Source organism: Heloderma suspectum, chromosome 6 (genome assembly GCF_057233095.1).
Source record: "Heloderma suspectum isolate Gila_16-S chromosome 6, 16-S_ref, whole genome shotgun sequence".
NCBI classification, from domain to species: domain Eukaryota; kingdom Metazoa; phylum Chordata; class Lepidosauria; order Squamata; family Helodermatidae; genus Heloderma; species Heloderma suspectum.
Window position 1 is genome coordinate 100,644,770 of NC_139463.1, and position 247,344 is coordinate 100,892,113.

At 46.2% G+C, this 247,344-nt stretch overlaps 7 protein-coding genes across 19 annotated transcripts; 3 read left to right on the plus strand and 4 right to left on the minus strand.

Moving 5' to 3' along the window:
* Positions 1-31,337: 31,337 nt before the first annotated feature.
* MYADM (myeloid associated differentiation marker) lies at positions 31,338-55,968 on the minus strand. Of its 5 annotated transcripts, XM_084805594.1 has the most exons (3): positions 41,831-41,973; positions 41,163-41,228; positions 31,338-34,334 (listed from the first exon to the last, which is right to left on the minus strand). In XM_084805594.1, the coding sequence occupies exon 3, from the start codon at positions 34,321-34,323 to the stop codon at positions 33,421-33,423; it is 903 nt and encodes a 300-aa protein (XP_084661720.1). In that variant the 5' UTR covers positions 34,324-34,334; positions 41,163-41,228; positions 41,831-41,973; the 3' UTR covers positions 31,338-33,420. The 5 variants fall into 5 exon arrangements, with proteins under 5 accessions (XP_084661720.1, XP_084661722.1, XP_084661717.1 ...); XM_084805596.1 differs by lacking the exons at positions 41,163-41,228; positions 41,831-41,973 and adding an exon at positions 55,920-55,968; XM_084805591.1 differs by lacking the exons at positions 41,163-41,228; positions 41,831-41,973 and adding an exon at positions 45,953-46,051.
* ODAD1 (outer dynein arm docking complex subunit 1) lies at positions 55,921-77,103 on the minus strand. Its single transcript, XM_084805590.1, has 16 exons — positions 76,804-77,103; positions 76,046-76,221; positions 73,021-73,103; positions 69,886-69,985; positions 68,146-68,335; positions 67,564-67,686; positions 67,364-67,477; positions 66,268-66,335; positions 64,760-64,947; positions 62,857-62,982; positions 62,234-62,316; positions 61,144-61,312; positions 59,539-59,702; positions 58,764-58,867; positions 56,883-56,961; positions 55,921-56,028 (listed from the first exon to the last, which is right to left on the minus strand). Exons 3-16 carry the CDS (start codon positions 73,085-73,087, stop codon positions 55,921-55,923), a joined length of 1,683 nt encoding a protein of 560 aa, XP_084661716.1. The 5' UTR covers positions 73,088-73,103; positions 76,046-76,221; positions 76,804-77,103.
* Positions 77,104-88,031: 10,928 nt separating this feature from the next.
* Positions 88,032-101,554, plus strand: EMP3 (epithelial membrane protein 3 (MAM blood group)). Its single transcript, XM_084805597.1, has 5 exons — positions 88,032-88,358; positions 93,216-93,308; positions 98,647-98,749; positions 99,187-99,327; positions 100,701-101,554. The coding sequence occupies exons 2-5, from the start codon at positions 93,231-93,233 to the stop codon at positions 100,868-100,870; spliced, it is 492 nt and encodes a 163-aa protein (XP_084661723.1). The 5' UTR covers positions 88,032-88,358; positions 93,216-93,230; the 3' UTR covers positions 100,871-101,554.
* A 15,866-nt stretch (positions 101,555-117,420) lies between these two features.
* Positions 117,421-141,995, minus strand: TMEM143 (transmembrane protein 143). 3 transcript variants are annotated; one of them, XM_084805600.1, is made up of 7 exons: positions 141,669-141,995; positions 131,272-131,379; positions 130,719-130,913; positions 123,571-123,707; positions 121,784-122,063; positions 119,517-119,709; positions 117,421-119,397 (listed from the first exon to the last, which is right to left on the minus strand). In XM_084805600.1, exons 1-7 carry the CDS (start codon positions 141,717-141,719, stop codon positions 119,231-119,233), a joined length of 1,131 nt encoding a protein of 376 aa, XP_084661726.1. In that variant the 5' UTR covers positions 141,720-141,995; the 3' UTR covers positions 117,421-119,230. The 3 variants fall into 3 exon arrangements, with proteins under 3 accessions (XP_084661726.1, XP_084661725.1, XP_084661724.1); XM_084805599.1 differs by lacking the exon at positions 141,669-141,995 and adding an exon at positions 135,378-136,230 and having other exon boundaries at positions 121,901-122,063; XM_084805598.1 differs by lacking the exon at positions 141,669-141,995 and adding an exon at positions 135,378-136,230.
* Positions 136,960-158,937, plus strand: SYNGR4 (synaptogyrin 4). 7 transcript variants are annotated; one of them, XM_084805607.1, is made up of 5 exons: positions 136,960-136,987; positions 138,789-138,933; positions 140,333-140,570; positions 152,224-152,360; positions 157,778-158,937. In XM_084805607.1, exons 2-5 carry the CDS (start codon positions 138,838-138,840, stop codon positions 157,994-157,996), a joined length of 690 nt encoding a protein of 229 aa, XP_084661733.1. In that variant the 5' UTR covers positions 136,960-136,987; positions 138,789-138,837; the 3' UTR covers positions 157,997-158,937. The 7 variants fall into 7 exon arrangements, with proteins under 7 accessions (XP_084661733.1, XP_084661732.1, XP_084661734.1 ...); XM_084805606.1 differs by having other exon boundaries at positions 136,960-137,025; positions 157,778-158,064; XM_084805608.1 differs by having other exon boundaries at positions 136,960-137,285; positions 157,778-158,057.
* KDELR1 (KDEL endoplasmic reticulum protein retention receptor 1) lies at positions 158,010-168,263 on the minus strand. The gene is made up of 5 exons (XM_084805609.1): positions 167,948-168,263; positions 166,014-166,114; positions 164,095-164,253; positions 162,831-163,083; positions 158,010-161,200 (listed from the first exon to the last, which is right to left on the minus strand). The coding sequence occupies exons 1-5, from the start codon at positions 168,036-168,038 to the stop codon at positions 161,166-161,168; spliced, it is 639 nt and encodes a 212-aa protein (XP_084661735.1). The 5' UTR covers positions 168,039-168,263; the 3' UTR covers positions 158,010-161,165.
* A 12,779-nt stretch (positions 168,264-181,042) lies between these two features.
* Positions 181,043-243,418, plus strand: GRIN2D (glutamate ionotropic receptor NMDA type subunit 2D). Its single transcript, XM_084805610.1, has 13 exons — positions 181,043-181,098; positions 209,197-209,618; positions 210,234-210,826; positions 211,961-212,075; positions 212,968-213,164; positions 213,573-213,726; positions 214,408-214,561; positions 215,689-215,814; positions 215,973-216,202; positions 222,380-222,540; positions 230,907-231,094; positions 237,580-237,812; positions 240,706-243,418. The coding sequence occupies exons 2-13, from the start codon at positions 209,220-209,222 to the stop codon at positions 242,146-242,148; spliced, it is 3,993 nt and encodes a 1,330-aa protein (XP_084661736.1). The 5' UTR covers positions 181,043-181,098; positions 209,197-209,219; the 3' UTR covers positions 242,149-243,418.
* The last annotated feature ends 3,926 nt before the right edge of the window (positions 243,419-247,344 follow it).

Consider the following 247,344-nt stretch of genomic DNA (forward strand, 5'->3'; position numbering starts at 1 on the left):
ACCCACCACTTTGGCAGTAGCTATGTTCATCGATTGTGTAAGGGGATGGGCAACCTTAATGGCCCACAGCACCAGGTGGGTGAGGGGGTGTCCTTGCAGAACCAGGAAAAAAGTGAGTTCCAGTTACATGTAAGCACTGAAGCAACAAGGCTCAGCGGATTCTGAACAGGTCTTTCACACATGGCATTAAAATGTTTTTTGGCTTTTCCTGTGTCTGTAATACAAATATAAAACCAGGCTTGTAAATAGCCACTTCTCTGGTCACCAGTGGCAAGTATGACCCACCCCTCAGATGACCTGGTAAGGAAGCTTCACCTGTTGTGGTTTGTTCCCCCCACAAAATCTCCAGGAACTAGTTTGTGAGGCTTTGTTCTGAATGCCTTAACTTCTTTGTAGAACTTACTACTCCCAGGATTTATGGGCTGAGCAGGGAGTTTGAAACTGGTTTAACTATTCAGTGGAGATGTGAAATGAATGAGCAACTCAAGTTGCAGATTCAGGCAGGAAAAGTTAATTTCAACGGCATGTGTGCGCATATATCATACGGCAATAGTGTGGCAAGCAGCCGGTTTGAGGACTAAGGCCTAATCTACATACGCTGCAGAATTCAGTGGAGCAAGTGGAACCTGCAGAAAAATGTTGCAGCGTGGAGCGTCCCCGTTCTGTGTTCCAGCCAGTCATGCCTTTTTTTCAGGATACTCCGTCCCCGCCTCCCTCCACTGATTTCCGGGGGGTCAGGGGGGTCCCTCCCAACAGTCAGCCAGAATTTTGTGGCCACTAAGCATGTGAAGTCCTCATAGGTCTGTTTTGGTTCCCCCTCACATTTAGGTTTTTATTTTGTTTCAAGAAAGGGGGATTGTCTTCTGCAAACACTGGGGTTTCTTGAGCCCTGCAGATTCCTCCCCCTCCTGTGTGGATCATGCAGTTCTGGCTACAGAAGAATTTACACTCAGAGAATAAATTCGCTATTAGTACATGGGACCTGCAAGAAAATGTTGCAGTGTACTCTCACCTCCTAATGGGAGTGTTCCTGTCCAAAGTTCCAGCCAGCCCAACGAGGCCTTCCTCCAAGCCACGCGCAATGCCACTTCAAACGACCCCTCCACCTTTTCTCTTCTCCAGCTGACGCTCAACATTCAGCGGCTAATGAGCATGCTCAGTCCTTGTTGAGCTTTCGGCGAGGCCTCCCCCCCCCCTTCTGAAGTCTTTTGGGGGACACTTCTGCAGAACTCAGGGTTACCCTGAGCCTGCTGGCTCCTCCCTCTTGTTTCTCAGTGGTCCCATTTTGGCTTCTTTTGTGCCAGGACAGCACCCAAGTTCACTATTAGAGGGAGTCAATGAGCCAGCAGAGTTCTGAGATAGGTGGATGGTACCACTTAAGTCTGCAGGTGTGGCATTTTGTTTAATGCCCCCCAGGTCCAATCAGTCCATCCTAAAGGAAATCAACCCCGACTGCTCATTGGAAGGACAGATACTGAAGCTGAAGCTCCAATATTTTGGCCACCTAATGCGAAGAGAAAACTCTCTGGAAAAGACCCTGATGCTGGGAAAGACTGAAGGCAAAAGGAGAAGGGGGCGGCAGAGGATGAGATGGCTAGATAGCATCACAGATGCAATGAATATGGACTTGAGCACGCTCCGGGAGAGAGCGCAGGACAGGAAGGCCTGGCGTGCTGTGGTCCATGGGGTCACGAAGAGTCGGACACGACTGAACAACAACAATGTTTAAAAAAAGCTGGCTGCATACAGTAAACTAGCATATCAAGAAGACAAAAGTGTAGTCCTCTCCATGATGTGTTAATTTATTATTGCACATGCACAGAGCTGCCAGTTGCAGATCTGGTATGCAGAGCTGAAGGGAAGCCTTCTCTGGCCTCTTCCTTAGCCAGAGGACCAAGATCTGCTAGATTGTGTGTGTATGCGCACTCAAAGGCAGGGAGGCCCACCAGTCCAGATCAGATGATACTGCTGAGATTATGTTAAGAATTGGTGCCTGAATGTGCTTGCCTTCCTCTTCCTTCCCCATTCCTTTTTCCTTTTGCATCACATCTTTTAGATCGTGACCTTGCAGGCAGTGACTGGCTTGTTTGTTAATCTCTGCACAACGCTTAGACAAATTTATAAATGACAAATAATAATCGTAACAATAATTCCAAAATGGTTTCTCTCACCTGCAATCTGAAGTGGTACAGTCCAGAATTCTAGATGGGCATTCTTCATTCTGCGGCATGACTAGACACGGCCTAAGGGTGGGGCATGGACAAGAGAGATGCCCTCGTGTGTGTATATTATATATATATATATATATATATATATATATATGGCCTATAGTTGACAGTGACCACACCCCTGCTGCCACATATTTGGCAGTAGTGTAAAATGGAGCCTACATGTGTACACAATGTCTGCACATACTGCACCACCACACAAGGGAATCTACACATGAAACCCCAACCTGAACATGCATAGGTATTCTTTCAGACTACTGTCAAACATGCATCAGCTGGGAATGTGACCAGCAGTGAGCTGGGCTGTATGGCTAGCAAGCACAATACAATTCCTCCCCTCATATGTTTGTTTATGTATGTATGTATGTATGTATGCATGCATGCATGTACATATTTGTTTCATTTATATCCTGTCTTTTCTTTAAGGGAGCCCAAGGGAGTGTACATGATCCTACTCCTCTCCATTTCATCCTCACAACAATCCTGTGAGGAAGGTTAGGCTGAGAGTCAGTGACTTGTCCAAAGGCACCCAGTGAGCTTCATCGCCAAATGGGGACTTGAACCCAGGTCTCCCCAGTCCTAGGTCAAGACTAACCGCTACATCACACTGGCTCTCCACTGAATGCTCCATGTTCATTGAATGCACAGGAGTCATCTACATACCTGTATATACCTGAAAGCTGTATTGACTTGAGACCACATTGCTTAATACCTGACAGGGCCACAAACTCCAAGTTTCACACAACCATTTGGTAAGTGTTGGGGGCCGCAGGAAATCCACATGACATTCCACACGTGCAAGTTCCTTGCTTGTGGCTAGTTGGTGGTATGCAGTCTGCTTTGTGCAAGATTACACCTTTTGTAATGTTCCTAAAACCTTCTCAAAATTCATATTAGCAGCAAGGTGACCTAGATTTGCCCTGTGACATTCAAAGAATGCAAAGTTGCAGTTTATGAGACACTGCCCAGCAGATGGTGCTACTGACATACATTTCAAAGTGATGCCTCACCTCTGGGTCTAAAGGTGTGCAGTCTAATACATAATAAGGCTGGACTATAAATAGAGAACGGGGATGAGGATTTGGTGCCTAGATGAAGTTTTTTTGCGGGGTGGGGGCGGTATCTGGGTCAAGAAATTCCATCCATTTGCCAAATGGAAACAAGGACTTTGCATAAAACCTTGTAACATAATCTAAAATAACATAGGATATATTATAGCAAGATCAATGTGCTACAATGTATACAACATATTTATTGGATGCAACTCTCATAAAGTTTTATTTTAAAAATTAAAAGTAGACATTATTTGTCAGGGTTCTGGAACAGCAACTTTCACAGTGATATCCGCATATATATATTATCTACATTATTATATATATTAACTACATATATGATATAATATATATATTACCTACATAGAGGCCGCGGTGGCTTAGTGGTTAAGACACTGAACTGCAGACTGGAAGGTCGGCAGAACAGCAGTTCGAGACCCGAGTGCCGCATGACGGAGTGAGCTCCCATCTTCGGTCCCAGCTCCTGCCAACCTAGCAGTTTGAAAGCAAGAAATTGCAAGTAGATAAATAGGCACTGCTTTGGCGGGAAAGGTAACAGCGTTCCGTGCACCTCGGTGTTCAGTCATGCCGGCCACATGACCACAGAAGCATCTTCGGACAGCGCTGGCTCTTCGGCTTAGAAATGGAGATGAGCACCGCACCCTAGAGTCGGACACGACTGGTTGGGGACACCTTTACCTTTTTACATTGTATGTATATAACTCCTTTTCTCTTTTTTGTTCACGTCTGTGATTTTGCTATGTTTTTGATAAGGAAAAAAAGTTCTATAAAACAAAGCTTTTAAAACAAAAATACATCCCCTCCAATAATACAATGTTTCTTAGCAACAGGCATTGCAAAAACAGTGAGTTATCCCAACCCGATCATGATGAATTCCTGCCCCTAATCAACATGACGATGGTTTTGAAATCATGCTTATTGGAACGTGATGGGATTGTGCATTCTTTCTACTTCTTTGCAATTCTTTGGAATTTGTTAAGGAAGACAAGATAATCCCTGAACACATATCCAGATAACACATGGCAAAAATGTGACTTCAGGTTCCCTGCACATCTGTCTGCTACACTCGCAGTAAATCTCTTTTCAGAGCTAAAAGGGAGTGGACAAATGTTTTGCCTGTGGATGTCCCAGGTAAATGAAATATCTCTATTAGAGAATCTTTCTTCAGTAGCAGGACTCAGACAGACTTCTGCATGAAGTCTTGGAGCTCTGTTGCTTGTAACAGCAGACAGTACAAGGCTCACAGCTGCTTCATGCCAGGGACTTGAAGGGCTTTTCGACAAGAGGCTTTTAATCTGCCCCTTTACTGAGGCTTCTGCTTTCTTTGTGGGATTAAGAACGGCTCCTTTACACATGTGTTTTTTCTTTCTTTCTGGGGTGTGTGTGTGTTTGTCTTTCTCTGCTTTTCCATACATTCCATTACACAATCACTAAGTGGCGCTATGGCATAGCAGAACTGCACAAATACACTAAGGTTTCATGCCGCCACTCATGGATATACCAGACTTTCTTCCTTAGAAAAAGAAATGCTAAAATGGTTGCAAATAACAGGAGAGGTCCTGGAGGATGACAACATCATGTAAAGCACCCGCTAACTACCATGAGTGAGGAATCACAAGCGGACAATAAATGCCTCATGTAGAGAGGCTCTTTAGCTTGAATTTTGGGGTGCTTCCAAACAAAGCTTGCATTGTGTGCAGTTGCCCTGCCTCATTCATGGAATTTTAAGGGGGGGGGGTTAGATGATGACATCTTACATTTCTAACCCTCCCGTGTTTTCTACCACTTCTGTCCTTTTTCTTACCAGAAGATAAAATAACTGCAGAATACCTTTGAGTATTAATGCGAGGAGCCCTCAGTCGGGAAGCACCCTTATAGCCTGGGGCTGGAACTCAGTCTAGTTAGTACGCAGACTTGTTGGATACTAGGAACAACATCACATGTTTCCAGACACTAGGGGACAATAGAATATGTTCTGTTGCTTGATCAATTCCTGTTTCCTGCTCCCTCCTCTTCCTTCTTCCTTCTTCCTCTGCCTCTGCAACAAGCAAGCACTATGCAGCTTCTCCCTGAAGGAAGGAAGCAAGTAACCGTATCTCATGTCTTCACTCACTCACACTCGCACACCCAGCTTTATGAGGTGCTTCTGGTTAAATAGTGTTAGATAGCCTTCTCTGATGATGTTGATTTGAATTTCCATTAAACTGGCTCTAGCCTGTGCTTATTGCCTCTCATACTAAATGCTGTGTTGCCACACTTCCTTTTTATAAAACAACTTTGCTGTAAGTCACACCAGGCTTTCCAACAAGACCCTCTGGTCTGTGGGCCAAATGTGGCCCACCAGACCACCCTGTGGTGCCTCAAAAAGCAAGGTCCCACCCTTCCTTAAAGCCCCACACCTCAGAAGGGAGAGGGGTCAAGAGAGCTATTGCATCATTCCTCCTTTGCCTTCCCTGTGCTGACTGTGCAGTCCTGAGGTCAGGACTCAGCTGGCTTCTCAAGGCACTGGCTGAGTCCACCACTACTCCTTTTCCCCCACATGGGGAACACAAAGAAGGAGCAAAGCCAGCACCTTAGTGGGCTTCACTCCTGGGCTTTCCATCTAGGAGCTCCAGCCAGCACTTCAGCCAGGGGCCCAATGACAGAGCCCTGCCTCCAACGTCATGAACAGAGCCTCACCCCCTGATGTTGTCCAGTCTATAGGGGGCAATCTAGCCACCAGTCCCAAGAAGGCTCCCCACCCTGGCCTATGCGCTCGCAATCTTCTTTAGGCGTTGAAGGGGGCGACTCTTCCACACACTCTTCCAATCTAAATGGGGCAGATTCTTCCACAGAAGCACGGCGGGAGGGGGGAGACAATAATGGGCTCCAAAACTAATTTAGTACTAGGAACATGCTATCATCCTCCAGACCAGAAAAACGAAATCAGGAAGACCTCCAAACGAGGAAGTGTTGTAATAAAAGGTGACTTCAATGCCAGGAGTTGTAGGGCTTTTTCTGTCTAAACACGCAGAGGAAGTGTTGTAATAAAAGGTGACTTCAGTGCTGGGAGTTGTAGGGCCTTTTCTGTCTAAACACGCATAGGATTGCTCCTTAAGTGGTTTTGGGCAAGGCATTTCCCAGCCTTGTGTTGCCCATCAAACTTTAGCTACACACAAGCATTGATAGCGCAACAGGTTTGATCAACATGGTTCAGTACAGCTTCCTGGTGTAGGGCTCTTAACACGGACCTGTTGCAAAGATTCTCCTAGGTCAGGGGCAGAAAACATAGGGCTCTCTAGATAGCATTGGACTGCAACTCCCATCAGCCCGAGCCAACATGATGAGTGGAGAGGATGATGGGGTCTGTCGTCTAACAACAATTTCCCCCAGTGGAATACCAATTGCACCCCAAAATACCTTGCATTGCAACAGGAAACAAAATATTGTTGCTGGGAAAATTCATTTCTCCCCAGCTACTATGAGAACTGCAGTTAAGCTCAGAGGGAACTGGGAATTCTGACGGGGCAGCGGGGATGATGTTAACATCCCTGCTGATAGACAAGTGCTGCCACTGCATCCTTACGAGCCGTGGTTCCACTACATCGCTGCACATGTGCAAGCAATGTCTACATTAGCTCTTCGCCCAGGGGCAGGGAACTTTTTTCAACCCATGCAATGAAATCTGGGGTGCCAATCTGGGAAAGGTTGCAAGGTGCATTTCAGGGGGCAACGGCCAAGAGGGCAGGGCCAAAATGTGATTCTTCCCTTCCAGCTACTGTTGAAGGACACTTGCCACACAGAAAAGCACAGCCCAATACTGTGCCTGTTTTAAAAAATGAAACTCAAATTTGCACAGCAGCACCCCCCCACACACACACCATGCACAATATGGAAGTAACCAATCCATGGTGACATCCAAAAACCAAGGACTTAAACTTACCTCTAAAAAAAGCCCGGCACAATCCTATGCATGTCTACTCAGAAGTCAGTCAGTTTCAGTTAGCATCCAAAAAATCATTTGGTTATACATGAATTGTAACAGGGGTAGAAGCCGGGCTAATCTTTTGCAGCAAAAATAACCAAGAGATTTGTGACACCTTTAAGACTAACACATTTCTTATGGCATGGATCAGCAATTTGTGGCCTGCCAGATGTTGCTGGACTGCAGCTCCCACCATTCTCTCACTATCAGCTATTCTGGCTATGGCTGATGGGAGCTGCAATCCAACTACATTTGGAAGGCCACACATTGTCCACCCATGTAAACTTTTGTGGAATAGAGTCCACTTCATCAGATGCATGAAGTGTTATTCTAAATTGGCAAGTATATGTACACATGTTTGAGTTTGTGGGTGGATGGGTTTGAAATTGTAAGCAGTGAGGTTACTATGCAGTGCTTGTTTTTATTTGTCTCTTTCTAATTTCAGGTTGGGATGATTTCAGTCTTGCAGCATTTACTTTCCTTCTTTTTTAAAAACAAGAATCTCCCACCATCTACCAATATCTTTTAAAAGTACACGGCAAAAATCTTTGCAAAGCTCAAGACCTCCAAACAATTAAGGCATAACCGATCTCTACTAAGTGATCCTAATCCCAAAGTATGTGGTAATGCCTAGGAACATGCCTTGCACGATCAGACTAAAGTCCAGCCAGGCCAGCACGTTCTTTGCAATAATCCCCGATAACCAACCGTCACTAGGTGGTTCAGCAGAAATTGGTCAGCGTGGTTTACCGCAATCTACCTCCCACTCATGCCTCTGCAGCCCTGGGCAGACATCTGCCCCTCTTGGGGTAGCTGCCTTAGCTCAGGCTAGCGTTCCAGTCATAAAGCACTTCTTCTGTTCCGCAATCCATTAGCAGCTCTCTCGGAAATTACTTTTGAATTATTCATCCTAGAAAGGGAGGGAACCACCCTCTTAGCTCATGGCCAGACCATCCTCACCCCACCCCTCCAGGGACAGAGAAGCAATCCTCTCTATTAAGCCACATATTTACAGAACAAGACAGAAGCCTGGGAAGGAAGCAACATTTTTTGCAGGGAAAAAGAGGGAGGGAAGGGAGGGGAGAGATGGAGACAGAGACAGTGACCGCAAAACACTCCACTATGCATGGCGTTTATTCCCTACTTAGCATGTTTATGACTGTAGAGAGAGAAAGAGAGAGCAAGAGAATAATTCCTGTATTTTCAGGACATTTAGCATCAACCAGTATTGCACAGGGACAGTGGACGTTGGTGGCTGCAATGTCAGTGGGGTGGTGAATCCATTCCGGGTTTCAGTCAGAACTCTAAAGAAGCTATTCAAGGTTGGATTGACTGAAACCTGGAGCAGATTCACACACACACACACACACACACACACACACACCCCCGACATCAGAGCCACCAGTCTCCACTGCAAAGGGGTAGTCCAAATCTCAGATCTCAAGCTCTAAGGTGATCTTGCAGAGATCATTCATTCAAAACATTTTTCCTCGTTTCACAGATGGCTCCCCCCCCCCCCGGATTCAAAGAACAGATAAATTCAGCAACAGGAAATGTGATGTCTCATATAGAGCTGTGCCTAATCTGCATGCCATGGTAGTCACGACTGGGGAAGGCAATGGCAAACCACCCCACTATAGTCTGCCATGAAAACGCCAGAGCAAGCGGCGTCCCTCTAGGAGTCAGTAATGACTCGGTGCTTGCACAGGAGGAACCTTTAAAAAAAAATAGACAGAAAATCCTGCATCCCTAGGGGTGGGGAATCAGCATGCAAAATAAATGACAACAATCAATAACGTTCATACACATCTGCTCATTTGGCCTACACTTGCTGACATTTTTGCATAGCATCTTTTGAACCTTAGATTTGAGCTCCTGGCTTCAGAGGACATAAACATTGTCACTTCCAGCAACAGCTTCCTGTCACAGTTTACATAAAATTCAAGATGTTGCTGTTCACTAGAACCTTCAGAAATACAGGACTGGTTGACTATGACAGGAGGGGAAACCTTGGGTTTGGGAGCCAAATCTGGTTCATCTGGGGTCCCAATCCAGCCCTCCAGGGTTTCCGAGATGGCCGTGTCTCCTTCCCCTGGCCACCTGCATTTTCCCCCAACCACCAATCATCTGGTGGTTTCCTAGCTTTTGTGCACGGTTTCCGGTTCCAAAAAGCTGAAAGGCCTCTCTTAGGGCTTAGTTACTAGCAATGCTTTAAGCTAAAATATGCTGGTATTTGGGGTACTTTGACCCAGCCCCTTTTGCCCTACCCTCTTTTGTCTTTGGCCCCATCCACCACTTGAATACAGCACCTGAAACCTTCTCCAAAACTGAATTTGGACCATGGATGAAAGTGCTTCTGCACGCCTGGCCGATAGACATAAGCAGTATATATTACTTTTGTCCCTGTGAATTCAAACCCAATGACAAGTCAGGACTGCTCACGTGGGAAGATGCCCGCTGGATCCAGCCAAAGATCTGTCAAGCTTAGCATCCTGGTTCCCACCATAGACAACCAGATGCCTCCAGGAAGCCCACAAGCAAAGCATGAAGGCAATATAGTATTCCCACGCCTCAGGAACTGGTGTTCACTGATACACTGCCTCTGTATATGGAGGTTCTATTTAGACATCATGGTGGTCTATCAGAGTGCTGGACTAGGATTGGTGAGACCCAGGTTCAAATCCCCAGTCAGCCATGAAACTCACTGGGTGACTTTGGGTCACTCACCAACTCTCAGCTTAACCTTACTTCACAGGGGTGTTGTGAGGATATAAACGAAATTAAATAACAAAACAATAAATTTGTCTAATCCCATTTTAAAACCACCTAAGCTAGTGCCCATCATACTGAACCCGGCGCCCTCCAGATGTGTTGGACTACACTTCCCATCATCCCCAGCCAGCACCAAGCGATTTCCTTTCCCCAAGTTCTAGAATCATGAAAGAGGGAGAAAAGCTTCCCTCTACTCACTTTCTCGACACCCTACATATTTTTATATCTCTATCATGTCGCTCTCTTAATCATCCTATTCGATGAATAGTCTCTTCAGTAACTTGATATTTAATAAATAAAGGCCACTGACTGTTGCTAGGAGAAAAAGCCACCTTTAACATTTCCTTCTCATCACATTGTGGAATATAGGAATGGATATCGCTTTAAAACAAGTTCAGATTTCACCAGTACTGTGGAAAGTTCCAAGTTTAAAAGATGTACTGATGTTGATTTTAAGTGAACACCTATTACTGCAGTGAGCTGTACTTTTTATGGCTATTGGAGACAACCCACAGTAGTTTTACCTCAGAGACAAAACTAGCTACCACCTTGGCATCCACACAGGGGTGCTTCCAGACAAGGGGTTGGATCCAGACTTAGTCACACTTAGGGTAGACCTTAGAGTGGCTAATGTAAGTCTCATTGATTTCAATGGGTCTGCTCTAAGTATGATTAAGTCTGGATCCAACCTGAGGCTTTAATTGTGCAATCGCTCTGCCTCGTTCATGGAATTTTAAGGGGTGGGGGTCCAGATGTCATCCTAAATATTGTTACATAAATACTGATTTTAAAAAGAGTAAGTGATAAAATGGTTGTTGTTGTTGTTCAGTTGTTCAGTCCTGTCCGACTCTTCGTGACCCCATGGACCAGAGCACGCCAGGCCTTCCTGTCCTGCGCTCTCTCCCGGAGCGTGCTCAAGTTCATATTCATTGCATCGGTGATGCTATCTAGCCATCTCATCCTCTGCCGTCCCCTTCTCCTTTTGCCTTCAATCTTTCCCAGCATCAGGGTCTTTTCCAGGGAGTTTTCTCTTCGCATTAGGTGGCCAAAATATTTGAGCTTCAGCTTCAGATAAAATGGTGCCCATCTCAAATGTGATAGGGTGCTTCCCGACAAGGCTTTTATCATGCAATTGTCCTGCCTCAATCACGGGATTTTCCTGGGTCTGTGTGTCTCCAGATGACATAATCTTCTACTTGTTACCACTCCCATGTTTTCCCACTGCTTCTTCTGGCTTTTTTCTTGCCACAAAAATCCATTAAGGAGGGAAAGACAGAATAGCTGAACTCGGTGCCTTTTGACCAAAAGCGCTGGACAGATCAGTCTGAAAGCACTCCCTATGGATGGAAAAGGCACTGCGTCTTTTCCATTTATTCAGGCACAGAGCAGCAAGCCGATTAACCTTTGTGGGTTGAACACAGCTCTTGAAAACTCTAGAGCAGGAATAGCCAATTTCTGACTTCTTAGTGGGCTGCTCTATTCTCAAGAAACAAGGCCTGCAACTTCAGCAGAATGAGATGGTAGAGTGGACTGCACCAATTCGGCCTGTAGATGGAGGATCTCATTTCTGAAAGCTCCCCTAACACTCTGCAAATAGAAAAATAGCATAGTAGGCAAAAGACTTAGCTAAAATATTTCTGACTGATGCTGGTAGTTTCCTACGAGCAGAGAATTTCATTCATGTGACAGCATTCAATAGCGATATCTCCCTCCTGCAGTCTGAAGTGGAATAGTCCATTCTGCTATTTCATTCCCACCTCATTCTGCTGCAGGTGTAGACTCCTAGGATTTGTCTACATGAGGCATTTATTGTGCGCTCATCATTCCCTATTGATGGTTGTTTACGGGTTCTTTAGATAACATGACCCTCCAGTTTCACTTCTGTGCCTAACCAGTGCTTTCAGTGAGTTTTTGTAGAGCAGGGAAAATGCGGCATTTAATTGTGAAAGCAAAAGAAAGCACTTTTTCCTCTTGTGTATTTGTATTATATGCTGTGCCACCTACAGGTGATGTAGCAGAAAAGCAGGAAAAGAAACGCTCCTTCTGTAGTGCTCAGATCTCAGTTCTGTGACGAAACCAGAAGGAGATACAGTGGATTAACAACCAATTAACAGGCTTGTGTAGAAAAGCTCCTAGTGCTCCCAGTCGAAAGGCATTGTGCGGCGATTCTGCCTTTTCCTCCTTAACTGATTTTTTCATTTAAAAAAATGGACAAAACAATGGAAAACATGCAAGGGTTACCACGGGAAGACAACAACTTCTGCACACCCTGTACAATTCCCCCTGAACGAGGTAGAGCAATTGGTACAATAACAGCCTTGTCTAGAAGCTCCCATGGGCAGAGTCCAGGGGCTGAAAGTGTATTTTGCGGACTGACTGCATACCCCAAAGGGTGTAAATTTAAAATGTGGACTATCTTTACCTCCTGCAATTTGATTTTTTATCATACCCTCCAACATATCACAGATGAAAACCAGGAAGAACTTCTAATGCTCCTCTTTTTTTGTTTTTTTTTATTTATTTATTTAGGGCACCTGACACAAAAATGAGCACAACATAGGTGCTAGGCAAGCCGCTCCAGGGAGCCACCACTGAAAAGACTCCCTCCTTAGTAGCCACCTGCCTCACTCTATTTGGCAAGGGTAAACAGAGAAGGGCCTCTGAAGGTGATCTTAGGGTCTGGACAGGTTGTGGAAAATAACTAAGGCAAGGCCATGTCATCTCGGCTTTTTCATGCCTACGTGGCAGATTCCTCAAAAGCCTGTACCTGTTGTTTTTGTTTATTTCGTAGAAAAGAAGGACAGTAGAGATAAGTTATCTTGTTTCCACAGCAACTCACCCCAGACCTATGAATCATCATCCTTGCAAAAAGTTGCAGGGCTCTGAGAGAAGAAGCTGGGGGTGGTGGTTCAGTAAAAGTTCAGTTGATAATGACCAGACATGTGTGCTAGGCTTGGCTGATGTCACTTATTTAGCCACCTTACGATTATAAATGTAACTGGTGAGTGTTGATCTGCGCTGCCTCTGGGTTGACAGAGCTGCCTTCACTGTACACGAATAAGCTCGAGTTGAATCTTACCCACGTGTCCAGAGCTTAATTGGAGGGCAGCGGGGCACAGACCGCCAAGTCCAGTTTTGGACTTTTACCACAGTCATACATGGGAGGAAATGATCCCTCTGGTATCCATGCTAAATTATCGTTTTAGAAGCCCTGTCCCCCATCTCCTTCACTATCACAATGGCCCAGTTTGCACGTAACAGTGGCAAATCGTGGGTTAATTAACCCACGATTTGCCATGGTGCGTGCCAGGAACTTTCCACAGTGATTTTAAACATTCAGCTCCTGGTCGGGCCAATCAGGGGTTGCTATGTGACATCCAAACCAGGACGCTATAGATCAATTGTAGGTTAAATGACCCACAGTTTCCCTACAATTACTTTTCTTTCTGGGCTGTTCTTGGTTAATGAACCATGGTTAATGCAGTTGTGTTTACACATCACAAAGCCCCAGAACTCAACAACCCACACCATGGGTTAGCGTTATGTGTGAACCAGGTCAACATGTTCTTCTACCCTCTCAAAAGTTTGACCTCTAGAGGCACAGGAGGGAGATGAACGCTGAAGAAGGACAATGTGAGCAACTTGCACTAACAACATTTGAACAGGGCGGCCGTATAAGGCAAAAGCTGAGACGGAGGGTGCTTCCAGATAAGGCTTTCATTATGCAATCACCTTGCCTCATAGATGGAATTTTTTTTGGGGGGGGGAGATGTTGTCATCTCCATTTGTGCTACTCCCTTGCTTTCCCACTGTTTCTTCCATCTTTTTCTTACCACACGCGCACACACACACCTGTTAAGGAGGGAAATCGGAATACCTGCACAATGCCTTCTGGTTGTTAGCACTAGGATCCCTCCGTCTGGAAACACCGAGTGACTCACCAAGGATTGGGACCAGAAAACAGGGAGTGTCCCTGGCAGAATGGAGTGTGCGCATTTTTCTTTCTTTCTTACAAATGAAACTGTGAGCAAAGGTTCCAATACGTTGATAAAAATGTGGTAGTGTCCTGCTTAAGCCGGTCAAGCTCAGTCCTGGGGCCAATCCATATCGCAAGGTCAAAAGGTAGGCATAGGTCAGTGTTACACAGTGCTACTGGTCAGGAAAAGAGGCAGTCCAAAGCAGGACCTAAGGCAAAGCTGAAGTCAGTCACAGCTGAGCAGTCCAAAACAAGCACAGTCCAAGCAGCAGGGTCTTACGAGGAGTCCACAGGTCAACGGCATGAGAGACCAGTGCAGTCGAGAAGCAAGGTCAGGAACGCTAGGCTGCAAGGTACTGGAGGCTGAAATACAATATTCCCTTAGCAAGCAGGAGGTCTTAGCTGAAAGCTTCCAGGGCCCCACCCAGGATTCAGCTGCAGCACATCAGAGGCTTCTAGAAGAAGATCTCCTTGTGAGGAGGGCCATCATTACAAGGAGTTCTTTACTCACAGAGAGTCTTCCTTTGCAGCTGGGCACTCCTTCTCACAGGGGTCCTTCTAGCCTGCCTCTTGAGACCCCACCGCTCTCAGGGCCTAGGAGGGCTCAGCCTCCATCTCAAAGGTTTAACTCCCCACTTCTTGCAGGGATGGACCCATAGCCATCTCCCTGAGGGCCCAGGCTCCTCCTGATCTTCTGGCATGGGCTGCTCCTTGATGTTGTCTTTGGGAGCTCTAGCTCTTCTGAGGAGGATTCCCCAGGGGTGGGGTGGGTGGAGGTATGACAGGTAGGACCCCCATGGACTGGATAACATTACTTTGGATTTGGGTATAACTCACAGGCTCCTGGTTGCCCATTCCTGCCCTAGAGCCTTGCTTGGCAACCAGTTTTGATGGTGAGCCTCTGCTAGAGGGTCCCGAGGAGCAGAGGGCCAAGGCCCCATCTGCACACACAGTTCTAAATTATCCTGTCCCCACTGCTACAGCTCAAGCCTTTTTTCTTTCCTTCTGAGCTGGTCTGGTTTGGTCCAGGGACTGCCAGTAGCTGACCCCCAACCCTAAAGTATTTGCCCCACAGATTAATGGGAGGACAAATGTTAACCTTCAAGTTATGCTGTATTTAATGGGGCTGCCTGAACTATTAAAGCCAAGAAGATAGGTGCAAATTGTCCTGTGGTACTGTTGATACTGTGATCCTTACCCAAACCAACAGCCCATTCTTCTCTTCACAGTCAGCAGCATTTTATTCCCCCACCCCCAGCACTCACCCACAGCCCTCCTGCATTATTTGAGTCTTGAGGTTGTGCCGATGTTGCGGGATCCTCCCTTTCTTCAGTAATAGAATTTGGGAAGTCAAATAAGAGCTCTTTTGTGCCTGAAATGTAGTTTGAATTAAAACACATTATTGAAGAACATTCTGTCTCACAAGTCCTTAATTTAGCGAAACCAAAGGTGGAGATGCTGGCTTGCTTTAAGAAAACAGCTGAGCCCCAGGTCCCAAGAGAAAATATAAGGATGGTCTCACTGGATTGGAGCTTTTATATAAATCACATTTTTATTCTGTCGGCTGAAGCAGGATTCCCCAGGCTCAGTCTGACCCAGCCTTCTCCAACCTGGTGCCCTCCAGATATGTTGGACTACAACTTCCATCATCCCCAGTCAGCATGGCCAGTGCTACACATGTGGAGGCCACTAGGTTGGGGGAAGCTGCTCTAACCACTGTACCACACTAGCTCTAGAATCTAGAATCCAAATTAGGGATGTTGTAGAAATCTGCACCAGAACCAAATGACTGGATTTCTATGAATCTGACTCATGGATTCATTGTGGAGCTGCTTTTCCCAAGTCGCATGGATCCTGCAGAGTTGTGGACCATTTTTCCACTTTCTAGAATTTTTTGCACATTTAGTTGTAGAAAAATATGTAAAATTTAAAAAACACCAGTCGAAAATGTGCATTTCCCCCATAGGCTAAAGCATGAAAATGTGCATGGGGAGGAGGATTTGCACATTTGGGGGGGAATTTTGATTTTCACAAGTGCAAATCTGCACAAATTCGGGAAACTGGAAATAATCCGATTCCATGAATGAGTGGATGACAGAACAAAAGGCACCTGACAATCCTCGAAACGCGAACGGAAGGATTTTACAAGATCCATACATCTCTAGTCTAGTTACACCAAAGGCCTATCTAGCCAAACAACCCATTTCCAGCTCCAGCCATCCAAAAGTACCTGGGTACTCAGAAGCTGGGCACAAAGTTGATGGCTTTCCCCTACTGATCCCTACAGTTTCCCTACCTTTGATTTAGAGATCACCTAGAGATTCCCTTTGGCTCTCATCATGGCAAATAGATATTGATAGATCAGAGGGTGTTGCTTTGAACTCATCTTCATCCCCAGTGCCTCTCTTAAAAAAAAAAAAAAGCTAAAGCAATGCCTGTGGCCAGAAAACAGACCTGGTTAGGCAGATCTGTCAAAGAGAGAGGCCCTAAGGGGGTAGGAGATAATTGCAGAGCAGCCAGAACATAAAATATAGGTACCTGGGTATGCTCAAAGTTACGTAACTGTATTACTTCTTCATGAGAAATTGGGTAGAATAGTGACTACTCCTGCACATTTTCCCTTCTATCTCCAGCAGTGCAGTTAGCTAGTTTTTGACTCTGGCTCTTATGAGAGGGCCCTGCTTCTTAACTGCTGCGTTTGGGAGCCCTCCTGCTCATTCCATAGATTGGGCCTTGGTCTTCTGCCCTAAAGTTCTACCCTGATGGACCCACTGTACAGTCAGGGCCAGAAATATCAGAACAAGGATAACTGTTTTGGCAGTTGGCCTCTGTACACCACCACATTGAAGTTGAAAGGAAACACACCCAGATGGGAGTGAAGTCAGGACTTTCAGCTGTAATTCAAGGGGCTTGACAAAAGTGGGGCACTAACCATTCAGGAAGGACAGCCAGTGGCATACACACATCCCCATTGTTGGTGGCTCATAAGTAATGGAATGAATGGCTGACAAGCAGCTGCATGGCCAGGTGTGGCCTGTTTCCTGGGTACCCCATGACCAATCAAGCAAATAAAAGGCCTGGAGGTGGTTCTGAGTGTTACATTTGTATTTGGTAGCTGTTCATGGAACTCCCAACATGAGGTCCAAAGAGGTGTCCATGCGAGTGAAGGAGGCCATCATTAGGCTGAGGAAACAAAATAAACCCATCAGAGAGATAGCAAAAACAGTGGGAGTGGCCATTACAACAGTTTGGAACATCCTGAAAAAGAAGGAATTAACTGGCAAGCTCAGCAACAGCAAAAGGCCTGGAAGACCATGGAAGACAACTAAAGTGGATGACCGCAGAATTCTGCTCATGGTGAAGAGGAACCCTTTCAGAACATCTAGCCAGGTCAAGAACGCTCTTGTGGAGGGAGGCATGTCATTGTCAACATCTACAATCAAGAGACGGCTTTAGGAATGTAAATACAGAGGCTTCACAACAAGATGCAAACCACTGGTAACACTCAAGAACAGAAAGGCCAGATTAGCCTTTGCCAGCAAACACTTAAAAAAGCCTGCCCAGTTCTGGAATAAGATTCTTTGGACTGATGAAACCAAGATTAACTTGTACCAGAAAGATGGGAAGAGAAAAGTATCGAGAAGGAAAGGAATAGCTCATGATCCAAAGCATACCACATCATCTGTCAAACATGGTGGAGGCAGTGTTATGGCATGGGCATGTATGGCTGCCAATGGAACTACGTCACTGGTGTTTATTGATGACCCGAATGCTGATAAAAGCAGCAGGATGAATTCTAAAGTGTATAGGGCGATACTTTCTGCTCATATTCAGCCAAATGCTGCCAAACTGACAGGACACCACTTCATATTGCAGATGGATAATGACCCAAAACATACAGCAAAAGCTTGCCAAGAGTTTCTCAAGGCAAAGAAGTGGGATGTTCTTCAATGGCCAAGTCAGTCACCTGATCTCCACCCAACAGAGCATGCTTTTCACTTACTGAAGACAAGACTGAAGGCAGAAAGACCCACAAACAAGCAGCAGTTGAAGGCAGCTGCAGTAAAGGCCTGGCAAAGCATCTCGAGGGAGGAAACTCAGCATTTGGTCATGTCCATGGGTTCCAGACTTCAGGCAGTCATTGACTGCAAAGGATTTTCATCCAGGTATTAAAGGCGATCCTTACGTTTGAAATGATGGTTTGTTCCATTACTTATGAGGCCCCAACGATGGGGGTGTGTATATGCCACTGGCTGTCCTTCCTGAATGGTTAGTGCCCCACTTGTGTCAAATCCCTTGAATTACAGCTGAAAGTCTTGACTTCACTCCCATCTGGGTGTGTTTCCTTTCAACTTCAATGTGGTGGTGTACAGAGACCAACTACCAAAACAGTTATCCTTGTTCCAATATTTCTGGCCCTGACTGTATATCTCCACAAGTGAAAAGGCTAGAGAGGCTTACTTTTTAAAATGAAAACTGAACGTTGGAGACAGCATTCCTGAGGGGGTCCAGGATTCCATTGTCCCCTCACCCATGATTATGTCCCAGGACTAGGGTGCAGCCAAGAATCTTTGATACCCCATTTCCCATGGACACTAAGGGACAAACTACACATGATGCTAAAGGTGTCACTCTAAAGCACATCAGGGACTTCTTAAAAAATGAAGAACAGGTGCTGGGGGTGGCATTTTCATCAGAACCTCAGAGTGCAGGGAGGGGCGTTTTAACCCTTCCCTCCTCAGCAGCGATCCCAATTAAAACCTCCCCCCTGATGATATTAGCTCCAGAATAAACTCTCCCATATGTGCCAAATGGGCACATTTACTTCTGGAGCTAATAGTAGGGAGGGGCAATTTTAATTGGGATTGTGGCTGTGGAATCATAGAATCATAGAATAGTAGGGCTGGAAGGGGCCCACAAGGCCATTGAGTCCAACCCCCTGCTCAATGCAGGAATCCAAGTCAGAGCATCCCTGACAAATGGCTGTCCAGCCTCGTCTTGAAGGCCTCCAGTGTGGGAGAGCCCACCACCTCCCCAGGTAATTGGTTCCATTGCCGTATTGCTCTGACACTCAGGAAGTTTTTCCTGATGTTCAGTCGGAATCTGGCTTCCTGTAACTTGAGCCCATTATTCCGTGTCCTGCACTCTGGGATGATCAAGAAGAGATCCTGGCCTTCTTCTCTGTGACAACCTTTCAAGTACTTGAAGAGTGCTATCATATCTCCCCTCAGTCTTCTCTTCTCAAGGCTAAACATGCCCAGTTCTTTCAGTCTCTCTTCATAGGGCTTTGTTTCCAGTCCCCTGATCATCTTTGTTGCCCTCCTTTGAACCCTCTCCAGCTTGTCTGCATCCTTCTTAAAGTGTGGTGCCCAGAACTGGACACAGTACTCCAGATGAGGCCTAACCAGTGCTGAGTAGAGGGGAACTAGTACTTCCCGGGATTTGGAAGCGATGCTTCTATGAATGCAGCCCAAAATAGCATTTGCCTTTTTTGCAGCCACATCACATTGTTGGCTCATATTCAGCTTGTGATCGACGACAATTCCAAGATCCTTCTCGCTCGTAGTGTGGTTGAGCCACGTATCCCCCATCTTGTAACTGTGCATTTAGTTTCTTTTTCCTAGGTGCAGAACTTGGCATTTGTCCCTATTAAATACCATTCTGTTGTTTTCTGCCCAGCACTCCAGTCTATCCAGATCACTTTGAATTTTGTTTCTGTCTTCCAAAGTATTAGCTATCCCGCCCAATTTTGTGTCATCTGCAAATTTGATCAGCATTCCCTGCACCTCCTCCTCCAAGTCATTAATAAAAATATTGAAGAGCACTGGGCCCAGGACTGAGCCTTGCGGTACCCCACTCGTTACCTCTCCCCAGCTTGAGAAGGTCCCATTGATAAGCACTCTTTGAGTCCGATTCTGTAGCCAACTGTGGATCCACATGATCGTTGTTTCATCTAGCCCACTTCGAGCTAGTTTGCTCATCAGGATATCATGGGGCACTTTGTCGAAAGCTTTGCTGAAGTCGAGGTATATGATGTCTACAGCATTCCCACGGTCTACAAGGGAGGTGACTTGATCAAAAAATGAGATCAGATTTGTCTGGCAGGACTTGTTTTTGACAAATCCATGTTGGCTTCGAGTAATCACGGCATTGTTGTCAAGGTGCTTCCAGATGGATTGCTTTATCATCTGCTCCAGAATTTTCCCAGGGATTGATGTCAGACTGACTGGTCTGTAGTTCCCAGGTTCCTCCTTTTTACCCTTTTTGAAGATAGGGACAACGTTAGCCCTCCTCCAGTCATCTGGCACTTCACCCATCCTCCATGATTTCTCAAAGAGAATAGACAGCGGTTCTGAGAGTTCTTCTCCAGTTCCTTTATTACTCTAGGATGCAGTTCATCTGGCCCTGGAGATTTGAACTCATTCAAAGTAATGAGGTGTTCCTTGACCATATGCCTGTCGATCTCAAGCTGCAATCCTGCCCCTTCAGCCTGTACTTCGCCTTTGCCAGGGGGGTCATGGACCCTCTTTTGGGAGAAGACTGAGCCAAAGTAGGAATTGAGCACCTCTGCCTTTTCTTTGTCATCTGTTATCATTTTGCCATCCTTATTTAATAGCTGAACAACCATTTCTTTCCTCTGCCTTTTACTATGCACGTAGCTGAAGAAAGCCTTTTTGTTGTTTTTAGCATCCCTCGCTAACCTCACCTCGTTCTCCGCTTTAGCCTTCCTGACGCCATCCCTGCAATTCTGTGCTACCTGTCTGTACTCTTCCTTTGTTACTTGGCCTTCTTTCCACTTCCTATATGTGTCCTTTTTTGTTTTCAGGTCATCCCTAAGCTTTTTGTGAAGCCACATTGGCTTCTTCTGTTGTCTTCCACCTTTTCTTCTTGTTGGAATTGTTTGTGATTGTGCCTTGAGAATTTCCTTTTTTAAAAGTTCCCACCCATCTTGGACTCCTTTTCTCGCTAGCATTGCTTGCCATGGGACCTTCCTGATCATTGTTCTGAGTTTATTAAAATCAGCTTTCCTAAAATCCAGGGTACGCGTTTGAGTACACTCGGCTTTTGCTTCCCTTAGAACCAAGAACTCAAGTACAACATGGTCGCTTTCCCCCAGAGTTCCTGTAACTGCTACTTTATCCACTAAGTCATCTCTGTTGGTTAGGATCAAGTCAAGGATAGCCGATCCTCTAGTTCCTTCCTCTACTTTCTGTAGGAGGAAGTTATCCGCCACACAAGTCAGGAATTTCCTGGAGGGGCTATGTTTTGCAGAATTTGTCTCCCAACAAATATCGGGGAAATTGAAGTCCCCCATTACTACTACATCATGCTTCCTTAAAACATTGGCTATTTGCTTTTCAAAAGTTTCATCCTTGTCTTCTCCTTGATTGGGTGGCCGGTAGTAGACTCCGACCACCAGGTTCCTTTTATTCTTTGCTCCATTTATTTCAACCCAGATGCTCTCGATGGGGCTACCAAGCTCCTCCTCCTGTATTTCTGTGCAGAGATATGTATTTTTCACATACAGTGCAACCCCGCCTCCCTTTCTGTTCCTCCTGTTCTTTTTGAACAAGTTATATCCTTCAACTGCTGTATTCCAGTCATGAGAGTCATCCCACCAAGTCTCAGTTATACCTATCAAGTCATAATTTCCCTCCTGTATTAAGAGTTCAAGTTCGTTCTGTTTGTTTCCCATACTCTGGGCATTAGTATATAGACATCGAAGACCATGTGCTTCATAGTCTGGCTTTCTTCCTACCTGTGTCTGAAGACTATTATTGGGCGCTATCAGAGCTGTTCTCTCCATTGCAGTGCATGCGCCTACGTCCATTGTTACCCCCAACATTACATCTCCCTTCCCCGTAGGATTCAGTTTAAAGGGAAGAGTTAAAATGCCTCTCCCTGTATATGGAGGTCCTGATGAAAACTGCTCCCCACACCTGCTATTATTTTTATTTGTAATAATCTGATGTGCTTCCGGGTGGTATATTAAGTGTCACATCTAGCTTGCCCCCTAACACTTTGTATTACCTGGGCCTGATGCTCAGTATCACCCTTCCAAGGCAGAGAGGCTATTCTCCGGAGGCCACTGGAGGCCTGGCGAAGCAACAAGAGTAATGGGGAGAGGAGATTTTACACCACTGTTTCCCCAGCGCTGCCTCCTGAGAGCTAACACCCTCCTAACCATTAATACTCAAGGCCCTCTGGGGTTTTCCCATTCTAAAAGGTTGAAATGCCCCTCCTAAGGCTTAGTTACTGGCAGTAAGACAGCGGTCCCCAACCTTTTTGGCACCAGGGACTGGTTTCATGGACTACCCCCCCACCCCCGAAATCCCCTTGGGATGGAACCTACCTGGCTGCAGCTGGTCCAGGTACATCCCGGGGGGATTTCGGGGGGGTAGCTGCGCCTGGACTGCGGACGCTGCACCCAGACTGCGGACGCAAATGGCGTCTGGCATAGCCGACGCCATTTGCGTTCCTGTTCTTCAAGTAATAGGCTACGTAAATCTTTACGTAGCCTATTACTGCAAAGAACACGGATGCAAATGGCGCCCGCTATGCGGACGCCATTTGCGTCCCAGCAGCCAGAAGTCCGCCAGCGGCCGGAGCTAGCCAGCAGCTCTGCGGACTTGCCACAGAGCGGAACCGGCTGGGGCCAGCGAGGATTCCAGGAGGGAGGGACGGATCGCCTCCCCCCCCGTGGACCGGTTCCTAACAGGCCACGGAGCAGTACTGGTCCGTGGCCCGAGGGTTGGGGACCCCTGCAGTAAGAGCTTTAAGATAAAATATGCTGGTATTTTGGGCCCTGTCCCATTTTGCCTTTGGCCATGCCCACCACTGGATTGCAGCCTCTGAGAGCTTCTCTGAAACTGAATTTGCCATCTGCCCCACCCCTGCATTAATACCGTCTGCCCGATAAGGCCTACAAGACTCAAAGGAGAGAGCATATGAAAGTCTAGTGAAGTTTTAATTGTTGTCGGGTGCTTTCATCTGTACGGCTGACCACCTGCTTACTTGATCCTTGCCCATCTTGGCTCATTATGGGCTGCAGAGAGAGACTGGGTGAGGGGATTAGGGCGGTGGTGAACGCCTCCCTTGAGGAGGGAGTGATGCCATCAGCCCTCAAGGAGGCAGTGATAAGACCACTCTTAAAGAAGCCCTCCTTGGATCCTCAAGTTCTGAACAACTTTCGCCCAGTCTCAAATCTGCCATTTTTGGGCAAGGTGATTGAGCGGGTGGTGGCGGTGCAGTTGAAGGCACACTTGGAAGAAACTGATTATCTAGACCCATTTCAGTCGGGCTTCAGACTTGGGCATGGGACAGAAATGGCCTTGGTTGCCTTGGTAGATGATATGAGGAGGGCTCTGGATAGGGGTGAATGCTCCTTCCTTGTTCTCCTCGACCTCTCAGCGGCTTTTGATACCGTTGACCACGGTATCCTCCTGGACCGCCTGGAGGGGTTGGGCATTGGAGACACCGTATTGCGGTGGTTCTGGTCCTTCCTCTCCGGCAGGTCCCAGAGGGTAGCACTGGGAGAGGGGGTTTCGGGCACTTGTGGGGTGCCACAGGGTTCCATCCTCTCCCCGATGCTATTTAACATCTATGTGAAGCCGCTGGGGGCTATCATCAGGAGGTTTGGGGTGCAGTGTCATCAGTATGCGGATGACACGCAGCTCTACCTCTCATTCAAATCTTCACCAAGGTTGGCCGTAGAATCCCTGTCCAAATGTCTGGAGACGGTGAGTGGCTGGATGGGGAAGAATAAGCTGAAGCTGAACCCTGACAAGACCGAGGTACTTTTGGTGGGAGACAAGAGGAGGCTGGGGGATGTTGACCTGGTGTTGAATGGGGTATGGCTACCATTGAAAGACCAGGTCCGCAGTCTGGGGGTCATTTTGGACTCCCAGCTGTCCATGGAGGCTCAGGTGTCAGCTGTGAGCCGGACAGCACTGTATCAACTCCATCTGATACGGCGGCTGCACCCCTTCCTTCCTGACCATCTGCTCCCATCGGTAGTACATGCCCTGGTCTCCTCTCGTTTAGACTACTGTAATGCGCTCTACGTGGGGTTACCCTTGAAGATGGTTCGGAAGCTGCAGCTGGTACAGAACGCAGCGGCTCACCTGATTAAAGGCAGCCGCCGGAGAGATCACATCACTCCAGTGCTGAAGGAGTTGCACTGGTTACCAGTTGTTTTCCAGGCCAAATTCAAGGTGTTGGTTTTGACCTTTAAAACCCTATATGGTTCCGGCCCAGCCTATCTTAAGGAGCGCCTCCAGCAGCACCAGACAGGCCGCTTAACAAGATCAGCCTCGGATGGCCTTCTCTCTGTCCCATCAGCCAGGACAGCTAGACTGGTGGGGATGAGGGAGAGGGCCTTTTCTGTGGTGGCCCCCACTCTGTGGAACTCCCTCCCTAGGGAACTCCGTCATGCCCCCTCTTTAATGAGCTTCCACCGTGCATTAAAAACGTGGTTGTTCAGGCAGGCATTTGGGGTGTGTTAGGGTATTTTAGAAAATGTTTTTATTGTAGAATTTTATTGTTTTAAACTGTTTTATTGTATGTTGTACATCGCCCAGAGTGGCTGGGTGACCAGCCAGATGGGCGATTAATAAATTTAATAATAAATATAAATAAATAAATTTTACTCTGCAAGCTGCTTTATTTATTTATTTATATGTAGGATTTATACACCACTTTATATCTCTATATATAGGAAGGAAGGAAGGAAGGAATCAAAATACAGAACTGAAAATATTTAAAATCACATTACGCTAATAAAATCATGGCTGGTCAGTCAGGGAAGGCTTGTTTTTTATTTAAACAAGCCTTCCCTGACTGACCAGCCATGATTTTATTAGCGTAATAAAATGATGTCTTCAGCAGGTGCCAAAGCAAACGACAACGTCGTGCCTGCCTGACATTAACAGACAGGGAGCTCCACAGAGATGGAGCCAGTATTCTGAAGGCTGTACTCTGAGTGGATTCCAAACAGACCATAGGTCCATGCAGAACCACTAGGAACACCTCATCTGATGACATCAGTGACTGGGCAGGCTGGTAAAGGAGTAGGCACCCTCACAAATATCTGGTCCCAAGTTGCTTAGGACTTTATATACCAATAACAAAACCGTAAACTTGGCCCAGTAGCAAATAGGCTTTGAGAAATATCTATAATAATAAAAGAGGATGTATATCTGTCTGTCTGTCCATCCATCAGCGGCATAGCACCAGAACTGTGAAACCTACATACCTGAAATTTGGCATACATACTAAGGGTCGGAATTAAGATTGCCGGGAGAATTATCAACAACCTCCGATACGCAGATGATACCACCCTAATGGCAGAAAGCGAAGAGGATCTAAAGAGCCTCTTGTTGAGGGTGAAAGAGGAGAGCAAAAGTTGGTTTGAAACTCAACATTAAAAAAACGAAGATCATGGCATCTGGCCCCATCACTTCCTGGCATATGGAAGGGGAAGAAATGGAAGCAGTGACAGATTTTATTTTCTTGGGCTCCAAGATCACCGCAAACGGTGACTGTAGCCGTGAAATTAAAAGACGCTTGCTCCTTGGGAGGAAAGCTATGGCAAACCTAGACAGCATAGTAAGAAGCAGAGACATCACCTCGCCGACAAAGGTCTGCATAATCAAAGCTATGGTTTTCCCAGTAGTAATGTATGGCTGTGAGAGCTGGACTATAAGGAAGGCTGAGCGCCGAAGAATTGATGCTTTCGAACTCTGGTGCTGGAGAAGACTCTTACGAGTCCCCTGGACTGCAAGGAGGTCAAATCAGTCAATCCTAAAGGAAATCAACCCTGAGTGCTCATTGGAAGGACAGATACTGAAGCTGAAGCTGAAATATTTTGGCCACCTAATGCGAAAAGAAAACTCTCTGGAAAAGACCCTGATGCTGGGAAAGACTGAAGGCAAAAGGAGAAGGGGACGGCAGAGGATGAGATGGCTAGATAGCATCACCGATGCAATTAATATGGACTTGAGCACGCTCCGGGAGAGAGCGCAGGACAGGAAGGCCTGGCGTGCTATGGTCCATGGGGTCATGAAGAGTCGGACACGACTGAATGACTGAACAACAACAGGGGTCTGCATTTCAGATTACTTTGTTTTTAAAACACATAAATTAATTTAAATTAATTTGAATGTGTCCATGTGCTTGGAGCAAGAGGCGACAAGAATGTGTCCGACTCTGGCAGCTGCGTAAGTTTACTTGAAGGCTTCGTTGTATCGAACTAAGGGCTACTCCAACCTGTGCAAAGGGAGGTCCATTCAATAGTGTGTATATAAACCTAATAAACAAACAAACAAATCAATAATAACTGGACATGGCGAATTGAAGATAATGCCTTACAAGTTGGCTCCCTGCAAACACAGTTCGCAGAGAAAAATCAAATCTAACAAAAGGTTTAACAACTAAAGAGGTACAGAGACTTTTAAATGTTATTTTGTTAAATTTAACAGCTGGAGACTTCCTTCCTGAGCAATAACTAAACTTTGATTGGGTTACTTTTAACTGTAGGTGTCTTTTGATCCCTTTGTGATTTGTTTACAGGCTGTATATTACTGAGTACGACAAGGCTGCATATTGTCACCCTGCTTATTTAACTTATATGCAGAGTACATCATGAGAAATGCCGGGTTGGATGAATCAGAGGTCGGAATTAAGATTGCCGGGAGAATTATCAACAACCTCCGATATGCAGACGATACCACCCTAATGGCAGAAAGCGAAGAGGATCTCAAGAGCCTCTTGCTGAGGGTGAAAGAGGAGAGTGCAAAAGCTGGTTTGAAACTCAACATTAAAAAAACGAAGATCATGTCATCTGGCCCTATCACCTCCTGGCATATAGAAGGGGAAGAAATGGAAGCAGTGACAGATTTTACTTTCTTGGGCTCCAAGATCACCGCAGACGGTGACTGTAGCCATGAAATTAAAAGACGCTTGCTCCTTGGGAGGAAAGCTATGGCCAACCTAGACAGCATAGTAAGAAGCAGAGACATCACCTTGCCGACAAAGGTCCGTCTAATCAAAGCTATGGTTTTCCCAGTAGTAATGTATGGCTGTGAGAGCTGGACTATAAGGAAGGCTGAGCGCCGAAGAATTGATGCTTTCGAACTGTGGTGCTGGAGAAGACTCTTACGAGTGCCCTGGACTGCAAGGAGGTCAAATCAGTCCATCCTAAAGGAAATCAACCCTGAGTGCTCATTGGAAGGACAGATAATGAAGCTGAAGCTCCAATATTTTGGCCACCTAATGCGAAGAGAAAACTCCCTGGAAAAGACCTTGATGCTGGGAAAGACTGAAGGCAAAAGGAGAAGGGGACGGCAGAGGATGAGATGGCTAGATAGCATCACGGATGCAATGAATATGAACTTGAGCACGCTCCGGGAGAGAGCGCAGGACAGGAAGGCCTGGCGTGCTATGGTCCATGGGGTCACGAAGAGTCGGACACGACTGAACGACTGAACAAATATTACTGGCATATCATTGTACTTTGGCCTGCACCTGTTCTTATAAAGGTGTACAGAGATCTTTTTTGTGTTCATATTTCATTTTGCTCCAGTTTGCAATTAATTATATTTGTTTAATTATACTTGACATTTTTGATATTAAAAATAGTACATCATTACAGAAGATAGCCTAATTCTTAAAAAAAAAAAGCTTCATGGACATAAATAAACTCCCAACTTTAAATTATAGTGAAAACCCTTGTTATTCATGGAATCTGCATGTCAAGAGCTTTCTAATGAATTGTGTTTCATGAGAACTGGTCAACAGGAAGGCAGTCACAAAGGGATGACCAGCTAACTCTTGACTTTGGATTATATATATAAGATAAGATAATAGCTGTTAGGAAAGCCAAGCCAGCTAAAGTCCAGGGCTAAACATAGGAAGCTGCTTATACAATCAATGGGAGTGATGAGGAAAGAGTCCCTCTCTCTCATACACACACCCATAGACCTGAATGTCAGCTCTCAGCTTGGGGTGTGGGACTGGTTTCAGGATGAGCCACCTCGAGCCCCAGCGTCAGGAAAACACATTCCTGCCAGATATAGAAATATATATAGCCATGACCTCATCCCAAGGCCGAGAAGCAGCCAGAGCTGTTACTGGAGAGGAAGCAGCTGTCTAGGCAGCAGGGATCCTTCAGACAGTTCTCTGGGGGTGGGATGGTGGCCAGCCGATTCTCCAGAGATCACTGGTCAAGCTGGAGATGGAGCTGCCTCCAGGCTATTGTGGGTGGCTTTTTATCTTACAAGGATCTTGGGCCTGATGCTACATTGCAGTAATAGCTTATGGAAGCATCTAGGGATAGAGGGCACTGTTTTGCCCAGGGCCACACAAAATTGGGGACTTCATCAAACCCCTGGGTGGATTACGGGCCACAAATCTGACAGACCCAGTTTACACAAAGAAGATCCAGATGTGGGTATGCTGAAAGTTCTTTTCTGCACGAACGCGTGCACACACACCATGCCAGGGCCTTTCCCCACCCCCTGCTAATAACTTGTACATGTGCCCAGCACGTCCCACGAACAACAGCTGTGTTCAGTCGGCTCTCTGAAGCGGAAACTCCTTAGCAAGTGAGCCAGAATTTCCATCACATGAAGCTGCCCTCCACCCCTTCTCTTTAGCCAAACTCAGCCCTAACCACAAGCTCCAGGCAGGAGAGAGAGGGAGAGACTGTTTTCTTTCTGTCCAAGTGAGGCTGGTCCCTTTTCTTTGCTCGTCCAGAGCTCACAAACAGAGATCAAAACGGCAGCCTTCTGAACAAGAACCGTACTGGTGCAACTAGGGCTGGGCCTAGACCTTAGGGGCTGAACTCCAGGACTTTGCAGTTCTGGAGCTCCCCCCCATCCCCCCCCCCACGACTGCCCACAGAACGGCAGGTGAGGGGAGCTGTGGCAAACAGGCCCAGCACAACATCTGAGCCATCATGGGCATGCTGAGGACCACCAGGGCTGACATCGTTTTTTCTTTTTTAAAACTTCACCGGGGTGGCTGGCTGGGCCTGTGCATGGTTAGTTGTTCATTTTATTATTTTTACTTTGAAAAGATATGATCCATTTTTGCAACAAAATGGTGCTTATTCCCAAGTAAATGTATTAAGCCTCAACTCCCTGGTATTCCTGCAACCATAGTGATGTTATGATTGAAGCGAGCTCAAAATTTAAAATTGCACATCCCAGTAGTTCTTTTTCTTATCAGGGTTAGCAAACTGTTTTTAGTTTGGTTTTGGTCTAACATACCAGGAAGAGAGAGACAGTTCTAAAGCATGGAATTGCAATGCTGGTGGGAGATCAATGTTAGTTGCGTGCGTCAAAACTGAATACAACATGGCTGCCTGAAGGCATGGCCCCGTAAGACCATTAATTCTAGAGTCTAAAATTACCTATCTGCAACACTGAAGAACAGGTCGCTATCCTCCAGCCCGTTCATACCATCAGCAGAATCTAGTGGTATGATCAAGTGGTGTGATTCAGGACTTTACCACTATAGGATTCTGCTCCGGAGTTGTAAATTGAATTATCTCCTAAGGAGCAGGGAGGGGAGACTCTAGGTCAAAAGCAAAATAGAATGTACAAGGGATTGTTATATATACAGTCATGTTACATACATGCAACTCTACTCCCCGACAAACACAGCCTAACTAGTGTAGCCCAGGAAAAGCTTTTCCTCTAGTTTCTATTGAACATATAAAGCGTGCAGCAGAGCAACATTTGACAGATGTAGCTTGCCATGTGACCAGGCTGAAGGAGCTTCCAGACAAGGCTTTTACTGTGCAATCACACTGCCTCATTCATGGAATTTTATGGGAGGTCGAGACATCCTCTTCCACTTGTACTTCTCCCCCGTTTTCCCACCACTTCTTCCATCTTTTTTTTTTTTAACCAGAAAAATATCTGTTAAGGAAAAATACAGCCAGAAAAGTGTTTTAGCACTACTTTAAAAATGGACTGAAAATAAATGGGTGATAAAAATGACACCAATTGCAAAGAGGATAGTGAATGTATGCTGAGCTGTGATAGGTCTAGCTTCCCAATAAGTCACTACCTATGTTAAAACCATGCTTCTTAAAAAGATGGAAGAGTAACACTAAGGGCACTGGTGTCAGTGAAGCATAGTGTGATGTACACATGGAAAAACTGCAGTATCGCCCAATAGTGGGGAAAGGCAATTGCAATTGCACATGTAGCTTACAGTGGAAACGCAATGATTTATTAGCGCTAAGATCTGCCTGTCTCCTTTACCTCCAAGGAGGAAAAAAGTCAGACAGGCAAAAAACAAACAAAACAAGAAAGCTTTCATCTTCTTGGTTTTAGACTTCCGCAAGCCCCTCCCCTCACCACTGCGACTGGATGGTTCTCTGCGGAAAGAACATCTATCACAACGTTGAACACTTCTCTAAAATGTGTTTGAGTTGAAGATTGTTTACACAATGTCAATCTCCCTTTCCCAGTTTTCTCTCCACCCTCCTTGTAACATCCACCTGACCTATTCAGGGGAAAATAAAAGCTAAAATGGAGGGGGTGGGGAATGAATCAATATAGGCCAATTTGAAACTCAGGCATTTATTTATTAATAGTAACAAATGAGCCCCTTTCATTTTGACTTCTCTTCTGTTAAAGAGCTAATGCACACCCCTATCCCATATACTCCACTTTTTGCACCAGATACCAGATTCCACAGAGAAAACCAGGGCCAACTCCATGTTGGAAAGAGACCAGGGTTTTCTGGAGGGCTCCATCTTTAGTCAGTGGGCCCTGGCAGGCTTATCTAGCTGCGGTGGCAGCACTCCATGCGGCGTTGAGCCGTTGTGGCTACCCACCCTTTGAATTTCCCAGAATGCCTCAGAATGATGCTAGGCCAGGGGCATTGTGGGAAACTGAAAGGGTAGCTAGATCAAGCCACCTGGCTTTGCTCCAAGAGCTGGGCCAGAAAAGGGAGAGTAAAGGGGCCCCATGGTAGGGATCAGCAGTGGGCCTGTGAGTGCCCTGGTACTTGCCCAAAGATCCAGGTACCAACAGTGGCCCTACACAAAACTGTATATACATAATGACTGAAGATTAATCACTCTGCTTAGAATGATGAGATGCAAAGGAAGGCCTCAGCTCCTGTGGAAGAGGGAATTTCAGTATGTGAGTGTAGAGCTACAAGGATAGAACACCCACACTAAATGATGTGCCATCCTCCAGATAATGCTGACAGACAGAAGCCCTGTTTTAATTGCAGTCACTCAGCCTCTCAATGGCTGGATGTCTTGAGTTCCTTTGTAGAAACAAAACAAAAGGGCATCACACCAGTTTATTGTATCCTTGCTCCTTTATTTTATACACATATCTTCATTTTAAAAAATACACTCACAAACAGCATTGCAGTTAAGGTGAAATGGACTTAAGGATAACTGGAGCAGGGGACGAAGCCTCTATTTCTGTCTATGTTATATGATATTTAGAAGTATAAAAAAGGCAAATGATGAGAACAGTATGATAAATTCATAAAAAATACATAAAACTAAGGTCTAGTACTGAACCAATGGGAAGAGGACGTTGTCATCTTTAAGGCCACAGTGTGGGGAAGCAACATCATCTAAAAGTCATGTCCCCTGGAATATTTCTGTTATTTAAATATTGGATCAGAAGCCAAAAAAGGCCCAATTTACACATTTAACACTTCACTGAACACATATTTTTGGTGATGCAGTTTTTTTTCAGCAAGAAAAACTAACGGGGATGTCTTAAAGACATACAGTGGCAGGCAATTTTTAAAGTGTCAAAATTTTAAAGGCAAGGTACTTTTTCATGAATGAAGCTGCCTTTTGTATACGGCACTGTCTTAAAGAACATTGCCCGCAAGGATTTTAATCCTTAGGAAAATAATTAAAAGTGCTGCTCCAATGCAGATAGTTTTTTGACATGGCAATGGTGCACCACTTAAGGGCCCAACGTTTAATTGTTTTGTTTTTAACACACAAGAAAATACTGTTTATTTTCCTAAATCCAACTGGAGGCTAATTCTGAATGCAGAAGCTGAACTCCCCTTCCAGATCCAAGGTACTGCAAGGATCAGCACCCACGTAAATCATTTTGGGAATTGCATAACGTTCTCCACAGAAGGCTGCTAGCCAGAAGTAAATGCATTACCTTTAATCTCTCACCAAGACAGAATGAATTTTTACCCTCCAGACAGTACTTTGAATGGTGTCCTCTTAAATCACAGAATACTCTCCCCTGAAGTACCAAAGTAAATTACCCAGTGTAGCACTGCTCCTCTGCAGCCCCCATTCATTTCAACTGGAGCTGCATTACATCTAGCAAATTTAGTGACAACAAAGAAATGCATTTAGGAAAGCCCCAGAAAGAACATAGTTCTTTTGGAAAGTGAGAAAATAATCCCATTGCCTTTAAGGTTCCTATCAAGGAAGCTATTTTTTTTTTAACTGCCGGACAAATACGTTCTTTAAAACGGACTTTTATTTCCTGTGAACAGAGCAAGGCTCCGGCATTTGCTATGCCCTCTCAGCCCAAACCAGGGTTCCCTGTCCACTGTAAAGAAGATGACTTGCTGGTGGCTGGTACCCACATCTGAATAAACCAGGGACTTCTTCCCACTCCCACTCTCCACCCCTGAAGCAACTAAGAGAAATGTAAGAAACTGGTGGTCAGGATAGAGGTGGCCAAGACATGAAGGCCAGATGGTAGTGAAAAACATGTATGATGAAGGCGTGTACAAGGCAATGGTAGGGAAAGGGAGGTCTGGGAACTAGGCAACAGATGTGCAAGGAGAATTCAGGAAGGTGTATGTCAGAAGAGAGTGTCCTGGGTTGTAACAGATGGAGGATGGCAGCATTGCTCTTCATTAAAGGATAGTGTCTACCAAAAACTTATCTCCCTACTGATGCATGGACTTCCATTACCACCCATTTAAACAGCGGCACCCTTGTGCTCTGGAATCTTGAAGCTCTCAGCTAGCTACACCTTGCAAATGTACAGGGAAAGCAAAGAATAAGCATGCAATGCAAACGGGTTTGAGAATGACTCCGAGCAATGTGCAAAAGGAAAGAGCGCTCATGCGATGGGCATGGAATGGGGGAGCAAAGAACAGGTGTGCAGTAAGTAAAGACTGTGAGGGGGAACGAGAAAGAAAGAGATGTGTGGGTTATTGGGAAGCCAGAAAGGAGGAATGTAAAAAAGAGAGAGAGAAAATAATTAGATTGGAAATGAAAGGAGGGGAGAAGAAAAGAGCAGAAAGAACAAAAGCAAAAAAAGAGCAAGACGGAAAGGGAAGAGGGAAAAGCAATTTAAAATAAGGTGTTTATTTCCATCCCTTTCTGTTGCCATTTGCCTCTCTCTACTCCCTTCTTTCCTCTCTCTTGGCAGCAACTGTCTACCCTTGGATGAAAATGAGCCGTGCAGAATACACCAGGTCAGCAAGGTACACCAGCAGATTGACAGCTGTCAGCACAGCAATGGCCACCCACTTGTCCCAGGGGCAGAAAAAGTCTCGACACTGTGAGGGTCGAGATGAAGATCCCCCGTGTTTTCTGTCGAACTTATAGATGGGCCAGATGACTGTGGCTGTTGCATACATGAGCACAGCCAAGAGAGTGTAGCCGCTGAGGAACTTGTTGAATGGACATGGCAGCCAGCCGGTGCATTCGCCGATGCAAAGGATGATGACCACCAGCGAGAGGATGAAACAGATGCAGTAGACGGCCATGCACCACTGAAGGGCTTCTGGACTGTTGTAAGAAGGAGGATCACTGATGAAGACGAAGATGATGCAGGCAACAAAGGTCTCCACCACCTTGAGCAGCCCAGGGACAGTGGCCATGTAGCCGGTGACTTCTCCTGGTTTGGCTTTGGTGATGGTGACCTCTGTGGAGTAAGCCAAAAAGGCGAGGCAAGAGAACACGGTGGCAGAAATGCGATATCCACGCTCTTCACGAGGGAGGTGTTCTTTCTGGATGAAGGATACCGGGTAGATGATGGAAGCGGAGAGGCACATCAAGGTGGCGTACATGGCGAAAGTGATGGGGAAGTTCTTCCAAGAGACGGGGATGCGGTGCTGAAGGCCAGCAAACTCCACTATCAAGACGACGATAGTGATGGCGAAGCAAATGCACCAGGAGAACATGCACCAGTCGCCATTACGGCCAGCCCAGGCATTCCGGTGGACCACCAGGCTGAAAGCAACACATGTGAAAAGGGCTTCCAATAGGCGGATGATGCCCAGCTGAGAAGTCAGGGCACTGGTGTTGCCCACGGATTTGGAGCGAGTAACTGGCATCGTGGAAATATCTAGGGAGAAGAATTAAGATACATTATTAAGCTCCAAGACATTAAGATGGCCCAGCAGACAATGTGTTATACTTGATCCTGGGGAAGGCTGACATCACCCTCATCTCACTCACTGGTTTACCTTAGATCAGCCTTCTCCAACCTGGTGCCCTCCAGATGTGTTGGACTATAATGTCCATTGTCCCCAGCCAGCAGGTCAATAGCTGTGCTGGCTTGGAATGATGGGAGTCGTAGTTCAACACTTTTGGCAGGCCCCAGGTTGGAAAAGGCTGCCTCAGATGTCACTGCCTCTTAGAATGCCAGTGTGGTGTACAGAGGTGAGAGGAGGGGTGGGGAATCTGTGTGGCCCTCCGGTTATTGGACTCCAATGCCCATCATCCCCAGCCAGCATGACCAATTGTCGGGGATAATGGAAGCTGTAGTCCAACATCATCTGGAGGCCTAGAAGTCCTCCACCCCTGAGTAAATGTCAGACTAGGTCTGGGGAAAGCCAGATTCAAATCCCAACTCAGCCATGAAGCTCATTGGGTGAACTTGGAACAGACACCATCAGTCACTCTAAGTTACCTCCTAGGGCTCTGATGAGAATAAAAATGGGAGAAAGCAGCCCCGCCCAACAGATCACTCAAGAGAACATGATGGTCATCTGAAAGAAAAGAATCCCCACCCCTGATGTCCACCATCCTGAGGTCCTTGGAGGAAGGGTGGGTTAAAAATGTAATAAATAAATCTCTCAGCCTGTTACCCAGTCTGTGGTATACTTGAACCTAACAAGGCTGTTGTCCCTCTCTCATGACACCAGAAACTGGGGTCACCCAACAAACCTGACTGTCCTTGAACCTCATTCCAGATAATAAGGAGAATGGAATTTGATACCACAAGGATGTGGTGATGGCTCAGAATGGCTTTTTTAGAACAATTCAATAAATCTTATGGAGGACTGGCCAATTAATACCTATTAGCTAATACAGCTAAATGGAGCTTCCATCTGCAGCAGATGCAGTATACCTCTGAAAACCAAGGGTTAGGGACAAGGCACAGGTGAAAGCTGCCACATTTATGTTCTTCTGAGAATTTGGTCTCAGTTCGTTTTTGTAATAATTTACCAAAATTTACCAATAATTTACTTCATACTCTTTCAGGTGCCAGGTGAAGACCTTTTATTTCCCCAGCATTTTAGCATTATAGTCTTTTGACTTTGCTGTTTTAAATCTGTTACTGAATCTCTGCATTGCTGCTAGGTTTTATTCTGGTTATATTTTTATACTATAGTTTTTATTAAAAAAAAGGTAAAGGTGTCCCCAACCAGTCGTGTCCGACTCTAGGGTGTGGTGCTCATCTCCATTTCTAAGCCGAAGAGCCAGCGCTGTCCAAAGACGCTTCCGTGGTCATGTGGCTGGCGTGACTGAACACCGAGGTGTACGGAACGCTGTTACCTTTCCCGCCGAAGCGGTACCTATTTATCTACTTGCAATTTCTTGCTTTCGAACTGCTAGGTTGGCAGGAGCTGGGACTGAAGACGGGAGCTCACTCCGTCACGTGGCACTCGGGTCACGAACTGCTGTCCGACCTTCCGGTCTGCAGTTCAGCATCTTAACCACTAAGCCACCGTGGCCTCATATAGTTTTTATACTTTTATATTTTACACTATTTTTATTCTGTACTTCGTGGTTTTAATTTCTGTAAACTGCCCAGTGCTTCAGCTATTGGGCAGTATTGAAATGTAGTTAATTAATTAATTGCTTCTTAGGTTTCCGATAGCATTTGATTAGCCTCTGTTGGAAATAGGATACTGGAACACAGTCTGATGCAGCAAAGCAATTCTTTGTTTATTGTTTGCATTATATTGCATTATATTGTATTTTATTCTTTTAAATATTTGTATTGTATTTTATATTTTTAACCATGTTTTATAATAGCATTTTAGTTTTTTAAATGGTTGTGATCTGCCCAGAGAACATTAAATATTGGGTGGATTAGAAATGTACTAAATAAAAATAAATTCTTACATTGCAAATAACTAAAATAAAATAAGATATGAATTGTAAAAGAGAGCCATTCCAGCAGGCTGTACAGAGGGAGATGACAGGGGAAGCAGGGCCATTCCACCAGCCCTGCTGAAAGACAACTTGAAGTTTTCCTCTTCCCTCCTTATCCCTTTTTTCCTTGTGCATCGTGTCTTCTTCAATTGTAAGCCTGCAGGGCAGGGCCTTTCCTGTTTTTACTGATTGTATGTAACCTGCTCCAGGAACCTTTTTGGCTGAGGAGCAGGATAAAAATAATTTAAGGTCACAATCCTATGCATGTTTAGACAGAAAAAAGTCCTAGAACTCCCAGGATCCCCCAGCACTGCTGGCTGGAGAATGCTGGGAACTGTTGGGACTTTTTTCTATCTAGACATGCATAGGATTGTGCCTTAAATAAATAATCAATACATAAATACTAAAAAGAGCTCTAAAGTGCAAATGGCCACAAATTCACCAGGTGTCCTTGGGTGTGTCACTCAAATCCTCTCCGCTTCAGATTTCCCCATCTGTCAAACTGGAAGCATTAGCAAGGTACCACACTGAGGCACCCATCAGAATGACCTGAGATACAGGCATGCAGCCACTTTGCTCTTGCCATGAAATAAGTCTCAGAAAGAGAGGTGCACATTTGAACAGTATTTTCCCGGAGCCTACCAAAATATAAAATGGCAAATATGTGATTGGGGACGGCGGTGGTTTATTTATTGGCAAGGCTGTTACCAAGACAACAAAACTGACCAGAAGTGTATGTGCAAAGGAGGAAACTTGTGCAGAGATGTGGGCAAGGGAACTGCTAGAGGGCACTTCCTACTAGCATCCGGAACATCACCACAAAAAATGAAGCAGGAAGTGAGTCAAAGAAATAATCCATGCTTCCGTATGAGGCTAGTGCAGTCTTCCCCAACCTGCTACCCTCCAGATGTGCTGGACTGGAACTGCCATGGTCACAGAGCTTGCTAGCTGGGAATGATGGGAGTTGCAGTCCCACACAATTGGAGGGCACCAGATTGAGAAAGGCTGATTTAGCGTTACTGCCACCGAGCGGCAACGAGGATCAGCACAGACACTGTGTGGCATGCCCACTCCAGCACGCCTGATAGACTTTTCCGCCTGGAAGCACCCTGAATGTTTAATCATTTCAAGTATTTGTGTTCAGCTTTCGAGGGTAAACAGCCCCCCCCCCCCAAGGTGGCTAACAGACGTCAGTAACATACAACATGGATCATCTACAACAACTAAGGAGCAGCAGTGAAAACAAGAAAGCCAGCATAAAACCATTGGTCCAACACCAAGTGGGAACAAAACAGACGCTTTTGAAAAATCTGCTTAAAAAGTAATCTATGACGGGGGCTCCAAAATGGGGCTGGGAATGCTGCAGTGCATGCCTAAGATAACGCAGGCTTTGCGCCTACTGTTTGCAATCGGGGTGGTTAGAAGTGGGACTTCCATACATGGATGAAATAGACATTTTAATTTCCCTTAGTAATTGCATGATAACAGGAGGCAGGGCCGGCTTCAGAGCATTGCAAGACTAGCAAGAAGGCCCACACTGTGGGAACAGCATTGCTCTTCATACTTTGAATACTGGCTGGGGATCTGCAGCCCAATATCTGGAGCCCCAACACTGGGAGACATCAGCTTAAGAGCAGCCTTCTCCAACCTGGTGCCCTCCAGATGCATTGAGCTATCTCCCAGCAGGCTGCCTGGGGATGATGGGAGCTGAAGCTCGACACATTTGGAAGATACCATGTTGGGGAAGCCTGGGTTAAAGGGTTGGACTAGATGCAGGGACAGCCACGGTCAAATCCCCACTCAGCTGTGAACTACTCTGAAGATAAAATGGAGGATAAAATGGAGTCATGTCCATTATCCTGAGTTCCTTGGAAGAAGGTGCTTTTTGGAGTATTCGAAGTGCTTTACAGAATGGTATCACAGTAAATCCATGCAACAACCCCACAAGGTAAACCAGTGTTATTATCTCCAGGTTGCAAACAAGGAAAGCGCAGACCAAGAGGCTTGCTTAAGTCCACTCAGCAAATTCAGAGCTGGAGTGAGAACTGAAGAGAGGCTTTCTGGCTTACAGTTCATGCTATTAAAACATACCAGCTCTGAATTTGCCACTGTGGTGCAGTAGTCAGAGCAGGAGTGGACAACTTATAGCCTTCCAGATGTTTTGGTATACACAACCCAGCATACTTCACCAATGGCCATGCTGGCGAGGACGGATGGGCGTTCTGGGCCAGCAACATCTGGAAGGCCCCAAGCTGCCCAACCCCTGGATTAGAGTGTTGGATTCAGCGTGGGGAGATCTGGGTTCAAATCCCTACTCAGTCACAAACCTTACTGCATGATTTTGGGCCAGTCACCATCCTGCAGTCTAACCTAGCTCACACGGTTGTTGGAAGAATAAAAGGTGGGAGATTATGACCACACACCCTGCCCTAAACTCTTTTGAGGAAGGGCAGGATTTAAAATCCAATAAATCAATTTTTTAAAATGAATTAATGGGCAGACACAAGAGTGCAATTTTGCTTCCAGAGCATTGCTCCTAAACCGGCATTCCCATCTCAGTTCCCGCAAAGCCCTTCACTCTTCACACTCTGCTAGCAGACTTCCAGGGCTTGTTCGCACATTACATGTTCACGGCGATTTTACAAGGGGTCTTCGCCTGTGGTTATGTTACAACTTGCATGTGTGGTCACATTCCCAGCCCGGAGCTGCCCGTCTGTATTAATATTCAGTTCAGAGAATCCTTCTCCTCAGCCCCTGGATGATTTTGGAAAAAATGGTCAGACACTAAAGAGGGGGCAGGGAGGAGCTGACCACTTTTGCGTGGTCCACTTTTTACCTTTGTTAATCTTCACCGACCACAGACAGGTTTTAAATCGGGCCTGAGGCCTCCAGGATTCCCCAACTGTACATGCCACCTTCCCCTGGCTCCACCCATTTCCCCTGACCGACAGTGGCTTCCCAGCTTTGGCGCGTTTTGCCCCCCATTCTAAAAGGCCATAATGCCTCACCTAAGGCTTTGTTACTGGAAGTAAGAGTGTTAAGTTAAAATATGCCAGTATCGTGGATATTTTGGCCCCCTCCCCACTGGAAAGCAGCCCCCAAGAATGTCTTCAGAACTGAATTTGGCCCTCACAGTGAACGCAGGTCAACACCCCTGTCTCAAAGAGCCAATCACTCAGGATCCCTTAAAAGTAAAGGCATTAACTAATCCACGTTAAGCGAACTTGAAGACAGAACAAACAGCGGGGAAATGTACGGCTGGATCTCCTGAGTTGTTTTTTAATAGCAAAAGCAGCCAGAAGGAATGATTGCCATCAGGACTGCAATGCAGGGGGAGGGTGGAATAAGCTTCACCCCCACTCGGCCACGGAAGCTCACTGGGTGACTTTGGGCCAGTCACAGACTCTAAGCCCAGCCCACCTCACAGGGTTGTTGTTGTGAGGATAAAATGGAGGAGGAGCAGCAGCATTGTGTAAGCTGCCTTGGGTTCCTTAAGGAGGAAAAAAGGTGGGATATAAATGTAATAAATAAATAAATAAATACCTATGTCTGCTTGAGCTACTGGAACGATGAAGGATTTCTCTTCTTGGAATAAAATGTAAACTTGGTTTTTAAAAACCAAGATGGGACCAAGAAGTGGAATAATTCTGTAAGTATGTGTATGAATTTTTTTTTCTCCCCTCCCACCCGAAAACAGTTATATAGTGGTCTGGCATCAATGATCTTTTAGATGCCAGGCAAAACATGCCTTATTTCTTCAAGCATGTTAATATTCTGTCAGTTTGTTCTGATGTTTTATCTGTTTTTGTTTGGTTGTTTACAATCTTTCTATGCTGTCCCCTAATCAAATTTCTCTGGGCAGCATACAGGTCTACGTTTGATTGAATTTCCTGTTTTTCAGCCTTGCATAACTAACAGGGTAGTATATATACATGTTTTAAATAAACAGAGATCAAACGAAGTGGTTTGCTACATGGCAGCTTTCTTTCTGTGCTGGGGATTTTACCCAGCCTTGCCACAGATGGCATCTAACCACAACTGATACCATCGCTTCGTAGGAACATAAGAAGCTGCCTTATGCACAGTCAGACCGCTGGCCCATCTAGCCCAGTCAGTATTGCCGACACTGACTGGCAGCGGCTCTCCAGGGTTTCAGGCAGGAATATTGCCAGCCCTTCCTGGAGATGCCGGGGATCGAACCTGGGACCTTCTGCCTGCAAAGCAGGGGCTCCACCATTGAGCTGTAACATCTCCATACAGCCAGTTGTGACTGATTACAGTGCACTGGGTAGGCAGATGGGAATTCCTGGGGGCGGAAGACATGGGGGTCTGGAAAGCATCTCCGGTGTGTTAAAATTAGGTTACGGACAACATGAGCCAGGAACTCTGGGGCAAAAGAGCTGTCAGCCTTAATTGCTGGAAGACGCTTCCTCATCTGGATTTCCTGCAGGGGCGAGGCAGGGCCCACGGTGGGGGCTGGGAAAGGCGGAGATATGGACATGGGAGGGGTGGGAGCTCTTTGCACCATGAGCCATATAAGGCCAGGAGAAAACCCCACTTTACCCAAAGTTGGACATTTGGTTTCAATCATGTTCCACTTCTGAGCTGAGGTGGGAGGGAGAGAAATGCTCCTCCTGGCCTCACAGCCAGCTGCACTGTCTTGCTTCTGGACACCTCCCAAAGAGTCACAGCTCCTTTTCCCCTCCCCTCTCTTGTAAACCCCAAAGCCAGTTACCACACCAACAGGATCGAGGAGCTTATCCCAAGAGCGGCAACTTCCTCTCCTTACTTGCGTTTCGAAGCTCAAGCCACTTTTAGAGTTAATCCTGCAGCCCGGCCCTCAGAACTAGACATGCTAAGATGTGGGGGAAGAGAAGAAAAAAGGGCCAAGATAAAGACGGAGGGGAGAGAAAGGAAGCGGCTGCAAAAAGGGAGAGCATAATCAAACGGCACATTTCAAATCCTGCCTAGTGCGCCCCACAAAATTATCCACCTTCTTTGCATTTTGGTCAGTACGTTGATAAGAAGCTGCCTTATGCACAGTCTGAATATTCCTCTGCTACTTTGCCTTGCCCCCGCACATCCTTGCATTTAGAAAACTAGCACCACAGAGAGACGAGTTTAACCTATCTTTCTTCCTGGCATGCTGTTTTTCTGTGTGCAGAGAACCTTTTCCATGAGGCGGTAACCCTTCCCCTTGCAGCCTGAAGTGGAACAATGATGGAAAAAAGCAGTTTTCCCGCTGAAAGCATGAAATGCATGACCAGCGATTTACAATCCTAAATTAACTAGCGTGCTCCCAAGAGCTTTGTTAAAACCCAAGTGTGGGTTTTAACATGATTAAACCCCATCATTCCAGTCTTTAAGACTTTGAAAAAGGAAACAGGAGTCTACAAAGCTCTTCACATAACATTATCACAGTAATCCTGCAACACTTGTAAGGCAGACTTCTCCTACCTAGTGCCCTCCAGGCTGGCTGGGGGATGCTAGGAGTTGTACTCCAACACATCTGCAGGGCACCAGGTATGAGGTACATCAGAACTACTCTCCATGGGGCAAACAAGTACTCCGAGACAGAGCGGCTGCTTACTGAAGGAGGTCTAGCAAATTCACAAAGGAAGCAAGATTGAAAGAGAAATGTAACATTATTCATAGCATGGAGGCGGTGACAGTTAAAAGCATGATGTGGGGTTAACCTTGTCTAGATTAAGCAATCCTAGAAACACTCCCTGGAAGAAAAAAGAATAAGCGGTGCAGTTCCCTCAAGCAACACAGATCGTTATCTAGAGATCCTTCAGAGAAATGTCACCCATTTTAGCATGAAACTTCCAGTGCACAAGAGGTGGAAACGCCCAGCGCACAGAGCTGAGAGGAGGCAACTAGCATACATGACAGAAGGACAGGCCTGCTTCAAATACCGAGGGCTGCAACAGGCAGAACTGTTAGGAGAGCTGGCTCCCGCTCCCTCCCCTCCCCTCCCCGCCGAAGCCACCCAGGTTTGTGGCCTTGAAAACAGGATGCAGAGAAAAACAGAAACCCCAGAACCTCAAGCTTGGGGCCAAATCCAGCTCTCCTGAGATCGCAATCTGGCCCCCTGAGACTCACTAGATGGCCACGCCCCCTTCCCCCAGTCCCGCCCCCTTTCTCCCAACCACCAGTTCAGTGGTTTTACCAGGTTTTGCACATTCCCCCCCCCACCTCCCCCTTGTAACAGGTAGAAATGCCTCTCCAAAGGCTTACTTACCATCAGTAAGAGCTTTAAGCTATAATATGGTGGTATTTGGGGCATTTTGGCCCCATTTTTTTTTGCCTTCGGCCCCACCCACCAGCGGAATGCAGCTCCCGAGACCTTCTCTGAAATGGAATTTGGCTCTTGGGTTGAAAGAGGTTCTGTACCCCTGCTATAACAGGAAGGTAAAGCTGGGTGTTATTGCTTCAGGATTCTCCAAGTAGGGTGACTTTGGGTGGTTAGGGCACATAGGTTTGGGGAATCGTGGAATCACTGCACGTTTTCAGACTAATGGAACAAAAGGCTTTCTCCCCTTCTTTAACAGCCATGAAATAATCTGAATATTTCATCCCATAACTGCCCAAACAAGATGATATCTCAGTTTGCAAAACATAGCAAAAAGGAGATCATTTGGGGCAACTGAATACCCTGGTGGAGGGTGGGGGAGAAGAGAGGAGACTAAAGGTTAATGTTTTATAATATTTGTTGCAAAATTTGTCAGTATTGCACTGTAGAGCTGAATATTTGAAGGACATTGCTGTCGCTGTTTGCTCTTTTAAGTGTGAATTCATCCGAAAGTCTGGTCTTCCAAATAACTGTTTCCTTGGTCACCACTGGTGAGTAAGAATCTCCTGCTGGTAACCAGGGACGGTATAATGAATAGAAAAAGAATAGGTCCTTTCCCCCCTAGTTGTTAATATGCCACAAATAGGTAATAATGGTATAGAGGACATCCTTTGGTTGGTGGGCACATTTGGAAGTTTGAAAGTGCTTCATGGGCACTCTCACAAAATGGCTGCCATGGAGGGCTTGGCCATTCATAAAATGGTTGCCATGGGGCCATGGCTAGTCACAAATCACTCATTTCCCAGAAGGCAAACTGGAACGACTAAAAGAAAAGTAACTTGCCTGACAATCTAAGGACAAGGCAGAGGTGTGAGGTCTGAGCTCCAAAACACAAAACCACACTTTGAACTCAAATATGGCACTGGAGAGCTTTGCAACATGAGAACCTCCCAGTTAAATAATAACAATATATTTTTTAAAATCTTAAGAAATAAAATTAAAGTCAGAAGAGGCAGGGAGCATGGCAGGCACCAAGCGAAGTGTCCATGGGCACACTGATGTCCAAAGGCATCATGTTGGAGACCCCAGAACTAGTAAAAATCACTGTGGATTAGTATCTTGTGCTGGCTTTTGATAAGGCTGCCAAAGGTATAAAAAACATATCTAAGAGAGATAGAATATTCTAGAAAAATACCAAAGTACTGCTATTGCATGTGCTACTTCCTCTCATTAAGCATCTAGTCTATTGTGTACCTGTATATATGCGACCGTGCGCGCACACACACACACACACAATTACATGGTAACATATACCCACGGAGATCTCCACCACCTCAAAGCACATGCACACACTCTCCCATAACACACACCTCTCTTCCTTACAACAAAACACCATGCACTCGAAGGCATGCCTCCCAGATTGTACCACATGCATTACCATCACAAATGCACACTACTGTACTACATACACTTTTCTTACTGTTGCACACCTTATCCTCTCCACTTGAGAAGCCAGCTGTTCTGCTATATACATCACCGCATGCGCAGCACACAGACGCTGTTAAACGTGACTTTCATCTTGATAAGTGCAAACACTCCCATGACCCATTACATCAACCACACCCCATCAGACAAACCTAGGGGATGCACAGTCTGATCAGATGCAGAGGAACACCCCACTGCAATCAAAGGGGTTTACTCCTAAGTAAGAGCACTGGCGACTGCAGCCTCTCTTGCATACTTTCCTCTACAGGTGGATAGCCACATTTGTTCTTTTGGGGGGCACCCTAAAGTCTGAAAGATTTAAGAACTTAGGTTCTTAAATAGTCCTGATGGATCAGACCAAGGGTCCATCATGTCAGACATCCTATTTCCCACACTGAGCAACAACATGATTCTGTGAAGCTCAGGAGCAGGGAATGAAGGCAATTGTCCCCTCCTGCTGTTGCTGCACAGGAGCTGGTACTTTGATCATGGAAACCTTTTCTATTTAGCCATCACTAAATGTGTTTTCATGTTACAGCCTATTTCATCTGGTGTTGTGCATTCTTGTCTGTAAACCTAATGAATTGTATCCAATGTTATTCCTACTTAGAGAAGACCCATTGAAACTAATGGGACTTAACTTAGCCATAACTAAGCGCTATTCATTTCAATGGGTCTACTCAAAGTAGGACTACAACTGGATGCAGCACTGTGCCACAATAAATCTGTTACAGTGCAGTCCCCTGTGTGTTATTTTACCATGAGTCCCACCATATTCAATGAGTCTCACTTCCTATTAAGCATAGGTAGGTAGAATCACAGCCTCCAAGTCTCATGGCACGTTAAAGGGCTTGGTTGTTTTTATTTTCCTGTGGTACTATTATTCCACTAACACACCGGCTTATTATAGATATGCACCTCATTGGCAAGCATTTGCACACACACACACACACACACACACACACCAACGCTGCCTAAGTTATATTCGCAAAACATTCCACTGCGTCCATTTTTGAAAGGGGAGTGGGGAGAAGAGATGGCAGCTCAGTCCCAGAAACTTCTAAGCCCTTCACATCTACACCAGGAAAGCGAGCTGAACATTAATTATCCCATTTTAAAAAAAAATGGAGAGGAGAGAAACAACTTTTCGAGGGGGTGTGGCACCGCAAAACTACAACGCCACCGAGAGCGCCGCAAAAAGACCTAAATGGGGAGACGCTCTTGTCCCAAGCCCCCAGCCCAGCTAGATTACACCTCCATTTCCCAAGATCCCAACCCCGTCTAGCCCTCCTCCCAAAATATCCTGGCTCCAATCCCACCCCTCCTTCGTTTAACTTCCGAGATTCCACTCACTCACCACCACCACCCCCGGGAAACCCAGGCGTCCGGGCTACTTAATCAGCCGCCCTGCTTTCATTTCCCGAGTTCCACGCTCCCTGCATTTTTTAACCCTTTCCTCTCTCTCCGAAAGAACCCGGGAGTTGTTGTTTTTTTAACATGACCTGTTGTTTATTTTGAAATAAAGTTAACAAAATAAAGGCAACAAAAAGAACATATATAATAATAAACCAAGAACACTGAAGAAACAGCGGAGTTCATTCATTATAAGTCTTAAGTCTATGCCCGACATGGTTGTGGACAAAACAGCCTACGCAGGACCTCAGTACCTAACGGGAGAGTAAACACTGCTCCTGCTCCTTTAACCCCTTCCTCCCCAGCACCCACTTGTCCAGCACAGCGCGCCTCCCGCCCACCTACTCCATCACCTGCCCCCAGGTTTTCTCCTAAATGTGACTTACTTCCAGGGGAGGGGCAGGCACGCTGCGGCAACGGCGGCCCCCGAGGCGAGGAGAGCCGACAAAGATGCTCCAAAAAAGCAAAGACGCTCAGGCGGGAGAGGAGCTCGGGGCTGGGGCGGGCGGGGATCTGGGTGTGGTACTTGAGAAGGGTGGGGGCAGCCCTCGGGCCGGAGGAGGGGAAAGGGTGGGACGGGGGCGGAGACAGGGAGGTGGGCGACGGCGGCGAGGAGGAGGAGGAGGAGGAGGAGGGCGGCCGGGGCTGAGCGGGCTTTGTTATTGCTGTTGCCGGGCGCGAGAAGTACCCAAGAGGCACCACCCACTCCAGCCCGCAAGGGGAGTCCTGCTGACTCAGACCGGGGTTTCCCTCCGAGGCTAGTCCAGCATCCACTCGCCCGCGGGCGACAGCCGGGTGCTTCCGAGGCGTTAACGGCCAGCCCAGTGGTGGCGCCTGGACGGGACTTTGGGGCCCAAATCGAGGGGTCTTCAGCCCAGGGGGTCCCCGAAATGGCCACCCAGAGAGTGGCGGCAAGCGAACAGGGCAGCAGAAGCGAAGCGCAATTGATTCCTGTAGTCGTGATGGCGCTATGATTAAAATGCAAAACTGCACCGTGTTCAGGAGTGTTTTATTTTTTAAGATCAGGGTTAACAAACATTCTAACTTGTAGCAAATAAACCATGGAGTGGGGGGCGAGATACGTTCTAGTCGTGGGCTTCGTAACTGAAGTAATATGTATAGCTGTCTAAAGGGCAGCCCCATAAAAGCGCAATCCTATGCATGTTTAGATGAATATGAACCTGAGCACGCTCCGGGAGAGAGCGGAGGACAGGAAGGCCTGGCGTGCTGTGGTCCATGGGGTCAAGGAGTCGGACACGACCGAACAGCAACAACGTGCATGTTTAGAGAGAGAGAGACAGTCCTACAACTCCCAGCATGGCTGGCTGGGGCATGCTGGGAGCTGTTGGGCTTTCTCTCCCTCTCTAAACATGCATAAGATAGCGCCCCAAGACAAATAAGCCCAAGCTCTAACCTAGCTGCACCACTGGAAGGCAACAGCCCTATGACCTCTCACCAGCCCCACCCCTCTCTATATGTCACCAGTGGAGGCTAGTGGGCACATATATTGGTACACAAACCTCCCCCTGTGCAAGGCCTAAGTGTCTTAGGGCGCAATCCTATCGGGATAGACAGCTGCCTTCGAACTCGGAGATGACCGCCTATCCAATGCAGGGCATTCAGCCACCCTGCATTAGGGGCTAGACAGCCCCCACCCCAATTATCCAGATTAGCAACAGAGAAAGCAATTTGTGGCAGAGGCCACTTAACAAAAATCGGAAGCATGGTGGTGGTGAAATTCTCTCTTTCTCGCACATAAACATTCACCAGTTTTTCAAGACTGTGTAATAATGCTGAGAAAGCCGTTTGTAGAAAAGCCCATTTCTCTTAAGATTTCAAGCAAAGGGTGGAGGCGGAAAACAATACACCCATTTCACACACAAGAAAACTGAGGCATCAGGCAATCAAACTCACTGTTGAGTTTGGATTATATAATCACAGCAGAACGAACACAAAGAAGGCTTAAAAAAAAAAAAATAGCCCATGTGCTTTTCTTTGAACCATGTGCTTGAAGAACTGGGGGCGGGGGGAAGGCTTGAGCCATACAGGAAAAAAATTGTTAGGAAAAAGGCATCAAACACAGGCCAAAATTAATTATTTTTCCACACAACCCAATTACTTTTCCCATTATGAGGGGAGGAGGGGCAGGGGGGAGAGATGGTTTAAACAAGATGGGAACAAAGGATGTTGTTCCATTTTACACCCTGGCACCACCTATGAATTTCTCTAGATGCCCAAAACAGAGAAAGGAAAGATTTTTAAATGAAGAATATACTGGTATAAATATGAAAAAAAAAAACCCTCTCATGGTCTCATGGTCTCTGGGTCTCCCCCCCCCCCCCAAACTGGAATGGAAATGAGGCAGTTGCTGTGTGTCAGTCGCTCAACCCACTCCATTCAACGGGGCTTGGACTGCCCAATAAGCCCACAAGTGGCTCTGATTGGCCACTGGCCAGCCAGCCAGTCAAGCCCATGTACTCCATTTATTGGCTGGCTTGGCTCAGAGAGCTAGTCAGTCAGCTAGCCTTCTCCCTCTGTGTGATCCCCCCATCACCCAAAATGACCCCACCCTTGCAGAGGGGACATCGGTGATTGCCCAGCTCAGGCTAACAGTCTGAGCTGGCCCTCTGTTTGTGCCGCTTCCCCTCTTAACGAGGGATGCTAGCACGGCTTGGCACTGGGCCTCCAGAGAAAGGCTCTGCAGCAGCAGGAACACTACGAGCATGTGCGATCTCTCACGTGCTCAGCTGGGAATTTGAAGGTGCTGCATGCCAGGAATTCTAGCATGGCAGTGCAGCAACAGCTGCGAAGAAGCCTGCAGCAGCACAGCAAGGAATTATTTTTTTAAGGTACAGGCAGGGGGGGATGGGGGAGCGCAATGGAGGGGCGGTACATGGACAGCCTTCTGCCTGGAACTGCCCCTGATCTAGCCTACCTCACAAAATGAACAAAATGCCCATTGCCTTTGAACATGGAGGTTCCAATTGTTAGCTACTGCAACTAATAGCAACAGATAGACCTATGCTCCATGAATTCCCCTTATCCCCGTTTAAAGCTGTCTAGAGTTTAGTGACCATTCTTACATCCTCTGGCAGTGAGTTCCACAAGTGAACGAAGCATTTTTTTTTTTTTTTAAAGAACATCTGACTTTTGCTAGTCCTGAATCTGCTGCCCATTCTGGGCAAGCCCACACTGCTAGATGTGCAGGTGGCATCTGTTCAAGGGGTGCTTTTTTCCAGCTTCAGATGGCTTGCCCGCTATGAACATTCATGATAAAGGGGGACCTTGTCACAGTCATGCATGCCTTGGTTCCCTCCAGGTTAGACTGCTATGTAGGGCTGCCCTTGAAAAGCATCCAGCAACTGCAGTGGGTGCAAAATGCAGCAGCTAAGTTGCTGGTAGGAGCCAGGCATTTTGACCATGTTATGTCCGCTTTGATAGAGTTGCGCTGGCTTGCAAGTTGTTTCTGGGCTCTGTTCCAGGTGCTGGTGTGAACCTTTAAAGCCCTAAACCAGGGATGATGAACCTTTTTCAGCCCAGGGGCCAAATTCCAATTTAGAAAAGGTCTCTGGAGGGAGGGGCACGCTCAAGCAGCGGGCAGGGCTACATGTTAGAAAGTCTGGTGTGACTTACAGTAGAGTTGCTTTATATCAAGAAAGTGTGGCAACACAGCATTTAGTACTGGAGGTAATAAACACAGGCTATAGCTAGTTTAAAAGAAGTTTAAATCAACTTTATTAGCGCTTTTATACACATTGTCAGGGAAGACTAACACTGTTTAACTACATGCACCCACTAAAGCTGGGTGTGTGAGTGTAAGTGAGCAAAGTCATGAAATATGGTTACTTTCTTCGTCTCTGGAGAGAGAGAGGCACTTGTTGCAGAGGCAGGAGAAAGAAGGAAGGAGACTGGAGAGGGAGCAGGATTATAGGGGTGTATGAAAGTCACTTACCTTTCCGCAGATTATGTTGATGGGGGGGGGAGGCGTTCCGTTCCTCCCCCCCGGAATCCTCCACGACCGGCTGTGCTCCACGTGGAGCAACCGGCCAGGCCCAGCCAGGCAAGAGCCGTCCGCAGCCGGATTTCCGGCCGCGGAGGGCTCTGGGAAAAAAACAAAAGAAAACCTCCGTACGCAAATGGCGGCTATGGCCGCCGCCATTTGCGTTCCTTATTTTTGGCTGTCTTAATCTACGTAAATATTTACGTAGACTATGCCGGCGAAAATAAAGGGGAACGCAAATAGCGTAGCGGGCGCTATTTGTGTCCCTTTTTGATTCACCGTTTTAGCCTACGTAAATATTTACGTAGACTAAGATGGCCAAAAATAAGGAACGCAAATGGCGGCGGCCATAGCCGCTGCCATTTGCGTACGTGGGTGTTTTTTTTTTAAACCCAGCCATGATAGGCTACGTAAACCTTTACGTAGCCTATCATGTGTTTTTTTTTTTAACCCAGCCATGATAGGCTACGTAAATCTTTATGTAGCCTATCATGTCTTTTTTTTTTTTTTTTTTTACACAAGACTGCAAATGGCAGCGGCGGCCGGTCGGAAGACCAGCCGCCGCAGCCGCCACTGCCCAGAAGATCCGCCCCAGGTAAGTCTCATCCCGGGGGGATCCGCAGGGGGCAGGCCGTTCCGCCACGGAGTTCGGGGGGCCAAATGCACTGGCATTCGGCCTCATCGAGATCCGTGGCGGAATTCTCTGCCATCCCTAGGAACTGGGAACTGATCAAGCTACAGGGCATCCTCTGTCGCCCTCTAGTGTCTGGAAGCATGCGGAATTGTTCCTCTTATCCAACAAGGCACAGAGCAGGGCCAAAGACAGAGAAAGCAAAGTGGGCAGGGCCAGATGTGATTCTTACCAATGTGGACAACTTCCCACTGAGTGTTGACCAAAGGCAACTCAATGCTATGCATGTCTACTCAGGAGTAAGCCCTAATGCCACAGCTTTCCTGCTTGCAAAGAACAGCTCAAATGCCTTAAATACCCTCTTTTCCCAGAAAGAATGGTGGAAGATACTTGCAGGTGGGATGGGGATCCCCCATGGGCAAGAACGTTCTCCCTTCCGTTTCCTAATCGACTTGAAGCTAGGAAACCTTAAGGACTGCCTTCCACTTGTGCCACCCTACAGCTCCAGTTGTCATCTGGGGCACTACTTCAGGCCCAGCCTCATGAACCTAGGCAGCTAGCCACAAAGTTTTCTAGAGTGGGAATGCACAACCTTTTCGGCCCTGACGGTTGCATCACGCGGCATACACACAAACACACACAAGCCTGGGATTTCTCTTGCTAGCGCTACGATGGCAACTCCTTCTCTTAGCGCTGAACTCTGTGAGGGAAAGAGATAAGGAAAAGGGTTCCCTTCCTGATCCCTCACCAGAGATTAAAAATAAGGAAAGGCTTCTCTTGTTTGGGCCAGCAAGGAAAGCCACAGGCAGTGCCATGGTGGCAGACAGGGGATCTAGTGGGCCGCCAGAAATGGCTTGGTAGGCCAGTTATTGCACCACTGTTCTAGAGCCTTGTCAGTGGCTGCACCCATCTTGTAGAATCCTCTGCCAACAAAGATTCATTAGGCCCTGACACTGGATTCTTTTAGGCAGCATGTAAAAACATGGCTCTTTAAGAAGGTAGTTGGTTAAAACTTTTAACAGCCTCTGATTGGGTTTTTTTTTTTTTTAAAGCTCATGCTGTTTTTAGAAACTTATTTTTGTTGATTGTTTATTTGGGGTTTCAAGATGGTTTTAAATATTGACTTTGTTCACCTCCTTGAGTTCCCTTTCAGGGGAAGCGGCGGGATATATTATTTTTAAAATAAATACTGACTAAATTATGAGAGAGAGAAATGATCCCTCCCTACCCAACCCTTTACACTCTCTACACATGACTCATTATTTTATTAACATTTATAACCTCCTCCTACTTTGGTAACCTTTTCCCTCTAAATTAGAAAATCCACACAAACATTCTGCCTTTCCCTCTCAGGGAATGTTCTCCAACCTCCACCACCCTTGGATCATTTTGGCTGGCATTTTCAGCACCTTTTCCAGCTTTGGTCTTTTTTCTGAAGAAAAATGGCCTGCCCTTTGTGTCTGTGTACTCTTTGCTCCCAGAGTACACAGACGTCCTTGCCCAGACAGAAACCCTGGCTAGCCTCCCAGCCACCCCACTGTTACAGGCTGATCCCTTTACAGCAGACCTGTCTCCTCCTCCTCTTCCTGCATTATTCCCACTGTCCGTCTCTGAAGAATAGAGGGTGCTTTCATGCCCAGCCTCTCCCCTCATATATATATATATTCATATATATATATATATATATATATATATATATATATATGAGGAACTAAAACAAGATGGCCTCTCCATGTAAACAAAAGAAGAAGGAATCACACAGAAGTCCCTTTTAAAGGCTGGTATAGCATAGTGGCTTAGAGATTGAGCTACGACAAATGAAAGAAGTCCTGGTTCAGCTCTCAACTTTTGCAAGAACTCCTGCATGAAACTCCCTTTCAGCCTCAGACTCTTCCTGCTCCGCACCCCTCCAGTCTGCAACATGGGGAAGAATATTGATTTATAGCAAACAGCAAGAGTCTTGGGGTGCCCTAAAGACTAGCACATTTATTATAGCATAAGCCAGCCTTCCCCAACCTGGGGCCTTCCAGTGTGTGGAGCTACAACTCCCATCATTCCCAGCTGGCTGGGAATAATGGGAGCTGCAGACAAACACATTGAGAGGGTGGCAGGTTGGGGAACCACAAGACTCTTTGCTTTTGCTACGACAGACTAACACAGCTACTCCACTGGAAATGGTTAATTTAAAGGGTTCATGTAAGGCACGGATGAGGAACTGGTAGCCCTCCAGATGTTTTGACCTACAACTCCCATAATCCATTGCCATTGGCAATGCTAGCTAGGGCTTATGGAAGTTGTAAGCCAAAACATCTGGAGAGCCACAAGTTTGCACAAAACATCTGGACGGCCACAAGTTGTAAGGGTTACAACTACTATCTAATGCATGAGAAGCTTGAAAACACTTGAAAGTGCTATACAAATGTGAAGTATTATTATTCTGGTACACCTTAATGCTGTTACTACACCTCCTCTCCCATCAAAGTACTGGAGGTGACATGACAGGAGCTGATGCGCTGGACACAATTTTCCCTTTTCTTACATTCTCAAAGGCTCAGGAGTCCTCTCAGGAGATGGGCATCTGTGGGGGGAGTGCTTGGCTCCATTATGTGTAATCCAAAGATCCAAGAAGCCACCTCGCCCCTAGATATGGCAGATGTAGTACAGCAGCCTTTCCCAACCCAGTGCCCTCCAGATGCTTTGGATGGCAACTCTCAATCATTGGCTAGGCTAGCTGGGGCTAGTGGGAATTGTAGTACAAAAGATCTAGAGGACACTAGGTTAGGAAAGGCTGTAATAGGGGCTGCCACCCACTCTAAGCTCATGTAAAACACAGATTAGTTACCCCATAGTAGCCTTGTGATGTTCACTGGCAGAATGGGGTTGTTTTTTCTATTCTTCCCCGGACTTGCTTATGAGCAAGCACTCGAGAATTCTAATCTGCAATAGTGCAGAATAAAGAGGTAGTGCATGCTCCAGATAACTGCAGGGTGATGTTGTATATGTGGTGTCACCAAAAATTCAGGAATCTTAGTTACCAGCGGTTGGTTGCTTTCTAAGCCACTGTACACTGCTGTTTTCCCAGTAATCCCAGTCCTCCTAGCTCTCCACCGGTTCCCCAGTCTACAGCACTCTACTTTCCGCCCAACCCTGCGGTTTCCTCTCTCTAATTGTACGATTATTCTCTTTTTAGGGTACTGCTGACACCTTGTGGCTAAGAAATGGCTCTGCCAGAATCTTGGGCAGGACTTCCATTTAAGTTGGTTGGACCTTTCTCCACAATGTGTCAAAGCATGTGTCCCCAACCATATTGGCAGCTTCCACGCTAGACCTCTTTAGCACTGATCAGGGATTGATTTTCTGTAATGGTGATGGCTATGGAATTAAAACAGATGTTCCAAACAACACTTAATATAGTGGTGCATTATCCAGAAAAGCCCTTCGCCATGGCTAAGATCCTTCCATAATGTCTACTCACAAGCAAGTCCTATTCATCAAAGATGGCCAGCAATTTTAATTCAAAGTGTCTTCCTTGCAGGTGCTGCTATTCTACTGCTTCTTGTTTAAACACAACTGAGGGATTAGTGATGGATGTCCCTTATTAGTCAGCTCCTGTTTCCCAGTTGTATGGGAGGTGTGCTTCAGATGGTGGCTTCTTTGCATTATTTTCTTCTTTACAGAAACAAACAAATGAGTGAACACAGAATGCCAGTTAAGAGGGCTAGTGTGGAAGCAAGTTGTCTCCCTTATGGAATAATTCCCATAGCACAATACTGCTGGGAAGGGCCGTACCTGTGACTGATCACATGCTTTGCATGCAGAAGGTCCCAGGTTCAATCCCTCCCTGGCCTCTCCAAGTAGGGCTGGGAAAACTCCTGCCTGGAACCCTGGAGATCTGCTGCAACTCAGTGTCGACAATACTGGGCTAGAAGGAAGAGTATAACGTGTCCCTATGAGTAACGGATGTGAGTATGAGGACCAAATAATCTTGTTGCTCTTTCCCTCCAACCTGCACAACCTTATGGCATAACGGAACGTCCCATCCCACCAACAGACACACACCGTTTTACAAATTTGGATGGTTCATAAACCTCTGCCTGATTCTCAGAAATGTACAACCTTCAGCATACAATCTTTGGGTCCCCTTCCCCCACAAAACTCCTCAGAAGCCAACTACGGTATTTGGCAATTAAACATTTTTAATCATCTAGTTTCCAATTTACACTGATAATCAAAAAACGCGATAGCCTTTTTCACCTGCCGCAGGGACTGTGCATGTGTCTCCCCATCTGGCGCCAGGCCCCCCCGTCTGTATCCTTCCCACACACACATTCCAGGCCCAAGGAAATGGCAGGATCGAAAACATGCATCCATTTTTCTTCAGTGAAACTATTGAGATTTTTTTTTAAAACCATGATGATTATTCTTTGTGAGAGGAATGTATTCCTCAGGATTCTTCTTTGGGACATTGTAGGAGGAATTAAATAGGACAGCCTCCCGCAACCTGGCGCCCCCCAGATGTGATGGACTGCAACTCCCATCATTCCCAGCTGGGTGGGAATGATGGGAGTTGCAGTCCATCGCATCTGGAGGGCATCAGGTTGGGGAAGGATGAAACAAGGGCACTACAGAGGACGATTGTGGGCGAGGAAGTGATGATAGGGGTATCATTGCTGAAATAACTGAGGATTAAAAAATACTGATGCTAAAATCAGAGCTAATAGGAAAAAACCACATTGGGAAAATTGCCCCTCATGCATGCACCACAAGGAGTGCAGCTTTCTTGTACATTTTCACATGTAATCTTCAAAACTCTCGCATACACCACTACAGCTGGCAGTGGTAAACGGGAGCTCCGTGTGGGACTGATGAAGCCTCATATTAGATGCTCATGTGGTCAAACCACACTCTTTCTTGAGGAACATGTTAGTCGTTTGGTTTTATAAAAAAAAGTCAGTTAGAAGTGTGGCCAAATGCTTTGAAACACACCTAATTCCCTCACATATCTGTACACCAGAAAATACGCTATGTACCCCCTTTCGGGCCTCATCTGCTCTGTCTGAGAGCTAAAGAGAGTTTCCTGTTCTGGAGGTACCAGCAAATCATAGCATGAGGGAGCTAACATGCCAGTTTTCTGGCACAAGATGGCTGCTAGTGGGACAGAGGGTAATTCAGTCGTTCAAGTCCAACAGTGGCCTTTTTTAGGGCATTTAAAGCTGGGCATTTTTGCCGAGAAACCTACCAGAAGTACTAGTTCACTAAACCAGAGAACCATGGGACAGCTTCCTTTACAGAAGAGGTTGCAGACTGACATACCATTACTATAAGCAAAGTTTCTTTTAAAGATGCACTCTCTCTTTGCAAGAGGATCTGGAGTCAAATCAAGGAATTTATGCAAACAGGCAGGACGGGAGTGAAGAGCTCTGTTAATATTTGGGCCTGTGTGTTATGCATCATCGACACAGTACATCTGTCCTGATTGAGCGAGCAGCCAAAAAGAGGGACAACTCCCCAGAAGGAGGAAGACCTTCCAGGAGCAACAGCAGAGCGACGTTCGTGCAGGGCGACGGGTACATCCAGGCATGCCAATCATCCCAGACATAAGCAAAGCAGCAGAGGGCACTGGCGTTAAGAGCAGCGATGCAGGGACCATACCGTACAGCAACCCTGCGGGTGACATCCTGGCTTCCGTCTTTTGCTAGACTGTGAACAGATTCCTACTCACGTCAAGAGGCTGGAAGTTGTTTCTTGCTTGCGTTTGACCCGGAACGCCCAGCTGCCACATCAGTGTGTGTGTTTTTCTTTAGGGAAAGAGCTGCCGCTTTGCTTAGGACCTAGAGTGGAAGAAGAGAAACCCATCATGTCACTTCCATGCAAAAAAATCAGTAACAGAAATGCCCCTTGTAATCTATGGAGAAGGCTCAGTGGAAGATTCAGAGCACTATTTGGTTGAGCGAGAGTATAATCCATCCATCCATCCTCCTAAGATCAAAATACCAGAATCAGTTATGCAGGACTCGTATCAAGGGCCAGCATTGATGGGCACTTACTCAGGCCCACATCCCTGTGGGGTGGCTCACTGCCAACTTCGGGTGCCTCCTCACCATGCTGCTCCACCTCCTCCTCCCCATTACTGTCTGGTCACCTCTCGAGCTTGCATGTCATGACAAGTGTGAGGAGAAAGAGCAGCATGAAGGACCTTTCATGCTCACCTTGCTCTCCCTCTTGGCTGCCATGTAGGTGGAGCAGACAAGGAGTATGGATTTCTTGGATCTATTTATGGATCTATTTTATGGCTCAAGCATTTGCATTCTGCAATGATCTTCAGCATAGATAAATAAACTAATATATGTGCCAAGAGAAGAAGTTAAAATAGGGAGATGGAGAGAATACATACACCACTTTGAGGAATACACACTCCTACCCCGAAATACCTTGCTCCTGAAAATGTTTCTAGAGTACCTGATCCACCCATTTCAGAGGGACAGGGAAGGAATTCCCTCCTTTGTGGAAAGCAAAGAAGATAATTTTGGGAAATCAGACCCCCCACCTTCTTTCTAAGCATCCAGAAGCACAAGCTTTCATCTCCCCTCTTAACCCAAAATATAAGCTCTACATCCCCCATCACACACACACACACACACACACACACGAGAGCCCAGGAGTCTGCGCTGTCCCTTAAACTCACATCCTTCAGTATTTTTTCTTTGAGTTCTTCATGTGTTAAGGGTCTCTGGTCTTCTTCTGTTATTGGCTCATGGCCTGGTCTGTGAAGGGCAAAAAAAACAATATGGTGAAAAGAGACTCCCTTGCACTAATCACTATAAACCAGTCCTTTCAAAAACAGAATGATCCTGTTTTCTGTTGTTCTTAAACCCATTGGTCCCAGTTAAATCCTGGAGAACGCAGGAACACTAATCCCATGTTCCTTCCAGGAGTTCAGGCTTCAAATCCTTCCCTTTCTCTAATTTAACCCACTCTATCCAGCAATTCTGAACTTTACTACTGGAGTTCCTACTGGCTGTCCCTGTTTTGCTCTGAAATTGTTTTATCGCCTTTGTGGACATTGCTTTGTTTTGAGCGTCTGGGCTGTTTTGTAGAGCCATTTGGATAAAAGTGGCTCTACTTAAAAGAAAGAAGTCCTGCAACTCTGAGCATTCCCCAGCCAGCCATGCTGGCTGGGGCATGCTGGGAGTTGTAGGAGTTTTTTCTGTCTAAACATGCATAGGATCGCACCCTTTAATAGTTCCCCTCATGTCCATCCAGCTGCCAAGGGTCTACTGCCAAAATTATTCATCTCCCTTGTCACCATTCCTGCAATGCCCTCCTTAACTCCCTACACTGGCTTCCTCTCTGCTCCCACATCTGGTACAAGCTCCTCGGCCTTATCTTCAAAGCCCTCCATGACCTGGCCCATCCACTCCCCTTCATCTCTCTGCTCTTATATTAGGGATGCAGGAAGCCCCCCACCACCACCACCACAAGGCTCTCTACAGGCCAGATGACATTAGTGGCAGTGGCCATGCTCCTCTGTCCATTTTGGCTTGGCGAGCATTGGGAGGAACAGCTGGCGCTGAGGACTTAGCTGGTGCTGAAAGGCGTCTTTTGGCTTCGGCCGGTGCATGTCACACAGAGCTACTTGGACAGTGCTGGGAAGACCGGCTGCTCCTCCCACCTCTGTCTGAGTCCCCCACCATCCACATCCCCACTGTTATTTCCGATCTCAGATCAGAGATAGCAGCGGGGATTTCTCCAGGGGTGGGGTTTGGAGGCCAAGCCCCACCCCCTGAAAGAACCCAAGGAGGCTCTGCAAACTGGATGTGGAACCGCAGCAGGCAGATTATACCCACAGGTGGAAGTTCCACATTCCCACAATAATCCTTTTCTTTAACCTTTCCTCCTCCAGCTTTACCGCCCTCTGCCGTTTCAAGGTCTCCTGCTTCCTCAAACTCTGTCCTTTTCCCCTCGCTGCCCTGTATGCTTACTTCCTTATGTCATTCAAATCTGTCCTCAAAACCCATCTTGTCTGTGAAGTGTTTGGCTCAGCTCTCACTGCAATAGCCTGTAACCCAGCCTAAGCATGTGTACTTGAAACAATCCCATATTTTTGCCCTGTTTACCCATCTCCACTTCCCTTGGTTATTTCTGCTGTGTTGTATTTTAGATTGTAAGCTTCTCAGGGTAGCGACCTGTCCTCTGTAAAATGTTGTGCACATTGATGGCGCTATATTAGTTACATTAAATCAGGGTTGGGCAACCTGTGGCCCATATGCGGTTACCCCTGTCCCTTTTTGTCGTCGTCCCCCCCCACCCTGCCACTGGCTCCACACCATGTAAAAAAGGCTCCTTTTAAAAGAGAAATGCTTGGCAGCAAACCACAGCTTTTCCTTTTTTTAAAGGAGATATTTTTTCCAATTAAATCTCCAAAAGTCCAGGGGCCACCACAGAAAAGTGGTGGCTCCCCACTTTAATACTGAAGCTATTTAATATTGAAGGGCACATAGAACAAAGCCTCAATAGCAGATCTTAACATATGGACCAGTTCATGTGGAGTAGGCCACTCTCTTACCCAGCAGTGGGCGGCCGAAGGTTGACTGGAAGCGGCCGAACCTCAGGTGTCTGCCCCAGAAGTAGCTGTGCTGTCTCCACAGTATCATAGGGCTGGTCTTGTTCCTGAGAAGGGACACAGTTTAGAGTTAGGGGGAAGAGATCTGCCTGTGAGATTTAAAATGAAACAGCCCTACCCTATAGAGGTTAACCACGCTGCCCCATCTATTAATCTAGATCAATCCATCCTAACAGGTCAAAACTGAGTGGTAAATGTGGGTGCAGCTATTATGAGAAACTTGGCTTTCAGTTAAAAGAAAAGTTTCCAACTCTCACAGTTGCAGAAATGCATTTGAAAAAAATAAAAACATGTAAAATGTTAAGGGATTGGAAATGAGGCAAGAAAAGCAAAAGAAGATTATGCTTTCAAGTTCTGTGGGTCCCACTGTATAGTTCCAAAGAATCATTTTTTTTTCCTACACTGGGGCAGTTACTTAAGCCACGCATGATCAGTTATATTGGAATGGAAAAATCTACACTGATGTTTTGCAGGAAAGAGTTGAGAGGAGGGTTTGTCCAGTGATCATGGTCCCATACTTTCCCTGCAAAGTCGACGTGAGTTTTAATGTCCAATAAAACGTTTTCCACATGTTAATTACAGCAGCAAGATTGGGCTGGGTAGCTTGGGAAAAGTCAGCAGAAGGTTGGCTCTTCCTGTCCTCCAGGGCTTTAAGGAAAACAAACAAATAAACACTTTCTCTAGAATGGACAGGCTGGAAACATGAAACCCTCCATACCTCAGCAATTGAGAAGGAATACATAGCCAATAGATTGTTGGTCTTTTGTTCAATCAAGCCCAGGTAGATTGCAACATTTTCATCCCGGGCAGTTGTTGTTCCCCCCAGCATATTTTCCAGCACTGAGTGGTTGCACTGTAGTTTCCAGAAGAGAGACTCAATCGCTAGGAGGAGGAGGGAGAGAAAGCAAACTGAATGAATCTTTGCCCACAAAGCTCTGGACTCTAAACTGTGATTTGCACTCCCCTCCTAGAGAATCAAGCGATCTTGGGCTCAACCTCCATCCACCCTTATGGGTAAGAGCCACTGATCAACATAAGGTATGTGAATTTGTCTAATCCTCTTTGAACGCCATCTTCTGCTGCTCAGCCGTCAGCCCGTCTTGTGACTAGCAATTCCATAAGACAGGCTGGAGTCAGGTGATCATTTTGTGGGTTTGTTTTCCCAGAGAGTTGAAGGCAGTTTGAAAGGAGGATACACCAAAGGAAGCAAAGTCTCTTTAAAACTTTCAACTCTCTTAAATGCTGTCTTTCTCCAGCCTTAATTACACGTTGCATGGGCAGCAGGTGGAGAGATTTCCTTTGTTTTGCCCCAAACCTACTTCCAGTCAATTCCATTGCATTGACACAAGTTCTCCCATTTTGAGAAAAGAAAATATTTTGTCTCTCTATGCCACTGTGCCATTCAGACCAGGGGTGGGCAACCTGTGGCCCTCCAGGTATCGTTAAGACTACAACTCCAGTCACCCCTGGAACACTGGCTATGCTGGCTGGGGCTAATGAGATCAGGAGTCCAACACCTGGAGGGTTACAGGTTGCCCTATCCCTGTAAGCCCATCCTTCTGCCCAAGGAACAGAAGCCTCTCTCCACTCCCTGGCCACACATACAGGATCTGTACTGGTCTCTGTGAGCAGCTGTGCCTGTTGGCCAATCATTCTGTTCCTCAACAGATAGTCCACTGGCTACTTTAGGCCTATGAGGGCTCTTCAGGCCTCAGAGGCTCTTTTCCCCCTTTCATCACCATTGTCCCAGCTACTCCAGCAGCCACTACTGCTCAGCAACCACTTTTCCTTTTGGCAGGAGTGGTCAACTTGTGTTCCTCCAAATGTTTAAGCCTACAACTCCCATGTCCCCCCCCTGCCCCATTAGCTATGCTGGCTAAGGCTGATGCGAGTTGTAAGCCAAAACATCTGGAGGGTCAAAGTTGCCCATCCCTGTCTTATGGTGAATAATAGTATGGCATGGCCAGGATTAGGGCACCAGCATTCATAGGGAGCAGGAGATGCATTGGATAAGGGAAGACACACACCCAGGTGGTAGATCAGGGGACATCCCACAATTTGAATAACGCTGGCCTACAACTCAAATGTGCTGGCTCATTCCCACACACACCTGCAAGTTTGCTGTGAGAGCTTTGCTGTCGCGGAACGAGGCATTCTGAGAATCTCAGCTTTCACTTTAAGACAAAAGCAAGTCCCTAGACCTCAAGAGGACAGAGAAACTGCTTCTGAACATGTTTGTGGCTTTCCCTTCTCAGTTGTCCAGATTTCTGTGATGGTGTCTTTCCTCAGGTAGGAAAAGCTCTTCCCTCACTGCTTTGCTTACCATTTTTGAGCTGCTCCCAAATTTTGTTGAGGCCCTTCAGTTTAAGCTCAGCCTGGTTTGCCTCTTGCACAGCTGCCTCATCCTGTGCTTCAGCCTCCCGTAGCTGCGACAGCTGCTCTGCCTCCTTCTGGCTATCTTGCTTTCGAACCTCCTCTATCTCACGGCAGATCTGGAAGAGCGGAGGATGATGGGGAAAACGTGGGTGTTCAATGTGCCCCGGAACCTCTTCCGGGAGGTCAGCAGGGCCTTGCACGAAACCCACATTTTGGGTCAGACACAATGCCAGGACACCTTGAAAGGGGCAGAGCCCCCAGAGTGGGCATATGTAATTTGAGCAGCAGAGATGTGGCAACTGCAGTCCCTGATTCAGTCTGCTTCTGCACTAACGTGATGAATAAGGAACCAGGAAGCAAACGTTGGCTTCATTCAGCAGGATGCAGCAGCAATTCCCGTTTCTGCAACAACTGCAGAAGTCTGAAAGTACACCCAAGGAACAAAACTAGGGAGACGTTTTAAGGCCACAGTCGTGATCAGGAGGAAGGGAAGGTCACAAGGAACTTCAGCCCATGACTGCTGGAAGCCCTTCTCAGTCCTCCTCCAGCCACTGTGATTTTACCAGGCATTGCCTATGCATTACCTCATGGTCTTAACGGCTAGTAATATGGTGTTTTGTTTTTAAACGAAAGCTATGATTTGCCAAATGCAAACATAATCCCGCAGGCACACCCCAAGTCAAAAGTATGGCATACGTATGTGTCCCTCCTTGAAATCCTTGACAAAGTTCACTTTCCTGGGGTTGGTGCTCCTCATTTGGGGGGGCGGGGGTCTAAGAGTTAGGTCAAATTCTGCCACCAGACTGACCTGCATTCTACACAAACTGGCACAGTTCAGTTAATATGCACATATTCCAACTGCCAAATCTGCTGCCCCCCCCACTCCCACACACATAGAGGCCCGTTTTCCCAGTTGCAGAAATTGTATGCTGGGGTTGTTTGTGCTGAAGCCACGGGAGCAGCTGCATGGAAAAATCTGCCTCCTCTCTTAAAAAAAAGAAAGAACAAGCAAAGGCTTTCTTATCCTCTTCACTCACCTCATTGATTTGGTCCCACAACAGCTCCTTCTGATTGTTTTGCTCATTCACGTAGTTGAATTGAGCAAAGTTCCATTCCTCATCTGAGGTGGGAAGGAAAAAAGTCAGTAGCCTATTTCGAGTCACATCTCATTGCCTGAACCAGTCAGTACCCAAACTGGTTCAAGGCCCTGGAGGGGAAGGCCCCAGATCCCCTTGTGATGCTCTCCCTGAATCAAGTAGACCCAGCCATTTTCTAGAGCAGTGGAGGAGAACCCTCGAGGGCCACAGGCAGGCCTCGGCCTAGTTTCATGCGGATCCCAACCTAGTCCAGAAGACCTGCCAACTCCAGAAATATGGACCGTGATAGGCTTTGACTGAGGTAACCTATGCGCTCGATCTCATCTCTCTCGGAAGCTAAGCAGGGTCAGCCCTGGTTAGTACTTGGATGGGGGACTGCCTGGGAATCAGGCTTCCTGCACTGAGCAGGGGGTTGGACTCGATGGTCTTGTAGGCCCCTTCCAACCCTACGATTCAACGATTTTATCAGGGCCCTCAGCAGGAAAAAGGCTCCCCCACCTCACCCCCTCGTTCTCAAGAGATACAGTCCCTTCCTCATAGCAGCTCTCTGGCATGTACATTACCTTTAACGAATTTATCCAATGCAACATCCAGATCTGCTGAACCAGTTAGCGTCAGGATTTTATCCAAGGTGCAGCTGTACGATTCAATCAGCTCTTCCTCAGGGTCTCTCCTTTTGCGCTCTTCCTCTGAGGGGAGACAAGAGTATCTAGGAGCCCCAGTACCTACCATAACCTCACACCCTCCACACCTTTCCCATGTTACTCCCAACTATGCTATACTCAAAATCATGTGGATCCTTGCACCAGTCATAAACACGCCTTAAAAAGAATGGGAAGACAACCCCATATTTTTCATCAACATTCAGCAGAGCTGCACTGTTTGATCAGATTGATCGAAAAACCTTTGAATCAACAATTTTATTTTTAAAATTTTGAAACCGCCTTTCATCCTAACGGATTCCAGGGCAGTATACAATAATATAATAAAACAATATATCATCACCCTTCATAAAACTAGGAGGTGACACAGCCATAAAACTGCAGACAGAGGCGATACAAACTAATTTAAAATGCTTTGGCAAATAAGAACACCTTGACCTGGTGCCAAAACATTTGTAATGTTGGTTGGCATCAGCTGAACTTCCTTAGGAAGGGTGTTCCAAAGTTTGGGTGACACCACAGAAAAGGTCCTATCCTTTGTACAAGCACAGCGTACTTCACCAGTTGTTACTCAGAAAAGGGTTTCCTGTGAAGATCTTAATATACAGGCAGAATGGTATGGAAGGAGGTGCTTCTTCAAGTATTTGGGTCCCAAGCCATTTAGGGCTTTAAAGCTAAGCACCAGCACCTTCAGGTAGGCTTGGTAACCAATGTACATATTTAAGAATTGGTGCAATATGGCTCCAGTTAGCTAAACTAACTGAAGCTTCCGAGTCATCTTCAAGGGCAGTTCCATGCATTACGTTAGTAATCCAGTCAGGAGATTTCCAGAGCGTGGATCACTGTAGCCACACTATCCTTTTATTCAGGAACAGCTCCAGTGGGCAAACTAGCCGAAGCTGTTAAAAAGGTGCCCCAATTCATCAGGGAGCCAAGTTTAATTACTATTTATTTAATACTAGTGTATTTTTTTAAACCCACAAATGGCTGGCATCACCTCAGAAGAGGCACTTGGCCTTTTCTCTCGCACAAGAGTGGGGGGGAGGGGAGAAGAGATACGTTTTCTAAAGCAATGCCTATGAAAACGTGCACATCACCACTAAAAACAAAGTATGCTTCTTGCTTCAGAAGTATTGTTTTTCAGCCATATGCCGGGGTGTTGGAACTTCAGAGCTGTGGGTCCCCAGATGGGGCCTTAACCCCTTTCCCCAATCACCTATTGTTTGGTGGTTTCCTGGCTTTGGCAGCACCCCCCCCCCCATTCTAAAAGGTTGAAATGCCTCTCCCAAGGCTTTATGACTTGCAGTAAGCGCTCTAAATTAAAATATGCTGGCAGCTTTGGCCCCGCCCCTTTTGCCTTCACTGGATGTGACACCCCCCCTCCCCGAGAGCTCTTCTGAAATGGAATTCAGGCCTTGGGCTGGAAGAGGTGCAACACCCCATCCATAGGAAAATTTAAATCAAGAGATTAATCGCCTGAACACTTGCACGATGATCGCTTAAAATGTTTTAACTGGGCTGCAGCCCTCTTCTTCAGCTACTCTTACTAGGAGTACAAAAGAGCTGATTGAAGTGTATTGGAGAATAACTAGTGATGCATGCGTAAGATCAGTTAAAAGGGGTTTGTTACACAGGATATAGGCATGTTGACTCCCAGAATCTCCTGGGCTTGAAATTATGAAATTCCTCCCAGAGAAGCCAGCAGTCCTGGCTCAAGTCTGCCCCGCTATAAGCCATGAGACACAGTCCCCTGCCAAAGGCAAAGACCCACTGGCTCCCCGTCATGCCCGCAACATACAGGTACCTTTCTTTTTCTTGGCCTTCAATGCTTCTTCAGTGAGCGCTCTCTCCTGCAGTTTGATGGTGATGAACTCTGTCATGCGGCGGTCGTTCTCTAGGATGCGGTCCAGCTCTTTCGTCTCAGATTCGTGCTGCCGTAGATCCTTCTCTGCCTTGTCCCGCAGCTGGCTCAGGCGGGCCTGGGCCTCATCCCTGCAGTTACCCCAGTGGACAAATACGGGCAATATTTGAGAGAGAGAGAGAGAGCGCGAGAGAGAGCACATGCGAGAGAGCACAACCAGGATTCCCAGTTCCAAACTTTTCTCCATGCTGTAACCCACACTACTCCCATTTTCCCCTGGACACCTAGGGCAGCTGTAGGCTGCAGGTCCTGGGTTCAGAGTTCACCCCAGCATTTGGGGAAGACCACATCTCACCGGGTTGAGCACATACTTTGCATGCAGAGACTCCCAAGTTTACTCTTCAGTTAGGATCTCAGATACCTGGTACCTGAGACCTTGGGAGGAGGATGCAAGTCAGAATAGACAGGACTGTGCTAGACAGTTCAATATAAACAGAAATTCATATGGGAGAGGGCCACAGTTCAGTGGCAGAGCACACACCTTGCATCCAGGAGGTCTCAGGTTCAATCCCAACAGCCACCACAAGAGAAAAGGCTCCTGACTAGCAGGAGTGGGTAAAAGCCCTAACCAGCTGGACGAAGACAGCACTGTGCTAGATGGACCATGGGCCTGACTCCATCTCACATGTTCAACGCCAAAGCCAGGCTCCCATATGCTTCATTCTTCAAAGCTGTTGAACCATACTCCCTGAATGTGAAACTGTCCAATGTCCAAGTCGAACGAAATCCCAATCCACTTCTAGAGAATCAGGAATCCAGATGCACAGCTGCTGTATTATACTGGGTGGGTTTTGTGACCCATGTGAGTGATTCCATGGGGGAGGGGGGAAGTACCAAATGTGTAACTGGGCAAAAATAGAGCACCCTGAGAATATTTAAAGCAAGTGTCTAGTCCTTATGTTTGCAGAAATGTCCATGGGTGATGTCAGGGGGACTCTGTCAACAGAAGAAGACTTTATGATTTTGGGGATCAGGGAGCGGTCTTCAGTGCTTCAGACAGCTCCTTGGCCCTGCCCACCTTTTGCAAACATAACAATGCAAAAATAAGCACACAAAATTAAGTTTGCATAAATTTATAAGGGGTGCCATATTCTGCATTTCTGGGCACACACTTTGGGTGGCCTCGAAGCAGAATATCCATTCTGTTAAGTGCAGAAGATGCACAGCCCTGCCTTTAGAGGCCAGAGCTAAGGTTAGAAGTTGGGACTTGGGAGGAGGAGTGAGGCTAATATCTATGAAGATGCTTTTGTCCACAATGCATCAATGGGGCAGCAGGGCATTTAGGAAACGATCAAGAACTAAGGGGAGGCAAAATAGTGAGTGAGGTTTCAGCAACATAAGGCAGCATCTGGGTCCCCTGTTTCCAGCATTCAGTCCCCTGTTCCCCCAACCTGGCATCGTAGGCTGCAGAGGATGTGCTGATAATGGCCCCTACAGCTTTACGAGTGTCCAGCAGCTCCTGAGGAATGAGAAAGAGGAAGCCTTCAGATCCTTATAACAACATACTCTTACCATTCTGTTTACTAAGTTCCATTCCCTTTTCGTAGCCCAATCACAGCCCTTCCTCTCTCTCCAAACCATCACCACCTATGTCATAGCAGAGGGTTAATTCATACATTTTTCTCCTTACCTCTTCTCCACCCAACCCCAGATGAACCTACAAGTATTAAGTCTGTCACATTGGTCATTCATTTGACTCCTCTTCAGGGGTTTTTAATTTACCCTCGGCCTGGATTGCAGAAATCACCCAAGTCATGCATTTGGGTGGTTTCCAACAGCATGGAAAACTGCAGGTTGTGGTTGCATGGAATAATTCAGATAACCAGTTTGCCTTATCTAATGAAGCAATCTAGAGTTCATTTGTTTTTAAAGCATGGCCAATCATGAAAAGAGCACTTGAATCAACAGGGTCCCATTTAACTCTTCTGCAGATTTCTGGATCAGCTCACATTTGGGAAACTCCACAAAAAGGGGTGATCAAATATGGGTTGATGTGTCAACTTGGCAGGTTTTCAACCATTTGGGGGACTCCTTTAATAATATACACTCAGCCTGGGTTGAATGAAAAAAAGTCAAAATGGACTGGGAGGAGGAAGCAGAAAGTGGTCTTGAGTATTAGCCTTCAATTGGACACTCTTGAGTTTAGCAGCACAGAAACAGAACAGGGGCGTTATAACTTTCTGTGTCAGAATCTAGTTGGCCAATTTACACTCTTAGATTTATTATGAAAAATATGCTTCAACACTGCATGATTTTAGGTTCATAATTCTCTCTCAGCCAATAAAAAGCCTTGATTTGGTAACACCACCCTCAATGTCCAATCACACCTTTTCATTCTGTGCTAGAGTTCTCACCAAGCAACCAGATCCCAGAGTTCTGTAACAGAACCTTCATTTGCCTATATCATGACTCCAGTCCCTCTCAGAAACTCTGCTAGCCAATTCCATCTGACCAGCTCTCTCCGATTTTTCCCTAGCATGACCCTACCTTCTCCAGGTTCTTATAAATCTGTTCAAAGCGATCGTGTCCGACCCGGAGAATTTCTAGATCCTCACGTAGCTGTGAATTCACGATGAGCTGAAAACTGAATTCTGAGGAGGCCTGGAAATAAAAAGTGGAGTAAAAAAAATGGAGACAACCCAAGTGTCCAGGCTCTCAGCAACCCTGGATGCACAACCACCTTTCACCTTATCAAGCTGATTCTCTGCAGTCTGTATCCTCCTCAGCAAGTGGGCCTTCTGTTCCTGGATCAGGCTGTCACTGCCTGTCACCTGTTTCCGATCGGCCAAACGCTTTTGCCAGGTTTGGGTCTGCCAGTGATACAGCAAAGGAGGGAGAGGACATGGGGGCAAGGGAGGGGGGCTGGTTTAAGACATGAGAAACCAGTATTTGGGATGGGACTGAAGAATCCAGGTTCTCAATTTCTCTGCTCTAGCAAATTACAAGTTTGACCTTGACCCCTAGCTGCCAGCTCTCTTGGCATTCTTCACCCGCATTTGGGATCCAGAAGATTTACTCTCCCTCCCAGTTTCTCTTCCAGCAATTTCCAATTTCCCTTTACCTGGATGTGGAAAAGAAAGGATGTGGGGGTGTGGGGAAGAGACACTATTTTCTTAGATGTTTCCACTCTGCCACAGGTCCTCTCTTGCCAATGTGCTTCTCTGTCCTGTGATGCCTCCCCCCTTCCAGAAGGCCTCGGCTCCCAATCCCACTGCTTCAACCCACTTTACTTTTCAAAACATCTTGGTTCCCAGCCCTCTTCTCCACACCTCTTTATCAAGCTGGGCGATCCGCTTCTTCTCCTGGATGATCTGCTCCTTCACTTCATCCCGCTGCCCCAACAAGGAACGGAGTGTGTCGCCTCTGAGTTTTTCCTGCTTCAAGTTGGTACGGCCTTCAGCCACTGCTTGCCTGTGCAGCAGGTCTTCATTCTCCTTCTCCAGGCGCTTCACCTCTGCCCTGTCCGAGAGAAGCGGGGCGGAGGCTATCAGGGGCGGCAGGATGACACGGTGGGATGCAGCCGGGCGAGCACGGATGGGTGCTTCATGGCAGTGGCAGTGGTGAGTTTTGCTTGGGATTGGTGGCAGTGCCAGCTCAGAAGTGCTTTTTTAAAGAGCAGCTACAGGAATGACTGGAGAGCTGGGATTGGAGGCAGGACACGCATCTCACAAACTCTGGATGGGGCAAGGTGGCTGGAGGGGGGATTAGACCCTATGAGATCAGGCTTGAACAGCTCACTGTAACAAGATTAAGATATCCCTGCAAGAGAGCCCAGTTGTTTCCAGATCCTTGAATGACTGTTGTCTCTGTGCAAGCCTTTTGTCACTGTGAAACAAGTTGGGTTGGGAACAAAGAATTCCTGATTTCCCTACAAAGGAGGCAGGGTGGGGACGATGACAATTTTGTGGGTCAGGACAGAACGCTAGGACTTTGGGGTTCTCCAAGTAGCAAGTAATGTTAAGTAGTCTAGACCAGCCTAGGAAGGAAAACAGGAACCCTGGATTCTCCAGGAGTGGAGTGGATTAAAGGGGTGGGATGAGCTTGAATGCAAAGAATCATAGGTGTTACAGCTGAAACCGCCTCAGTGTGCAAACGCACATAACTGCAGACATCTTGTACATGCATGCACATGTGTGTAACAGCTGGTGAAGTGAGGCATATGGCCATATAGGTTAAAGAAAGGCAGCTCCTATGCACACACAACTCCAGACGCATCTGGGATGATCCAACTGTGTGTTGCCAGGAGCATTATCAGTTGCCATGTGCACTTGTGTTATGTCAATATCAACATCAGCATGCTTAAGGCAGTGTGGGAAGAAGAGGAAGAGGAAATGGATGGCTGCTCAATGTTCAGTTAACAACTGTCTCCTTGCTGCCAGATGTACAATATCTAGACTCTTGCTGAATCCAAAACTGAGAATTTCAGAATAAGAGGTGGAAGTCAGAGGATATGCACCAGCCCCCACCTCTGTGCCAAGAAAGATGGCCAGGAGATACCACTCCTCAGTAGGATGTATTCCAGGCACTCATGAAATTGTGGTGGGACTGAAAACTAGAAGGTGGGAATTGGGCCAATTGAAGTAGCTTAAGGCTGGAGACAGACAACAGGGTGTTTTTTTTTCTCATGAGATTTGAAGGTGGTTTGAAAGAGGGATAACTGCTTCTGGTGTGTGCATCTCTTATTCTTGCCTCCGATTAAAAATAATCTTGTTTTGCAGGTTTTTGTATGGTTTCCAAAACTTGTTAGACAAGAGGCAACAGAGAGACAAAAAAAAAAAGTCTGCATACATGAAGAGAAGCAAAGTCTCTCCCAAACCACTTTCAGTGCTCTTAAGAACTATGTTTATTTCCAGAGTAAAAGGCAGGACAGTAAGATTATAACGTTATGCTGTAATGAGAGAGGAAAATGTATCTTCTCCCCCCACCTCCCAATGCATGCAGTTTGTGTGCTTGAAGACACATTTCCAGGGAGGCAGAATTTGGGTGAAGGGTGTTAGGAGAATACATACATCTGTCTGCGAATAGTTTCACGGGATTCCAAGGCATAGGCATGACGGTTGCCTTCTAAGAGACGGAACTGGCGCTGGAGTTTAGCCAACTCACCTTCAGCTGGTGGAACAAAATGGCAGTGTAAAGAAAGGTGGTTGGGGAGACAGAGGAAAGAAAGGTGGTTAGAAAGTCCAGAACAGTGGTATTGTACCTGGGGTCTTTTCCTCTTCTCTAAATGATAGTGTGAGAGACCCTGATGAATGCCCCATTGGTCACACTTGGAGCAAAAATTGGGGTAGAGATGATTACAGTCAACAGTCCAGGAAAGAAGGTAACTTTCCTGCTGTGTTTGGTGAACAATCAAGAGCAACTTAATAAACACCACTACTATGTTTTAGTAGTACTTAATAAACACCACTTCCATTTGTGTAATTAACTCCAATTGACTTCATTAGGCAGGAGACACACAATTGTTTTTAAGAACGTTCAAAGGGGGATTGGGAGATACTTCACTTCCCATGGCATATGCACACATCTTTCTTTTGTCCCATGGTCACCTCTGATCAAACAAGTTTTGCAGGTTTTTTGCAAAGATGCAAAAACCTTGGAAAACCTGTTTGTCAGAGGCGAAAGCAGGCTGAGCGTACACATCATGAACAATACCTCTCTTTCAAGCAGCCTCCAGTTCTCAGGGACTCAAACTCCCATCAGCCCAGCCAGCATAGGCAATAGTCAGGGATGATGGGATGTCATAGTCCAGCAATATCTGGGAGGGGAGGGGCACAGGTTCCCCACCCCTGGCCTAGAGTAGCATGCAGGGCTTGGTCAATTTGTGGGAAATGGGGAGAGCTGCTTTGGTGTTCCTGGTCCAGGCAGCCCAGGCGGGTGGAGCGCTTTAGCCTGTGCTGATGCCAGCCAGTCCATGCAGCTGTCAGGGACTGACAGTGAGAGGAACAGGAGAAGCTGTGCTGTCTGCACACAGCTGGGTTTCCAACATTCACAGAGGTGGCAGCCAAGGAGGTAAAGATAAACAGTGGCATAGTGATATACTGTAAAGTGCACCCACTCATCATGTCCCCATAGGCATGCCCTGAAGAAGGATCCAAAAATGCAGGCAGCTGTATTGATCTGTCGGTGAGTGTGTATAATATATATCTGACACATAATATACACATGCATCCAACCAAAGAGCAGCAGTACATAGCATAATACCCAGTTTCTTAGGATCAGCTGTCACAGAATAGTGAGCTGGCAAAGGGCAGCCTAAAGCTAACGGGTCTTAATTGCCCATTCAAGACCAAGTCAAGCCAAAATATTTTGCATTACAACATGGATAGCTCACAATACTGTTGCTGGGAAAATCAATTTCCCCCTAGTTACTGTGAGAACTCCAGCTAAGGTCAGAGGGAACAGGGAGGTCTGAAGGGGGTGGCAGATGACATCATCATCTGTGCCAATCAAGATGTCCAGCTCTGCTACACCACTGATGACACCCGACTTTCCCCAGGACACTTTCTGAATTTCTGATCACGTGCTACAGTGCCAAACCAAGCAGGCACAAAGCTACTGTCTGGACAGTCCCTTCTTTTACCCACCCGCCCTTGTTCCCATCTTGCCTTATGGACTCTTGTCCTTGGCAACAGACATACATTCTCTTGGTTTCTTGGCTACCACATTTGCTCACTCCCAGTAGAGTTAATGACTCACTCCCTGGATCTTCATAGAGCTGCTGACTCATGCCCACATGTGTCCCCCGTATGCTAGCAAGGATTTGGACAATTTGTACCTCAGCGGCTTTAATTTAGACCCTGCTGTATTTCAAAGCCAGTATTCACTGAAGAGACCTGGTTCAGAGAGTAACTCATAAAAGCTAACCAAGACATGCAAAAGTGGCCAAAGTGCCTCTGTCTCTTTGGCCCCATTCTTTTGAGACAAAGGCCTTGTTTCTTATCTGTCTGTTCCCTTTCGAGAGCTGCCTCCCTTAGCAACATTTTAGCTTGGCTTGAGAAACGTCCCCCAATCCCTTCCCGGCAAAAATTGAGGGAAAAGTTGGATCTGGTTTGTCAGAGAAGCCAAGAACCTCTTAGCTATATTTTTTATCGGACCCCCTGATTTTGCAGTGTGGCCTGTGACCTCCAGTTTACATCAACTGGACCTAGATTCAGTGAGAGTCTGACTTAGTTACACATATTTCACTGCTGAGATTTAGCCACCAGCACAAATTTTCTCAGCAAGAATCTCTCTTGTCGCTGGTTTCGTAACTTTTCACATTAGTGCACTAGCACTTTTGGAACAAGCCCACAGCAACACTTCTTGCAAGATAACTTTACAAAACTCTCAAGATGTACTTCTGGATTGACTAAGTGATGACACAGGTATTTAAAAGCAATCTAGCCTGAGAGGTGCCATAGGAAGTTCTCTTACCACAATAAAGTTTGCCCTGCCCTCCATGGAATATCCATGTGATGATAATGCATAAAAATATGCACCAGTTCTGAGAAGCCATCACGAAACCTACATTTCAAAAGTGTAACTGTTCTGCGAAACAACAAAAGCACTCCTAAAGTCTGAGATGAAGGAATGAAGGCTTCTACAACTGTGGAAGAAAGTCAGACACTAAAACTATGAGATGCGTAAACGCACTTTTTGATTCTAGCCCAGAAGTGTCACATTAGTGGAAACCACATCACAGTGAGCTAGGCAAAACTAGGCCAGACTCTCACCAAATTGAGACATCAGCTGCAACAGCTACACATGATAGTTCCATGTTCAGAGGCAGTTTGGACCACTGAATGCCAGATCCTGGGGACCAAATAAAGGCCATCATGCTATGCCTTCCAGATGTATCTGGCTATCAGCTAGAAACAGAAAACTGGACTAGATAAACTTGGTCCAATCCAGGGGGGCTCTTTTTTATGTTCTCAGTACAAACAAAACGGAACAGAGAAAGTGGCCCAGAGAATGACCCTTCCTCCTTCTCCATTGCAACGGAAGGGAGAATATTCCATCAGAGGACACAGGATCGTATCACAAGCTCCATCCAGGGGCTCTAGTATTACATGCTTCCCAAACCACTGTTCTTCCAAGATGTAGATCCTGGCAATGCAAATGTCCCTAAAGCAATATCCTTCTTCCCTCCCTCCCTAGGAAGTTACCAAGACCTTCCAAGTCAACATCACTGCTGTCCGAGCGGAGGCTTGAGGCGGATTTGAAGAACGGCATCTTCAGTTTCTTCCTGCTGATGGAAAACATGAGAAAACAGAGGAGGGAAACTAGTAGGTGAGAAACCCTGTGTCACTTTCTGAACATAACTGCTTCAAGAAAGCCAGTGTCGTATCATAGATAAAATGTGGGGATTCTGATCAGCTCAAACCCTGCTTGGCCATGAAATTTCTCAGTGTTACACTCGGGTCAGTCACTATCTCTTAGCCTAACCTTACCACACAGGCTTGTTGCAAGGATAAAAAGACAAGAGGAAGAAGCAGGGAAAGAGGCCCATGTACATTGTCCTAAGCTCCCAGAAGAAAGAGCAGATTAAAATGTAAATCATAAAATCTAAAACACAAAATAATGAAATGACAATCCCAAATTCTTCTCCCACAAACTGACATTCATCCCTTACAGTAAGCATTTCCCCAAACGTGTGCATGTCCCCACAAAAAGTGTTACCAGCTGCATATTTCTAGTCCTTATTGTAACCCAGCAATCTGTACACTTTGCTGCATGGCTGAATCCTTTTATTTGTTACTTTAAACACCATATATTCTTCCATTAACAGTATCTTGAAAAACTTGCCAGATAGCTATAATGTTAAACAGCCCAGGCCTGTACACATAGCAGTTCCCCTGGTTGCCTGTGATGGCTGAGAATTGCCTCTGGGCAACTAGACAAGAGTAGCTTTACAAACATAATCACCCATCTCTCTTCATGTTGGCATCACATCTTTCTTATGTATGTATGTATGTATGTATTACATTTCTATACTGCCCATTAGCAGAACCTCTCTGGGCAGTTTACAGGACAAAGCTTAAAACCATAAAATACAATAACAAAGTAAAACATAGTATAAAACTCTAAGTTTAAAAAAGAATAAAACCAAAGTACTGACCAAGATGAGAGCCAGCAGCAGTAAAAAGATCTAAAAACACACTAACACAATTCTTAAAACTGAAGAGCTAAAAAGCCTGAGAAAATAAAAAGGTCTTCACCTGGTGCCTAAAAGACCACAATGCAGGTGCCAGGCAAACCTCTTGGGGAGGTCATTCCACAACAGGGGGGCCACCACTCAAAAGGCCCTCTCCTTAGTAGCCAACCATCTGACCTCAATGGCAAAGGCACCCAGAGGAGGGCTTATAAGGATGATCTTAGGGTCCTCACAGGTATATATGGAAGGAGACCATCTTTCAGATAACCTGGCTCCAAGCCATTTAGGGCTTTGTGAGTTAATATAAAGTTTGAATTTGGCTCAGAAATGGACTGGCAGCCAGTGCAGAATATAAAGCGTAATATGATAATATTGGCCAGTCGCCGTTAACAAACTTGCTGCCCTATTTTGGAACATCTGAAGTTTCTGGACCATTTTCAGAGGCAGCCCCACATATACATTGCACTAATCTAAATGAGAGGTGTGGATAACTGTAGCTAGACTATTTCTGTTCAGATAGGATCGTAGCTGGAATATCACTTCAACTGATAAAAGGTTTTCTGTGACACCGAGGCCACCTATGCCTCCAATGATGTGCTGGATCTAAGAGCACTCTCAAACTGCAAACCTGATCCTTTAGGGGGAGTGCAACCCCTTCCAGAAGAGGTTGAATATCACTTGTCTAGTCAGAAGGACCACTCACGAACAGTACCTCCATCTTATCAGGGCTGAGTCTCAGTTTATTGGCCCTCATCCAGTCCATTACTTCACCCAGGCACTGGTTCAGAAAACCTACTGCCTCACCTGGATTTGATGAAGAACAGATAGAGCTGGGTGTCATCCGCATATTGGTGACCCCCTCAGTCCATATCTCTGAATAACTTCCCCAGTGGTTTCATGTGGAATCTGAACAGCATGGGGGATAAAATAGAGACCTGTGGCACCCCATGGCATAACTGCCAAGGAACAGAATAATCCCCAAGCACCACTTTGGAATTCCTACTTGGAATCAGCCATCTAAGTAGGACAGCGACCACTGCAGTACAAATACTTCCAACTCCCATCCAAAACAAGTGACTAACATAATTATGTGTGGGTGGCTGGAAGAGTAAAAATGTTGTGGACTAGAAACTTATGCAGATTTTTTGCAAGGCTGCTCAACACAAGGATTGAGCAGCCTTGCTCAAGGCTGCTCAATCACCCACATCACACAAGACTTTCCATGTGATGTGAGTGATCTACCTGCTTGAAAGGCTCTCAAGCATTATGGCTACCACATATGCAACAGCTGTCTGCTAAGAATCAGCTGTGAAAAGCACCATCTTGACTGACCAATGTCTTAGTGAAACAGTATGCACAAGTGCCCCTCCTCCTAATAGGTTCATTTGATTGGCTGAAAAACCACACCTGTAGCTGGCAGTTTCTTTGACAATGCTACTGGTTGCCTGTATAGCTGAAGAGGCAAGTCACTTTTCATTTCAAGTTTAAAGATTGAAACTGAAAAGTGGCTCGAACATAGCATTTTCAACATTTTCCGTTCATACATTCATTACAGTTTCATGGACCAACTGTAAGACTAACCCGGTCCATTGGTGGTTCAAAGACTACAATTTAAAAATCACTATTTTAACTTCTTAGCCCTACCACCCTTCCCAAAAAAGAAAAAAACTTGGTGCCCAGCAGACAGGTATATATTTTTTATTTTTAAATTAAGGATGTATCCCATCCTTCCTCAAAGAGTTTTATTCCTATACCAAGCCTCTGAAGGAAGTTTGGCTGAAATATAACAATTTGCTCAAGCGTGTACCCATGCCTCTCTTTCTGAACAATGACCAACCCCAACCTTCTTCATGCATTCACCACAGTCCCCCCGCCCCGAGCCTTTCCACCCAAACTCATCCCAAGCCTTCCACCAAACTCATGCCGTTTACCCCATGTCTAAATGGCCTCTTATCCAAATCTGTTAAAACTTCAGCTTCCCCAGCTTCTGCAACATGCATTAAGTCAGTCCACACAAAAGCAAAAACTAGAAGTACCTTGCTCTCTACTGGAGAACCCCTATGACAGATATACAATTAGTGCTTAGGCAGTCCGTTTTTGGTATGCTCTGGTGCAACCTCCTGATCTCTCTTGCCAACATCACCCGTTGCCTTTGCCAACTCAGTTGTTAGCAACCATCTCCAAGAAATGCATCATCAGCTCTCCACCAATCCTGATGAAAGATGACGGGGGTTGGGGAGGAGAGAGTAAAACGAGAGCAAGTTACACTCAACTGAACTGAGAGACATTACGGGGACCCCTGGGTTCTCCAAGAGGGTAATCCAAGAAGCCAGTTAAAACAAGGAGTAGGAGCTGAAGAATAGAGGTGTTTCCAGATGGATGACTCCTAGCGTTACCAGTCAAAAGTCATTGTGCATCTTGTCCTCCCCAACAGATTTTTTATGTAATTACAAAAAATGGGAAGAAGTGGTGGGAAAACACAAGAGGGTTGTGAGTGGAAGTTGTTGTCTGGATTCTGTGAATGAGACAGGGTGATTGTGTGATAGAAAACATCTGGAAGCAGCCTGGTACAGTCAGAGGGCAGAAGCTGGAAAATGGGGGTAAAGTAGGTCACAGTGGGGGAAGGAACATCCCATGAGGGCAAATCAAGCTTAGCAACACCAAGGACCCAAATGGACCTTTGGGGGCCCACACCAATCCCAGAGGCCTGGCAGGTGACCCCAAATCTTGGCCTCACCAAAGTTCTATACAGTCATGTGACTCTGCACCTCATACCAATGTCGAAGCAGCTCACCTGGACCCCCAAGGTCTTGGCAGGTCATGCCAAAACCCCATGTAGCCATGCAGTGATGGGGTTCAGTCACATCACAGCCCCTACAAGTCATGCCAGAGTCCTTTCAACATGTCAACTCCCAAGGTCCTGGAAGGCCACACTAAAGTCCTGCAAAGTCATGTGACCATGAGTGATGCTCACAGGTCCTACCAGCTCACAACTGCCCCCAAAGCAAAGCCCTCCTTTCCTGTGCTATTCAGATCCCAGCAACCCCTAAGCCCCACCCCTTCCAGTAAGCTCTTCCCCTCACCTTACAGGCCTGTATTACCACTGCGCATGTGCGAGCCTAACAGTTCCTTCCTTCCCCCTCCCTTCCAAGCCTCTCGTCTCCCCCCTCCCCTGGTCAATTCTATGTTCATGCGCACTGCGAGGCATCGCAGCTGCGGAGAATGCGGGGGGAGGAAGATGACGACGACGCGGGAGGGTTGCCATGGCAACTTTCCGTCACGAAAGGCTCGTGCAAAACCACATCCCTCTCTCAGTTTGTCCCATTGCTGGTGGTTACCATAGAAACGGTTTGCAGAAAGGAAGCTAGCAAGGGCGGGGAAGATCATGGGGCTCTGCAAGAGGGGAAGATGATAGGCTGTGGATGGGGCACGAAGAACTATGGAGAAGGGGGAATTTTGCAACAGCCTCCCGCCCTGGATTTTGAAGGGGAAATTTTGTACAGAGAAGTGACCAGAAATTTAGATTTTCATCGACTGGCAAAATATAATACACAGACACCCCTTCCATTGCCTTCTACTCATACATAGAATATTGTGGGGTTTTAAAATTGTATATTATTGAGGTGAAGCTGCCTTGAGACTCCAAAGTCAGGATATAAATCTCACAGACAGACAGACCGGCAGGCAGGCAGTCTGTCTTCTTGATACAATCCTGAGGGAAAGTTGGATTCCGCGTTTACAAATTATGTTTCCAGCTCTCATGGTAATGGAGAAAGAAAATGGTGGTGTTAAACTTAAAACATTTCTAATCCTTACAGTTGCAAAGGGGGAAATTACTAAAACTGAGAAAATGCATGTCACCATTAACAGCAAGGAGATGATATAACAGTTGACGCCGTGACTTTATTTGTTGATGTTGTTCAGTCATTCAGTCGTGTTCGACTCTTCGTGACCCCATGGACCATAGCATGCCAGGCCTTCCTGTCCTGCGCTCTCTCCCGGAGCGTGCTCAAGTTCATATTCATTGCAAGCAAGCCTTTTTCTGTGTCTGCCCACCTATGTTAACTGCCCTCCTTACGTTCAGCTATCAGCTGAACATAGGGCAGTTTTTGACTGCAGATATAGCTGGGTACATCATAGAACAGAGCACTGCAGTCCCTAGATGGGTTGACTGAGATCTGATATGGAGAAGCCCATGACATAAGAAGTTCTCAAGCTCACAGGATTGTGGTCCTGAGGCAGTCCTTTATAAATTCCTTGATTTTTAAAATAAAAGACGCTTGTATATACATCTCCCACAACTTTGACCTAAAAGGTTGCAAGATTGAATTATGATGAGAGTCAGAGACAGCACTGCACATATCACTGCAAGACAATATCATAAATTAACAGAGTAGCACGTCTCATCTGCTGAGATTTTGCTCCCAGTGCTCAACTCTTGATTCAGCAGAAATTTGAGGTCTGAACCCTGGTTGTAATAAAGTATCTCCAAATGGTATCTTTATGAACTGTTGTTTTTAAAATGACTTTAAATATATGCCCCCTCCATTTAGGTTTAGGGCAGGCAGCAATATATATTTGTCATCATATCAATCTTACAATGCTAATTTTTAGTCTCATTATTATAATTAGATTAAATGTGAAGCTCTGGTTTATTTTGGACATGGCTTTTCTTGTGTGTCATGGCTTTTTCTTGCATTAGATTTAGTAATTTGGAATAACTCCATTATTGTTGTTGTTGTTACTATATTTATATCCTGCCTTTTCCCCAATACTGGGACTCAAAGCGGCTTTACAACATTAAAACTTGTATGCCCAACACTAGTGTCCAAGTATTAGTTTGGGGATTCAGTTGAAATTAGGGGTAACTTCTGATGAGGACTACACCTACAGCAGAATGAGGTGATAGCTGTCCTGGGTTGGTAGAATGGACTGCACTACTTTAGGCTGCAGGTAGAAGATCACATTTTTTACTGCTTTCCTACCTTTGAAAAAAAAGCACTGCAAGTAGAAAAATAACTTAGGAGGAAGCAGGCTGGGCTAGAATGTTTCTCCCTAATGTATTTGTTCTTTACTTGCAGAGAGGTGTTTGGTTGTTGTGGGAGTGCATTAAAAATGGTATCTCCCACATTCAGGCTCACGTTGTACAGCCCAGATATGACCACAGGATTCTACGATCTAATTCTGCTGTCTGTGCAAATGAAGTAAATAGCAGGAATCCTTCTGAAACTATTTTTAAACCCACACTCTGATTTCCATTTCTGCCCTTGAGCTTGTCTTTACTTTCTGGATAAATAAATCCTTACAATGAGAACTCAGTTAATCCAGCACTCCTACTTTGTCCCTTCTCTTGTGAGTCCTTCCACTACCCATACTTCTCATCCCACCTCACCCACAAAAACATACACACAATCACACCATGTTAATTATTCTGGAGTAGCTACCAGTCAGGCGCTAGTTCCTTACTCACAACTGTCTTGAGTGCTCACTAGAATCATAGAATGGTAGGGTTGGAAGGGGCCTACAAGGCCATCGATTCCAACCCCCTGCTCAATGCAGGAATCCAAGTCAGAGCATCCCTGACAGATGGCTGTCCAGCCTCGTCTTGAACGCCTCCAGTGTGGGAGAGCCCACCACCTCCCTAGGTAACTGGTTCCATTGTCGTATTGCTCTAACAGTCAGGAAGTTTTTCCTGATGTTCAGCCGGAATCTGGCTTCCTGTAACTTGAGCCCATTATCATCACTAGGTAGAAAGATAAGCTAGATATTTTTAAAATGGCAGGTATTGTTAAAGCGTTCGAGGGGATGGAAGCAGATCCAGTTTAATTGCATTTACAATTTTATGTAAGCCACTCTTAGGATTCTTTTGGATGGAAAGACATGAAAGAAATCAAATGCAAATAAACACAATTAATAGGATATATCCAGATTTAAGGTGGATCAATTGCACTGGTGGAAGTGGACTTCCCTGCTCCCTCCTCCCCATGACAGTCCCTTCAGGCCTCTGAAAATGGTACACAGAGAGTCAGGAGACCCTGCTGAATGGGGTGAGTTGTGGTATGGGGATGAGGCGGATCCCCAAAAATCAGGTGGAGGGACCTTCTGTGAGTGTAGCCCTTCCTCTCACAGAAGGTCCTTTCATCTCATGGAAGGCAGGGCATAGAATCATAGAATAGTAGGGTTGGAAGGGGCCTACAAGGCCATCGAGCCCAACCCCCTGCTCAATGCAGGAATCTAAGTCAAAGCATCCCTGACAGATGGCTGTCCAGCTTCATCTTGAATGCCTCGAGTATGGGAGAGCCCACTACCTCCCTAGGTAATTGGTTCCATTGTCATATTGCTCTAACAGTCAGGAAGCTTTTCCTGATGTTCAGCAGGAATCTGGCTTCCTGTAACTTGAGCCCATGATTCCGTGTCCTGCACTCTGGGATGATCGAGAAGAGATCCTGGCCTTCCTCTCTGTGACAGTACTTGAAGAGTGCTATCATATCTCCCCTCAGTCTTCTCTTCTCAAGGCTAAACATGCCCAGTTCTTTCAGTCCCTCTTCATAGGGCTTTGTTTCCAGTCCCCTGATCATCTTTGTTGCCCTCCTCTGAACCTTCTCCAGTTTGTCTGCATCCTTCTTAAAGTGTGGTGCCCAGAACTGGACACAGTACTCCAGATGAGACCTAACCAGTGCTGAGTAGACAAGTACTTCCCGGGATTTGGAAGCTATGCTTCTATTAATGCAGCCCAAAAGAGCATTGGCCTTTTTTGCAGCCACATCACATTGTTGGCTCATATTCAGCTTGTGATCGACAACAATTCCAAGATCCTTCTCGCTTGTAGTATTTTTGAGCCAAGTATTCCCCATCTTGTAATTGTGCATTTGGTTTCTTTTTCCTAGGTGCAGAACTTGGCATTTATCCCTATTAACTGTCATTCTGTTGTTTTCTTCCCAGCGCTCCAGCCTATCAAGGTCACTTTGTATTTTGTTTCTGTCTTCCAAAGTATTAGCTATCCTGCCCAATTTTGTGTCATCTGCGAATTTGATAAGCATTCCCTGCACCTCCTCATCCAAGTCATTCATAAACATGTTGAAGAGCACTGGGCCCAGGACTGAGCCCTGCAGTACCCCACTCATGACCTCTCCCCAGTTTGAGAAGATCCCACTGATAAGCACTCTTTGAGCTCGATTCTGTAGCCAACTGTGGATCCACCTGATCGTTGTTTCATCTAGCCCACTTTGAGCTAGTTTGCTCATCAGGATATCATGGGGCACTTTGTTGAAAGCTTTGCTGAAGTCGAGGGATATTATGTCCACAGCATTACCACAGTCCACAAGGGAGGTTACCTGATAAAAAAATGAGATCAGATTCGTCTGGCAGGATTTGTTCATGACAAATCCATGTTGGCTTTGAGTAATCACTGCATTGTTTTCAAGGTGCTTACAGATGGATTGCTTTATGATCTGCTCCAGAATTTTCCCAGGGATTGATGTCAGACTGACTGGTCTATAGTTCCCAGGTTCCTCCTTTTTGCCCTTTTTGCCCTTTTTGCTATAGGGACAACATTAGCCCTCCTTCGATCATCTGGCACTTCACCCATCCTCCATGATTTCTCAAAGATAATAGACAGTGGTTCTGAGAGTTCTTCTGCCAGTTCTTTTATTACTTTAGGATGCAGTTCATCTGGCCCTGGAGATTTGAACTCATTCAAAGTAATTAAGTGTTCCTTGACCATATGCCTGTCGATCTCAAGCTGCAATCCTGCCCCTTCAGCCTGTACTTCGCCTTTGCCAGGGGGCTCATAGACCCTCTTTTGGGAGAAGACTGAGTCAAAGTAGGAATTGAGCACTTCTGCCTTTTCCTTGTCATCTGTTATCATTTTGCCATCCTTATTTAATTGTTGAACCACCATTTCTTTCCTCTGGATCAAACCTCGTAATTTCAAATTTATCCACAAGCTTGAACAAAAAGGATGGATAAAATTTACCTTTTTACGAATCTTTAGACAGCCGGATAGTGAATATGCAGTCTGGGAAATCTAAGTAAATATTTGTCACATTTGTATCTGGTCTTCTCCTGCCTCCAAGAATTTTTTGGCAGCATACAAAGGCTTACAGCACAATCCTATGCATGTTTAATCAGAAGGAATTAAATGGGGCTTTCTCCCTACAGTTTTAGGACTGCAGCTTTTATCTCATTTTCATCACTCAGCAGCACACATGACAGTACAAGTGCATTTGGGTCTCTCAGCTGGTTTTGATGCACCCTTGTGAAAGTTGTTAATGTGAGATGGAGAAGTGTGGGGTCTGGGTATGATGGTCCAGTGGCGAGGGAAAGGCACTCAACAGAAGTATAGGGGCACTCTCATTTTTATTATGACTTTGGGGACTTGGGCCCCCATAATTGGAACAAGGTTCTGGGAATGAGCTGTGGTGAGCCTTGACTTAAATTTAACCCTTGCTACTTTGCTGGAGTCCCATTTCCAGTACATTTTAAGTTGTTTTAGGAATACAAGAACTTGGGGTCACCCAGTGAAATGAATTAGCTGTAAATTCAGGACAGATTAAATAAAGGACTTCTTTATACAACGTCCAAGTGTGCTTCCACAATCATCCTGCCTCATTCACAGAATTTTACGGGGATCTAGATGTTGTCTTCCACTCATAACCTTCCTGGGTTTTCCCACCACTTCGTCATATTTTTTCTTACTGCAGAAAATCCATTAAGGAAAAGGAAAAGACCGAATTGCTGCCTAATGTCTTCTGACTGGTAGCCCTAGCAGCCCTCCTTCTGGAAGCACCATAATTAATTTACCAAATTCACTGCTGCCAGATGTAGTTATGGCCCTGTAACTGGTCATATTAGCCATGATGGCTAAATGGAACTTTAATGTTCACAGGCAATTTGCCACTTAATACCAGCTTGTGGAAGACAACAGCGGGAGAGAGCTCTTGCCTTCATGCCCTGTTCCTAGGCTTCCAAGAAGCAACTGGCTTACCTTTGTCAGAAACGAGATGCTGGAATAGATCTGACCCAACAGCGCTAAGTTCTTTCCCCTCCAAACCACCCCCCTCAGCTCTACTTCCCCTTTTCAGTAGACTTCTTTTCCTCCCAGGGAACCCAAGGAGTCCTGCCTGGATGTGATCACAGTAACTCATTTACGATTAAATCAAGACCACTTTTTCTCTCTCCCACTGCAAGTGTTTACGTATTTATTTAATAGATTTATATACGGCTGACCATATTTAAAAATATCTCTAAGTGGTTTGATTGGCATAGCAAAGCAAGGGACATTCTATCATAGGTTACTGTTGTTATTATGAATAGTTATTTTGCTTGTCTTGCATACGTTTGGAATGTACCTTTTGTTTTTTTGGCCCCTATAGTTTTTTCCTATACCCTGGCATCTGTCTGTGGTCAGTGTATGCCACAATAAAACTGTTAGCCTTTATGGTTCCTCAAGACTGTGTGTGTATGTGTGTGTGTGTGTGTGTGTGTGTGTGTGAGAGAGAGAGAGAGAGAGAGAGAGAGAGAGAAAGAAATGGAAGATATCACTAAAAATAAAGGGTTGGTTCCAGATTTCAGTGCGTACAATGGGATAGGCTATGGTTCAGGTCGTCTGAAAGGGAAGGGGGAACCCCCAAATTGGAAAGAGTCACTCTCTATGCGTGGAGCTCTGCTCACTGACAGTGCCTTGACCCTATGTGTAGCATTTTCAGGGGGCTGGAGGAGTGGCTAAGGGGGGGGGCATGGAAATCCACTTCTGCCAGCCCAATTGTATGTACCTAAATCTGGATCCAACCGATTGGAGGGGGGAATAATAGTAGTAACTCCTGATTATACAGAGCATTGTTCAAGATGGGTGATGGTGGTGTTTAGTCCTGATTTAGTCCTGCTTAGAGTGGGCCCATTGAAATCAATGGGACTTGAGTTAGTCATGGTAACTGCTGTCCCATTGATTTCAATGACTAAGCATAACAAAGTCTGGATCCAACCCAATAGCACTGGCACATGGAACCTCAAAGTGCTGTGAGTACAGTAATACTTTGTATCCGATGTTAATCCTACTTAGAGTAGACCCATTGAAATGAATGGGTCTTAAGTCAATCATGACTAACTTAAGAACATAAGAAGAGCCATGCTGGATCAGACCAAGGGTCCTTCTAGTCCAGCATTCTGTTCACACAGTGGCCAACCAGCTGTCAACCAGGAAACCGCAAGCAGGGCACAAGTGCGAGAACATGCTCCCGCCCATGTTCCCCAGCAACTGGTGTATGTAAGCTTACTGCCTCTGGTACTGGAGAAAGCACATAGCCATCTGGACTAGCCATTGATATTATGCTGCCTCTATCGCGTCTGCAGAGTGCTGTCCCAGGAGGCTGTTCCAAGTGGTCTGGAGCCTGGTTGGTCCTGTGGCTCCGGAACCACTGGAGGATTCTAAGGCCTCCTGTGAGGCCTTGGCAAGGCACTTTGCAGATAAAATTGATCAGAGCAGGAGTGTTACTCCGCACGCTGTGGATACAGTTAGTGAGCAAGAGGCGGCCTGTGGCAAGCCGGTTTTATGGGATCGGTTCCAGCTTCTTCCTTCTGATGAAGTGGACAAGGTGCTTTCATCTGTAAGGCCGACCACCTGCTTACTTGATCCTTGCCCATCTTGGCTCATTATGGGCTGCAGAGAGAGACTGGGTGAGGGGATCAGGGCGGTGGTGAACGCCATCAGCCCTCAAGGAGACAGTGATAAGACCGCTCTTAAAGAAGCCCTCCTTGGATCTCCAAGTTCTGAACAACTTTCGCCTAGTCTCAAATCTGCCATTTTGGGGAAAGGTGATTGAGTGGGTGGTGGCGATACAGTTGAAGGCACACTTGGAAGAAACCGATTATCTAGACCCATTTCAGTCGGGCTTCAGGCTTGGGCATGGGACAGAAACGGCCTTGGTCACCTTGGTGGATGATATGAGGAGGGCTCTGACTTCTCAGTGGCTTTTGATACCATTGACCACAGTATCCTCCTTTACCGCCTGGAAGGGTTGGGCATTGGAGACACCGTATTGCAGTTGTTCCGGTCCTTCCTCTCCAGCAGGTACCAGAGGGTAGCACTGGGAGAGGAGGTTTCGGACCTGTAGCCACTCACTTGTGGGGTGCCACAGGGTTCCATCCTCTCCCTGATGCTATTTAACATCTATGTAAAGCTGCTGAGGGCTATGATCAGGAGGTTTGGGGTGCGGTGTCATCAATATGCGGATGACATGCAGCTCTACCTCTCGTTCAAATCTTCACCAAGGTTGGCCATAGAATCCCTGTCCAAATGTCTGGAGACGGTGAGTGGCTGGATGGGGAGGAATAAGCTGAAGCTGAACCCTGACAAGACCGAGGTACTTTTGGTGGGAGACAAGAGGAGGCTGGGGGATGTTGACCTGGTGTTGAATGGGGTACAGCTACCCTTGAAAGACCAGGTCCGCAGCCTGGGGGTCATTTTGGACTCCCAGCTGTCCATGGAGGCTCAGGTGTCAGCTGTGAGCCAGACAGTGCTGTATCAACTCCATCTGATACGGTGGCTGTGCCCCTTCCTTCCCAACCATCTGCTCCCAACAGTAGTACATGCCCTGGTCTTCTCTCGTTTGGCTACTGTAATGCACTCTACGTGGGGTTATCCCTGAAGACGGTTCGGAAGCTGCAGCTGGTACAGAACGCGGCGGCTCACCTGATTAAAGGCAGCCGCCGGAGAGAGCACATCACTCCAGTGCTGAAGGAGTTGCACTGATTACCAGTTGTTTTCCGGGCCAAATTCAAGGTGTTGGTTTTGACCTTTAAAACCCTATATGGTTCCGGCCCAGCCTATCTTAATGAGCGCCTCCAGCAACACCAGACAGGCCGCTTAACAAGATCAGCCTCGGATGGCCTTCTCTCTGTCCCATCAGCCAGGACAGCTAGACTGGTGGGGACTAGGGAGAGGGCCTTTTCTGTGATGGCCCCCACTCTGTGGAACTCCCTCTCTAGGGAACTCCGCCATGCCCCCTCTTTAATGAGCTTCTGCCGTGCATTAAAAACGTGGTTGTTCAGGCAGGCATTTGGGGTGGGTTAGCGTATTTTAGAAAATGTTTTTATTGTAGAATTTTATTGTTTTAAACTGTTTTATTATATGCTGTACATCACCCAGAGTGGCTGGGTGACCAGCCAGATGGACGATTAATAAATTTAATAAATAAATAAATAATTCTCCTCCGGGTATTTATCTAACCACCTTTTAAAGCCCTCCAAATTGGTGGCCGTCATTACATCTTGATGTAGCGAATTCCCTAGTTTAACTATGTGCTGTATGAAGAAGTACTTCCTTTTATTTGTCCTGAATCTCCCATCAATCAGCTTCTAGTATTTTGAGAGAGGGAGAAAAATGTCTCCCTATCCACATTCTCCACAACATGAATAATTTTGTACACCTCTATCATGTCTCCCCTTATCCTCCTTTTTTCCAAGCTAAACAAGCCCAGCTGTTGTAGCCTTCCCTCATACGGGATATGCTCCGGCCCCTTGATCATTTTAGTTGCCTTTTTCTGCAGTTGTTCCAGCTCTACAATATCTTTTTTTAGGTATGGTGATCAGAACTGTACACAGTATTCTAAGTGTGGTCACACTGTAGATTCGTATAAAGGCAGTATGATATTGGTAGTTTTATTCTCAATGCCTTTTCTAATTATGCCTTTTGTACAGCACTCACACACTGGGTTGACATTTTCATTGAGCTGTCCACCACAACCCCAAGATCTCTTTCTTGGTTGGTCACTACTAGCTCAGATCCCATCAGGTTATACTTAAAGTTGGGATTTTTTGCCCCAACATGCATCACTTTACACTTGCTTACACTGAACCACATTTGCCATTTAGATGCCTATTCTCCCACTTTGGAGAGATCCTTTTGGAGCACCTCACAATCCATTTTTGCTTTAACCACCCTAAATAATTTGGTGTCATCTGCAAACTTGGCCACTTCACTGCTCACTCCTGATTCCAGATTATTTATGAGCAAGTTGAAACGCATTGGTCCCAATACAGATCCTTGTGGGACCCCACTGTGTACTTCCCTCCATTGGGAGAATTTACCATTTATTCCTACTTTCTGCTTTCTGTTTTTTAACCAGTTAATGATCCATAAAAGGACTTCTCTTATTCCATGACTAATAAGTTTGCTCAGGAGTTTTTGGTGAGGGACTTTGTCAAAAGCCTTTTGGAAGTACAAGTAAAAAATGTCTACCGGACCTACACAAGTCCCATTCATTTCAATGGGTCTACTTTTAATTCTGTTTCTAAGCCTGATTGAAGGAGCTAGTTTTAACCTATAAAGCCATACACGGCTTGGAATTGCAATACCTGATGAACCTACCTGTACACTATGTTCAGCATCTAAGGCCCTCCTCCGGGTGCCTCCTCCAAGGGGGGCTCGGAAGGCAGCAACAAGGGAGGGGGCCTTCTTGGTGGTGGCCCACAAATTGTGGAATGATCTCCCTGATGAGCCTGCCTGGCACCAACATATCTTTTGGGTGCCAGGTTAAGATCTTTCTCCTCTCTCAGGCATTTGGCAGCATATGATGAGTTTATAGTCAGGTCCTGGATTTGCCTTATAGGTTGATTGTTTAAAATTGTTTTAGATATATGTTGTCTGTGTATGTGTTGTCTGTTTATATATTTTTATGTAAATGGTTTTACACTTTGTATGATGTATTTTAATGGTTTTTAATTTGTGTAAACCATGCAAAGAGCTTCGGCTATGGGGAAGTATAGAAACACAATACATAATAATATAAGTAGGACTAACATGGGATATCTTAGGACTGCTTCCCCCCCCACACACACACTTTGCTGGCAGTGTTTCTGTGTCTTAAGACAGACAGACAGAAATCCGACAGGTGAAGTTTTGTTTGTTTTTGTGGCATAGTGGCAAAACGATGGGGAAGTCTAACTTTCTGCCTTCTGTGCAGCTGTGAAGGCACGGGTGGCGCCCTGCCAGGAAACAAATGAGCGAGAAAGAGAGGACACGCCATGCCAAGCTGGAGGAGGGGCGCGCCATCATGTGCAAGAAGCCGCTGGGCCTCTCCCTGATGACAGACCCAACTTTTCCCCACCTCCGTGCTTTGGGGCATCAGGCCAGCCACGCGCTCTCTGGTCCCACCCACGTGGCCAGATGCCAAGGGCAGGGCTCCTGGGTGAGCGCGGTGCGATGTGGATCAACTAAATTGGTTTAAAAAAAGAAAAGAGAAGAGAAGAAGAAGAAGGTGGGGGGAGAGACAGAAGAGGAAATTTCAGGAGCGGGAAGAACGGGGAGATCGCCTGCATCCCAGCCAGATCTTCCCTCACCATTTCCAGCAGGTACCCATCCAAAGCGGGGAGGGGGAGTCGCATGCCAGAACTCCTGGGTTCCCCGAGGGCGCGATTAGAAAGGGAGACCTGGAGGGTTGAGAGGTGGGATCCTGCAGCGATCCTGGCTGTTCTTGGAAAGGAGTCAGAGAGCTCAGCAAGGCTTGGGAGAGCTGACAGCCAGACTTCCTGGGGGAGAAAAGAAGGGGGCAGAGGGAGGGAGAGGGAGAGACAGACAGACAGAGAGGCGTCAGTTTGACGCATCAGGCGGGGAGGGGGGAGAAGCAGCAAATCCATCCCTCTATCAGATTGCCAGCCCCTCCCTCTGCTCTAACCCAACAGACCCCGCATTCTCTCCCCAATCGCTTCGTTTTAGTACATGCCCCCCTCCATGATAATCCATTTCCCTCCAAGAGAATCCAACACTCCTACTTCTCAGACCCCGATCGCCGCCAGCTTACTCAAGCTGTGCTTTCCATTGCGTCCTACGTTTGGCTCATATCAGCATATATATGGACAACCCCTTCGTGCCCACCCTTCAGTGAGTTCTCAAATTAGGTGGGGATACAGTCCAACCCACTCCACCCGCACCCCATTTGTAGCCAAATCGTGACCCCTACAGCGTACGAAAACAGAAGCGGGGTGTGTGTGTCACAGAATGAGGGGGGAGGCCTCCTTTGCCCCCCGTTTCCCAATCAGAGCACTGCGCTGCCTTCAACAGCAGGGTTCCGGCGAGTAAGAGGCTTCTCGGATCTTTAGATGCTGCTGACCCCACCCCACAGAGGTCGCACGGGGGAAACTGAACTGAGTGAGACCTTATAGCAGCCTTCCTCAAGTGGGGACACCGCCGGATGTGTTAGACTACGATTCCCCATCATCCCAAGCCAGCACGGCCCCTGTTGGCTGGGGATGATGGAAGACCTAGTCTAACACATCTAAAGGGGCCCTGGCTGGGGAAGGCCGCCTCATAGGGCTATGTGCTGCTTCGCTCGTGGTCTCATCCTCGTCTCCAGATGTAAAGGAGCTGACCTACTTTACCCGGCATCACTTACCCTGCTGACAAAACTCAGTCCAGGTATTTTGAGGGTGCTTTTCACAGATGAGGCTTAAAGGCAAGTTTATTGTATCAGCCTGTACGGCAAAAGTAAAATCTGCTGTTGGCTAGAACGTCTATTCCGTTCCTCGACTGTTGTGTATACCCTCATTAGCAACATTCACACGTGGCAGAAAGGAAGGGGCTGAAAGGTCTTTGAATAGCCTTTGTGTGATGCAGCTAAAATACGTTTAAAGTTTCTGTTTTGTTTTTAAATGCATTCAGTTAAAAAAAGTATAGGGCTGCGCATCTGTTTAGAAGTAAATCCCATTGAACACAGAGGGCTGGATCCTGATTTAGGCGTGGTGTGACTGAGCTGGCGGAAGCGGACTTCCCCGCCCTCTCCTCGCCATAGCAGTCTTCACTCCCCCCCCGCCCCCCAATGTTGCAGGTGGCCTTGCTGAATGGGGAAAGCTGTGCGAGGGAGGGGGAGAAGGAAGGGGGGGGAAATCCCTGAAAATTGGGCGGCGGCATCTTCCGTGAGTAGAACTCTGCCCACGGAAGCTGCCTCTACCCTATTTTCAGGGATCCCTCCTTTCCTCCACACCGCAGGTTACCCCATTTAGCCAGGTCTCCTCCCCCTCTGTGCAGCACTTTCCGGGTCGGGGGGGAAGTCCCCTTGTACCAGCCTAGCCGTACGCGCCGAAGTCTGGATCCAACCCAGACACTGCTGAGTAAATATATGTGTGCAGGATTGTGCTGTAGGGTGACAGTTCTGTTCAAACTTTCTTGGCTTGAGTCCCCATCAAACTCAATGGGGTTTGCTTCTGAACAAGCCTGCTTAGGGTTCCCTGGTACTGGGCTTTTTCGTGCTTTCTGAGTTTTACTGTTTTCAATCTTATTTGGTGCATGTTAGCTTATAATTATGCTATTTTAAGTATCATTGCTGTATCTAGTGACTGAGCTCTGCTTTGATTCTGCGGTTCAAGCCCTTTTACAGCTTACATCGCCTATCTGTGCATCCTCTTGGGCCTCTTGGCACAGGAGCAGACTGTTAATTGCTAGTGTCAGGAAGCCCCATTGGGGGCGAGGGGATAATTTCACAAGGATGGGGGATGCCTTTTGACTATGGAAGGCATCATTTGCAAACGTTGTTCATGTGAAACAGAAAGAACCATTAAAAAACAAAAACAGGCAACAAGTCGCTTAGCCCAGTCTTCTGCAACCTGGCGCCCTCCAAATGTGTTGGACTGCAACTCCCAACATCTCCAGCCAGCAAGGTATGTGGTTGCACTGAGTGAGACTGATAGGAGCTGTAGCTCAACACTTCTGGAGGGCACCAGGTTGGGTCAGGCTGCCCTAGTCCATATAGCTTTGCTATTCAATTTACAAATTAAGGGTGCAATCCTATGCATGTTTAGACCAAAAAAAAAAGTCCTACAATTCCCAGCATGCCCCAGCCAGGGACATGGAAGTTGTAGGACTTTTTTTCTGTCTGAACATGCATAGGCTTGCACCCTAAGGAAATGAAACCACCTAAAATAACAACCATCATTTTGCAGCACTGTAGAGGAAGCAGAATAGAGTGAACGCCAACCATATGGTGGATGATAACAGCCTCAAATATAGTAGCCCTGTCTCTCAGAAGAATATCTCATATCTTATGCCATCCTTTAGCATATGAGCCCATCTTGTTGGTTATCCTTCTTCGTATTATTATTGTTATCCTAAAATAAAATGAAAGGCTTGTCTTTCTTCTTTTTAGCATCTTGTAAGTTCCTGGTTTCTTGGGGCTAGGAATGGCCTTGAGTTGGACAGAATAAGTCTTGTAAGTCAGGGGTATGAGATTCAGCTTCCCCCAACCTGTTGCCTTCCATATCATTTGGACTACAACTCCCATCAGCCCCAATCAGCATATCCAATGGTCTGGGATGCTGAGAGTTGTAGTCCAATATATCTGGAGGGCAACAGGTTGGGGAAGGCTAAGTAAATCAAAGACTCCTGGATTCTCTAGGAGAAGAGTAGGGGTTTAATGGGTTAATTCAAGAGGAGCTGGGAGCCAGGATTCTTGAGTTTCCTGAGATAGGATCTTTTTCAAGAAGATGAAAGACTCAATGGATTTTCCAGAAGGAGAAGGGGCAGGGCTTAATCTGAGCCAGGATTCAGCTCAGCACCTGTTTGAATGCTAGGGCTTGGCTATGAAACACTGGGCTGTTTCACATATGTTATTTTTTTATGTGTACAACTGAGGGTTTTGATCCTGGATCTGCCCTCTGCCTGATTTTCGGGGATCTCCTCTTCACCACAGCTCACGCAAATAAGTAGGATCTTCTGACTTTCTATGTGGCATTTTTAGGGTGCTGGAGGGCTGCCATGGGAAGGAGAGGGTGAGGGAATTCACTCCTGTCAGCGCAGCTGCAGCTTAAATCTGGACCAACCCAAGATATATATATTTAAGTGTATGTTTTAAATTGCTACGTGTGAATGCAACAAACGTGTATTTGCAAGCAATGCATCATACAGGTAACCTCCTTGGAGAGCCAGAATTGGCTGTGGTTCCCTGGCAAATGTATATGTGGTAGCAAACTTGACTTTGTTGTGAAAGAACCTGAAGACTCTCTGAGCAACATCTATTTCTTTCACTGCTGTATAGCCACACTCTACCCCACGATGAGGGGGGCTTCGGTCCTGTGGCACTTCTTTTTTTAATTGTAGTAATTCACAGCTGGCAAGATAGTCCAGTGAGAAACTGTGTAAAGATGTTTTTCGTTTGTTGTTCTTTTAAAACCAGGCCCCAGATTCCTGGATTGCAACTTTCTTTTGCCTTTTTTTGCTGCATTGGAGTTTCTTTGATGCCACCCAGATTCCCTCTTTCTCTTTTGACAAGCCATTTGAAGGGGGCCCCTGTATGGGACTGAGAGGAGGTGGTGGCAGCAGCAATGCAGCCCGGCTGTCGCTTCCTCCACCCCTGGATTGCCCAGTGCTCACATGACTCTGCAACATCTGGATCATATTAGGCAAGACCTAAAGCCACAGGAATGTGAACTGGGTGGATGAGCCCAGATCCTGGCTTTTCTGGTGTGGAGGGGGGGAGGGAATACGTCAAGTCCAAGGAGGGGCTCGGAGATCCGGACAACCTGGGACAGTCTGGAACAAACCCAGTGAGGTCTGAGTAATGGTTTGGACAGAAATGTTTGTTATATACTTATGAACTGGGACTTGGGAGTCCTCTGGGAGGGACATAGTCACTACTGGGAAAAAGCAGGGCGCCTCTGAGGCTCAGGACTCCTGGGTTCTCGAAGTAGGATCATGAGCTACGGCAGGGGAGAGAGGCTGCTGGGAGTCAGGATCTTTGGGGAGTGGGATTTACCCTTTTCAGGCAGGGCTGGAAACCAGGGCTCCTACATTCTCCAGGAGGACAGTGGTGTCTTGTTGCTCAGACTCGGGTTGGGAAGAATTTCTGGTTGAAGACAAAGGTGGGAGACATGTGTTTGGAGATCACCTTGTTAAATATGAATAAGAGTTTTGTAAACCTGAGCCCTGAGATTATGTGTGTTTCAGATGGAGGGCTCCTAGTGCTAAAACAATCAAGAAGCCATTGTGCAGCAGTTCCATCCTTTTTTCCTTAATGGATTTTCCATGGTATAGAAAGACAAGAAGCGGTGGAGAAACATGGGAGGACTAGGAGTGGAAGTTGACAACATCTGGATCCCCCTGTAAAATTCTGTGAATGAAGCAGAGTTATGGCACCATAAAAGCCTCATCGAAGCACCCTAAGTGAGGAAAACAAATGGTTTATTTTGCATGTTTAATGCTGCCTTCCCTTCTCTCCCCAGCATCCAGCTGACAGGATGAGTTTCCTCCTCTTCGCAGTCACTGCCCTCCACGTCCTTATTCTCATCTTACTCTTTGTAGCCACATTGGACAAGGTGAGAGAACCCAGAAGCTTGAGCTTGCAGCCCGTCTGTTTGAATCTTCTTGTTTCAGGATTATTCAGCTAGTGGCTTGTGAGCCAGATATGGCCCCCAGGAGCCATTTCCCCTGAGCCTAAGAAATTGTGAATCAAGGTGTGGTGAATAATTTTGCTTGCTGTTTCACTTACAGGAAAAAGAAGCAACCTGTCTCTGTATGTTTGTCATATATTTTTCATTGTCTCGTTACCTCAGGCATATTTGGGAAAGGCGGCCTACCTGTCTCAAAGGGATCTTACACTTAGCCCTTACTGCTTTGTTGTTGTTGTTGTTGTTGTTCAGTTGTTAAGTCATGTCCGACCCTTCGTGACCCCATGGACCATAGCACGCCAGGCCTTCCTGTCCTCCACTCTCTGCTGGAGCGTGCTCAAGTTCATATTCATTGCATTAGTGATGCTATCTAGCCATCTCATCCTCTGCCGTCCCCTTCTCCTTTTGCCTTCAATCTTTCCCAGCATCAGGGTCTTTTCCAGGGAGTTTTCGCATTAGGTGGCCAAAATATTTGAGCTTCAGCTTCAGTATCTGTCCTTCCAATGAGCAGTCGGGGTTGATTTCCTTTAGGATTGACTGATTTGACCTCCCTGCAGTCCAGGGGACTCGTAAGAGTCTTCCCCAGCACCGCAGTTGGAAAGCACTGTGATTTCTTCGGCGCTCGGTCTTCCTTATAGTCCAGCTGTCACAGCCATACATTACTACTGGGAAAACCATAGCTTTGATTATACGAACTTTTGTCAGTAAGGTGATGTCTCTGCTTCTTACTAGGCTGTCTAGGTTTGCCATAGCTTTCCTCCCAAGGAGCAAGCGTCTTTTAATTTCATGGCTACAGTCACCGTCTGCAGTGATCTTGGAGCCCAAGAAAATAAAATCTGTCACTGCTTCCATTTCTTCCCCTTCTATATGCCAGGAAGTGATGGGGCCAGTTGCCATGATCTTAGCTTTTTTAAGGTTGAGTTTCAAACCAGCTTTTGCACTCTCCACTTTCACCCTCAACAAGAGGCTCTTGAGATCCTCTTCGCTTTCTGCCATTAGGGTGGTATCGTCTGCGTAGCCCTTACTGCTAGGTGATGCCAAATTGTTACAGAGCCAGTCACCCATCCCTGAGGACTTTACATAGTACTGGCTCCTGGACCTGGTCTGGAGAATAGAGAACCCCCTGAAAATACAGACACTAGACCTTCCTGTTCTGATCTTCAGCCACCAGGCCAGGGTCCAAGATGAGGCCTTGGACCACTTCATACTGTTCCCTCCCCCATACCATGCAAAAAAGGAGACAAATTTCTGAAGGTCCTAAAGAAAATTGTTTGTTCACAGAAGTTCTCCGACATCTTGCCTCACGCATTTCACATATATCAAATACTTGGGCACACTTGGAAGAAACTGATTATCTAGACCCATTTCAGTCGGGCTTCAGCCTTGGGCATGGAACAGAAACGGCCTTGGTCGCCTTGGTGGATGATATGAGGAGGGCTCTGGATAGGGGTGAATGCTCCTTCCTTGTTCTCCTCAACCTCTCAGCGGCTTTTGATACCGTTGACCACGGTATCCTCCTGGACTGCTTGGAGGGGTTGGGCATTGGAGACACCGTATTGCGGTGGTTCCGGTCCTTCCTCTCCAGCAGGTACCAGAGGGTAGCACTGGGAGAGGAGGTTTCGGACCCGTGGCCTCTCACTTGTGGGGTGCCACAGGGTTCCATCTTCTCCCCGATGCTATTTAACATCTATGTGAAGCGGCTGGGGGCTATCATCAGGAGGTTTGGGGTGCGGTGTCATCAATATTCGGATGACACGCAGCTCTACCTCTCGTTCAAATCTTCACCAAGGTTGGCCGTAGAATCCCTGTCCAAATGTCTGGAGACGGTGAGTGGCTGGATGGGGAGGAATAAGCTGAAGCTGAACCCTGACAAGACCGAGGTACTTTTGGTGGGAGACAAGAGGAGGCTGAGGGATGTAGACCTGGTGTTGAATGGGGCACGGCTACCCTTGAAAGACCAGGTCCACAGCCTGGGGGTCATTTTGGACTCCCAGCTGTCCATGGAGGCTCAGGTGTCAGCTGTGAGCCAGACAGCGCTCTACCAACTCCATCTGATACGGTGGCTGCGCCCCTTCCTTCCCGACCATCTGCTCCCATCAGTAGTACATGCCCTGGTCTCCTCTCGTTTAGACTACTGTAATGCACTCTATGTGGAGTTACCCCTGAAGACGGTTTGGAAGCTTCAGCTGGTACAGAATGCAGCAGCTCGCCTGATTAAAGGCAGCCGCCAGCAACATCACATCACTCCAGTGCTGAAGGAGTTGCACTGGTTACCAGTTGTTTTCTGGGCCAAATTCAAGGTATTGGTTTTGACCTTTAAAACCCTATATGGTTTCGGCCCAGCCTATCTTAATGAGCGCCTCCAGCAACACCAGACAGGCCGCTTAACAAGATCAGCCTCGGATGGCCTTCTCTCTGTCCCATCAGCCAGGACATCTAGACTGGTGGGGACTAGGGAGAGGGCCTTTTCTGTGGTGGCCCCCACTCAGTGGAACTCCCTCCCTAGGGAACTCCGTCATGCCCCCTCTTTAATGAGCTTCCGCCGTGCATTAAAAACGTGGTTGTTCAGGCAGGCATTTGGGGTGGGTTAGCGTATTTTAGAAAATGTTTTTATTGTAGAATTTTATTGTTTTAAACTGTTTTATTATATGCTGTACATCGCCCAGAGTGGCTGGGTGACCAGCCAGATGGGCGATTAATAAATTTAATAAATAATAATAATACTCCTCATCAGAGGCAGCTGTCTCCTGAATAATGTGTCCTTTTCTTTCCAGGCATAATGTTTATCATTTGGGAGCGCTCTCCTGATATATAATGAAAGAACCTCCTTTTTGGGGAGACAAGACAGGATGATGATCTCGGGTGTGGGGTATGAAATACCCTGAGAGACTTTAGGGTATTGGAGGCAATTGGAGGCAATTTTCTTTAGCATCTAGTTTTTATCTGAAGATTGATTTTTGTTCCCTACTGCTTCATACTAGTCCCTAAGGCAAAAGCTCTGAGTCATAATTTTATTTTTGCGAGCCATTCTGGCAACCTTAGCCTTGGAATCGTTTTGACTCTCCCTCTCCCAACTTAAGAAAGGTTTTTTGTTTCGTTTTTTTAATGGATAACTGTGCCAGAGGCTGCATCCTGAACCTGTGCTGGGGGAGAATATGTAATTAATTTGACACCCCTGTCTGCATATACTTCCTTGTCTTCATTAAGCCCTGACAAGTCTTTCCCTGAGAGCTGAGAGCTTGTTGAAAATGAAAATGGAATAGCACGCCTATTAACATAAGTTATGGGCTATACCGTAAGCATGAATTTTGCTTCCACTTTGCACAGACAATTTATATTTATCATTATTTTTTATTCAATTAATACTTGACACCATACTTAAGATTCCCTCCCCACCCCACATTAGCAGTTAAAACTAAAATGTATCCAAATTCCTCAATGTTTTAGTGTGTATCCGAGACTGGAACAACATGTTATGAGGAAAACATTGCCCCAATACATTGTGCCGTCCCCGTTTTTGTGTCATAAAATTTATCTAGGGTTAGAGGAGAATCTGTTGGCCAGAGTGCTTAATCCTTAAAATTTAGGTATTTTAATACCTAAAATACCAGTATATTGTAGTTTAGAGCTCTTACTGCCAGTAAGTCAGTCTTAGAAGAGGCACTTCAACTTTTTAGAGTGGAAGAAAAAAATGATTGGTGCTTGGAAGAAAGTGGGTGGGAGCAAGGGAAAGGGGCGTGGCCACATGGGGTACCTTGGAGGGCCAGATTTAGCCCCCAGGAGGGCCAGATTTAGCCTCCAGGCCGGAGGTAATGCACCACTGCTGTAAACTCTCCTGCTGGCTGTCCCCCCGCCCCCAAGGAATCCAGTTAGAGAAGAAAGGCTTGGAGGGAAGAAGTTGTGGAAGATAATCAGTAAGTGGGGGAAGGGTTAAAAATGTTTCCCCTTCCACTCATCCATTTCTCTCCCCCTTCTCAGCTCTGCATGACTGTTAAATGAGAAACATGTGTTGCCAGCATAATGCAAAGTTCCACTCTGAGGGCCAATTTATACATTATATTTTTTAAGCTAAAAGACTGAGCTATAATCAGGTGTCTCATGTCTCACCTTTGTTATCACTAGACAGCCTCAGGCAAGCCACTGTCTTCTCAGCCTCATTTCCCCATCCGCAATATGGGCATAATAATACGTGGTAAAGAAGGGCAATACGATTAGCCCCTGAGGTGAATATAGGAAGAGTGAACCAGTTCACTTGATCAAACAAGCCACCATAGCTTGTTTAAATCTGTGGCTCATGCCGGGTGACAGTAGCCTAATTACCCGCTCAGGCATAGCTTGTCATGTTGTCCAAACCTGGGCAGCATGGCTTGTTTAAGGGGGAAACCCTCAAAAAATCCAACAAGAGGCCATGAGTTATTTGAGGGTTGTTTCCCTCTCAAACAACCCATGCTGCCCTGGTTTGGATGATATGACAAGCCACTCCCAGGAGTTAATTAGGCTAATGGCACTCAGCACATGCTGCTGATTTAAGCAAGCCATGGTGGCTTAAGCAAGCTATCATGGCTTGTTTTGATAGTGCGAACTGGGTCACTGAGTTAGCTCTACACTCTCCCCATGAGTACAGTGCCTCCTGCCCTTCCCTTGGACCAGAAGACACGCTGTACAGGCCTGTGTTAGGGGCCCTGCCAGGGATCTGCACAGAACCCTGTTTAATAAACCAGCTACATGGCCAACACCTGTGTGGAACCTGCATTCGGTACTCAGAAATTCAGAAAGCAATACAAACCACATATTATTTATGGTGGTGTAGCACAGTGACTGAGCTACATATCAGAAAATCCTCAGTTCAAATGTCACCCCCGCCATGAACTCATTAAGCTGAACTTAGGCCTCTCTCTCTCTCTCTCTCTCTCTGAGTTTACAAGGCTGTCGTAAGGATTGCAACAGGATATGTCTCTGTACTGCTATAAACACTACAAAAAACGCTGTATCAGTGCCAAGTATTATTATTAATTTTTTAAAAAGGTAAAGCTGTCCCCAACCAGTCGTGTCCGACTCTAGGGTGTGGTGCTCATCTCCATTTCTAAGCCAAGGAGCCAGTGTTGTCCGAAGACGCTTCCGTAGTATACACCTAAAAATGTACTATGTAAATGAGACAGATTCCCTGACTAGTTGTTGCCTGGAGGTAAAACAGCTCAAGAGCCCTTCTTCAAGCTCTGGCTTCAAAATCTCTCGTGTAACTCTTTCCTTTTCCCCACTCCTCCAGTCTTGGTGGGTTCTACCTGATCAGGAAACAGTTAACATCTGGTATGATTGCTTGTTCGACAACACCACCAAGGCCTGGGTCTGCCACACAGTTTCTGAAAGTGGTGAGTATCCAGGATGCTACTATGCATCTTGTAAGAATGATCTCTGCATTAATTACTAGCCCCTGCTACAGATATGGCTGCATTTACACCAGGGGTGGGGAACCTCTTTCAGCCTGAGGGCTGAATTCAATTTCGGAGGGGGGGGGTGCATTCCAGTGGTGGGTGGGGCCAAAGGCAAAAGGGGTGGAGCCAAAACCACTTAAAATGCCAGCATATTTTAGTTATCTTACTGCCAGTAACCACGGGGGGGGGGGGGGACGCAAAAGCTGGGAAACCACCAAACCATTGGCAGCCAGGGGGAAGGGGCCATGATCATGGTCATCCTGGGACCCTAGGATGGCTGGATTTGGCCCACAGACCTAAGGTTCTCCTTCCCTGATTTCCACAGTCTCTTCCTGACTCTTAACTTCTTTGTCTTCTTTTAATCCTATCCACAGCGTGGCTCCATGCAGTCCAGGCCTTCATGGTTTTAAGTCTTCTCTTCTCCAGCTTCGCCTTCATTATCTTCATGTGCCAGCTCTACACCATGAAGCGAGGAAGCCTCTTTTACGCCACTGGAGTCTGCCAGATACTTGCTTGTAAGGGCCTGCTGTGATGATTCGCTGTTTGGAATGCACTTTAATTCCCTCATGGTGGGATATATAAAATCTCACAGGGAGAGATGGAGGGTAGGAGTCAGAAAGGAGAAGTAATATTGGGGGTAGGGGGAAGTATGAGTTTGGCATGAGGTAAAATGGCATGGTGGATGGGTGTGTAGGAGCTGCCCTTGTGAGGGGGAAATGGAGGAGGGGATGTAGAAAGCTATAACGCAGGGGCGCAGAGCCTTTTTCAGCCTCAGGGCTGAATTCCATTTCAGAGAAGTTCTCATAGGCCATATTCCAGTGGTAGGCAGGGCCAAAGGCCAAAGGGGTAGCAAAAATATTACAAATTGCAAAAAAAGAAGAAGCCCTTTGTAGCTTAAAGCTCTTACTGCCAGCAACTAAGCCCTAGGAAAATCACTTCAACCTGTTAAAATGTGGGGGTAGGGATGCGCAAAAAATGGGAAACCAACCAAGGGGGGTAGGGCTGGGGGGGAACCAAACACTCGGTGGCTGGGAGAAAGTGGTTGGGGGCAGGGAAAAGGATGTGGCCATCTGGGGAATCTTGGCAGACTGGATTTGCCCCCCAGGCATGTGGTTCTGCACCCCTGCCATACAGGTGTACCATATGCCACAGTCGCACCAATTTACCTAGCATGTCATTATTTTTAGGGTACCTCTACCAGGAAAATCTGGAGGAGTCTATATTCCATTCTCCTTTATGTCATAAAGCAGGGGTACAAAAAGTATGGACCTTTTCTGGCAGCCTGCCAGACGCCCCTGCATCTGTCATGATGACGCACTTCCTATCCCTATAAGCAAGGGATGAGTGATTGGAGATGCCTTCCTACATCAGGGGCCCTGGGGAAGGGAGGAAGCTGCAGCCCCCTCCTTTCCCCAGCGAACCTGAGCCAGCCAGGATTGCTGCTTTACCACTGCTAATGGTACAGCTTCAGTTTCCTCCCTTCCCCAGCGACCTCAAAGCAGGTGTGTGCACGTGTGTGTCTCCATCTCTCCCCTATACGTGTGTGTGTGTGTGTGTGTGTGTTTCCCACCTCACCACAGTATGTGTGCTTCTCTGCACCCCAGTATGTGTGTGCACATGCACACACTGGAACCCCCAAACCTCCTGGCAAAACTAGATTGGGCCCTGGGGGCCAGAAAGGGTGTGCACCCCTGTCACAAAGAATGCGGGAATGCACATTGTCAGTCTCAGCGTTGGTACCAGTGAGATTTGCACCCCAGGATCTCGTGTAATGTTGCAAAGTGTAATGGGATGGAGCAGCTCCAAGGATGCCAGCTGAAGCAGTGTTGGATAGCAAGACAGATCCAAGGATTCACTGCTAATCTCTTCTGTTTGGGTCTCTTCCCAGCTATCTCCGTATTCACAGCTGCTGTGATCTACACCACCCAAGTGGATATCTTCCAGCAAGGCCGACTGCCGGGCGGCTCCTTTGGCTACTGTTTTGTGCTGGCGTGGCTCTCCTTTCCCTTGGCTCTTATCAGCGGAATCATTTACATCCACCTTCGGAAAAAGGAGTGACCCTCAGCTAAGAGATCTCTCTGTTTGCCCTAGAAAGGGGCCTGTTCTCTTCTGAATTTAGCTATGTATTAACTCTTTGCTGTTTCTGAAGGCCGTCATGGCACAAACTCCTACACGTGACGCGTGGCTTGATCCACTGGGGCTATTGCATTGTAAGGACATCACCTCTCCTTTGCATGTTATCATGTACTTCACATGATACAGCAAGTTAAAGATGTGTCATCTTACACAGGGCATTTCCTTGGTCTCTGAGATATTATCATGCATTAAGCATGTGAATTTTTTGCTGGCAAAATGATGTGTCATGATTCCATGGTATGAGCCTATTCAGGCAATATCTCTGTGTTCCCCAGCTAGAAATGGTTGCTTTAAAATATATATATATATATATATATATATATATATACACATACACACACACACACACGTGAAAATAGAATAACTTTTATTTTTTAAAAATGTGGAGTTATACATCCCCTCAAGGTTTTTTTTTAAATAATAATCTCAGCCTTTTTGATATTCTACAGTGTGGCCAACAATGTTTTCTTTGTAGAAACCAACCTTTATTTTTTTAATTATTATTATTTAAGAAAAGCATGCGTGGATCGATTGGTTTATTTCCAAAATATTTCTGTATTTTCAGATTTGGCAAAAGAACACCCCAAATTAAAACTCAAAATTCGCAAACATTTCCAGCATTCTTTTTTTAACTCATTTTAAAAATTGAAGGTTGAATAAGAATATCTGTTTCTCAACATGTATGTATGACTTGGGACGTTTCAGTCTTTCTACTTTTGCAGCTTGGAAGCTAAAATAACAAGGGGGTTGTTGTTGTTTAGTCGTTACGCTATGTCCGACTCTTCGTGACCCCATGGACCATAGCATGCCAGGCCTTCCTGTCCTCTGCTCTCTCCCGGAGTGTGCTCAAGTTCATATTCATTGCATCGGTGATGCTATCTAGCCATCTCATCCTCTGCCGTCCCCTTCTCCTTTTGCCTTCAATCTTTCCCAGCATCAGGGTCTTTTCCAGAGAGTTTTCCCTTCACATTAGGTGGCCAAAATATTTGAGCTTCAGTTTCACTATCTGTCCTTCCAATGAGCAGTCAGGGTTGATTTCCTTTAGGATTGACTGATTTGACCTCCTTGCAGTCCAGGGGACTCGTAAGAGTCTTCTCCAGCACCACAGTTCGAAAGCATCAATTCTTTGGCGCTGAGCCTTCCTTATAGTCCAGCTCTCACAACCATACATTACTGCTGGGAAAACCGTAGCTTTGATTATACGGACCTTTGTCAGCAAGGTGACGTCTCTGCTTCTTACTATGCTGTCTAGGTTTGCCATAGCTTTCCTCCTAAGGAGCAAGTGTCTTTTAATTTCATGGCTACAGTCACCGTCTGCAGTGATCTTGGAGCCCAAGAAAATAAAATCTGTCACTGCTTCCATTTCTTCCCCTTCTATATGCCAGGAAGTGATGGGGCCAGATGCCCTGATCTTCGTTTTTGTAAGGTTGAGTTTCCAGCCTGCTTTTGCACTCTCCACTTTCACCCTCAACAAGAGGCTCTTTAGATCCTCTTTGCTTTCTGCCATTAGGGTGGTATCGTCTGCGTACCTGAGGTTGTTGATAATTCTCCCGGCAATCTTAATTCCGACCTGTGATTCATCCAACCCGGCGTTTCTTATGACGTACTCTGCGTATAAGTTAAATAAGCAGGGCGACAATATGCAGCCTTGTCGTATTCCTTTCCCAATTTTGAACCAGTCGGTTGTTCCATGTCTGGTTCTTACTGTTGCCTCTTGACCCTCGTACAGGTTTCTCAGGAGTCAGGTAAGGTGGTCTGGTACTCGCATCTCTTTAAGAATTTGTCACAGTTTGTTGTGATCCACACAATCAAAGGCTTTAGCATAGTCAATGAAGCAGAAATAGACATTTTTCTGGAATTCTCTTGCTTTCTCCATGATCCAGCGAATGTTGGCGATTTGATCTCTAGTTCCTCTGCCTCTTCGAAACCCAGCTTGTACTTCCGGTAGTTCTCGGTTCACATACTGCTGAAGCCTAGCTTGTAGGATTTTGAGCATAACCTTGCTGGCATGTGAAATGAGCGCAATTGTACAGTAGTTTGAACACTCTTTGGCATTGCCCTTCTTTGGAATTGGAATGTAAAGTGACCTTTTCCAGTCTTGTGGCCACTGTTGAGTGTTCCAAATTTGTTGTCATATTGAGTGCAGCACTTTAACAGCATCATCTTTTAGGATTTTAAATAGCTCAGCTGGAATACTGTCATCTCCGCTAGCTTTGTTGTTAGTAATGCTTCCTAAGGCCCACTTGACTTCACTCTCTAGGATGTCCGGCTCAAGTTCAGTGACCGCACTATCATGGCTATCAGGGACATTCAGATCTTTCCTGTATAGTTCTTCTGTGTATTCTTGCCACCTCTTCTTAATCTCATCTGCTTCTGTGAGGTCCCTGCCTTCTTTGTCCTTTATCATGCCCGTCTTTGCACAAAACGGTCCCTTGAGATCTCCGATTTTCTTGAAAAGATCTCTAGTCTTTCCCATTCTATTGTTTTCCTTGATTTCTTTGCATTGTTCATTTAAGAAGGCCTTCTTGTCTCTCCTTGCTATTCTCTGGAACTCTGCATTCAGTTGGATATATCTCCCCCTTTCTCCCTTGCTTTTCGCTTCCCTTCTTTCCTCAGCTACTTGTAAAGCCTCATCAGACAGCCACTTTGCTTTCTTGCAGTTCTTTTTCTTTGGAATGGATTGAGTTGCTGCCTCCTGAACAATGTTACGGACCTCCATCCATAGTTCCTCAGGCACTCTGTCTATCAGGTCTAATCCCTTAAATCTATTCCTCACCTCCACTGTATATTCATAAGGGATATGATTTAAGTCATACCTGAATGGTTTAGTGGTTTTCCCTACGTTCTTCAATTTAAGCCGACATTTTGCAACAAGAAGCTCACGATCTGAGCCACAGTCAGCTCCAGGTCTTGTTTTTACTCACTGTATAGAGCTTCTCCATCTTTGGCTGCAAAGGACATAATCAATCTGATTTTGATATTGACCATCTGGTGATGTCCATGTGTAGAGTCGCCTCTTGTGCTGTTGGAAAAGAGTGTTTGCTATGATCAGCATGTTCTCTTAGCAAAACTCTATTAGCCTTTGTCCTGCTTCATTTTGTACACCAAGGCCATGCTTGCCTGTTATCCCGGTGATTTCTTGACTTCCTACTTTAACATTCCAATCCCCTATGATGAAGAGGACATCTTTTTTTGGTGTTAGTTCTAGAAGGTGTTGTAGGTCTTCATAGAACCGATCAACCTCAGCTTCTTCAGCCTCAGTGGTTAGGGCATAGACTTGAATTACTGTGATGTTGAATGGTTTGCCTTGGATTCGTACTGAGATCATTCTATCGTTTTTGAGATTGTACCCCAGTACTGCTTTTCCCACCCTTTTGTTGACTATGAGTGCTACTCCATTTCTTCTAAGGGATTCTTGCCCACAATAGTAGATATGATGGTCACCTGAATTAAATTCGCCCATGCCTGTCCATTTTAGTTCGCTGATTCCCAAGATATCGATGTTCAATCTTGCCATCTCATGTTTGACCACCTCCAGCTTACCTTGATTCATTGATCTTACATTCCAGATTCCTAAACAATATTGTTCTTTACAGCATCGGATTTTCTTTTTACCACCAGACATATCCACAGCTGAGTGTCCTTTCAGCTTTGGCCCAGCCGCTTCATGCTTTCTGGCGCTACTTGGAAATACCCTCTGCTCTTCCCCAGTAGTATATGGACACCTTCCGACCTGAGGGGCTCATCTTCCGGCATATCTTTTAGCCTTGTGATACGTTCCATGGGGTTTTCTTGGCAAGAATACTGGAGTGGGTTGCCATTTCCTTCTCCAGTGGACCACATTTTGTCAGAACTCTGCCATGACCTGTCCGTCTTGGGTGGCCCTGCACGGCATAGCTTATGGCTTCACTGAGTTAAGCAAGCCCCTTCTCCACAACAAGGCAGTGATCCATGAAGGGAATCAAGGGGGTAGGAAATCCTAATAAATTCCAGTTGAAGGTCCTGAAACCTTCTGAAGTTTTAAGAACAAAATTGGCGGAAATGGGCAAGTTGTATATGCAAAATTCCTTTGCTATTCAGAAAAGCTTTTCGTGAACTGAAAATCTTAAACTATCTTGGTTACTTACTGCTGTACCATTGTATTAGGTAACCATCAGATGTGATGGTAGCACAGCTCAAATTTTGTCCTTGAAATTATGTACAAAAATCAAGATTCCCCTGATTGTCATCTGAATGTAAGGGCATTTTTACATGTGATATTACGAGCACTTTAAAATAATAATAATAGTTTTAGGTATTCACCTAAGATGTTTTAAGGGGCAGCCTAAACGTGTCAGGTGTGAATGGGACAAAAAAAATTGCTAATACGTGTCCACTGATTGGGGAGCCACAATTAGCTGTAACTCACTGTTCTGTGAACCCTCAGTGGCAAACCCAGGTTTCCCTCTGTGTAATGTGTGAAATGGCCCTGGGGTGTATATACTGTAAGCATGTGTTTTGTTTTTTAAATCAAGGAACTCATATGTGGATAGCCACTATCAATACCCCCTTACCTCTTTGCCCCCACAACCAGCAACTATTTTAAAGTAATAGTGCCTCCCTCCCTCCAAACAATGAGTTTGTGGGGACTCTGAACTTCCAAAGAAGGTGGCGGAGGGTAGGAAGATGAAGCTAACCATGTCCACCCCACTTCTAAAGCTAGGGGTGATATATCTTCCCTACCGACCTCCTAATGCAGCCGTGCCCATCCCAGCAGCTTTGGGATGTGTTGGGACTACAATTCCCACAATCCCCATCCATGCTGGCTGGGGATGATGGGGGTTGCAGTTAGACACATCCGGAGGGTGTCCAGTTGGGGACAGTCTGCCCTAGTAATTACGCACACAAGGGCAATTGACTTTGATTTTTTTCCTGCAATACCCTTACCGGGCAGCTTGCTTGCAAGTATCAAAACCTGGTTCCTTCCACAATGTTTCCATAACTGTTCTGTACTGTATGTGCCAACTTCCCCAGAGTCCCCTTTTATCTTCCTGACCTGGCCTTTTTCATATTTTATATGCATTTTAAGAATAAAAAATAGTAATAAACAGAATTCAACAGAGCCATGCCTTCCTTTATGCCTGGGCCTGCCGTGTTTTATGCTCCCCTGTTCCCCAAGCAGTGCAGAGTTCCAGCAGTCTTCACGGGGCAAGTTCGCCTTTGGAGATGTGCGCACCGAAGACTTGTGGCAGGGGTGGAGAACCTCTGGTTTACGGGCCTAATCCAGACCATAGACGCTCCCAATCTGGCCTGCAGAGTGCTCAGCACCCTCTGTAGGCCCCATCCCTCCTCAAGCTCTGCCCCCGAGCCTGGAGGCTACCAAGGACTTGGGGAGGTGGTGAACCACAAGAATCCCCATGTCATCTTGGATCTGTGATTGGAGATAATAAGGGGATTCCCCTCTCCCCCGCTTCCAATGGGAGGGCAAACAGCATGAAGGGGCATACCTTTGTTGTCTCTGATCACAGACTGGGGAGGCGCTGCACCCAACTCAGCAGATGCTTAAAGGAACTGGGTCCTGCAAGCACTGGACAAGTTCCTTTCTCCCTGCCTCTCTCTGCATGTAGAAAGGAAAAGTGGGCGGGGTGGGATGACAGCATGGGAGAGGTGGGGCTTTGGGGTGGACCCCATCCCGTTCACATCATCCAGACCACCGGGTTGGTCCAGGGGGCCAATCCAGCCCCCAGACTAAAGAGGTTGCTCACCCTGACTTATGGTATCTTCACAATCTGTTTGATATAGGTTGTGTGGGCATGGGCACAGAAGCAAGCATGCTGTACCAAATTCACAGCATCCCACAATTTCAGGCTGGCCCAAGATATTTTGCTACTTGAGGCGAAGGACAAGATGGTGCTTCAACCCAGTCCATGGACAAAAGCCAACCAGACTGGCAGTCGAATCATTTGTGACAGGACAGCATCCACCACTGCACCTCTGGGCAACAGGCTATCTCAGGGGGCACAAAGCACACACAGCATTGTCCTTCAAAACTTCACTGCTGCTCTCTTCTCAGCATTTGCTGCCTGAGGCAGCCACCTCACTCCGCCTAAGTGAGAGTAGGGCCGGCCCTGCCCCGGATCCTAACCATAGGCAAAGAAAAGGTCTTAGCACCTCTGCTAGCCACGCTCCACACTGGTTATTCATTCAGCCCTTCATTGCCCCAACTCCTTGCATTCTGATGAGGCAAGCTAGTTATTATTACATTTTAATCTCACCCTTCATAGAAGCTTCCTGCCCCACCCTATTATTCTCACCACAACCTGTGAGGTAGGTTAGGCTGGAGACCAAAAGTCAGGGCCGGCGTCAAGGGTAGGCATAGTTGGGCACCTGCCAAGGGCCCACGCCCCAGCAGGGGCCCACTGACAACAGCCTCCTGGACTTGCTCCCCCTTTTCACCACTGCAACCTGCTTGTTCACCTACCCCTCACTCTGGCCAGACAATGGTGGTAGTGGTGAGGAGGAGGAGGAGATGCCACTGCCTACTTGCTCAATGGCTCTCTGGCTGTCAAACTAGCAAATGGTAGCAATGATAAAAAACAGGATGAGGAGCAGGAGCAGCTGGTGACAATGGTGGTGAGAAAATCAACTCTTGGGGTAGGGGGCATTAAAGGCATCCTGCCTAAGGGCCCTCCAAAAGCTGGAGCTGGCACTGTGGATGGTGACTGCCTGACTGGCCCCAAGTGAGCTTTGTGGCTAAATTGGGATAACGAACCTGCTTCCCTCTGATCCAGGTGTGCCGGTCTAACCACCACACCACACTAGTCCTCTAGTTGTAGCCTCCCTCCGCCGCCCCCCCCCCAACTCTCTGTGTGGACTTTTGTTTAGATAAAAGTGCAGCTTAATGCCCATTAAGGGTGCTAATTTACCATCTGGCGATGCACAACTTTGAGCATGTACCAGTGAGGGAGCACAACCAGATTGGGGGGCAGGGGTGGGGGCAGGGGGGAGACACGGGACTGCACTAGGTTGAAAAGAAAGCAGAGACACCAGCAGGGGGCAGGCTGTGTGTTCTTCAAGCACAAAATATTGCTGTGGATTCATCTGGCGCAGAACATCAACCATTGTTCGGAGGCATGCTTCTAGTCCTCAAGGCAGTTATGAAAATGTTTTTAAAATGAGCAGGCAACATGAAAGAGCGGGGCTGTGCTCTTTTCTGAGTTTTAAACTCCCCCGTTCTTCCTTGCCTTGGTGCAAAAAGAACACGTGATCATCTCTGTTCCCCCACTGTTTAGGAAGTAGGGGGGGGATAATGACAGCAATGCTGCCCAGTAAATATGGCCAGGTTTCAGATGGGAAGCTGAAACAGGATACCATCAAAACCCCATAGTGCTGCCATTAAGCAGCAGCAACGTTTTGTATTTGGAGACACCGTATTACGGTGAGGTATTAGTGAGGTATTAGTGAGGGTAGCACTGGGACAGGAGGTTTCGGACCCATGCCCACTCACTTGTGGGGTGCCACAGGGTTCCATCCTCTCCCCGATGCTATTTTACATCTATGTGAAGCCGCTGGGGGCTATCATCAGGAGGTTTGGGGTGCAGTGTCATCAATATGCGGATGACACGCAGCTCTACCTCTTGTTCAAATCTTCACCAAGGTTGGCCGTACCATGGACAGCTGGGATTTTGGACTCCCAGCTGTCCATGGAGGCTCAGGTGTCAGCTGTGAGCTGGACAGCGCTGTATCAACTCCATCTGATACGGCGGCTGCACCCCTTCCTTCCCGACCATCTGCTCCCATCGGTAGTACATGCCCTGGTCTCCGCTCGTTTAGACTACTGTAATGTGCTCTACGTGGGGTTACCCTTGAAGACGATTTGGAAGCTGCAGCTGGTACAGAATGCGGCAGCTTGCCTGATTAAAGGCAGCCGCCGGCGAGATCACATAACTCCAGTGCTGAAGGAGTTGCACTGGTTACCAGTTGTTTTCCGGGCCAAATTCAAGGTGTTGGTTTTGACCTTTAAAACCCTATCCGGCCCAGCCTATCTTAAGGAGCGCCTCCAGCAACACCAGACAGGCCGCTTAACAAGATCAGCCTCGGATGGCCTTCTCTCTGTCCCATCAGCCAGGACAGCTAGACTGGTGGGGACGAGGGAGAGGGCCTTCTCTGTGGTGGCCCCCAGTCTGTGGAACTCCCTCCCTAGGGAACTCCGTCATGCCCCCTTTTTAATGAGCTTCTGTCGTGCATTAAAAACGTGGTTGTTCAGGCAGGCATTTGGGGTGGGTTAGCGTATTTTAGAAAATGTTTTTACTGTAGAATTTTATTGTTTTAAACTGTTTTATTATACGCTGTACATCGCCCAGAGTGGCTGGGTGACCAGCCAGATGGGCGATTAATAAATTTAATAATAATAATTATTATTATAATAATAATTTGATTCAGGGTGGATCTAAGTAAGCAGATATAGAAGCTGAAACTTCTAGCTTCCTCCTTTCCCAGTCGAAAAGCCCCGCTAATTAATTAGTTAACTAACAGTCAGACAGAATTCAAGACATCCAACCAAATGTCACCACAGGGGGTGGTAAAATGGATAAGGGTTGGGGCTCAGTTCCTGCTAATGGGGGAGGGGGAAGTCGGTGGACTTGGGAGGAGATGGACAAAGAGCGGAAGGGAGATAACACACCTTCTGCTTTAAAGGAAGTATTGAAGGGGACATAGAGGAAAAGCAATTACTGACCGTGGTTGGTGCATTTGTTGTGGGTGTATGTGTGTGCAGTGATAATAATAAGATTGTTGAAAGCTGATCTGATCTTGATTGCTCTGGCGTCGGAGAGTACTGCGAGCTGGGCATGTCTGGACAACTCAGTTTGGTGGCTGACGGTGGCAGAGTTACTCAAGATTGGGAGGAAGCTTACCTGAATCCGTCCCTTTGTTAAATTTCTACAGGGCTCATTCATTTCTGCCCACCCCCCTTTATAAAAAGAAGCTTCATGTAACAAAACTTAAGCAGTTTTAATTTAATGCAGAGGTGGGGAACCTGTGTCCTCCAGATGGTGTTAGATTACAACTCCCATCATCCCTGACCACTGGCCATGCTGGCTGGGGCTGATGGAAATTGGAGTCCAACTGGAGGGCCACAGCTCCTCTACCCTTGGAATTTAAATAGAATGGGAGGCTCTGGTGTGTTTTCACCCCCCGCCCCCCATGGATACATGTTACAATAACCGTGGTACTTTGAGAAGCCTATGGGTTTAGGCAATGAAATAGTTCCTTGTAGTTTAAGAACTACAGTTTCCAGGGATCCACTTAAGGAGGTGTGGAGGTTGGTTGGTTATTTATTCTTTATTTTATTCATTCAATACATATCCCGCTTTTCTATAAAAACAATTATACCCAAAGGAATTTTCAAAATATAAACACTATAAACACGAACACCAGCTGTTAGAAACATTTAAAACAGAACATTACAGATCTACAACTTAACACTGTACAACAGCAGCATCAGATTGATTTTTTTTAAATCACCCACTGTAATAACAAAAGCTGCATGGGGCAGAAGTTTTATCTTATAATAAACATTGGGGGGGGGGTTAATCATCCACTGTAGTAACAAAAGCTGCATGTGACAGAAGTTTTCCCTTATAATAAATATTTGAGGGTACAGGAACCATCTTGAGGAGCTCTTCTACACAAGGCATTTCTTGTGCACTCATCATTCCCTGTTCATGGTTGTCTACAGGTTTTTTAGATGACGTTGTGACCCTCCAGTTTTGCTTCTGTTTTTAAACAGCACTTTTCCAAGTTTTTTTAGAGCAGGGAAAATGTGATATTATTTGTGAAACTCTATTTCACTTGTGTCACTGGACTATTCTGTTATACCACAGTGCCACCTAGAGGTTATGTAGTGGAAAAGTAGGAAAGGAAACGTTCCCCATGTAGTGCTCAGATCTCCATTCTGTGACTAAACCAAAAGTAGACATAGCAGATTAACAACCAATTAACAGGCTTATGTAGGAAAGCTCCTGGTGTTCCCAGTCAAAAGGCATTGTGCAGGTAAGGAGACCAGTGGTTGTAAACAGGTTTGAGTGGGTTATTATTTTACTGGATAACTGTAAACTGCTTTTGAGAGACTATCTCCGCTGAAAAGCAATATATAAAACCAGGGTTGGACCACTAGTAAATTGGCCACAGTCAAACTTTCCATGAAGCCAAGAATGTCACTGTTGGAGGTGACTGCTTACCTTTCTTTCCTCTCCCCTACTTCCCCTATTATAGTGCCATGTGTTAACATGAGAAAAAATAAGGACTGTTTTCCTCCTAATCCTGTAGGCAAATTTAGTCTGTTTCCCACTTCCCAGCTGAGCAGAGCAGAGCAGAGCAGAGCAAGCTGCTCCAGCTGGTCCAGAGACTACAGAAGCAAGCAAGCTCCCAGAGAGCAAGCGACCAGAGTGAGCGACCAGGGGGAGCAAACAGGAGTTGGCCAGGGGAGTTGTAGTGGTAGAAGAGACAAAGGAGACAAAGGAGACAGAGGCAAAGAGGTAAGTGGGCTGCAGAAAGCCCAGGGGGCTGTCCTTTATCCTTCTGAGTGGCTGTGAGCTCACTAGATGCTCCTGAGAGCTCCAACTGAATTGGGTGTGTGTGGCCTGAGTACTCCCAGCAGCTGTGGGCAGGAAGCTTCAGTGTGTTTCCTGCCTACCAGCTGAGCAAAGCAGAGGAAGCTGGTCCAGCTGGTCCAGGGACTATAGAAGCAAGCAAGCTCCCAGAGAGCGAGTGACCAGAGCAAGCAAACAGGGGGAGCAAACAGGAGTTGGCCAGGGGAGTTCAGCAGGGGAGGTCAAGGAGGAGGCCCGTAACTTTAAAAAAAAATTTTTTTTCTTGTAACACACACTTCCACACCAGTGGGACTCTGCTTTTAACCTCTAGTGAGTAGAGGAGCAGGCACAGGCTAGTCTAGAACAATCAGAAAGCTAGACACAAAAAGGGAAAGAGGCTATGGAAGGACAAGACTCTCCAGTGGTGGTGACCTGCAAGGTGTGTGCAATGTTTGTTTTCTTATCTGAGAACAACATGGCCTACACCTGCAACAAGTGCAAGTTGATCACGCTGCTGGAAGAAAAAGAAAGAGGACTGGAGCGGCGACTGTCGACCCTCCGGGGAATAAGAGAACACGAAGAGTTCTTGGACAGAATGGGGGAACTACAGCAGCAAAGTGAAGACCAGAAGCTTGAAGAGCAACAGCAACCTGAGGCAGAAGTGGGAAATGCTGAGGTGAGGAAAAATGCAGTAGAGGATACTCCTTGGAAAAGGGTGACAGTTAGGAGAAGAACTAGATGCCACTCTGCACCAGTGGAAGCAATGGAGCTGTGGAACTGATTCCAGGTACTTGAGGATGAGACTGGAGGACAGCCTGCAGAGGAAGAATTACAGGGGAACCTGCATGAGAGTGAGCAAGAGGCTGAAGGTCAGTCAAGCAGAGGCGATGAAACCCAGGCCTACAACAACAAGAAGAGTAGTAGTAGTGGGAGACTCCTTGCTGCGTGGGATCAAGACCCAAGTATGTCACGAAGACCCATGGACGGGATGGGTTGCACGGGACAAAGGCTGGGAAGAATGTGTTTGGTCACAGCATGAAGAACTTAATCAGGAGGGCTTTAAACTGAATCCTACGGGGAAGGGAGATGTAAAGTTGGGGGTAACAATGGACAAAGGCTCATGCACCGCAACGGAGAGAACAGCTCTAATAGCGCCCAAGAATAGTCTTCAGACACATGTAGAAAGAAAGCCAGACTATGAAGCACATGGTCTTCGATGTCTATATACTAATGCCCAGAGTATGGGAAACAAGCAGAACAAACCTGAACTCTTAATACAAGAGGGAAATTATGACTTGACAGGGATAACTGAGACTTGGTGGGATGACTCTCATGACTGGAATACAACAATTGAAGGATATAACTTGTTCAAAAAGAACAGGAGGAACAGAAAGGGAGGTGGGGTTGCACTGTTTGTGAAAAATACATATCTCTGCACAGAAATACAGGAGGATGAGCTTGGTAGCCCCATCGAGAGCATCTGGATCAAAATAAATGCAGCAAATAATAAAAGGAACCTGGTGGTCGGAGTCTACTACCGGCCACCCAATCAAGAAGAAGACGAGGATGAAACTTTTGAAAAGCAGATAGCCAATGTTTCAAGGAAGCATGATGTAGTAATAATGGGAGGCTTCAATTTCCCCGATATTTGTTAGGAGACAAATTCTGCAAAACATGGCCCCTCCAGGAAATTCATGACTTGTGTGGCGGATAACTTCCTCTACAGAAAGTAGAGGAAGGAATTAGAGGATTGGCTATCCTTGACTTGATCCTAACCAACAGGGATGACTTAGTGGATAAAGTAGCAGTTAAAGGAACTCTGGGGGAAAGCAACCATGTTATACTTGAGTTCTTGGTTCTAAGGGAAGCAAAAGCCGAGTGTAGTCAAACACGTACCCTGGATTTTAGGAAAGCTGATTTTAATAAACTCAGAACAATGATCAGTAAGGTCCCATGGCAAGCGACTCTAATGAGAAAAGGAGTCCAAGATGGGTGGGAGCTTTTACAAAGGAAATTCTCAAAGCACAATTACAAACAATTCCAACAAGAAGAAAAGGTGGAAGACAACAGAAGAAGCCAGTGTAGCTTCACAAAAAGCTTAGAGATGACCTGAAAACAAAAAAGGACACATATAGGAAGTGGAAAGAAGGCCAAGCAACAAAGGAAGAGTATAGGCAGGTAGCACAGAATTGCAGGGATGGCATCAGGAAGGCTAAAGCTAAGAACGAGCTGAGGTTAGCAAGGAATGCTAAAAGCAACAAAAAGGCTTTCTTCAGCTACGTGCATAGTAAAAGACAGAGGAAAGAAATGGTGGTTCGACAATGGACCCAATTACTTAGGGAGGTGGTGGGCTCTCCCACACTGGAGGTGTTCAAGACGAGGCCGGACAGCCATCTGTCAGGGATGCTCTGACTTGGATTGCTGCACTGAGCAGGGGGTTGGACTCAATGGTCTAGTAGGTAGGGATGTACGAAACACTTACCTGGTTTCGTCCAGGGACATCCGCGGTGGGGGGAGGCGCTCTGTCCCTCCCCCTGAAATCCTCGATGGGGGGGGAGGCGATCCGTTCCTCCCCCCTGGAATCCTGCCCAGCCAGCTCCGCTCTGTGGCCAGGCTGCGGAGCCACCGGCCAGGCCAACCTGCAGCGGGGCCTCCAGCTGCTGCCGGGCTGCTGCGGATGCAAATGGCGTCCTGAGTAGGGGATGCCATTTGTTTCCATATGGTAGCCCGTGATAGGCTACGTAAATATTTACATAGCCTATCACAGCTAAAGCAGGGATGCAAATGGTGTCCCCTACGCCATTTGCATTTCTGTTTACTCCATGATAGGCTACGTAAATATTTACGTAGCCTATGGCGGCTAAAAAGGGAACGCAAATGGCGTCCCCTACTCAGGACGCCATTTGTGTCTGCAGCAGCCCGGCAGCAGTTGGAGCCACTGCCGCCGCTGGAGCCACCGCCGGAGCCGCAGCTGGAGCCGCCGCCAGGTAGGCTCTGTTCTGGGGGGCTTTCGCGGGGTGGTGGAGCGGGTTGCTCCGTTCTGCCACGGATTCCGGGGGGCCAAATTCACTGGAATTCAGCCCCCCCGGGATCCGTGATGGAATTCTCTAACATCCCTACTTGTAGGCCCCTTCCAACCCTACTATTCTATGATTCTAGGATTCTAGGAGCAGCACAGCAAAGCTTCCAGTGGCCACCTATAACAGAAGGCATTTTCTAACGGGAACACTAGCAAGTCCTCGGTGACAAAAGATCACTGCCTAGGAGTGCACCAACTCCATCTTGCTTGCTGCAGGAACCCAGGGTACCTCTTCATGTGATTTGGCTGTTTGGTCACTAAAGCTCCTGTGAGGGATTGGACTTGGGTCTAAGGCCCCTGATTGTAACAATGTGAAAGAACTACTGGATTCAGCCTGAGTGGGTTGTACATCCTGGGAGGAACCAGGAAATAGTTGAGGGCAATACCACTGCTTCTGGCCTGAGGAGAGAGAGGCCACAGCCTCTGGGAAAGGCTTTGCTTAAATAAAACTTAGACTTCTTTGGAAGACAGAATCTGTGGGGTGCAGTCCACCAACTTTGAAACTTTTGGGGTCAGTGGGCACATCTGGCATCTTGAGGGTGTCATTGGCACTCTCATTGAGTGTCATTGGCACTCTCACAAAATGGCCACCATGGGGGTGCTAGCTAATTCATAAAATGGTTGCTGTGGCAGGCATGGCCAGTCACAAAACACTGAATTTCCAGGAGGCAAACTCGTGAGATTAAAAGAAAGTAATTTGCCCAAGAACGCCAGTACAAGGCAGTGGGGAGAAGTCCGAGCTCCAAAATACAAAGGCACTTTTAAACCCAAATAAAAATAGTGCTGGAGGGCAGGACTTTGCGTTGCAGCATGCCAGCCTCCCAATTTTAAAATATTAATCTTAAGAAATAACATTAAGCTTATTACTTTTTAATGTCTCATCTAAGAAGAGATGGGAGAGAGAGATTGGAAGATCTACAGAAGGTAGGGTTAGTACTTCTTTGAAATAAGCTCAGTATAAAATTTTATATAGGTGGTACATGACTCTACAATGAAGGAACAGAACATATAGGATGAATGGATTTGGTAGTTAGAAGTGTGGGCAGGTGGATGCAGATTTGATTCATGTACTGTGGAATTGTCTAGAGGTCCAAGAATACTGGGGGTCAATTGTTCAATTTATATATGTAATAAAAGGAATTAATATACGGTTTGATTTATTGTCTGTATGACTAAACTACTTAGCGGAAGTTACAGAAAAAACAACTAAGGATTTGATTATAAATATATTAATAGCTGCCAGAATTGTATTGGCTAGATACTGGAAAAATGTCAGCACTCCCACATTTAAATAATAGTTATTTAAGGCTTTAGAAATTGTTCAAATGGATAAATTAACAGATCGGGTGCAGAATAAAAATGATTGTATTCTGTGCTCTCATTTTTTTTCTTGAAATGGCAACCATTTATTGCTTTCTGGAACAATTATTTTGGACTTGGGCTGGATAACTATGTATTTAATTTTTGAAATAATAATTTTTAAAAGAATTAAATAAAATTAAAGTCAGGAAAGAGGGAACTTGGGGCTCCATCACATGGATGGAGAATTCCACATCAATGCCGGTTCTTTCCCCATCCAGTATAATTGCAGGACTGGGTTGTTGCTTAGATGGCTGTCCCCATCACGTTATTTTTCATTTCTTTCTTTCTCATGGGGGTGGTGATGCTGCTCAGAGGCATCGCCACCTTTCCACAAAGAAGCATTACACGCGCTCAGGGTGTAGCGATAATTCCTCCCTGGTTCATGTCTCTTTCCCTCCCCTTGCACATTACTGATGGATGGGGACTGACACGTCGACAGTCCCTCCACCGATCTCCCCAGGCCCCCCGCCTCCCCGTCAGTGTTTTTGACAATCCCTGTTTACTCGCTGGGAATGCACAGCAGGGGGGCGTCCCGGCAGGTCAGAAGGCTGGCACGCTGCTCTGCTGACCTGCCGTTCTGCCGCCTTGTTCAGAATACTGCAGGCCGAAAATGGCGAGAATCCCAAATGGTGCAGGCGTGGGAAGGCAACACACCCCACAGCCCATTGTCATCGCCTTTGCCATCATGACCGCATCCCCAACAACCCAAAACAACCACCCACACACAGTGCTACAGGAGAAATACACAGGGAGGTCATGGCGCTCAATTTGCGCATATGTGGAAAAATGCCACATTTTCTGTTCAGAAATGGTGGGAATGACTGGACAATGACGACATCATGTAATGGACCCGCGCAGTTCAGTGAGAGGCCAATCAAGAATGTGCAATAAACTGGAGGTGTAGAGACGGCCTTAGTGGGTTCCAAGAGAGGTGTCTCCTGCAAGCACGTTGGCACTACGTTGGAGACCCAGGGAAAACAGTAACTATTGAGAGAAGTGGAGGCACTGGCTGAAGCAAAGCTCATGAGATAGAAAGCCAGAAGCTTGGTGGTTGTTCTATTAAAGCAGGAGTGGACAACTTGTGGCCTTCCAGATGTTGTCAGGCTGCAACTCCCATCATCCCTCACCAATGGTTAGGGCTAATGGGAGTTGCAGTCCAACAACAGTCCAATTATTGCCAAGTCTGTTATTGCAGCCCAACTCTAGTACAGAAAATAGGGATTGTTTGGGAAGGGCACCTGATGCACACCTACTGCCAACTCAAAAGTTAGAGAAGCGGTATAGAGTTGCCTGGCTATGGCAACTGAACTAGGCCTACGCTACTTTGAGCATGCAGGGATGGAAGAGAAGGTAGCTTTGTCTTGTTGCTTTCTCAGCCAGTGGTTTCCCAGCAAAACTAGTTGCTATCCTCCATTGTAGGACCAAGTGGCGCAAAATGAGACAGCGAAAGAAGGCAGAAGAAAGTTTGTGGAGGTGGGAAAAATATTTTATTCCACTCAAGATACAGTAGACATTCATGCACCTTCTCCCCCCCCCCCCGAGCCACGACGGCTTCCAATGTGGGTGGAACCAGGGCTATTTTAAGACTTAGTGTTTACTTTGGGTATGACAGGCTTGGTCAGGCTTTAAGCCAGGCTGTTGTTGTTGGGCTCATCCCTCCCACCACCACATGCACCAGCTGGCAGGTAACAGCCCTATTCCGACATCTTGTAACAGACCAAAGGTGCAGGTACAGTACACGCAAACAGCATCCACCTCCTCATCTTTGCATCCTATTCAGTTCTATGGCTGAGGCTTTCCTGGAGAGACACATAATGGAGGATTCTGGCAGGTGCTGCTTCTCGCACCGCTGTCTTGCCATGAGGGGTGAATACACACACCTCGCACATATGCCCCTTCAATATAACTCCCCCCAAATACAGAAGACCTTGTTGGGATGGTTGGGATGAAAGCTCTCAAGTCTTACACAGCCAGCAGTGAACAGTACTACATCTGCTCACAGTTGCAAGTACTTTCTTTAGGGCAAAGTACTAGTTTCCCCAAGTGTGCACACACATGCACTGAACATGCATGCCTTATTATACAGGAAGGCAGAAGTCAGGTATGCAGGGACCTCTTCAATGAAGGTAGGATAAGATCTTATTGCACGCTCAAGGAGGAGGTAGCAAAGCTGTCTCCACTTCTATCAACAGCCTGCCCAGGAATTCCCACCACATGTGCATGTTTCTGTTACATTGTGAAGTGTCTGGTGTCCAGAAAAAAGACAATGTAGTCCAGTGGATACAATATTGGGACTTAAGCACATGAGGCCTGGGTTCAAGTCTCAATTCATCTGTTAACTCGGGACTTAAATTTGTTCCAAGTCCTGGAATCTAGTCTCAGTATTGAGGCCGAGTCCTAGAATAGCAAATGTAATAATATATAAAAGTGCCTCTGAACATGTGCAGAGTGTCTTTCCCTAAGAAGCAAAAGCACTGCCTGAAGATACTGATTTGTCCAGCACCATACAGTGTGGGTCTCTGAACCTCTGTAACCTCTCTATAAAACAGGAAAAACAAGAGCCTAGTATGCTGTATGGTCTTTAAGCTCCACATAAGTGTATGTTATGCATTTCAAAGTGCTATAAAAGTGATTTAATACTTTTTAAAAAGCCCCCTGCAGGAGAGCAAAGGATATTAAAAACCCATCTTGCCCTAAATGCAAGAAATTCATTGCTTTGCACCAGTCTCATTTCAAATGTGAGCAGCCTGTAAGAAACTGCTTTCCCCTCATTCCTCAGAGAAAAAAGAACAGGCAGCTCAAAAACAACACACACACACCCTGCCACCAAACAACACACACACACCCCTGCCACCAAAACAAAAAGGGAAATTTTAAAAGCAAGACTCCCCACCCTCCTCCACAAATAGTTGACTCTGAGGTGTAATATGCACCTCCCACCCATGAGGTCTGAAGTTGTACGAATGTCACGTAGTTATTTGCACCTCCCATGGTGTTATGTGCTTGTGTTTCACCCAACATGATTTCTGGAGGAATATACACATCCAAACAGGAACAGTCCAAAAACAGTAGCAGAAATCTTGCAGCTTCTGGGTATCCATGCAGCATCAGCAACCATGCCCCTGGGCACCGCTCCCATAATGCCCTGGGAAAAATAAGTCAACCCATACCTGTGCCTTCTAAACTTGGCATGCTCAACATTAGAGGACTTGTCAGGAGGCCTGACCATTTGGAACCAAAATTGCTGACTAGAGCAACCAGAGGGGCCTCCTACCCAGTCCCAGGATGGGCCCCAACTGTGGAAGGGCCCACACCCCCAACTCCTAGTTCCCTGAGATGCTTGCAGGCACGTTCGGCACAGAAGGTTACATCCAACCCGGAGTGGAGGTGCAACCAAGCCTGAACCTCTTGCTTTAGTTGTTCGATGGTTTTCGAGTCTGGGGATAGAAAAAGACAGGCCAGAGAACCTGCTTCAACCAAAATCCATTCCTGGAGAGGGTACAGTTTTCTTTCCTTCAGCCCTACCCCATCCCAAAGAACCAAGACTAGGCAATACCTGTGTCCTCCTGCAGGGCGTGATGGTGGTGCAGCTGGAGAAGGAAACTGTGTGCCAAGATGACCTCCTTGGCATGCTCTTCCTGGGCACGCAGAGTGAGGGCATCCAGCAGCTCAGAGTTGTTGGACGTGCTGCGGTAATATAGCATGTGCACCAGCTCAAGGGAGTGGATGTTGCGGCGCTGGCCAAAAACCTTTAAAAAGAACACAAGGATTACTCTGACTCCTGAGAAAGCCAAGTCTTGGGGATAGGAGGGCACATGCCAGAGACATACCAGAGGACGGCTGGGATCCAGGCCTCCTAGGTTCACTGGCAGGGCTGGAGTAGAGGGAGGAACCTAGAGTGTGTTGGAGTGGGGCCAATACCATGCGTTTATTATGATTTCCTAGCAAAGTGCCCATCAGTATGAGGGACCAGGGCTAGGGGAGGTTCTTGAGCACAGCAAGAACCACTGGGGGGGGGGGGGGTTCAATGCATCAGAGACATATTGCAGCTAGAAATGGACAAAGTTATCAATTTCAGTTTCCCTGAATTTCTCATTTTTCCAGTTTTAAGTTTGTTCTGTCCTGTTTCCGCATAAGTCTGCAACTAAAAAAATCACTGCACCAAAATGAGTATTTTAATATGCATTTTTGTAATATATGCCTTTTGTATGCAATTTTGCCTAAAAACACACATTTTTAAAGCCATTTTCCTTAATATAATGCTACTTTGAAAGATTTTTTTCTGACAAATATACACATTTTTGTGCACACTTTTCTCTAACATACACATTTTCATATGCATTTCTTTTGTTCGGAGAACTGCACCACAAAATTCTGAAAAGTGCGAATACTGAAGGAGAACTGCATATTGATTCGAGAGGTGTATATTTGTTAAAAGTTGTAATCAAAATACAAACTGAACTAACATCCCTTATTGCAACCAGCAGATTTTGCTGTGGCTGAACAGTATCTCTAAGTTCAGCATTTTGGTTACTTTCCCTCCCCGCTCTCCCACCACCCACAAAGGAACAAATGGCAGTTACTTATGCTGAAGAAAGCAAAGAGGTGCATGTGAACACATGTATGTGCCTTGACTTGTACAGGATGTCAGAAAATGGGTCCATCTAGCCCTGCTCCATGAGATCCTTTTAACTGGAGAATGTGTGCTCAGCCATGGAGCTATGGTATACTTGGAGACCATGTGGGATAGAGGTTAAATTGGCTTTCTGCCCTGGAATCCCCCCACCCCACATTAAATTAAGCTCACTCCTTTATGCATAGTTATACCCCTCCAACTCTTTAGCCCAGGGGAGGCAACTTTTTTGGGCTGTGACCACATCTCGCAATTTGGAAACTGTCCTGGACACCACCACAAAATGGCTGCCATGGGAGGCATGGCAAAGGACAAGCAATGTGCCCAAGAGACTTGAGGTCAAGGCAGAGGTGGGGTCTGACCCCCAACATGCTAAACAGCACCTCTGAACCCACAGGTAATCTTTGCCTCCCTGTCCCCGTGCTATATTTTCGCTAGACAGGCTGTTTTGCCCGTCTAGCAAAGATGTCTCGAAGGGGGAGGGGGGGAGGGGGGGAGGGAAGGAGGCTGAAGGGGCCCCAGGAAAGCTCGTATCCTGATCTCTCCAGTCTCCTCCCCACTGACCGAATGCCCCCTTTCCCCTCTCTCTGAGGACCATTTCTCGACCTCAGAGAGCCAACCAATGTGGTTCTTTCTGCACTGGGCATGTGGGGGTCAGATGTCCGATTCCCCCCTCTGACACTGGAGCGCTGTCTCCGACCTCAGATCAAAGAATCCGAAGTATTGCTCCCTTATTGTGTTTAGATTTTTACCCTTGGTTTTATTTTGATTTGAACTTTTAAAAGTTTTATATATTTTATCATGTTGATTTGGAGGGTTTACGTTTTTGTGAACCGTCCAGAGAACCTTAGCTATTGGGTGGTATAGAAATGTAATAAATAATAATAAAAATTATATTTTATTCCACTGCCCCATGTGCTTGGCAGCACAGACCTACCCTTGGCATATCCTAAGGCAGCCTCTCTCAACTGGGAGTCCTCTGAATGTTTTCGACTACAACTCCCAGCATTTCCAGCCATTGGCCATGCTGGCTGGGGCTGCTGGGAGTTGTTCTCCAAAATACACCTGGAGGACATCCGACTGGGGAAGCTGCCCTAAGGGGAGGGGCCATGTTCTTAAAGACAAGTTGGTTTTACTGCAAGGCACTGGTTAGAGTTGCAGTCTTCTGGTAACAGAGGCAATATACATACCTTCCAAGCCCGGAAGGCCATTAAGGCAGTGAAGAAGATCAGCAGTGTCGTGGTGCCAATCTTAAGGTCGGAAAGCACCACCATCCCGACATTGACAAAGAGGGCTAAACCACTCACGATGAGCATGGTGTTGAGGAGGGCCCGGTAGAAGATGGAGGTGCGGACTCTGACAGCTGGCAGCAGCTGCTCCAGGCCTTCCAGGGGAATGTCCTTAAAGCATTTCAGCACCAGGTGGGAGTTCTTAATCCGGGCAGCTACCACCACCCGTTTGAAGTAATGTCTGGATCGGGAGAGGAGAAGGGCTGAGAATACATCAACAGGGTCGGGAAAGCATTCGCACTGTTCACCATGACCAAAGGCTAACCCACCAACCCCGTTTAATGCAGAAAACCCCAGAATTCTGCAGTGAGAAATGATTATCTTGTTAAAGGTTCCCACTCTAAAAACTAGAATGTCCTTTTCCCCCTGGGAGCAAGCAATCCAGAGTTTTCTACCAATAGAAATTCCAAGTTTTATGAAGAATCCTGGATCTTTCTTTATGAAGACTTCACTTTGTTTTCTTCAAGAGTACTTTCCTGAAGTTTTAAAGCATCTCATGTCCTTTACCTCAGTAATCCTCACAAACACCATGAACTACTGCTGCTGCTTCAGTGACTTGGCTAGAAGCTTGTCACAGTAATATAGGTCTGGCAGAGGGACTGTAGCCAGTGGAGGCTGGTGGCTCTGATGTCAGTTGGGCAGTGAATTCGCTCACAGAGTCAGAACTCGAAAGGAGCTTGCACGGGATAGCTCCTTTCGAGTCATCGCTGGTTCTGACTGAAATCTGGAGTGGATTCATCCCCACACTGACATCGGAGCCACCAGGCTCCAGTGACTGTAGCTCAGTGGCAGAGTACCTGTTTTGCATGCAGAAGCTCCCAGGTTCAGTCCCTGGCATCTTCACATAAAACAATGAAGTAGGAGGTGATAGGTGATTAGACAACTTATGGTGATCTCCTTTGAGATGTGGTGATGGCCACCAACTTAGATGGCTTTAAAGGGGGATTAAGCAAATTCACAGACAATAAGACTATCAAATGTTGTGATGGCTAAATACTGCCTCCAGGATCAGAGGCAGCATGCCTCTGAATACAGTAGGTAGGGAACAGCGGGGGAAGGCCTGATGTCATGCTTTGGGGCTTGCCAGAGGTACCTGGCTGGCCACTGTGGGAAACACGATGCTGAACTAGATGGACCTTTGTTTTGATCTACCAGGGCTCTTATGCTTTTATGGCAGAGTAGACGATAGCATGATAGATGGGCAGGAATCTGACCAGGCAGAAGGCAGCTTCCTATGTTAATACAGGCAAGGATGGGCAGTCTTTTTTCTTTTGAGGGCCGCATCACTCATGGGTAGTCTGATGGGGGCTATATTTTGGCAGTGGGCAGGGCCAGAGAGTAGGTGGGTCACCCCTTTTCTCTTTCTGCCACTTCCATTCCTCTCCCTTTCTGCCACTCCCTTTTCTCTCTGTTCCTCTTCTTCCCACCTAGCAGACTGCCAGGGAAAAGATGCTTTGACTTAGATTCTTGCACTGAGCAGGGGGTTGGACATGACAGTCTTATAGGCCCCTTCCAACCCTACTATTCTATGATTCTGTGATTCTAAGACAGATTGTTCTTGCCAGAGGTCTGAACAGATTGCCTGCCAAGGGCTGCAGGTTGCCCACCTCTGATACAAGGCCTTGGAAACAGGTCCCTCAAAAGAATCTCAGGATAGTAACAGATACTAGGGAGATGATTTTTCTTGCCTGTCTGGTGGAATCCGAGCTGTGCCAAAGAACCCCCTTCTCTGGGCCTGAATGGTAGTCATCACACGCAGCGGTCCTATCCGTTGGCCAAGAGCCCAGAATCTCATATATTCATACTGATCCAGATTCACTGACACCTGCAGAGAGGAAGTCAGACCTAGTATGAAAATACAGTTCCTAATGGAGACAGGGGTCCCCAGCATAGAGTTGGAGCTACGTCTTTAAGGGGCATCCCATGCTGAGCGTGAATGTTCTGAGTTTGGGTCTGTTTGCTTTTAAGTTTCATTTTTTTCTTCAAATAAAGATATTCAAACAGATACAACGTAGCACTGAAACCTGCATAAGGCATTTATGAATTACACTTCCAGTAATCTGCATATCTGGTTGGGAGGTATATAAATGTTCCCATATTTCAACACCTTTGTGTATGTGTGACTTCACAAATAGAGGATATTATTCATTATATGTATTTTTTGTGAACTATATGCCAGTCTCAGGAAAAGATTTATCGTACCTTTGCTGGGAGGAATGTCTGATAGAACTTTGGCTGAGCAGATGTGTAAACTACTTGTAAATATGGATCCTTATGTAACTAATCCAGTAGCCTTATTCACAGTGGCTGCTAAAAACATTAGAGCAAAGTCCTAAAAACTGTTGCTGTAGGTTGTGCACATGATGAACTGATTTGAGTGGCTTGTTCAACCTTTTTCTTTCTGTGACTGTCTCTTTTTTGTTGTTGTCGCTAAATTGTAAGAACCTATGGTTATATGCTCCAGCAAAGGAGATCGTTACTGGGGTCGTGGTGCTGGAGCTTGAGCACCTCAGTGATGTCATGAGCTAAACCATGAAGGGACACCCAAGACGGGAAGGTCATGGCAGAGAGGTCAGACTAAATACGATCCCTGGGGAAGGAAATGGCAACCCACCCCAATATTCTTGCCATGAAAACTAAATGGATCAGTACAACCAGAGATATGTCGGTATACCATCGGAAGATGGGACTCCCAGGTCGGAAGATGGTCAAAATGCTACTGGGGAGGAACAGAGGATAAATTCAACTAGCCCCAGATGTGATGACACAGCTATCGCAAAGCCGAAAGGACGGCTAGCAGCTGATGGTGCTGGTGGTGAACGATGAATCCGATGTTCTAAAGATCAACACACCATAGGAACCTGGAATGTAAGATCTATGAGCCAGGGCAAATTGGATGTGGTTATTGGGGAGATGTCAAGATTAAATATAGACATTTTGGGTGTCAGTGAACTGAGATGGACTGGAATGGGCCACTTCACATCAAATGGCCACCAGATCTACTACTGTGGACAAGAGGGCCACAGAAGAAATGGAGTAGCCTTCATAATTAATAATAAAGTGGCTAAAGCAGTGCTTGGATACAATCCAAAAAATGACAGAATGATCTCAATTCGAATTCAGGGTAATCCATTTAACATCACAGTGATCCAAATATACACCCCAACCACAGATCATAGAATCATATCATAGAATAGTAGGGTTGGAAGGGGCCTACAAGGCCATCGGGTCCAACCCCCTGCCCAATGCAGGAATCCAAGTCAGAGCATCCCTGACAGATGGCTGTCCAGCCTCATCTTGAATGCTTCCAGTGTGGGAGAGCCCACCACCTCCCTAGGTAATTGGTTCCATTCTCGTATTGCTCTAACAGTCAGGAAGTTTTTCCTGATGCTCAGCTGGAATCTGGTTCCTGCAACTTGAGCCCATTATTCTGTGTCCTGCACTCTGGGATGATCGAGAAGAGATCCTGGCCTTCCTCTCTGTGACCACCTTTCAAGTATTTGAAGAGTGCTATCATATCTCCCCTCAGTCTTCTCTTCTCAAGGCTAAACATGCCCAGTTCTTTCAGTCTCTCTTCATAGGGCTTTGTTTCCAGTCCCCTGATCATCTTTGTTGCCCTCCTCTGAACCCTCTCCAGCTTGTCTGCATCCTTCTTAAAGTGTGGTGCCCAGAACTGGACACAGTACTCCAGATGAGGCCTAACCAGTGCTGAGTAGAAGGGAACTAGTACTTCCCGGGATTTGGAAGCTATGCTTCTATTAATGCAGCCCAAAAGAGCATTGGCCTTTTTTGCAGCCACATCACACTGTTGGCTCATATTCAGCTTGTGATCGACAACAATTCCAAGATCTTTCTTGCTTTTAGTGTTGTTGAGCCACGTATCCCCCATCTTGTAACTGTGCATTTGGTTTCTTTTTCCTAGGTGCAGAACTTGGCATTTATCCCTATTAAATGTCATTCTGTTGTTTTCTGCCCAGTGCTCCAGTCTATCCAAATCACTTTGAATTTTGTTTCTGTCTTCCAAAGTATTAGCTATCCTGCCCAATTTTGTGTCATATGCAAATTTGATCAGCATTCCCTGCACCTCCTCCTCCAAGTCATTCATAAACATGTTGAAGAGCACTGGGCCCAGGACTGAGCCCTGTGGTACCCCACTCATTACCTCTCCCCAGTTTGAGAAGATCCCATTGATAAGCACTCTGTGAGTCCGATTCTGTAGCCAACTGTGGATCCACCGGATCATTGTTTCATCTAGCCCACTTTGAGCTAGTTTGCTCATCAGGATATCATGGGGCACTTTGTCGAAGTCGAGGTATATGATGTCTATAGCGTTCCCACGGTCTACAAGGGAGGTTACTTGATCAAAAAATGAGATCAGATTTGTCTGGCAGGACTTGTTTTTGACAAATCCATGTTGGCTTCAAGTAATCACGGCATTGTTTTCAAGGTGCTTGCAGATGGATTGCTTTATCATCTGCTCCAGAATTTTCCCAGGGATTGACGTCAGACTGACTGGTCTGTAGTTCCCAGGTTCCTCCTTTTTACCCTTTTTGAAGATAGGGACAACATTAGCCCTCCTCCAGTCATCTGGCACTTCACCCATCCTCCATGATTTCTCAAAGAGAATAGACAGCGGTTCTGAGAGTTCTTCTGCCAGTTCCTTTATGACTCTAGGATGCAGTTCATCTGGCCCTGGAGATTTGAACTCATTCAAAGTAATTAGGTGTTCCTTGACCATATGCCTATCGATCTCAAGCTGTAATCCTGCCCCTTCAGCCTGTGCTTCGCCTTTGCCAGGGGGGTCATACACCCTCTTTTGGGAGAAGACTGTGCCAAAGTAGGAATTGAGCACCTCTGCCTTTTCTTTGTCATCTGTTATCATTTTGCCATCCTTATTTAATAGCTGAACAACCATTTCTTTCCCCTGTCTTTTACTATGCACGTAGTTGAAGAAAGCCTTTTTGTTGTTTTTAGCATCCCTCGCTAACCTCAGCTCGTTCTCAGCTTTAGCCTTCCTGACGCCATCCCTGCAATTCTGTGCTACCTGCCTGTACTCTTCCTTTGTTACTTGGCCTTCTTTCCACTTCCTTTTTTGTTTTCAGGTCATCCCTAAGCTTTTTGTGAAGCCACATTGGTTTCTTCTGTTGTCTTCCACCTTTTCTTCTTGTTGGAATTGTTTGTGATTGTGCCTTGAGAATTTCCTTTTTTAAAAGCTCCCACCCATCTTGGACTCCTTTTCTCGTTAGCGTCACTTGCCATGGAACCTTACTTATCATTGTTCTGAGTTTATTAAAACCAGCTTTCCTAAAATCCAGGGTGCGTGTTTGACTACACTCAGCTTTTGCTTTCCTTAGAACCAAGAACTCAAGTACAACATGGTCGCTTTCCCCCAGAGTTCCTGTAACTGCTACTTCATCCACTAAGTCATTTCTGTAATGATGCTGAAGAAATGCATCTGTGAAATGCATCACTCTGTAATGTGATGCTGAAGAAGCAAAAGTAATCAGTTCTATGAGGATCTGCAGCACCTACTGGATAGTACGCCAAAAAAAGATGTTATTTTCATTACAGGAGACTGGAATGCTAAGGTGGGTAGTCAAACGACACCTGGAATTACAGGCAAGCATGGTCTGGGAGAACAAAATGAAGCAGGGCATAGGCTGATAGAATTTTGCCAAGACAACTCACTGTGCATAACAAACACTCTCTTCCAACAACCTAAGAGACGACTTTATACATGGACTTCACCAGACGGTCGACACCAGAATCAGATTGACTACATCCTTTGTAGCCAAAGGTGGAGGACATCTATGCAGTTTGTAAAAACAAGACCTGGAGCTGATTGTAGTTCAGATCACGAACTTCTTATTGCACAATTTAGAATCAGACTAAAGAGAATAGGCAAGACCCACAGATCAGTTAGATATGAGCTCACTAATATTCCTAATGAATATGCAGTGGAGGTGAAGAATAGATTTAAGGGACTAGATCTAGTAAATAGGGTCCTGGAAGAACTATGGACAGAAGTTCACAACATTGTTCAGGAGGCGGCAAAAAAAAAACGTCTCAAAGAAAAAGAAAACCAAGAAAGCAAGATGGCTGTCTGCTGAGACACTGGAAGCAGCCCAAGAAAGAAGGAAAGCGAAAGGCAACAGTGATAGGGGGAGATATGCCCAATTAAATGCAAAATTCCAGAAGTTAGCCAGAAGAGATAAGGAATTATTTTTAAACAAGCAATGCGCAGAAGCGGAAGAAGAGAATAGAATAGGAAGGACAAGAGACCTCTTCCAGAAACTTAGAAACATCGGAGGTAAATTCCAGGCAAAAATGGGTATGATCAAAAACAAAGATGGCAAGGACCTAACAGAAGCAGAAGAGATCAAGAAAAGGTGGCAAGAATTTACGGAAGATCTGTATAGGAAGGATAATAATATCGAGGATAGATTTGACAGTGTGGTCAGTGAGCTAGAGCCAGACATCCTGAAGAGTGAGGTTGAATGGGCCTTAAGAAGCATTAATAATAACAAGGCAGCAGGAGATGACGGTATCCCAGCTGAACTGTTTAAAATCTTGCAAGATGATGCCGTCAAGGTGATGCATGCCATATACCAGCAAATTTGGAAAACACAAGAATGGCCAACAGATTGGAAAAGATCAACTTATATCCCCATACCAAAAAAGGGAAGCACCAAAGAATGTTCAAATTATCGAACAGTGGCACTTATTTCACATGCCAGTAAGGTAATACTCAAGATCTTGCAAGGTAGACTCCAGCAATTCATGGAATGATAATTGCCAGATGTACAAGCTGGGTTTAGAAAAGGCAGAGGAACTAGAGACCAAATTGCCAATATCCGCTGGATAATGGAGAAAGCCAGGGAGTTTCAGAAAAACTGTTTTATTGACTATTCTAAAGCCTTTGACTGTGTGGATCATAACAAATTGTGGCAAGTTCTTGGTGGTATGGGGATACCAAGTCATCTTGTCTCCCTCCTGAAGAACCTGCATAACGACCAAGTAGCAATGGTAAGAACAGACCACGGAACAACGGACTGGTTTAAGATTGGGAAAGGAGTATGGCAGGGTTGTATACTCTCACCCTACCTATTCCACCTGTACGCAGAACACATCATGTGACATGCTGGGCTTGATGAAGCCAAGGCTGGAGTTAAAATCGCTGGAAGAAACATTAACAATCTCCGATATGCAGATGATACCACTTTGATGGCTGAAAGCGAGGAGGAGCTGAGGAACCTTATGACGAAGGTGAAAGAAGAAAGTGCAAAAGCTGGGTTGCAGTTAAACCTCAAAAAAACCAAGATTATGGCAACCAGCCTGATTGATAGGTGGCAAATAGAGGGAGAAAACGTGGAGGCAGTGACAGACTTTGTATTTCTAGGCGCAAAGATTACTGCAGACGCTGACTGCAGCCAGGAAATCAGAAGACGTTTACTTCTTGGGAGGAGAGCAATGACAAATCTTGATAAAATAGTAAAGAGTAGAGACATCACACTGACAACAAAGGTCCACATAGTGAAAGCAATGGCATTCCCCATAGTAACCTATGGCTGTAAGAGCTGGACCATAAGGAAGGCTGAGCGAAGGAAGATAGATGCTTTTGAACTGTGGTGCTGGAGGAAAATTCTGAGAGTGCCTTGGACTGCAAGAAGATCAAACCAGTCCATCCTCCAGGAAATAAAGCCAGACTGCTCACTTGAGGGAATGATATTAAAGGCAAAACTGAAGTACTTTGGCCACATAATGAGAAGACAGGATACCCTGGAGAAGATGCTGATGCTGGGGAAAGTGGAAGGCCAAAGGAAGAGGGGCCAACCAAGGGCAAAATGGATGGATGATATTCTGGAGGTGACGGACTCGACCTTGGGGGAGCTGGGGGTGGCGACGGCTGACAGGAAGCTCTGGTGTGGGCTGGTCCATGAAGTCACGAAGAGTCAGAAGCGACTGACCGAATAAACAACAACAACAATGGTTATATGCAATAAAATCAACTGACTGACCAATGTTTGAGAAAACCTACACAATATGAGAAGAAAAACGAAGTCTACAACAAGGACAACAAAAACCAGTGTCATACAAGTATCACATACACAGTGTGAGCATTTTGGACAGTGAAAGTAAACCTAAGACTTAAGCAAAGGGCATTGAACAAGACTTTAGCATGTGCATATAGTTTTTAAATTTTATTTTGGGGTTGTCCTGTTGACCTTTGGAATAGATCCAGGTGAATAGGAGGGCTTCTGGTTTAGCTCTGTTCATACTTATGTTGGTGTGTGATTTTCTCAGCAACAGAAAACCCTGCCATTTGCCAAACCACTAAAGGATGGAGGAAAGGCGGGAAGAATTTGACTTTAATTGTGGGAGCTTCAGACACCAACACTGAACCTCAAGGCCTTTGATCCAGGCCTGTGCTGGAAATCCGCCTACAGGATTGACCCAGGCCTAGTCTACACACGCAGCAGTTATGACATGGTAGAATGGACATCATCACGTCAGGCTGCATGGAGGGGAATCCCAGGTATGAATTTTCTCCTGGATTAAAACTTCCCTGCAAAGAGATCACCAGCATGGCAGACAAAAGGCTGGGAGGGAGAGAACCTTATTCTCTGATATGCTAGTTTTTATTTACAAATTATTATTATTATTTGGGAAAGCTTTCAAAAGTGGAATCCCTATCTATAGCCTGGAGTGCTACACTTCCATTCTACCACCTTAGGATCTTATTCCCACCTCATTCATGTACAGATGTGGCTTCATTCAAGCATTGGAGTGTAATAGGGAGGAAAAAGAGTGAGGCCCTCTGCAGCACAGGCCGCACCTGGACTTCATCCTGAGGGTGGTGGACCACAAGGGCATAGGCCAAGGCTTCCTCTGACAAGCTGTTGAAGTTGGCCTGGTCCAGCAGTGGTTCCATCCTGGCCAAAACTTCCTGTTCTTTTGTTAACCGCTCCGCATCTGTCAAACAGAACTCCTGTAGTGTGTCCCGGTCAGGATTAATAGGTGCATAGAGAGCCTGGGAGGGAAAGAAATAGCACAATTGTTAGTACTAATACAGCATTGTGTTTAACTTCTTGCCTGAATGCCACAAACAGCAGACGGGCCAAGGGGCTGGAGGAGGAGGAGAAGGGACAGACCCCTCCATGGTAAAAGTGTTGGTGTTTTTTACTAGCCTGCTAAGAGGCTAGTAAAAAATAATGTCAGGCTAGTCACTTTATTGACCTTATATAAAAGGCTGTATTAATGCTAATCACAGTGTCACCTACTAGGTTCCAGCACAAGCTGTTTCCTGCCCCCTCCCCATCTTCTGCATTTGGATGAAGAATTAATTCAAAAACAAGGCCAGTCCCTGCACAGAGTGTGCTTGTCGTTACCTTTAACTGCTCTAGGATTGAGTGGTAACGGCGCAGAAGGGAGGAGTCCACTTGAGAGACAAACGCCAGGAACGAGACACGATTCGTATGGCTAGAAGAGTGGAACTCCTGAGGGAGAGAAAAGGCAACACAGCTCAGTCCAAAAGTGGTCAGAAACGAGAGACCCTTTGAGAGAGGAATTCTTTGTGTCCTATTTCACAGAAGACTCCTCAAGCTATCTTGAAGTGTTTCTATTCCAGGGGAGGTAGGTTGGTGGCCCCTGCATTGAAAGTGTTCCTTGGAAAATTGGTTGCTCAAATCCAATATGATATTGAGAGTTAGGGGTTAAGGCTTTGAAATTTGAAGGAGCTGGAGGTTTGTCAAAACAAGTTCTGAGATATACACTGGCAGTACCTCCAGCTCCCTTCCTGAAGGCAGAGACAGGCTTGGTATCAGTAGAAGAATAGGGCTCAGAATAGGGCTTCGGTATTATAAGAGGGTCTTGGATGTGCCTGGAGACCACCTCCCCAAATTTTGCTTGAAAGAACACATGAAGAAGGGTGGCTGGGCTAAGTCATGCCAAGAGTTGCTAATCTCCAAAAATCTACCACCCACCTGATCTTTTCACCATACCGGGAGCCAAAAACAAATTGAGAGATTGGATATATGGAACAGATAATAACCAGGACTTAGATCTAATTAAATATCCAAATTTTTCTCAGTGGTACTGCCTGTTTAAAATGGATCATGAAAGAGCCCAATACCTACAAACTCTCACTTTTGCTTCTTAGAACCTTATTTACAGAACTACGCTTCCAAACCATCCCCATAACATTCTTGGATGGAAGATACAGGCATGTTCCAAGAAACCTACAGTTCCATATCTGTGGTCTGGGAGAGGTAGAGGATATCTCCCATTATTTACGGTACTGCCATCTATCTCAAAACCACAGGGAAAAATCCTTGGGACCAATTCTGGCATCTTTACAGGGTAAAAATATATCTGTAAAGACTTGCTGGCTACTGTCAGATTTCAACCCTTATGTTACACAAAAGACAGCCCTGTTCACTAAGGCCACAAAATATATTCGTGCAGTCACTGAATGCTATCACAGTTGATTGTGCAGGTGATTTGTTAACTTGATTTATGTTTATGTCCTGTCATTGCATGATGTATTAAATTATGTTGTTTGAAATGGCTATTAGTCAAATACAATAAAATTTTCTTACAAATCCAAGTCTTGTGTCCTATTGAAATGCAGCTGTTTATGTAAAACATGCCTTGCTTGGGTCTGAAATGCTGGCCTGCTCCATTGCTGTGACATCCTTCAACTTAAGTCCCCCCAATGCACAAATTGGATTGATATAGATTGGGGGTGAGGAACCCGTGGCTTTGCAGATGATGTTGGACTCCAACTCCCATCAGCCCCAGTCAGAATAGCCAATGGCCAGGGGTGACGGGGGCGGTAGTCCAACAACATCTAGAGGGCCACAGGTTCCCCACCCCAATGTAGATTTAGGGTTTTTTTACACATGTTTGATCTACGTTTAATTAAAAACACAAAACAAAACATACACTAGTAACTACAGTTTGCTTCCTGCAGACATAGATATGTCACTAACTGCTACTGGAAAATTCCTCCTCCTCCCCCAATCCAAGACTGGCCCAAAGTTTGTGATGGGCAAATTCCCACAGCCCCTCCAGGCACATGTGGCTTGTTTTCCTCTGAAATGAAGGCCCAGAGGCCGGCCACTACTATGACTTAGGTTTCCACGTCCCAAGTGAGACACAACACATCCCAACTTGTCTATTGATCACAGTATCTTGGAATACCTGTGTACCAAATTTCACCTTTCTGTCTATTAGGGAAAGGACTATAGCTCAGGTAGAGCACATATTTTGCAAGTAGAAGGGGCCGTATGTTCGATCCGCAACATCTCCAGTTAAAGGGATCAAGTAGCAGGTGGACAATGAGGACTAGGTGGATAAATAGTCTGCTATAAAGTAGCTTCCTAGGTTCCAATGACTTTAACTGTTTTGATACCCACAAAAGTGAGCAAGTCTCGAGTATATATAATTGCTATTGTATGTTCTGTGCGTCCTACGGGGGAGGAAAAAACAATACACATTTTATAAAATAAGCTTCAAACTTCTAGTCCTTACTTTTACGTCTCTCCCTCTCTCTACTCTTGACTACAGCTGGGGTGGCCAATTCTTCAGGAAATAAATCCTGGATGGATTGTGGGTGGGGGTGGGGGGTTTAAACCACCAAGATATTTGTTTGTTGCAAGTTTTATAGATCACCATCATCCTCAAGATGTAAAAGTGTACAGCAATATCTTTATTTGCATTTTTACACACTCACTCCTATTGGAACACAATCACATTGAACTTGGCACAAACCCCGTTCCAAACTGAAGGGCTGAATTCACAGAGTGCCACTAGCAATTCCTTATCTGCCCATCAGCAAAGTTACTTCAGGAAGACTCACTGTGTATTCTCTGACCTACCTTCAGAAGGTGATGCTCTCTAGGCATGTGTAGCCTTTCTTCATCTGCCCCACTTCTTCCCTCTCCAATCCACAAAGGGGCTCTTTCCTAACTGACAGAAAGGCTACACTGCACACATGTACCGGAGACCATTCAGACATGAGCTGTTCCCATGTTAAAGATGAAAATATATGTTCAATCTCAATATATACAAGGCCCTGCACCCAAGTGTTCAAAACAGACTACTTGCTCATTTCTCTTCACCCTCTTGCAGAAAATGGTTTGTCATCCCTTTTGTCTTGTTCTCCTTTCTATGTAATGCCACTAAGCATACCTGGAATGACCTCCTCAATGAATTTCCCCCTTCATTTCCCTCAACTGTCACTTGTTCAGCAAGATCTAAAGCACCTTCGTGTCATCTAGTTTGGAGTTTAAATCTTTTTGTGGTCTGGATCTCAAGCGTCTCATGGAATGTCTCCTCCGTATAACCCCTCCACACACACACTCCTGGCCAGGATTTGCTAAAAACGCCCTGCTCCAAGTTCCATACTCTCATGAGATAAAGATTCCTCAACTACAAGCAGGGCCTATTCTGTAGTGGCCCCAGAGCTATGGTGGAACACGCTTCCTCAAATAGCACATTAATCTTTCCCAACCTCTTTTCAGAAACAGCTAAAATATTCTTATTCCACCAGCCATTTGGAAATCAGCATGGATTGCTTTATTGTTGCTTTTATTCTAGGAAGATTTATTCATGTTATACTGTTTTAATTCACTGTGTTGTATATTTTGCATTTTTGTCTTGTTCAGTACATTATGACTGTGTGGTGAATGGTAGTTTATCAAGAGTGTTTATAAATGAACATAAATCCTACCTGGACCATCCAATGCCCCTAGGTTTTTCCACACCCAGTGGAAATTAATTTGTTACTGTCCGAGCTCTTCGTACACCCCAGCTTTGGCTATCTAGCGGAGATTAAACTCTCTATGGGGGCCTTAATCAATTCTGCTTGATGCAGCACCAAGTCCACTTGCGGCACTCAAGAACTGGTAGAGCAGAAGCTTTTAATTCAGTGTTTCCACACTAAGCATCAGGATGTAGCTGCCTCTGGGATGCGAGTGGCTTTGATATACAATGAGTTGTAACAAGAGATGTGAAGGCCTGGGGAAAAAACTTTTTGGAAAATTTGGGGGGAAATTCCCACATTCCTCCCTGCTTTTTCTGAGTTTTCCTTCCCAGGGCTTCATGTCTCTAGTTATATCTAGACTGTGTATACTCCTTGCTAAAAGGCAAAAACAAAACCTCTTCTGCACCAAAGTAACCCAGGTTCTGGGCCAAGAGAAGCTATATTTTGCAACTTGTATGAGTCATGTAGAGTAAATCAACACATATTCATTTACTTCTCACCGCTAGTTCTGTTTGTGCTGGCTGTAAGAATGGGCAAGGAGCAATTATTTCCCAGCCACTAGCAATTCAGCCCAGCCCCCTGCTTCTATGATTTCACCAACGCTACCCACATACTTGAAGCCTATTTTTGCTAGACATGTCAGTGAAAGTTGTGAGGGAGGATTCCGAGTTTTGCACATGTGCAATACATTCACATATGTATAGTATCAACAAAGTGCCCCACTTATACCTTCACTAGGGTATCAACCAGCTGGTCCTTGGAAAAGGGGATGAATCTCTCCCGATAATCCATCGCCCAGTCTTGTGGCTCCGTTGGTTTCCACATCTTCCGGTATTTCACCATCTTGGCAGCTAGGGAGCCCTTGCCACGAGCTGGCAACCTTATGACCCCAGCCCCTAGGGCTAACCGCGCCACACACAGCATTCTCAGCTAGTCCAAAGGTCAACTGTCAGAAAACGGTCCTGTCAGGGCATGGTCTGCTTCCTGTGCAAAGCTCTTCTGATGGATGCTATTTTGCAAATGGGATATAGCTGGCACTGGACACACGTCCTTCAAAGCACTGAGATCAGAGGCTTAGCCAAACCAAGAAGAGGGATCTTTGCTGCTCAACAAGTGGTAAGGCAAAGGATGTTTGCGATCAAAACCTCAGCCAGATCAGGAGTTCTCATGCACAAGTTACAATGCATCACCCCCAGAAGTTCAAGGGGCCCTGGGTCCCAATCAAATAGGATGTGGAGGTCAAAGTTCACTGCTAAACATGCAGCACGTTGGTTGAACTGATGTGGTTAAAGATCACACATTGCCAATCTATGCAATGCCCCCCCCCCCCCAACTTACAGACTAAGCAGCTATTCTTTCCTCTCCGGGCAAGAAAAGCCTTTAAGTTCACTTTGGGCCCGATTCCAACGAAGGGAAGGGAAAAGAAATCCACCATGAAAGTAACAAGGTCCAACCTATAAATAGGACTGACACTGACATTATCGCGTGTGCGTACGCTTCCTCCTCCCCTCTTCCGCCCTTTTCTCCTTCCTTCAACTTCAGGAATGTCTGCCTTCCTTTCCGCCACGCCATACGCATGCGCAGCTGCTTGTCTCTACGGTTGCGAGTTCAGACAGAGAATGTGCTATATAGAGAGAGAAAACTGTAGAATCATACACTGCGTCTTAGTCGTCATAGGTACTTTTGTACTACAATTGAACTGGTTTTCCACTCCAATTTCCCATGCAACGCTTTGTAAGGGCTTCGCCATAGTAATGCCAAGGTCCGGAGCGACCCCACTTTGCGGTCATGGAGCCTCGTGCACACTGGCAATGTTCCTTTTTTTTAATCGGAAGTTCGATCTATTTGTCACTCTAATCCTTTCTCTAGCTCTATGACCGAGTCACTGTGTAGACAGGCAAAATAATTCTTCAAATTCAGAAACACGCAGGCGCAGAGTCACCACCACCGCCTTGTTTTCTAAACTGCGCGTGCGGAAAATATACCCGTTCCTTCCTTCCTTCCTTCCTTCCTCCCTCCCGCTTTCAGACTAGCGCGTAAAGAGCGGCTGGTTACGCTTTGGCCCCCGCCTTCTCACACGTGCGGAACTTTTTAGGGTCTTCGCGTTCAATGCGTGCGCGCACCCTTCTCCCACCCCAACCGTCATTTCCAACGGCCTTGCCTAGCGCCAACGTTCGAAAACAGGAGTGTGGCCGCTGCCCAACCAATCAGGCTTCGAGTTCTCTCACACGCTTTCTTTTTTTTCCTCCTCCCTCCGTGCGGGGGAAGGGCGCACCCCAAAGAAACTGAAAAGGCGGGAAAATATCTTCTCAGTTTCTGAGGGGGGAGCGTGGAAGGAGGTGGGTTTCTGAAGTGATCCAAAAGAAGGGGAGATGAGGTACTGTGCCCTGCACATTGGAGGAAAGATGGGATATAAACGTAATAAATAAGTGCCTCCGTCCTCCATTTTTGAGGAAGCTCAAGGGTTCTGCCCATGATGCCAAGAAGCGCATCTTACCGTTGTGCTTCGTGTGTTAAGAAGAAGGGACATAATTGGGGCTTCATTGCATTCAAGCAGGCAAGACGTATATAGCTATACCAATGTATGGGATGGAATAAAATTGTAGTCGCCAGAGCCTCACTGCAATGAGGGAGCAGGTTATTTTACTTACTACATTTTTCAAAAGCTGCTCAGGGATGCATACCTAACGCTCCCCTCCCTGTATTTTTTTATTCTCACACCAAACTTGTGAATATTAGGCTGAAAAATGGCCACTAGCCCAGAGTCACCCAGTACGATACGTGGCTGAACAGAGACTTGGAACACAGAAACTCCCTGCTCTGAGCCTGATACTGCTGTCACTATACTACACTGGCTCTCATTTAAAGTGGAAAATAGGGGCTCAAGGGGGCATATTTAAGCTCGCATGTACTCATGGCATTTGAGATACAGTTAATTTTGTTACTTGTCTACTGTGGTGAAGTAAAAATTTATAATCAAGTGGATAATTTCTGATCCTGTTATGGTGAAGGGAAACAGTTTTACTCTAGTTAATCAGTGTTAGAAAATCAGAAATGTTAAGCTTTCTGAAAATCAGAAAATGTTAAGCCCATAAATTGTTTTCAAATATAGGAAGCTGTTATCCCTGTTTACTGTATCTCCCTAGGAATCTGAAGCTCAAATATGCTATTGAAGCCCATGCTGCTGACAGAATCCAAGAATATTTCCAGGTCATCTTGGCTCTGGAGCATATCTCAGATTAGTATTGTCCCAAGTGTACATGGCCCAAATTGTCCCAAAATAACCTCCTATATTCCATAGTACGCTATCCTCAATTTAAATAATTTAAGAACTGTCATGCTTATCTCAGGAGGATGGCTACTAAATACTACTAGCCCTTTTTATGCAACCAAAAGAAGGCAGTTCTCAAGTTCTTTAACAAAATCATATCATTCTTATTAAAAAAAATAAAGTCCAAGTCTCTGAGAACCACAATTTCAGGGCGAAAACACTATTTCCTAGCACTTAATTTCATTGTGTTCAGTCTAAGTACCATTATTTATTACTTCATTAACGTTGGCTATATTCTTGGCTGTTAAGAAAAGTAAACTTGACAGCACAATCCTGTACATGTCTACACAAAAGTAACTCCCATAGAATTCAATAAAACTTTACTTCCAAGTGTGTATAAGGATTGCAGCCTAAGCTTTGGATGAATTGAATTGCCAGAGCAATGTAAGCTTTACAGGAAGTCAGCTGCAAGTCAGTTACTGAGCAGCAAAACAAATAATCTATGAATAGACATACTACATTTCTTAAATTTTTGTTGGTTTTACTTTTACCATGCTGCAAGGCTTTCCCAGCTTGGTGCCTTCCAGACGTTTTGAACTATAACTCCCAGGATTCCTGACCATTGGCCAGGCTGGCTGGAGCTGATGGGAGCTGAAGTCCAAAACATCTAGAGGGCACCAAGTTGGAGAAGGCTGCCTCAGTTGGGTGGATTAGAGACTGGTGACTGTGTGCTGGGGCAGAAGCATATGTCTGGGAAACAAGCCTTTATATACTTCTTTTGAATCTTTAAATGTTGGCAGGTAGGATCTTAGCAGAGTTTGTATTACACTCTTCTAATCTACTTAATGTTTCCCAACTTCCATTTCCAGCAGTCCTGAAGCTCCAGCTTTGTTCTAGTGACAAAAAGGCAACTATAGGATGAGGAAGGCAGTTTCAACGTTGCAGGATTTCTCAGACCATGACATGGTGCACTTCCTCATAAGACCTCAGATAATTGCTAGAACACTAGCAGGGGTGAGAAAAAGGCAACAAACCTAAACAATGGCTCCATGATTTCTAAATACAGGATCACATGTAGGCACTGATGGGTTTGAATCTAAAAAGAATTCCTCCACAATTACTTTTTAAATATTACACAAATATCACATTCCAAAGAACACATCCCATCACAATATGTGTTGTTAGGACAGCACCAGACACTACCAGGGGCATTGCTGCACCAACAACTACAACCTGCACAAACCTCTCTACAAGATATGTACAATTTTTATTCCCAACTAAGTTGCAGTTCCTGAACTTTATAAGGAGCAGTACCTACTGGCCTGCTTTGCCTGATGCCATGAGAATGTGCATCGGATTTCCTGCAATTTGTATCCATGTCCACCACCCCGTTTACAGTAGAACCCCCATAACTGAAACCAAAGTTATGTATATCTAGTAATGGTGTTCTCCATGTCACTTTCACTCTGTATAATCAACACTCTTTTTATACAAGTTTTAACTGAATATTGTGCACCTTTTCCATGCTGTTTGTAAAAGTGAACTTTGTACTATTTGTACTACTTTGATTTTTAAAATACTAACCAGCCGTTAGGTTCTAGGTAGTGTAATATGTCTTGGATTAAAAAGTAGGCGTGTGCAGACTTTGGATTCCCAAAGCATGGTGGCCATTTTCTGACCATCCGCCATTTTGTGCAACCCCTAACGCCACAGCACCCTCTACTGGTCAGAGTTGTCATTGCTCTTACTTCCTCATTCCACAAACAAACTTAAAGTACCCCTCCCCCAATACATCCCACTGTATGCAAATGACCCCTATGGTAGGCCCCTTTTTGAAAAAGTCACTTCCACGTGCCAGATGTGAAATGTGATGGCTTAGTCCTTGCCGTCATGACAATATCAACTTGACAGAAAGACAACTCCTCCCCCTCCCAAAGGGGAGGGAGGGTCATGGGAAGAAGTGGAAGAAGCCCCCTAGGCCTTAGTATCCCTGTATGCTAAGATGTGGAGGGAGTGGGGGAGAAGGTGTATGCTTGAGGTTGAGGGGTGTGGGAAAGGTACTGTGTGTATGTTTGAAATTGGTTGAAAGAGGAAGTCTATGTGTTTGTGTATATGTGACTAAATGAAAGTGAGGGCTGAGGGGGATGCTAGCCCTGTCCATGCCCATCACCACCTTCGGCCATGTGCACCACTGGCATGCAGCCCCCATCATCATTGCCACATGTAGGCAGTGGATGGGGAGGGTGGAGAACTAGACTTCCTGCTCTTCATGTTAGTGCAGACTCCAGGGCTTTGATTCTTGGTGAGTTTACAAAGACAGGATGAGTTCATTGTAAAAATGTCTTGTGTGGGGTACATGGTATCCCAGCACCATTTGTCCTTGACTTTTCTCTCTCACTTTCTCCTGCCTCAGGTTTTCTCTCTGACTATCTTTGCTTCCTTGGTGACTGAAGGATATCAGAACCTGACCACCTCTTCCCAGCTACGCTGCGTTTTGAATGATAATGGGGCAGCCTGCTGCTATGGCATCACCGTGGGTGTACTCTCCTTCCTACAGTGCATTATCTTTTTGGGCTTTGATGTCTATGATGCTTCAATTAATAGCCACAAGTTCAAGTATGCCACTCTTGTACTGGATGTCACCTTCTCCAGTGAGTAGCCTTCCTTACTACCAAAGCCACAGGGTGGAATTTTGGTATATGTAATTAACAGATATGTGATTGTCTGACACAACCATATGGTCTTCTGAACCTTGTGCCCCCTGCTGTCTAGCAAAACCATAATAATCTTTTCTCACCCCATCCTGTCCCCAAAAAATCTATTATATCACTGAGATCATTCCTTACTTTCCACCATCACCTCTCCTCCCCAACCTAGTCATCAGTTTCACCAAATGTGTGAGCCTCATTTGCTCTCCTACCCTCCCTCTCCAGCTTCTTATGGGTTGACAGAGTGGGGTGTTTTGTTTTACAAGTCCCAACTGCCACAGTGGTAGACCTGATCTACAAACTTGCTACCAGTTTGAGGACATTCTCTAATCTCCCAGATGCACCTACGTAGTTATTAAGATCTGCATCAGAGGCCTAACTTTGGGTTCTGTTGCTGTTTGAAGTAAAGTAGGGGATTATCTTAGACATTCACTTTTCCACAGTGGTTCCAAGACTTTGGAACTTGCTCCTGGGGAAAATGTCTTCTGAGAGAAAGTAAATACTATTTTATTTCAGAGGGTATTTGGAGCCCTCTGAGCTGCTGTATTTTGATTATGTTTTCTTGTTGATCGTATAGTTATTTTCTTGCTGCTGTTTGTTATTTTTTAGTTTGATGTTTTTAATATGTATTTATTTTTTCTGTTAAGTCACCTTGGGATGTTTAGTACAAAAGGTGAGGTACAAATATTATTTAAAAATCAGTACAAATTTAACAATTAACAGCTGTTGACACCAAATAAGTAATTCGGAAGGATTACCAGGCTGCCATTGATGAGTGCTAGAAATAATGTACAAGATAACTGAGCAATTACTTTGAGGACTAAGGGTGGGATCTACATGTAGGCTGCAAAGAAAAGCAACATTTCAGGGGTAGCTCATCTTACTAATCAAATACAGTGACTACTGCTCCGAATCTAGATTTTTTCCTATGTTAAAGAATTTAGTGATAGAAGTATAAGGAGGAAAAGAAAAAAAGAAAAAGCCCAATCTCCAAATGTTTCTATATTCACATTACCAACATGTACAAATGCTTTTACATACCCATTTTCCTTCAGAAGTGGAGGTTATCCATGGATGAATTACTCTTCCCATTTGCTATGTAGGCAGGACTATTCAAATAACTTTAAACTTAGTTCTGTCTGGTGAGAGAAGATCAGTTCTGGTCCTGCTTGCTTTGCAGCCACAGGGCACTTTGTTTTTCTGCCTTTAAAAAAAAAAAAAATTATCCAGTTACTTCAAATGGCTTTTCCCCAACCCCTCTCCTTTCCACAGATTTGTGAGAGAATGAAAAGGGATTTGAAACTCCCTTTTTTGCTTCAGACTTCATGGCAGCTGCTCCTTTAAACCAGTCAGTAGCTCTATGAGAATGACCAAGGAAAATCTTCTCTCCCATGAGCCTTGAACTGACCACAGAGGAAATGACCAGAGAAAGCCACAAACAGGGGCATTGCTCTCAGACTTCTGGTGTAGGGAATCAGGCTTCTCTGTCAGGAAGTGCCAGTCTCCAGTGGGCCATCTGCTCAGAGAAGTCGCCTTAGAATACTAAAGTCCAAAGGTCTGCAGTCCAAGAACTATGTTGGAGATCTACCATCTGGCTCTTAAGTCTGGCTTTGTGTCTCCCAAAGGTGCTACTGGAGATCCAACAATGGCTGGAGCAAGAAAACCATTGACCTGGTTTGCACGACACGACAGCCCACCATGGCTTGATTAATCTACATGGGCTGTTGCATTGTGCTGGGTGCCTGGCTTGCCATGGCTTGTCATGTCATGCAAACCCAGGTGACAGGGGTTGTCTAAGGGTTAGAAAACCTTAAAATAACCCGTGGTTTATTTTAGGGTAATTTTGTAATTTTTATTGAATTTATGTAACAAATCTCAAACATTAATCAATTCATCCAAAAAAAAAATCCACAGTAATTCAAAATTAATTTTAGGAGTGTTGACATCAATCACCTTTAAAACCAGCATATGAGTGGTCCATTAGCGTAGCAGGGCTTTCCATAAGGCACCATGAGTTCCTGGTGGATGAGCTTAATTTTTATTTGTATTTGCAAACTTAATAAATGGATGCCATAAGTTGTAAAAGTTATTTTCACTTTGATAGAGTCGTGTGCTCATTATTTGCTTGGTTAACTTCTCCATCAGAGCAAGTTTCCATAGTCTATTAGTCCAAAGGGAGAGAGCTTTTGGTTGGTTTTGCTTCCATGCTGCCACAATTTCCAGTCTTACACACATAAACAGTAGTAATTATTCATGTAGTAGCTCTTCATTTTTTCCCTCATAGATTACCAATGTCAGTGAGAAATCAATCACCTCTTTTGTTATTTTAGGGTTATTTGAGGGTTGTCTAACCCTCAACCCCTTCTGCCCGGGGTTCACATGACATGGCCACCTGGGTGCCTGTAGGTGCCCAGCATGATGCAACAGCCCCCATGGATAAATTAACCCACAGAGGGCTGTTGTGTCATATGAATCAGGTGAGAGACTCCCCCACCCATTATCAAAGTGGAGTCTCTGCACCTGGAATTCTATCAATATATCAGGAGAGCACATGAAGAATTTTTAGGCACTAATTTACATTGCGGGGTGGGGCGGAGGGCAGACCTAAACCACTTATTTGCCAAAGGCAGGAATTTTCTTCTTCCCCTCCCTTGTCTCATTCTCTAGCCTAGCAGTCAGTAGGCTTAGAAATAAAGAGTAACAACATTCTATAAGACTTAGCTGCAGATGATCCTAGAAGTGCCATCTGTCCTCAGAAGGGTTGGATTACTTACCATTCTCCTCCACCACCATATACAACCATTTTGACAATGGGGAAGAGTTGACTCCAAGCCCTCTTCAAATGGCCCAGGTTAGACTTGCTGCTGGATGCTCTCTCAGATGTTGAAGGGTCTGGGAGCCTAACTCACACTCCCCTATGTGGCCCAGTAATTATCTGAAACTGAGGAAGGGACTGTTGTGGTTGAAACAGTGGAATGTGGATGTCAGATCTAAATCCAAACTAGTGGCCACTCCATTTCTTGAGAACAAGATCTTTGGAGAGATTTAGGAGGACATTTTATCCTTCTCTGCTGTTTTTATCATTTGTATTTCTGCTGTGTCATTTTATACAATTACTATTTTGTTTTAAAAATTGTTTTATTCTCTAAGGCACGCCTCCTGATCAGGGGTTGCATATGTGGGTAGGAGGCAACAATTGGTATGACACTAGGGCCTTCCTTCATTCCCTTTTGAGGAAGTGTTGAGGTTGCCACCACAAAATTAGCTGCTGTTGGGGTGTGGCCGTTGTGCTTGGCAATGCAGCACAGAAAAAACAAAGGACACCATCATAGAAGAATTTATTCCATCTGTCTTTTAAGAATATAAAAATAAACTCGTTAATGTTAACAGAGAAGCAAATGCAAGGGAGTAAACTTAGGGTGTTCTGCATGCAATGCATGTGCTCTACCATCGAGCTACGAAGTAGAGCAAGCAGTAATGGACTATATATTTTTTGCTCAACACAGGAAGGAGCACAGGCAGGCAGACAAACAGAAACACACATATACACTGCAAGAGCTCACTCACTCAGGAAGGAGCACTGGATTTTTGCTGGGGTCGGGGGAAGCCCCAGTCATCCTTCCACTCACTCAAATAGGCAGACACACAAAGTGAAACATGCTCACACATACACACTGGATTTATGTTGGGCAATTTTTGTCTGTTCACTGGAGTAACCTCCGTTGTGCTCACCATGGAATACCCACACACACAAAATGCTGCTCACAGGACTCACTTCTGATAGCTGTAACAAACACCGCCGGAGAAATAAATTGCACCACTCAGTCACCCACTCACCAAGGCTGCTTTTCTTCTTCACAGTGAGCTTTCTTGCTGCCACCGCCTCAGCTTGGCCACTGTCCTGGGACAACTTGCAACCTGGCCAGAGATGTAGCCAGGGAAGCTGAGAAGCAGAAGGCTAGGCAAGGGGAACCACCAAACCACTCTCTTTGCCCAGCCACTTGCCATCCCCCCTGCCCTCCTTCTCTTTGCTTGTCCTCTATCACCTCTCAGAGGTTTATTTATTTATTTATTTGCAATATTTATATACTGCTCCACATCAAAAGATTTTGGAGCAGTGAACAACAAAGATAAAATAATAAAAAAATTATGTTAAAACAGTTAAAACATTTTAAAAGAAACAAATTCTGAATTTAATAAACTGTGGCTGGTTGAAGAAGGCCTCTTGAAATAACGATGTGTTCAGGAGGTGCCGAAAGCAACACAACGTTGGCACATGCCTGACCTCTGAAGGCAGGGAGTTCCACAAGAAGGGGGCCACCACACTGAAGGCTCTTTTTCTGGTGGTCTCCAGCCAGGCCATGGATCCATGTGGAGCCACCAGGGACATGCCCTCTGATGACCTCAGTGACCGGGCACGTTGGTAAAGAAGAAGGTGCTCTTTCAGGTATCCTGGACCCAAGTTGTTTAGGGCTTTGTACACTAGTACTACTATCTTAAACCTGGCCTGGTGGTAAATAGGCAGCCAGGAGTTTTCCAACCACTACTGCTGCTGACCTTTCTTCTCTTGCTTGACCTCCTCCATTGACTGTCAGAGAGCACTTTCCTGCCGCTGCTGCTCACAGGCCCCGTTACAGGCCCCATGGGATGCAAGGGGTTGTGGCAGGCATAGATGCACCCATGGGCACCACCAATCCCTGATATAGAGGAACTGGGTTTTCTGGTGCATTGACAAAAAAGTGGTCTGATTCTGTCGCAGTGTCTTCAGAATGTGGGGTTAATTCTTGAGACAGAACAAGCTAAGATTTCCTTTCCCAAGAGAGGAGAGAAAAGATCGTAGGCCTAGCATTTATCTAACGTAAGAGCTATGCTGGATCAGACCAAAGGCCTATCTAATCCAGAATTCTGTTTGCAAAGTGGCCAGCCAGATGCCCACAGGAAGCCCGCATGCAGGACATGAGTGCAACAACATGTTCCCACTCGTGTTCCTTGATGCTGGAGGTAATATGTAGCCATCATGACTAGTAGCTATTGATAGCCTCATCCGCCATGAATTTGTCTAATCCCCTTTTAAAGCCATCCTAGTTGGAGGCCATCAATACATCTTGTGAGTGCGAATTCCATAATTTAAGAATATACTGTGTGAAAAAGTACTCCCTTTTATCTGTTCTGAATCTCCCACCATTCAGCTTCATAGGATGACCTCAGATTCTAATATTATGAAGGAGAAAAATCTCTCATTCCACTTTTTCCACACCAAGCATAATAGTATAAAACCCTATCCTGTCTCCCCTTGCTTGCCATTTTTCTAAGCTATACAGCCTCAAACATTGTAAACTTTTTTTACACCTTTTCCAGCTCTACAATAGCCTTTTTGAGGTGCAGTGACCATAAATATACACAGTATGCCATGTGTGGTACCATGGATTTGTATAAGGGCATTATGATATTGGCAGTTTTATTTTCAGTTCCTTTGCTAATTGTGCCTAACATGGAATCTGCCTTTTTTTTACAGCAGCCACACACTGGGTCAACATTTTCATCAAGCTATTCACCACAACCCCAAGATCTCTTTCTTGATCAGTCACCACCAGCTCAGTTCCCATCAGGATATACATTGTTAGGATTTTTTGTCCCAATGTGCATCACTTTACACTTGCTTATATTGAACTGTATTTGCTATTTTAATACCCATTCTCCCAGCTTTGGGAGATCCTTTTGGAGCTCTTTGCAATCCCTTTTTGTTTTAGCCACCCTAAATAATTCATCAGCACACTTGGCCATCTCACTGTTCACCCTTAACTGTAGTCTGTCACCAGCTCCAGATTATCAGATCTCATGCAGCTGGCACATCTTTGGAGCCTGCAATAACCTGCATAGACTTGGCCGCATGGGCTAGGTTCTATTGCAGACCTTTATAGTTAATTCTCCAGCCTCATCTGGTAATCTCTTCAAATGTCACCTTCACATCCTTCTCATCTAAAGAATAGTCAGATCTTCCCAGTGGTCAACACACTTCCATCTGACCAAGAGCATGTTGCTCAAAGAACCTTTAAGTATTCATATAATTGAGGATGCAAGACTGACAGGATGGGGAGTGTACTGTGAGAGCATAGTGGCCCAGGGCAAATGGTCTCAGGAAGATTCCCAACACGGTATTAACTGGCTAGAGTTCTGAGCAGTTAGCCCTCTGAAGCTTCCTCCTTTGACTCCAGAGTTATCATATACAGACTATACCACAATGAAGGCAAATGTGAACCATCAGGAGCGCTCCAAGTTCAGATACTTGTCTCAAGGGGCAAAATTACCCTTTGTTGGATAGAGAATCATCTTTTATTTGTCAGCAGACCATATGAGTGGAATTCACAACCAAAGTGGATCAGCTCAGCCATTGGAATCATAACTGGGAGTGGACTGGAGGGGTTGAGTCTTCACCCTCCGGTATTTTTTTCACTGATCCACAAGTTCAGTCTTCTGATAACATATTTGCTTTTGCATTCAACAAGGTTGCAATTTTTTTTCAAACTTTCTGTGGGCCTGGGGCCTGCTGTATACATTTCCCCACAATACTCTTCTGTCCAGAGTTGTACACCAGATCAGTGCTAAGTGGCTTCCAGGTCCATATCCTATGTTCCTTACCTGAAATGCTTTTTAAGGTGTTTAGTGCTCCTCAGCCCACCAACAGTCCACAGATAACCCATGTGGGATCTCCACAAGGTTCTCAGGGCTCTAATGAAAGATCCCTTCTGAGTCCCATACATTTATTTCACTTAAATTAATGTCCTGTGATTCCTCATGGCTATTAACTCAGCCAGGAGAATTTTGGACCTGGCCGCCTTTTCAATCCAGAAAGAGCATTGTGTCTTTCAAAAGGACAAGGGTCATAAGGATTGATTCTTCGTACATCCCCTGATCACCACAGAAGTTCACAAGAACCAGAAGTTAGTGTTGCCTTCCTTTTGTCTAAACACCTAAAAGGGGGTGGTGTGTGTGTTGGGGGGGAAGAAACATGCTTGATGTCTGCAGTGTATCAAAGCTGTACATGAAATCATTAGGGATTTCTGTAGATCAGATGGTATGTTTATTTTTACCCATCTAATATGGGGAAGAAGGAAAATAACGCTTAAAACAACTGGATCAGGACATGTATTTCACTAGTGTATGAAAACCAAAATAGTACGGGTCCCCTAGGCATCATTGCTTACTGTACAAGATGAACTATGGACTGTGCTGTAAAGAGCACAAATGCCTAATTAATGGAGATCTACAAAAACAGGCACTTGGCCTTCAATCTCTCTTTGTTAGGCATTGAACATTTTTGTCTTCTCTCGATGCTGACTTTTGGAAGCGAGTTTTCCAACAAGTAGTGCCTCCGTAATCTAGTTGCATCAAGATGGCTCTCCTAGGACGTTCTGTACAGCTGTTCTGCACAGCTGTTCTGCGCCCAACACCTGAATAACCTCCATCACTGAAGGAGAAAGAATCAATGGACTTACTATGAGAGTTCATTGTATTCAGTGAATAGAGGTTATCCAGACTTTTCAAGAGGTGGTCTAGCTGCTTGGAATAGGTTGGAAGGATGTCTCTAACTCCCGGTGCTCACTTAGTTCACAATATGACCTAAATGAACTGGGAATTACCTTATTTTCCTTCCTAACCTCTCTTTCATTATTACTTGTCAGTTTTTTGGGCCATTTGGCCATGTAGTTACATTTCCTGTCTCTTTAATGATGTCAGTTCCTCAGCAATACAGTATACCATAGCATCAGTTCTTTGCTGGAGTCTCTCCTTTTCCAACAGCCACAACTGCAGGAGCAAGAGAAATGCAGGTACTCTACCATAATCGCCATGTAGAGCTGGGAAAGACTCCCCTCTGAAACCTTAGAGCTGCTGCCAGACAGTGTAGACCAGGGATGGGCAACACGCAGGCCACATGTGCCCTCCCCCTGACCTCTGATGCAGCCTGCACCACCAGCAAACCCCCCCCCCCCATTTTCTGTTGGCTACTGAATGTTGGTGACAAACCATTATAGAGGGTTAAAAGTGACAAATTTGTCAAGCTAAATTTGTCAGTTCTAATCCACCATAGCAGTTTGCCTATATTCAGCAGCAAACTGCTGTTTTTTTGGTGGTGGTTTTTTTTTTTTTTTTGCTGCCCCCACACCACTGAATTTCAACAGTGCAGCATCAGGAGTGTAGCCCTCTGTAGGGTCTGGGGAGGGGGAAGTGGCACCCAGTTGCAAAGTTACCACTTTATTTCAAGCCTTCCTTTAAGATCTTTTTCCTGTAATAGATATCAGAGAAACTGTTCTGCTGATGGGCATAGGCTGCCTCCTTTTATACTGACTGGGTATTGTATTGTCTTATTGTTCCTCTGCCTGTTGTCTCATCTCTTGAGACTGTCCCTGAGCTAGAGGGCTCACAAAAGACAAGAGACAACACATGGAGAAAGACAAGGAAACAATGAGGAAATACCAATTTCACACAAAAGGCTGACATTTCCACATGCTGTCACACTCCTTGCTGTCAGGCTTTATTTGACAAGCATGATCACAGCAAAGGAGTGTTTCAAGCAGGGGCAATGAGTTGGCATTAGTGTGTGAAGCATTTTTCAGGCCCTGGCATTGCCAACACAATGCACTTCTTAATGCAATTCCAGCCTGGCAAAATTAAATGTCACTCAGACATCTCATCTGATTTCATGTCTCCCATCTGCACTGCCTATCAAGGATTTCCCCTTCTGTGAAATTGAACTATTGAGAACATTGTCTTCCTACCCATCCCCCTCATGTATTAATCAAAGGGCTGTTCATTTTAAGCCCTGTTTTCCCCAGAAGAGAAATGTGCCTGCTTTTTCAGTATCTCTACCTACCCAGATCAGGCCAGTTGAACTATTATTACTACATTTTTATACTATTCTTGTTCCAGGGAGTTCATGGTACCAGAGTGAGGTTCCAGTTTCTTTTCCTTTTATCCTCACAACAACCTTGTGAATTAGGCAACATTGAGAGATTATGACTTGCTCAAGGTCACCCAGTTGGCTTTGTGTTTGAGCAGGAATTTGAACCTGGATCTCCCTAGTTTAAGTCCAACATCCTTATTGCATCATCACAGTGGCTCTGCCCTTATATCTGATTCCCTTGTTTTGCCTGTCCATTCCCATATCTCTGCCTCTCCAAATGTGTCCAGGAGTATATCCATTCCTGCAACTGTACATTTCTGAAGCAGACCGATGATTCCACTCGTTATCCAATACATTTGTTCAGTACATTAACGTTGTCCTGTATTCCTTCTGTGCCAGAACAGATCTTCTACCAGTTTCTTTATTTCAAAACTGAAGAATACTATCGAGTTCACTGAAATAGAAAGGTAGCATAGTTAAAGCACATCAAAAGGAAAAATTGCTTTACTATGCAAACATAAAAACCAGGGAGAAACTGAGGTCATTTTGCAGGTTGTCCCAGAGGTATAACAGAAAATGTTATTCAGTTTGTTAGGGAGGGTGATACATTTTCATGCCACTCAGTTTAAAACAAAATCTCTAATGATTAAAGATTAGTCGAGGACAGATTATTCCACACCTATTATGGGGTTCATGCCTCTAAAACATCTGGTATGAACCACATTGGAGATGGGATATTTGGCTGGCTGGTTCGTAGATCAGTCTGATGCAATCTGGCAGCTTTTCTTTCCCCGTTATTGTTCATCGGCTAAAAAGGCAAAAACTCTTTTAATACACCTGCCAATTGTGCAGCAGTGTTTGTTTTAGGGAATAATCATCCTTCTGATCCCTCAAGGCAGTCAGTTTATCCGTGAATGCAGGAGCTTTTATTAAATTTAGATTTTGCTGGCTTTGTTCTGAGGGCAGCTATAATGCTGCTGCTTCTGCAGTTTAGAGCTACCTTCTCAATTGCTCACTATGAGATAGCTCAGGCTAAGAGAATTGCTCACATCTGTACAATATATAATCATTTAGGGAGCAATCTTATAGCTGCTAGGCAGTGGCTAGACGGTCATAGGATATGTTGTTTTCCGGGAACCGACCTCTCCCTCTCCCCACTTCCGTGCTGCCTCAGAGGCAGTGTGGAACAGCCCCATCCTCCACACTCACAAGAGGAGTGTGGAGCTGCCGGAAAGGGGCGTGGCTGGGGGCATTCCGGGGTGGGGAGAGCATAACTGTCTGTATGACACATCCTATGTGTTGTACAGGAGCCTCCTTCCCGGCTCCGTCCTCCTGCAGCTAGACAGCCACAATTGGCTGTCTAGCCAAAAAAGCAGGGCAGGAGAAGCGCGGAGGGAACGACCCCCTCTGTGCTTCTCCTGTCCTGCTTTGGATAGGTAGTTGCCTCCGAGTTCAGAGGTGGCCGCCTATCTAGATAGGATTGCTCCCTAAAACAGACTTTAATTTACATAAGCTACACTGTCATGTAAGAAGGGAGAACATTATTGTAACTTAGGGCTGGATATGTTAACATATGGTTTTCTAATCTGTATCCAGTAGTCAACAGTCCGTCCTTGATATGGTGGCAGGTTATCATACTAGAGCATGTACCTAGTTACTCTGGCATTGACATACATTGGCCTTCTGATCTATGCTAATAATATGCTGAAACTGAACCTTGAAGTGTATTCCATTCTGTTGGCTAATGTGTTAATGGAAGTTTGCATTTCACAAGCTGATATAACTTTATTTCCACATTTCTGTAATTTCTGCTGGTTTTACTTTATCCCTGAAGTATATACAATTCTAAAGCACGTTTGGGGCACAACTACATGGGATGTGGGAGATCTGTAACCAGGATTTCCCATGGTGTTGTTTTAAGTCAAAAGCAGCCCCATAGGGCTCCAGATCAGGGCTGCAGTACTAAGGGAAGGGGGAGTTTAACATGCTTTGTTTTCCTGCCATGAATTATCTTACTCTCCTGCCCACCCCCACCCCAATTCCTATAGGTACACATGGGGCAAATACCTATATTAGGGAGAATTTAGATCAGGAAAATGGAATGGGGGAGATTTGGTTCTCCCCCCGCCCTCCACTTTTAACTTAAAAAATGTACAACATGGGAAATTCTGATCATGGATCACCTGCATCTCAACAAGCTTGACCTTTAGATACTACAAACTGGATATGGGAACCAGGAAGTGCAAGATCCCAGATGAGCCAAAAGTGGTTTACACCTGTCCTTCTCAGGCTTAAAACCGAACTTGAGTTTAAAAACGAACATTTATGAAGCTTGTTCCTAAGAATAAAGGAAAATTGCATTGCATTTTGCTAAGGTAACTTGTACAATAGCCTGTAATAGTCTGAGGAGTAAATTTTCACTCATTGTCACACAGAGCATCTGAGACTACAGGGGGGATTTCTACATCCAGCATTTCTTAGGCCTAATTTTCTTGCTATCTTTTTCAGAAAAGATCTCCAGAGAGAACTAATGACTGTTAGAAAGGACAGGCAGATGGGTAGAAAATGGAGGCTAGTGGATATTACTTTCTCTTGATAGCGCAAAAAGTATCTCAAAGTGCCTACACTAGAATGTAGCTTCATCTGTGTCTTCAGCTATTTGTAGCACATTCTAACCTCTTCTTTTCTCCCCAGTCATTTGGACATGCCTGTGGTTTGTTGGGTTCTGTTTCCTAGCCAATCAGTGGAACCGGTCGACTCACTCCTACTTGCTGGGAACTAGTGCTGTGCGGGCTAGTATTGCCTTTGCCCTCCTTTCCGTTCCATGCTGGGTGAGTCAGTCTAGTACTCTCTTTTCTATTTCAGAGTGATGAGAACCCCTACTTTGTCAAGAGTACATCCTAGCAGAGTGTCAATAGGTGAAAAGACAACCCCATCTTATCAAAGTGAAAATTGACCCCTTCTGGGAAGTAGGTGGCATATACCCTAGTAATTTAAGCAGATGGGGGACAGATGAGGGTGATCTCAGCCGGCACAGTATTTTCCCTTCTACAGAGTGAATGTTCTTTATTTTTCTGAAATGTCATACAGGCAGTGTAATCCTCTTTAGCATGTACAGGTATACTAAAGCTGAGCTGTGGCAAAGTAGTACCTTATTACTGCCTCATTGCACTTGATTTAGAGTTTGTACATTTGGAGTGGCTGCCAAATTGATTCAGCAGCAGAATGGGTTTTCACATTAGTTACAGAAAATGAGAAACAAAAAGAGTAGTTAAGGATGTTTTATTATTGGTCCAATGTCAGTTGTTAGTAGCGTCTACGTTTTTGAGAAATGCTGAGCAGAGAACCGAGAGTGGCAGTCCATTGACTAGAATAGTAAATGGAAGAAACAAGACACTTCTCCTCAGAGTAGGCAAATAGACTGCTAATTAAGTTCATTCACTGAAGGACTTGAAGCACACAAAAAATAGAATGCTGCAGGTCAGCAAGGTCCTGGTCTTTGCCACGTACCTGTTACCTGGGGCAATCTAAAGAAGCCATCCCTTCCTGACCTACCTTCCCTCAAATTTTGTTGGGTTAAAGATAGAAGTACATGAGCAATTGCTGCTGCCACTCAACCCCACTGCTAGAGGAGTGGATGAGTTGTAACTATATAAGCAGTGCCACCATTTAAGTAAATAAATATCTTATGCAGAATGCCATCCTAGAAGTGTATTCGCTGTGGCACAATGGAGGTTACTCATTGGTTCCAGGATTGGGTATAGTAGGCAATTCCAAAGGTGAATCCCAGCCTCCCCTGTAATGGCACAGAGGATGCAGAGGTAGATCTCTCAAACAATGTGAAGCAATAGAATATTGTTCACAGTACTGTGCTAAGGTTTTTAAAAAAAACAGGCACCATGTATAGTGAAAAGTGGGGCCTGGGAATGGAAATTAGCTTGATTAGCCTAGAAGATTAGGAGTAATATTGCAAGCTACTCAGCTTCCCAAAAGGCAGTATAGGCGCATTGCTATGTGGCCAAAATTTTGATAGGCATGGACCATTTTTTGTCACCTGATTAGGAAAGAGCCCTCTAGTTCCTTTGCTGTTAGTATCTGAAGTTTCTGGTTCATATTTAGAGAATCAAAACCATGCCATAAACCTAGTCCTGGTGCAGTTTAGAAATGGGTGGCTAGTATTTAGAGCTACACAAATAGAAAACAAGAAAAATCGTGCCTACTCTCTATTCCAGTCTTAAGACCACAATTTGTTGTTTTTGTTCAGTCATGAGGTTGTGTCCGACTCTTCGTGACCGCATGGACCATAGCATGCCGGGCCCTCCTGTCCTCCGCTCTCTCCCGTAGTGTGCTCAAGTTCATGTTCATTGCATCAGTGATGCTATCTAGCCATCTCATCCTCTGCCGTCCCCTTCTCCTTTTGCCTTCAGTCTTTCCCAGCATCAGGGTCTTTTCCAGAGAGTTTTCTCTTCGCGTTAGGTGGCCAAAATATTTCTTCAGTTTCAGTACCTATCCTTCCAATGAGCAGTCAGGGTTGATTTCCTTTAGGATTGACTGATTTGACCTCCTTGCAGTCCAGGGGACTCGTAAGAGTCTTCTCCAGCACCACAGTTCGAAAGCATCAATTCTTCGGCGCTCAGCCTTCCTTATAGTCCAGCTCTCACAGCCATACATTACTACTGGGAAAACCATAGCTTTGATTATACGGACCTTTGTCGGCAAGGTGATGTCTCTGCTTCTTACTAGGCTGTCTAGGTTTGCCATAGCTTTCCTCCCAAGGAGCAAGTGTCTTTTAATTTCATGGCTACAGTCACTGTCTGCGGTGATCTTGGAGCCCAAGAAAATAAAATCTGTCACTGCTTCCATTTCTTCCCCTTCTATATGCCAGGAAGTGATGGGGCCAGATGCCATGATCTTAGTTTTTGTAAGGTTGAGTTTCAAACTTCAGCTTTTGCACTCTCCACTTTCACCCTCAACAAAAGGCTCTTTAGATCCTCTTCGCTTTCTGCCATTAGGGTGGTATCGTCTGCGTACCTGAGGTTGTTGATAATTCTCCCAGCAATCTTAATTCCGACCTGTGATTCATCCAACCCGGCATTTCTCATGATGTACTCTGCATATAAGTTAAATAAGCAGGGTGACAATATGCAGCCTTGTCGTACTCCTTTCCCAATTTTGAACCAAATGGTTGTTCCATGTCTGGTTCTTACTTTTACTACTTGACCCTCGTACCGGTTTCTCAGGAGACAGGTAAGATGGTTTGGTACTCGCATCTCTTTAAGAATTTGCCAGAGCTTGTTGTAATCCACACAATCAAAGGCTTTAGCGTAGTCAATGAAGCAGAAATAAACGCTTTTCTGGAATTCTCTTGCTTTCTCCATGATCCAGCGAATGTTGGCGATTTGATCTCTAGTTCCTCTGCCTCTTCGAAACCCAGCTTGTACTTCTGGTAGTTCTCGGTTTGCATACTGCTGAAGCCTAGCTTGTAGGATTTTGAGCATAACCTTGCTGGCATGTGAAATGAGCACAATTGTACGGTAGTTTGAACACTCTTTGGCATTGCCCTTCTTTGGAATTGGAATGTAAACTGACTAATTTCAATGGTTGAGAAAACCACCTTAGGACTGAGCTCTTTTGGAGCATGTTTATTCTTTCATTCCTTGTGGAACTGGGTGACTCACACTTCCCATCAACAAGCTGTAGAATTAATCAGGAGGAGCCTTCACATACAAACAGTTGCAGCAAGCCTTCATCTACAAGCTGGCACAGAATGGACCCAAGCAATTCAGGACTCGGTCCAGCCCAGGCTGGAGTTTGTTAGATCAGGACGACTGAGCAGTTATCGAAGATTTTAACTCCAGCAGGGACCATTGGTAACATCTAACCTGACCTCCTCTCAAGCACAGGGCAATTGAATTCCCTCAGCTTAGCATAGCAGCTCACGAAGTAGAATTTGCAGAAAGGACACCTTTGACTATAATCTTATTTTACAACTGCAATGAGAAACTGGAAGATCTGCTGTCAGTTTCACTCAGTAATGAGGAAAGGTGATCACAGTTACAGAAGATTTAGGAATGGAAAAAATGGAAAATGGAGCTGGTCTTTTCATTTTCAAACTTTTTACATTGGAAGAATATCATTTCATTTTAAATATTGTTTTCTCACACAAATCTGAAGTTACGCTTATTGAAGAACAGCACAGCTCTTTTCTCTTGCTAACCTAACACAAGCACTTTACTGACAAAATCCAATTATAATAGAACTTACATGGTTTGGTATTCTGACACATCTTCAGTTCTCTTTCATTTGCCTTCCTCTTCTGCCCACCTCCCTGCTTCAACATTCATCCACACATCCTCCCCAGCTTTTTTCACCTCCCAAATCCTACTTGTCAGTTCCCCAAAACTGTGAGAGCCCTGCTGGATCAGAACAAAGACTGGCCCTATCTGGTCCATTATCCTGTTTCCCACAGTAGCCAATCAGATGCCTATGGGAAGTGTGCAAGATTTGAGGACAATGGCCCTCTCCTGCTGTTGTTCCCCAGCAACCTGTATTCAAAGGCATGGTGCCTCTAATCTTGAAGGTAGCCATTGATAGCCTTTTCCACCATGAATCTGTGTAATCCAGTTTGTGGCCATCACCACTTATTGTGGTACCAAATTCCATAATTTAATTATGCACTACATGAAGATGTACAGTTCATTTACACAGCAAATGGAGAAGCTCCATGAAATATAGGGGTTATCGCAATATTTTGCAGAGATTTCACCAAACGGGCTGCTCATCTGTTTAGAACCTCTTGGAAGTCATATACACTGGCTGGATTCACACAACACAACACTCTATACCCAAGGTTGAGTGTAGGTTATCATTGAAATGTGATTTGTTGTTGAAATGTGGGTTGTTGTGTTGTGTGAACCCAGCTGTGCTAATAAACCATGGTTTGTTAACCACAATCGACCCACAAAGAGAACCCATGGTTTATTGTTAGGTTATGAACTGTTGGTTGATTGTGGTTAACAAACCATGGTTTGTTAGCATGACTGGGATCACAGAATACAACAGCCTATGGTTCAACGACAAACTACACTCAACACTTGAGAATGGGTTGTTGTGTCGTGTGAACCATCTACTGGATCTCCCTTATCCACTTGTTGATACTCTGAAAGTACTCTAAAGGATTAGCAAATCAGGACTTACCTTGTGGAAGCCATTTTGACTTCAGCAAGATTTGTTCTTGAATATGCTTGATAATTTTACCTTTAATAGTACTTTGCACCAATTTACTCAGACCAGATGTTATGCTAACTCTCATGTAATTTCTTGGATCCCACTACTAGGACCTCCCTAGCCCCAGAGGCATATCCTCGACACGAGAGCTTATTAGTTGATCGCCCAAGGAATAGATCCCTTCTAAAAGATCACCTCCTCCTTCCTTGGAAACAGTTAAGGCCCTGAGCTCACTTTCCCTCACCATTTAATATTTATGAAAGCATGTAAAATATATTAGACCAGAATTTCCAATATATTCTATATGCCATTTTCACCCAATAATACAAAGCAACTAATGAAAAAGGATCCCTTCCTATCTCCATTTAGGCCAGTCTGTCTACAGCAAGAGTATTTTGCTGAGTGTATAAGATATTTATCTGGTCAGTTGTTATCTGAGGCATTAAAATACCTGAGGCACATTTAATTGTCCAACAATGATGAAAATGTTGATATTGCCTAACTTCTTTCCAAGCACAAAAATATTTTTTCATCATATCCATCCATACTACTCACTGAGAATGTGTCCCATTTTTTTAGTTTTGTCTAGGAAAAACGCTGTTTAAAAAAAAATCAAGCATATTTTAAAAGTAGGCTTTAAAAAAAAAACACCCACTAAATAAAGCATTTTATCACACCTATTTTTGTATGTTTGTGACAGTGTTTTTGTTACAAAAAAAGCAACATTTATGGGAGAACTTGTTAGTTATCAAGCACTTGATTATGCCAAGTACATCACAATTTCAGGATGCCCTTATAATAGTGATTTACCTAAAATTAGACCCGAGGTCCATAAATGAGTTGTGATTTTAATCCAAGTCTTCCAGACTAACGCCAGTATTCTTACCGTTGGCCTATACTTGCTTTCTGATTAATTTGTTTCTTTTCCCTGTATTTTGCCATCAATTTATACCAGCATAGGCGCCAACCATTTTCACAGTTTAATACAAGTACCTGACCCGCCACCTCTTCTCTCCCACAGGTGTACCTGGCCTATCTGGCTCTGAAAAACCTGTGGGCTGAGCCACCTATTCCTTACAAGCGGACGCTGGATGAAGGATCTGTTGCCTTGACCACCCTTTCCTCATCCACCACCACCTCCCTTCCTAACAATATGGGATACCCTGAGAATGTGGATGCAGCCTCCTTCCCATCCACTCCTGTACCTCACCGGCTGACATTAATGAATACTGATGACTAAAAAATTATTTATTCCTGCAGCAAATAAAAAGGGAGGGAGAGAGAGAATTTATTCACTAACCAAAACTTATTTTCCATGTTAGAATTTGGTTCTACTACAGTACAGCAAGATGAAGGTAGAGAGACAAAGAACAGTAAGAACAGTAAGTACAGTAATGCAACAACCCCCCCCCCCCTCAGTATGGAGTAGCTTTTAAAAAACAGTGGAGGTTCACCCACTTCTTGCTCCCCTTGTTCAGGATCTGCAGCATCTTCTGGGTTCTTGCTCCAGCCCTTTCAAGCCAGGATAGCCCCACACTGCAGTTTCTCATTTGAGAACTGCACTACTGTGGCAGCTGGCAGTACTTTAGCACTCTCTCTCTTAAAAGGCCAATAACTCTATAGCTAGGGGAGAGAGGAAAAGAGGGAGAACATGCATGTGCAGCTGCCATAGCACTGTGTTGTTTTCTCAGCTGGATACAGCAGTGGCTATTCTGGCTACTAGTCCCCTTTTAAGGCATCAAAATAAGAATATGTAAAAGTGATAGGATGGGCATTTGGCCTCAGTCACTCGGTTGCTTACAGGGCTGGTCCTTCCATTAGGCAGAGTGAGGTGGCTGCCTCAGGTGGCAGATTTTGGGAGGGGGAGGGGCAACAAGGTATTGGAGGACAGAGCTGGTTGTGTCCTCTGCTCCCCTCATGTACAGTAGAGGCAGCCAGTCTGATTTGCCTATTTACATGGAAGAGGTGCAGCGGGGGCGAGCATCTTGTTCTTTCCCTCAGACAGCAAAATGTCTTGGGCCAGCTCTGGTTGCTCATCTGTTGGCAACTGCTACTTTCTCCAGTTAAGAGACAGTTTGGAATCCTTCACATCAAATGTGCAAATACAGGCTTTCTCCCATTGGATTTTTCACAGATGTGAGCTATGCTGCTTATTTGAGCCAGGTAAATCCTACTGTGTGGGATTGTGTGGAAAAAAGTTCAGTGTGAACCAGGCTATATATAATACAGGTACATCCCACAGTGGCCAGCTGTCATTGCTGTAATCATTGTGGCAATTTTGCTAGCTAAAGCGATTACAGAAATGACTACCAGTAACAATATCTTATATATAACCCAATTCATAGTGAGGTTTCTCCATGAAATTCCATGTGGGATATAAGTGGTTGATGAGTGAGCGAGTGAGTGAATTTGTGTGAAAACACTACCCCACAGATTCAAATTTACTTAGTAACGACTACTGAACAACATTTCAGGCAGCTGCTACTTATAGGGAGCAACTATAAAACCATGGTTACTCCAAAAAAGAGAAACACTACCGATTGCTCCTTGATCAACCTCATACTAAGTGTAAATAACTTAAAACCTTATCCTGACCAAGTATCTCCTTATGACTGATAACTCTTAATCCCAAATCATACGGGCTCCTCAGCTTCACTTCTTTTTAAAGTAGTTTTCTGCCATTGTTGTTCAAGAAAAAAGCTTAGGGAAATATGCCACTTTGACAGTTATATCCTATACATGGCTCCTCAGAAATAACTTCTAATGAATTCAATGGGATGTACTTCCTTATAGAGGTGTACAGGTTTGCAGCCTTAGTGTAAGCTCTCGTGTGCCACAACCCAGCAAAAAAGTGCTCCTGCATATGTTACTCCAAGCAACACCCATGACATAATACTTTGCTGGATATGTTGTGCTTACTCTTAAGATTTCTCTTACCCTAATCACCTCCAAGGTGAGATTTACAACAGTTCATGTTTAAGACTCCAAACTTATGCACTCATACATGGGAGTAAGCCCCACTGAGGTCAGTAAGATTTCCTTCTGAGTCCACCCACATAAGATTGCAGTGTAAATCAGATAACAATGCAAATAGGAAGCCTACACTGAAAGCACATTCTAGCCAATTTATCTTCCACATCCATCTCATATTGACATTCACATTTGACAGCAGTAGCATTAGAGAGGCTCAAATGCACAGTATCGCCAAATGTGGCAGTGGTGAAAGCTCTGGCAATTTGTCATCAATTGCCAGTGGCAAACCGCTACAAAAGGCTAAAGCAGCCAAATTTAGCTTGAAAACAAGCTAAATGTAGCTGTTTTAGCCTTCTGTAGTGGTTTGCTGCCAAAAATCAGCAGCAAATTGCCAGGGTTTTGGCTGCCATGTATTTTGGTGGTAAGGACACTGGGGACCCCATACTTTAATGTCATGCAAAAAAAAAAAAAAATGCTATTAAGATAATTTTGCTATGAGACAGTATCTAGGAGAACCAGAGATGTGGCAGCTACAGAAAGTGTGTGTTAATCCAACATAATATTTGATGTAAAACAGGCCCCAAGAGAAAGAGCGGCCTGTTTTAACAGGCAGGCATCAGAACAAACACTGTACAAAAGACTAGAATGGGAAATGAAGACAAGTGCACATGAATAGGGAAGCACAGATTACAACGCAAACAGGCAACAAAACAATGTCTTTTTATTTAAATTCCCATCCCTCCCCAAAGGCACTAATTAATGGGGTGGGGGAGAGTTTATTTTTCTATGTTATTTAAAGTGGACGACGAATTAACCATCAAATCATATACAAAACAAAGTAATAGTAAATGACAGAATATTTAAAGGAAGAGGTCTTTTCTTGCCAGTAATCTTAAAAAATAAAAGATACTCCAAAATCACTATCTAAAGAAAACAGACTAAATTTGTAAGCGCTCCTGTTTATCCAGATAGCTCCACAGCACTAGGCCCTCACATTTTCTTCTTAGCAGTTACCAGTACAACACCCAAAACATGAGTGCAAAGCAAGAGAAGGGAGATGGTCCAGTTCTTTTTAAAAAAGCATTTCCTCCCTGTGCTGGTTATCAACAAAATAAGAGTCAAGAGTATAGAAATTGAGGAGAATCATCAAAAAGGGATTTTGAGAAACTTACATATTGACCAGGCATAGCCATTATTAGCTTGGAATCCAAGCTATACCCCAACTCACCCCCCTCTATATCAGTCTCTTGAACAGAAGGACCATCTATTATTTTGTCCCACATCACACTCAGGTAAAAGTTCAGGGTGAAGAAGAGAGCAACAGTTGACTAACGTGGGCTGGTTAAAAAAAAAAAAAATCAGAATCTGTGTGTCTTAATTTTCTGTGAAGGATTCCCTTCATTCTCCTTGGCCAAAGTATCTTGTCTCACTCTGAACTATGCTGGCAAACTCAGCTTCTTGCCTTTTAGAACTGCAGAAGGAAACAGAAAAAGGATGTATAAGAATTTCAGGCTATAGCTGTAGGCTGCTCTTACCAAGTACTAAGATGCAACTGCCTCTGGACAGGGAAAACATATTTTCAGCAATCTTTCAGAAAGAAAACATATTAACCAGGAACAGATATTACAGACTTGGAATAGAAAGTGGCACCATAAGGAGAGAGGGGAAGGCTACTGGCAGGATAAGAGGGATTGCAGGCATCTCCTGCATCTCCAACACCACAGTGGATACCTCTGCCTCTCTCCATTTGCCTCTGGACGGTTGCTGCTGCTGCACTTTAATGTGGGAGGAGCTGTTTCTTGTTGCTCCTCATGACCTTTGCTAGAGCACTGGGACCTTGCTGTGAGCTATTTAATAAACGCTGTGCTGTGGAAGCTCAGAGACGGGAAGGCTGCTGGCAGGGTGAGGGGTCGCTGCTATCAACTCCAACCTCACAGTGGATACCTCTCCCTCTCTCCCTTTGCCTCTGCAGATGGTTGGGGGAATGGAAAACTAAGGGAGGTGGGATGGAATGCAGTATCCTGGAAGAGGGTATAGCTGAACAAGAGCATTCCACACTGCCGTTTCCACTTATATATACCAACAGTGATCACAATTCTCCAAGTGCCAATTCTCATCTAGCCAGAACTATAGTATACACAGGAGAGTTGCAAGGTTTGTGAAATACAGAAGTAGAAAAAACCTTTTAGGAAAAAAACCTAAGGGGGGAAAAAACAAAGCCAAAAATAGCCCAATGAGGACTGAGGCTAGTCATTGTCCATAGAATGCCAAGTGTATTGAGGAAGAGGAACAGAAAACCAAGGTAGGGGAAGGGAGTACAGGAATGGAATGAGGCATGACTAGGAGGAACGCTGAACAGGAGCATTCCGCACTGCAACAGTTTGCTGCAGGTGTGACTGGGTTCCATTATGCATGTATGTGTGTATATATTTATAATTAGTGTGTGTTTGTGTGTGTATATATAAGTTTGTCTTCCTACACACATAAACAATCTTAAACTTCTCTTTTTAAAAAAATAACCCATGCATAAGTTTTCAATACTCAACTTAGAGACCAATCAAGTCATTTTGGTGCCTGTGCCAGAAAATCCAAACAGTACCCGTATAGAAGTAAAAACAGAACAGTAAAGTATATAATAGACCATCTTCTGCCCTTTAATGGTATCCCATAATCTGCTGCCTGGCATGCTGCTTCAATCTAGTAAGGCCAGACCAGACTTCTATTCAATGCTACAGGAATAGGTAGGTACCAAGTGCGTACACTTTGGAATGTATGAACTATTTATCTGCAGCATCTCTTGGTCACCTGAAGGAGATAACTGAACTGCTAATTAATTTGTTGCCAACTTACAATCAGTAAAATGCCAACAGGATGGTTAACTGGTATGTCCTCTTCAGTGAGGTTGAGGTCTGATTTAGCTGTAGAGTGCCCTCTAGTGATTGTCCAGATTAGCAGCATCCCTCATTCAAGATACATTTGTGCATGTTGTTGAGATGTACTGACTTCCAACAAACTCCCACCCCACTTCTAAAAGCCTTGAATCCCAGAATCCTCCCATTCCACCTCATACATATGCGATCCAATCAAGAATTTCAAGGTACCTTTTGTAATGTAGAGGTAGAAGAAATCGCAGTAGAGTATGGTTTGCACCAAGCCAGCCACAATGGCAATGAGGTCGAAGAAGCCCTCAAACTGGTAACGCAAAATCCAGTTGAACAGGTAGAGGGAACGGTAGACACCCAAGGCAAAGAGATAGTGGCTTGTGATAGTCTCTGCCTCACCTGTTTTACTGACCATGAAGAGTTGTGGCAGGATGGCTACTGACTCCAGGTAGATGGAGAAGGTCCAGAGAATCTGGAGACATCCAAAGAGACACAGTATGACTGGGACATGCATTTCTAATAATGAAACATAACTTAGGGCCGGATGTAATACCCACAAAGTTGTGTTGCCATCACAGCCATTGCAGAGAAGTGGATATTTGTATTGTCCACTATTGCACTGCAAGATTTAGGGTATGTCAGCCCCAGCTAATTTTTACATGATTTGTCACTAAAGAAAGCACAAGGAGCTGATGCAGGCAGTGGATCATCCTGATTATTACTGATTTCCCCCAATAAACACTTCCTTTGGATATTTTGTGCAAAACCTAGTACCCCATTAAAGACATAAAACTATCCCTTAATTGGACAAATACCTTGAGATGCCTACCGCTAGCCATGGATCCAGACTAAGTCATGACTTGCTTAAATCCCATTAAAATGAATGAGACTAAAGTCTGGATCCAACCCATTGCCTTGTCATTCTGCATCTGTTAATGGATATCTTTTCCTTCAAAATAAAACTTCAGCCTGTACAATAAAGTCATTCACCACAACCCACTATTATCAACTCACTAATTTCTTTCTGCCGGGGGGTCTGTTTCCAACTAATTCCAGCTATATATAACAGTCTCATTTGTGTACCCCGCATCAGAATTGATTTTGCATAGATGTAGTTAAGGTTTATTAGTCTGTATAAAGGCACACAGGCACAGTTGAACAAATTCAGTGTTGCTTTAGAAAACAAAATTAAGCCCAACGCTATAACCCTAAGAAGAGAAAGCAGGCATATAAAGGATTACTACCAGGACAAGCAGAGGCAAAATAAGATGAAAAGCAAGAAGCTAATTCTGGTGGAAACGGCATCAGACACGTTAAGGTGCAAAGATATCCTGAGATGTAGCTATGCCTTGGCTAGAATGCTAAAATATTGTCACCAGTTGGGCGAAGAAGAATTTTCCCCATAGGACTGGGAAACCTCATCTACAGGAATGCAAGTTTGGGACTTGGTTCTCAGTAAAGTCCAACCCATACATTAATTTACCTCCAGCGGAGTGAAATCATGATTCACTAGAAATGCTAGCACAGCTGTAGGAACAACCAGGAACTCCACTCGGAAGGTGTCGTGGTTGCCATCGTAGGTGGCTTTGAATTTGCTATAGATCATCCACACTGTGGCATAAGAGCATGCGATATAAACCACCTACAGGAGACAAAATAGATCAAGACGGATCACTGAGACCAACCCCTCCCCCAGCTCCCCAGATCTCATTGTAAATCAGCCCTACTGCTTTCTATCTTTCATGTCAATGGAGAATCCACCTCTCCCTAGGAAACCTGTCTTAAAGATTAATAGTCCCTCTAGTAAACAGAGGGCTTGTTTATACCTCTCCTAGATTAGAGGGCCCTCTAACTTCCTGTCAACCTCCCCAACCCAAATCTTATACATAACTACATCTCTCCCCTTCCCCCTAACTCTAATAGTTTCACACTGAAAAGTGTCACACCATGCTTGTTGAACCTCTTAGTACATTCTGCAATTGACTTTTCAGTGCTCTCTTTCAGGGTTAGGATTGTCGACTAAACATTTTCAGTTCACAATCTTGCTTTTAACCTTTTAGTGGTAAAAGAATATGCTAACTTTCAACTTATCCAGAACTACTCACAGGGCAGAAAGCTTGCAAAGTCTTATACTGTAATATTGATGAAGTGTTCTGTTAAACTCAGAAATCTGCTTACCCTTATATCAGCATTTTATAACATTTATTCTCCGCCAAAATGGCAACAAATGTCCACATCAAATTATTCTTAATAAAGTTAAGGCTTTCTACTGAGTTCCTTAAATAAATATCTGAGGAATATAATAGCTTCTTTTGACTAAAAGAGATAAACTAAATTAAGGCTGCATTCTATGCACACTTACCTGAGAGTAAGCTTCACTGAAGTCACCGAGACCTAAGCTCTAATTAGGCGTTCATAAAGTGTGTAGGCTAAAGACATGAGGAGGGGAGTGCACTAGTCCCAGCCTCTCCTTGCATGTTTCAGCCACCATCTACATGCAGAGGGTGATATTGTGAACAGGACAGCCTCCCCTATCTGTGGAGGCTCTCCACACGATCTGAAACTGATTTTCCAACATTCCAGATCACATAGAGAGCCTCCATATATAGGGGAGACTCTCCTATATTTACAATGTTGCCCTCCATGTGTACAGGGTGATGGAAACATGGAAGGAGAGGGTGAGGCTAGCATGCTGCCCCTCCTCACATGTTTAGCCTGTACAATTTATGAATGCCTGAATAGGGCTTTACTTCTGAGTTAATGTGCATAGGCTTACACTGACTGGGTTCAGATGATCATGATGGGAAAAGAAGCCATCATGGCTTTCCCCCCTACCCCCACGTGTGACCACCATTTGCATAACCCCCCATGATGCAGCATGGGTTGGTGTGTCATCCGAACCCAGTCTGTAGCATGGTGGGGGCGGCTTCATATCCTCCCTACAAACCATGACATGCAGTAGAGGTTGTAGGGTGGGAACGAAGCCACCCCCGCTGCACCAGGAGCTGGGTTCGGATTACATGCCAACCCGTGCTGCATCACGGGGGATTATGCCAATGGCCATCATGCGCACAGCATGTGCAGGGGTGGGGGGGAGAAGCCACGATGGCTTCTTTTCCCATCCCGATCCTCTGAACAGGCTCACTGTAAAAGACTGCCTGCATTAGCCTATATCTTCTGTAAGCTGACTGTGATGCCACGATATTTCAGGCAAAGTCTGTATATGTGGGGAACAGGAACTAAAAACAAAGCCTTCTCATCTACCTAAGCATGCAGCCTTCCTTACCTATTTCAGGTCTCTTCCTTACCTATGTCAGGTCCACATACCCACCCCAAGCCTATCAGCATCTCTTCCCAGAGTCCCAATCCAAAGGTAGAACTAGTCCAGTATCAAGCCTGTACCTTCATGGAGGTGTTGTACAGTGAGATGTAGTTGGTAAATAGGTCTAGGTACCGAGTAGTGAAGACAATGGCAAAGAGAACTTGGCTCTTCCCAGAAATCCCTGCACGGAGAAGCACAGGGCAGTGAAACTCACAAATAACCACAGAGGAAAGATTAGGAGTTCTGTGAAATAACAAAAATTGCAGGTAGCCATGTTGGTCCATTAGGAAATATGTGTATATATAATTCAAAGTAACAACACATAATATATCTATTAGGACCAACTATAAAGTCATAAAGTAGTGAGCACACTGATCAAAACTCTTCAGGATTCTATCATCCGACAATCACAGCCTCTCAAGAATACAACATGCAGAGAAAGAAAGATCTGACAGACATAGGCATAAAAACTTTCCAAAAGAACCTCAGAGCTGGGTCAGTTGGGTGCTGCCTGTGGATCATTAAAACTTGTAGGAGAAATCACTGACTGGGCCTACTTCATGAGCTAATCCACGGCCTTTCCCAGTTCACCTTAGAAGGGAGAAGTTTCCTATTCAGGCCTAAGGAAATTTACACCCACGTTACACCTCTGGCTTCCCTCTGTCCAACCCTCTTGCTCTCCATAGGGCCTGCCATCACCCAAGCAACTAAAGCCCAGTTCTATTTTTTCAGAAAGAGTTCAGCCAAACTTTATCCAATCTAATCTGAACTAGTTTCCACGTCATCATTCAGCCCGTTGTACCTCAATGCCCAATTCCCTGCAGCAGGCTTGTCCCCACTGAATCCTGCAAGTTTTTTTTTTAATCGACAAAGACCAAAATTAAACTTCCACTTAAATTCCTCTAGTTACAACTTCCTGCCCCCCTCCCCCAGTGCTAGGATGGCTATGCAATCTTTGAAAACAAACCCTCCCCTGAAAGCAAGTTGAAAATATATGTTTTAGTTTTAAGGCATTGCTATAAAACAATGAAATATCAGCCCACAAATGAATGGTGAATCTCCTTTTTTAATGGGTGAACTGATGACAGATGCAATTTCTGCGCCAAAAATTATATTCCACAATCACCAGCTTTAATAAAAATCAGTGTTTCCCCTAAAGAAAACACTCCATCTTCCAAGCACAATTCAGGGCCACTCTTCAACAAAAAACTTACAAGATACAATAAAGTTTCTTAATTCTTGCAGTTGCATACAGACTCCACGATAATATGGAAAGGGAAGCTTAAATCTAACCTCTGAAGAGTTTAAAAAACTACCACTAACTTCCTAAGAGGGGGCACGTGTTAGTTCCTTTAAGGCTGCATCCTGTGCACATTTGCCTGAAACTAATCTCCACTGAACATAGTGGGACTTACTTCCAAGTAAACATGAATAGGCTCAGACTGTAAGAGTCAGTAATTTGAAAAAGAACAAGTTGGCAATTTCAGCACTCCCTCCTTATAAAGAATGTCAAGAAACAGCTTTTCTATACTAAAACTTCCTTTTAAAAAGAAAGCAACGTCATTAATTTCTACATCAAGGGAAAAAGCTGCCACAGGAATTATTTGAGTTCCTGAAATACAAGTTAATAGAGAGGGGCTTATTTTTTGTAATCAGTACCTTAAAAAAAAAAGAAAAAGAAAACTAACTCATCACTTTCAAAGGGCCAATTAAGAGATTTACCGCACAATCCTATGCATATTTACTCGGAAGTAAGCCCCGCTATTTTCAATGGGCTTAATTCTCAGGTAAGTGTACACGTCTGCAGCCTTAAAGAAACGGAGAGAAGAGTAGTCGGAAAATTACATACGTAAATTAGTCAATTACAGTTTGGTTTAGAGACTCTTGCATTCATTGTATCTGATCACTTTCAGGCCGGGAATAAAGCGCGTTTTACATTCCTGTATAGGCGCGTAATACAATGACGAGGGAAACACCTTCGCCTCTTTTCTTTCTTTCTTTCTTTCTTTCTTACCAGCACATGATCTTGTCTTCCAGATCTTCATTAGCAAGATGATTATAGCTAATAGATGAGATATGTCTCCCAGGAAGCGGAATATATTCATGGTGTTCCGGGTGTGCTGTAGAGAGGGTTGCCTAGCTTCACAACGGGAAACCTGCAGAAAGAGTGGAAGACGCTGATCTTTGGGGGCAGCAGCAGAAGCCAAAAGATGGGGTGGCTGGTGCGTGAGGGGGAACGAAGGGATCTATTATTTTATCCCTCCCCTTCTTTTTGATCAAAAGCAAGCTGGGGTGTCGCGTGTGTAAGGATGTCTGGGAAGGAAGGCCACAAAAGGAGGAGGAGAGAAAGGCTTGCCACACCCACAGTTGGGCTGGATTAGTCAAGCAAGAGTGTGGGGATAGGACTGAAGAAAGCAGGAAGAGTTCTAGCGCCTGTTTCTAGCTTCCGAGCAGAGGGGCAGAGTCGCTGGGGGATCAAAAGGGTATTCCAGGTACTCCCGTTGCGGAAAATCTTAAACGCACACAAATTTACATTTCTAATGAAACGGATTTCATTTGGCAATGGGGCAATAGAATGGGCAGTGGAGACCATTGAGGAGGCAGGGACCTTCGTGATTCCGCCCCCCTCCCCGCCCGGAGTCTCGACCTAATCCATTCCCACCCCAAAATCCAACCCGCTTCCAAGAGCTGTGTTCAAAAGCGTCCTGCACAGCAGGGGGCGCTGTTGTCAGAGGCATTTCTGCCAAACTTCTAAAACTACCAATGTGCTGCTTCCCGAGTTATGGACATGACTGCTCTAGAAACCCCTTCATGGATCACTGCCTTGTTGTGGCGAAGGGGCTTGCGTAACTCAGTGAAGCCATAAGCTATGCCGTGCAGGGCCACCCGAGATGGACAGGTCATGGTGGAGAGTTCTGACAAAATGTGGTCCACTGGAGAAGGAAATGGCAACCCACTCCAGTATTCTTGCCAAGAAAACCCCATGGAACGTATCACAAGGCTAAAAGATATGATGCCGGAAGATGAGCCCCTCAGATCGGAAGGTGTACAGGAAGGCCTGGCATGCTATGGTCCATGGGGTCACGAAGATTCGGACACGACTTAATGACTGAACAACAACAACAACTACTACTACTCGAGAAAACGAAACTGGTTTCACCATCATGGTGTGACTAGTGATGAAAGCATGAAACTCTCGTACAAATATTTAGGGAGAGAGCTGTATGTATCTGTTTCTGTTCGCTGGTTGCTGTTTTTATTATATATTTTAAAGTTCTTGTTGGCTACTTCTTTGAGGGCTCTTGGTAAAAACACATACATAAAAATAAATGTTAACATATTGACTATATATATAAAAATATTTCTATATCTGCAGCATACTGATGAATGAATCTGGATGAAATGTTTTGCAGGCCTCTGTATTTAATTCCTTTCCCCCAGGAATTCTGTTCAAAAAGCTGCAATTCACATAATTCCTTATGATGCAGAAAGAAAATTGGTTCTGTCTGCTGGAATGCGCCATTGTTACACATGAAGTTACGGCCTTTCCCAAGTTTCCCATTGCTGATGGATCTCCCTGCTAGTGCAAGATGCACCTCTTGAATTTCTTCTGGCAACCCAGTGGGCCAGAGGCAACTCCTTCAGATCTTTTTAGGGTTTTCTGCAAGACAGCGGGGGGAAACCTGTGGCCCTCCAGATGTTGTTGGACTCCAACTCCCATTAGCCCCAGCCAGCATGCTGAATGGTCAAGGAAGATGGGTGTTGGAATCCATAAACACCAGGTAGGCCCCAGATTCCCCACCCCTGCTCTAGGGCAGAAGCTTGGCTGGAAAGGGCTTGAGGCTTTAATAGCTATCTGTGCTTTCAGCTGGGACAATTGTTCCTTCCCCTGCTTAAAAAAAATTAAATGTTTGAGCATGTTTTCCATTCATCAAAGAGCGTGATGTTGCTATTAGCTATAATCATCTTATTCCAGTAAGATCACTCTTGTAATAGCACCAGTGGTGGCTGGTGGCTCCAATGTCAGTGGGGCAATCTGCTCCAGGTTTCAGTCAGAATTCTAAAGGAGCTATCCAAGGTGCTTCCGCACCTTGGATAGCTCCTTCAGAGTTCTGACTAGTTCTGACTGAAACCCAGAGCAGATTTACTGCCCCACTGACATCAGAGCCACCAGCCTCCACTGGATAGCACATATATTCACTGTGGGCTGAAGTACCAGTCTTTGTTCATGTTTTCTGGCTTAACCTCCAAACTAGGGCTGGCCATTTGGTCCTGGGCTGAAGTGTGAGCATAACCTCAGGGGTGACAGGCACTTGATCCCCCTACTCAGCTGCTCAAGAGCAGAAGAGCCTGAAGCGAGGGCAGTGGTGGCAACATGTCCCAGAGTGCAAGCATGTGGGAGGGAGGGAGGGAGGGAGTCTTTCCATTTAAGGAAAACCCACTGTGTATTAGCCATTAGGTGCAAAGCCAAAACAATGTGTACTGCAGCAGGAGGCAAGCTTGCCTGAACAGTCTAGAAGAGTGTGCAGACTTAGTGGGAGTCAGGAATCCTGGGTTCAAGAGGACTGGGCATAAAGCCTTCTTGCGGTGACTTTACACCTAAAGAGATCTCAATATGGAAGTCATGTCTGTGTAGGAATTGCTCACATTCCCTGTTTGCTCATTGTCATATATGATGGTACTGCATGCATGCATTACACTATATGTACACGTAGTGGGTGGTTGCAATTAATCATGGCTTCCCAGCATGCGTAGACACAGCAAACTGCACGGGTTAGGAATGGATCATCATGGGTGACAATTTACACATCCGCTTCGCAAAAGTGCTTACACAGCAGTGACTAAGGAGTTTCATCATATGTGAAGCAGCCCTTACTTAGTAGGTAACATTGGTGCACTCCAGCAAAGAGAACCACATTTCTCTTCTTTCTTTCCCATTGTTTTTCTTCGTTTGCAGTCTCTGTAGTGGCCAACAGAGGGCAGTGTGACCTCAGGATTGGTGCCTAGTTTCTTTCTTCCATCCCAGTTCCCACACTGGGGGTTTTAAACAGCACTTTATCCACAGGTGGACATAACTCCATATCAGTTGGGGAGTGTTTAGGGAAATGTTTAAAAGCTTTGTAGACAAGACTGAGCTATAGATGTGTCAGTGAAGCAGGATGGATTCTGCACAGCTCCCAGCAATGTGAGTGATACCGTCTGGCCCAATCGTTCACAGAGCGAGAATCTGGAATAAGGTTGTGCTCTGAATGCAGTGAGTGCCTTGGGGCTTCCCCTTTCCCACATCACGTTTGCAGCTCTTGAGCCTGGACTGGGCAAGAGCCGACCGTAGCATGAGACATCTCACTGAAGTGCCATGTAGCTCCACATTTCCACAGTTCTTCTAGGTCAGGGAGTTGGGGCAATGCTTATACCCAGTCAGTCCTTTGGTCTGTCTATCTCAGTACTGTCTACAGCAATGGGCAGTGGCTCTTGAAGAGGTTTTGAAGAGAGGGGTTTTGAAGAGAGGTCTTTCCCAGCCCTACCGGGAGATGCCAGAGATGGTGCATGGGACCTGCCGCATGCAAAGCATCATTCGTTCTACCACTCAGCTGTGGCCCCTCCCTTATCTTGGTTGCAGTGGGAAGCACCTTGGAGAGCTCCTTTCAAGTTCTGACTGGTTCTGACTGAAACCCGGAGCGGATTCACTGCCCTGCCACCAGCCTCCTCTGCTTGGTTGCCTCCATGGCTTTCTTCACAGGAACTCAGCTGGCTGACTGTGTGCCCATTTGGTATTTCATTCAGGAAGAGACACTTTAAGGCCTGAGTGTGTGTTGTGGTAACCAGGCCTGTGGTTAGCCTAGGCAGGGGCACTTTGGTCTGCATTTAGGTTTAGCTGTGTGTTCTCCAGAGCAGGGGTAGGCAGAAGGTAGGTCTCCAGGCATTTGGGACTTCAAATCCCTGAAGCCCCTGCCAGCATGGCCAATGTTTAGGAATGCTGGGAGTTAAAGTCCAAAACATCTGGAGGTCTATTTTTCTGCCAACCCCTGCTTTAGAACAAGAGTGGCCTGTTTGGTGGACCTGCTCGAATCCTGACAATGCCATCTCTCTTTTTGAAGAGACAACATGATTCTAATAGGGCTGTTTAAGCATTCAGGTGAATCAAAGATTCAGGAATATAAAATGTCTATTCATATAAGGGAAATGTACATTAAAAGCACCCCTGCCCTATTTTTTTCTCATCTGGAGCATTGCAAAGAACTTTCTAGAGAAAGGAAATACGTGGTTCCTCCCCTTGCTCCCCCATTCACGCTACTGGCCTGTGGCTGCCTCCCATTTTTTTTCACTCTTCAACTTAAACTATTTCTGAGATTAGCGTAGAATAAGCACAGAACCCCTGCTGGCTGCAGTTTGGCACCCACCACATTCACATAAACTGTATGAAAATGATATGCATTTAAAGTGTGCCATTAGCAGTGCTCTCTAGTTCATGGCATGTTGTTTTCCATCTGGTCCTTAGTGCTGAACAAACAAATCCCACCCTTCCGATAGAATTGTGCAAGTAGAGGAATGGGAAAAAAACTATGCTAGTTGTCCCTCATCCCACATCCTGAAAATCCAGGTTTAGCCTCTCCGTAAGCCCCTCTTGGCTTTCTGTCCCAGAGGACTGAAGTGTCCCTCCGTGTTCTAAACAACTAGAGTGCGGAATCTCGCATGGCTAGCTCCCCTCACTGGCTCTTCTCATTGCTCTTCCAGAGAACCCATTGAAATATTGCTTCCCAGGGCATAATAGTTATTCTGGTCTCATTCGTGTGGAGCAGAGCATATCAGAAAAAGCAATTAACAAAGTGTTTAAAAAGCAGGGAGACATGAATTTTACCAGGCAGCAACTGCCAATGGCAACTATCATGTGTGTGTATGTTGGAGATGGGAGGAGAGGAATAAATGAATCATTTTCTTCTGCATTCACCACCACAGAGACCCTCAAGGCCAGATGGTACCACTTTCTTGCTCATACAGGGGCAATAAACATAATAGACCTTCTCTCCTGTCCCCAGGAACTTAGTTTCCACCGCTCACATCTAATACCTCCGAGGAAATATCACTGCATGAGGGTGGGGGCAGGGGGGAAACAGAGCTAAAATAGTATTGAGAGAGGATTCAGGACTCGGGGGGGGGGGCTGTGCGTTTACAGCAAAGGATGTTGTGAACCAGAATACTGAGGTTTTCTGGGAAGGAGTAGGCTTTGGTGAGCCCAAGCCGTGAAATCTGAGATGCAGGGTTTAGTTTGTGAGAGAGCTCACCCAGGCCTCAGCCCTTGAATCTGCTTTCAATATTAGATCCATCCTGGAAGGGTGAATAACAGAGAAATGTGCTTCTAAACATCTGCAGAGTGTCTTCTCAGCGCTGAGCAACCAAAGAAGTAGAGCTTCCAGGGGGATAGAAGTGCTGTGGATCAAGCCATGCTGCCTTTAAAAAACGAATCACTGAAGACTTCTTGGGTTCCTTGGGATAATGGTGGGAGGCACCAGCACATCATTTTGGTCAGCTTGGAGTCTGGGATTTCTGAGTGACAGGAAGGACCAAAACAAAGGTACCAAGCAATGTGTTCATCAGAAACAAAGCTCATGCAGATATGTTTGTGTAGCGTTCCAGAACACGTCCACTTGTTGATCTGGGATGTGTGTGTGTTCACTGGCCTCCATCTTGGTCATGGACCATTGCTCCTTTGCCAGTTGTTGTGTTGCCTATGGATGTATTGGTTTTCATGGTGTTTGAGTGATTAGGGGGGCTCAAGAGAAAATGTTACACATCTTTTGCAACATAATGTTCCCACAGCCACAAAGAACACACTGTCCCTGCAAGCTCCCTTACTGGGGCTGGAGAGAGAGAGAGAGAGAGAGAGAGAGAGGAGGGGAGGCTGTAAAAACGGGCATGCAGAAGTCTCTAGACCCAAGGTCCTCTGTGTGTTGGGAGCGCCTGGTGGCAGTAGTGTATGAAAGCACATGCATATTATAATATATATCTTCACAGGTACATGCATGTCACTTTACATATACAGAGAAGACTCCTGTTTGTCATCATTTGCCTGGGTGTACACAGCAGCCTAGAAATATGGTGGTGTGTTTATTGTATAATGTGTGTATCACAGGCCTGTGATTGGATCTGATGAATGTTCACCTGCATAAAACATTTGTATGTGAACATTTGTGCATGACAGGGAAATAATATTCATGGCTAGATCTTGGTCTGATCCAGCAAGGCAATTCTTTCTTATGTTCTCATTTGGGGGCTTTTTCCATATTAAAAAAAGAAAAAAGGATGACCTGGGTATGGGGGAGGCATGATGCAGAGAGCAGGACATTCTTTTCCCTGTCTTTTAAAATGAGAACTCAAGGTTATCCAACAAAACTGGTGGGCAGTTCGTTCAAGAGTGGTGAAATGAAGTGCTTTTTCGTACAACTCGTGGTTCACCTGTGGAATAATTCCCTGCAGTATGAGGTTGCAATGGCCACTACCTTAGGTATCTTTAAAACACAGTGAGACAAATTAATAGAGTTTGGGTCTAGCAAGAGCTAAAAACCATGATAGATAAAAGGAGTCTTCAGCTGCCGAACCAGTGTGTGTGTGTGTAGATAGATAGATAGATAGATAGATAGATCAATCAGAAGAAGAGATGCTGGTGACAAGCAAGAGAGCAAAGCTGCTGCCCTCGTGCCCAGTTTCTGAGTGCCCAGTGGCGTTTGGCTCAGCTGTTGCTGGAAGCAGAATGCTGGGCTAAATGAGATGCTGGTCTGATCTGGCCTGACGGTTCTCTTCCTAGAACCAAAGCATGTTCAGCCATGCACCAGGAAATGTCTAAAAAGATGTGTGTGTGCATTTCAATATCAATGTCCATTTCTCTGAGGGGTGTTTTTATGAGTGAATTTATTTTATGGCCTGTGTGTCAGTAGATATTTATCACAGGAGGTGTGTTTAACTGCTGGATAGGTATGCTTGCATAAAAGTGCACCAGTCCGCCCTCCCTGCAGGGTTAGTCAATCTTCTGGGTTAGTCCTTGTTAAGTAGCAGCAGCAGCAGCAGCAACCCCCACCCCCAGCCTTCGCCTCAACCACCAAGGCCTTTTTGAGCCTCCCTGCAGCACATATGCATACAAATCAAGAAGTTCCAGCATATAGAGGAATCTTATTTGTCAGCACAAAGGTGGGAGACAATAGTTTTTAAGAGTGCTGAAACTGGTTTGAGAGAGGTTTTCCTTCCCATGGTGCATGCACAGATTTCTTTTATCTCCTTGATGCTTCTTGTCAAACTGGTGTGGAAGCAATACAAAAACCTTTTCCCTATGGCAAAGAAGAATTGGGATGTGTATACCTCCTGTGCAGCAACCTGTCTTCCAAACTGCCTTCAACTCTTTGAAATACCCATCATCCACCTCCAGCCTTAAAAACCACCTCTGGTCTCCCATGCCACCCATTTTGGCTTTAAACCACTAGATCCTACCAGGCTCTCAACAATGATTCTGATGTAACTTCTGTCTGTCTGTCTGTCTGTCTGTCTGTGTCTCTCTGCAAATAATATGCATGGGGGAGAAATATCTATAGGGGGACAGTGTTACATCAGAATGCAGAAAATGCACAGGGAATTTCCAGGGAAGATAGCTGAGCAAATGCAAGCCGGAATCTAGTCTCCCACTTACTGATTCTGCCCGCCAAATCCACCTGAATTTAGAATCCAATGTAAAACGTCCCTGTACTCCTGCTGTTTCCTATTCATGGATCTTTGCTACAACATTCATGTGGAATTTTTATTCTGATGTAACACTTTTTGTGTGCCTCTTGACCCCCCCCCCCCAACCCAGGACTTTGGGCTTCCAATGCCCCCTGCTCTAATCCACTGTATCCTCATTCCTCTTACTCACAGAACCCCAGTGTCCTGTTCTCCCTCCCTAGCTCTATCTCATTAGCCCCCATCCGTTCCCCTGAAGTGAGGACAGATCTCCCTCATTAAAGGCAGCTGGAATCCTGGCATTGGACATTTTCATTCTTTTGCGTCTATTTTTTTCTCCCTTTCTTCCCCATTCCCTTGTTCCCTGCCAGCAAAACTCGAGCGTCATGAATAGAGAAGGGGTTTCTTTGTTCCTCTGAGCTGTTCTGCTTTCCTGCTGCTGCTAGAAGGACTCAGCCAAAATGCTCCCCCTCTTCTAGTCTCTGTTTAAACTTCATTCTATGGTTACAGCAGAAGCTGTGTGTATGCTGTGGAAGAGGAAGTGGGGCAGGGGGGCACAGGTGGCTGTATGAGACAAACAGGCATCTCTACCCAAGAGATAGCTGCATCTCAGAACTAGGCAAAAAGCTCATGTACCAACACCTGTCCCCATCCCAGCAACAACGGCATCTAGGAACTAGCGTGAGCTGCCACTTCCCGCCAGGGGCTGCTTAACTCCATGAAGAACTGCCCCACATTCTCTTTCAGGACACAAGAGGGGTAGATTGGAGCTGGGTGGGGCCTGCTGCTACAGAATGCCAGACAGGTGGATTTCAGGACTTGTATGTTCTGGTGAAGGCAAGTGAGGTTTTGTGAATTTATGTAAAGATAAACTACTCCTGACCTTGTACTAATTCTATTGATGTCTACCCTAATCAACCCCTCTAATCAGTGGAGGCTGGTGGCTCCAAGTCAGAATCAGTCAGAACTCTAAAGGAGCTATACAACCTTGGATAGCTCCTATAGAGTTCTGACTGGTTCTGATTGAAACCTGGAGCAGATACATCACCCCACTGACATTGGAGCCACCAGCCTCCACTGCTCCCAGTGCCGTGGATCCAAAGCTTAAAACCAAAATATGCTCCAGTCCCAAGGTAGGGCGTGTGTGTGTGTGTGTGTGTGTGTGTGTTTATGAGACCAGTCATTAAAACTGAGCCAGCAATCTGCGAGTTTCTGGAAGGAACAAAACTGTCTGCCCAGAGACACTGACACTCCTTTCAAAACAGATGAGGAATACTTCCCTGCAATGAATGATTATATGAACAGTTACCACTCTGCAGTGCACACAAAACTGCACCAGAATCTTGCCAACTTTTCTAGTCTGCTGCTTGTTAATTACATGCCACAATAATGGCATCTTGCGTTTAGAAAACAAAGAGGTCTCCCTCTGGCTCCCATTCACTCCATTTTAAACTATTAGTATTGGGGTTTGGGGCATCCCTGGGACACAGGGAGCCTGCCTCAACACAAAGAGGTTGGACATGATCCCCTCAAGTTTCCGTCCAACCCAAATGTTCTACAAGTGAGATCTAGATCAGCTGCAACTAGTGATGCAGGTTTTGGAGGACTATCTCAGCCCTAAGACAAGTAGAGGCAGAGATCCATGAGAAGGCCCGTTCCCTTTTGGTGCATCAGAGATGAAGAACTGCTAAGTAAGATACTTCCTCAGATTCTGGGGGACCAAAGATGATGGGACCTCAGGAAACAAGAATCTAACAAGAGCCCCTTCAGATCAAATGGAAGGTTTACCTAATATAGCGCCTTGTTTCACACACTGGACAGTCACACACTCTGACTTGGATTCCTACATTGAGTAGGGGGTTGAACTCGATGTTCTTGTAGGCCCCTTCCAAGCCTACTATTCTATGATTCTATGAAAAGCATCTGAGAAACCCACAAGCAGGAAGGGAACAGCCCTCCCTGACCATTGCCCCCTTGCAACTGGTAATATTCAGGAACACACAACCTCTGAACAAGGAGGTTCCACTTAATGCATATTCTTCCCGATTAGCCCTGCCACCACTTGCCTCCTTGTGTCAAATTATAGACTGTAAACCTTCTGGGCAGGGAACTGTAGTCTGTACTCAAGCGCCACACACCTTGATGGTACTATAGAAATAAATAAAAGTTTGGCTATCATGATTAATAGAATCATAGAATAGTAGGGGTGGAAGGGGCCTACAAGGCCATTGAGTCCAACCCCCTGCTCAATGCAGGAATCCAAGTCAGAGCATCCCTGACAGATGGCTGTCCAGCCTCATCTGGAACGCCTCCAGTGTGGGAGAGCCCACCACCTCCCCAGGTAATTGGTTCCATTGTCGTATTGCTCTTACAGTCAGGAAATTTTTCCTGATGTTCAGCCGGAATCTGGCTTCCTGTAACTTGAGCCCATTAATAGCTATTGATAGGCGTTATCCTTGATGAAAGGATTTTGGGAGGAAAACTGTAATACATTCTTTTTTTCTTCAGTGTCCATTAAATTATTTGGTGGGGAAGGGGACTGTGATGAAAGGAAACAGGGACAACTGCAAGGGTCAAATGAGAACCACAGGAGAGGCTCATTCCAGCTCTCCTTAGAAAATCCCAAAGGACAATTGCTCTCCAGGCCCTGATGTGGGACAGGGAAGGCAGGAAGGCCCCCAAAGGGTGCTTGTCTGGGTGCAACTAAAACAAGATATGGGGGAGGGGGTTACATCACGCTTGGGTCTCCCTAATCAACTTATCTGGAGCCAAGAAGGAATGTTTTGTGTCCGGTCCACTGACGTGTGGGCTGTGTGTTTGGGCCTTCCCCTGCAGTGTGTGCCTTGGCTCGCTTGCTGGAATCATCTAGGACTTTCTCTGTTCCACAGGCACCTTAGGGTGGCATGATATCTCCCTTCTCTCGTACTCTCTGTTGTGGTCTGGATTATGTGGTTGACTCTTGCAGGACTGAAGGGGAGCGGGGAGGAGGATTGCTCCTCCTCTGCTCCCTTCCATCATTATGATCCTATTGAGTGAATTAAGATGCCAGAGATGCCAGTTAGGAGGAGTCTAGGGAGGGCAAGTGATGCTCCTGGTGCCACTGGGTTCTAAACAGGGATGCATTTCTCTTGGACAGAGCCAGGGGAGTGGATGGCTTTGGAGAAGGGCCAAAGCTCAGCAGTGGAGCACATGCCCAGGTTCAGTCCCTGGCAGCTCCAGAGAGGGCCAGGCAATTCCTCTGCCTGAGACCCTGGAGAGCTGCTGCCAGGCATTGCAGACAACATTGAGCTAGAGAGACCTGACTTGGAATACGGCAGCTTCCTGTCTCTTGTGAGCTTTTCCTGGTGTGCCCTTTTGCAACCCACCCCAAGTTCTTGAAACAGCATGGGCTATAAATCCACATAAATGATAGCAGGGCTTCTCTCCCTTCCCGTTGCTACCGCCAACAGACCCATCCCAAATAGGGTTCCTTTGCTCCACAAGACCCCCTGACCCGCCATTTGGGCCAACCTGCCCTTCTCCCTGGCTTCTGCTCACAGTGGCTCCCACACTTCCTTTTAAGCTCCCCCCGCTGCCCTGTCCCTCCGCGCGCCCCCACCGAGCCCTCCCCTGGCCGCTCTCCTAGAGTAGTACCAAACTACCGAAGGGCAGTTGGGCCATAGTCCTACAGCGCCCTCCATCGTTTCCTCGCGTACTACTACCGCTTTTTTCTGTTCCTTTATGCTCCACTTGGTCTCCCATCCGTCCCCCTGTGCTTAGCCTCGTGGTGTCTCCATCCTGTGACGCTGCAGGAACAGCACAAAAAGACCCCTCCCCACAAAACCCCTCTGCATCTTGCTGGCCTTTGGTGGCAGGATGCATTCTCTTTTTCAAACCCCTTGCCTGCTTTTTAAATGCGCTCTTTATCCATTCATCTAAGCACCTTTGCGCGTCTTCATGGCAGGGCGGATGACAGCCAAAGGAGGGCTGGCATGATCTCTCGCCCCCACCCCGCGCGATCCTCTGCAACCCGGCCGGCTTTTTTGTTTGTTCGTTTCTGATCGATGCGAAGCAGTGAAGAGTTACATTTCCATACATCTCAATGATTTATCATATGTAAATTGCCGATGGTCGGCATTGGGTCCCCCTCCTCTTTCTCTGTCTGGGTCAGTTAGCACCTCTAATTCTGTAGGCACGTTTGGAAAGCGGTGTGGGGGGGGGGGGTTGCAGTTAAGGAAGCCGAGTCTGTCCATCTACACCTTTTCTCTGCAATGAATGTGTTGTTTGGCCTTCCGCGTGGTGGTGGTGGTGGTGGTGGGGCGATCCTACCCGGTCGGTGGGGGCAGAACCTCACACCTTTTGCCCACGTTTTGCCTCCCCTTCCCCCTGTTTCGGCCTCTGTTAAGAAGATCCACACCGAATCATTTGCTCCAGTTAGACCTCACCTTCTGTCGAAGCCAGGCCGGGGTGTGTGTGTGTGAAAGAGCCCCCGCCGCCACCCCCAACCCGACTTGGAGAAATGGATCCAGTGAAGCCAGAGCTCCGATCCGATCCGATCCAGCCCCCCCCCCCCCCCGCGCCTAGGACTGCGGCGCTCTGTGCTTCGCCTTCTCTCGCTTCGCAACCTGCTTCTGCCGTGGTGGCGGCGGGGAGTGTGGCATTGGTGTTGAATGCTAATGACCCTCTCTGGTGTGCGTGTGTGTATCTTTGCCTTGCGTGAGAGGGGAAAAGAACAGACGACGTGGTCTTGTCTGCGTTAAAGGAATAAAAATATATCAAGACACCCCCCCCTCCGCAACCCTGCTCGCTTGCCCCTTCTCCTCCCGATGCGCTTCTCTCAACCCCCCCCCCTTTTTGCACCGCCGCGTGTTTTTAGAAAGGTGACCCGGAAAGGGAGGGGGGGGGGTGGTAAGAAGAAAATAAATAAATAACTCAACTCTCTAAGCGATGCAGAGATTTCTGGGCTCAAGGCCCCGCGGAAAGGCAGCTTGCAAGGCAGCGGCTTTGGCGTTTATTTATTTATTTCCATCCCTCCTCGCCGGCGACCATCCGCCCGCACCGACGCCGGTTTCTGCTTTAACTTTGGGATGCAACATGTGTAGCGCGGAAGCCTGCAACAACCTTGAACGGAGACAGACACGGAGAGGGGGGAGAGAGGGGGGGGGACTCCTGAGCAGTGAATAAAAATCGGAAATACATTTTGGAAGGGAAGGGAAGAAAAGGAGGAAGGGGGGAAGAAAAAGAGAAGGGAGAAGATGCTGCTGTTCCCGTGGCTCGTTGGATTTAGCGCTTGTTTGATTCCCCGCAGGAGAAAAGGAGATTAAGGGGAGAGGAAATAGGAATAAATAAAATTATCTTAAAAAAAAAAAATCAAGGAGGAAACAATTCTGTCTCTCTCTCTCTCTCTCTCCAGACGCGGAGAATTTTTTTCTCCCCTTCAGTTTCCTGGTTTATTCTTTTCTCGGGAGTTGTCATGAAAAGGTAAGTATTTATTTATTTATAAATCCCTATTTCAAGACAAACGTCCGGTTCTTGTTCCGCAGGGTCACAGGCACAGGGATTTGTTGCTTGCTTGAATATCGAGGAGGGGGCTTCTTCTCTGACTCTTTTCCCCTGATCCCCAGTACCTTTGGTTGGTTGTTATTGTTTTTAAAGGGAAAGTGACGGGGGGGGGGGGCTCAGTGGAAAGTGGATGGGAATCTGCACCCCCCACAATCTCCCATAATTGTGCTGATGGTCTCGCAGCACTCCTGTCTAATCTGTAACTGGCCCTAGCTGAAAAGAAAAGGGTCCCCCCCCCCAATGATTTTACGCTTTTGTCCCCTTTTTCCGTGCGGGCCACACACACACACACACACACACCAAGATATGAGTTCAGACTCCTAAAGGCGCCCTTTCTTCCCCCCACCCCCAAGGGGGCTGGGTTTGCAGGGGAAAGAATGGGTGCCCCCCCCCCCGCTGTGTGTACGCTCGCGCGTGATTTGTTTGTGGCATTGATCATCCAGACTGCGAGAGTATGAGATGCAAAACAAAATTTAAAATGTGTTTTTTGTTTGTTTCTAAAACCCTCCTTGATATTATTCCGAATTAATTTCCATTGCAAAAGAATCACAAAGACGGGGAGACTTGATTGCAGCGTCTGGCTTTTCTTAGCAGAGAAGCCGAGTCAGTATTTTTGGCCAAAAATTAAAATAAGACAAAATACCCAACGGAAGGGCATCTACACCCCCCCCCCCGCAGTCCCCAGTTGAGAAACAGAAAGGGAGACCAGCAAAAAAAAAAAAAGCCCACCCCACCCCACCCCACCCCACCCCACCCCCGAGCGGCTTCTTTTTCTGGTTGCATTACTGGGTAGCCTCCACTCCGACGGCCAAGGGGAAGGGGGATGCAGCCGGATCGGGCCCCGCTCCCCCGTGGGAGTGTGGACGGGTCTGGATGGGCGAGTAGTAGGGCCTCTGTGAGTGAAGTCTAGTGGGTCGAACCGGCGGAGAGCTCGGACGCCTGGGTTGTTCTGGAGGAGAGAAGAGCCTAGTGGTTAGCGGGCCTGGGCAGGACTAAAGCTGAGTGTAAAGGGGGAGGAGTAGGGTGCGGTGGCAGAGAGAGCGAGCCAAGGCGCCTGGGTCTTCTGGGAGGAGCGTAGGGCTGAGAGCAGGAGGAAGCCGACGGCCAGGAGTCTTTGGATTCTTCAGGAAGGCAGTGGATTATAGTGGTTAAAGTGGGGCAAGGCGCCAGACGTCTTCAGATCTCCGCAGGGGGGTTAATGACTAGCGCAACAGAGCCTCCCTTCCGACCCCGACCCCCGGGCAGGATTCTCCCGGAAAGGAGCGGGGGCTAACGGCGTGAGGAGGGAAGACCCCTCCACGCACGCAGGTGTGGGCCTTAGACGCTCGCAGGGCTGCCCTACAGATCCCGCCCTCCGAGACTGAGCTTGGAGGGGCGCGAGAGAAGACACGGGGCCCCCCTCGGGGAGCGGGTGCTGCCGCAGGACGAAAGGAAGCCGCCCCTGGCCCGCGCGGATCCGCCGCTGGTGGAGGTGAGGAGGCTGGTGGCGGGCCTGGGGCGGGACGCCGCCGCCGCCGCCGCCGCCCCTTTCCCGCCGCGGTTGGGTCCGCGATCGCGGGGGGCCGCACCGCTCAGCCCCTGGAAGGAAGGCGGCCGGCCGGCCGGCCGCAGAGGGATCCTAAGATGGCTGTGTTTTAAGACCAGGAACGTGTGAAGCGGCGCCAAGAAAGGACGGTGTCCGGGAAGGGGGGCTCGTGGAAGGTGCGGACGGGGGGCTGAGGAGGTTCTCCCTCTCGTCAGGCGCCTAGAGGCCGCTCTCCCCGCTCCCAGAGGGGGTTCGGGGGAGGGGAAGGGTTTGTCTGAAGCGGCCTCTGCACAAGGGGTTTGACGGGTCGGACGGGAGTTAAGGGAGGATTCCATGTGTGCGCGGCGTGGAAAGAAAGACCCAGACGTTGAGCCAGAGGGTGATTTATCTACCAGTTATTTTTTAAAAAAATCTCACTGCTGCCACTTCAAAGCAAGAAGAGAGGGGCTGAAGGGCAACAGAATGCTACCTGGTTCTGTATCCCCCCCCCCTTTAAGGAAGGGTAATGAGTGGGGAATGGATGTATCCAAGATCTTGCAGCAGGGAAGGGAGGGAATGCAGGGATCCTGGCTGGCTCAGCCGGCAATACCCAACTCTCCTCCCAAATGACTGAGTAGCTGTTTCTAACCCACACTCTTCCTAGATGATCCAAATGTCTTGGTTCCCCAGCTTCTTTGCTCCAAACAGTCCATTTCTCTCACTCCGCCAACAGTCCAGGCTAGGAGAGCACACCCCTCCCTACACTAGACACTGGCGCCATGTGCCTGGGGAAGCAAACCCTGCTTGGCCTGCCAGATCTCCTCCTTTCCTTAGCACACCCCCCCCCCCCGCTAGCTGGGGCCAGTGGTTTCTTTCCATGCCCCATCCATGCCCCTGTTGTCTCAAGAGGGTGGCTTTGTGCTGGGCCTGACTGAATTGTGAACTGGATTCTTTGGGGAAAGGGTGGGTCATGGTGAGTCGGTGCCCGGATGCCTGCCTTCTCAGTGGTGTCTTATCCCAGAAATGCACCTATACCCGTGCTCAAATTGCAGGAAGGGGGCAGAGAAGGGTCTGGCCCAGATAACCTCCCCCCCCCATGACTGTTTTTAGAAACATGATTTGGATAAAATGGGGGAATTAGGGGTGGGGCTTGTGGATTTTATTAAGGACCCCTACCTTCCCCCCATCATTCAAGCACTCCCCCCACACACTGACTTGTATGCAACTCTTTTTCATACATAAATTCCAATGCCAGCCTGTGGGAAAGGCCCTCCATCTCCTCTGTAACAGAAACAGTAGTGTGGTTTGTGTATGAAAAGTAATTAGGTAGGGAGAAAAGATGGGAGAAGGGCATGGGACATAGGAAGCTGCTTAACACCATGCCAGACCATTGTTCCAGGGTCTCTGGCAGACATCTGTCCCATCACCCACTGACCTGATCTTTTAACTGGAGATGCCAGGGCCTGAACCTAGGACCATCTTCAAAGAAGATACTCTCCCATGGAGCTATGGTTCCTCTAGAAGGAAGAGTTCAGAGTCTAAGGGGAGAATGCAGACAACAGTCCTGCTACTGCTCGCATGGGGAAATTAACGAAAGAGGATAGATACAAAGATGGAGGCAGGAGGTTAGGAAGATGGTAGGGACTTTGGCACTATCAGCAGCTAAAAAGGTAAAGGTAAAGGTGTCCCCAGCCAGTCATGTCCGACTCTAAGGTGCGGTGCTCATCCCCGTTTCTAAGCCGAAGAGCCAGCGCTGTCCGAAGACACTTCCGTGGTCATGTGGCCAGCATGACTGAACACCGAGGTGCACGGAACGCTGTTACCTTTCCCGCTGAGGCGGTACCTATTTATCTACTTGCAATTTCTTGCTTTTGAACAGCTAGGTTGGCAGAAGCTGGGACTGAAGACAGGAGCTCACTCAGTCACACAGCACTCGGGTCTCGAACTGCTGACCTGCCGACCTTCCAGTCTGCAGTTCAGTGTCTTAACCACTAAGCCACTGCGGCTAGAGGGTGCTATTTCCTGGAGAGCAGTAGGGCGGGAGGTGCTGTACCAAAGGAAGTCAGGGACCACTGCAGGGCACAATTGGAATTTATGAATAAAGAAGTACTGCCCCCAGCCGCCGTTGGCTGATGTGTGGTCCATTCAGTATTTCCCTTTCTTTGTTCTGTTGCCACCTGCTATCTTCTGGACATTCTTTCCGAAAAGGTTCTCCCCACTCTTCACACGCAGTCCATGAATGACCTGTGGAGCCCATTGTCACAGGATTCTGCAAATAGGTAGGGGTTCAAGACCGGTATTTTTTGGGGGGGGTGTTAAAGACTGTGGTGGAGGATGGGATAAGATTGATAACAGCCAACAAGGATGGGGAGAAGAGGCAGACATGCTGAAGATGTCTATAAAACTGAGTGCGAGGCAGACGATAAAATCACTTCATAATTACTGCTGTGGTTTCCTCTGGAAACTGTTTTCAGAGTGTGTGTGTGTGTGTGGGAATCCCCAAGGAGATGTTGGCTTTTGCTAAAGGATGTATGTGCTCCTTCCGTTCTTATCCTGTTTTTGGCCCAATTTCTTTCGTGGGTGGGTGTTTCAGGATAGCCTGAAGACAAAACACTGTCTGGCTGGTGCCCCTTCCATCTTTTGTGCAATCCTAGGGGCAGTCGGCGGCTGCCAGTCACAAAGATGTTTCTGCCCCCTTTCTCCTAGGATTGGAAATGGGGCCACGCGGTGGTTCCACGGCTGTGGGGGCTGAAGCAATATTTTCCTTCCCGGATTCTGGATACTAGGTTGAGATGGATCATTGGTATGGCCCAGTCTGATGGTGACTATGACCTTTGAGTATGTCTTTGTCTTTAAATATTCACGTTTGGGATTCCACATTGCTGGGCATGTAGTGCCTGACTGACAGTGCGCTTCTTTTCATGTGTCTCTGGGCTTCTCACACACGGAGGCTGCCTGTTCACATGTGAAATTGCTAGCGTCTTATGAAGCAGGTGTGCCCTTGAAGGAGCTCCATGTGTATCAGTGGCTGTTTCTCCTTTCTGACTGTGCATGTGCGTCAGTGATCCCCTTTGCTGCTGCTTCAGATGCATCAATGGCTGTCTCCTTACTGATTATTGTACAATGTGTGGGGTGGGGGTGAGAGTTGATTCTTCCCCACTGTGTGTACCTGTCCCAGAGGCTCTTTCTCCCCCGCCCCCCGGCCACCTTTGCGCACATGGCTTGTTCTCTTCCCTCTGGCTGTGTGTGTGGATCAGTGGTTGTCTCTTCCTTCTGACTGTCTTTTTCACCAATTGTTTTCTCTCTTGACTGTGCTTGTTGATCGGTTGACTCTTCTGGCATGAGTATGCCCTGCTACCAATAATGGTCTCTTTTCAGGCTGGCTGTGTGTTTGTGAGTGGCTGTCTTGGTGGATCTCCTCCCCTGCAACAATGTGTGTCCAAGAAAATAGCTTCTTTCCTGATTGCTAGTATGGTTTAGCATGCAGGGGGTGGCCATAGACCCAGGAGAGCTGGGTCCAAGCCACCTCCCAGCTCAAGCCATGAACTCACTAGATGGTCTTGGACAAATACATTTCAGCCTGTTTCCCATCTGTAACATGGTGACACTAGTGATCTACCTAGCGGATGGACCACATAAGGACCGTCAAGCACATTTGCCCTGATGGTCCAATATAGACGTTACTCATGTTTGTACTGTCTCTCGCACTTGACAAAGGAACCACGTGTCTGGTTTGGACTGCCCCTACCTCCAAACACACAGCTGTCGGAATGACTTTTTCTCTCCCTGTCACTTGTGGATTTTTCACATGGGTTGTATATTTTCTTCCCTTAAGAGGTGTTGGCTAGTGTAGGAGCTTCCTAGCAACAGATTAGCTGGTTTGGGTGTGGTCAGAGAGAGAGAGACAGCAAACTGTGCTGCACAGATTTAGTACCTACAATACACTAATGTGCTTATAGCATTGCTAAAGGAATGTTAAATAGTACTACTGATAGTAGTAGCAGAAGTGTCAACTTGTATGAATATGAGCTCTGAATGCATACAGCACAGGCAGGTGAAATACAGCTACTGCCTGGTTTGTAGCAACACTAGTCTTCCACCTGTATTCCCATGCATCTCCCTAATATACCATCTGAGTGCAGCCACACATTTGCATAGCAAACCCACCTGTCCTTAAGACACCCCTTTAACGGTATCTGCAAGCCTTGAGATAGAATCAATAGTCTGCCCACACATCTTTGCAAGCAGTGTTCATCAAGCAGACTTTCAAGCAAACATGGCGGTATCCTTTTAATATGTAAACGCCTCGTGGCTAAAGTGATTTGAATGGAGAATCTGCATAAACATTTGCCACTGTGCACATGCACTAGGCCTTGTGGAGAATGTACCAAGTGAACAGAAGGTTTTGCACATTGCCTGATCAATGTGCAAAGTCTCTAAATGATGCTGGGGAATGTGCAGCCTGACTGTATAAACAGGGTCTTTCACACATTGACTGGTCACTGTGCATATTCTCCAGTTGTAAAATATGCACAGTCACTGATCAGGTGTGAAATGCTCATACTCTAACATCTCTTAGAGGGTTATGTATAGTGACTGGCTGGTGTACACAGTCCTCTGTTCGTACAAATTTCTCCACAATGTCTGGGGAATATGCACATTTTCCCAGGTTAATCATATATCTGAAATACAGATACTTTTGTGAGTAGAGTTCTGGTCTATAAGTACATAATTTTTCCTGTATTTGCTGGGGAAATTTAGATGCATGGTTTTTCACTGTTTGCTCTTGCAAGAGATACACTTCCTATAAACCAGGGGTAGATGTTTTGGCCTACAACTCCCATCATCCCTCACTATTGGCTATAATGACTAAGGCTACAAGCATACCTGCATGGTATCACTGTACCTATTCCCCAGTGCAAACATGGACTATGTTTGCATACATACTTCATGCTCCCAGGTACTCTGTGTACACCCTTACAAGGACATGTTGTCATCTCATGCTATGTGCACTGACACCACTATAGCTACCCTGTAGCTATGTAGCCGCTCTGCTTGCATCTGCATCATTTTTGTCAAGCTGGATGGCAATGTGGTTTTAAGGCACACACGCTACTTTCAATACCTATACCCACCCTTTATGCCATTGTACTAACAGCCAGTCACTGTAGATAGTACTGAGTTGGATGGACCAACGGTCTGATTTGGGATAGAGTCACAGAATCATGGGGCTGGAAGGGGCCTACTTGACCATCGAGTCCAACCCCCTGCTCAGTGCAGGAAGCCCGATTCCCAGGCAGTCCCCCATCCAAGTACTAACCAGGGCTGACCCTGCTTAGCTTCCGAGATCAGACGAGATCGGGCGCATCCAGCCCTTTGCTAAGGCAGGTTCCTATGTTCTCTCTCTTTCTGATGTTTGCGACCCCTCAGCCAATATCACTGTACACCACATCACATCAAACTGCGACCAGTGGACTAGCCAGCTGTACAATACCTATAAGTATATTCCCTCAATGTTTTCCCACACATGCCATCTTAAGTACCATTTCATGCTATAGCTTCAAACTGCAATTAATGCCCAGATAAAAGGGGGGGGGGGAGGCAATCGCCGCCACCACCACCCCGGCCCATAGATTCTTTGACTGTAGCTTGTGCACGCATCCCATCCTTATGGAAACATTAATCCAGTATAGTTTGTCACAGATACACTCACACTGAAGCAAAAACCACTTCTGGTTGTCATCTTTTTCGTGGCACACATGGGGATCCTCTTGAATCTCGCTTTAGGCTGTAGCTCTCTTCCCTCTCCTACATACACCCCAACTCTGACGCTAAGCAAAATACCTTTTGCATGGGCAGACTTTTAAGACTACAGACACATCCATTCAGAAAAAGATGCTGTGTTTGTAGGTGGCTGTCAACACGTTCTGCCCACCCTCCTCCTTCGCATATAAACCATGGTGCTGCTTACTAATGTCCTGCTTCAACCAAACCTATAGGTCTTTTCTGGCAATGCCTACCCTGCTTCTTACCGTCAGCCACTTTTCCCATCCATGCTGTCTCTATGCCCCTTCACACCCACTCTCATTTATCTCTCACTGCCATCAGCCCCCACCTGTTCCTTCCTGCTAAAAAAGCCAGAGGGTTCTGGAACAATTCCTGACCCACCCACCCTTCCTCCAGATGCTCCAGTTTCCAGAACAAGCTGCTAATGGACACTTATGAAAAGGTCCCCCCTGCTCCAGTGAAGAGCAGGTGTGTGTGGGGGGTCGCTTTTAAGAATTGCCAGGCACAGCTGTGCTCACACAAGTGGCCTGTTGTCCAGGTTCCAAGAAACTGGTGTGATCCAGTGTGAAGCCAATGGTTTGGCAGCTTTGCTCAAAATCTGTGCACACACCAAAACAGCTGGGGGAAAAGGGCCTTGCCAATGGAGGGAGGGGATGAAAGAGACTGTGGAAACAGCTGCTTGGGCAGGGATCCTCCTTTGCGGAGAGACAAAGGCCATAAATGAAGATTGGAGTGGCTTAAGGCAGGAGGATGGCAGGGTGCAGGGAAAGGGGGCATCAACTTGAGCCTGGTCTTGTCAACAGTTCTTTTCAGTGCCAAAGACCTTCATGAGCATGTGCAGAGTGTTTCCCTTCTGAGCACTAAGTAACCACAGCCTCCACTCCATCTGGAATTAGCGAGCAGGGATGCCAGGTTTTGAGAGTGTTACTTCTCGGCAGGTTGAGGCAGCAAACACCTCACCATTTACAAGTTAACAATGTGGGAGGAGAGCTGCTTTTTTTTTTTTTTTTTTAAATAAGAGATACTGGGGCTCTATTCTTCCTCTCTGTAAGTCAGACCCTGAGCCAGAGCAGCCTAATTGCAGGTTGCATGTAATTACATATGTCAAATGCACTCTGCGCATGCTCTATTGCTACTCCATATATTCTAGGGCCAAGTCTGAATACAGAGGCTATGGCTAAACCCTGGCTCAAGCTGCAGGGGAGGGAGCAGTGGCAAGTCGAGATGTGCAGGTCTGGATAAAAAGAGAGGGGAGGAGAAAAAGGGGAAAGTCCAACATGGAGGTGCGGGGGGGAAAGTAGCAAACTGGGATTATGAGGCATCAGCAGGCAGAGGTGCTGTGCGCACAAGTCCTAAGTGTGTGCACGCGTGTGGGTTCCAAATTAATTACAGGCAGAGAAGAGGCTGTAAGCGTCACTTGATGGGATTAAGCGTTTGTGGGAGGCATGAAATTGACGCACGAAACCCTGGGACACCCCCTGCATCATCCCTCTGGCTTTAGGAATCTGGTGATTGGTTCCTCTTGGCTAATAACTCTACCCCCCCTATTCCTCTCCCTTGAATCCTCTCTTGGACACCCTCTTTTTCTCCCTCCCCCCAAACTCGCTGTGACCCAGGGGGATTTCGCTCCTGCAGGCGGCTGGCAGGTGGAAATGAAACCTGCCGACTTTGATTAAACCCCTCTGAGGTGTGTGTGTCTCATACAGGCAGCATGTCTGCAATGGGAAGCTGGGTCTGGTGATCCCAACCTTACCTCCCCTCACCCCCAAATCAGGATGCCACGCAATGCTAAACAAGAACAATGGCGGGGGGGTTTAAGGAAAAAAGTCAAGGAAACAACATAACAGAGCTTTATAAAATAAGGCATAGCACAGAGCCGGTAGGTACAGAGAAATTTTCCTTGCTTTGTCACAGTGCTAGAATTTGGGGTCACCTGATGAAAACAATTGGCAGAAGGTTCAAGACAGAAAGAGTAGAAGAGCTTTCTTCCTGCAATAGATAATTGACTTGTGGAATTCCCTGCCACAAGATGTGTTGGCAATTGGCTGAGCTGGCTTGAGAAGGGGATTTAACAAGCAAAATTCATGGATGACTGGTCAATCAATGGCTATTAGCTATGAGGGCTCAGTGGAGCCTCTATGTTCAGAAGCAGTGTACCTTTGAATGTCGGTGCTGGAGAGGACAAACAGTGGGGAAGGGCCACTTGGTAGAAGCATCTGGCTGGTCACTGTCAGAAACAGGATATTGGGCTAGATGGGCTAGTGGAGCTCTTATATCCCTCCCTTGCTAAGAGAATCATAGAGTTGGGAGTGAGAACGAAAGCGTATCCAACTCACACACACATAAGGAAAAGTTCTTGTTGCCCACCCATATGTGGCAACTGGACTCCTCCACCAAGTCATGCCAAGGCAAATTTCATGGGGCTGGTCTCCATGTCACCCAACACAAGAAAGAGGAAGCTGCTTTATTCTGAGTCAGACCCTGGGTCCATCTAGCCCAGTATTGTTGACACTGGCTGGCAGTGGCTCTCCAGGGTCTTTCCCAGCCCTACTGGAGATGCTGGGGAGGGACCGAACCTGGGACTTTCTGCACGCAAAGCAGGTGCTCTACCACTCAGCTACGGCTTCTCCCTCAAGCTCACTGCAATATTTCCAAGACCCCAATGTTACAGCATCCCCTCATGCCCGTCAGACCTAACCCACAGGCTCTCCACACCCAAATTAGGGCACCTTTCGACCCGACCCAAGACCTCAAGCAAGGATCTTTCTCATCTCCACCATCTGTGATCCTTTAACCAGAGATGCCGAGCTGGGGGCTGATACATGCCAGGGATGTGCTGGAGCACTGAGTTATAGGCCCTATCAGGGACCTTCTGATCCAGCAGCCTTAACCCTAGCCCAGCCTTTGCCAACCTGGTGTCCTCCAGATATGTTGGACTACAACTCCGAGAATCCCCCAGCCATTCTGAAATGCAAGTGGAATCTCCACACCAGATTCAGCTGCAATTCAGTCTCTGGTCTCACCTACAATGCACAACAAACATGGGGGATTTGGGATCTTCCAAACGAGGTCTTTTACGGTGTATGACACTGACCCTCTTCCCCGCCCTCCCCACTTTGAGGTGGTTTAGGGTATTTACTCCATGCCGCCAATACTTTGGAAAGATTTGTGCTAATAAAGATGTATGCTAATGAAGTGTGTGAATGAGAGGGAGAAAGCGTGAATACGTCAGTTTCACCAAGCAAAGGTTCCTGTTTCCCCCCAGCTGCTCCTGAGCAATGAGTAAAGCCACCTTCCCCAGCCTGGTGCCTCCAGATATATTGGACTGCAACTTCCAGCATCCCCTAGCCAACTATGGGATTTGTAGTCTGACACATCTGGAGGGCACCAGGTTGGAGAACACTGGAGTAAAGGGTCCCCATGTCTACAACCCCCATGCTAGAAGCCAATGCAGAGGCCCTTGCATATATCAAAGCCCCAGGTTAGAGGCAACTGTCCAGTCAGGGCATCCTTATGTATAAACAGCTGTTCCCACTCCAGAAGCAGCTGCAGTCTCAGGAGCAGGGAAGAGATGGACCCCTGTCCAAAGGGCTGCCGCACCTGAGAAGTAGCTGCCTCTTCTAGTCTCCTGTGAGAGCCAGCTGCCTGCAGGAGCATGCCGGGGCCGTTTTCCCTGGTGTGTGGCATCCACCCGGCGATGTCAAACACCCAGGGGCCATGTTCGTTTGTGTTCCTTCGACTGAGACACGCGCAGGAAATAAAAAGCGAGAAAAAGGACAAAAACGCAGCACGACTCGGGGCCCGAGGGGAGAGAAAGAAAAGGCAGGAAAATCAATAACTCCGGCAGGAACCAAAGAGTGAGGGGAGAGGAAGAAGAAAAGAAACGAAGGGAAAGCTCATTTGGGAGAGGGGAAGGAGGCCCAGCGAGGAAAGTGGGAGCTGGAGCTTTAGAGCAAGGGAGGCTGAGAATTAGGAAGGCCTTTTGTAGTCTTTGGGAAGATGCAGAGTCTAGGCAAAAGAGCCAGCAGCAGTCTGCTCATCATGGTGTGGGTATAGGAACTAGTGCATGTGGGTAATTTCACTGTGTTTATATAAGAGGGGAGACTTTGCACATTCCATGACATAGAACCTATGGGCTGCTTTGCATGAAACTCCTATATGCAGCTGGCATGTTAATTCCTATTTCTCAATGAGAATTTATTTTTATTCTTATTACATGTTATAGTGTTGAATGCATGATTCTCCCCCTCCCCCAAACCCTGCGAGGTAAGAGTAGAGTGACTAGCCCAGAGTCACCCACTGAGCATCATGCTTGAGTGGGGTTTAAACCCAGGAGTCCTGGGACCTACTCCAACTCTCTAGCCACTACACCATTCTGGCTCTTCACGTCTCACATTTTGTAAAATGTGAAGGAGCTTTGGGGTTTAGGGAAAGAGCTTTGCATGTATTCATCATGTGGTTACATTGTGTACCGCTTATCTTTTATATAACACTTTTAAATTTGCAAAGGGCTTTGCCATCTGCATTGTGTCCACAAACAACCCTGTAAAGATGGATGTCATTATTCCCATTTTACAAGTAGGCTAAGTGGGGCTAGGAGAAAACAATTTCCCCAAGACTATACTAGAACATGATGGCAGAGGTAGCCCTTGAACCAAATCTCCATGTGCTAGGCCTGTGCATATCCAGCCACCCACATTTCCCCTCCTCCTTTCTGTAAGATGGCATGGCCCCCCATGCCTGTTCCTTATGGTGGTAGGGTGACAGGATCAGCAAGGGGGAAGGTGGGGTGCCTTTGCTTGCAACAGGCCCTGATGAGCCAGGCAGTGCGCCGGCTTCTGATTGCATTCCCAGGAATAGAAACACTTCTGTGATTGCGGAAATTACTGTCTCCTCAGCAAAGAGGCACAGGAGATGTGGGCTTAACCTCATCTCTTCCAGCCGGGATCACACTCAGAGGCCCATCTACCCTGGTATCAGGCTTCAGATGGCCCCAGGTCAGACTAAGGAAGCCCAGGTGGCTCAATATTCCGTTTTGTGTCTAACTTGTGGGCGTGCATAAATTATTATTGTGTTTTGTCAAAAGACAGTGATGTGTATTTGTTTTCCTGAGTGCTGTTGATAATTAGGCTTCTGTCCATGTGGTATTTTTACACATAGTATCTGAACCAAAATGTAATTGCTCTGTTTACTACTATATCTACAAGCCTACCTCTAAGCAGGATCACTTGAGGGAAGAGAGAGTGTGGGCGCACATAATACCAGCATGCCTCTAGTATTATGTGAGGAAAGAAGGCAGCAACCCTGGGATAGAACTAGCATTCCCTGTAGCACTTAATACAACATGCTGGGATGCTCAAGTCTTTGGTTTGGCCATCTCAATATTTCCCAGCAGATTTGTGCCAGGTTTTGCTAGTAAGATGTTCCATGTGCATGTGAGTGAGCATTATGCATGTGGCTTTGTGGTATATTATGTGTGATGCTGATATAGGGTTCTGAATTACAATCTTGGCACATGGAATTGTATCAGCATGTATACATGAAGTAAGTGCATCTATACTCTGAAGAGTAGTATTTGTACCCTATGGTTGCAAAATGACAGCCTCATGTTCCATATTACCAGCCCTTTGTGTACTCACTTTTTATGGAGCATCCAGATAACTAATGTGTTTTCCTTTTGTATTCAGGGATTTCCTGTGTTGTCCTGTTGTTGTTGTTGTTGTTTAAAATTGATTTGTGGTGACCTCCCCCCCGGCCCCCGAAGACTTAAATGCAGCACCAGCCTGTCTAATATGACAGGTAACGGACGAACTGAGGTTTTTAAGATGTCCTTTGCCTTTAATTAAACACTTCCTGTTTGCAGGTCCATCCCATTTCATTGCTTCCTGCTACCAATGGGAAGAGATTAGTGATGAATAGTGATTGTTTTTATTTTATTTTTAATAATGAAATAGTGCTATTTCACTATAAAAATGAAAAGAAAAACATAATAATGAGAGGAAATAAATAATTAAAGCCTTCCCCTCACAGGAATAGAAACTGATATTGGAACAAATTAGAGAGGATATTCAAGGGGCTATTAAGAGGCAATTCATCACTAGACATCCACGAGTGCTCATCAGGTACAAATAAAATAGGCTAAAGTTACAAGGAGCAAACTTTCAATTAATGTTGCTGGGAACCACTGCTGAATGGGACTTACTTGTGAGTAAACATTATGGGAGGATCTTGGCCATGGGGTAAGGCATTGCTGGATAATATGGCATTATATTTCACCAATCTATTAGCAGCCATTCCACCTGGCTGCAGCAGGTAGAGAACTGGGACAGCAGGGCCCACTCCTTCTGCTAGACTGAAAGATCAGAGGCCATTTGGCTCCTCCCCTCTGTGAATGCTTTCCATTCAAACTGGTGATCATAAGAACTATTTAAGTTTAAGAATTGGTGCTTGAATTTGCTTGTTTCCTCCCCCGCCCCCATCCTATTTTCTTTTTGTGTTGTTCTTTTAGATCAGGAGAGGGGGAACCTCTGGTCCATGGCCAATCCACCCCTCCTGCAGTGCCAGTCCAACCCTCTGGCATTCCCCAGATGGCCACCCCCCCCCCCCGCCTTCCCCCAACCACAGGTTGGTGGCGTCCTGGCTTTTGTGCAGTCCCCGCCCCACCCCCGCATTCTAAAAGATTGAAATGCCTCTCCTAAGGCTTAGTTACTCGCAGTATGAGCTTGAAGCTAGAACATGATGGTGTTTCTGCTATTTTGTCCCCTTTGACTTTGGCCTAGGGGTGTATGAACCCCACTTACCATTCCGCTCCGGGGTCCGCTGGGGGGGTGGAGGCGATCTGTCCCTCCCCCCGGAATCCTCCCCAGCTGGTTCCGCTCTGCAGGGAGTCTTCGGAATAACTTCCGTCTGCTACGCCATTTGCGTCCCTGCTCTTTGCCGTGATAGGCTACGTAAATATTTACGTAGCCAATCACGGCAAAGGGCAGGGACGCAAATGGCGTCTGCTATGCCGGGTGCCATTTGCGGCCGCAGCCCGGCAGTGGCCGGCTGCGGAACAAAGAGGATGGACCTGGACTGGCCGGCGCCAGATAGGGTCCGTCCCAACCAGGCTTCGTGGGGTGGCGGGGGGGATCAGTCCGTTCTTTAGAATCCAGCCTCATTGGAGTCTGTGGCGGCTTTCTCCGCCATCCCTACTTTGGCCCCACCTACTACTGGAATGCGGCCCCCAAGAGCAGCTCTGAAATGGGATTTGGGCCTTGGGCTGGAAGACATTCCCCAGCCATTTTAAATTGTATGCCTGCAGGCAGAGATGGTCTTGTTTTTAATTTGTGTACACTATACAGCACTGAATAAATTTTAGGTGCAATACTCCTCCTACTCAAAATAATATATTAAATGCTTATGCGGAATCTCTGTTTTAATTCTGCTTTGATTTAATTGCAGAAAAGCAGTGCTCAGGCACCTTAGCGTGCGTGCCACTTCAGAATGGTAATAATTCCTGGGCCGCCTTCTGCAGGTACAAATGCAGATTAATCTGGACATTCCACATATGACCATGCCTTGAAAGAGGGGAGGGAAAGATATCCATTTAACCATATTCTAAACTATTGCAACGACGACTGCGAAATGGGCAGCTGAAATGAGAGGAGAGAGAAATGGCATGTGTGAAGTGGTCTTAGATTGTCCTTTGGAAATATGAGGAGTCTGTTCCTGCACAGCAGTATTGTTGTGCATTTGTACGTGCATTTTCTCTTAAATGTGTGATGTGAAAATACAGTACATTTGTATGTGTATTAGTACAGGGTGTGTTTATAACTGGGTTTGTCATCTGGTTAGTTGTGATATGTTTGGGAGCATAAATGTAAGCAGGGTTCCCTGACAGCTTGTGTATATGTTAGGCGTAAAGCGTTTTTATTTAGCCAAGTGTTTCCAAACTGTGAATTAGCTTTTATCTGACCTGCTTAATTCTGATTTGTTTTAAGGCTTTGGTTTCTATTTTGGCTTTTATGATTCTTTACTGCTTAATCGGGAGTTTTTTAACTTTGTAATATGTGATTTTTGTGACTGCAAGTAGCCTACAGCTGTTACACAGAGACAGGATATAAATTTAATGAGGAGCAATATTAATATATGTGAGTGTGTCAATGCCTGTTTAACTGCTGCACAGTTCCATGGGTGTTTTGTGGTTGTATGTGTGCACGCAAAGAGCTTCATCGCTGTTCTGGATGGCAAATGTATATAACAGAATTATCATGTGACATGTCGATAGCATGTTTAGTGAGCAGAATTCCGTATGGTCTTTATCTTTCCCACAACACCCCTGTAAGCAACACTGCAAATAATTCTTCAGACTGGAAATCCCTGTCCTGCTCTGCTTGCCTGAGCTTCCTCCCATCCCAGCTGGTCTTACTTCCCCTTTGCTGCTGCTCCTCCTCTTGCCCTAACACAGCTCCGGCTGTGGGCTGCATGCGCCTCCCTCTTGCAGCTTCAGAGGCACTCACAGAGTGAGACAGAATCCACCTAGTGCAGCCTTCTGGCCTTGCTGGCTGTGGATGACAAGAGCTGTGGTACAAGGTATCCGGAGGGCACCAGGTTAGGGAAGGTTGACCTAATGCTTAGCTACCCTGGGGCACATGAAGTCTGTGCAAGACCCTCTGTTTGCCTTCCAGTTTCGGAGTTATGGGCTCCGAAACTGGAATTGTTTCCTCGCTAAGCTTGAAAGGTCAGTAGCTCTTTAAGGTTAGAATGGAGACTGAAAAACTCACATGTGGCTCTGATCCTGCAGCATGGAATGTGTTTGTGTACACGCATGTGCACTTGCCTAGTTATGTCATAGTAAAATACAGGTGGGGAAACTGAGAACAAAAGCGATTTGCCTCCTGGGTCGGGAGTACTTTATCTATTGTCCCACACATGCTGGATGTATACTTGCTTTCTGTATTTACACATGCGCAGTATACTCTTTGGAAGAGAGTGTGGCTTTCCACTTGACTAGAGTGACATGCAAGGGTGTTTATTTACACTATTTCTAGCCCACTTTTCCATTAATAATGCTCAGAACAGCTTACAGCAGGGGTGGGGAACCTGTGGCCCTCCAAACGGCCACCCTGACTATTGGCCATGTTTGCTGGGAGCCCAACTGCACCGGGGGGCCACAGGTTCACCAGCTTACTGTATTTAAAAAGACAAAACTAAACAACAAACAATAAATAACAATTAAGCACAGTATTCCTGGATGCATGTGTCAAAACAGTAGTAGGGTGGTGTTGTATGAGTAGGCAAGTCTATATACACTTGCAGTATTTGTGTTACTTGTGAAGGTGGGGGGCGGTGTGCACATGGGCAGGATTTGCATCGCTGAGGTGGAGGCTGCGTGTGTGTGCAGGGCTGGCTCTCCCATGAGATGGAGTGAAGCCCCCACCCCAGGAAGCAAAGTGGGAGGAGCAGCGAATTGCATTGTGCCTCCTGCCCCTGCCTGGAGGGTCCACTGCCGCCACCACCATCTCCAGCGGGTGCTCCAGAAAGCTCTGCCAGTTACTCTCCTGCCGTGGCATTTGCCGCGGCAGGAGAGTGAGCCCGCTGGGCTCTCCAGAGCAGCCGCCAGCTCAGCGATCCTAGCAGGTGCTCTGGAGAGCCCCCCCCCCACTCCATCTCTGCCATTGTAGCAATGCTGCAGCAAGACAGCAGTTGGTGAGGCTTTCCAGAGCAGCTGCCTGCCCTCTGTTTTGCTCTGAGGGGATCCTCAGAGCGAAACAGAGGACAAGCAGCTTCTCTCAGCCAGCCAGCCTCTGGTTCATGCTGAGAATCTCATCATGAACTAGAGGGCTGGCAGGTGGGCTCTGTGGAGAGCTGCCTTGGCTGAGGAGGCATCCGGCATGGCTCTTCAGAGAGCTAGCCAGGCTGAAATACCTGGCTGTGACAGGGCCATTCCTCAGAGCCAGACATCGTGGGAGGGGGTAACTGTACATGAGGCACTCTTACCGTGCCTGGCTCTGAGGAAGGAACCCTCAGAGCCAGGTATTTTGGCCAGATCTCTGAAGAGCCACACTGGTTGCTTCCTCTGCTGATGCAGATCCCAGAAAGCTTGCTTGACCTCTGCCACAATGCAATGGCGGTCTGGGGGGCATGATGTAGCAGCGAGCTGTGTGATGTGGTGGCGGCACATGTGCTCTCCCACATCAGGCGGCAGGAGAATTAACACCAAGGTTGTGTGCAAGTGTATGTGTGTGGATTTGTATAGTCATCTCAAGTGTGCGAGGCCCTATGTCTGGTTGTGTATACATCCATCCACAGCATGTGCTTCTTTCTGACTCCCGTCCTCCTCCCTGTCACTTGGCATTGGCATTTTGTACCTGCTTCTCATGCTCTATCCACTCCAGTGCATGCTGTCTTGGTGCCAATTGGTTCCCCTGCTGGTATCTCAGCTTCTCAGGTAGATCTGAGCATGGAGGAGATGGGAATGACGAGCAAGATCTGTGCCAGAGTTGTCTATAATGTTCACTCAACAGCAAACACCTGCCACAACTCTCTATGTTTCTGTCCAATTCAGCAGCTGCTCTATGCCCTCTTCAAACCACCTTGCCCTAGGGAGCCCATCGATCCTCACACTATTGCCAGGATTGCAAAAATGGGAGGGAGGAACAGCATGTACAATCCAGGATGGAGCTCAGTACAGAAGAAGTCAGACCCCTACACTGATTTACGTCAGGTAGCCTGCATGTGGGAACTTCCCCTGGTAGACTGATGGCAAGTCACAGTTGGGAACCCATCTCTCCTGAGTTTGCAGCAAGCAGGCAAGCTCACAGTCTGATTGCCAGGCCCTGTCTGAGTCCAGAACTGCAGTTCATGGAAGAAGAAGTAGTACCAGAAGATGAACAACATGGAGGGATATGTAGATGTAGACCAGCTTTCCCCACCCTGGTGTCCCCCCAGATGTGTTGGACTGCAACTCCTATAATTCCCAGCTAGTGTGGCCAATAGGAATTATGGGATTTGCAATCCAACACAGCTGGAGGGCAATGGACTGGGGATGTAGGCTGACGTAGATCTTGGGACCACCCAACCACTGCATGCTTGGTGTCAAAAAATTCCCCATCAGAATGATGGAAAGGGCTACATGGGGATCAAGGTCCCACACAGATGAACCAGGGAACCACATGGCAACTTCAGTTCAGGATCAGTATATTATCTGTGCTGCAGAAAAGATTGGCATCCTGACCAGGAGCGCTGCAGAATGCTCAGCCCTCATGGTACAGAAAGGAACCCAACCTTCTCAGGAGCTAAGGCACAACCCAAATACAGTTTTGTACAAAGAAATCTTGATACAGGCACTTAAACACATAGAGAGAAACGCCTTGTTTACAGTTACATCCAGATTGATTGAGGGTCTTGGTGTTGGTTTGAGAACACTTTGCATCTCAAAGGGGAAGATGGCTATGCTTAGAGAGATGCCTATTCAAGATCATGAAATGAGAGGATTTGGCTTCCTGGGGTGAGGGGAGGATGCCCAAGGCAAAGAATGCTTCTAGGGATTAAGGCAGTTGAGTAGGATGTGTGATAGCAGCAGCCTCTAAGAGCCAGCTGCTTATGCACTACAAGTGTGTGGGGTTCAAAAATGGAACCCCAGAGACTTGAGCCTATGTGCAGCAGGTTAACAGGTCCCCACATAAGCCAGCCTCTGAGACTGGAAGTTCTGAGAGACCCAGACTGGAGCTGACAATCATGAGGGTGGATAAGAGCTGGCAAGTGACTAGATGGAAAAACTGGTATTAAGGAGGCTGGTGAGATCCAGGCAGGAACCAGAATGGCAAGTAGAATGGAGCCTGCAGTGTGTGGACATATGCTATGAATTGTTTGTATCAATTGCAGCAAATCCTGGGAGATAGCCATATTTCTAAGGGGCAGCAGGATCAAGGAGATGCCCAGTCTTGGTCTGGCATTCACTGAGCTGAATTCCCTGGTGCTTCTCCAAACAAGTCCATCACTAAGCTGTGGCAGACCGCAGAGTTGGAGACCCAAAGCCACTGAGGTTGTATTTGGTCCAGGGGCTGATGGCTCAACTGTGGAACACCTTCCTATTATCCTTTTGGGTTTCATTGGTGAGATATCCAAGCTAAAGGAAATTCTGGCCTGGGATAATTTTTGTTATTTTGTTTTTATCATTCCTATTTCAGGTTTCCAGTCACTAAGAATAGACCTGGAAAAATAAATTGCCCTATGGGCCAGCCCTACCATTAAGTTGTTTTGGGCCATAGATCGTAGCAAAGGCCACATCTTAGTGCACATCTCATTACAGGAAAATATCTGACAGGTCATAAGGACATAAGAAGAGCTATGCTGGATCAGACCAAAGGCCTGTCTAGCATTATGGTCCCACAGTTGCCTGTGGGACGCCCACAAGCAGGATATGAGGGCAACAGCACCCTCTTATTCGTGTTCCCCAGCAACTGGTGTACACAGGCATACTGCCTCTGATACTGGAGGTAGCATATAGCCATCATGACTAGTAGCCATTGATAGTCCATGAATTTGTCTAATAGTCCATGATAGTCCTTATAGTCCATGAATTTGTCTAATCCCCTTATAAAGTTATCCAAGTTGGTGGCTACCACTACATCTTGTGGTAGTGAATTCCATAGTTTAACTTGCACTGTGTGAAGAAGTACTTCTTTTTATCTGTCCTGAATCTCTCACAATTCTGCGTCATTGTATTGTGTGAAGAATTATGTTCTAGTATTATGAGAGGGAGGAAAAACGTATTGCTATTAATTTTCTCCACACCATGCATAATTTTGTACACCTCTACCATACCTGCCTTTTTACTAAGCTAAACATTTTCAGACATTGTAACTTTTCCTCATAGGGGAGTTGCTCCAGCCCTTCAATCATTTGGTTGCCCTTTTCTGCACCTTTTCCAGCTCTACAATATCCTTTTTTAGGTGTGGTGACTAGAACTGTACACAGTTTAACCATTGACCTGTACATCAGGTCAACCATTCTAGGCAGGGATTTGGAAGGGGATCTTTACATTCAGATAAGCTTGGGATTAAACCTCCCTGGTTAACCTTCTGAATTTGAAATATCTGGATTTGGCATGAGTCTGATGCAATTTTGTCCATTTTACTGCAGGGAAATATGCATTCGCACTGTTGTCCTCAGTGGGGCTTTAGCCTGTTGGTTTTTCTCCCCACAGCAACCATTGGATATGCCAGGTGGCAATAGACCAGGAGCAGGAAACTTGTTTAACACTGCAGTCTGCACGGAAATAATATCACGGGCCAGAGGGCCATAGCTATTTTGCATATTAGAGCGGCACAGAATTAACATACTTGGCATACGATTTTCCTGAGTGTGGCAAGTGGTGGCCATATTATTATAAATTACAATCCCCATAGCACTTAGTATGTGCAAAGAGTTTTACAATATCTGTCATCTCTTCTGTTCTCATTGCAACTCTTATGAGTTAGGGAGACATGGACACTTTTGCTGGGGAGATCAGATACCTTCTTTCAGTTCATCTGAGACCACCCCACCCAGGGTACCACAGCATTGGTGTCTCCATCTGTTCTCAGAAACTTTTGAAAGTGTAAGAGAGGATAGGATTGCCACCTTTTAATGTAACAACTTCTAGAACGATCATTGCATGAGTCTGTTGCAGCAAAATCAATAAAAAGTCTTGTGGCACCTTAAAGATGAACAGATTTATTATGGCGTAAATATTGATGGACCTTTTAATGTGGAAATTATGGACAACCTTGACTATTCACCTCCTCAAAGAAGTGGAAAAGAGTAGGGCATCAAGGGACTTGCTACAAACGTAGCTGGTCATGTTGTTCCAATTATTTTAGTTATTAAATATAGAGTAGGAAAGCAGGTCTTGATGGCCTCTTATTAACTTATGCAGCAACTCTCTTTTTCAGAATGGATATTACAAAGAATGCATTATGCATTATATTTCTCTCAAACATGTCACCCGTATTTTTGTTTGTTTGGAGTATCCATGCTGTTCTTCGTTGCCTCCAAAAACTTTCCTCTAGCCCAACACATATTTTATCTTCACAACCATTTGAACAAACTCTGCCTATAATACAGAGAGAGATTTAGGTTTCTTCTCCTGACCTTAAATCATAATTAAAGTAATATTAAGACTTGCTAAACAGGAAAAAGTGTGCACCTCGCTATATGTGGAATACAACTCAAATGTTTTATTTCACCACAAATAAGTACTTGTGCTTCAGTTCACTCATGATGGTGAACACGCTTTTTCCTATCTGGGTTTATCTTCATTCAGAATACAATGTTACTTATATTGTTTTTAATCTTGTGAGCTGTCCTGAGAGGGTTTGGTATAGGCAGCCTATAAATAAATAACTTCTGAAGGTTTCTTCCCTGCCTATAAAATGGTTGTGCTAATGACAGTCTTCGGAAGATAGTTTTGAGAAAGAAGAAATTAAAAACTTAAAGTGACTACAAATTAAAACATGCTATTTAAACGATAATAAATATGAAAAGAAACTTGACTCAGTCTTTGCGGCGGGTGGGGGGATTCTAATTATACTCCTCTTAAAGGTAAAGGTAAAGGTGTCCCCAACCAGTCGTGTCCGACTCTAGGGTGCGGTGCTCATCCCCGTTTCTAAGCCGAAGAGCCAGCGCTGTCCGAAGACGCTTCCGTGGTCACGTGGCCGGCATGACTGAACACCGAGGTGCACGGAACGCTGTTACCTTTCCCGCCAAGGCGGTACCTATTTATCTACTTGCAATTTCTTGCTTTTGAACTGCTAGGTTGGCAGAAGCTGGGACTGAAGACAGGAGCTCACTCTGTCACGCAGCACTCGGGTCTCGAACTGCTGACCTGCCGACCTTCCAGTTTGCAGTTCAGCGTCTTAACCACTAAGCCACATTGGTGGACATGGATAGGATGTCACTTTGCCTGGTGTAAGAGATGAATGAAAATAAGCAGCATCCTGAAGGTTATTGACATCTCAAAATGAGCATTAAGAGAGCTTTGAAGTTGAAAGACCAAATAAAGTGGTCTAATGAGCAGTGTTGGCTCTAATTAAAATTGGCATGGGCAAAACAAGACTCTTTCTTTGTAATCTTTTGACATGTGATAAGGATTTCTCTCTTTAGGTTCCTCTCTTTAGCAAAAGGCCCGCTACTGAGATGGCGCACTTTTGGAAGTTTGCGGGCTCTTTAGATGCCGCTGTTACCCTCCAGGCTGTCTCCCGCCATTTCCTACAGCTTATCTCGTGTTTTCCCCAAATGCAAAAAATGTGGTATTTTTTTCAGTCCATGGAACAGGAGTGCCATGACCTCAGTGTGAAATTCTCCAATAGCGGAAGAAACCGCTGTGTCTGCCTGCTGTGGGCGTTTGTTTTCAGTTGTTGAGGGCGCAGTCTGGATGAGATTTGACAGGAGCTAGGGCAAGAATCACCTGCCAATTGTGTCTTCTGCCTCCGCATCTCTTAGTTGGAGGGAGAAGAGGGTAAAATGCCTCCCTGAAATTAAGGGAGACACATCTGATCCCCCACCCCACCAAGCTCAGAATTGACGTGCTCTGTTGATTCAGAGCACCCCATTAAGTTCAGTGGGGCTTACTCCCAAGTAAGTTTGCCAAGGGTTGCAGACTTACAGGGTGATCTTATGTCTACTCGGAAGTAAGTCCCATTGAGTTCAATGCAGCTTACTCCCACATAAGTGTGCCAAGGGTTGCAGACTTACAGCACAATCTTACATTTCATGTCTACTCAGAAGTAAGTCAGAGGTTTCCTGGGGGCTGTGAGAAAACAGTACAGAAGAAGTTAAGCTACAAAAACAAGACACCCCCCCCCCCTGCTCCTTTGCACACATGCTGGGGAGGGAGGAAGGCACTCCCTCAGTTCAAACCACATGGTTGCTGTGGCTGCTGTGTAAAGGAGCCCTTCCTAATCCTGCAAAGAAACTGAAAGCAGGAAGCTCCGGAAAGGATGTGGGTTTTTGCAGGTTTTTTACTTAATGTAGAAACACTCATAGAACAGAACGGCTAGTGGCGGTGGCAGGGAGAAACTTAAACCTGTCTGCATTTACTGATTCTTTCCATTAAATACCATTTCCCCCCTCCTTCTCCTCTCCCCCCTCTCCCCTCATAGGGATAGATCTGTCTGTTTCGCTTTATATAATGTTCATATTTTTTCCAAGCACAAGTTTGTTCCTTCTCCTTTCCACATCAGTTTGCAATTTTTTTTTAAAGACACAGATTGAAATAAAAATTTTTAGCCATTTTTGCACATAGATTCCAGTTTTTGTGAGCAATTTTCCCTAACATACACATTTTTGTATGCATTTTTTGACTGGAGAACTACATTGCAAAATTCAGAGAAGTGCAGAAACAAGGGCCAGAGCAAGACCAGCACCACTGGGGGCTGGGGGGAGTGTGAGCCGCTGCTGCTGCTGTGGGAGAGGGGAAGCACGAACTTCTGCTGCATGCCACTGCCAGGGGGGGAGGAGTGTGAGCCGCCGTCATGCACTAGTGGTGGGGGAGCACGAGCTGCCCTGTTAGCTGCCACTACCCACTCTGAGGGGTACTTTTTCAGAGAGACTTTGGCAAGGAGGTGGCCCTCGGTGATATCCAATGCCTCGCTCTGAGGAAGGACCCCTCAGAGCAAGGCATTTGGCTTGGGTAGGCTCTGTGGAGAGCTGCACAGGGTGCTCTCTTGCTGTGGCCTTTGCTGCAGCAGGAGAGCAGCCAGTGGGACTCTGCAGAGTGACCACCCACCTATTCCTTACTCAGAGTAAAGCATGGGGGGCTGTGGCAGCAGCTCTTCCAGAGAGCCTCAACAGCTGCTTTCCAGCTACAGCATTTGCAGCTGGAAGAGTGGCCAACAGGGCTCTCTGGAGCACCCACACACCCTGTGCCTCACTTTGAGAGGTATAGGGCTGCGGCAGCATTGAGACTCCTGGTGGCGGGCACATGGGATCTGCTGCTGTTCCTAATCTGCCACCTGAGGCGGGGGATTTACCCTGCCTCATGGAAGGGCCAGACCAACAATGGAAGGATAATTGCATTCTGGTTCATGTATGTATTCTAAAAATGAGAATTAGGTTGATTCATATTAAAATGAAAACCAAATTAATTTCTTCTTGATTCTTACCCCTCTGGTTACCTTTAAATGGTTTTTTCCCCAGCTGGGTTCGGAGTCAGAAAGTAAGCCCAGGTAGGAAGGTTGCAGGGGAGATTCTGTTGGTATGGGAAGGGTTAAGCCACCACACCTCTCAATTGTTCACTGTAAATGCCCCCACACACACACACACACATGTATGTTATTTTGGCAAATGCAAGTTTGGGAACATACATTTGCTGAGGTTACATGTAATTACCTGGAACCCAGGAAAGTGTGGGCATTCTGTAAAAGATTTCACTGTCCATATTAGAGGAATCGTAAGACACTGCAGAGTGTCTTTGACTTTGGTTTCTGAAAATATCTCTCTGTGTCTGATTCCTTTCTCTGTTCCCATGCACCTCTACTCCTTTACTGCATCACTAATTGTTCACTACTACATATGTAGTTTTTGGATGATAAACACCCCACTAAAAATTCCATGGAGAGGCTTTTATAGGTTTTGTTTGTGTTTAGGGTTATTGTAGAGCTAAGCTATACATGCAGAACCATACACTGCAGCTCTTGCTGGACTGTACCACTTCAGACTACTAGTGGGTAATTGCATATTTGAATGCTGCCTGCCCCCTGTAAAAAAGCCTGGCGTATAACCAATAAACATGTTAGAGGAAAGAGTAGGCCAGAGCCCTTCTCCTTGACATGCTCATTTTTATACGCTAGATGCATTAAAAATACAATTGCACCCTTAAGGTCTGAAGGGGGGGGATTCCACTTCAGCAAGAACAGCCCCACATGTTTCTCCTGATCATGTAGTTCAGCTGATCATCATCGTCATCATCGTCCATGATTTACCCAGCTTTTTTAATCTGGGCCACACCCACAATACCACCACAAGAAAGCGGAATAAAGAATCTACCTGAGAGTTAGGAAGGAATTCCTCCCTGCCCCCCAGATCTGACTGACAAGTGACCCAGACAAGCCTCTGCATGTAGCCAGGTACATGGTTTGCTTCCCTGCGTAATTATTATTGCATGCTGTAATTTTTATTTTATGGGGTAATTCATTTTTTTGTGGGAGAAACATAAGGACCTGATATGCACATGATGCTAATATCTGGTTTATTCAACCCATGGTTTGTAGCCCCACCCAAGGTTTGTCTGGCAGGTGATTGAACAAACCATGGTTTATTTTGTCAATCCTTAGGTTTGTTTCCTTCCTCCTTCACCTGCTCTCTGAATCCCAATGCCTTTGCAGTGCTGTACCACTGGTATGTAGAACGGCTGGGTTCTTTTTACCTCTCTTGCCTTCTGCCTCTGTTCCCTGGCGAAACAACCCAAGAACCACCCGTGGTTCTGGTTTCAAATGTAATGACAACCCATGGTTTAAATAACCCAGAGTTCACAACCCACAGGTTTTCTTTCTGGGTTGTACATCACGACAACCCAGAATCCAACGACTCATGGGTTAAATGAACCATGGATTAGCATTATGTGCGAATCAGGTCACTGTGCAGATCTGTATCAACAGCAAGCAACGTGTGGGGCTGTATTGCTACTGCTGGCAAATATTGGAATGGCTGCCAGTGAAGGCCTGCTGTTAAATAAGTGGGGAGATCTAATGAATAAGGCGTCATGGAGAAACATGAGTGTGCTGGAATAAGTTCATGATGGTACAGTAGCATGGTGAGGGTAAGCCACCATACATGAGCCTGCTAAACCCACTGCCTTGTGGGATACGTTTGGGAGAGATGAACGATAGAGGTGCTTACCCTGACAACATGGGAATCCTCCCTAGGAACATATTTAAAGGAGGGGATATAAAGTCTTATAATAAATAATAACTTGAATGGGCTTTCATGGAGTAGTAAGTGGTCAGTCCACACACTATCTGGCAAATCCGATGCAGCCAGAAAAAAAAGCAAGCAGTGAGCTCTGGTATTCTAACCTGAGGATCAAAAAAGTGCATTGAGGATGTTGGGTGAGGAGGAGCCAACACACCAGGTCCAATATATTTGGGGCTGGTTTGGTTAAGTGCCCACCATTGCATGGCACCCATCTATTCTGACTAATTCTTGGCCCATGGGGAGGTAAATGGAGGGCAGGATGAGCTCCTGACATTTGGACAAACCAGCAGCCAACATCCTGGTGTTCTATAGACTGGTGTTTGGGCAATTTGAGATTTGTTTGGTTTCCTGGATAAGTGGCCTTTCCTGTTCATCTGCATTCTCAGTGAAAAGCTTGCTGCTGGGAAAAGCCACTTCTTTGGCCAAATCATGCAGAGCTATCCTTGGGTCAAACATCTTCCTGCCTTTATGGAACTATGAGAGCATTAACTGATAATGGATAAAAGATTAAAGACAAAGGGTGTCTGGGATAATTTGCATCCTGTGAATCCCTCCACCCAAATTCATGGATGACCAACATTTGTGACTTTGCCAAGTGATAGGTGTGCCTCTTTCTGTCTTCCTTGCCCCTCAGCAGAGCCTCACCTGTTCCCTTCCCTTTCAAGGCCCCAACATCTCTCCTCCTGGGTTACAGTGTCATTTTCCAAAGCCCTGTACCCCCACCCCCATTCCTATCCCAGCATTGCCCAAACTCAGTAAACTTAACAGTGGGAGGAAAGGGGGCTGATGGTATGTTTCTGTTATTACAGGGGCTGTATTTGGGTTGAGAAGTATGAGGAAGAGTGTGATGGAGCGGGACGTGGATGGTGGGAATGTGAAGAGGATGGTGTGTTATTCAAAGGCACCGTTTAGGTTGCAAGGCCATGAGAGAGGTGGGGGCGGGGTGGGAGGAACAAGTAGGAAGTGCTTCTGTATGGATGAGGCACCCTCCTGCTCAGATGTGTGGCTTTTGCTTGAGGGGTTTGGCCTTCCATTTCAGGGGCATGGTTTCATACTGTCTGTAAGGCTACCAGTCTCCTCCTCCATCCACTTTATGCAGCTAATGAAAAAGGTTCTTGCCTATGAAAGCACATGCCACAGTAATGGCAAGGCCACGCAATACAACATGGAAGGATGCTGTGTCCCGCCCCACCCTGACCAACTCCAGTGAACTACAGCTCAGAACAAGTTGTGGTTGCTAGTTGACCATCTCTATTAAAAAAAACACCCCACCAGCAGATGAATCTTTGCGCTGCTCCACAGGAGCGCCATAAAAGCAGTGCAGTGTTAGGGTGGTAGCTGGTGACCCAGGCACTGGATTGAGCCCCTGAAGTGGGCCATCTGACCACTTCCAAGTTGCTCCACAAGTTATGGTCTTGCAGAGTAAGAAGTAGGGAAACATGCAGATGAGAGGAAGAATTGCTTCCTTTCGTAAGCACAGTGCTCTCTCTCTCTCTCTCTCTCTCTCTTTCCTTGCCCTCCCAACGCTAGCCGATTCATATATTGGGGCGAGTGGTTGGCAGAAAGAAACAGTGTGTGTGTGTGTGGGAGCAACGGCTCTGTTTACTATCAGACCACTTGGGGAGAAAGCTTGGTCCAGCACTACTCTTTCCTGCCCCCCACCCTGGCCACCAGCAAAACTAGTTGCCTAGCAGATCAATTTGAGCTCCAAGGACCATTGGCTGATTCCTTTTTTGGTTTAATCCTCTCCTTCTCCCTGCTTCTTCTTTCTTTCCTCCGCCTTGCAGGGGGAACGTAGAGGCCCTGCGAGATGAGCCTGCCCCCGGGCACCCCCGCTGCTAGGATGCTCTTTGTTATGGCTCTGGCCTGCGCCAGCCCTTTCCTGGACCTGCGGCGGCGAACCATCAACATTCCCATCATTTTCAGTGGCTCAACCTACACACTCGACAGTGCCCGGTTCTCACCTGAGGACTTTCGCAACTTCTCTATGGAGATCAACCCCATCCCTGTGGTTCTGAATGACACTAACCCTCGCAGCCTCATTGTGCGTCTCTGTGATGTTCTCTCCTCCCTGCACATCCATGGTGTCGTTTTTGAGGATGATACACGTACAGAGGCTGTGGCCCAGATCCTAGACTTCATCTCAGCACAGACCTCAGTTCCCATTATTGGCATCAATGGAGGATCAGCCATTGTTCTTACACCCAAGGTAAAGTAACCTCCTACATTCTGTACCCATCCTGATACCCATGAGACACAAGGCTGTGTTTTCTCTGCCCTGAAAAAAAATGCATTCCAAATTCTGGACCTAACCAATTTCTGCAACCTGAATAAATTATGGAAGTTTACTCACTCATGGAAATCTGCTTCATTTGCATACAGTTGATTGCAGAATTCACCCTTTTTTGGTGCAGAACTTAGGATACCTTAGTTCAGAATTGTAATATTTTACAGCGCAGGACATGTAAAGCTGTGGATACATGGAGGGACGTTGTTTGGGATGGAGCGACACTGGGATTGCTGAAGATAGCAGTAGAGATGTCATATATAAAAGGTCCCCTTTTTCAAGGCTAGATGGGCATTAGCAGATACAGGAAAGCAGTTTTGGCATAATGATTTCTAGTACATGAGCACTTTTGGAATTATTCCTGTGGAATACATGAGTGGAAATGTTTCATCACAGCTGAAAACCAACCTTTATTCCATGACTAAAACCATTCTAAAAGCTTTCCCATACTCATAAACAAATAGAGACTGGACATAAAAGGAGAGCAAATAGGGGCCACTTTTCACCCCCATCTCTTTTGTCCCCTCTCAAATCCAGGAGAAAGGATCAACCTTCCTGCAGCTGGGCTCCTCAACCAAACAACAGTTGCAGGTGATGTTTGAGGTCTTGGAACAGTATGATTGGACAGCGTTTGCTGTCATTACAACACTGTTTCCTGGCTATGAAGATTTTGTAGATTACATCGAGGTCCTAACCGATAGCAGTTTCATTGGATGGGAGCGCCGCAGCACTGTGACCCTTAACCTCACCGATGACCCAGACGGGGCCCGCCTCAAACGACAGCTCCGGGACATCAATGCCCGTATTTGCCTTCTCTATTGCTCCCGCGAAGAAGCGGAAAGCATCTTCCGTGCGGCTCGTGAAGTCAAGTTGACAGGCCCTGGGTACATCTGGTTCATGGCCGGTGCCAACTTTGGTAGAACTGAGTACATGCCGGATGAACTGCCGGAGGGTCTCTTCATGGTGCTTTCAGCAGGATGGAAAGACGATCTCTACCACAGGGTGCAAAATGGGGTGGCCATCATTGCCAAAGGGGCTGAGGCTCTCTTCCAAGTCTATGGCTCAATCCCAAAATTCAACAATGACTGCCGGGCACCCAACCTCACCCAAATCAACGAGAATCTGCATCGGTCAGCAGGGAAAGAGGCTGGGGGGGATTTTAGCTGGAAGGGTGGTGGAATGAAAAGCAAAAGGAAAGTGCTGTTGTCCACAAGGAATGGACAGTGGATTTGAGTTATCCCCACACCATTACTCCCTCTTCCCTTCCATTCTGCTCATTTTATACACACACTCCTCAAAGTGTCCTTCCTTCCATCTAAAACAATAAAGAGCCTTGTGCGGCACCTTAAAGACTAACACATTTATCATGGCATAAAATTTTATGGACTAGAGATGCATCTGATGAAGTGGACTCTAGTCTAGGAAAGCTTATGCCATAATAAATTGGTTAGACTTTAAGGTGCCACATGGTACTTTGTTGTTTTTGTTACAACACAGATTACAAGGGAACTGTTCTGGAAATTGCTTCAATCTGCCTATCAAATAATCCCCACATTAATTTCTCTTCACTTCCATCCATTGATCTTGACTTTCTCCTTGCTTCCTTACCTCCATTCATGAATCCCTATATATCCACCTACCCCACATGCCTACAACCACCCTTCTCATTCAACTGTTCATCCTGATCCACCCCTTTTACCCTCCTTCCCATCTCCTACCCATCTTCCTTGCTTTACTCTTCCTCTTACATTCTCTCCATTCATATCTCTCCATACAGCCTGTCATACTTCTAGCCTCATAATCACCTCCTGACCCCACCATACATACGAACATAGGAAGCCGCCTTATACTGAGTTAGACTGTTCGTCCATCTAGCCCAGCATTGCTGACACTGACTGGCAGCAGCTCTCTAGGGTTTCAGGCAGGAGTTTTTCCTGCCTTACCTGGAGATGCCAGGGACTGAACCTAGAGCCTTCTGCATGCAAAGCATGTGCTATACCACTGATCTGTGGCCCTTCCCACCATCCATCCTCACTCAGCACCCTGCCTCCAGTTTCAATATGCATTTAAAAGAACCTTTTCTTTCTCGGGTTTGCAAGGCCTGATCCACAGCTCTCCAGTTACTGTGTCTGAAATGTCAGATGAAAGCATTGGGGTCGGGCTTGGGGACAAAGGCAAGCCGGGGGGAGTGAAACTGGGATAGCAGTGCACTGAGGGTGAACTTTAGGTTGACACTGAAGAGCTTCCCTCATGCCTTTTCACAGGTACTTCATGAATGTTACTTGGGGTGAGAAGGATTTCTCCTTTAATGAGGATGGGTACCTCATCAATCCATCCTTGGCTGTGATCTCCCTCAGCAAAGACCGAACCTGGGAGGTGGTGAGTTTGAGGGAGGTTTGGCGGAGAGGTTGGTGGGTTGGGGAGGAAGCTTGATGGGTCAAGGGGGAGAAGGTTTGGATAGGTCATGATTTGGGGTCAATATGACTTGGTGTTACTGTGGCAAGAGACAGCTTCGGGGAAGATACATTGCTGACTTGAGGTCATAACAAGGCAAGTGTGAATCTGGAAGTTGGAGCAGGCTTGGAGAACTGTTCAAGGCCCATAAACACTTAGAGCTGAAAGACCACCGAGTCCCAGCCCCCTGCTATAAGGCACAGCCACTCGCATGTCAGCACCCCACAGACACACTTACACAATCTGGATGGCATCATGGCACAATCAATACTGCAGATGTCCAACAGAAAGGAGCCAGAGGAGCTTAGAGTTCCAAATTACTCATGCAAGCAAGTCAAGCTGAACCCTGCAGGGGAAGGCAACCCCTGTGTGGCTTGCTAGCCAGTCTGATGGGCAGCGGAAGCATTCCTGACTCCAGGTTTCACAATTGCTCAGCCCTGGATTGTGAGCAAAGCCCATCCATTGAATCTTCACAAAGGACATGTTATTACCCACCTAATATCCTCCCTCTTTAGTTGGTCATGGATGCCTGTGGAGAAAGGGGTCACAGAGAGATGATATGAAGGGTGGGTGTAATTTTAAAGTAAGAATTTGATGGGAAAAATCAGAAATTGCTTTAAGTCTGGATATAAGTGCACATTGCCGGAGGGGGGTGGGGTTTCAGAACTGACTCTGTGTGTGAGCGCATGCGCGCGTGTGTGTGTGAGAGAGAGTATACAGAGAGGTTTCCTGAATGGGACCAATGCTGGTGGGTTGGCAAGAATTTGGAGAAAGGTTTGGGGTGTATCTAACCTCTTCTCTATGCCCCGGGAGGCAGGTGGGAAGGTGGGAGCGTAGAATCCTGAGCATGTCACGGTACAGGAAATTCCTGCAACCTGTGGACGACAACAAGCACCTCATGGTGGCAACTCTGGAGGAAAGGCCCTTCGTGATAGTGGACGACATTGATCCTGCCACCAAGACCTGCATCCGTGACTCAGTGCCCTGCCGCCACCCACTCAACCGTACCAACAGGTATTCCAATGATCACAGGTGGGGGGTAAAGTTTTATTTATTTTTTTCCTTAGATCCTGCTGTTCCTTGGGAAAGTTCAGAGCAACTTGTGTGGGGCTCCCATTGGTGTCCCATCCAAGTACCAAACAGGTCCATGCTTGTTTATTTTCTGATTTCATTTATATCCTGCCTTTCCTCCAAGGAGCTCAAAGTGGTAGACATAGTTCTCCCCCACCCCTGCCCCATTTTATCCTCAGAATGTGACTGGCCCAAGGTCACCCAGTGAACTTCATGGCCGATTTGAACCTGGGCCTCCCTGATCCTACTTTGCCACTCTAACCACTGCACCATGCCAGCTCTTGTTTACCTTCCACAGTGCTCTGAAACCAATCACTGAGTTCCTTTTTTCCTTCCTTGCGCTGGTCACAGCAATCACTTGGAAAAGAGATGCTGCAAAGGGTTTTGCATTGACATTCTGAAGCGTCTAGCTAAGACTCTGGGTTTCACCTATGATCTCTATCTCGTCACCAATGGCAAACATGGCAAGAAAGTGAACGGCATGTGGAATGGCATGATTGGAGAGGTAACTTTCTTCCCTCTCTGAGGCACTAGGAGGCTGGGCTCCCACACAGCTTCTTAAAACTCTCTGCATTCTATTCAACTTCCAAAGGACTAGAGAATCCTGATTCCCCTCCCATACACAAGTAAAAAAGAGTGACTTGAACTCCTCTTGAGAAAACTCACAGGTCCTGCCACAGGTTGTCTAAATATTATATTTGAAGGAAAGGATTATTTGAACAGTGTATTGACAGTAACTGTAAGGGTTATGGTTCATCTGCTTCATGTGTTATGGGAGGGTTGCCCTCTAGGCTTTATGGTTTCTTCCAGACGAGGCTTTTAATTGTGCAATTGCTCTGCCTCATGCATGGAAATTTACAAGAGGTCTACACCTCCTGTGTTTTTCCACCCCTTCTGTCTTTTTTCTTACCATAGAAAATCTGATAAGGAGGAAAAGATGGAATAGCTGCACAATGCCATTTGTTTGGTAGTGCTAGGAGCCCTCTGTTTGGAAGCACCTTCTGTCAATTTCTGGATCTCATTTCTCCTAATGCTCACTTACACACACACACACACCCCTATGGTATGGGGTAGGGCAGACAGAATTTTCTGTCCTCTCTCCAAGTCTCAGGGGGCAGGTAACGCTGTTTACTCATAACCAGAAAACCTGGCACTCAGTCTCCCTATCCCTCTCTTTCTTTGTCAGGTGTTCTACAAGCGAGCTGACATGGCGATTGGATCCTTGACCATCAATGCAGAGAGAGCTGAAGTAATAGATTTCTCTGTGCCCTTTGTTGAGACGGGAATCAGCGTCATGGTATCCCGTAGCAATGGAACTGTTTCACCTTCTGCCTTCCTAGGTGAATTCCCAGCCCCAGGATGGGGCAAAGGAAAAAGCAAGTAGGAGTGTTGGCAGGTGGTGGGCAAGGAGCCTGTCAGATACTCTTTGTCCAAAACACGATGCATTATGGGATAGGATTCAGAAGTCCTAATCCTCCCCATTCTCTCATGTATTAGTTCTAACACAGGAGCCCACCCAGTCTTGAGGGAAAGGCTCTCCTAAGAGTCCCTTTTATTACTAAGGTTGTGTCTTGAATTTTTATTATTAATTTTATTTTAGTATTTGAAATCCACCTTGGACACTGGAAAGTGGCAAGGTGGGATATAAATAGTTTAAATAAAAGAGAAAAGCGTTTAACATAAAATTAAATCTTAAAATGGACATACAAAATGATAGCCATGGGGTGAGGAGTTGGGAAAGAGACCGTAGAGAGACAGACACACATAGCTTGCCCATTTGTGGTTTCCTGGGCACCTTTCAATATGTGTCCCTGACAATCGCATAACTGCAGTTCACACAGCACTTAAGATCACAGTAGAAGTGCTAGCTGAGGAGAGGGGAAAGTTGCATTTTCTGGCAGGAGCATATTGTGGTCCTAGTACTTGGAGAATGTGATTTCCCCAAAAGAGAAGTGCTATCTTTAAAAAAGGAGACAACAACACTCCCAAGTTAACAAATGTGCAGTTTTGAGGAAAGACATTTGGATCTTCCATTACTGAGTAATGGCTTCACACATCTCTGATTGTTGTTGCACTCATGTAGATAAGACCTCCGAATGCTCAAAACCCTTACAAAACTGCAGTTCCCTTGAGAGGAAGGTATGATGGTAGATCGACATTCTCTTTTTACAGTGGGTGTTCCTTTTGGAGCCCATCTACATTCTTAAATCAGCTCCGATAGACTACTGTAGAGTCTTCACGTGACTACAACTCTCAGGGCTCCATGACAGTTGAGCCAGTTTAAAACCACTTTAAATTTATCATGCAGATACAGCCTTAGGTTACACATTCAGTAAGGTATAAACCACTGCTGCTCTTGTTTTAGGGAGGCCCTCAGTGCCAAAGGTCCAGATTCCCCACTTTCACCCACTAGAGTCCAGCTGTCTTGGGCACTCCACCACTGCAGTCCATATTTCTCTTCCCACAGAGCCCTACAGCCCCGCTGTCTGGGTGATGATGTTTGTCATGTGCCTGACTGTTGTTGCGGTGACTGTCTTCATCTTCGAGTATTTCAGCCCAGTAGGCTACAATCGCAGCCTCAGCGCCAGTAAACGTGAGTGCAAATCAGCTTGAGGGAGGGGCATTGGTGGGAAAGTGGGGTACATAAGGAAGGATAACAAGCAAGTAAGACAGCCTGTTGCACTCAAGCCTCCACAGGAAAGTTCAGCCTTTGATTTATATCCCCCACCCCTATCCCATTCTGCTTCCTAGGCACTGGAGGGTCCAAGTTCACCATTGGGAAGTCCATCTGGCTGCTCTGGGCTTTGGTGTTCAACAACTCTGTGCCTGTGGAGAACCCCAGAGGCACCACCAGCAAGATCATGGTGCTGATCTGGGCCTTCTTTGCCGTCATCTTCCTTGCCAGCTACACAGCAAACTTGGCTGCCTTTATGATCCAGGAGGAATATGTAGATACAGTGTCTGGGCTCAGCGACCAGAAGGTGAGGAGAACGGAGGGCTCTAGGGGAGAACAATAAATGTAGGCTTAATTTGCTTCCCTTCCCCCTTCCTGTCATATCTATCCTACCAGACATCCATCCATCCATCCACACGTACACACACACACACACACCCCTTCCCATCCATTCCATCTTACCAGCTCTCATTTTCTTTGTTTCCTTTGTGTCTTCAAAATGTTATTTTTCTTCTCCACCATCAACAAATAAATGAGGTGCCAGGCATAAAGCTTGCCCTCAGAGCAAATTAAATATATCACCATTTTTGTTATTTTTTTAAAATGAGGCAAAGTTGTAGGCACTGAATATTGAACCCCCACCCCTCAACCCTCACCCCACACACACCTCTTCCCCAGTGTTCGACTGATGATGAAAGGGAAGCAAGAAAAACTGTGAGAGAAATGTATATTCATAGACCTAATGCATGTTAAAGCAAAAACCCAACAAACTAGGAAGATGTGTGCCACTGGTACACTTTAAGGCTGAAGAGTAGAGTTGGGTCTCTGTTATTCTGCTCTATACATTTTCATCAAAACATTTCCTGACAAAGAAGTCAGGATCCTGCAAAGTCTGCTTGCAGTGCCTTAGATCTCAGCTGTCTGACTTTTACTTGCAAAGTAGCCTGTCTTGGGAAGGAACTCTGTTTTGATTGAGCAGCTCAGGTTTTGCAAATTTATTTTAAATAGCTTGTGGAGGAGCTATCTGATGTAATCATGCAAGCTCAGCACCTGCAAAGCTTGTCTCAGGACACCAGTAGTGCTGAGGAAAGGTTGGGGAAGGTGAAACTTCCCAGAACAAAGGCAAATTGCCCAGGAGGCAGGTAGGCAGCTGTACAGTTGCATGTCTCCCACCCAAAAAATGCAAGAATTGGCACTGGAAAGTCTGTAGTTCTTACGGATCTGGCTGGGATTGAACCTGGGACCTTCTATATATCAAACAAGTGCATTCATACCACAGTTTGCATTATCCAGTGTATGCTCTACTACTGATCTGTTGCCCTTCCTCTGGAAAAAGTGCTAGCAGGTTATAGTAGATGCCCATCTGCACAGCAGGAGAGTTACTCATGCCACATTTTATATTTGCTAGAATTGACTGTGGCACTGAAAACAGATTCTAGGACTAGCATTAAGCCCTGATTGCTATTTAATTTTTAAATATTATACTCCACCTGCCCATCCCAACAAAATCCATCTAAGTCACCTTCTGGTAGCTATTAACTAATTTCAGACATGGAATCCGTGTCTCCCTTTAAGAGGTTCGCAGAAGGAAGTGTGTGTGCGTGCGTGCGTGCGTGCATGCATGCATGCATGTATGCGGGCAGGATTAAGAGGTGGATGACCTAAATGGCTGGGCTCATATACTGTGCTTGGTAGTTCCACACAGCACTCCACTGGGATGCCTTGCTGGTGCCCAGCATGCACCATGTGTATTTATAAACCAGGACGTGGCTGATTATCCCTTGGTAATTAGCTCCTGACAAACAGCCACAGCTGTAGAGAAGGAGGGGGCCACACAAACTGGACCAGCTGTGGCAAGGCGGCCTGGCTCCAATTGAATCCCTTTCGTTAAGAACTAACAAGCTTGGATGTAATTAATGGACGTAATTAACACCCAACACGAAACACAATCGCAGATAAATATTAAAACAGCTCAGATTAACAAACTCTCACTAAGTAGGGAGCAATTTGAGGGTGGAGGCAGAAGAACAAATCTAGGCAGAGCGTGGAGAGCAAAAAAAAGTGCTTTAACAGCACAATCCTATGCATGTCTACTCAGGATGAAGCTCCACTAAGTTCAGTGGGGTATGCTCTCAGATAAGTCTGTATGGGATTGCAGACTTAGTGTTATAAAATTCCAGAGGAGGAGCCATGTTAGTCAGTTGCAAAAAACACAGCAAAGAATCTTGTAGCACCGTAAAGACAAATAGATTAATTTTGTGGACCAAAGTCCACATTACACCACGTCTCCTCTGGATTTCATCACTATAGAAGGCACTGGATTTAGCCATAAAACAGGGGTAGCCAACTGTGGCCCTCAGCCTAATTTCATGCAGCCTGTGGCCTAATTTAAAAAGTCCTCTGCAAGCAATCAGTTCAGACCTTGGGCAAAAACAAAGTGTTCCTCCAGCAGCCTTCTTTGGGTGGGCAGGCGGGCGGGGAGAAAGAGAAATAGGGTGGCAGAAAAGAGAGAACAAGAAAAAGGGGGTGGTAGTGAGAGAAGAGGTGGCAGAGAGTACACAGAAGGAAGAGAGAGAAGTAGCAGGAAGAGAGCAAGAGAGAGAGGGTGGCAGAAAGAGAGAAGGGACTAGCCCTGCCTACTCTTTGGCTCTGGCCTCATCCACTGGTGGCATGTGGCCCTCAACACATATCATCTCACCCCTCAGGGAATGTGGCCCTTGACAAATAAAAAGCTCCCCACCCTGCCATCTAAAATGGAAATCCTCCCTTCATGTATCTGACAAAACAGGCTCTAATCCACGAAACCTTATTATACAATAAATAAGGTAGTTTTTAAGGTACTACAAGACTCCTTTTTGTTTTTAGTGTTGTAGGATTTCTCTCTCTCCATCCTCATATTCTTCCCTTGCATTCTCATCTTCCTCCATTTGCCTCTTTTCCATTTATTTTTTTCTGTTCCTTTGTCATACATGTTCTTCTATCAAATTCCAGATAATCTGCACCAATCTCCCACCTTCTTTTCTCACTTTCTCCGGATGCTTTTGTCTATCTAATGCCTTTTAAGCCGTTACACACCTGGCAGCCTCCTTCCATTATCCCCATTTGCAGGAAAGACGGCACTCCCTCCTGCCCCGTTGCTGGCACTCCGATTTTTGTCCCTAACCTGGGAAGCATTTGATTTTTGCTGTTTCCTCACTTCCAGTTGCCATATTGAAGGGTCCAGTTGCCCTAGGAATATCAGGGAAGGATTGAATTGGCTCAGAGAGCTCTTCTATGGAGCCAATTCTGTGATGCTTGAAACATGCCAAAGATGTTTTTCTCAGTCCGCAGCCTTCTTGAAGCGGTCTCTTGTAATAGAACAAACAGGCTGTCTCTGCCCTTCATACTTCTAAATGTGTCCCAGTCTATTTCAGTATTGCTGGTCTCTCTGTGCACCTCTCTGTCAACAATCCTGTCTGCCAACTGCTGAATCCATCTATACCCAGAATTACCTTTTTATTACGTCTGTCTGTTTATGAGTCTCATTCCTGAACTCCTCCCACCCTGCTTGCCCCATCCCCTTCTTTGATTTGTCTCCATCTTGATGTTTCTCTGTAACATCTAAGTAATTTGTTCTGTATTTTTTAAGCTAAGCACTGGCAGCAGAGAGCTTTCTAGAGAGCCTTCCTTCAATAAAGAATTATCCATCAAAAAATAAAAATAGAATGCCTTCCTCATTCCCCCTTTCTCTAGAAGTATCCCTATGTTGTATCATGTATATTTTGAGACCTTGTCTATGTCTGGAGAAACATATCTATGGTGCCTGTGTTTCTTCCATCTTTATTTAATTGCCTTTCTGAGGGCCAGGCTACACATTGCAAGGAAGACCACAGTGTCCTTTTTTTTAAAAGCTCAAAAGTAGTTGTAGTGCCTGGGGAATTGGGTTAGGGCAGAAGCACTGGAAGGTCTTTTAACCCTTTCTCCCTGTGTCATTTTCTCTATCACAATAACATCCCCCCATCCCATATGGATAGCTGTAGCAGCTTGGGAGGAGATTATTTCAACTGGAGAAATCGTACAAAGGGGGAAGAGTTAAACACTCACCCCATGCTGCTTTTAAGTTTACCAAACACCCCCCCCCCCCAGATATTGGGCGAGCCAGTCCCACAGCTCCCGCAGCAGGTCTTTTTCATCCCTCAACTCATTTCAGTTGGGTCTATCCACATGGTTGGGCTTTTTGCTTTGGAAAAGTGCATTTGTTTCAGCCCGCATGTCTTTTCTCATGGTAGCACTTTTATTTTGGGGAGACACTGTATTTTTCAAGCAGCCAAACCCTAAACAAGCTGATAAATCACAACCTGTGGGTTTAACTGTTATACACAAACGCATGACACTGACCCCAAAATCCATTTTAAATGAAAACCACTTTTGGAAGAGGATAATTTAGACTGGTGAACAGACATGTGGTAAGGGGGTACTTAACCCTCTCCCTGTTTGCCGTTTTAGTGTCCTAAGTCACACAGACACATACAGCTTTCCCTTCTGTGGGATTCCAAAATCATATTTGCCCTAACATTCTCCACTCTAAATTCTCCCCTCTACCTGCTTATTTGATCCTTGCCCACCCTGGCTCATTATGAGCTGCAGAGATTGGGTGAGGGGATCAGCGCGGAGGTGAACGCCTCCCTTGAGGAGAGAGTGATGCCATCAGCCCTCAAGGAGGAAGTGATAAGACCGCTCTTAAAGAAACCCTCCGGGGATCCCCAAGTTTTGAACAACTTTTGCCGAGTCTCGAATCTGCCATTTTTGGGCAAGATCATTGAGCGGGTGGTGGTGATGCAGTTGAAGGCACACTTGGAAGAAGCCGATTATCTAGATCCATTTCAATCGGGCTTCAGGCCTGGGCATGGGACAGAAACGGCCTTGGTCGCCTTGGTGGATGATATGAGGAGGGCTTTGGATAGGGGTGAATGCTCCTTCCTTGTTCTCCTCGACCTCTCAGCGGCTTTTGATACCACTTACCACGGTATCCTCCTGGACTGCCTGGAGAGGTTGGGCATTGAAGACATCGTATTACTGTGGTTCCAGTCCTTCCTCTCCGGCAGGTACCAGAGGGTAGCATTGGGAGAGGAGGTTTCAGACCCGTGGCCACTCACTTGTGGGGTGCCACAGGGTTCCATCCTCTCCCCAATGCTATTTAACATCTATGTGAAGCCACTGGGGTGCATCAGGAGGTTTGGGGTGTGGTGTCATCAATATTCGGATGACACGCAGCTCTACCTCTCATTCAAATCTTCACCAGGGTTGGCCGTAGAATCCCTGTCCAAATGTCTGGAGACGGTGAGTGGCTGGATGGGGAGGAATAAGCTGAAGCTGAACCCTGACAAGACCGAGGTACTTTTGGTGGGAGAAAAGAGGAGGTTGGGGGATGTTGACCTGGTGTTGAATGGGGCATGGCTACCCTTGAAAGCCCAGGTCTGCAGCCTGGGGGTCATATTAGACTCCCAGCTGTCCATGGAGGCTCAGGTGTCAGCTGTGAGCCGGACAGCGCTGTACCAACTCCATCTGATACGGCGGCTGCGCCCCTACCTTCCCGACCATCTGCTCCTGGTCTCCTTTCGTCTAGACTACTGTAATGCGCTCTACGTGAGGTTACCCCTGAAGACAGTTCGGAAGCTGCAGCTTGTGCAGAATGCGGCAGCTCACCTGATTAAAGGCAGCTGCTGGCGTGATTACATCACTCTGGTGCTGAAGGAGCTGCACTGGCTACCAGTTGTTTTCCGGGCCAAATTCAAGGTGTTGGTTTTGACCTTTAAAACCCTATCCGGCCTAGCCTATCTCAAGGAGCGCCTCCAGCAACACCAGACAGGCCGCTCAACAAGATCAGCCTCGGACGGCCGTCTCTCTGTTCCATCAGCCAGGACAGCTAGGCTGGTGTGGATGAGGGAGAAGGCCTTCTCTGTGGTGGCCCCCACTCTGTGGAACTCCCTCCCTAGGGAACTCCACCATGCCCCCTCTTTAATGAGCTTCGGCCATGCATTGAAAACTTGGTTGTTCAGGCAGGCACTTGGGGTGGGTTAAGGTATTTTTAGACAATGTTTTAATGTGTAATTTTACTGTTTTAAATTATATTGTTGTACATCGCCCGGAGTGGCTGGGTGACCAGCCAGATGAGCAACTAAGAAATGTAATCAATATTTACTTACTTACTTACTTACTTACTTACTTATTTATTTATTTATTTATTTTAGGGTGCTTCTCCATATCCAGAAATCATAATGTTTGGGGAGGTGATCTGTCTTCTAATCAGTGCTAGCCACATTTCAGGTTTACCGCTCAGCCAATTGATCATGACAGTACAAATGAACTCTGACAGAATTAAGAGCCTTCCCAACTCCTCTTGTCCTTGCTCAGTTTTCATTTCTGAGAATGGAGTAGAAAGGGGTGGAGGAAGATCCAGATAAGTGCTTTTCATATTCCAATGTCACTTTCCCTCCCTTGACAGTTTCAGAGACCCCAGCATCACTATCCACCTCTGAGATTTGGCACTGTTCCCAATGGAAGCACCGAGAAAAACATTCGGAACAACTATGGGGAGATGCATGAATACATGGGAAAGTACAACCAGCGCAGTGTGGAGGATGCACTCCAGAACCTACAGACAGGGTAGGTGGGGAGAAATGATGATGACAGAGGCAGCGGCAGTGATGATGGCAGGGTGAGGCCAAGATTCTTTGTTCTCTTCTCCCTGAATGTCTGAACTTTTCACCCTTAACTGTCCTGTCACCTGGGGCATGTGCTCTGTGGCAGGCCCACACATTGGCACCACATGCGCTCCAAGATCTGTTCCACACAATCCATTTTTTACACAATCAAGGCATAAATATTTCTCATTTGTATCACACACACACTGCACATCAACCCATGAAGCCACTCCATGTGCTGGCAGATTTACATCTGCCTGCACATGGAGCGCAGTGTTCACTGAAGAAAATGCCATAGTTCCCTTGTCCCCCTACCAGAGATAGAACATTAATTGCTGTGGCGATAGTAGGGGTGTACGAAAGTCACTTACCTTTCCGCGGATTATGTTCATGGTGGGGGGGGAGGCATTCCGTCCCTCCCCTCGGAATCCTCGACGGAGGGGGGAGGCGATCCGTTCCTCCCCCCCAGAATCCTCGACGGCCAACTGTGCTCTGGCCCAGGCCAGAGCTGTCCATAGCCGGATTTCCGGCCGCAGAGGGCTCTGGGTAAAAAAACAACCAAAAAAACGCGTACGCAAATGGTGGCGGCTACGGCCGCCGCCATTTGTGTTCCTTATTTTTCGCCGTCTTAGTGTACGTAAATCTTTACGTAGGCTAAAACAGCGAATCAAAAAGGGACGCAAATAGCGCCCGCTACGCTATTTGCGTTCCCCTTTATTTTCGCCGTAATAGTCTGCGGCGAAAAATAAGGAACGCAAATGGCGGCGGCCATAGCCACCGCCATTTGCATACGTGTTTGCTTGTTTTTTACCCAGCCATGATAGGCTGCGTAAATCTTTACATAGCCTATCACATCTCTGTTAAAAAAAAACCAAACCCCCCCCCTCCATACTGCAAATGGCGGCGGCGGCAGCCAGTCGGAAGACCAGCCGCTGCAGCCACCGCCACCGAAGCTACCACCGGAGCTGCCGCCGCCCAGACCATCCGCCCCAGGTAAGTCTCGTCCCGGGGGGGGATCTGCGGGGGGGCGGGGGGGGCAGGCTGTTCCGCCACAGATTTTGGGGGGCCGAATGCACTGGCATTCGGCCTCACCGAGATCCATGGCGGAATTCTCTGACATCCCTAGGCGATAGCCGTGTGAAATGTGATTTGTGTGAGTGTCATGGACTGCTGTTGGATGTTGCTTGCGACATGGCTAGCTTTCATGCCCACACTGTTTTGTGACCTTGTAACAAGTTCCTTCATCAATTTTAATTAAATAAATTTTAATCAATTTAATAATACGGGCTTTGGTCAATTAATCAGTGAATTAATTAAATCTGCAGAAATATGCATATGAGTAAAAATAGCTCTAAATGGAAAAGCAGCATACTTTCTTTATTTTTAGATTATACGCACGTATATCATACAACAAGTATCTTCTTAGAAGAGGCATTCCCCTGTTGTTCACAGGCAGGAAGGAATTACTCTTCCAAGATGGAGTTTGCCATCTGTAGTTTGGATTTGTAGTTGTATTAAAAAAGATTAATCTCAAAATCTGCTACCTTATTAATTGCAGACTTCTTTTTAGTCAGTCATGATGTTCCTAATCAATTTAAACTAACCAATTAATCAATGAGGCTGCAACCCTATGCACACTTACCTAGGAGTAAGCCTCCCTAAACACAGTGGGACTTGCTTCCAAATAAATATGCAGAAGACTATGCTGCAAACAGTGTAGTCCCTTTTAAAATTATTCTTCTTCTTCTTTAAACTGGTTGTATGCTCCTTCCCTGAATAATCCAGTGAACAAGTGCTTGTCTAGCCCTGGTAGCTGCTCACACCAGCAAGAGTGCCTCCCTACTGTTCCTCACAACAATGCTTCTGTGAACTTCTGTGAATTCCTACCGACTCATTTCATAAATAAACCAAATAAGACAAGGCCACAGTGAGGCATTCAGTGTAGGATTGAGCTGCACCATCATGCTGTTAACGAGACTTCCGTGTGGGGTTCTTGTATTTATGGGCCTTTGTGACTTCGATATTATTTTTCACTGATACAGGAGTGCATTTTAGTTTGAGCAGCTTTGGGGGGATGGGAGGTGGGACCCCCATTGCTATTGGAACAGCTGCCAACCCTGTTACCAATTTAAAAACCCAAATGGCTGGGTTATGGTTGTGTAATTTACCATTTAATCCTACGTACACAAGATTAAACCCATACACACTGCTAACTAACCAAGATTAACAGCCACCACCCCCTGATTATACAGTCACAATTGTATATTCCCTATGCTACTGTGGTGCCCACCATGTGGAATGATCTCCCCATGCAGATCAGGCAGGCTCCTAATGTGGAGCGTTTCCGCCAACAGCTTAGGGTGCGTTTGTTTCCCCGAGCGTTTTCCTGACTGCCAGGATTGTCAGCTACCCTTGGTTATTTTAATGAGATATTTTATTGCTTTATTAATTGGTTTTATGGTATTTTATCATGATTTTATTTTTGTGAATGGCTTTGGGATTTAAAAAAAATGAAAAGCAATATTGAAATTTTCTGAAATAAATATGCATTTAAAGATAAGGGAAAAGCTGCTTTTCAAACACATTTTTGTGTGGCAAGCATATTGGTTTAAAGTGCGATCTAATCCAAATTTAGTGTTTTTGAGTGTGTGCTTCAAAATAGGTAGGGTTGCCCACCAGTTATTTAACTGATCCAAATCGTTTTGTCAGATAATGCAAACGGCAGTTCTGAAAAGAGAGTGAGCTCCAGATTTGGCCAAGCAGTCTCTCCACCCACAACAATTCCTGATCCTGGTTCTACCTCTGGTCCACCTGTATCTGGTGTGGCTCCAGTCCTGCATCCTGCATCCTTATAACCTCTGCCCTGGCCCTGCCTGGCCCTACCCTGCGGGCAGGCAGAATTTTTTACAGTGAAAAGTCAGCAACCCTATAAACAGGGATGGGATGCATTCTGGCACGCTTCGTATTTTTAACTGGTCCTTTTTGATTCCCCTCTGGGGACACGTATACTGTGGCCCTGCCTTCAATTTGGGCTGGCACAACAGCAGCCCTGGAGCCATTTCAACTGTGGCGGAGTTTCTAAAGTTCTGTCAGCTCCACCAATCCTCCACTACAAAATTCAGTGCTTTGGCTCTTGCTGCCTTTGTTGCCTTTGTATGATGCTTTGCATGTTTGCTACCTGTCAGGTTCTTCCCACTCTTTTAATTGGTAGGCTGTTCTTTGACTTTTTTTAAAATGAGTCTTTTGTTTTTAAATATCACATGTTCACACCTACCATAACTTTGCTGGCAAGGTACAAGAGGGGCATCAGAAGGGAGACAGGGCAGGAAACACCTCAGCCTGACCCTGTGCAAAGTTAGGCATAAATAGTTATCATCAATGGGCTCTGCATAGGATTGGGCTGTTCTTAGGTTGTGAAACAGAGTATACAGGGAAGTGGAGGATCGAGGGGAAAACATGGAACCAAGGTATCTAAGTGAGGATGGGTGAATTACTGGGTGAATAAAACAATGGGTGAATAAAACAATTATTGTCCATGATTTGATTATGGATGAAGGGGCTGACCTGGAGTGCATCACTGAGACCTGGGTGGATGAACTGGGCGGGGTGGATCTGTCTCAGCTTTGTCCATCTGGGTACTTAGTGCAGCACCAACCTAGATTGGGGGGGTGGGGGAGTTGCTGTCATCCATAAAGATTCCATCTCCCTCATGAGGAAATCCATCCATCCTAGCACCAGTTTTGAGGGTCTGTACCTTGTGCTGGGCCAAAGAGACAGAACAGGTATGTGCTGGTGTAGCACCCACCCTGCTGCCCAGCAGTCTCCCTGCCTGAGCTGGCTGAGATGGTCTCGGAGGTGGTGTTGGAGAACCCTAGGACAGTGGTTCTGGGAGACTTCAACATCCACGCTGAGGCTATCCTGACAGGGCCTGCTCGGGACTTCATGGCAACCATGACAACTATGGGGCTGTCGCAGTACATCACTGGCCCAACACTTGTGGCAGGACATACCCTGGACCTGGTTTTTGCTGTTGGGTGGATGAGGGATGATCTGGTTTTGAGGGGTGTTTCAACAACCCCGTTGTCATGGTCAGATCATTTCCTTGTGAAGTTTGGATTGGCAGTAGCAGATCCTCCCTGCAGGCATGGGGGACCAATTAAGATGGTCTGCCCTCAGAGACTTATGGCATCCAATGGATTCCTGAATGCTCTGGGGGATTTTCTGGCTGATAGGGCTGTCGATTCGGTCAAGGCTCTGGTCTCACTATGGAATGGTGAGATGGGAAGGGCCATCGATACAGTCGCTCCCAAGCTCCCACTCCGGTGCTGTGGAGCCTGTAATTCACCTTGGTTTACAGAAGATATATGGGCAAGGAAACAGGCCGGATGATGGCTAGAGTGCAGGTGGCGCAGGTCTCAGAGCGAGTATGGTTGATGATTAGCAAAGACCCTTCGTTGTGCCTATTATGTGGCAGTGAGGATGGCAAAAAAATCTTACTATACATCTATGATTTCATCCTCGAAATGTCACCCAGCAGAATTGTTCTGAGTGGTGAAGGGCCTGTTGGGATCTTGCTCAGGCTCAGAGAAACTGGGATTGGAACCCTCGGTCATCTGCTGTGATAAGTTTGCTAGGCACTTCGAGGAGAAAGTGGCTCATATTCGCTCAGAACTTGTCACCACAGTTATTGCAGAGTCTGGGGAGGTGTCCAGTGTTCCATCTGAGCACGTTTCCTGGGATCAGTTTCAGTTGTTGCAGGCTGATGATGTGGACAAGTCACCTAAATCAGTCCAGCGCACCACATGTAAGCTTGACCCTTGCCCATCTTGGCTTATATGATCTAGCAAGGGTGGATTGGCTGAGTGGGTCCAGGGAGTGGTAAATGCTTTGCTTTGTCAGGGGGTGGTTCCTGCTGCCTTGAAAGAGGTTGTAGTACACCCTCTCCTGAAGAGGCCCTCCCTAGACCCAGAGGTGTGTGAGAACTGTCGCCCCCATTGCCAATATCCCTTTTTTAGGCAAGGTGCTTGAGCGTGTGGTGGCTGGGCAGCTTCAGGTGTTCTTGGAGAACACTGATTATCTGGACCCATTTTAGTCTGGTTTCAGGCCAGGGTACAGCACTGAAACGGCCTTGGTTGCTCTGACTGACGACCTACTCCAGGTGAAAGATAGGGGGAGTGCTACCCTGTTGAATTTCTGGGATCTCTCAGTGGCTTTTGACACCATTTATCACGGTGTCTTACTGGATCGGCTCTGCGGGATGGGAGTTGGGGGCACTGTGCTACAGTGGTTCTGCTCCTACCTGCAGGGCCGATTCCAGAGAGTGGTATTGGGGGATTCCTGTTCTACCCCATGGCTTTTAAGCTGTGGGGTGCCACAGGGTTCTATTCTATCCCCTATGCTGTTCAACATCTATATGAAGCTGTTGGGAGAGGTCATTAGGAGTTTTCGGGTGGGGTGTCACCAGTACGCTGATGATACTCAGCTCTATTTCTCCTTGTCATCGGAGTTGGCTGAGGCAGTGAAGGTGCTGGACCAGTGCCTGGAGGCTATAATGGGCTGGATGAGGGCCAATAAACTGAAGCTAAATCCTGAAAAGATGGAAGCTCTGTGGATTTGTGGTTCCCGAGTCTGGGAATTGGGTAAGTGACCTGTCCTGGATGGGGTTGCACTCCCCCTGAAGGAGCAGGTGCGTGGCTTGGGAGTACTCCTAGATCCATCCCTGTCACTGGAGCCCCAGGTGGACTCCGTGGCCCGGAGTACTCGGGGCCAGCTTCAGCTGATCCGCCAGCTACGTCCTTTCCTGGACAGGGATAACCTAGCCACAGTAGTGCATGCTCTGGGAACTTCCCAATTAGACTATTGCAATGCACTTTACGTGGGCTGCCCTTGAAGATGACTTGGAAGTTGCAGCTAGTGTAAAACGCAGCAGCTAGACTGCTGACCAGAACACCCCATAAAAACCATATAGCACTGGTTTTAAAGGAATTCACTGGCTGCCAATATGCTTCCAATCGGAATTCAAGGTTTTGATGATGACATTTAAAGCCCTAAGCAGCTTGGGGCCTCAATATTTGAGGGAGCACCTCTCCCTATATATGCCTGCCCGAGAACTGAGATCTGTTGGAGGGGCCCTCCTCTGAGTCCCACCAGTACGAGACATACACTATGGTGGGACGTGGGAGAGGGCCTTCTCTGCTGTGGCACCCCGGTTGTGGAATGCTCTCCTCTTGGAGGCCCAACTGGCACAGACATTGGTCTTGTTTCGGCACCAAGTAAAAATGTGGCTTTTTACCAAAGCCTTTGAGGGCTAAATGCATTCTTTAGCACATTGTTTTAACTGTTTTAGATTTTAACTGGTTTTAGCTTGTTTAATAGTTTAATATGTTTTTACGTGTTTACATTAGTTATTGTTTTATACTGTTTACATTGATTTTATCTGTATGCTGCCCTGAGATATCTTATATCTTATATCTTATCTTAATGATATAGGGCGGGATAGAAATGTTTTAAATTAAATAAATAAATAAATTCATGGATGGTGAATAATGCAGGGGGAAAAGCCAAGATAAAAATGGAGCAAGACAGTGTCTAGAATGCAGTTCTAGCAGTACATAAGAAGAGCCCTGCTGGATCAGACCAAAGGCCAGATTTCTATTCACTCAGTGGCCAACCAGATGGCCCAATGGGAAGCTGTCAAGGAGGAGATGAGTGCAATATGACCCTGCCCCTCATGTTTGCAGCAACTGGGATACAGAGGCATACTGCCCCTGATACTAGAGCTAATATATAGCCATCATAACTAGAAGCCATTGATAGCCTTCTTTTCCATTAATTTGTCTAATCTCCTTTTAAAGCCATCCAAGTTAGTGGCTGTCATTACATCTTGTGGCAGCAAATTCCATAGTTTATTAATGCACTGAGTGAAGAAGTCCATCCTTTTATCTGTCTTGAATCACCCACTATTCAGCTTCATGGGATGAACCCATGTTCTAGTATTATAAAAGAGTCCTGTCCACTTTCTCCACACCTTGCATAATTTTGTACACCTCTATCATGTCTCCCTGTACTTGCCTTTTTCTAAGCTAAACAGCCCCAGACGTTGCAACCTTTTCTCATAGGGCGGTTGTTCCAGCCCCTTGATCATTTTGGTTGCCCTTTTCTTCACCTTTTCCCCTATAGGCCTATTAAATGTATATCCTATGCTATATAACTGTGGCGGAAAGCCTTAATAGTTTTAAATGGAAGATTAATCAGTAACATAATAAAATCTCTGCACCCTGGTTAATTGGTCAGACTCTGAATAAACAAAGGCTCAGCACTGTTGAAGGGTACGCTGCTGAGCAGGCCATGCAGATGTGTCAGCTAGCTGCTAGTTCCTGCCAGTGACATATTTGGTGACAAAGAAGAAACTTAAAGGTGTTTTTTTCCTTCCAGTTTGTTACCCAAGCTCACCAAAATTTGCATCTCAGAACAACTGTTATGAGACCCATGGGCTGTCAGGGCCATGTGTGAGTGAGCACGCTGCTTCCCACCTGCTTCCACTTTGCAAACAACCCAGGAACGGCTGGGTTGTTTGGCGTGATGTCTGAACTCAGCACTCTGGGTTGTTGAGGGAAGAAACAACCCAGAGTTTTAACTCATGGTTTGTTGTTAGGTTAAAACTCTAGGTCGTTTCTCCCTCAACAACCCAGAGTGCTGGGTCTGGATGTCACACTAAACAACCGTTCCTGGGTTGTTTGCTAAATTGGATGCAAAGCAGAAGCAATGGGCAGGTGAGAGGCAGTGCACAATGGGTTAATTAACTCATGGTTGGTCATTATGTGTGAACTGGCACATACTTTCCATTTAGCAATAAGAACCATATGCAATTGAAGCTGACAGTGCTCTGTAGAAATCAGTACTAATGCATTTTACAAACTTGACTCTTCCACAGTACTGATGTGCCTTGAACCTGTTTATTTTTTGAAGCCATTTTGGTGCTGGTGTGTTACTGTTATAGGAAATATTCAGATATGAGCTGAAAGGGAACATGTTAAAGGGATCCTCTTCTTCGAAATATGAATGATAGCATTTGTTTGTTAAACGATTAGCTATCTCATACTTGAAGAAAGCTGTCCCTTTCCCTCAAGATTATCAAAAAAGTGCCTTCGGTCTATTTTCAATATGCATAAGTATTTAGATCTAATCGATAGATCAGTTTAAAGCCAAACAAATCAAATATGGAGAAATTTTTAATCAGTTACCAGCCTTGCAGATATCCCTGCAGGTGCTGTGCTCAATACTACACCCATCTATCTGTCTCTGCCTGTCCTGCTTGTCTGATTGCAGGAAGCTGGACGCCTTCATTTATGATGCAGCTGTCCTCAACTACATGGCCCGCAAGGAAGAAGGCTGTAAACTTGTCACCATAGGAAGTGGGAAAGTCTTTGCTACCACAGGCTACGGCATTGCGCTGCAGAAAGGATCCAAGTGGAAACGGCCCATTGACCTGGCCCTGCTCCAGTTTCTGAGTGACGGTAAGGCCTAACTGCATGATAGGTTCTAAGGACAGCACTGAGAGGTTTGCTAGGAGCCAGGATGCCTGGGTTCTTTGGAAAAGTAGCAAATGAGGAACTGAGAGGCGGGGAGTATCTTTCCTCCAACAGCTGAGTGGATGGTATTCTCTCTTTCTCTCTCTTCCACTAGACAAGGGTTGTCAGGGGAGGGAGGAGTTCAGAAATAAAGAACATTCTGGAGTGGGGGAGTGTCTGAAATGAGGAATATTTATTATGTTCTATGAATATTCATGAATAATTTACATTGGAAAGGAGTCCTAGACCATAGTCCTAGTTCCTGCTGCAAGGCAGGATCTACCTACCAGGAACAAGCAACAGTTCTAAATAAGGAGCATCTGGTTCCCACTTCTCAGACACACATTTAAAATACTTCTTAAAACGCCAAGCCCAGGGCCAGAGAGTACACAATTGCCTGTCCCTGGCCTTATGAATAGGCCATGTTCTCTGCTTGGATTGGTAAACAGAAGCCTCCCTCACATGTTTGCTATTAAAACCCAGGGCAGGAGGCTTAGTTGGTGGGGCACTGCTTTGGAAAGATGGAACATTCCTTGCCTTTAGCTAGAAAGTGCATTATGATCCCAGCTGCTTATGCCTGGATTCTGAAGTTCAGTTAACACCGATGAGTTTCTTTTTAACACACTTTAACTACTAATCTGTGCTTGCTATTGGAGTGGTTAAATATAGCGTTACGTGCTCCCCTAATAGTGAGAAGTGCAGGGGCAGTGCTACATGGTTTAGTTTCCTTTGGATGAAAGTGTGCCAGAGACATATGGTCTCTTTGTAATAAAACCTGTTTGATTTACAGATAGAGCAAAGTGGAAGCAAATAAACATTCCTATAGCAAGCAACAAATCCATTAACCTCGTATCAGATGCCCAGAGCGTGAGAGCTCCTGCACTCCAAACGGCTTTGCCTTCAGCCAACTCACAGCTCCCTGACTCCCTGTCCTAGTTCAAAACTGCAAAATGTCGTCTTGCTGTCTCTCTGTCCTTCCCCCAGACTCTTGTGGGTGTTGCATTCCCAAGGCTAGGAGGAGTATCAATGTTCTCATGTGCAACTAGGGTCCATTTGACAAGTCCCTGATCAACCATCAATTTGTCAGGCAAAGCCATAGTGATAGGTTCATTCATGTTAATCAAGTGAGCCAAATTCATATCACTAGCAAATGTGTAAATTTCACCCATATTTTAGTGGATGATTGTGTAGGTATGGGGGAAGGAGTTTCTAATCCACATTTACAGGTTTGCTGAGAGAACTGGACACAGCTTGAGTACTGTGTCCAGTTCTGGGCACCACACTTTAAGAAGGATGTAGACAAACTGGAGAGGGTACAGAGGAGGGCAACGAAGATGTTCAGGGGACTGGAAACAAAGCCCTGTGAAGAGAGACTGAAAGAACTGGGCATGTTTAGCCTTGAGAAGAGAAGACTGAGGGGAGAGATGATAGCGCTCTTCAAGTACTTGAAAGGATGTCATAGAGAGGAAGGCCAGGATCTCTTCTCGATCATCCCAGAGTGCAGGACATGGAATAATGGGCTCAACTTACAGGAAACCAGATTCCAGCTGAACATCAGGAAAAACTTCCTGACTGTTAGAGCAATATGACAATGGAACCAATTACCTAGGGTGGTAGTGGGCTCTCCCACACTGGAGGCATTCAAGATGAAGCTGGACAGGCATCTGTCAGGGATGCCTTGCTTGGATTCCTGCATTGAGCAGGGGGTTGGTCTCTTTGAATCATAGAATAGTAGGGTTGGAAGGGGCCTATAAGACTGTCGAGTCCAACCAAGTTTCAATTATACCTATCAAGTCATAATTTCCCTCCTGTATTAAGAGTTCAAGTTCATTCTATTTGTTTCCTATACTCTGGGCATTAGTATATAGACAGTGAAAGCCATGTGCTTTATAATCTGGCTTTCTTCCTACATTTTTTGAAGACTGTTATTGGGCACTATTAGAGCTGTTCTCTCCATCATGGTGTATAAGTCTTCGTCCATTCTTACCCCCAACTTTACGTCTCCCTCCCCTGTAGAATTCAGTTTAAAGCCCCCCTGATGAAGTTCTTTGTGCTGTGGCCAAACACATTCTTCCCGCCTTGTGAGGTGCAACCCAACCCTTGCCAGCAGTCCATCTTCCAGGAAGTATAGCCCGTGGTCCCAGAATCCAAATCTCTCGCGTCGGCATCACCTTCATAGCCAGTCATTCATCCAGAGTATTTTTCTTTCACTTTCTATCCCTCTTCTAACTACTGGAAGGATGGATGAGAAAACTGTCTGGGTTCCAAAGTTCTTGAGTTTCCTTCCCAAAGCTTCAAAGTCTGATGTGATTTCTTCGTAGCTCTGCTTGGCGGTATCATTTTTTCCCACATGGGTGAGAAGAAAGGGATACATGTCAGTGGGCTTTATGAGCATAGTAGGCAACCTGTCCGTCATGTCTCTAATCCATCCTCCTGGGACACAGCATACCTTGTGAGTCCATGGGTCTTCGTGACATACTTGGGTTTCAATCCCATGTAGCAAAGAGTCACCCATGACTATTACTCTTCTCTTCTTGTCGTTGTAGGCCTTGGCTTCATTGCCTCTGCTTGACTGACCTTCGGCCTCTTGCTCACTCTCATGCGGGGTCCTCTGTAATTCTTCCCCTGCAGGCTGTCCACCAGTCTCATCCTCAAGTACCTAAAAACAGTTCTATAGTTCCGCTGCTTTCACTGGTGCAGAGTGGCTTCTAATTCATCTGCTCCTAACTGTCACCCTTTTCCAAGGAGTACCCTCTACTTCATTTCTCGTCACCTCAGCCTTTTCCTCTTCTGCCTCAGCTTGCTGTTGCTCTTCTAGCTCCTGTACTTTGCTTTGCTGCTGTAGTTCTACCATTCTGTCTAAGAACTCTATGTCATCTCTTATTCCTTTGAGGGTCAGTGCTTGCCACTTCAGTCCTCTTACTTTTTCTTCCAACAGTCTAATCAACTTGCACTTATTGCATGTGTAGGCCATGTTGAACTCAGGCAAGAAAACAAACATTGCACACACCTTGCAGGTCAACACCACTGGAGAGTCTTTTCCTTCCATAGTCTCTATTCCCTTTTTGTTTCTAGCTTTCTGATTGTACTGGAATAGCCTGTGCTTTGTCCTCTATTCACTGGAGGTTAACAACAGAGTCCCACTGGTATAGAAGTGTGTGTTACAATAAAAAAAAAATTTAAAAAATGGTTAGGGGCCTCCCCTGTTGAACTCCTGTGCTTTCCCTGTTTGCTTGTTCTGATCACTCGCTCTCTGGGAGCTTGCTTGCTTGTATAGCCCCTAGACCAGCTGGGGAAGCTTCCTCTGCTCTGCTCAGTTAGGAGTCAAGAAACAGAATGAAACTCCCCATCCACACAACTGCTGTGAGTAATCAAGTCACGCTCCTTCAGCCCCAGCTCTCAGGACACGCCCGTTCAATTGGAGCTCTCAGGAGCACATGGTGACCACACAGCGACTCAGTATAGAAAGTCCCTGGGTGTACTCCAGCCCACTCACCACTTTGCCTTTGTCTCCTCTTCCACTGCAACTCCCCTGCCAAACTCCTTTTTCCTCTCCTTGTTTGCTCGCTCTGATCGCTCACTCTCGGGAAGCTTGCTTGCTTGTATAGCCCCTAGACCAGCTGGGGCAGTTTCCTCTGCTCTGCTCATTTAGGAGTCAGGAAACAGAATGAAACTCCCCACCCACACGGCTGCTGAGAGTAATTGGGCCATGCTCGATGGTCTTATAGGCCCCTTCCGACCCTACTATTCTATGATTTTATGATTTCTGGGCCCAGAAATACAAACACATACACCCTCACACATACGCACACACACCAATGCCTGAAAGTCGGTTTGAGCATCCTCGTCTCTGCCAGTGGTCCAGACTGTGCTCACAATTGCCCCACCCCACCCTGACTGCCTCTCAGCAGCCCTGCAGATTGATGAATGTGAACAGATGGTGATGTTTTATTCTGGATTAATTAATCCAGAGTGGAAGTGAGTGGGAACCCCATGAGAGCCATGGGGCCCAGTCAGTTCAAGCAAGGAGGTCTGAGAGCTAGGACTCCTGGGAGGGAAAGCAAGCCTCTGTGGGCTAGACTCAGAGCAAAGGTGATGGGAGACAGACATCCCACTTTCTATTTCTAGCTCCAGGGATAATGAACAGACACAGTTCTGGTGTGTTTGATCTAAGCAGAGGAACCTGGATTCTCTCTCTGCTACTGCTAATGGGCTCAGTCTGAGGCTCTAATTGCTGTTAGCCAACAGTCTTGCTTCTCCTAATAGGCCTGACTGACTCTGGGGATCCCCTGGAGAATGGGACGCAGGGCTTTCCCCGCCCTATTAGGGCATGCCAGCAGACACTGGGGATGGGGCCGCATTTCAAATGAGCCACCCAGTCTCCATAATGCTTAAATCATTTTGCTTTTCTTGCATCAGTTAAGTTGAATGAAAAAGCGGCATGGCTTTCTCTCCAGCTTTCTGTGCTGCATTATTCCAGACACAGAGGCGTTCTTTGCTTCCATTGTGAAAAGCGTCCTGTGAGGATCATGATGTGTAAGAATTTTTTGTGGGGGAGAGGGCAACAGAGTTGCTTTGTAGAGTTTAGATATGTTACAGTGAACATCCAAAATGTGGTGAATGTGATCAATTCACATGGAAATACTGACTACTTCAGATGGATTTTGTGAATGCCACAAACAGAGATATTCCCATTTTGGGGACAGGCTCAAGTGAATGCGGATAATCACCATTTGGTGACTGTTGGCTTTCTCCAGGCTATCTCCAAGTTACTGAACGTTTGCAACATTTGTCTGGGATTGTCAACATTCATAAGTGACCAAGTTCCAGACATTTACTCTAACATACATATTGGAGAGCATTTGTTGGCTTGTGTGTGCTCTATATTCCAAAAATGTACATACAAGAATAAAACATCCACATTAAATAATATATTTACTCACCTGATCAGTGTTTAAAACTTACTTCAATTGTAGAGTTTTGTTTTTTGTCTCATGTATTACTTTCTGGCCATCTGTTCGGAATTCTTCAGTGTGTTGGTATATAAGTTGAATATGTCCATACTGAGAGGTACCAGGGTATTCATATGATGTGCTTGCATGAATGTGTGTTTGTAAGTGTTTTGGAGAGTCTGTTGTTTGGGTTTGTGTACATGCTGTTGCAAGCTTTCAGTGGCTTATTTGGGGAGGGGGAGAGAGAAACAGTTGCCTAGCAACCCACCCATTTGTCAAATCATACTACCTAAACCTCTGGACTACCTTTTACACTACGCGCACAAGTTCTTGGTATAATGTGTTAATTAATCTGGAAAAACAACCACTGCATGGCTCCATCCTTGCAGTCACTGAATTGGTTTAGGATTCATAGATGTGCATGGCAAAGATAGGAAGAGAACAATCCCTTACAACCCTAACTGCCAGTAGGAAAGGACTGTTAAACATTGTTAAAGAGTAAGTACTTTGCACTGTGATCTTTGAGTATGTACCCTCAAGAGCCAAGCTGGGAAGGGGCCTGTCTCCTGTCCACTTAAATTCCCACACTCAAGTTCTACCATGGTGCTAGATGATCACAGCTTCTTGGTCACTTGAGACCTCAGAAATCAGTCCCTACCCCTGAGTAAGAAGGCATCTACATTTTTTGGGAGGAGGGGAGGGAGGCCTAATAGATCATTTGTGGGGAAAGCTGGGGAGAAGCCCATCTCCTTCAGTTATCCACGCTCTGGTAACTTGTCATTTGAATTACTGCAATGCATTAAATGTGGGCCTGCCCTTGAAAACAGTCCAGAAACTTCAGCTGGCCCAAAATAGGGCAGCAAGATTGTTAACGGCGACTGGCCAATATTATCATAGTATGCCAGTGCTTTATGCTGCCAGTCCATTTCTAGCTGCCAGTCCATTTCTGGGCCAAATTCAAAGTGCTGGTGTTAACTTACAAAGCCCTAAACAGTTTGGGGCCACGTTACCTAAAAGATAGTCTCCTTTCATATATACGTACCTGTCAGGACCCTAAGATTATCTTTAGAGGCCTTTCTTCCTGCCAAATGAGGTGAGGCAGGAGGTTCCTAAGGAGAGGGCCTTTTGAGTGGTGGCACTCTGGAGTGGAATGACCTCCCCAGAGAGGCTTGCCTACATTGTGGTCTTTTCAGCACCAGGTGAAGACCTTTTCATTCTCCCAGGCTTTTTAGCCCTGTCAGTGTGTTTTTAGATCTTTGCTCTGCTTCCGACTTCCGACTTTTGTCTTGGTTATTGCTTTGGTTTTATTCTGTTTTAAACTTATGGTTTTATATTGTTTTACTATGCTATTGTATTTTATGGTTTTCATCTTTGTCTTGTAAGCCGCCCACAGAGCTTCGGCTAATGGGCAGTATAGACATGTAATAAATAGATAAATCTCCTGGGTTCCATCCCTTTCCTCCCCCTCCTCTGATTCAGATGAAATTGAGCTCCTGGAGCGCCTGTGGCTGTCAGGGATCTGCCACAATGACAAAATTGAGGTGATGAGCAGCAAGCTGGACATAGACAACATGGCCGGGGTCTTCTACATGCTCTTGGTGGCCATGGGGCTGAGTCTGCTGGTCTTTGCCTGGGAGCACCTCATCTATTGGAAACTGCGTCACTGTATGAGACACACGGGACGGCTGGACTTCCTGCTTGCCTTCAGCAGGGTGAGGCAGCACAATGAGCTAGGGCCAGCTCTGGGTCCATGGCTCCACTCAAACATGAAGCTATTTTTACATCTGTGTGCAGATACTCATAACTATCCATTTCTTTGTCCAGAGAGTAAACCGCTCCCTCCCTCTCTACACTTCTCTCCCTTCATCCAGGGCTCTGGGTATTCTATGATCACACCACACAAGTACAGATATGTGTATCGTATGCAGAAATCGGCATTCTTGAAATCTCAGCTTTCATTTTAAAAAACTCACACAAGTTTCTAGACCTTATAAAGATCAGCTTGAAAGTGTGTGTGTGTGTGTGGAGTTTGCGGGGGGGGGGGGTAGGCGGGAGGCAGTGGATTGTAAAATCTCAGAAACATGAGGTGGGGGTGAGAGCGGGGGCTCCAGAGCCTGCATATTGCTTCATCGTTCCATGACTAAAATATATAAAACAAGTCAGCCTGTGCAAATGTGCTTAATTTACATAGTTCATACAGATCATAGAATTTAGGTTACTTCGGCACAACATTTTGATTTTCTTAGTTTATACAATGTATATGTCCTTGTCTACATTCTCCTCTTTCCCTGTCTATTCATCTATGGTCGTATACAGATGTACATAAATTGAGTGAGGGACTGCTGTGGAAGCACAGTTACTGTGTTTTGTTCACACAGACAGTCTCTCCAGGACTGAGCTCAGGAAAACTGGTTCAGTAAAGCAGAAGCCAGCTGTGCACAGAAGTAATCGGCTGGTGCCTTTGACATCGCAAACCCACCTCCTTGCAGCATTTTTTCAGTTTTAGGTTTCTTAAATTGCAGTGGGTTTCTTTTTAAATGTAGGTGAAAAATGAATGTTCCGTTGAATGAATCTATATGTTGTACTTCAAAAAATTAAAAGAGGAAGAAGTGTGGGGGCAGTGGATGCCAACAGGCCAGCAAATCAGTATTTGATTTGCTGCTTACTATGACCACCAAATGCAATGCAAATGTGGGAGAAGCCAAGCTCATTCTCAGAAGGAAAAAGATGTAGTAAGTCCTGTTTTAATGTACACGTGTTTGCACCCTAGGCCACTCTGTTTTCTTATCTGGGTTCTTAGTAACTAATTTCTAAAATTATAGGTATTGCAGCTCAAGTCACACTCCTTGATTTTAAAGTCCTGTTCCCTAACACCAGAGATGTAGGAAGTAATTGTGGTTAATTGGTGAGGTAAAGTAACCACACACTTCTTACGATGTCTACAATACAAATTTAAACCAGTTCCAAGGTTTGTAAATGGCTATGGTCCCCGCTGACGGAAACCTGAGCATTGTAGCTCTGTGACATGGTTTGGGATGGCTAACACAAAATTGCCAGTGCCCTCAGAAGACTGAGACTAAACATTTTAAACATCACTCAGCCAGGTGGCAAAAATCCCACCTTATCCTGCCTGTTTTCCCTTGCCTCTTTTGGCTCATTTTTCACCGACACAGTCTCAATTTGCCCACCTGTCTTTCTCTGATCCTCCTCCTTACACGATCTCGTCCTCTGTACTTCCCTCCATTCACTTCCATGGTGATCCTTCTCTTAAACCAGTGACCTACAATGAGGGACAAGCTCAACAGCACAGGGCGGGAGGGAAGGGCACTCTATGTCAGTAGTAGAAGGCTGTGTATGGTGGGAACTGATCTGGCTGGGTGTTCACGGTTGAAGTGTGTGTGTGTGTGTCAGACAGACAGACAGACAGACAGACACAGTTCCTCCATAACTCACAGTGCCTGATATATCCAACATGGGTCTTAAAATAAGACGCTTTATACAAGAGCGCTTTAGGGTGATGTTCCTCAAATGATAGGACAGGGCACAGATGCAGAACCTCAGACCCTGGGGCCATGTCCAGCCGATCTGAAGTCCCCGGGATTCCCCATATAGCCATGCCCCCTTCTGGCATCACTCCCTTTCCCCGGATCTCTGATCACTTGGTGGTTTCCTGGCATTTGTGCATTTTTTCTCCATTCTAAAAGGTTGAAATGTCTCTTCTAAGGCTTCATTACCAGCAGTAAGATATGGTGGCATTTTTTGTATTTTGGCCGTGCTCCTTTTGCCTTTGCGCGCGCACATGCGCACACGCACGCTTACACACACACACCCACACACACACACACACACACACCCCATCATGGGAATGTGACCCTTGAGAGCTTCTCTGAAATAACATTTGGCTCTCAGGCTAAAAGAGGTTCAACATCCCTGGGATTAGGGATAGCATGAAGGATACACAACCTCAAGGGTTTCTCAAAGTGTGGGTTGTGACCCCATGGGGATTACTGAAAAGGAGAAATCGGGGTGAGGAATTTAAGGCTAATTAGCTGTGCTCTGGGTTGAGAAGCTGTATCAGTTGAGTGGTGGTGAAACTGGATAGTGGGGGCGAAATGGCATGGGGAAAGGTGTAGGAGATAGGTGGGTGGGGAAGATGTTACATGGTGGGTGGTGGTAGACATCAATGAGATTTCTAGGTTGTGGGTTAGAAGGTAAGTGGAATTTCATAACACCTGAGAAATAGTGCTCTATGCTATTATATTACAAAAGTGCAAAGACAGCAAAGAAATGGAGATGGGCGCATTATGACTGCAACACTTTCCCACATGGAGGAGGGCCATTATGGTGCCATCACCACTGCATTTTACAAGGAGCATGCAAAGCAGATAGCTTTTCCTCTATTCCCACAGATCCCTCCTGGGGGAGGGGTATCATGCTCAGAATCCACCCTCAAGTTAGTCCTCTATTATTCATAACTGCCCCACCCATACATTCTATGGAAGTGTTACTCCAACTGTGTCCCACCCTGTAGTTAAGCAGTTGTGCTAAAGTTCCGGTTGTGCTATAATTCCTCTTATTTATCTGACTTTCTTCCATTCACTCCAGGGCATGTACAGCTGTTGCAGCAGTGAAGACCCCAAAGTTCCAGACCAGCAGCAATTGCCCATCCTTAACCATACCTATGGGCCGTCACGAGGTGCAGCCCCAGCACTGCCCAGTCCCCCCGGCCCTCCACTCCCCTGTTCCAGCTTCCTGCCTCGTGAGCGGCGTATTGTGGAACGGTGGCGCCATGCCCGCAGCCCCAATTGCTACAAGGATCTGTACCCTCCGACGCCTGCAGAGCTCCCCACAACCAAACCCCCACGCCACAGCCTCAAGAGTCCTTTCTCTGATGGCTTCCACCGGTTCTATGGCCCCATTGAACCTGAAGGGCTCTCTGATCATGTTGGCAGCAAAAAGATGGCACCCTGTCAGCTCTCCCCACCACCACCCTCTCGAGGGCTGGAAAACCCTCCCTCCTACTTTGCCATTGTGCGTGAGAAAGATTCTCCTGACTTGCCACCAGTGGCATCAGGTTGGCAACGCAAATCCCTCCGTGGCTTGTATGAAAGTTTTCAAGTGGGGAAAGGGGCCAGCCGGGCCCCAGAGGTGAAGAAGTATGACGGACCCTCAAGCAGCTACACCACCAAAAGCCCTTGCGAGTTGGAAAGGGGAAGCAGCCGGCCTTTTGGGAAAGAGCGGGGCCGCTATGGCTACACCAGGCTGTCCTATGAAGATGAACGCTCCCCACCTGCTCCCCGCTACCGGCATACTGAAGAGACGCCTCTGCCACGGGCTGAGCCAGAAGCCAAATGTCCCAAAACATCAAGCCGAGAGAGGAGCTCCCGGGCTCACATTTGCCGCAGCCATTCCCACCCGCTTGCCGTAGGTGCCAGTTTGCGCAGCCAAAGTCATTATATGGACTTCTCTGACTCTGATTCCGACATCTGCGAGAGGGACAGTGATGGCCATAGTTGCTGGTACCAGTCCCCAGATTATTTCTGCACGTACCCATCCCGAGAAAGGCAGCTCTTTGCCACACACAAGCCCCTGCACTACTGGTCAGCTGACAAACTGGCGAAGTGCCATGGATGCCACGGTCCGTGCCAGCACTGCCTGAGCTTGGAGATGCTCCCGCCACCCACCCCGCCATGTCGCAAGGAGGCCTTGCGCTACTTGAGCTGTTCCGAGGAGCGTTTGGAGCGCCGGCTGGACTGGGAGCACCGCCACTGCAGCTTGTATGGCTGCCTGGCTTCTCGGCACCGCCATGGTTTCCACCGACGCTGCCACCGCCATTCCTGTGAGCTGGGGCCGGCTGGTGGAGTCCTTCATCCAACCTCCCGCAGCCTGGAGGACCTCAGCTCCTGCCACATGATGCGCTGTGGGGCTTCCCATCGGCACCAGGGTGGCTTCTCACCAGAGTGGCTACCACGCCGGGTGAGCCGCAGCGGGGAGCTTTTTGCCCGGCGTGGTTCTGCCCATTTCTCCAGCCTGGAGTCAGAGGTATGACCAGCAACAGGTGGGGTGGGAGTGGGGCGGGGGTGGGGAAGAACACTTCAGATGGGATGACAGGAGGAAAAAAGGACTGTGCTGTAGTTGAGCCCACAGAGTGGGGACTGAGATGGTGGAGATGGCACTGTGGCCCAACCCAAGGAATGAAGGTAGTACCACGAAGATGACTGTGGAGAGGGGGAAGCGGAGAAGTGCCACAAATGAACCCACCAAGACAAAGGGCATGCCACCAGGATGCCACCAGGAAGAGATGGGATAGTGCCACATCTCCCTACCACAGAAAAGGGGAATTGTTCAACCAAAACAGTTGAACAGATAAAACCCACAGTGGGGACTGGAACCACTGATAATCCCATTAAAAAAAAAAACAAGGGGGAGTGGAGAGGATTTCTCAGAGGGGCAACACCCTGCTGCTGCTACCCCAAGTGCCACCAGAATAGCTCCCCGTGACAAAACTCCCAGTCCCTTCCACCAGCCGATTTACAGCAGGGGGTAGATGGGAGCTGTTCACCCCTCTGTTTCCATAACTGACCTTTTGTATCCAGAAAAAGGGCTTTCTTGCCACCCATGTGGCGACTCGATGGGGTGGGTTCCTGTGGCCAGTGGCAGCTGGCTACTGCAACAGCAGGGCTGTTTCTCTCTGAACAAGACCCAAGAGAGAGCCACTGAAATGAACCAGTCGTGAACATGGAGAGAGAGAGAGAGAGAGAGAGAGTCTGCATCTCCGTACAGACTTGGCAGCAGGGGAAAAGTGCCATTGGTCAGGCTCCAGGGGTGGGGGGCTTGGATGACAACCACCACACAACTGTCTGGACTTCTGGGTGGGAGGGGATGTTAGGAGACAAAACTGTGACTTTGTTCAACAGAAAACTGTGATATTTTTCCTGCACATTTTCCTTTTCCTCTTCTCCCTTCTTGCTTTCTTTTGCTCTTCTCACCCATATTTCTTCTTTCTCCTTTCCCCTTGCTTTAATCTTGCAGTCATGCAACCATAATTATGGAGGTAGCAACACATGCAAACATACATCATGGACTCTGCAAACTCACACACTTGTGTGCTGTTATGGGCAAAAAAGAAAAACCCAGTTCCCCATCCCCCCAAATGCAGAGACAAACCAGTTCCAAGTCCCAAAGGGTCTGTTTTCAGAAATCCTACACCATATCCACCAGTGCATGGATGCTCTTGGTGTTAAGAGAGCTATTGCAGAAAACCACATAAAACTTTATTATAATACCTTTCTGTAGACCGAAAGGGCACCCACACTTCAAACAAAACAAAACCTAACAGAAGAAAACCTTATACAACAGATAAAATGCTGTATGGAATCCTCAAATTACCATACACTGTCTTAAAGTTGGTCACTCCAACCTGCATTGCATATGCTGCAGAAGGAGGAACAGAGGATGCACAGGTGATTCTGCAACTTCTTTCCATGCTTCCCGTACAATGGGGGAATCATGCATCTCTGTTGTGGGAAAGATGAATGTGCTCCCAATGGAAGTACATCTTCCCCTAGAGAAGATGCACAAGTTCCCCCTTTGTCCAAGACCCCAGAAGACTGGAAGCTGGTCCTCAAAGCCAGCTCAAAGCCCAGTGTCTTGCAGTATGTCCAGGGAACTTTCCCTGGCTTGGAATTTGGCAAATATTTAAGAGAGACCTGAATAATACAAGAAGCCAAACGTACTTGACAAAATGGATACAGCAACAAGTTTCAAGGAAAGAATTTGCTTTTTCATCCAGCTTGTGATTGATCTGTGAAACTCATTCCAACAAGATGTGGTTACCAGCAATGATTACACTGTATTTAAAAGATACTTTAAAGAACAGTTAGACCAAACTCACAGAAGACAGCAATATAAAAGGCTTGTAGACAAGATGGGTTGATGCTCGGCATAGCCCTAAGCCTTAGAGAGCAGGAACCCAGGAGCCAACAAAGGAAATGGAATACTCTGCGATATTCTTTGTACCCTATGATGTTTGGAACTTTCCCTAAAGCAGGGATGAGTAACATAAAGCCTTCGGGCAGCATTACACGTTCTCAAGTTTGGAGGCAAGCTACATTTTATGGTGGCAGATCTATGGGATACAATCAGGTCATTGGCAAATTCCTATAAAGCAGGAGGGGGGGTGATGGGAGTGCACCCTTCCCTGCCCACACTCCCACCAGCACCACCAAAACAACTTCTCAGCCAGATTTGTCCCAGTGCACTAAGACCAGAAGTAACCAAGGCCAGGAGAAAAACAGCTTAGAAGTGGACAGGCAGGAGAAATGTTTCATTTATGTATGTATGTATGACATTTCTATACCACCCAATAGCTGAAGCTATGTTTAGCATCCTCCTCCCACCCATCCAGCGTGCACTAAAAATCCCTCCCCTGCTTTATGGAAATTTGACACGACCTGCATTTTAACAGATGAGTCATGAAGCGGTCATGTCCATCTTGCTCCTTACCCAAGGCTCCCAGTCTTCCCTTCTGCAAGCCTACACAATGGGAACTCTGGGAAAACAGAGGAGACTGTGCCAAGGGAAAAGGTTACTGGGGTCGAAGATGGCTTGTTGGCCACATGATATTTTCCCCAGCCTTGCTGCTGGTCACTCACATAGGCGTGTGTGCCACAGGTCCAGGCAAGCGCAGCATTTGATGTTAGCCACAGAATTCTGCATCCTGAGAATCTTTCAAGTTTCTGGCTGGTATGGTTGGAAAGATCATTTCGAAATGTGTAGTAAGCAATGTTTGAACTTAGGGCTGGCACCAGGTATGAGGGGGCCCTCTGGTGTCCTCTGGTGGGCCTCTCCATATGTTGGTGGACTTTAGGGTGTGGGTACTACTTATAAGCAGCAGTGTGTGGCTACAAGCCACCATTTTGAATTTCCCATACTGCTCCAGTGTAGCATTCCCCTGGGGTGCTGCGGGAAATTTTAAATGGTCATTTCCCACAGTGTCTCAGAGTGATACTGTGCTGGGGCCATTGTGGGGAATTTAAAATGGCAGTTTGGAGACCCGTCCACTTGGCACAAGGAGCCCAGGGCAGGCATCGCCACTGGTGGACTGTCTGAGGGTGCCACATGCTGACACCAGGCCTGTTTGAAGAAGCTTCCCAAGCTCAGGATTTCTAGGGGCTAGAGGGCAGGGGGCTTCTTGTCCTTCCCTGTGAAGAGCAGAATCAGATTGGCGTGACAAGTCAAAGAAAGCTGCTGGTTTCGTTAAGCTGTGTACGTTCAACAGATTGCAGATTTAAGCTTTTCTCTGTGCGGAGTAGGACTAACTTTGCACAGAATTCCCATTCATCAGAGGGGAAGCACAGGCCCAGACCTGACACTAGGATGAATGGACCATTGGTCTGACCCAGTAAAGCTACTCTCCATTTTTGAGCCCTTCCCTAGCCAGATAACGTTCTCTCAGCAAGACCTCATTTGAAGTGCTGTGTTCAGTTTTGAGCACCCCCTTTTGAGCAGGATGTTTACAAACTGAAAAGGATTCAGAGGAGAGTGATCAAAGGTCTGGAAGGCAATTCATAGGTGCAGATCCTGAAGGAACTGGGTCTGTTTAGCCTCAAGAAAACGTGGGTGAGGGTGGGGAGACATGTTGGCAGTTTTCAAATATTTAAAAAGGTGTTTGAAAGAAGAGAGAACAGCAGATGGAGAGGACACAAAAAAATAAGCTTAATGTACAGGACGGGTAGGGGTGCCACAGCCATCAGGATCTGGCCACATTTCTGTCAAGTTGGTGTTACTAGGCTGTAAGGGGAGAAGGAAGCAATGATCCTGGCAACATCTGGTCAGGAACAGCAAAGGACCCGGTGGTGGAAGATAGTCCCGCCTTTTACTGAGGTGCTAGCATTCTTGCAAAACAAATGGAGCCCTGATGAGGGACACTACCAGGATAAAGCCCAGACTGTTTCTGGGAAACCAGCTGGTACTGGTGCCCCCCAAACTATTCAGCCATAGAACAAGGTGGCGGGGGGCATTGCAGTGTCTCCTATCTGCTGAGGAGACCTTGGGTGCACAGGATGTCCTGTCTCAGGGCTGGGGTTGGATTTGAGGGCCTGCTATGAAGTCCCTCCCAACTCTACAAAGTTTTCCAATACAGTGGCAGAAAGAGTGGCACAATCCCAGGTGCCAAAGTGACATACTGGCGCTCCCAAACTGGTGCACACACTGCCAATGGTGAACCACAAGAGGAAGAAAACCACCCCCAATCACACAGCCAGAGTCAAGCACAAAGGCATACAAGCACACACCAAACAAACCACGCCAGCAGGTAGAGGAACAAGCCTCCGCAAATAAAACCCACCATCATGCAAAACAGACAAAATGTGCAGCTTAATGGAGCGTGCACAGCAGAAAGGTACTGCAATGAAGAGCAAGTGTCGCAAGCACACAGCCTCCATTCCGGATGCAAGATGGCTGTCACACATGCTCACAGACTCTCAAAGGAACCCACAATCACACACATTCACAATGTACATTGACAGGCACATTCCCAAAGAGCAGCTGTGTTAGGACTGCGACACACTTGATGCTTTTTCTACATGGAGAAAAGTGTACACTGTCGCTTATGAAATGTGGTAGGAGAGTTGATTTTGTTGTGAGTCTATGTATTGGGAATCTATGCCCTATGTGAAGTGGCCCCTTAGTCTCTAGCAGCAAAGGGTGTCATAATATCCTAGAGAGGAACTGTTTTCTTGAGACATTGACCTTTGTAGGCAACCTGCATAGTATTTCATTAAATGCACAGGACCCACTGACATGGAGATACAAGATCATAGAAACTATAGCATACATGAAAATATGCAATGGAATATGCACACACAAGAGGCACACACTCAAACCCTCAAATAAATGAACACTGATACAACCACACGTACAGATTCGGGACCACATGAAGTCTCCCTCACGCATAGACACATCCACAAACAAATTCACAATCTCAGTCTCTCACTCCCAGGTCTGCTTTTATTCTCTCTCTCTTTCCTTGTGTCTCTTTGTCCCTTTTCCTATTGGGGGGGGGGGCGATTTAGTAATAACTTTAGAAATGCTGTTTTAGGGAGCGGGGTAGGTGGGTGGGGGTGGTCTTTCTTGGAGTGGGTGGGGTTTCGCTGGGGTGGGTGGGATCATGGGGCAGCGCCCCACGTCAGAATGGGGCAGGGTTTGGGTGGGGCAGGGACCCAGGCATCCGGAGGGGGGGGG

Bases quoted from the DNA above. Each gene is read 5' to 3' on its own strand.
- MYADM (XM_084805596.1), bottom strand. From the start codon at position 34,323: ATGCCAGTTACTCGCTCCAAATCCGTGGGCAACACCAGTGCCCTGACT.
- ODAD1 (XM_084805590.1), bottom strand. From the start codon at position 73,087: ATGCCGTTCTTCAAATCCGCCTCAAGCCTCCGCTCGGACAGCAGTGAT. The intron at 67,478-67,563 runs GTGAAAGGTGGT...TTTTATTTCCAG, and splicing joins CAGAGAATCAGCTTGATAAG to GCCTCCTCAGAATTCAGTTT. The intron at 56,962-58,763 runs GTAAGAGAGTGG...TGCCCTTCACAG, and splicing joins CTTCGGCCGCCCACTGCTGG to ACCAGGCCATGAGCCAATAA.
- EMP3 (XM_084805597.1), top strand. From the start codon at position 93,231: ATGAGTTTCCTCCTCTTCGCAGTCACTGCCCTCCACGTCCTTATTCTC. The intron at 93,309-98,646 runs GTGAGAGAACCC...CCACTCCTCCAG, and splicing joins TTGTAGCCACATTGGACAAG to TCTTGGTGGGTTCTACCTGA. The intron at 99,328-100,700 runs GTAAGGGCCTGC...GTCTCTTCCCAG, and splicing joins AGTCTGCCAGATACTTGCTT to CTATCTCCGTATTCACAGCT.
- TMEM143 (XM_084805598.1), bottom strand. From the start codon at position 135,572: ATGCTGTGTGTGGCGCGGTTAGCCCTAGGGGCTGGGGTCATAAGGTTG. The intron at 131,380-135,377 runs GTATAAGTGGGG...TCTCTCCCTCAG, and splicing joins TGGTTGATACCCTAGTGAAG to GAGTTCCACTCTTCTAGCCA. The intron at 122,064-123,570 runs GCAAGAAAAATC...CTCCCGATCCAG, and splicing joins GCTCGGATTCCACCAGACAG to ACATTACTTCAAACGGGTGG.
- SYNGR4 (XM_084805607.1), top strand. From the start codon at position 138,838: ATGAGGAAGGCAGTTTCAACGTTGCAGGATTTCTCAGACCATGACATG. The intron at 138,934-140,332 runs GTGAGAAAAAGG...CTCCTGCCTCAG, and splicing joins TTGCTAGAACACTAGCAGGG to GTTTTCTCTCTGACTATCTT. The intron at 140,571-152,223 runs GTGAGTAGCCTT...TTTTCTCCCCAG, and splicing joins ACTGGATGTCACCTTCTCCA to TCATTTGGACATGCCTGTGG.
- KDELR1 (XM_084805609.1), bottom strand. From the start codon at position 168,038: ATGAATATATTCCGCTTCCTGGGAGACATATCTCATCTATTAGCTATA. The intron at 166,115-167,947 runs GTAAGAAAGAAA...TTCTCCGTGCAG, and splicing joins GAAGACAAGATCATGTGCTG to GGATTTCTGGGAAGAGCCAA. The intron at 163,084-164,094 runs GTAAATTAATGT...GGATGTCTCCAG, and splicing joins ATGATTTCACTCCGCTGGAG to ATTCTCTGGACCTTCTCCAT.
- GRIN2D (XM_084805610.1), top strand. From the start codon at position 209,220: ATGAGCCTGCCCCCGGGCACCCCCGCTGCTAGGATGCTCTTTGTTATG. The intron at 209,619-210,233 runs GTAAAGTAACCT...TCTCAAATCCAG, and splicing joins CCATTGTTCTTACACCCAAG to GAGAAAGGATCAACCTTCCT. The intron at 215,815-215,972 runs GTGAGTGCAAAT...TCTGCTTCCTAG, and splicing joins CAGCCTCAGCGCCAGTAAAC to GCACTGGAGGGTCCAAGTTC.